The sequence below is a fragment of the Macaca nemestrina genome, chromosome 18 (assembly GCF_043159975.1).
Source record: "Macaca nemestrina isolate mMacNem1 chromosome 18, mMacNem.hap1, whole genome shotgun sequence".
In the NCBI taxonomy this organism is placed as follows: Eukaryota; Metazoa; Chordata; class Mammalia; order Primates; family Cercopithecidae; genus Macaca; species Macaca nemestrina.
Genome location: NC_092142.1, coordinates 17929832 through 18218189, shown reverse-complemented (window position 1 = coordinate 18218189; position 288358 = coordinate 17929832). Strand labels below are relative to the sequence as shown.

At 43.2% G+C, this 288358-nt stretch overlaps 2 protein-coding genes, 1 long non-coding RNA gene, 1 other non-coding gene and 1 pseudogene across 9 annotated transcripts; 4 read left to right on the top strand and 1 right to left on the bottom strand.

The window, feature by feature from the left end:
• Positions 1-50855: 50855 nt before the first annotated feature.
• Positions 50856-164539, top strand: LOC105464273 (SMG1 nonsense mediated mRNA decay associated PI3K related kinase). 4 transcript variants are annotated; one of them, XM_071084182.1, is made up of 64 exons: positions 50883-51352; positions 74855-74912; positions 78293-78456; positions 79033-79188; positions 82636-82772; positions 84388-84446; positions 85740-85953; positions 89536-89661; positions 90036-90108; positions 91020-91117; positions 92864-93037; positions 95781-96005; positions 98323-98424; positions 99149-99418; positions 103143-103273; positions 103424-103585; positions 104595-104713; positions 105183-105270; positions 105360-105461; positions 106082-106222; positions 106771-106970; positions 107356-107552; positions 107721-107885; positions 108978-109132; positions 111611-111753; positions 111901-112102; positions 114970-115079; positions 116055-116202; positions 116572-116731; positions 117459-117579; positions 121059-121307; positions 122134-122418; positions 123540-123684; positions 123793-123931; positions 125515-125745; positions 125855-126032; positions 126606-126767; positions 127970-128187; positions 128396-128550; positions 130346-130568; positions 133750-133996; positions 134404-134633; positions 136248-136496; positions 137650-137788; positions 137873-137982; positions 138107-138325; positions 138877-139067; positions 139793-139965; positions 140111-140390; positions 141154-141426; positions 141890-142124; positions 143162-143388; positions 146003-146153; positions 146257-146446; positions 146618-147087; positions 148209-148346; positions 150465-150617; positions 152694-152873; positions 153640-153867; positions 154828-155039; positions 155199-155305; positions 156965-157144; positions 157225-157331; positions 159765-164539. In XM_071084182.1, exons 2-64 carry the CDS (start codon positions 74899-74901, stop codon positions 159840-159842), a joined length of 10908 nt encoding a protein of 3635 aa, XP_070940283.1. In that variant the 5' UTR covers positions 50883-51352; positions 74855-74898; the 3' UTR covers positions 159843-164539. The 4 variants fall into 4 exon arrangements, with proteins under 4 accessions (XP_070940282.1, XP_011710296.1, XP_070940283.1 ...); XM_071084181.1 differs by lacking the exon at positions 74855-74912 and having other exon boundaries at positions 50856-51352; positions 156968-157144; XM_011711994.3 differs by lacking the exon at positions 74855-74912 and having other exon boundaries at positions 50856-51352.
• Positions 99431-101643, top strand: LOC139359840 (uncharacterized; annotated as a pseudogene).
• On the top strand, positions 105803-105906 carry LOC112423602 (small nucleolar RNA U13). Its single transcript, XR_003014090.2, has one exon. It is a non-coding gene; the product is annotated as a small nucleolar RNA U13 (small nucleolar RNA).
• On the bottom strand, positions 158820-160216 carry LOC139359841 (uncharacterized). Its single transcript, XR_011616331.1, has 2 exons — positions 160083-160216; positions 158820-158952 (listed from the first exon to the last, which is right to left on the bottom strand). It is a non-coding gene; the product is annotated as an uncharacterized lncRNA (long non-coding RNA).
• Positions 164540-167458: 2919 nt separating the features above from the next.
• LOC105464272 (ARL6 interacting reticulophagy regulator 1) lies at positions 167459-186369 on the top strand. Of its 3 annotated transcripts, XM_071084184.1 has the most exons (9): positions 167475-167622; positions 170197-170330; positions 170986-171105; positions 173460-173577; positions 174322-174406; positions 180175-180312; positions 181113-181192; positions 184473-184558; positions 186222-186369. In XM_071084184.1, exons 1-9 carry the CDS (start codon positions 167587-167589, stop codon positions 186313-186315), a joined length of 891 nt encoding a protein of 296 aa, XP_070940285.1. In that variant the 5' UTR covers positions 167475-167586; the 3' UTR covers positions 186316-186369. The 3 variants fall into 3 exon arrangements, with proteins under 3 accessions (XP_011710292.2, XP_070940285.1, XP_011710288.1); XM_011711990.2 differs by lacking the exons at positions 180175-180312; positions 181113-181192; positions 184473-184558; positions 186222-186369 and adding an exon at positions 175909-177608 and having other exon boundaries at positions 167459-167622; XM_011711986.3 differs by lacking the exons at positions 167475-167622; positions 170197-170330; positions 170986-171105; positions 173460-173577; positions 174322-174406 and adding an exon at positions 178917-178949.
• Positions 186370-288358: the final 101989 nt, after the last annotated feature.

The following is a 288358-nucleotide window of genomic DNA, read 5'->3' as shown; positions in this document are numbered from 1 at the left end:
GGAAGGTGTATTAGACAATTGCATTTCTTTGGAGAAAAGTGTTCTTAGATAAGGAAAGAGTCTCTCCTGGTGCTTCAGGAAAGAGGATCAGAAAGACAAGGAGGTGAGGAAAGGTCATAGAGAGACCTTGAGGCTGCTTCTTTAGATCAGTATAAAAGACAAAGCACCATATTTTGGGGTGTTTTCTGAGCCCTAATGACATTCAAACCACATAGACTTTTTGTCCTCATGGTCACAAGATGGCTGCCACATCACCACACATCACATCCATGTTCAAGACAATAAAAAAGATTAAGGACAAAAGCAGCAGAAGTTGGCATTATGGCCATCTATAGATGCAAGAAAGTCTGGAAAAGAGCAGATCTGGTTTTCTAGACTCTAGACTGGGGTTCTGAATAATACTGAGTGACCCAACCGACATTGTCTGCCACAGCTCTTGCTTCAATAAGTAACACAAACGTTCATCAAAGAAGAACGATTGTATTAAACCCTGTCTTTCCGACGCTCTTTTCCGAAGCATAAGGAGGCTCTCTCTGAAACTTCCTTATCTGACTCACAAAGCTTGTCTTGGGAAGCTGTTGTCAGCATTGGAGGGGTGGTGTTGGAAGAGACACCACATAATGGCAGGGTGCCGTGGCTCACACCCATAATCCCAGCCCTTTGAGGGGCCGAGATGGATGGATTGGCTGAGCGCAGGAGTTCAAGACCAACCTGGGCAACAGGGCTAGATCTCATCTCTACTAAGAAGTTTTTAAAAATTAGGGCCAGAGGCTGGGCAAGGTGGCTCACACCTGTAATCCCAGCACTTTGGGAGGACAAGTTGGGCGGATCACAAGGTCAAGAGATGGAGACCATCCTGGCCAACATGGTGAAACCCCGTCTCTACTAAAAATACAAAAATTAGCTGGGCGTGGGGGTGTGTGCCTGTAGTCCTAGTTACTCAGGAGGCTGAGGCAGGAGAATCACTTGAACCCGGGAGGCGGAGGTTGCAGTGAACCGAGATCACGTCACTGTACTCCAGCCTGGTGACAGAGTGAGTTTCCATCTCAAAAAAAAAAAAAAAAAAAAAAAAAAAAGCAACTGGGAGTGGTGGCTTATGCCTGTAATCCCAGCGCTTCGGGAGGCTGAGGTGGGCAGATCACCCAAGGTCATGAGTTTGAGACCATCCTGGCCAACATGGTGAAACTCTGTCTCTACTAAAAATGCAAAAATTAGCCGGGCATGGTGGCACACGCCTGTAGTCCCAGGTACTCAGAAGGCTGACGCAGGAGAATCGCTTGAACCTGGGATGCAGAGGTTGCAGTGAGCCAAGATCATATCATTGCACACCAGCCTGGGCAACAGAGCGAGACTCCGTCTCAAAAAAAAAAAAAAAAAAAGCCATACACAGTGTCTCGCACCTGTAATCCCAGCACTTTGGGAGGCCAAGGCGGGTGGATTACCCGAGGTCAGGAGTTAGAGACCAGCCTGGCCAACACAGTGAAACCCCATCTCTACTAAAAATACAAAAAAAAAAAAAAAATTAGCCAGGTGCGGTGGCTCACACCTGTAATCCCAGCTGCTTAGGAGGCTGAGGCAGGAGAATCGCTTGAATCTGAGAGGTGGAGGTTGCAGTAAGCCAAGATTGTGTCACTCCAGCCTGGGTAACAGAGCAAGACTCCGTATCAAAAACCAAAAACAAAAAACAAAAAAAATAGCCAGGCATGGTGACGCACACCCGTAGTCCCACCTACTTAGGAGGCTGAGGTGGGAGGATCATTTGAGTCCAGGAGGTCAAGGCTACAGTGAGCTGCATTTATGCCACTGCACACCAGCCTGGTTGACAGAGCAAGACCCTGTTTCAAAAAAAGCAGACACCACATATTTGGTGCCAAGAGGGGGAAAAAATTCTCATTTGGTGTCAGGTGTGGTATGAGAAGTAAAACTTCCCTCACCTACTAAAGGACATGTTGGTTGATATCAAGTTTTGGCAATTATGAATAAAGCTGCTTGACAGGGTTTGGATGTCCTGCCCGAATCTCATGTTGAAACGTAATACCCTGCGGGGCATGGTGGCTCTTGCCTGTAATCCCAGCACTTTGGGAGGCCGAGGTGGGCGGATCACCTGAGGTCAGGAGTTCGAGATCAGCCTGATCAACATGGAGAAACCCTGTCTCTACTAAAAACACAAAAAATTAGCCAGGCATGGTGGTGCATGCCTGTAATTCCAGCTACTCGGGAGGCTGAGGCAGGAGAATCACTTGAACTCGGGAGGCAGAGGTTGCAGTGAGCCAAGATCATGCCATTGCACTCCAGCCTGGGCAACAAGAGCAAAACTCTGTCTCAGAGAAAAAAAGAAAGAAAGAAAGAAATGTAATCCCCACTGCTAGAGGTGGGACCTGGTGGGAGGTGATTGGCTCATGGAAGCAGGTCTCTTATAAACATGAATAGAGGCTATTCCATTCTGATGAACAGAAGATGGTTATCTTCTGTTTCTTCCTGTGGGGTCTTAAAGATATTTGGGAGTAGCCGGGCGCCATGGCTCATGCCTGTAATCCCAACACTTTGGGAGGCCAAGGCCGATGAATCACTTGAGGCCAGGAGTTTGAGACCAACCTGGCAAACATGGCGAAACACTGTCTCTACTAAAAATACAAAAATTAGCCAGTATGGTGGCAGGTTCCTGTAATCCCAGCTACTCAGGAGGCTGAGACAGGAGAATCGCTTTAACTCAAGAGGCAGAGGTTGCAGTGAGCCAAGATTGTGCCACTGCATTCCAGCCTAGGCGACAGGGTGAAACTCTGTCTCAAAAACATAAAATAAAACCATAATCAATGTTATAATTTCAATTTTAAAAATCACTTCATCTATATAGCTCTTCCTGCACCCCTAAGTGGCACATGCTGAGTCAGGCTTTGCAGTTTAAATGTGAATTAAAAATTCTCTCTGATGAGGAACAAAGCCCAATTGCCAGACCTTCCAAACGTGGCCACCAGAGGGCGCGCCGAAGTAGCCAAACTCGCTAAGGAACAGGGCGGTCCCCAGGGAACCATCCCGAGCCAAAAGCCGTTTTATTTTCCAAAGGCTGACTGATGGGGGAGCCCCCACGGGTTGTTCACACTCTATCTCCTCCTAAGTAAACAAACTTAATTGCTATTTAATTTCTTCCAAATTGCATCAACAGTCAAAGATAAATTAGTACCCTTGCCCTTTGTAGTAATCTGGACAATTTAATGAAGTCCTTTGCAGGGAAGTAATTGGATTTCAATGCCTCTCTCCCTGGTGCTCGCCCTGTCATTTCTGGCTAGTTATGATTTGCTGTGAATCTCTCAACATCCCAGTGCATCATTTTGCCTTTGTGGTCCGATGATAAATAACCTTCCTCAGATCTAGGTATATAAATACGTCTCTGTAGCCATTGCGATTGACTTCTTCAAGTACAAAAGATAGAAAATAGCTTTTCTTCCATTCAGGTCCTTCCTCCCTTCATCCCTCGCATTGGGTTTTACTGTTGACTGTTGACTTTCTGCCCACTTCATCCCTGGGTCTCATTGTGTTCTGGGGAAGACAGAAATGAGTAACACCTGGCCTACCTTTCATTCTTCAGGTTAGCACAGTTCTAGGGACCGGAAAAGGAGTGAACAAGAATCCCTATCATATTCACAATCACCAAGAGGTAGCATCAATCCAAATGTTCATCAAAGAATGAATGAATGGCTGGGCACGGTAGCTCACGCCTGTAATCTCAGCACTTTGGGAACCAAGGCAGGGAGATCACAAGGTCAGGAGTTTGAGACCAGCCTGGCCAATATGGGGAAACTCTGTCTTTACTAAAAAAAAAAAAAAAAAAAAAAAAAAAAAACATAAATTAGTCAGGCATGGTGGCGTGCATCTGTAATTCTAGCTATTTGGGAGGCTAAGGCAGTAGAATTGTTTGAACCAGGGAGGCGGAGGTTGCAATGAACCGAGATCATGCCACTGCACTCCAGCCTGGGCAACAGAGCAACAAGACTCTGTCCCGTCTCAAAAAAAAAAAAAAATGGGTAAATGAGCCGGGTGCAGTGGCTCATGCCTGTAATCCCAGCACTTTGGGAGGCCAAGGCACGAGGACCATTTGAGGTCAGGAGTTGGAGACCAACCTGGCCAACATGGCGAAACCCCATCTCTACTAAAACTACAAAACTTAGCTGGGTGTGGTGGCTCGCACCTGTAATCCCAGCTACTTGGGAGGTTGAGGCATGAGAATCACTTGAACCTGGGAGGCAGAGGTTTCAGTGAGCCAAGATCACACCATTGCACTCCAGCCTGAGCAACAGAGCAAGACTCTATCTCAAAAAATAAATAAGTAAATGAACAAAATGTGGTCTATTCATGCAACGGAATATTATTCAGCTATAAAAAAGAGGCCAGGCACAATGGCTCATGCCTGTAATCCCAGCATTTTGGAGGCTGAGGCAGGTGGATCACCTGAGGTCGGGAGTTTGACACCAGCCTGACCAACATGGAGAAACTCCATCTCCACTGAAAATACAAAAACTAGCCAGACGTGGTGGTGCACACCTATAATCCCAGCTACTTGGGAGGCTGAGGCAGGAGAATTGCTTGAACCTGGGAGGCAGAGGTTGTGGTGAGGCAAGATCGTGCCATTGCACTCCAGCCTGAGCAACAAGAGCAAAACTCCATCTCAAAAGAAGAAAGAAAGAAAGAAAGAAAGAAAGAAAGAAAGAAAGAAAGAAAGAAAGAAAGAAAGAAAGAAAGAAAGGAAGGAAGGAAGGAAGGAAGGAAGGAAGGAAGGAAGGAAGGAAGGAAGGAAGGAAGGAAGGAAGGAAGGAAGGAAGGAAGGAAGGAAGGAAGGAAGGAAGGAAAGAAAGAAAGAAAGAAAGAAAGAAAGAAAGAAAGAAAGAAAGTGCTGATACATGCTGCAGTGCAGATGAACCACAAAAGCTTTAATGCTAAGTGAAAGAAGGTAGACACAAAAGGTCACAAATTGGGTGATTTCATTTATATGAAATGTCCAGAATAGGCAAATCCACAGAAAGAGAATAGATTGGTGGTTGCCAGTGGAGGTGGAGGGGAGATTGGGGAATGGCTGCTCGATGGGTATGAGGGTCTTCTTTGGGGTGATGAAGACGTTTTGGAACTAGATGGAGGTGATGACTGCTTGACATTGTGAATGTCCTGAATTGTACACTTTATGTGATACGAATTTCACCCCAGTTAAAAAGAAAAGAAAAAATTCCTGCCCTTATGGGTGCAGTAGCATAATCACAGCTCAGTGCAGCCTCCAACTTTTAGACTCAAGCAATCCTCTGGCCTCAGGCTCCTGAGTAGCTGGGATTGCAGGTACATACCACAATACCTGGTTAATTTTTTTGAGATGGGAGCTGGCTCTGTCACCTAGGCTGGAGTGCAGTGACGCAATCTTGACTCAGTGCAGCCTCGTCCCGTCTCAGCCTCCCAAGCAGCTGCGACTACAAGTGCATGTCACCATGTCTGGCCAATTTTTAAATGTTTTATAGAGATGAGGTCTCGCTGTATTGTCCAGGATGGTCTCAAACTCCTGGACTCGAGTGATTCTGCCAAGGTGCTGGGATTACAGGCATAAACCGCCATGTCTAGCCCCTAGAGTTTGTATCCTAAAGTGGGAGTTGGGGGTGGGGATGAGAACGGGAAGATGCACAAATAAACAAATTGTTTAACTCTAGTGTGGAAACTGCCCTGGCAGACACGTACTAAGGGAGACACATACTAAGGGACTAAAGTCCAGGTGGCAATATTGTACTGCAGAAGTTCCCAGAAATTGGCAGAGCACGGTAGCTCACGTCTGTAATCCAAGCACTTTTGGGGGGCTGAGGTGGGCTGATCATTTAAGGTCAGGAGTTCGAGACCAGCCTGTCCAACATGGTGAAACCGTGTCTCTACTAAAAATACAAAAATTAGCCAGGCGTGGTGGCCTGTAATCCCAGATACTCAGGAGGCTGAGGCAGGCAAATTGCTTGAACCTGGGAGGCGGAGGTTGCAGTGAGCCAAGATTGCACCACTACATTCCAGCCTGGGCAACAGGGCGAGACTCTGTCTCGAAAAAAGAAAAAGTTAAAAGAGAAGTTTCCCAGCAGTCCCAGGGGTTGAGTCCCAGCCCTGGCTGTGTGAGCAAGTCATATATTTGTATTAATTTATACACATGAGATACCTTCAATCTGCAGGGATGCAGGATGTCCCTGGGTCTTTCCGTTCTTTCTGATGTGTCCATCTCTATCTATTTTCATTTTTTTAATTAATTAATTTATTTTATATATATATATTTTTTTTTTTTTTTTTTTGAGATGGAGTCTCGCACTCTAGCCCAGGCTGGAGTGCAGTGGCCCAATCTCGGATCACTGCAAGCTCTGCCTCCCCGGTTCACGACATTCTCCTGCCTCAGCCTCCCGAACGGCTGGGACTACAGGTGCCCGCCACCACACCCGGCTCATTATTTTTGTATTTTCAGTAGAGGCGGGGTATCACTGTGTTAACCAGGATGGTGTCCATCTCCTGACCTCCTGATCCGCCCGCCTCGGCCTCCCAAAGTGCTGGGATTACAGGCATGAGCCACCGCGCCTGGCCTCTGTCTATTTTCAAACTCTTAAATCCTGTCCGCGTTTCAACCAGTAGCAATCTGACAACTGTGTTGAGCGATGTGACTTTGGAATTTACAAGAAGCAGAAGGGCCTTTTTAATCTGCAGGATGCAAAGACAGGAAACGGGACGCTCGCAGACCAGAGCCCTTGGTTTTTCCGTAACAGTTCTCATCTGCCTCGTTTTTGTTGTTTGTTTGTTTGTTTTGAGATGGAGTTTAGCTTTTTCCCCAGGCTGGAGTACAATGGCGCAATCTCGGCTCACTGCAACCTCTGCCTCCCAGGTTCAAGTGATTCTCTTGCCTCAGCCTCCTGAGTAGCCGGGATTACAGAGGTGAGCCACCGCGCCCGGCCTGCTTTTTGTTTGTTTTGTTTGCTTTTTGAGACAGTGTCTCTGTCGTTGTCCAGGCTGGAGTCCAGTAGCACAATCTTGGCTCACTGCAGCCTCAGTTTCCCAGATTCAAGCAACCCTTCTGCCTCATCCTCCTGAGTAGCTGAAATGACAGGCGCGTGCCACCACACCCAGCTAACTTTTTTTTTTTTTTTTGAGGCGGAGTTTCTCTCTTATTGCCCAGGCTGGAGTGCAATGGTGCGATCTCACCTGACAGCAACCTCTGCCTCCTGGATTCAAGTGATTCTCCTGCCTCAGCCTCCCTAGTAGCTGGGATTACAGGCACCCATCACCATGCCTGGCTAATTTTTTTTTGTATTTTTAGTAGAGACAGGGTTTCTCCATGTTGGTCAGACTGGTCTCGAACTCCTGACCTCAGGTGATCTGCCCACCTCGGTCTCCCAAAGTGCTGGGATTATAGGCATGAACCACCGTGCCCAGCCTCTGTCACTTTTTTTCTATCTCATCAAAGATCTCCTTCTGTTTTCCTGATCTGGAGATAAAGTAATTCTCCCTGCTCAACTACTGAGAAACTAAATATCCCACATGTGGATTTTCCAAGTCCTCACTGGTAAGCAATGCCCTCGTTACACATCATATGGTATCTGACTATAGCATATTCCACGTGTAATTACATTACATTACACATGTAATCCCAGCACTTTAGGAGGCCAAGGCAGACAGATCACTTGAGGTCAGGAGTTTGAGAACACCAGCCTGGCCAACATGGTGAATGAAACCCATCTCTACTAAAAATACAAAAAAATTAGCTGGGTGTGGTAGTGCACACCTGTAATCTCAGCTACTCTGGAGGCCTAGGCAGGAGAATCACTTGAACTCAGGAGGCAGAGGTTGCAATGATGCAGTGAGCTGAGATTGTGCCACTGCACTCCAGCCTGGGTGACAGTGAGACCCTGTCCCGAGCAACTGGGACTACAAGCATGCACCACCATGCCCAGCTAATTTTTGTATTTTTAATAGAGACGGGGTCTCACCACGTTGGCCAGGCTGGTCTTGAACTCCTGGCCTCAAGTGATCTGCCTGCCTCTGCCTCCCAAAGTGCTGGGATTACAGGTGTGAGCCACCACTTATGATCGCTTCTCGGCCTTTTGGCTAAGATCAAGTGTAGGAATAGTCACTTATGCATTCATCTAGCTCAGTGAATCTGCATTTTTACATAAGATAAAATAAACGTAGGGTAGAGGAAACCATCAGATCTGCATTTATCTCAGATGAACAGAGGGATGACTTTGAGTTCTGTCCTTTGTCCCGTAGCTGTGAAGATGAGCTATCAATTTACGTTGTCAGAGTGAAATTCAATAGAAGTGTTTTACAATAACGATCTTGGAGCCCACAGAAATTTCTTGGTGAGGAAATTGTGAGGGAGATAAGTAGTGTTTTTGTTGTTGTTGTTGTTTTATCTTTGTAGCTATCTTATTTAGAAATAAAATGAGGCAGCCATTAAAAAGGATGAGTTCATGTCCTTTGTAGGGACATGGATGCAGCTGGAAACCATCATTCTCAGCAAACTATCCCAAGAACAGAAAACCAAACACCGCATGTTCTCACTCATAGGTGGGAATTGAACAATGAGATCACTTGGACACAGGAAGGGGAACATCACACACCGGGACCTATTGTGGGGTGGAGGGAGCAGGGAGGGATAGCATTAGGAGATATACCTAATGTAGGCCGGGCGCGGTGGCTCAAGCCTGTAATCCCAGCACTTTGGGAGGCCGAGACGGGCGGATCACGAGGTCAGGAGTTCGAGACCATCCTGGCTAACACGGTGAAACCCCGTCTCTACTAAAAAATACAAAAAACTAGCCGGGCGAGGTGGCGGGCGCCTGTAGTCCCGGCTACTCGGGAGGCTGAGGCAGGAGAATGGCGTAAAAACCCGGGAGGCAGAGCTTGCAGTGAGCTGAGATCCGGCCACTGCACTCCAGCCTGGGCGACACAGCGAGACTCCGTCTCAAAAAAAAAAAAAAAAGGAGATATACCTAATGTAAATGACGAGTTAATGGGTGCAGCGCACCAACATGGCACATGTATACATATGTAACAAACCTGCATGTTGTGCATATGTACCCTAGAACATAAAGTATAATAAATAAAAAAAAAAAAGAAAAGAAAAGAAAAGAAAGAAAATGAGAAGGAGGTGGCCGGGCACGGTGGCTCACACCTGTAATCTCAGCACTTTGGGAGGCCGAGGCAGGTGGATCACGAAGTTAGGAGATCGAGATCATCCTGGCTAACACGGTGAAACCCCGTCTCTACTGAAAACACAATTAGCCGGGCGAGGTGGCGGGCACCTGTGGTCCCAGCTACTCTGGAGGCTGAGGCAGGAGAATGGCGTGAATGCGAGAGGCGGAGCTTGCAGTGAGCTGAGATCCGGCCACTGCACTCCAGCGAGACTCCGCCTGGAGAAAAAAAAAAAAAAAGAAAAGAAATAACGTGAGAAGGAAGTTTGTGTGACACAGTTCCCAGCTTGACTTTTCCCTTTGACTTAGTGGGTTTGGGATCCCGAGATTTCTTTCCTTTCATACAACATCACCTATAAGGTGTCCTTGCCACCAAACAACCTGAATCTAACCAAAGCTCCAGCTAAATTCCAGTTTGCAGTAAAGACAAGGGAGGGAGTAAACAATAGGAAGTAGCAATCTAACAAGGCAGAGGATGGAACATTTTTCAACTAATCCGATTCTCCTAAAAGTCAAGGCCTTTCAGAAAGTATAATTATAGACAGGTGTGGGGGCTCACACCTGTAATCCCAGCACTTTGGGAAGCTGAGGTAGATGGATCATTTGAGATCAGGAGTTCGAGACCAGCCTGGCCAACATGGTGAAATCCTGACTCTGCTAAAAATACAAAAATTAGGTGGGCATGGTGGCAGGCACCTGTAGCCCCAGCTACTCGAGAGGCTGAGGCAGGAGAACTGCTTGAACCCGGGAGGCAGAGGTTGCAGTGAGCTGAGACTCTGGGCGACAGAGAGACTCTGTCTCAATTAAAAAAAAGAATGAATTATGGTTGCCATGGGCAAGGGGGAGGAGAAATGGGGAGTTAGTGAGTTAGGGTTTCATGGATACAGATTTCAGTTCTGTAGGATTGAAAAAAGTTCCTGAGACGGATAATGGTGATAGTTGCACAACAATGTATATGTACCTAATGCCACAGGACTGTACATTTAAAAATGGTTCCAATGATACATTTTGGGGCATATGTTCTCGAGACCTCCTGAGGGCTTTGTCACAGGCCATGGTAACTTATAATTCTTTAAGACATTAAATTAATGGTCAGGCATTGTGACCTGTAATTCCAGCACTTTGGGAAGCCAAGGCGGACGGATTGCCTGAGCTCAGGAGTTCGAGACCAGCCTGGCCAACAGCGAAACCTAGTCTCAGTTGGATATGGTGGAAATTTTATTTAGTTATTTATTTCGTTGTAGTTTTATTGTTTTTGTTTTTGTTGTTCTTTATTTATTTATTTTTTTGAGAGGGAGTCTCGCTCTGTCACTCAGGCTGGAGTACAATGGTGCAATCTTGGCCCACTGCAACCTTTGCCTCCCAGGTTCAAGCGATTCTCCTGCCTCAGCCTCCCAAGTAGCTGGGATCACAGGCACCCACCACCATGCCCAGCTAATTTTTGTATTTTTTAAGTAGAGATGGGGTTTCATTATGTTGGCCAGGCTGGTCTCAAACTCCTGACCTCAGGTGATCCTCCCACCTTGGCCTCCCAAAGTGCTGGGATTACAGGCTTGAGTCACTGGGCCTGGCCCAGAAGGACTGTTCTGAGTGAAAAAGAGACTAAAGTGCCAACAAAACAGGCCAAAGATGAATTTTAGTGGCACCCTGGCTTGAGAAAACAAAGCAATCAGAAAGGTTTTTTTTTTTTTGATACAGTTGGGGAAATTTGAATGGACTGGATATTAAATGACATAGGGAATTATTGCTAACTTCCTTAGGTATGATGATGGTGTGACATTGTGTTAGAGAATGTCATTATTCCCAGGAGAGGCAAGCTGAAGCATTTAAGGATCGATATCCATAATATCTGAAACTTACTTTCAAAAGATTCAAAAAATAAAGTAAGTAAATTAAAGCAAAATAAATAAATAATAGAGAGTGAAAATGGCAAAATGCTCACAACTGTTGAAGGTCAGGTGCAGTGGCTCATGCCTGTAATCCCAACACTTTGGGAGGCCAAGGCAGGCAGGTCACCAGAGCTCAGGAGTTCAAGACCAGACTGGGTGACATGGCAAAACCCCATCTCTACAAAAAAATACAAAAAAAAAAAAAAAGTAGTCAGGTGTGGTGGTGCACACCTGTAGTCCCAGGTACTCAGGAGGCTGAGGCAGGAGGATCACTTGAGCCCAAAAGATTGAGGCTGCGGTGAGTCACGATCACGCCACTACAATCCAGCCTGGGCAACAAAATAAGACCCTGCCTCAAAAAAAAAAAGAAAAGAAAAGAAAAGAAAAAAATGGTGAAGTGGAGCGTATACGGGTTGTATTAGTCTGTTCTCAGACTGCTATAAAGAAATACCTGCAAGCGGGTAATGTATAAAGAAAAGAGGTTTAATTGGCTCATGGTTCTGCAGGCGTGATGCTGGCATTTGTTCAGCTTCTGGGAAGGCTTCGGCCAATTTATAATCATGTTAGAAGGCCAAGGAGAAGCAGATACATCTTATACGGCAGGAGCAAGAACAAGAGAGAGAGAGGGAGCCGGGCACGGTGGCTCAAGCCTGTAATCCCAGCACTTTGGGAGGCTGAGACGGGCGGATCACAAGGTCAGGAGATCGAGACCATCCTGGCTAACACGGTGAAACCCCGTCTCTACTAAAAAATACAAAAAACTAGCCGGGCGAGGTGGCGGGCGCCTGTGGTCCCAGCTACTCCGGAGGCAGGAGAATGGCGTAAACCCGGGAGGCGGAGCTTGCAGTGAGCTGAGATCCGGCCACTGCACTCCAGCCTGGGCGACAGAGCGAGGCTCCATCTCAAAAAAAAAAAAAAAAAAGAGAGAGAGAGAGAGGGAAGGTGCTACACACTTTTAAACAGGCAGATCTTGACAGAACTCACTCACTATCACAAGAACAGCACCAAGGGGATGACACTAAGCCATTCATGAAGGACTCACCCCCATGATCCAATCACCTCCCACCAGGCCCTGCCTCCAACTCTGGGGATTAGAAGTGGACATGAGATTTGAGTGGAGATACAGATCCAAACCATATCACTCGTATTCACAGTATCATTTTTTTCAACCTATCTAGATGTTTGAAAGTTTTCATAAGAGGCCGCGTGCAACGTCTCACACCTGTAATCCCAGCACTTTGGGAGGCCAACGTGGGTGGATCGTTTAAGGTCAGAAGTTCAAGACCAGACTGGCCAACATGGTGAAACCCCACCTCTACTAAAAATACAAAATTAGTCGGTCATGGTGGCACATGCCTGTAGTCCCAGCTACTTGGGAGGCGGAGGCAGGAGAATTGCTTGAACCCGAGAGGCGGAGGTTCCAGCTGATTCGAGATCGTGCAACTGCACTCCAGCCTGATGACAGAGCGAGACTCTGCCTCAAAAAACAGTTTTCATAAGATAGTAGGATAATAGTAGAATAAAATGAGTGTGATCCTCCAACTGTGTTTTTTCTTAGGTAACTCAAAATAAAAACAAAATTAAAGAGCACAGGGACGAGTGGGATGAATAGGTGAAGCACAGAGAATTTTTTTAGGGCAGTGAAACTATTCTGTATGAAAATGCAATTGTGGGGCTGGGGGCAGTGGCTCACGACTGTAATCCCAGCACTTTGGGAGGCCAAGGCAGGCGGGTCATGAGGTCAAGAGATCGAGACCATCCTAGCCAATATGGTGAAACCCCATCTCTAGTAAAAATACAAAAATTGGCTAGGTGTGGTGGCATGTGCCTGTAGACCCAGCTACTCAGGAGGCTGAGGCAGGAGAATCACTTGAACCCGGGAGGCGGAGGTTTTCAGTAGCCGAGATCGCGCCACTGCACTCTAGCCTGGCGACAGAGCAAAATTCTGTCTCAAAAAAGAAAAAGAAAAAAAATGTAATTGTGGACACATTAGATATCATATATTTGTTAAAACCCATAGAATGGCAGCCAGGCACAGTGGTTCACGCCTGTAATCCCAGCACTTTGGGAGGCCGAGCCAGGCAGATCACCTTAGGTCGGGAGTTCAAGACCAGCCTGACCAACATGGGGAAACCCTGTCTCTACTAAAAATACAAAATTAGCCACGTGTGGTGGCGCATACCTGTAATCCCAGCTACTCGGGAGGCTGAGGCTGGAAAATAACTTGAACCCCAGAGGCGGAGGTTGCAGTGAGCCTAGATAGCGCCATCGCACTCCAGCCTGGGCAACAAGAGTGAAACTCCATCTCAAAAAAAACAAAAAGCAAAAAAACGAAAACATAGAACGTACAACACCAAGAGTGAACCCCAATGTAAATGATTACCTATAATTAATAATAATGTATCAATATTGGTTCATCAATTGTAACAAGTGTGTCACACCAATGCAAGATGCTAATAATGGGGGAAACTAAAGGAAGGGAGGTGAAAGGAGTAATATCTGGGAACTTCCTGGACTTTCTGCTCAATTTTCTGTAAACCTGCTGGTTCTGTAAAATTGCTCTTTTTAAAGTCTGCTGTTTAAAAGACAATAGTATAATTCAACTTGAAAAATAAAGGTAAAGGCTGGGTACAGTGATCATGCCTGTAATCCCAGCACTTTGGGAGGCCGAGGCGGGCAGATTCTCTGAGGTCGGGAGTTCCAGACCAGCCTGACCAACATGGAGAATCCCCGTCCGTCTCTACTAAAAATTCAAAATTAGCCAGGCGTTGTGGCGCATGCCTGTGATCCCAGCTATTTGGGAGGCTGAAGCAGGAGAATCGCTTGAATCCAGAAGGCAGAGGTTGTGGTGAGCCGAGATCACGCTATGGCACTTCAGCCCGGGCAACAAGAGCAAAACTCCATCTAGAAACAAATAAATAAATAAATACAAATAAATAAAGGTAAATAAATCAAGAAGAGGCCAGGTGCAATGGCTCATGCCTGTAATCTCAGCACTTTGGAAGCCCGAGGCTGGCAGAACACTTGAGTCCAGGAGTTATCCTTGACAACATAGTGAATGCCGTCGCTACAAAACGAAAAAAAAAACACACACACACACACACAAAATTGGCTGGGCCCAGGGGCTCATTCTTGTAATCCCAGCACTTGGGAGGCTGAGGCGAGAGGATCACTGGAGCTCAGGGATTTGAGACCAGCCTGGGCAATATAGTGAGGCCCCATCTCTAGAAAAAATACAAAATCAGTTGGGCATGGTGGTGCAGCTATTCGGGAGTCTGAGATGGGAGGATCACTTGAACCTAGGAGGTTGAGGCTGCAGTCAACCATGATTACACCACTGTACTCCATCCTGGGTGACAGAGTGAGACCCTTCCTCAAACAAATAAACAAACAAAAAAAAAGCAGTGAAAGGAATGTAAAGATGTCCTCCAAAATTCTCATTTTCTCATTATGATGCTTCAATAATACTTTTATCCAACTATTAAATATCAAATTATTTCTAAATAATTTGGGGGTCTCCCCTGTTTTGCTACTGGCCCTAAACTCTACTGGGTAATCTAACCCTGATACAGTTCATTTCTTTAGCAAACATTTATTTGCTCAACAAATATTTACATGTTGATATTTTCCAAGTGCCAAGCATTGTGTTTGGTTCTAAGAAGACAAAGGTTACCTTAAAAAGAAAAAAAAAAAGCCGGGCGCGGTGGTTCACACCTGTAATCCCAGCACTCTGGGAGGCTGAGGCGGGCGGATCACGAGGTCAGGAGATGGAGACCATCCTGGCTAACACAGTGAAACCCCGTCTCTACTAATAAATACAAAAAATTAGCCAGGCATAGTGGTGGGCGCCTGTAGTCCCAGCTACTTGGGAGGCCGAGGCCGGAGAATGGCGTGAACCCCGGAGGCGGAGCTTGCAGCGAGCCGAGATCGTGCCACTGCACTCCAGCCTGGGCGACAGAGCGAGACTCCGTCTCAAAAAAAGAAAAGTGTACATATATATGTGTGTGTGTGTGTATATATATATATATCTGCCTTCAAGGAATTTACACGAGGGGTTGGGGAAATGACAAGCAAATCTCATTCTTGTAAAAACGAGCCCAGAGTCATCGGTACATGGGGGATTAAGTGGCTTCATCACAGAGACAGAGACTTGCTGGGGCTTGAAGAGAAGCTAGTCTGCCAAGTAGGTGAGGGAAGGAGGAAAGGCATGCCTGGCAGAGTACAACTGGGTGAGCAGGGTGTGCCCTCCAGTTCTGGGAGCTAGATATCACCCTGCTTGGGCAGGCTGGATCTGGAGTTAGAGGTAGAAAAGCAGACAGAGACCAGATCTGGGGGCTTCCGAAAAGCTCCTTCTTTGCCGGGTGCAGTGACTCACGCCTGTAATTCCAGCATTTTGGGAGGCCGACTCAGGCAGATCACTTGAGGTCAGGAGTTGGGAGACCAGCCTGACCGACATGGTGAAACCCCATCTCTACTAAAAATATAAAAATTACCTGGGCATGGTGGCGGGTACCTGTAATCCCAGCTACTCCGGAGGCTGAGGCATGAGAATCTCTTGAACCTGGGAGGGGGAGGTGGCAGTGAGGTGAGATCATGTCACCGCACTCCAGACTGGGTGACAGACTGAGACTCTGTCTCAAAAAAAATAAAGAAAGAAAGCCTCTTCTCGTAAGTTTACTCTATCTGAGTGTGACCGAGAGCCTCTTAGGCAAGGGAGGCTCTTGGTCAGAAATGAGTTGTTTGGTGACATGAAATGTCCCCTGGCAGCTTTGGAGGAGGCTGGACTGAAGGCAACTGGACCAGGTCCAGGGCTATTGCTGCAAGGAAGGCGTGACCCAGGAAAGGAGCAGAGGAAGGCATGGATTTGCCAGAACCTGGAGGTGGAACCGACAGGACTTACTGACTGGTCATAGGTCCAAGAGCATGAGAAGGAGGAGGCAGGCTGATTCCCAGGTTCTAGATGGTTGCTGGGAGGATCCTGGGTCAGGAAACCAGCAAGGAGCTGCAGGAGGGAAGGAGGAGATGACCAGTAGGTCTAGGACCCACTGACTCCCAGGGCATGTGGATGCCCAGGTAGAGGTGGTGAGTCAGCCACTGCATGGGCAGAACTGGAGTTCTAGAGAGAGGATGGGTGAGAATAAAAGCAGGGAGCATGATGCGGATTTGAGTGTCCAGGCAGGAGACAATGGAAGGACTGCACCAGTGAGATCACCTTTGCAAAAATTATGACAGTGAGAGAAATCTGATACGGCTGATTCCATCTTGCTGCTTCTTTTTTTTTTTTTGATGGAGTCTAGCTCTGTCACCAGGCTGGAGTGCAGTCATACAATCTTGGCTCACTGCAATCCGCCTCCCGGGTTCAAGTGATTCTCCTGCCTCAGACTCCCAAGTAGCTGGGACTACAGGCGCCCACCACCACACCCAGCTAATTTTGTATTTTTAGTAGAGGCAGGGTTTCACCGTGTTAGCCAGGAAGGTCTTGATCTCTTGACCTCGTTTTCTACCTGCCTCGGCCTCCAAAGTACTGGGATTACAGGCGTGAGCCACCATACCCGGCCCCATCTTGCTTCTAACCTCACAAGCTGTCCTTATTCATTCCTGGGGATAGGCAAGCAAACTATGGGAGGAATTTATAGTTTAAGTTTATTTGATTTCATTTGATTTTTGAGATGGATCTGTTCCCCAGGCTGGAGTACAGTGATGCGATCTCAGCTCACTGCAACCTCCACCTCCTGGGCTCAAGCAATTCTCCTGCCTCAGCCTCCTGAGTAGCTAGGATTACAGCCACCCAGCACCACGCCCAGCTAATTTTTGTATTTTTAGTAGAGATGGGATTTCACCATGTTGGCCAGGCTGGTCTCGGACTCCTGAACTCAGGTGATCTGCCCACCTCAGCCTCCCAAAGTGGTGGGATTACAGGCATGTGCCACCACACCCACCTATAGTTTAACTTTAAAGCAATCATGGTAAGAGTCCCTTCTCAAACCCAACTCCCTCCTTGCTCAGGGACTGACATCAACTTTATAAAACTAACAAATTAGCCACAAGGTTAGAATGATGGCTCAGGAAACACATAGCCAGAGGCTATAAGATTTATAACCTCCCCAACTGCTCCTATATTGATAGCATCACTATTGTAAAACCTAAGATTGGAGTTTCAGGTATTTTTCAGACCCTGAACTCTGATGGACCAGCCAGCACCATCCAGATCAGTAGCCCATACCAAGAAACTGGTTCAACTGGTCTTGTGATCCCATCCAGGAACTGACTCAGGGAAAGAAGACAGCTTTGACCCCCTATAATTTTATCATCAACCCAACCAATCAGCATTCCACAGTCCCTATTCCCACCATTTGTCAAACTATCCTTGAAAAACCCTAGCCTTCATATTCTGAGGGAGGTAGATTCAAGAATTATTTCCTGTCCTTCTGCTTGACGGGCCCTGTGATTATTAAACTTTTTTTTTTTTTTTTTTTTTGAGATCGAGTCTTGCTCTGTTGCCCAGGCCAGAGTGCAGTGGCATGATCTCATCTCACTGCAATCTCTGCCTCCTGGGTTCAAGCAATTCTCCTGCCTCAGCCTCCTGAGTACCTGGGATTACAGGCACCTACCATCATGCTTAGTTAATTTTAGTATTTTTAGTATAGATGGGGTTTCACCATGTTAGCCAGGCTGATCTCAAACTCCTAACCTCAGGTGATGCACCCACCTTGGCCTCCCAAAGTGCTGGGATTACAGGTGTGAGCCACCACACCCAGCCTAAACTCTTTCTTTGCTTCAAGACCTGCTGTTCTCAGTGCACTGCCTTTTCTGGGCAGTGAGCAGGAAGAACCTGTTGGGTGATTACACTGGTCCCTCCTCTGCAATGTGCATTCACACCATAAACAGTTACTGTCAACTAGGCATGGCAGCTCACACCTGTAATCCTAGTACGTTGGGAGGGTAAGGCAGGAGACTCCTTAACTGAAGACCAGCGTTGGCAACAAAGTGAAATCCCGTCTAATAAAAAAATCATCTGAGTATGGTGGCACGCACCTGTGTCAGAAACATTTGAACCAGAGCAACTTCATCTTGAATAGAGGCTGGGTAAAACGAGGCTGAGAATACTGGGCTGCCTTCCAAGGAGGTTAGGCATTCTTAGTCACAGGATGAGATAGGAGGTCGGCACAAGGTACAGGTCATAAAGACCTTGATGGTAAAACAGTTTGCGGTAAAGAAGCTGGGTAAAACCCACCAAAACCAAAACCAAGATGGCAATAAAAGTGACTTCTGGTTGTCCTCACTGCTCATTATACACGAATTATAATGCATTAGCATGCTAAAAGACACTCCCACCAGTGCCATTACAGTTTACAAATTGCCACAGCAACATCAAGAAGTTGCCCTATATTGTCTAAAAAGGGGAGGAACCCTCAGTTGCAGGAATTCCCCCCCTTTCCTGGAAAACTCGTAAATAATTCACCTCTTGGTTAGCATATAATCAAGAAGTAGCTGTAAGTATATTCAGTCAAGCAGCCCATGTTGCTGCTCTGCTTATAGACAAGCCATTCTTTTATTCCTTTACTTTCTTAATAAACTTGCTTTCACTTTACTCTATGGACTTGCCTTGAATTCTTTCTTGTGCAAGATCCAAGAACCCTCTCTTGGGGTCTGGATTGAGACTTTTTTCCAGCAAGACCTGTGGTCCCAGCTATTTGGGAGGCTGAGGTGGGAGGATCACTTGAGCCTAGGAAGTTGAGGCTTCATTGAGCTATAATTGTGCCACTGCACTCCAGCCTGGGCAACAAAGCGAGACAGATGGAGGCAGTGGAAATAAACAAAGACCAGCCAAATGAGAACAAACAGAAGCTACTTATTCGGAGCTTTCTGTAGCAAGGGAGCCAGTGTTTTGGCAAAGATGCCAAGGCGGGCAGAGAAATAGGAAAGTTTTAGAGTGGAGAAAGGGAAGGCTTCAGGTGCTCCCTGATTGGGGACTGTTGACCTGGGGAAGCTGTAGCTGTACTAACTGAAAGTGGATGTCCTATGTGATTGGCTGGGGGTGCCTGTTTGACTTTTTCTGGTTGGCCCTAAGTTAGAAGTAGAGACAAAAATTAGAGAAGCTGTCAGCTATTAATCAAGTCCTGGCCATTTGGGGCCAATCATCACAAGAGTTATTGTTTGGTTTCTGGGACCGGTCGCTAGAGAAAGTGATCCTACTTCCAACAAGTCAAGTTGTGAGGAATAGCAGGCTGGCCTGCTGGATTGGTTTCCTGGGCTGGTTGCTGCAGGTTGTGGGTCTGAGTTCTATTCAGACACAGTCCTGGCCCTCATGGAGCTTACATTCAAAGAGACAAAACAAGCATTCCGAAAGCAAGCAGAAGTGTTACCAAGACTCCTTCATACAGTGCTAAGGGTCTATGAAAAAAATGAACTACTTGATCTTCAGCTCATTTCCTGACATACAGCTACTGAAACTCTTGGAATGTCCAGAATGATATGAGTGTCTCTCATATGCTAATGAGATAGCTGGTGGCAGAGGGCCTCTCATAGCTCAGGATGGGGGCTGGTCACCAGAAAGACTAAGGCATGATTAGAGGATTGGAACTTTCAGTTCCACCCTGTATAAAATTTTACAGGGACTGCCATGCTCATTTGTTTATACAGTGTTTATGGGGCTGCTTTTATGAAATAATTGAATAATCGACCCCTCCAAACATCATGTTGAAATTTAATTCCCAATGTTGAAGGTGGGATCTAAGGCCGGGCGCGGTGGCTCAAGCCTGTAATCCCAGCACTTTGGGAGGCCGAGGCGGGCGGATCACAAGGTCAGGAGATCGAGACCACAGTGAAACCCCGTCTCTACTAAAAATACAAAAAATTAGCCAGGCGCGGTGGCGGGCGCCTGTAGTCCTAGCTACTCAGGAGGCTGAGGCAGGAGAATGGCGTGAACCCAGGAGGCGGAGCTTGCAGTGAGCCGAGATCGCACCACTGCACTCCAGCCTGGGCAACAGCGTGAGACTCCGTCTCAAAAAAAAAAAAAAAAAAAAAAAAAAGAAGGTGGGATCTAATAAGAGATATTTGGATCATGGGGGTGGATCCTTCATGAACAGATAACGCCCTGGGATGGGGGACTGAGTGAGTTCTCCTTCTTTTAGTTCCCAACAGAGCAAATTGTTAAAGAGAGCCTCATGATCGAGAGTGGTGGCTCACACTTGTAATTCCAGCACTTTAGGAGGCCGAGGTGGGCGGATCACAAGGTCAGTAGTTCGAGGTCAGGTAGCCAACACAGTGAAACCCTGTCTCTACTAAAAATACAAAAATTAGCTGAACGTGGTGGCAGACGCCTGTAATCCCAGTTACTTGGGAGGCTGAGGCAGGAGAATCGCTTGAACCCAAGAAACAGAGGTTGCGGTGAGCCGAGATTACAACACTGCACTCCGACTCCAGCCTGGGTGAAAGAGCTAGACTCCATCTCAAAGAAAAAAAAAAAAAAAAAAGCCTCACTCCAGTCTGGGCAAACATAATGAGATCCCCAACACTCTCTCTCTCTCTCTCTCTCTCTCTCTCTCTCTCTCTCTCTGTATATATATATATATATATATATATATATATATATATATATATATATATTTTTTTTTAATTAGCTGGACATGGTGGCACACCAATAGTCCCAGCTACCTAGGAGTTCAAGGATGCAGTGAGCTACGATCACACCACTGCACTCCATCCTGGTGACAGACCGAGATCCTGTCTCAATAAAAAAGAATAAAAGTAAAAATAAAAATTAAAAAGAGCCTGCACTCTCCATCTCTCTCTTGCTTCCTCGCTCTCCATGTAATCTCTGCACTCAGGAGCTCCCCTTTGCCTTCTACCGTGAGTAGAAGAAGCCTGAGGCTCTCACCAAATGGCCAGTTTTCCAGCCAGCAGAATCATAAGCCAAATACACTCTTTTCTTCACAAATTACCAGTCTCAGGTATTCCTTTGTAGCAATACAAACAGACTAAGACATTCCTCTACAGAAGGTCTGTCAACTCCTGATCTAGGCAAACTGACTATGGCATCTGCTCCCTTAACCAGTACACTAGACTGCCTCCTGGGCCTCAGCTAGCAGTGATGATAAATGCGGTGTGTTTTGACCCTCCAGCAAGATGCATCCTTTGGAGAGAAGGGACATGACCCTTCTTAGGTACAGTTTTTTTGGTTTTTTGTTTTTTTGAGATGGAGTTTCGCTCTTGTTGCCCGGGCTGGAGTGCAATGACACAAACTTGGCTCACCGCAACCTCCACCTCCCGGGTTCAAGTAATTATCTTGCCTTAGCCTCCTGAGTAGCCGGGATTACAGGCATGCGCCACCATGCCCGGCTAATTTTTTTTCTTTTCTTTTTTTTTTTTTTTTGAGATGGAGTCTCGCTCTGTCACCCAGGCTGGAGTGCAGTGGCACAGTCTCAGCTCACTGCGACTTCTATCTCCCAGGTTCAAGTGATTCTCCTGCCTCAGCCTCCCAAGTAGCTAGGACTACCGGCATGTGCCACCATGCCTGGCTAATTTTTGGTATTTTTAGTAGAGACGGGATTTCACCGTGTTAGCCAGGATGGTCTCCATCTCCTGACCTCATGATGCACCCGCCTTGGCCTCCCAAAGTGCTGGGATTACAGGTATGGACCACCTCGCCCGGCCTTAGTTACAGTTTTTATAGTAATATACTTGGATTTTTTAATGAACATTTGTCTCAAGAACTGAACCGTAATGTCATAGCTAAAATGTGATGCATAGAAGACAATATACGAGTAAATCTTTGTAACTTTGGGCGAAGCAAAGCCTTCTTAGATATGACACCAAAACACAAATGACAAAAGAAAAAAATAGGGCTGGGTGCAAGTGGCTCATGCCTGCAGTTCCAGCACTTTGGGAGGCTTGCTTGAGCCCAAGGAGTTTGAGACCAGCCTGGGCAACACGGCAAAACAAATCTCTACAAAAAATACAAAAATTAGCCAAGCATAGTGGCATGCACCTGTAGTCCCAGCTACTAGGAAGTCTGAGTGGGAAGGATCACTTTAGCCCAGGAGGTTGAGACTACAGTGAGCCATGATTGCACCACTGCACTCCAGCCTGGGTAACAGAGCAGGCCCCGGTCCCAAAAAATATAAGAAAAAAAAATAGATAAATTGGACTAAAAAAAGTAGAGATGCCGGGCGTGGTGGTTCATGCATGTAATCCCAGCACTTTGGGAGGCCAAGGCGAGTGGATCACGAGGTCAGGAGACAGAGACCATCCTGGCTAACATGGTGAAACCCCATCTCTACTAAAAAATACAAAAATTAGCCAGGCGTGGTGGCACGCGCCTGTAGTCCTAGCTACTCGGGAGGCTGAGGCAGGAGAATCGTTTTAACCCAGGGGGCAGAGGTTACAGGGAGCCGAGATCGTGCCACTGCACTCAAGCCTGGGTGACAAAGCGAGACTTCTTCTCAAAAAAAAAAAAAGTAGAGATGTCTAGGCTTCACCCTCAGAAATCCAGATTTAAATGAGTTGCAGTAGGATTCAAGCATCTGTATATTTTTAAAACCTTCACACTGATTCCAAGTATAGCACCCACTGCCTCTTTTGGCAAATTACATGTATTTATCCCTGGATTACTGCACACACTTGCTGATGGACAGTAGATTTTGAGCTGCTCTCAGTCTGAAACTCAATTCACTTAATCGGTTCCTGTGCCTGCCACAAAGCTGAGCTGTTGACTATAAATAGCCACAAAAGACTGGAGTCTGTTCTCTTGCTCATGAACCCTTCTAAGTGTTAGACTCTGTCATCCAAAAGACCACCAAGATGGCTAAGTAACAGGAGAGTTGTATTTGGTGACATCAGTTCACAAACCAGGAAGAGATAGTCTCCTGAATGTGTGGAAGCTGCTCTGTCTTTGAAGGGAGAAAGGGCAGGTTGGGTTTTATGCCTTACAGGGCCTGTATTACACAGTAGAATCATACATATTCAGCAGGTTTGGGGAAAAGACTATGCATATTTATGAGGGGAATTAAGTACATGCACAATGAGTAAACACATGTGTAACATACATCCCATGTTCACATTGGGGTGGGATTTTAGCAGTAAAGTGAGGTGGAATTTGGTTCTCTATGTCAAAAGGTGAGCTATAGGACACAAAGACATTTTGTGTGCGGCCTCTGTAAGCTGACTGAAACTGCTTCAGGTCTGCGGTTGCTCATCAGAAGACAATGTCTGTAAGGTCAGCCCTCTGTCCAATCAGAGTTATAGTGATCTGGGTGTAAATCAAAGTTAGGAGGGGTATGATAATTTGCCTTGACAGCTCCTATTGTTAGGGAGTTTAGCAAGAGCGTGGTTTTTCTTGCAGCCATAGAAATTTAGGAATTTAGGAAGGAATTCATGCCAGCCAATACCTAAACCCGTGACCTGTAGGTAACTTTTATTTCCTTATCCTTAAAGTCTATCTTTTTTTTTTTTTCTTAGATGGAATCTCGCTCTGTCACCCAGACTAGAGTGCAGTGACACAATCTCAGCTCACTGAAACCTCCGCCTCCCAAGTTCACGCCATTCTCCTGCTTCAGCCTCCTGAGTAGCTGGGATTACAGGCACGCCCCACCACGCCCGGCTAATCTTGGTATTTTAGTAGAGACGGGTTTTCCCCATGTTGATCAGGCTGATCTCGAACTCCTGACCTCGGGATCCACCCGCCTCAGCCTCCCAAAGTGCTGGGATTACAGGCGTGAGCCACCGCACCGGTAGGGTCCATTTTAATCAAGAGGAGTCTGTTTTGGGCTCTCAGATGACTCAGTCTCAAAAAAAAAAAAAGAAAAGAAAAGAAAATCCATGTAAAACTTGTTTGTTTTCAATTTATGTATTTATTTTTTTTTTTTTTGAGATGGAGTTTCATTCTTGTTGCCCGGGCTGGAGTGCAATGGCGTGACCTCGGCTCACTGCAACCTCCGCCACCCGGAGTTCAAGTGATTCTCCTGCCTCAGCCTCCCAAGTAGTTGAGATTACAGGCACACGCTACCATGCCCAGCTAATTTTTGTATTTTTAGTAGAGATGGGCTTTCTCTATGTTGGTCAGGCTGGTCTTGAACTCCTGACCTCAGGTGATCCGCCGGCCTCGGCCTCCCAGTGTTGAGATTACAGGCGTGAGCCACCGCACCAGGCCAAAACTTTTATTTTTTGAGAGAGAGAAAGACAGAGAATCTTACCCTGTCACCAAGGCTGGAGTGCAGTGGCACAATCACAGCACACCGTAGCCTCTACCTCTTGGACTCAAGTAATCCTCCCACCTCAGCCTCCCAAAGTCTATTATTGCAGGAGTGTGCCACCATGCCCAGCCTCCTATATAACTTTTGACTCCCCCATAACTTAACTACTAATAGACTACTATTGACCAGAGAAGCCTTACTGATAACCTAAAGCCAATTAATGCATGTTTTGTTTTGTTTTGCTTGTTTTTGAGACTGAGTCTCACTCTGTTGCCCAGACTGGAGTGCAGCGGTGTGATCTCAGCTCACTGCAATCTCCGCCTCCTGGGTTGGGAGGTTGAGACAGGAGAATCGCTTGAACCCAGGAGGTGGAGCTTGCAGTGAGTCGAAATTGTGCCACTGTACTCCAGCCTGGGCTACAGAGCAAGCCTCCGTTTCAAAAAAGAAAAAAGTCTTCAACTCATTGTCTTCACAGTGAGGAAGCTGAGAGGAGGTGGAAGAGGAGGTGTTGGTCTCACTGTCTTAGTGATACAGGAGATAGAAAGAAATTATTTAGGCAGATAATGAGGGCAAGAAAGTCTTCAGCAGAACTTTCCCTTCTAACAAAAAACAGCCCAAGAAATCTCTTCCATTCTAACAACAAGCAGGCTGGAAGATCAGGCTGCAAACATAGATAAGGAAACTGGAAGATTGCACGGGGGAATGTCACAGCTGCATAGATAGAAAGGGCTACCTGGGGTCAGGCAGGTCCACCATGGGGGCTCCACTTTCCCTTTTTTGTTAGCCCATGCACAGTATGAAAGAAATAAGCAACATGGAGTAGCTCAGGCAGAGGACCCACCTGCATAATGAACAATGGAGGTGGGGGCTGCCAGAGATTTGAGCCCTGTGCATATGACACACCGGGTCCTAACCAGTTTTTTGTGCCCTATGTAGAACAAATACCGCCTCCCACTAGTTCATCTATAAAAACCCTTGCAATTCACTGAGTTTCAGCAACCCATTTTTCCAGGACCCCTCTCTGTAGCAGGGAGCTATTCTCTTTCTTTCACCTATTAAATTTCTGCTCTAAACCTCACATTTTGTATGTGTCCATGTCCTTGATCTCTATGGCCATGAGACCAAGAACCTCAAGTGTCACCCCAGACATTGAGGCTGCTTCATTGGGGTAGCAGATCCACATAGAAGTGGACACCTGCTCATTTCAAACCCGTGTTGTTCAAGAGTCCACTGTGTGTAACTGTTGGTTCTATTTATTCGGTGAACCCTGTTACTCCCTGTCTTCTGCCTCACTTTATTTTATTTTATTTTGTTATGGAGTCTCACTCTGTTGCCCAGGCTGGAGTGCAGTGGTGCAATCTTGGCTCACAGCAAACTCCACCTCCTGGGTTCAAGTGATTCTCCTGCCTCAGCTTCCCAAGTAGCTGAGATTACAGGTGCTCACGACCACACCTGACTAACTTTTGTATTTTTAGTAGAGACGGGGTTGGTTTCACCACATTGGCCAGGCTGGTGTTGAACTCCTGCCCTCAAGTGATCCGCCTGCCTCAGCCTCCCGAAGTGCTGGGATTACAGGCATGAGCCACCTCACTCTTCTTTCTGCTCTCAGATGTTGCCACGTTCTTTCCCACTTCAGGGACCCTTTTTTTCTTTCTTTCTTTCTTTTTTTTTTGAGATGGAGTCTCACTCTGTAGCCCAGGCTGGGGTGCAGTGGCGCGATCTTGACTGAGTGCAACCTCTGCCTCCAGGGTCCTGGTTCAAGCAATTCTCCTGCCTCAGCCTCCCTAGTAGCTGAGATTACAGGAATGTACCACCATGCCCAGCTAATTTTTGTATTTTTAGTAGAGACAGGCGTTTCACCATGTTGCCCAGGCTGGTCTTGAACTCCTGACCTCATGATCCGCCCACCTCGACCTCTCAAAGTGCTGGGATTACAGGTGTGAGCCACCAAGCCCAGCCAAGGGACCTTTGCTTCTGTAATAGCCGATAATCTTTTCCCCCTCACCAAATCTCCATCTAGTCCCTTCTTCCTCATCCCCTAAGACCCAGCTAATGTAATTTTCCTTGGACTTCCACTATAAATGATATCCTAGATATTTTCTCTCACATATACAATTGGGATTGTACATATGCAACACAGAGACAAGTTTCTTAACACAGCTTTGGGTTGTACATGGACTTACTTGCAGTTATCTCTTTCTCATGCCAGCTCTGAAGCTCCTTGAGGGTAAAGAGTATGTCTATTTTATTCACCATTGCATATAATAGGTACCTTACAACATATTTATTAAATGAGCAAAGCAGCCTGACGCAGTGGCTCATGCCTATAATCCCATCACTTTGAGAGGCCAAGGCAAATGGTATCACTTGATCTCAGGAGTTTGAGACCAGCATGGGCAACCTGGCGAAATCCCATCTCTACAAAAAAGTTGTCTAAAAAATTAGCTAGGGTCGGATGTGGTGGTTCGTTCCTATAATCTCAGCATTTTGGGAGGCCAAGGCAGGTGGATCACCTGAGGTCAGGAGTTCAAGACCAGCCTGGCCAACATGGTGAAACCCCATCTCTACTAAAAATACAAAAATCAGTCAGACGTGGTGGCACGTGCCTATAGTCCCAGCTATCGGGAGGCTGAGGCAGGAGAATCGCTTGAACCTCAGAGGCAGAGGTTGCAGTGAATTGAGATCATGCCACTGCATTCCAGCCCGGGCAACAGAGCCAGACTCTCTCGGGAAAAATAAATAAATAAATAAATAAATAAATAAATAAATAGAAATTTTAAAAAGAAATAAAAATAAAAAATAAATTAGCCAGGTGTGGTGGCATGTGCCTGTAGTCCCAACTACTTGGGAAGCTGAAGTGGGAGGATTGCTTGAGCCCAGAAGGTTGAGACTGCAGTGAGCCTATGTCACACCACTGTACTCCAGCCTGACTGACAGAGCAAGACCCTGTCTCAAAAAAAAAAAAAAAAGAAAAAAAGAAAAAAAAAGAAAAAAAATGAGCAAACCTAGTCATTTTGATGGCCAATGTTTGACATGTATTTTAGAGAGAAAACAAAATTGGTCCCTTGCCTAGTATATGGTGTTGTTTTGCTATATAATTTACGGTCTACGTGTAACAAAACAGAAGAAAGCAATATTTAAAAACTGCCAGCAGGCAAAAATTAGCCTTACCACACACCAATCCTGCCTGGGTTCCCTCCAGGCTTGGAAAAACCATTTAGAAGCAATTGCCGAAACTTTGTTTGCAGCCTAATTAAATAACCAGCTCTCACCAGGAGTTTTAATGGCAAGCCTAAGAGGTCCAGAAAGTTTTTAAGGCTTAATGACCTGCATATGCTTTCAGCCCTACAGGATTCTTTAATATCTGCATAATTTTCTCTATGGGAATGCTTTATCTGAATAGACTGTTTTGCTTTAGAAAACATTTTTGCAAACTTTCTAACAAAATATTCCAAGGCCAGGCGCGGTGGCTCAAGCCTGTAATCCCAGCACTTTGGGAGGCCGAGACGGGCGGATCACGAGGTCAGGAGATCGAGACCATCCTGGCTAACACGGTGAAACCCCGTCTCTACTAAAAATACAAAAAACTAGCCGGGCGAGGTGGCGGGCGCCTGTAGTCCCAGCTACTCAGGAGGCTGAGGCAGGAGAATGGCGTAAACCCGGGAGGTGGAGCTTGCAGTGAGCTGAGATCCGGCCACTGCACTCCAACCTGGGCGACAGAGCGAGACTCCGCCTCAAAAAAAAAAAAAAAAAAATTCCAGACAAGTTATAATCCCAGTGATAACAGAGCTTCCTACTGCAATACATGAGTTAATGAACACAAAGAGGCTTGTGGAATGTCTGACATATAGCAGGTGCTTAATAAATGGTAGTTGCACGGGTGCAGTGCCTCCAGCCTGTAATGTGGTGCAATCTCAGTTCAATGCAATCTCCACCTCCTGGGTTCAAGCGATTCCCCTGCCTCGCCTCCCGAGTAGCTGGGACTACAGGCATGCACCACCACACCCAGCTAATTTTTTGTATTTTTTTAGTAGAGACGGGGTTTCACCATGTTGGCAGGATAGTCTCGATCTCCTGACCTCGTAATCCACCTGCCTTGGCCTCCCAAAGTTCTGAGATTACAAGCGTGCCCAGCCACGAGACAAGGTCTCATTCTGTTGCTGAGGCTGGAGTGCAGTGGTGTAATCATGGCTCACTGCAGCCTCAAACCCCTGGGTTCAAGTGATCCTCCTGCCTCAGCCTCTCCAGTAGCTGGGACTATAGGCACACACCATCCCACCTGACTAGTGTGTTTGTTTTTTGTTTTTTTGTTTTGTTTTGTTTTTTTGGAAATGGCTTTTTGCTATGTTGCCCAGGTTGGTCTTGAATTCCTGGCCCCAAGTGATCCTCCCGCCTTGGTCTCCCAAAGTGATGGGATTACAGGTATGAGCCACTGTACCCAGCCTATACCTATTTTTCTATGTATTTGAAGCACTGTTAAAAAAAAAAAAAAAAGGTATAATTTGGAAATTCAGTGGCACAAGTTACACTGCCATAACTGAGGGATATCATACAGTTAAAAAAAAAACAAAAACAAAAAACAGTCTCTCTGAACCTATCTTGGTTCAGGAGTCTGCCCAATAAAAAAAATCATAATAATAGTCTAGGCACTGTGTGCTCATGACTGTAATTCCAACACTTAACACTTTAGGAGACTGAGGTGGGAGGGTTGCTTGAGGCCTATGTGTTCAAGACCAGCCTGAGCAACATAGTGAGGCCCCATCTCTACAAAAACATTTTTTTAAATTAGCAGGGGAAAACTGGGTGCGGTCGTTCACCCCTGCAATCCCAGTACTTTGGGAAACCAAAGCGGCCAAATCACTTGAGGTCAGGAATTTGAGACTAGGCTTGCCAGCAAGGTAAAATCCCGTCTTTACTAAAAATAAAAATAAATAAATAAATAAATAAATAAAATTAGCCAGGTGTGCTGGTGTGCACCTGTGGTCCCAGCTACTCGAGAGATGGAGGCAGGAAAATTGCTTGAATCTGGGAGGCACAGGTTGCATGAGCCGAGATCACGCCACTGCACTCCAGCCTGCGTGAGAGCAAGACCCTGTCTCAAAAAAAAAAAAAAAAAAGGAAAGAAAAATAAAAAATTAGCAGGACGCAGTTGTATGCAACTGTAGTCCCAGATACTCAGCAGGCTGAGGTGGAAGGAGGATCCCTTGAGCCTAGGAGTTCCAGGCTGCAGTGAGCTATGGTACTCTCAACCCGGGCAACAGAGTGAGAACCTGTCCTCCCTGCCAAAATAATAATAATAATAATAATAATAATTGTTCTCGGGCCGGGCGCGGTGGCTCAAGCCTGGAATCCCAGCACTTTGGGAGGCCGAGACGGGCGGATCACGAGGTCAGGAGATCGAGACCATCCTGGCTAACGCGGTGAAACCCCGTCTCTACTAAAAAATACAAAAAACTAGCCGGGCCAGGTGGCGGGCGCCTGTAGTCCCAGCTACTCGGGAGGCTGAGGCAGAATGACGTAAACCCGGGAGGCGGAGCTTGCAGTGAGCTGAGATCCGGCCACTGCACTCTAGCCTGGGCGACAGAGCGAGACTCCATCTCAAAAAAAAAAAAAAAAAAAAAAAAAAATTGTTCTCCCATTTCAAACACTGCATTACATAATTGTACCTGCCCAAGGAAGTGTTTGTGAAAGTGTGATCACCAGACTGGCAGATTCAGCTACACTTTGTTAAAAATACAAATTCTCGGGTGGGAGAAATCAGCCTTGCCAACAAGGTAAAATCCCATCTCTACTAAAAATTTAAAAAAAAAAAAAAAAAAAAAAAAAAAAAAGGCCGGGCGCGGTGGCTCAAGCCTGTAATCCCAGCACTTTGGGAGGCCGAGACGGGCGGATCATGAGGTCAGGAGATGGAGACCATCCTGGCTAACATGGTGAAACCTCGTCTCTACTAAAAAATACAAAAAACTAGCCGGGCGAGGTGGCGGGCGCCTGTAGTCCCAGCTACTCGGGAGGCTGAGGCAGGAGAATGGCGTAAACCCGGGAGGCGGAGCTTGCAGTGTGCTGAGATCGCGCCACTGCACTCTAGCCTGGGCGACTGAGCGAGACTCTGTCTCAAAAAAAAAAAAAAAAAGGCTGGGCGCGGTGGCTCAAGCCTGTAATCCCAGCACTTTGGGAGGCCGAGGCAGGCGGATCACGAGGTCAGGAGATCGAGACCATCCTGGCTGACACGGTGAAACCCCGTCTCTACTAAAAAATACAAAAAACTAGCCGGGCGAGGTGGCGGGCGCCTGTAGTCCCAGCTACTGGGGAGGCTGAGGCAGGAGAATTGCGTGAACCCGGGAGGCGGAGCCTGCAGTGAGCTGAGATCCGGCCACTGCACTCCAGCCTGGGCGGCAGAGCGAGACTCCATCTCAAAAAAAAAAAAAAAAAAAAAAAAAATTTGCTCATGCCTGTAATCCCAGCCGTTTGGGAGGTGGGAGGATCACTTGAGACCAAGAGTTGGAGACCAGCCCGGGCAACCGAGCAAAACCTGGTTTCTAAAAAATAAAAAAATAAAAATAAAAACTTAGCCGAGCATGGTGGCATGCGCCTGTGGTCTCAGCTACTTTGGGTGACTGAGGCGGGAGGATCACTGGAACCCAGGAGTTCAAGGCTACAGTGAGCTGTAATGACACCATCACATTATAGCCTGAGCCAAATTCTCAAGCCCTACCCAGACCTGATGAGTCAGAAAACTCAGGAGGGTGGAGCCCAGCGATCTGTGTGGGGTTTTTGTTTGTTTTGCTTGGTGAGTTTTTTTTTTTTTTTTTGTAACAAACTCTCCAGGTAACTTTGTGTACACAAAAGTTTGAGAGTGGCTGCTCTAGTCTAAGGCAGTGCATCTCAGACTGCACTTCACACTAGGATTTCTTTGGCAGCTTTGAGAAATTCTAATGCTCAGGCTTCACCCACACTTATTAAATCAGAATCTGGCAATAGGACTCAGGCATCAATAGTTTTTACACATCCCGCAGGTGATTCAAGTGGGCAGGAGAATCTGAGAACCAGTGTGGTCTAGAACACGCAGCGTCACCGTCCCCTGGGTGCCTAGTAGAAATGTAGAATCTTAGGCTGGGCGCAGTGGCTCACGCCTGTAATCCCAGCGCTTTGGGAAGCCTATGCGGGTGGATCACTTGAGCCCAGGAGTTGGAGACTAGCCTGGGCAACATGGTGAAACCCCTGTCTCTAATACAAAAAATTAGCTGGGCATAGTGGTGCGCACCTGTGGCTACAGTGAGCTGTGATCGTGCCACTGCATTCTCGACTGAACCATAAAATGAGACCTTGTCTCAAAAAACACAAAAACAGGCCGGGCGTGGGGGCTCATGCCTGTAATCCTAGCATTTTGGGAGGTCGAGGTTGGCGGATCACTTGAGGTCAGGAGTTTGAGACCAGCCTGGTAAACATGTTGAAACTCCATCTCTACTAAAAATGCATTTTTTTCTTTTTCCTTTTGAGACAAAGTCATCACTCTTGTCCTCCAGGCTAGAGGGTGATGGTGCAATCTTGGCTCACTGCAACCTCTGCCTCCCGGGTTCAAGTAATTCTCTTGCCTCAGCCTCCCAAGTAGCTGGGATTACAGGCGCCTGCCACCACGCCCAACTAATTTTTCTATTTTTAGTAGAGATGGGGTTTCACCATGTTGGCCAGGCTGATCTCGAACTCCTGACCTCAGGTGATCCGCCCGCCTCAGCTTCCTAAAGTGCTGAGATTACAGGCGCGAGCCACCGCGCCCGGCCAAAAATACAAAAATTAGCTAGGCATGGTGTCGCACGCCTATAATTTCAGCTACTCGGAAGGCTGAGGCAGGAGAATCGCTTGAACCTGGGAGGCAGAGGTTGCAGTGAGCCAAGATCATGCCAGTACACTCCTGGCTGGGAGACAGCAAGACTGTCTCCAAAAAAAAACCCTCAAAAAAACAAAAATAAATCTCAGGCCCTGCCCCAGAGCTGCTGAATCTGAGTCTGCACTTTAACAAGATGGGGTGTGGGAGGGGTTACTCTCCTTTTTTTAAATTTATTATTATTATTTTTGAGACAAAGTCTTGCTCTGTCACCCAGGCTGGAGTGCAATGGTGCGATCTCGGCTCACTGCAACCTCTGCCTCCTGGTTCAAGCAATTCTCTGCCTCAGGCTCCCAAGTAGCTGGGATTACAGGTGCCCGCCACCACGACCAGCTAATTTTTTTGTATTTTTAGTAGAGATGGGATTTCACCATCTTGGCCAGGCTGGTCTTGAACTCCTGACCTTATGATCCACCCACCTCAGCCTCCCAAAGTGCTGGGATTACAGGCGTGATCCACCGGGCCCGGTCTTATTATTATTATTATTATTATTTTTAATAGAGACAAAGTATTGCTTTGTTGCCCAGGCTGGTCTCTTAACTCCTCAGCTCAAGTGATCCTCCTGCCTCAGCCTCCTAGAGTGCTCAGATTACAGGTATGAGCCACTCCTCATGGTCCTGTGACTCTCCTAAGCACATTGAAATGTGAAATGCCCTGTCCTGGAATACAAAAAACTCAATCTGAGATGTGTGTCTGAAACTGTCTGACATACAGATCAATGATTTACTGAACCCGGTACAGAGGTTGTTGCTTTCTTTCTTTCTTTCTTTCTTTTTTTTTTTTTTTTTTTTTTGAGATGAAGTCACCCAGGCTGGAGTACAGTGGCGCGATCTTGGCTCACTGCAATCTCCACCTCCCGGGTTCAGGTGATTCTCCTGCCTCCCGAATAGCTGGGACTACAGGGCACCCACCACCACACCTGGCTAATTTTTGTATTTTTTGGTAGAGATGGGGTTTCACCATCTTAGCCAAGCTAGTCTCTTTTTTTTATTTTTTATTTTTTTTTGAGACGGAGTCTCGCTCTGTCACCCAGGCTGGAGTGCAGTGGCCGGATCTCAGCTCACTGGAAGCTCCGCCTCCCGGGTTCACGCCATTCTCCGGCCTCAGCCTCCCAAGTAGCTGGGACTACAGGCGCCCACAACCGCGCCCGGCTACCAAGCTAGTCTCAAACTCCTGACCTCAAGCGATCCACCTACCTTGGCCTCCCAAAGTGCTGGGATTACATGTAGGCGGGAGCCATGAAGCCCGGCCGGCTTTCGTTTTTCTGATTCTCTGGTGACAGAGACTGTTTTCCTGCCCAACCCCCGCACCCCATCTCAGATTATCTGTCTGGGGGAGAGGAGAATGGCCTGAGAAAAGTAAATTCAATGAGCACCTCCAGGGGGCCCTAGAGACAGTGAGTAAGGGAGGAGGAAACACTTTAATTAACATTCTGATAGATTCTGTTCCTCATATTGTTAATTACTGCATTGTTTCATGGTAACTCCCAGGAGGCCTCCCGTAAACCAGCTATTTCTGGCTCTCCCTCCCCACCCTCCAATTTTTTCTCTTTACTCTTTTCTCAGCATCTTATCAGATCCCTGCTGAGCAATTTAGAAAGTGAAACCAAGCCTGAGTCAGAATTGGAATACACATTCACCTGGACTTCGTATTTCCCTGAACAGGTAGAATAAGAACCCCAGATTGCAATGGGCCTTCTGACCAAAGGCAACAGAAATGTCATTGTCCTCTTTTGTTGTTGTTGTTTGTTTGTTGTTTGTGAGATGGAGTCTCCCTCTTTTGCCCAGGCTGGAGTGCAGTGGCATGATCTCGGCTCACTGCAACCTCTGCCTCCCAGGTTCCAGCGATTCTCCTGCCTCAGCTCCCAAGTAGCTGGGACTACAGGTGCCTGCCACCACGCCTGGCTAATTTTTGTATTTTTAGTAGAGACGGGGTTTCACCATATCAGCCAGGCTGGTCTCGAATTCCTGACCTTGTGATCCGCCCACCTCGGCCTCCCAAAGTGCTGGAATTACAGGCATGAGCCACCGTGCCCAGCCTGTCTTGGAATTTTTTAACTGACAAGATCCTTTTGTACTAATCCCATTGATACACTTAAGTCTTTTTTCCTTAGCTTGAAAATGACTCATGGCTGGTTCATTTCTCTAGCATCTCCAAACCCATACTCGCTTTTGATATATGTGCGCGTATGTGCAGTCATGACAAATAAGGACTTTTAGGATGTTTTCGTATCCTGGGCAGTGGGGTATGGAAAGAGGTTAGGGCTGAGAGTAAGGACTCCTGGATCCCTTAGAGCACGTCACTCTGCTATGCTGGGTCTCTGTTTTCTCACTTCAAAAATAAGGAAGTTTGATGCCTGAGGGTGCAAATTCCAATACCTACAGGAGCCTAAGGAATAGCCTATATGGGGCTAAGCGTGGCCTCTACTCAGCCCCTCTTTCTTTGTTAACTTCTGGGAATATGGGTCCAGAATTGTCAGATTTCAAGGGAAGCAAAATAAATAAATAAATGAAATAAAATCTGGATTTCCATTTGCAATTTCTCTATTTATAAATGCCAGGAACTAACACAACTTTATTTTGCAGAATTTGGAAATTACACAAAATACTCCTGAGGCCATCGTTTACCTAGAGTCAGTCAGGTAATGACTTCTAGATTAAATGATATCCCAGGACTTTTTTTTTTTTTTTTTTTTTTTTTTTTTTTTTTTTTTTTAGACTGATTCTCACTCTATCGCCCAGGCTGGAGTGCAGTGGCGCAATCTTGGCTCACTGCAACCTCCACCTCCTGGGCTCACGCCATTCTCCTGCCTCAGCCTCCTGAGTAGCTGGGACTACAGGCGCCCACCACCACGCCTGGCTAATTTTTTGTATTTTTAGTAGAGACAGGGTTTCACCATGTTATCCAGGGTGGTCTCGATCTCCTGACCTCGTGATCCGCCCGCTTCGGCCTCCCAAAGTGCTGGGATTACAGGCGTGAGCCACCGTGCCCAGCCCAGGACTTTTTTAGTATCCAATTCTTCCCCTCTAATGCACTTGGGGGAGTCTTGGCTTCTCTCTCTCTCTCTCTCTCTCTCTCTCTCTGTCTCTTTTGTCTGTCACCCAGGCTGGAGTGCAGTGGGGCAATCACAGCTCACTATAGCTTCAATCTCTGGGGCTCAAGCGGTCCTCCCACCTGAGCCTCCTGAGTAGGTGGGACTACAGGCATATGCCACTATGGCTGTCTATTTTTAATTTTTTTTGTAGGGATGGGGTCTCACTTTGTTGCCTGTTGTTTTTTTGTGTGTGTAGTCATATCTGTGTCTCTCATTTATTCCTTCAATAAATATTTGAGTACCCATTATAAGCTGGAAACTGTTGTTGATAGACAAAAAATGAGAAGGGGTTTGTACCTTCAGGTGAGCAAATGAGACAACTAAGTCACATGCCACAGTAAATAATAAGGCTTACTGAACAACTACATTTGCTGAAAAGTCTAAGGTAAGGTGGGTCCAGGTCTTTAGCAATACACACAATCATTCTGAAGCTTGGCATTTTAATCTGTAAAATGACAATAATAATAATAATACCTCCCCATCAAGCATGTGTAAAGATTAGAGCTCTGCCTGTGAAGTGCTGAGAAGTGTCCTACCTGGCATGGGATAGATGCTTGTTTCAGTCCATGGATGCTGCTGCAACAAAATGGCGGCCAAATGTGGTGACTCACACCTGTAATCCCAACACTTTGGGAGGCGGGCAGATCACCTGAGGTCAGGAGTTCGAGACCAGCCTGGTCAACATAGTGAAACCATATCTCTACTAAAAATATAAAAATTAGCCAGGTGTGGTGGTGCATACCTGTAATCCCAGCTATTCAGGAGGCTGAGGCCAAAGAATCTCTTGAACATGGGAAGCAGAGGTTGCAGTGAGCTGAAATTGCACCATTGCACTCCAGGCTGGGTGACAGAGCAAGACTCCATCTCAAAAAAAAAAAAAAAAAAAAGATAAACTGGAGGAATTTAAACAACAGGAATTTATTTATCATAGTTCTAGAGGCTGAGAGATCCAAAACCAACGCATCAGTAGATTCGGTATCTGGGGAGGGCTCACTTCCTGGTTCACAGATGACACAACACCTTCTTGTTGTGTCCTTACATAGTGGAAGGCACAGGCAGCTTCTTGGTGCCTCTTTTACAGGGACACTAGTCTTGTTCACGAGGGCTCTGCCTTCATGACCTGATCACCTCCTGTATTAGTCCAATTTCACATTGCTGATAAAGACATGCCCGAGACTGGGTAATTTGTAAAGAAAAAGAGGTTTGATGGACTCGCAGTTCTACCTGGCTAGGGAGGTCTCACAATCATGGCGGAAGGTGAAAAGCATGTCTTATATGGCGGCAGACAAGAGAGAATGAGAGCGAAGCAAAATGGGCAACCCCTTATAAAATCGTCAAATCTCGAGACTTATTCACTACCACAAGAGTAGTATGGGGGAAACCGCCCCCATGAGTCAATTATCCCCCACCGGGGATCCCTCCTACAACACATGGGAATTATGGGAGCTACAATTCAGGATGAGATTTGGGTGGGGACACAGCCAAACCATATCACCTCCCAAACACCCAGCTTCTTACAACCATCATCTCGAGTGTTAGGATTTCAACACAGAAACTTGTGGGAAGCTGGGTGTGGTGGCTCTCGCCTGTAGTCCCAGCACTTTGGGAGGCCAAGGCGGGCAGATCACTTGAGGTCAGTAATTCAAGAGCAGCCTGGCCAACATGGTGAAACACCATATCTACTAAAAATACAAAAATTAGCTGGGCGTGGTGGTGTGTGCCTGTAATCCCAGCTACTTGGGAGGCTAAGCAGGAGAATTGCTTGAACCTGGGAGGTGGAGGCTGCAGTGAGCCAAGATTGCGCCGCTGCACTCCAGCCTGAGTGACAGAGCAAGACTCTCTCAAAAAAAATAAAAGAAAGAAAGAAATCTGTGGGGAACACATTCAGATCATAGCAATGCTCAGTCGATGCTATAATATTTAGTGTTACCACCTTCGCTCTGTTGCCCAGGCTGGAGTGCAGTGGCACAATCACAGCTTACTGCAGCCTTGAACTCTTGGGCTCAAATGATCCTTCTGCCTCAGTCTCCCAAGTAGCTGGGACTATAGGTGAGTGCCACCATGCCCAGTTTATTTATTATTTTTATGGTTTTGTAGACATAGGGTCTCACTATGTTGCCCAGGCTGGTATGGAACTCCTGGCTCTTGCCTCAGTCTCCCAAAGTGTGAGGATTATAGGCATGAGCCACCGCACCCAGCCCTGATGTTACTATGTTTACTATTACCTTATAAACTCCTTGGAGTTAAGGGCTGGGTCTTGTTAAAACCATACGTGGCAATTCCTAACTTGTAGGCAGCAGGTTGTGTTCCAAAAGTCTATGCCTCAGAGCTTTTTTCCCAGAGAGACAGCATCAACTCATTATTTCCCAAGGCAAATCTGGAAACACCTATTTAAACTATAAAGTGACTTAAATATTGCACAATTGCAATTAAAAAAAACCTCAGAAAACAGCACTGATATAATGGAAATACAGCAGAAGCAGCAGCTCTTGCAGGTTCTTTTTTACAAGTGATGATAAAAGGCTTCTTGTTTGTGAATGGCCCTTGAGACCCTAAGGCAGGATTAATTAGAAGACCAAGAACAAGAATTCACACTTCAAGATTCTGAAGGAGGCTTCTAGGGATGTTTAAGGGCCTTTAAGAGGGATGAATCTAGGTTTTTTAATTTGTCTAATTGCACTTAAAAATGTATAACTTTCCTTTTCCTTGAGCCAGTTTTCTGTGACATTGTTTCTACACATGTCCTTAAAGTATCATCTTCAGGCCAATGATTCTCAAATTTGCATCTTTAGGCCACATTTTTATATACCCTACTCCTGACTTGACATGTGCACCTGACAATCTCACACACATCTCAGATTTAACATGGTCAAAACAGAACTCTTGACCCCAATTTGCCTCTGTCCAGGCCATTCTTATCTCAGTAAATGGCACCAACATACTTTTTACTGACATCAAAGCTTGGGAAATAGCTTTCTTTTCTTTTCTTTCTTTCTCTCTTTCTTTCTTTCTTGAGACGGAGTCTAGCTCTGTTGCCCTGGCTGGGGTGCAGTAGCACGATCTCGACTCACTGCAACCTCTGCCTCCCAAGTTCAAGTGATTCTCCTGCCTCAGTCTTCCAGGTTCAGGCAATTCTCCCACCTCAGCCTCCCGAGTAGCTGGGATTACAGGCACCTGCCATCATGCCTGGCTAATTTTTGTATTTTTGTAGAGACGGAGTTTCACCATGTTGGTCAGGCTGGTCTCGAGCTCCTCTGTGGGAGGTGGGGGTATTGCTTAAGGCCAGGAGTTCAAGATCAGCCTGGGCAACACAGAAAGACCCCATCTCTGGCCGGGTGGGGTGGCTCACACCTGTAATCCCAGCATTTTGGGAGGCCAAGGCAGATGGATCACGAGATTAGGAGATGGAGACCAGCCTGGCCAACATGGTGAAACCCCATCTCTACTAAAAATACAAAAAATTAGCCAGGCCTGGTGGCAAGTGCCTGTAATCCGAGCTATTCAGGAGGCTGAGGCAGAAGAATCGCTTGAACCCGGTAGGTGGAGGTTGTAGTGAGCCGAAATCATGCCACTGCACTCCAGCCTGGGCTACAGAGTGAGACTCCGTCTCAAAAATAAATAAATAAATAAAATGAAAAGGCTGGACACGGTGGCTCACACCTGTAATCCCAGCACTTTGGGAGGCTGAGGTGAGTGGTTCACCTGAGGTCAGGAGTTCGAGACCAGCCTGGCCCACATGGAGAAACCCTGTCTCTACTAAAATACAAAAGTAGTCAGTGTGGTGGCACATGCCTGTAATCCCAGCTACTTGGAAGGCTGAGGCAGCAGAATTGCTTGAATCTAGGAGGCGGAGGTTGCAGTGAGCCATGATTACGACATTTCACTCCAGCCTGGGTAACAAGAGCGAAACTCCGTAAAAAAAAAAAAAATCCAACTAACCCAATGTATGTGGTGGAACACACCTGTAGTCCCAGCTACTTGGGAGGCTAAGGTGAGAGGATCACTTGTGCCCAGAAGGTTGAGCTGCAGTGAACTGTGATCGCACCACTGCAACTCAATCTGGGTAACAGAGCAAGACCCTGTCGAAAGAAAGAAAGAAAGAAAAGAAAGAGAGAGAGAGAGAGAGAGAGAGAGAAAGAAAGAAAGAAAGAAAGAAAGAAAGAAAGAAAGAAAGAAAGAAAGAAAGAAAGAAAGAGAGAGAGAGAAAGAAAAAAGGAAGGAAGGAAGGAAGGAAGGAAGGAAGGAAGGAAGGAAGGAAGGAAGGAAAAAGGAAGAGACTGGGCACAGTGGCTCATGCCTGCAATTCCAGTACTTTGGAAGGTTGAGGTGGGTGGATCACCTAAGGTCAGGAGTTCAAGACCAGCCTGACCAACATAGTGAAACCTCATCTCTACTAAAAATGCAAAATTAGCCAGGTGTGGCAGCAGACACCTGTAATCCCAGATACTCGGGAGGCTGAGGCAGGATAATTGCTTGAACCCGGGAGGTGGAGGTTGCAATGAGCCGAGATCGTGCCATTGCACTCCAGCCTAGGTGATGGAGCTAGACTCTGTCAAAAAAAAAAAAAAAAAAAAAAAAAAAAAAAAAGAAAAAGAAAAAAGAAAGAGAGAAGAAGAAAGAAGGAAAGAAAGAAAGAGAATTAAAATTCTTAGTAAGTGGCCATTATTACTTTGACAAAATGGTAAAAATGATGGTATCTACTTTTAAATTGGGTAGCACATGGCCAGGCTTTTACTAGACCCCTTCCAACCCTGGTGTTTGCTGGGAGTAAACACTTTCCCAATGCTTGTTGATAATTTGGAGATTAGACTATTATTTTTCTACAATCCTATTATTTTCATATCCCTGTTTCCCTTACCCGAGGTGATGTAATACTCGGCCATCTGCTCCCCTTCATCTAAAAACTACCTCAAGTCCTGCTTTATCTGAGAAGTCTCTTCCAGGGCCCAGCGGGGAGGGTCCCCTGAGAGGTGGTATGCCTGGGGGATGGTGCAAACACCATGCCAAGCAGTGTGACCTTCAAATTATTACAGCACAAAACACTTTATGGAATAAGCCTCCATTTGCCTCCCTGGTATGGGATGAAGAAATCATTTCAGTGAAGACATAGATAGCAGTGTCGCAAAGAAGCTAAATGATCCTATTTCAACAAGACACTCTGAAGTGAAATATTTATCCTTCCCTTATTTGGTAGTCTCTTTAACTCTTTATTTATAAAGAGTTAAACTTGCTGGGAGCAGGGGGCCACACCTGTAGTCCCATCTACTCGGCAGGCTGAGGCAGGAGAATCGCTTGAACCCAGGAGGCAGAGGTCGCAGTGAGCTGAGACTGTATTTTTGGTAGAGATTGGGTTTCACCATGTTGGCCAGGCTGGTCTCCAACTCCTGACCTCAGGTGAGCCACTGATCTCAGCCTCCCAAAGTGCTGGGATTACAGGCGTGAGCCACTTTGCCCCGCCGAGACATAAAGGGTGGAATGATAGACAATGGAGACTCCTCAGAACAGTGAGGGGGTGGGAGGGGGGTGGGTAATGGGAAATTCGTTAATGGATACAATGTATGATAAGAAATTACTTAATGGGTACAATGTATGTTATGCAGGTGATAGAGACCCTAAAATCCCTAATTTGACCAGTAGGCAATCTATGCATGTAACGAAATTGCGTTTGTACACCATAAATTTATACAAATTAAATAAAATACAAATATAAACTTTCTTTGTTTAAAAAAGAAAAAATGAGGAAGAAATAGAAGGCTACAATTCTAGGGGCTCCTACTAAAAGCCAGAGATATAAAGGAAGATGAAATACCTCTGGCCAGAAAAACCTTGTAATTAGCATTCAGAGTAAAGAGTTCGCCTCCAAGGCCAGGCTTGGTGCCTCACGCCTGTAATCCCAGCACTTTGGCACGCTGAGGTAGGTGGATTGCTTGAGCTCAGGAGTTTGAGATCAGCCTGGGCAACATGGCAAAACCCTGTCTCTACCAAAAATGCAAAAATTAGCCAGTCTCATAACGTGGTTTCAAAATAAATAAATAAATTATGTTAATTTTTTTTTTTTTTTTTTTTTTTTTTTTTAAGGCTGGGATCACTCCTGTAATCCCAGCACTTTGGGATGCCTAGGCAGGCAGATCACCTGAGGTTGGGAGTTCGAGACCAGCCTGACCAACATGGAGAAACCCCCGTCTCTACTAAAAATACAAAAATTAGCCAAGCGTGGTGGCGCATGCCTGTAATCCCAGCTCCTCAGGAGGCTGAGGCAGGAGAATCACTTGAAGCTGGGAGGCAGAGGTTGCAGTGAGCTGAGATCACGCCATTGCACTTCAGCCTGGGTAACAAGAGTGTCTCAAAAAAAAAAAAAAAAATTTGGCCAGGTGCAGTGGCTCACGCCTGTAATTCCAGCACTTTGGGAGGCTGAGGCGGGCAGATTACGAGGTCAGGAGACCATCCTGACTAATACAGTGAAACCCCGCCTCTACTAAAAATACAAAAAAATTAGCCAGGCGTGGTGGTGGGCGCCTGTAGTCCCAGCTACTTGGGAGGCTGAGGCAGGAGAATGGTGTGAACCCGGGAGGCGGAGCTTGCAGTGAGCCCAGATCGTGCCACTGCACTCCAGCCTGGGTGACAGAGCAAGACTCCATCTCAAAAAAATAAATAAATAAATAAAATTTTTTTGTTTTTTAAAAAATTTCACCTCCATACAATCCAGTTCTTCAGAAATATTTTACTAGGGACAGAAAAAAGACATACACAGGATATCATTTTAAAAATGTTAAATGACAACTGTATAAACAATAGAGGGCAGTAACTTGCTGCTGGGAGATTTTATTTACATAATTTTGCATTTTATTTACATATATCCCTAATAATGGATTAATCAGGGAACACAAAGGAGTTAGCTCCGTTAAAATCACCATGCCAGACCTTGGGCCGCTCAGGACCAAACATAGGGGAATTTCATTTTCTTGTTTTGTCCAATATATAAGTTACAAATAGCTTAAGATGAGCTTCACCGGCTTCCTATTTTATTGTTGAAAGAACGCACGAGCCACTGGGCAGCACGTCTTGTGCCCTGATTCACAGAATTTTGGCCCCTGCCTCAAGCTGAGACTGCCCAAGTGGAGATTTCAAATGTGTCATGAGGTTTCCCAGCCAAATTCCTCCTGCACCAACTAGAAAACTCGCTATAAAAATAGCCCTTACTGAGGGAGCCTGCCCTGTGACAAAGATTTCCTAGCTGGGAGCAGGAACAAGAAGGCTGCTGTTTTTCTTTTTGAAAAATCTGCTTTAATGTCTTTATGATGTGGATTTGCTTTTAAGATTGCATTTTAAAAATCACCCATGTAACTTGAGTCTCCTGGTTGAGAATAAAGTTCCTCAATTCTTGGTGCTTAATGGGGGTTAATCCTGGGCCAGATATAGGGTCAAAAGAAAACAAAAGAGAGAGAATTATCTTTTATTTACTTAGGGAATATATGTCAGTACAATGTCTCTCTAGGAAGTATGGAAGATTTCTAGGAAAATCCTGGTGATGAAGGACCCTTGGGTTGGTTTGGTTTGTGTTCGAATCCTTACTGGAAGGTCTTTTAGGAGTTAAGACAGGGTCAGATTACTCACAGTTTCTGAGGCTCTGAGTGTATCAAAAATTTAAGAAATAACAAAGAGCATTCAAAATTTGTACTATATTTTGTTTCCTTTTTATGTTTTGAACACTTTTAACACAAGGAGAGACAAACTATGAAGCGATATAATTACCTGTTCACCAGGTAATAATATAATTCATTAGGAAGTATGAGTACAATGCACAGCCTCTACAGGTGTGTGTGCTGGTAATGAGACACAGTCTGTTAACTTCAAACTTCCTGTTCATGTGTCTCTGGGACTCTGGGTATAACTTCACTAGGCGATCACGTCAAAGGTCTAAATCTGACGCCTTTGACGAACGTGGAGTTGGGGCCAAATGTCCCTTCTGTCTCTGCCTGTGACATTCCCTTCCTGGCCCTGCCTGCTACCAGCTGGGTGACCTTGGGCAGGGAGATAGCTTCTCTTGGTATCACAGTCCCAAAGTGTAAAAATGCCACACTGATACCTACCTTAGCATGGTTTGGGGGAATTCCATGAAGTAACAACTCATATTGACCATTTGACTGAGTGCTTTTGCATTAGTAAATGCTCAATAAAGGCTGAGTGCAGTGGCTCATGCCTGTAATCCCAGCACTTTGGGAGGCCAAGGTGGGCAGATGACCTGAGGTCAGGAGTTCGACACCAGCCTGGCCAACATGGCAAAATCCTGTCTTTACTAAAAACACAAAAATTAGCTGGGCATGGTGGCACATGCCTGTAGTCCCAGTTACTAGGGAGGCTGAGGCAGGATAATTGCTTGAACCCGGGAGGCAGATTGCAGTGAGCCAAGACCATACTACTACACTCTAGCTTGGGCAACAGAGCAAGACTCCGTCTCAAAATAAAATAAAATTAAATTAAAAATAAATGCTCAATAAACATCAGGTAGAGTTGGTCACTATTTTTAGAGCTAAAATTTGATGTCTTGGCCCAAGTTTACTCAGTTGGTCTGTCTGAGTCATTGCCACACCCTAAGATATTCATTCTCTGTTCATTCATTCAACACCTATTTATTGAATGCTTACTTTTAGCTTTTTAAATTTTTGTTTTAGGCCGGATGCAGTGGCTCACACCTGTAATCCCAGCACTTTGGGAGGCCAAGGCGGGTGGATCACCTGAGGTCGGGAGTTTGAGAGCAACCTGCCCAGCATGGTGAAACCCTGTCTCTGCTGCAAATACAAAAATTAGCCAGGCGTGGTGGCAGACACCTGTAATACTAGCTACTCAGGAAGTTGAGGCAGGAGAATCGCTTGAACCCGGAAGGCAGAAGTTGTGGTGAGCCGAGATCGCACCACTACACCCCAGACTGGGTGACAGAGCGAGACCCAGAAAAAAAAAAATTGTTTTACAAGTACCACTTCTACATTAGAAAATAGCAAGAAGCAGGGGGGAAAAAATCACCCATGATTGCATTTACCACAGGTCTTAAATAGTAGGTTAATACAATATATCCTTCCTCCCTCCATCTCTCCCTCCCTCCCTCCCTCCCTCCCTTCTTTCTTTCTTTCTCTCTCTCTCTCTTTCTTTCTTTCTCTTTTTTTTTTGACGGAGTCTTGCTCTGTTGCCCAGGCTGGAGTGCAGTGGCACGATCTCAGCTCACTGCAAGCTCCACCTCCTGGGTTCACACCATTCTCCCACCTCAGCCTCCCAAGTAGCTGGGACTACGGGCGCCCACCACCATGCCCGGCTAATTTTGTTTTTGTATTTTTAGTAGAGATGGGGTTTCACCGTGTTAGCCAGGATGGTCTCAATCTCCTGACCTTGTGATCCACCTTCCTCGGCCTCCCAAACTGCTAGGATTACAGGCATGAGCCACTGCACCTGGCCATTATCTTCTTTTTTTTCTATGAACTCCTTCCTTCACTTTTTTTTTTTTTTGGAGAGAGTCTTGCTCTGTCGCCAGGCTGGAGTCCAGTGGCATGACCTCGGCTCACTGCAACCTCCACCTCCAGGGTTCAAGAGATTCTCCTGCCTCAGTCTCCCAAGTAGCTGGGACTGAAGGCGTGTTCCACCATGCCCAGATAATTTTTGTATTTTTAGTAGAGATGGGGTTTCACCATGTTGGTCAGGATGGTCTCAATCTCTTGACCTCATGATCCACCCGCCTTGGCCTCCCAAAGTGCTGGGATTACAGGTGTGAGCCACCGCACCCAGCCCTTCCTTCACTCTTTGCATGTTTCTTTTTTGTTGTTCTTGAGTCAGACTGTCAACCTGTTCCCCAAGCTGGAGTGCAGTGGTCGATCTCGGCTCACTGAAACCTCTGCTTCCCAGGATCAAGCTATCTTCCCACCTCAGCCTTTTGAATAGCTGGGATTACTGGCACACACTGCCATGCCTGGCTAATTTTTGTATTTTTAGTAGAGACAAGGTTTCACTATGTTGGCCAGGCTGCTCTTGAACTCCTCTCCTCAGGGCATCCACCTGCCTCGGCCTCCCAAAAGGACTGGGATTACAGGCATGCACCACCGTACCCAACCCCCTCCCACACACATTTTTTAAAACTAAGTTGAGGTCATAGCACACGTTTATTTTATTTAATTAATTAATTTATTTTTTAGATGGAATTTTGCTCTTGTTGCTCAGGCTGAAGTGCAATGGTGCAATCTCAGCTCACTGCAACCTCTGCCTTCCCAGTTCAAGCGATTCTCCTGCTTCAGCCTCATCTTTTAATCTCGTGCTTTTATTGTTTGTTTGTTTAGCATGTTAACATAATACTTTTCCAATTTCATTAAAAATTCTTGGCCGGGTGCGGTGGCTCATGCCTGTAATCCCAGCACTTTGGAGGCCGAGGCGGGAGAATCGCCTGAGGTTGAGAGTTCGAGACCAGACTGACCAACATTGAGAAATCCCATCTCTACTAAAAATACAAAGTTCGCCAGGCATGGTGGTGCATGCCTGTAATCCCAGCTACTCGAGAGGCTGAGGCAGGAGAATCGCTTGAACCCAGGAGGCAGAGGTTGCAGTGAGCTGAGATGGAGACATTGCCCTCCAGCCTGGGCAACAAGAGCAAAACTCCATCTAAAAAAAAAAAAAAAATTCCTCACAAATGTAATTTGTAATGGCTGCAGAAAATTTCAACTCCGATTGTACTGCGTCCTAATCAGTTTCCTATTGTTGGTATAATTTCCAGGTGTTTTGTTTTTGTTTTGCTATTAATAAGTAAAACTGAGATGAATACTTCTGTAGCAATCTTGATCCTTATTTTAGATAATTTCAATTTCATTCCTCCCGTTTCTTGGATGCTTCCTATGGTCAGGTGCTGTGCTGTGTGCTGAGTATAGAGGAGGTAGGGCTGAGATAGATATGACCTTTGCTCTTGCAAAGCTGATATCCTAAGTGATGGACAGATGCTAAATGTGCAAAGAAACCCAATACTTGCAGATGGTGCCGGGTACTACCAAGGAAAGAAACAGGGTGTGTGACAGAGTACCTGGAAAGGGCACTGGCCAGCTTTTTTGGTCAGGGGGGTCAAAGCAAACCCGTCTGGAGATGAGACAGGTCAGGAAAATCAGGGCAGGGGCCAGGGTGAGGCAAATGTGGTGCCTACAGCCTCATTTTTTTTTTTTTTTTTTGAGACGGATTCTCGCCTTCTTGCCCAGGCTAGAGTGTAATAGCAGGATCTCGGCCCACTGCAACCTCTGCCTCCCAGGTTCAAGCAGTTCTCCTGCCCCTCTTTCTTCGTTTATTTGAGTAGCAGGGATTACAGTACAGCCTCAAATTCAAGGAGGGACTCACTCACAGGCTTGCACAAATGCAAAGTTGGCTTTTGCATGACTCTGGGAGTAGGCGCCTCCTTAAATTTTGCACCCTCAGCAACTCCATCACCTGTCACTTTGCTAGTCCCAACCCTGATGGGAACAAATGCAGGAAAAGGCATTCCAGATAGTGGGAACAGCAAGTGCAAAAATCCAGAGGCCAGAAAGGCTTGGTGTGTTTCAGGAACAGAAACTTGGTTCCCGTGACTGAAATGGAGTAGGGAAATCCTAATGCAACCGGAGAGGCCGAACCACCAAAAGGAAGAAGAAAAAAAATGTTGGAAGTTATGAGAGTTGCTCACGTTTGATTCATTTGATTTATTTTATCGAGATGGAGTCTCGCTCTGTCACCCAGGCTGGAGTGCAGTGGCATGATCTAGGCTCACTGCAACCTCCACCTCCGGGGCTCAGGTGATTCTCTCACCTCAGCCTCCCAAAGTGCTGGGATTACAGGCATGAGCCACCACGCCCCACCTGAAGCAATTTCTTTGTTGTCTTTTTTTTTTTTTTTTTTTTTAACTTCTCCCATAGAAATAATTAACCCTCAAAAACATTCAGTGTTGACAAAGGGTGGTGTGAGGACACAGAAAGTATCAGAGTATCATTGGTAGAAACTTCCTGGAAAGCAACTTAACAGTCTGTATCCAAAGACTTAAAGTCATTAATAGCCTTTTCCCAATAATTCCACTTCTGGGAATCTATCCTAAGGAAATCTGCCACAGCCAGAGTGATTTTTTCTGCCCCCTTAAAAATGGTCTCATCCTGTTGCCCAGGCTGGAATGCAGAGGCACCATTATGACTCACCACAGCCTGAAACTCCTGGGCTCAAGCGATTCTCCCACCTCAGCCTCCCAAGTAATTGGGATCACAGGCATGTGCTCCATATCCATATGCCTAGTTGGATAATATTTTGACCAATAAAGAAAAAGAGGGCCGGGCGTCTCTTTTTACAGGCTCACGCCTGTAATTCCAGCACTTTCGGAGGCCCAGGCAGGCGGATCAGGAGGTCAAGAGATCGAGACCATCCTGGCTAACACGGTGAAACCCCGTCTCCACTAAAAATACAAAAAAAAAAAAAAAAAAAAAAAAAAAAAAAATTAGCCAGGTGTGGTGGTGGGCGCCTGTAGTACCAGCTACTCGGGAGGCTGAGACAGGAGAATGGCTTGAACTCAGGAGGCAGAGCCAAGATCTTGCCACTGCACTCTAGCCTAGGCCACAGACGGAGAAAAAAAAAAAAAGAAAGGTAGTACCAGAGATTGTGTCCAGTGGCTCAAGCAATTTCTTACTTGTCTAATTTAAAAATTTTAAAATTTTTATGCAAAATTAGCCGGGTGTGGAGGCATGTGCCTGTAATCTCAGCTACTTGGGAGGCTGAGGCAGTAGACATGCTTGAACCTGGGAGGCCTAGGTTGCAGTGAGCTGAGACCGGGCCATTGCACTCCAGCCTGGGCAACAAGAGTGAAACCAAAAAAAAAAAAAAAAAAAATTAACATTTTTTTGTAGAAATGGGGGTCTTGCTATGTTGCTCAGGCTGGCCTACGACTCCCAGGCTCAAGGATCTTCCAGTCTCAGCCTCCCATCACTGGGATTACAGGCATGAATCACTTCACCCAAATGATTTTCTTTTCTTTTTTTCTTTCTTTCTTTCTTTCTTTTTTTTTTTTTTTTTTTTTTTGAGACAGAGTCTTACTCTGTCACCCAGGCTGGAGTTCAGTAGCAAGATCTCGGCTCACTGCAACCTCTGGCTCCCGGGTTCAAGCAATTCTCGGGCCTCTGCTTCCCTGAGTAGCTGGGACTACAGGCGTGCTGCCAACATGCCTGGCTAATTTTTGTATTTTTTTGGTAGATGGGGTTTCACCATGTTTGCCAGGCTGGTCTCCTGACCTCAAGTGATCCACCCATCTCAGCCTCCCAAAATGCTGGGATTACAGGGTCAGCCACGCATGGTGGCCCGTCTTTTCTTGTTCTTCTTCTCCCTCCGTGCGGCCTCCCTCCCTCCCTTCCTTCCCTTTGTAGCCCAGGCTGGAGTGCAGTGTCAGGATCATAGGTCACTGCAGCCTCCACCTGCTGGACTCAAGTCATTCTCCTGCCTCACCCTCGGGAGTTCCTGGGACCACAGGCGCGCGCTACCATGATGGCTAATTTTTGTATTTTTTGTAGTCCTCATCATTTAGAACCAGCAGGATCCTCCCTTAGTGAGGGATTGGTGGTCATAAGGAGTCCAAGGTGGAGGGGATATGCGTGTGTGTGGAGGTATCAACTCCTCATAATCTTCAAGTACTTTTGGTAAAAATTTTTAATTGCACAAGTGATATATAAAGACGTTTTCTTTGCAACATAAAATGATAGGTTAAGACTCCTTATGCAGATAAGGTTTAGATACAGGTTTAAGGAGCATCCTGGCCCACCTTTTAAAAAATGTGTATGCATTCACGTTATGCATCAGATGCTTTAGGGAATTTTTTCCCTAGGGCATGGGGCATGTCATGGGGTAGACGGTCAGGTATGTCTCCTCTACCCAGCTCCTTCCTTCCTTCCTTCCTTCCTTCCTTCCTTCCTTCCTTCCTTCCTTCCTCCCAGCTCCTTCCTTCCTCCCAGCTTCTTCCTTCTTTCCTTCCTTCTTTCCTTCCTTCCTCCCTCCCAGCTCCTTCCTTCCTCCCAGCTTCTTCCTTCTTTCCTTCCTTCCTTCCTTCCTTCCTCTCTCTCTCTCTCTGTCTCTCTCTCTCTCTTTCTTTCTCTCTTTCTTTCTTTCTCGGAGTCTCGCTGTGTCGCCCAGGCTAGAGTGCAGTGGCGTGATCTCGGCTCACTGCAAGCTGCGCCTCCCGGGTTCACGCCATTCTCCTGTCTCAGCCTCCTGAGTAGCTGGGACTACAGGCGCCCATCACCACGCCCGGCTAATTTTTTTGTAATTTTAGTAGAGATGGTTGTTAGGGAGGATGGTCTCTATCTCCTGACCTCCTGCTCTGCCCGCCTTGGCCTCCCAAAGTGCTGGGATTACAGGCGTGAGCCACCGTGCCCGGCCGCTCGCTCTTTTCTTTCTTTCTTTTCTCTTTCTTTCTTTCTTTCTTTCTTTCTTTCTTTCTTTCTTTCTTTCTTTCTTTCTTTCTTTCTTTCTTTCTTTCTTTCTTTCTTTTTCTCTCCTTCCTTCCTTCTTTCTTTCTTCCTTCCTTCCCTCCCTTCCTCCTTTCTCTCTCCTTCCTTCCTTCCTTCCTTCCTTCCTTCCTTCCTTCCTCCCTCCCTCCCTCCCTTCCTCCCTTCCTCCCTCCCTTCCTCCCTTCCTTCCTTCCTTCCTCTCTCTCGCTCTCTCTTCTTTTATTTTTTTGAGACAGAATTTCGCTCTTGTTGCCCAGGCTGGACTGCAATGGCCTGATCTCGGCTCACTGCAACCTTGGCCTACTGGGTTCAAGCGATTCCCCTGTTTCAGCCTCCCGAGTAGCTGGGATTACAGGCGCCCACCACCGTGCCCGGCTACTTTTTGTATTTTTAGTAGAGGCCGGTTTTCCCCATGTTGGCCAGGCTGGTGTGGAACTCCTCAACTCCGATGATCCGCCCACCTCGGCCTCCCAAAGTGCTGGGTACAGGCTTAAGCCACCGCGCCGGGCCTCCAGCTTCTTTCACCAGCAGAAGACGGGCAAGCCTTAGGGTGAGAGGGCTTCAAAGCACATTTCACATTGCAGAGGACAGGGCTTGGTGGTCTTGGATATTCCCTTCCCTTCCATCATTTAGTTTTTTTCATTGTGAAGAAATGGTAAAAGGTGCCAGGACTCAATGGGCACATTTCAGGTGGAGGTTGGGAAGGTAGATATCAACCTCCTCTCGATCTTACTATTTTCACTTTCCACCCCGCCCCGTAGACAGTGGGAAGACTGGCGCACGTGAATTCAAGGGCACGCCTGTGTGCGCGCGCACCCCAGGGTACCAGCCCCCCCCCCCCCACTGCAGGTCCTGGATTGGACGCCTGTTTACACCTGACTGCCCGGCCCTCAGGGGTCCGGTGTTTTCCCGGGAGCGTTTGGGAGAAAAGTGTGTGGCCGCGGTAGTGGAGATCCCCTGTCCCAGGATTCGTCATCGCGGTGCCCAGACTTCGGCGCAGTTGACGAGCCAGGGGACGTGGGGGGCGGGGCGGCCTGCTATCGGCCCCGCCTCTCTCGGCCCCGCCCCGCCGCCGACAGGACCCGCCTCTCTCCCCAGGCCCGGCAGGCGCCGACCCCGCCCCTCGCTCCCAGCATGCCGTGCGACAGCGGCGGCGCGGCGGGCGGAGCCGGGAGGCGGGGAAGCAGTGGCCGTGTGAGCGTGAGGAGCTGCCGCCACCGCCTGCTCCTCGTCGTCCTCGTCCTCCGGGGCCCCGGCGTCGTGGGCCGCGCACGGCCCTGGAAGAGACGTCGCCTCCCCTTCATCTGCCTCTCTCTCACCGCGCCGCTCCTGCCTCCTTGTCCTGCGCTGCGGGCTCAGGCGGAACCCGGAACGGCCGTCCTCTTCCCCCGCCCTCCGCCGCCTCCTCCTCCTCCTCCTCCTACTCCTCCTCCTCCTCCTCGGCTTCCTCCTCAGCCCCGGGCCGGAGCGGGGTGTCGGCGGCGGCCGGTTCGGGCGGCGACTCGCTCTTCTTTGGGCGGCGGCGCTTGGCCATGTCGTGTCGGGGAAGGTAATGAGCCGCAGAGCCCCGGGGTCTCGGCTGAGCAGCGGCGGCGGCGGCGGCACCAAGTATCCGCGGAGCTGGAATGACTGGCAACCCAGGTGGGTGACCGGCCCGGGCCCCCGCCCCGACCTCCCGGGCTCCGCCTCGGGCGGGCCGAGGCCTAGGGCCGCGGGGCTGGGAGGCGCGGCCTAGGCCCTCCACCCCCCGGAGCCGGGCGCGGCTTCCTGGGTCTCCTCCGCCCCGGCTAGGGGAGGAAGGCCGCGGGAGGCGAGGCCTAAGTGCCTCCCCCCCGCTTGTTCTGCCCTGGGCTGGCACTGGCCTAGGATCGGGACCAGGAGGTGAGAAAGAGGCGGGGGTGGGGTGGGGGGCATTCCAGTTACCGCCTTCCTCCAACCTCGAGTTGGGAGATCCCGAGAGTCCAGGACCCTCCCTGTTACTCATTCACTTCCTCGGTTCCCCACTCTTTCAGCCGCCACGTGAGAGACCTTCTAACCTGTGTCCCTTACTGTGACCCCCACGTGTTAATATTGAGAAAACCAAAACAAAACTCCAGCAAAGGCATTGCTCTGACTTTAGGGAGGACATTCATTAGTGGAGCGTGAGATGAGATTGTGGTGACTGTTGATGGGATCGACCCACTCTGGTCTTGGGAGATGGAAGTTTTCCTTAAGTGCAAGGCCGGTTACTCTGGTGAATCTAATTCATACCTGAACACTTGAGTGAACTCTTTGGGCACCCACTTAGAAGTCTAGAGAATTTCCTCTTTTATGGAGGATTTGATCTCAGACCGTTTTGGGGCTTAGTTAGATTTGAATATATTAGAAACATTAACTTTTTAAATAGATGCAATTTTCCTGCCTTTTTGATCAATTTGGGGGGGCAGTTGTACCTAATTTAGGACTGATTTATTCTAACCTCTCTTACTAAATAAATGCTTCTATTCAGTCTGTTTGGGATTTAACCCAATGCTTAGAACTCCTTAAATGTATATAAATATATTTTAGGGGTAATTGATTTATGGAACTTTCCTACTTTGGAGCACAATTGTATTGTAATTGTCCAGAAACTGGCCAAATAAATGTAGATCGCACAAGTTGTTGGGAAGCCCTTTTGTTTCCTGATAGTTACATGTAATTCCAGCAGTATTTGGAAATAATTTGGTAAGACGTTAGAATGTAACATTTGAAGACTCATTAGAAAAATCATTAAAATTGTCTTTGGCTAATGGGTGGTACACATCTTAGTCTGTTTAATATGCCTTTCCAAATACTGTGTCTGTTGAGAATTGGTTTATATAACTAGATGACTTTAATAATTAGTGCCTGAGTCTAGAATTGAGGTGTTTAGTCGTAAAAAAAAAATTTTGTTTGATAAACATACCGTTGACTTGTCTTGTACCACTTAAGAGTTTGTGAGTGCTTTAAATAACATTAGTTGATTAAGTATTTTTTTCTGTGATTGACATGCTTAGTTTTGCCTTTTTATTGAAATGTGTGAAATTTGATTTTATTTTCTGGCATCTAACAAATTAGGTGGTAAATGAATGACAATGGATTTTAGATTATTTTTCAGTATTGTGATCAGTATAAGTATATAAGAGAATTTAGTAACCTTTTAGAAGAATAAAGTGCCCTTCTCAAATAGTCTCCTAGAGCTTTTGGAAAAGTGTAAATTGTAGTTTGTAGTTCTAAATAAATAGAGAAGAGTTGCAGCCACGTGCTGGGGCCACCTGACTTCATTGCTGACAGGTATGAAGCCAAATGGCTTATGTAGTTATGGAATATGTACATGAGCTATTAATAAATATTATCCATGCTGTTTCTTTCAAGTGCTTTATTTCTTGGCTCTGGGGAGGGGCAATGGGGGAAGGGAGGAGCTTACAAGAAAGCTTACAAGGTTTCTTTGAAGCTGTGCTTTGTAACAAAGTTTCAGAATGTAACGCCTTGGTAGACGATACTGTGAGATGCATTTGGTTACAGGGAGTAACAATTTGTTAGGATATTGGAAAGATTTGATTTTCTTCTGTTGTAGAAGGAACGGGGAACTGTGGACATACCCCATAGCATAACTTGATTTGTTTCTAAGATTGTCATAGCTGATTTGTTAGTCAATAAAAATACCTCGGATATTTGCCAAGTCATAAATTTTCATTAGTCAAATTTGAGGTTATTCTGTCCCCTATTCAGAAAGGTGACAGACTCCAGGTAACTGACAGAACGGATCTTGATCTTGCTTCTTGCTTAAATGAAGGTTTAGAATTTAACCCAATGCTTAGAACTCCTTAAATATATATAAATATATTTTAGGGGTAATCGATTTATGGAACTTCAGATGCAGGCACGTTTATTGTGGTTCATCTGAATAATTTTGATTAAAAAAAATTTTTTTTTTTTTGCCTCTTATGTACCGTTTCGTCCCTGCTGGATTGGTTCTGTTTTCCTTGATTTAAGCTTTTTTTTTTTTTTCCCCCCTGAGATGGAGTCTTGCTGTGTCTCCCAGGCTGGAGTACAGTGGCGCAGTCTTGACTCACTGCAGCCTCTGCCTCCCGGTTTCAAGGAAAAATTCTCCTCCCTCAGCCTCCTGAGTAGCTGGGATTACAGGTGCCCAGTTAATTTTTGTATTTTTAGTAGAGATGGGGTTTCATCATGTTGGCCAACCTGTTCTTGAACTCCTGACTCAGGTGATCCCCCTGCTTTGGCCTCTCAAAGTGCTGGGATTACAGGTGTTTAAGTCACTGCACTCAGCTGATTTAGGCTTTTGAAAAAGCAACACTTGTTGATTTCTTTTAGTGTTAGTTTGCCAGTTGGTGTGGAAAATGACTGTTGAGTCAATTTTGACCACACATGATACTTCACACATACTGACAGGAAGTGTTCCAGGTGGCTGAATATGTGAATGTCATATGGCAAGAGAGCATACCCATGTTCCATAGAAGCATACCTCCAACAGTAAGCATTTATATGCCACTGCCTTTTAGTCTTCCTTTTCATTCACTGTGCTCTCAGTCAACTCTTCTGTAAATTTTTTTGAGACAGGGTCTTGCTTATCACCCAGGCTGGAATGCAGTGGCACAAATACTTGGCTCACTGCAGTCTCGACCTCCCAGGCTCAAACCTCCTCCCTCAGCACCCACAAGTAGGTGGGGCTACAGGCGCTTGCCACCAGCCTGGCTCATTTTTGTATTTTTTGTAAAGATGGGGTTTTCACCATGTTGCTTAGGCTGGTCTTGAACTCAAACAATCCACCTGCCCTCAGCCTCCCAAAGTGTTGAGATTACAGGTGTGAGCCACCACACCCGACATTTAAGAATGGTTGAGGCGGGCGCGGTGGCTCAAGCCTGTAATCCCAGCACTTTGGGAGGCCGAGACGGGCGGATCACGAGGTCAGGAGATCGAGACCATCCTGGCTAACACGGTGAAACCCCGTCTCTACTAAAAAATACAAAAAACTAGCCGGGCGAGGTGGCGGGCGCCTGTAGTCCCAACTACTCGGGAGGCTGAGGCAGGAGAATGGCAGGAACCCGGGAGGCGGAGCTTGCAGTGAGCTGAGATCCGGCCACTGCACTCCAGCCTGGGTGACAGAGCGAGACTCCGTCTCAAAAAAAAAAAAAAAAAACAAAAAAAAACCCAAAACAAACAAACAAAAAAAAACAAAAGAATGGTTGAGCAGGCCAGGCATGAAGTGAGACTCTTTCAGAAAAAGAGAGAGAAGACCAGGCATGGTGGCTCACACCTGTAATCCCAACACTTTGGGAGGCTGAGTTGGGCGGATCACCTGAGGTCAGGAGTTCAAGACCAGCCTGGCCAACTGACATGGTGAAACCCCGTCTCTACTAAAAAAAAGAAAAAAAATTAGCGGGATGTGGTGGCGCATGCCTGTAATCCCAGTTACTTGGGAGGCTGAGGCAGGAGAATCACTGGAACCCGAGAGGCAGAGGTTGTAGTGAGTGATATCACACCACTGCACTCCAGCCTGGGCAACAGAGCAAGACTCATTCTCAAAAAAAAAAAAGGCCGGGCGCGGTGGCTCAAGCCTGTAATCCCAGCACTTTGGGAGGCCGAGACGGGCGGATCACGAGGTCAGGAGATCGAGACCATCCTGGCTAACACGGTGAAACCCCGTCTCTACTAAAAAATACAAAAAACTAGCCGGGCGAGGTGGCGGGCGCCTGTAGTCCCAGTTACTCGGGAGGCTGAGGCAGGAGAATGGCGTAAACCCGGGAGGCAGAGCTTGCAGTGAGCTGAGATCCGGCCACTGCACTCCAGCCCGGGTGACAGAGCCAGACTCCATCTCAAAAAAAAAAAAGAATGGTTAAATAATTAAACAAATGAGTGGTCTTAGGTCAGTTGTATTATTTGAAATCTGTGGGTTCCTCAAGCATAAAGTTGAGAAGGTTTTGGGGACCACTGGACGCCTCTGGTTTTTTCCATATGAAGAAACAGGAGTGGTGGCTTCTTAGAACAAAGGAATGTCTGACCTATGGAAGTTGCCCTCTTTACTCCTCTTCCCTAAAAAAATGACCTATCATTGCCAATAGCTAAAGTCTGTCATTTTTTCCACCTTAGTTTGGAAGATAATCTTCTAGTATCAGGATAGAGATCAGAATGATGTTTTAAAATTAAATGTGTAATTCATAATTGTACATTTTAATATTCTAACGTGACATTGATTAATTTGACATTGGAGTCAAATAGATTGATTAATTCAACAAAGAAGAGAAAGCATTCAAGTCAACAGAAAACAAGTAGATTCCACTTGGGGTGTTAGGACATTAATTGTGTAACTGGTCTTATATGTTTAGTAGTAGTTCTCTATTGAGTGTCTTACTGTGTTCAAACTTAGGATCTTTCTATACTTCTTTAAGAAAAAGATGAAACTGTATAATAAAAACACCTTCCAATTTTGGTAGATTCTAGATTCTAGACAGATCAAAATATTCAAAAGTACACACATCTTCTCTATTGTGAAAGACCAAAAAATGGAAATGTGTTGTGAAATTAGAAAAGCTGTATACTAGTATGTCTGAGGTTGTGAGAAGCTGGATTTTTGAAACCGTAGTTGTCTATTCAGCCTTTTATCAGTCTGTACTAAGTTTGATGTCCATAGGTACATAATATAGGGAAATACATAGAGGATAAAATTCAGTGAAGTTACATATTTTATAGCTATTATGTGGGTGCAAAAGTAATTGCGGTTTTGGCCAAAACCGCAGTTACTTTCACACCAGTCTAATATTAAATGGAACTAGAGTTAAATAGAATTCAGTGATTGCCAGTTCTATTCAACAGATTTTGAAGTACACTAAGGAAAATTTCAACAAATTACGTGTGGCTCTTTTACGTGGGGGAAAGTAAAACACCCATAATAAACTAAAAAATAAAAAGTAAAACTAAAGTAACGTTTGTTTTTATATTTTTGATTTCTTTTTTCTTTTCTTTCCTCTTTTTTGAGATACGCTCTCGCTCTGTTGCCCAGGCTGGAGTGCAGTGGTGCAGTCACTACTCACTGCAGCCTTGATTTCCTGGACTCAGGGGATCCTCCCACCTCAGTCTCCTGAGTAGCTGGGACCACAGGTGCATACCACCACACCTGGCTAATTTATTTATTTTTCCTCTCTCTCTCTCTTTTTTTTTTTTTTTTTTTTTGAGACAGTTTTACTGTATCGCCCAGGCTGGAGTACAGTGGCACAATCTTAGCTCACTGCAACCTCCACCTCCTGGTTCAATTGATTCTCCTGTCTCAGCCTCCCGAGTAGCTGGGAATACAGGCGCATGCCACTACGCCTGACTAATTTTTGTGTTTTTAGTAGAGATGGGGTTTCACCATGTTGGCCAGGCTGGTCTTGAACTCCTGACCTCAGGTGATCCACCCACTTCGGCCTCCCAAAGTGCTGGGATTACAGGCGTGAGCCACCACGCCTGGTCTCCTCTCTCTTTTTCTGAAGCAGAGTCTTACTCTATTGCCCAGGTTGGAGTGCAGCGGAACTATCTCAGTTCATTGCAACCTCCACCTCCCAGGCTCAAGAAGTCCTCCTACCTCAGCCTCCCAATAGCTGGGACCATAGGTGCATGCCACTACACCCAGCTACTTTATTTATTTATTTATTTTTGTAGAGACGGGGTATTTATTTATTTATTTTTGTAGAGACGGAGTTTTGCCATGCTGCCTGGGCTGGTCTTGAATACCTGGGCTCAGGTGATCCTTCCTCCTTGGCCTCCCAAAGTGCTGGAATTACAGGTGTGACCCACCATCCTTGGCACACTAATTTTTTATTTTTATTTTTTTGTAGAGATGGGGCCTCCCCATTTTGCCCATGCTGGTGTCAAACTCCTACTCCATTATGAAATAAGACATTCCTTATGAAACACTTGGTAATTGTATCTTTAAGTTGAACCTTACCCCCACCCCAACTTTTTTTTTTTTTGAGACGGAGTTTTGCTCTTGTTGCCCAGGCTGGAGTATGCAGTGGTGCAATCTCGGCTCACTGCAACCTCTGCCTCCCAGGTACAAGTGATTTTCCTGTCTCAGCCTCCCAAGAGCTCGGATTATAGGCATGTGCCACCATACCTATGTGTATTTAGTAGAGGCGGGGTTTCACCATGTTAGTTAGGCTGGTTGTGAACTCCTGACCTCAGGTGATCCACTTACCTCGGCCTCCCAAAGTGCTGGGATTACAGGTGTGTGCCACTGTACCTGGCCTTTTTTTTTTTTTTTTTTAAAGACATAGTTTCACTGTGTCTCCCAGGCTGGAGTGTAGCGGCACAATCTTGGCTCAGTACAACCTCCACTTCCTGGGTTCAAGTGATTCACATGCCTCAGCCTTCTGAGTAGCTGGGACTAGAGGCGCATGTCACCAGGCCCAGCTAATTTTTGTATTATTAGTAGAGACAGGGTTTCACCATGTTGACCAGGCTGGTCTCAAATTCCTGACCTCAAGTTCCCACCTTGGCCTCCCAAAGTGCTGGGATTACACGAGTGAGATACTGTGCCCGGACCCCCCAACCCCTTTTGTTTTGATTCCTTTATAAATTAGTATAATAGAAGGTTTTTTGTCTTTTTTTTTGTTTTTTTATAACAGGTAATAAAATACTCTGATTCAGTAAATATTGATGCTTCTAGGGATATATATATATATTTTGAGATGGGGTCTCACTGTGTTGCCCAGGCTGAAATGCACTAGTGCAATCTTGGTTCGCTGCAACCTCAGCCTCTCAGGTTCAAGCGATTCTCCTACCTCAGCCTTCCGAGTAGGTGGGATTACAGGCATGTGCCCCTACCCCTGGCTAATTTTTGTATTTTTAGTAGAGACAGGGTTTCACCATATTGAGCAGGCTGGTCTCGAACTTCTGACCTCAAGTGATCTGCCTGTCTTGGCTTCCCAAAGTGCTGGGATTACAGGCATAAGCTACTGCACCGGGCCATGGCCAGGATTTTTATGACTTGTAAAACCACTGTCTTCAAGGAGACTAAGTTATTATGGGAGATAAGGACTTTGTAAAGGAAAGAGCATGTGGATTTTGTGATATAATTCTCAGTCTTCCTTCCTTCCTCTCTCTCTCTCTCTCTCTCTCTCTCTCTCTCTCTCTCTCTCTCTCTCTTTCTTTTGGAGAAAGAGGCCAAGGCGGGCAGATCACCTGAGGTCAGAAGTTCAAGACCAGCCTGGCCAACTTGGTGAAACCCCCTCTACTAAAAATACAAAAATTAGCTGGATGCAGTGGTAGGCACCTGTAATCCCAGCTATTCGGGAGGCTGAGGCAGGAGAATCGCTTGAACCCAGGAGGTGGAGGTTGCAGTGAGCCAAGATGATGCCATTGCACTCCACTCTGGGTGACAGAGCGAGAGTATCTCAAAAACAAAACAAAACAAAAAGCCTGAAGAGTCAGAGGAGGGAAAGTTATATGGTTAAGTATGGAGCAGTGGGGTGATGGAATTGGTCTGTACAATTTTGACTGTGAATTTGGGGGAGAATCTCCCCTCTCCAAAATAGAAGAAAATTACATTAAGGCCAGGTGCAAGTTGTCGGTGTGTAGAGGAATTGGGTACTTATGAGGAGTAATACAAATAAGAGGTGAAGCTGAAGCACTGGGTTGGGGACCCTATTGTAGGCTTTGAATCATAGTTCATGTGTTGTGTGTGTGTGTGTGTGTGTGTTTGGGAGGCTGAGGTGGGTGGATCTCCTGAGGTCGGGAGTTCGAGACTAGCCTGACCAACATGGAGAAACCCCGTCTCTACTAAAAATACAAAATTAGCTGGGTGTGGTGGCGCATGCCTGTATTCCCAGCTACTCCGGAGGCTTAGGCAGGAGAATTGCTGGAACCTGGGAGGCGGAGGTTGTGGTGAGCTGAGATTGCGCCATTGCACTCCAGCCTGGGTAACAAGAGCAAGACTCTAAAAGAAAAAGAAAAAGAGAGTGTGTGTGTGTGTGTGTGTGTGTGTGTGTGTGTGTGTGTGTGTTTGAGAGTGCGTGCATGCGCATGCAAGAGAGATCGCAGTGGGAGGCAGGTAATAGGAACAATATAGAGAAGGGGCTGCTAAGGACCTGAGTATTATGTTTATATTTAACAATTTAAGATAAGGCTGTGTGCGGTGGCTTACACCTGTAATCCCAGCACTTTGGGGAGGCCAAGGTGGGCGTATCACCTGAGGTCGGGAGAGACCAACCTGACCAACATGGGAAAACCCTGTGTCTACTAAAAATACAAAAATTAGCCGGGCATGGTGGCGTATGCCTGTAATCCCAGCTACTTGGGAGGCTGAGGCAGGAGAATCACTTAAACCCGGGAGGCAGAGGTTGTGGTGAGCCAAGATCGGGCCATTGCACTCCAGCCTGGGCAACGAGTGAAACTCCGTCTTAAAAATAAATAAATAAATAAATAAGTTAAAGATAAAAATATTCAGCTCAGTGTGTGAGAATTTCCATAAGCAAAAGACCTTCATTCCCTTCATTTGTTATGTGGTGTTGATTGAGGATGATCACTAAAGTGATACTTTTTATCTGCTCAATCTTCATGTTAGACACATGTATGGAATGTCATATAAGTGTCTTGTAAAATAGAGTGTGGTCCATGGTGGGAACATTGAATTGTCACAATTCTTGGTAGGGTTTTCTGCCCTTGTTACCTGACACTTGTTCTTTATCCTAATCACCTAAAACAAATCCCTGAGGCTCCTCTCATTGGACCACCCTTAATGGATTCACAGGAGCTGTTTGTTAACTTTTCACGTTGTCATCATTTTGGTTACCTATCTTTGACTATCTTGAAGTTTTTCAGAGCCCATTTTATTTTTGGAACTATAAAATAAAACATACTTCCCCTTGTATAGAGGCCTAATAGTAGAGAGTACAGAAATTTTGTGGTTTCATATGTATAGGAAATGCTCCCTTATTCTGTGTTATTTATTTATTTATTTATTGATTGATTGAGACGGAGTCTCTCTTGCCCAGTCTGGAGTGCAGTGGCGCTATATCGGCTCACTGCAAGGTCTGCCTCCCGGGTTCACACCATTCTCCTGCCTCAGCCTCCCGAGTAGCTGGGACTACAGGCGCCCACCACCACGCCCGGCTATTTTTTTTGTATTTTTAGTAGAGACGGGGTTTCACCGTGTTAGCCAGGATGGTCTCGATCTCCTGACCTCGTGATCCACCCACCTCATCCTCCCAAAGTGCTGGGATTACAGGCGTGAGCCACCACGCTCGGCCTGTTTTTTGTTTCTTTAATGTAGAGTATAACTTACTAAGTTCTTGTGGTGTTCGCTCATGCAAAGATACTTGGTTTTATACTGTTATTCTTTTCTATCTTGTATTAGTTAATTGAGTGTACTTTTCCTTTTTAAATTGAATTCTCTTTTGAATTCTATTGTGATGCTTCTTTGAGATAAAATTTATGTATGTATAGTTTTTTTTTTTTTTTTTTTTTTTTGAGACGAAGTCTCGCTCTTGTGCCCCAGGCTGGAGTGCAGTGGTGCGATCCTGGCTCACTGCAACCTCTGCCTCCCGGGTTCAAGTGATTCTTCTGCCTCAGCCCCCCGAGTAGCTGGGATTACAGATGCCTGCCACCATGCCCGGCTAGTTTTTGTACTTTTAGTAGAGATGAGATTTCACCTTGTTGGCCAGGCTGGTCTCGAACTCCTGACCTCAGGTGATGATCGCCTCGGCCTCCCAAAGTGCTGAGAGTACAGGCGTGAGCCACCGCGCCCGGCCTGTATAGGTCTTAAATTCAGGAAATTTTGGCAAATGTATACACCTGTGTAACCATGACCTCAGTCAAGGTACAGATATGCAGTGACTTTTCCACTATCACACCTATTCCTGCTCACGTTTTTTTTCATATACTTAGCAGTATCTGGAATTTTTATGTGTGCCATGTCCAGTAAAATATAACCTGCATATGTGCGTGGATCTGGTAAAATTGTTACTTTTGCTATCCCCTTCTTTCCTACTGAGTGCATCAGTAAATAGTACACTCTATATTTGTGTCTTTCCTCAAGTAAATACGTGACAGTGAGATCCTGTAAGTTTGTATTTTTATGTTTAGCCTTAACTCCAGAGTTTACAACACTGTTCTTGTAGGATGCATTTTTGGGGAAAGCGTTCCTCTTATGGCAGCCCTGTCAGGGCTTAAACAAACTGATTGAGCAGGCTCAAAAGGACAGTATTGTAATGGACTGGAGTGGCCAGATCTTTTTACAGAAGAAAGAAGACGGTAATTTGGCCATGCGCAGTGGCTCATGCCTGTAATCTCAGCACTTTGGGAAGCCGAGGTGGGCGGATCATGAGGTCAAGAGATCAAGACCATCCTGGCCAACATGGTGAAACCCCGTCTCTACTAAAAAAAATACAAAAATTAGCTGGGCGTGGTGGCACACGCCTCTAGTCCCAGCTATTCAGGAGGCTGAGGCAGGAGAATTGCTTGAACCTGGGAGGCGGAGGTTGCGTGAGCCTAGATCGTGCCATTGCACTCCAGCCTGGGCAACAAGAGCAAAAAAACCTCTGTCAAAAAAAAAAAAAAAAAAAAAAAAGAAATATGGTAATTTAAGATTCATGTGTTTTGTCCATCTTGAAAAATACCTTGTGCACGTATTTGAAGTCTTTTTACACATTGACTTATCTTGGGTCTATTGTATCTGTCTACATTATTTAAGCAATGTAATCACTAAAAATTTAAGCACGGGGTTGAGCTTTCTGGCATTCCATTAGAATGCCTGGGGAAACACACTTCTTGCCAGTTGCGTGCCTGCTGATTGGGGAATGAAACGCAAATATTCCAGTATCAACAGATTTGTTTATTTCGTTTTATTTTTTTTGAGACAGAGTCTCACTGTTGCCCAGGCTGGAGTGCCGTGGTGAGATCTTGGCTCACTGCAAATATTGCCGCCTGAGTTCAAGCGATTCTCCTACCTCAGCCTCCTGAGTAGCTGGGATTACAGGCACCTGCCACTGCGCCTGGATAATTTTTGTAATTTTTAGTAGGGATGGAGTATCACCATCTTGGCCAGGCTGGTCTTGAACTCCTGACCTTAGGTGAGAAGGAAATGCCACTTTGTAAATCCCAAGGTGCTGGGATTACAGCCGTGAGCCACCGCACCTGGCCTAGAGTCAACAGATTTCTAAACATCCTGAATTACTTCTTTTGTATTAATTTTCAGGCCCTTTCAAAAAACGAATGGGATTCCTGTTGATATTCATTCATATTCATATTTTTATTATGTTGGTATTCATATAGTATGTGTAGGACCTTATATTTATTTAAAATCCTGTTATAGACTTTTTGTGTTTATTATTTAAAGCTTTTTTCAGAGGGACTTACTCCTTTTTTTATTTTTGAGATGGAGTTTTGCTCTTGTTGCCCAGGCTGGAGTGCAGTGGCACTATCTAGGCTCACACAACCTCTGCCTCCTGGGTTCAAGTGATTCTCCTGCCTCAGCCTCCGAGTAGCTGGGATTACAGGCGTGTGCCACTCGCCTGACTAATTTTTTGTATTTTTAGTAGAGACAGGGTTTCACCGTGTTAGCCAGGATGGTCTTGATCTCCCAACCTCAAGTGATCCCCCCGCCTTGGCCTCCCAAAGTGCTGGGATTACAGGTGTGAGCCACCGTGCCCTGCCTCAGAGGGATTTCTGGTACCAGAATTATAGATTGTTTTTGTTATGGAACTTTCTAAGTATGCTCTTCCTTTGTTTATTAAGGGGAGACACTAGATTTTTTTTTTTAATTACCCTTTTTGTCATCATAGAGAATAGTAGTCTACAAGAATATTATTAGAGGCTTAGCAGTGGCCTCACTGCACATACACGTATGTATCTTTGGGAACCTACAGGTTTTTAAGAAGTTGTTAAACTTAACATTTATTAGATCTTTGTTTTTGGGTGGCATCTAATATATTAATAGCCTAGAAAAAAGGCTCCGCTAATGAATATGTCTTAGATTACATAGTGACATATAATAGCTTTTCCTCCACATTTGATGACTTTGCTAACATTTTCTTTTTTTTTTTAGTGAAGCTCTTTGAATTTAAAGTTTTCTCTCTTATTTAAATTTATTAGTTAAAAACTTACTTTTACTCTGTTCCCTTTAGCATTTCAACCTGATGTTAAAAGATGTTTATGTGTGATAGGTGTGTTTGAATTTTTAACTTTCATCTTGGAGTATTTAATTCTCTGAAGCAGTGCATGACTCTTGCTCTTCATCCTCTTGAGGGTGTCCCTGGTTTATATTCCTGATGATACAAACCCTGGAATTTCTTGTCTGAAGTGTTAACACTTTACTTCCAGGCCCTAATTTGATTTTAACAGTGGAAGTTCAGATTCAATGCATTAATGACAGATTCTGTGTTGGCTTCTTCAGATTTGCCAGAACCTTACAGAAAAACCTACTTATGTGAGGAAATCATTAGACTTTTTGGGTATTCTCTTTGTATAATGAGACTCTTTTCTCATTAGATAAGTAAAAAGATCCAGAGATGATCACCAGTATCACCCAGAATTCATATATATTTAATTGAAAATAAAACAGATCCTGGGATTCTTTCCTGAAGAAGTTGATTACATTTCTTGCCTGTCCATATGTTCTTTGTCTAAATGTGAAGAAAAATAAAAATATAGCAGGTTTTCCAGCACTGGGACTATGAAACTTGAGATTTAGCATTTTTAGTGAGATTTAAAGGAATCTACCTTAAGTGATAGTTTATATTGTTTTTGAAGGATCTGAGTAAGAATTCTATTAAAAATGATTAATTCTGTCATTATTTGAAATGTTGATGGAATTTTAATGTTCCTTTTTTGAAAATACTAAAATTGTAAATAAATTTACGCTTAATAGCAAATAGGTCGTATGTATGTGGTAATCAATTCATTGACTAAAAATTTCTTTTTTTTTTTTTTTTTTGAGACAGAGTCTTGCTTAGTTGCCCAGGCTGGAGTGCAGTGGCCGGATCTCGGCTCACTGCAAGCTCCACCTCCCAGGTTTACGCCATTCTCCTGCCTCAGCCTCCTGAGTAGCTGGGACTACAGGTGCCCGCCACCACGCCCGGCTAGCTTTTTGTATTTTTTAGTAGAGACAGGGTGTCACCGTGTTAGCCAGGATGGTCTCGATCTCCTGACCTCGTGATCCGCCCGTCTTGGCCTCCCAAAGTGCTGGGATTACAGGCTTGAGCCACCGCGCCCGGCCTTAAAAATTTCATAAAAGATGCCTTTTATTTAAAGTGGCCTATCATGTGTAGTTACTATAATGCTAGTGCTCTCTACGTTTTTATTATAATCTTACTGAAGAAGTAAAAATGTAATCATTGTTCTCCCCACTCTAATTAATATTAATTCAAAAATCATAATGGTACACATTTGTAGGGTACAGTGTAATGTTTATATATGTGCAATGTGGTATGATTAAATCATGCTAATTAACATATTTTCACCTTACTTTGCTTACTCATATTTTGTGGTGAGGCATTTGAAATTTAATTATTTGAAATACCTTATTGTTATTGCTATTGTTATCTCTGTCTTCTCTTTGCAAATAAATACATCATTATTTACTATAGCCACCCTGTTGTGCGAAGATTTCAAAACCTATTTCCCCATCTGTAATTTTTTCCCTTTTCTTTAAAAAAAAAAAAAATCTACCCGCTCTTTTAGCATTGGTGAAGTTAAAAATAGAACCAGTGTGTTTTAGATTCCTCTCTAAGTGTCTTTATTTATTTTTTTTTATTTTATTTATTTATTTTTTTTTGAGACGGCATCTCGCGCTGTGTCACCCAGGCTGGAGTGCAGTGGCGCGATCTCGGCTCACTGCAAGCTCCGCAAGCTCCGCCTCCCGGGTTCACGCCATTCTCCTGCCTCAGCCTCCGAGTAGCTGGGACTACAGGCGCCCGCCACCACGCCCGGCTAGTTTTTTGTATTTTTAGTAGAGACGGGGTTTCACCATGTTAGCCAGGATGGTCTCGATCTCCTGACCTCGTGATCCACCCGCCTCGGCCTCCCAAAGTGCTGGGATTACAGGCTTGAGCCACCGCGCCCGGCCAAGTGTCTTTATTTTTAAGAATGTATGTTTTTTTTTTTTTTTTTTTTTTTTTGAGATGGAGTCTCACTCTGTTTGTTGCCCAGGCTGGAGTGCAGTTGGCACCATCCTGACTCACTGCAGCCTCCACCTCCCGGGTTCAAGTGATTCTTCGGTTTCAGCCTCCCATGTAGCTGGGATTACAGATGTGCGCCACCACGCCTGGCTAATTTTTGTATTTTTAGTAGAGACGAGTTTCACCATGTTGGGGCTGGTCTCAAACTCCTGACCTCAGGTGATATGTCTGCCTCAGCCTCTCAAAGTGTTGGGATTACAGATGTGAGCCACCGCGCCCAGCTAGAGTGTGTGTATTTTTTTTTTTTTTTTTTTTTTTTGAGACGGAGTCTCGCTCTGTCGCCCGGGCTGGAGTGCAGTGGCCGGATCTCAGCTCACTGCAAGCTCCGCCTCCCGGGTTTACGCCATTCTCCTGCCTCAGCCTCCCAAGTAGCTGGGACTACAGGCGCCCGCCACCTCGCCCGGCTAGTTTTTTGTATTTTTTAGTAGAGACGGGGTTTCACCGTGTTAGCCAGGATGGTCTCGATCTCCTGACCTCGTGATCCGCCCGTCTCGGCCTCCCAAAGTGCTGGGATTACAGGCTTGAGCCACCGTGCCCGGCCCAAGTGTGTGTATTTTTTAAAAAAGTTGATCCTTCACAGATATTTATCTTAGGAGAGGCGGGTGTCATGAAAAAAGCTATGGACTAAGAATGGGAAGACGAAGATCTTTTGTATTGGCACTACCAGCCATGTCCCTCTGAGGGGGTAATTTTTGCCTTTTAAGACGTTGGGAGGATTAAAGTTCAGGAAATTATTTTTAAAATTGTTTCAGTGAATACTTAGAAAAATATTAGTGGAGTTAGAATTAATTGCTCTCCGGTGGAGTGGCTCTCTTTCTACATTTTCTTTCTTTTTTTTTTTTTTGAGATGGAATCTCGCTCTGTTGCCCGGGCCAGAGTGCAATGGCGTGATCTCGGCTCACTGCAACCTCTGCCACCCGGGTTCAAGCGATTCTCCTGCCTCAGCCTCCTGAGTAGCTTGGATTACAGGCATGTGCCACCACACCTGGGTAATTTTTTTTTTTTTTATTTTTTTTTTGTATTTTTAGTAGAGATGGGGTCTCACCATGTTGGCCAGGCTGGTCTTGAACTCTTGACTTTGTGTTCCACCCACCTCTGCCTCCAAAGTGCTGGGATTATAGGCGTGAGCCACTGCGCCTGCCCTCTTTCTGCATTTTCTAGTGTACTTCCATTAGGCTGTAAACCTGTTTCAAGTTGGATAATAAGAGCATAGCTCTGCATCATCATTTTTTCTCCTTATCTTATACTCACACCTTAAGAATTTGTTACTAGTTGAAATGATAAGCCAGCAAACATAATCTCATCTTTGTGACTACTTGCATAGGTTGGAGGGCAAGAACAATGTAAATGGAATGTGTAGAAAAAGGGTAGGTTAAAAGGTAGCTTATAGCTTGCTTACCTTTTACTACACAGTTGGAATTTAAGAGCTGATTCTTATAAGAACACGAGTTGAACGAAGAATTGCTTTTTTCCCTCTGGTGTAGTGTGTATGGGTGTGTGTATATATATTTTTCTTTTCTCTTTTCTTTTCTTTTCTTTCAATGGGAGAAGGGAGGATGCCAGAACCATGGAAAGGTTGTATTCTGCCAGTGTGATAGTTTTAAGTACTTGAGGGGTGGAGAAGAACCACATGCATCTTCTAAACAAAGATGGGAAATGTCATATCATTGCAAGAATGTACATACAGTATTAAGCAATTACAAGATTTTGGGCTGGGCATGGTGGTGCTTTGGGAGACCAAGGCAGGAAGATGGGCGGATCACTGGAGCCCAGGAGTTGGAGATCAGCCTGGGTAGCATAGTGAGACCTGGTTTCTACAAAAAATACAAAAATTGGCTGGGCATGGTGACTTATACCTGTAATCCCAGCACTTTGGGAGGCCGAGGCGGGCAGATCACCAAGATCAGGAGTTTGAGACCAGCCTGACCAACCTGGTGAAACCCCGTCTCTACTAAAAATATAAAAATTACCTGGGCATGGTGATGCACACGTAATCCTAGCTATTTGGGAGGCTGAGGCAGGAGAGTTGCTTGAACCCAGGAGGCAGAGGTTGAAGTGAACCGAGATCATGCCACTGCGCTCCAGCCTGGATGACAGAGCAATACTCCGTCTCAAAAAGAAAAAAAAGCTGAACATTGTGGCGTGAGTTTGTAGTCCCACCTACTTGGGAGGCTGAGGTGGGAGCATTGCTTTAGCCCAGGAGGTCGAGGCTACTGTGAGCTGTGATTGTGCCACTCTCTCAAAAAAAAAAAAAAAAAAAAGATTCTAGTACTATTTGAAATCGTACTGTAAATCTATAATAAATGATTGCTGTCTCAAGGAACTTAATATCTAGAAACATTGTTTCTTTTTTCCTTGTAAAAGGGAATTATACAAGTTACTTCTTTTAAATCACTTATGTCAATCTGATTAAAGTGTGTTTCGTATAAAATGTAACAAAAGAAAAAGATAGGGTTTGTGTAGACTGTGGGTTTAAAGTGGCTTGAGTGATGATTTTGAAGTTTCCTAGCTGTCTTATACTTAAGGCTAAATATAAAGACCTCAATAAATTTCTGGCTACTGCTGAGCACGGTGGGAGCATTGTTTCCTGCTCTTACTAGTATGTTTCAGCAACTAGCAAAAGCTGTCTTCATTTAATACATTTTCCTACAGTTAAAATCATAGTGTGATTATTTTGAAAGGCATCTTCCTTTTTCAACTGTTTGATTTGTGAGACCATATCTTCTGGAATTACTTGAGACTCTAATTAAATTGACCTTTAAAATTTTTTATTTCGTTTTCTTTTAGAGTTGGAGGTCTTGCTATGTTTTCTGGACTGGCCTAGAATGATGGTGATTATTTTTTTCTTTAGAGACATAGTCTCACTGTGTTGCCCAGGCTGGTCTCAAACTCCTGGGCTCGAGTGATCCTCCCGTCTCAGCCTCCTGAGTAGCTGGGATTACAGTTGTGAGCTACTGCAGCCAGCTTGGCCTAGGATTATTTTTATTTATTTTTATTTTTTTAGTTTTAATTTTATTTTGTTATTTTTTGGTTTTTTTGAGATGTAGTTTCGTTCTTGTTGCCCAGGCTGGAGTGCAATGGCAGCATTTCGGGTCACCACAACCTCTGCATCCCGGGTTCGAGTGATTCTCCTGCCTCAGCTTCCCGAGTAACTGGGATTACAGGCATGCACCACCACGCCCGGCTAATTTTGTATTTTTAGTGGAGACAGAAAGGTTTCTCCATGTTGGTCAGACTGATCTCAAACTCTCAACCTCAAGTGATCCACCCACCTCGGCCTCCCAAAGTGCTGGGATTACAGGTGTGAGCCACTGCACCCAGCCAGGATTATTTTTAAAGACAAGATTTAACATATGCTATTATTAGAAAATCTTATAAACATGTTATTCCCTGGGAATGTACTTCAACCTGTTGACTAAAGGAACTTTTATCAGAATAACTACAGTTATCATCTGACTGTTTTCAGGAGTTGAAAAAAATGGTTGCATACATTTCTTATATTGGTAAACATCACTTCACCTTTACCTTGATTATAAAGTCCCAATCTGCTTTTGAGACTCTTTAGATTTCTGCAGTATGTAACTCTTTTTTTTTTTTTTTGAGACGGAGTTTTGCTCTGTCATCCAGGCTGGAGTGCAGTGGCGCAATGTAACTCTTAATGATTCTTAATCGGAATGGGTTATTTATTTATTTATTTATTTTTTGAGACCGAGTCTCACTCTGTTGTCCAGGCTGGAGTGCAGTGGCGAGCTCTCAGCTCACTGCAACGTCCGCCTCTGGGTAAGCGATTCTTCTGCCTCAGCTTCCCGAGTAGCTGGGATTCCAGACATGCACCACCATGCCTGGCTAATTTTTTTGTATTTTTAGTAGAGACTGCATTTCACCATCTTGACCAGGCTGATCTTGAACTCCTGACCTAAGGTGATCTGCCTGCCTCGGGCTCCCAAACAGCTGGGATTACAGGTGTGATCCACTGTGCTTGGCCTATGTTTGGCATTTAACTGGTGGGGGAGGGATGCATAGCTTTGTAAATTTTCAGTCTTTTTGTCCTTCATCTATTAAAGAGGTCATAGAGTAAGATATTTCCATTCAATCTTGGCAATTTCCCAGGCCAAATGATATGTTTCTAGGGTACTTCCAGGACTTACTGACAAAACTTACTGACAGAAGGGGAAGATAAGCGATGCAAATGAGAGCTGAAGCAGGGTCTCTCTCTCTCTTTTTTTTTGAGATGGAGTCCCGCTCTGTCACCGTCACAGGTGGGAATGCAGTGACGCGATCTTGGCTCACCATAACCTCCACCTCCTGAGTTCAAGTGATTCTCCTGCCTCAGCCTCCCAAGTAGCTGGGACTACAGGTGCCGCACCACCATGCCCAGCTAATTTTTTGTGTATTTTTAGTAGAGACAGCGTTTCACCATGTTGGTCAGGCTGGTCTCGAACTCCTGACCTTACGATCCACCCACCTCGGCCTCCCAAAGTACTGGGAGTACAGGCGTGAGTCACCACGCCCGGCAAAACAGTCTCTTTTTAAGGTTGTAAGCTGGCTTGGGTTAGAAATAAAGGCAAAGAGCCACTCCATACCTGTAGTCCTAGCTACTGGGGAGGCTCAGACCAGAGAATCTCTTGAGCCCAGGAGTTCAGGGCTGCAGTGAGCTGTAATCACAGACTGCACTACAATGTGGGCAACATAGAGCGAGACCTAATTAAAAATAAATAAATAAATGCAAGGAGAAAGTCAAATGAACATGGTGCATTTAGGTGTACAATTAGTTGGCACAAACAATTTTTTTTTTTTTTTGAGACAGAGTTTCTCTCTTGTTGCCTAGGTTGGAGTGCAGTGACCCAGTCTCGGCTCACTGCAACCGCCGCCTCCTGAGTTCAAGTGCTTCTCCTGCTTCAGCCTCCCAAGTAGCTGGGATTACAGGTGTCTGCCACCATGCCCAGCTAATTTTTATGTTTTTAATAGAGACGGGGTTTTGCCATATTGGCCAGGCTGATCTTGAACTCCTGATCTCAAGTGATGCGTCCGCCTCAGCCTCCCAAAGTGCTGGGATTACATGCATGAGCCACTATGTCGGCCAAGAATGTTTTAAAAACGAGTTTCATTCAGCTCACCTCATTCCTCTGCAGGGCACCGGTGTGCAGGGCAAAACTGCTCAACCCTACTCAGCAGCCCTGTGAAAGCTGCTGAAAGGATGAGCAGATTGAGGCCTGAACTTTATCTTGGATTTAGCAACCTGGAGGTCATAATGGATTTTGCCAAGAGTGATGGGGCAGAAGTTGGACCAGTGGCTTATGCCTGTAATCCCAACACTTTGGGAGGCTGAGGTGAGTGGATCACTTGAGCCCAGGAGTGCGAGACCAGCTTGGCAACATTTTGGGAATGTTGTAGAGAATGGGACAAGAAAAACCCCAAAAAACAAAAGTTAGCTGGGCATGGTGGAGTAAGCCTGTGGTCTCAGCTGCCCGGGAGGCTGAGGTGGGAGGTTTGCTTGAACTTGGATTGCGCCTCTGCACTCTAGCCTGGGCAACAGAGTGAGACCCTGTTTTAAAACAAACAGACAAGCAACTGTTTTTGAGCTACAGTATATTTAATGGTTTTAAATATGAGTGCACAGTAAGAGGGAGTCCAGTCCATAAGATGACCCTTGCTTCTAATACTAGTTGCAAGTTTGGGGGTTCCCAAGATCACTGTGTTTTTTTTGTTTTATTTTGGTTTGTTTTTTTTTTTTTGAGGCAGGGCCTCTCTCTATCACCCAGGCGAGAGTGCAGAGGCTCACTGCAGCCCTGGACTCCTCCCTCCCAGGTTCAAGCAATCCTCCTAACTCAGCCACCTGAGTAGCTGGATCTACGGGTGCATACCACCTTGCCTGGCTAATTTTTCTATATATATATATCAGTGGCGCAATCTCTGCTCACTGCAAGCTCCGCCTCCCGGGTTCACGCCATTCTCCTGCCTCAGCCTCCTGAGTAGCTGGGACTACAGGCGCCTGCCACCATGCCTGGCTAATTTTTTGTAGTTTTAGTAGAGACGGGGTTTCACCATGTTAGCCAGGATGGTCTCGATCTCCTGACCTCGTAATCCTCCCGTCTCGGCCTCCCAAAGTGCTGGAATTACAGGTGTGAGCCACCACGCCTGGCCGTTTTTCTGTATTTTTTAGAGACAGTATCGCCATATTGTCAGTCTGGTCTCAAACTCCTGAGCTCAAGCGATCTGCCTGCCTGGGCCTCCCAAAGTGCTGGGATTACAAGCTTGAGCCACTGTGCCTGGCCAAGACCACTCTTGGGTTGGATGATTTGCCAGGAGGACTCACGAGAACTCATTGAAAGCTCTCATACCCACGGTTAGAGTTTATTGCAGTTTAGGGATTCAGATTAGAATCAGCCAAGGGTAGAGGTGCATAGGGCAGAGTTCAGGAAAGTTCCAAATGTTGGAGCTTCGAATTGTCCTCCCCCTGTAGAGTTGTGAAAAATGATACCTTCCCGGTGGCACTGATGTGTGACAGTACTCGTGGATTATTGCCAACCAGGGAAACTCCCACCATTTTTTATGTCCAGAGTTTTTACTGGGGTTCCATGGTTGCATGCTCATGTGGCTAACCTTGGTCTCCAGCTCCACTGGAGGTCAAGCTGATCCATGGGACTCAAAGCTGCCACCATAAGCCACATTGTTAGACTCTGCTGTGGCCTGAAGCCCCCAGATGAACAAGGACACCTCCCTCCCACCACACCACCTCTCTTTTTTTTCGGGGGGAGATAGTCTTTCTCTGTTGCCCAGGCTGGAGTGCAGTGGCATGATCTCAGCTCACTGAAACCTCAGCCTCCCGAGTAGCTGGGATTATTACAGGTGCCCGTCAACATGCCTGGCTAATTTTTATATTTTTAGTAGAGACAGGTTTCACCATGCTAGCCAGGCTGGTCTCAAAATCCTGACTTCAAGCGATCCTCCCGCCTTGGCCTCCCAAAGTGCTGGGATTACAGGTGTGAGCCACTGCTTCTGGCCAGGATGCTCTTATTAGGTACAACATTTCAGGAGTTCAGAGATTACCTTCCAGAATCCACAGGTAAAAACCAGACCTCTCTTTGGTTAAGATAAAGTTCTTCACAATTTTATAATAGTTAAGTATATTTTATCAGTCTATTGGCTGTTTAGTTGACAGACAATTAAAAATTGGTGACAGTCCAGATGTGGTCACTCACGCCTCTAATCCTAGCTAGCATTTTGGGAGGCTGAGGTGGGAGGATTGCTTCAGTCCAGGAATTTGAGAGCAGCCTGAGCAACATAATGAGACACCTGTCTCTACAAAAACATAAAAATAAAAAATTAGCTAAGTGGAGTGGTGTGCACTTGTGGTCCCAGCTGTTTGAGAGGCTGAACCCATGAGGTCAAGGCTGCAGTGAGCTATGGTCATGCCAATGCACTCCAGCCTGGGTTACAGAGTGAGACCCTGTCTCAAAAAAGGAAACAAATCACCCATAAGTGGATAATTAAGATTTGGTTATTATAGACACTTAATACTTAGGTAGCTAAGCTAGTTTTACCAAGAAATTATATGGATTTAATATTTCAGTATTGGCCGGGCGCGGTGGCTCAAGCCTGTAATCCCAGCACTTTGGGAGGCCGAGACGGGCGGATCACGAGGTCAGGAGATCGAGACCATCCTGGCTGACACGGTGAAACCCCGTCTCTACTAAAAAATACAAAAAACTAGCCGGGCAAGGTGGCGGGCGCCTGTAGTCCCAGCTACTTGGGAGGCTGAGGCAGGAGAATGGCGTGAACCCGGGAGGCGGAGCTTGCAGTGAGCTGAGATCCGGCCACTGCACTCCAGCCTGGGTGGCAGAGCGAGACTCCGTCTAAAAAAAAAAAAAAAAAAAAATATTTCAGTATTGCAAAACTGACGCATACTCATGATTTTGACATGGAATGGTTCTGTTTTGTTTTATTAAATTTGAACTTAAAGTTCTCTGTGAGAAGAGATTTGTATAATAAATTCCCTGAGCCTCTCAAATTAATGTTTTAGCATAGACTCATATTTAGAGCAGTGTTTCTAATGTAATGATACACACAAGGCCCAGGGTTCTTCATAGTTTCACCCTTTCTCTTACTTCTCATTAAAGCATGTTTGAATCCAGGTAAGAGGCATTACAGGGGATAACCCTGAATTTATTTTTGAAGGGTAAATCATTTTCAAGTGGTATTAACCATTAGTATGGAAAGCAGCATATCCTATAACTGCTCTGTGACAGTGAGACTATGTTTGCTACTTTAGAGAATAAGTACATTCCTACTTCATTGGCTTTAGTGCAAATCTCATTTCCTGGTTTATATCCATTACAAATTAGATCTCACCATGAGAGCAAAATCCCTTAATAAACCTAGGTAAAAGCAATTTGAACTAATATGATGCTTACTCCAGTGACACCACTAGGTGTGGTGTTTGCATCAAGTCATTTTGGGGTGCTTTATGGAAATACTTTCTAGTAGGGAATTCCCTGACTTCACACTTTCCAGAGATGACTCTCTCTTTTTCTCTCTAATACTTACAACAACTGGACCACAAGGCTACATTTAGTCAGGAGATACTATCCCCAGCTCTTGGTGGATTGTTGATGTGACGTCTGAGGATTCTGGTCATTTGAAACGAATGGCCTCCTAGATTTATGGCATTTTTCTGTATATTGAGAATAGGTAATTAAAATAAGTGGTAACTATATTTGCATGTGATTTGTATGTTATAGTTAACATTTAAATTCTCTTATGTACTAAAATTTTTTTGGTTGCCACATTAAGCCTCTTTATCCTCTAAGGCACAGAGTAGCTTTCCACCTCAATTTTTGCTTTACTGTATGAACCCTAATGGGACCATAGTTCAACTAAAAGCACCTAACTCATGAATGATATTTGCTCCATGTTTGAACAACAAATGTTTTAACCCGCTGTCTTCACTAATATTGTAACTACTGTCTTACAGATTGACTTGATGCAAAACATCACAAAGGCTCCATATTATACAGTATGCGATTTTTGAGGTATGAGCTTTAGAAACTTACCTCTCATGTGGCATGTACATCAGGCTTTAACTTCAGTTTGATCGTTTTGGGGAAATTTATGCATTTCTTTTTTTCTCTCCATGATATTTTTAGAATATTAAAGGGGCTGTAGAGGTATTTTTGGATCCTTGCTAGGATTCTTAGACTTAATAGATAGATTTTCTTTTTTCACTAAATTGAGACACTAATTCTGGCAGATGATATCCCTTTCAGCTCTTCTAACTAACTAGCCTAACATTTATGTCTGCTTCTTGGAGTTCAAATCTGCAGTTTCTATTTTGTGGCTTTGATTGCCTCATTTTAAGTGCTCATTTCCGGTTAACAGTTTTCTATTTATTGGACTGGGATGATCTTGTTGGTGCTAACAGCCTGACATTGACATTTTTTGAAACCTAAGAAGTCAAGATTGTATAAAAATAGAAATTTTGTATAAATGCTAAACCATTTTGTGCTTTTAGGTTCAGAATGCTTACAACCTGAGTTCTGGTTGGAGATGTTTTGATTAATTTGTATTAAAATAATTTGGCAACTAGGGAGTTTTTAGGTATTTCTGAGACAGTGGCTCTATTCCAGTGAGTTTTTTTTTTTTTTTTTTTAAATATTTCTGAAAACACCCTTTTTTTTTTGGGAAAAAAATAATCTCAGTGTTCATAACTTATGGGATTTAGAAACCTTATTTCTAACCAATGGGGAAGCTGTCCCTGGTTTTTACAATTTAGTTTGAAATCAGATGCTTCATAGTTGGAAACAGATTTGTTGGTAGCAACAGATTACCTGATTTCTTAGTGAAGTATTTAAGTTGCTCTATATTGACTGTAAAAACTTGTTTTGATTATATTCATATACTCATGAACTGTTTGTACATTGTCTTTTAGACTGGAAACTTTGAGTTTATTTTGTATTATAGTCATAATAACTTTTAACATACCCTGCAAACTAAGCATTTCTTTATTTAACATACCCTGCAAACTAAGCATTTCTTTAAAATTCATTATCTTATTTAAGCCTCACAACAACCTTGCATGTTAGATATGTATTATCCTCATTTTATGCAAGAGACAACCAAGGCTTGGAGATCAAGTAATTTGTGCAAAGGTACACATACTTTTCAGTGCTGGAGCTGGGATTTGAGCCCAGATCTTTTTTTAACTTGTATTCTCTGCTGCCTTATGTTACTACTGTGTCACCAGAAAATGATACAGATATTTAACTCTTAATAGTAAAGGTAGTATAGGAGATAAGTAAACATGAAGAAAGCAGGAAGTGAAGGTATGTTTAAATATTGACAGACTTCAGTTATCTTTGTGTTTCCGAATTAGTCATGTGCTTATTTTATTCCTTCATCTAATAAGAGCTTACTGTGGCATACATATAAAGTTCAAACCCTGTCAGAAAAGGTTATAAGCTCTCTTATGTTTCAGTCTCCTTTCAGAAAGTAATGGTATGCTGTGATTTATATAGATGCAAGTTAAATGTGTTATTTTTAGATATATAAGGAATGTCTTTTCATTAGTTTAAAAAAGTTATGGTCCTTTGAGTTATATTTTAGTGCTTGTAGACTTAATATACTCAGAAAATATTCTCATACATTTTTCTTGAAATTCCATAGATTTTATTTTCCCTTATATTTGAAGTACTTAGCTTTATGAACAAGTGAACTCTGAATATTAGAAGATACTCCTTATGGAGCCTTAGTCATTTTAGTATGCTAGGTTATGAATTTCATGAAGTTTCAGATTGAGATTCTTTAGAATTCATGACTTGTACCAGTTAGATTTCCAAGTTTAATTGGACCTATTGTCTGCATTCTGTATTAACAGTGATTGCAGTAAGTGCAGATCAAGGTGTCCAACTGATTGAGCCCATGCAAAGTTTTATGTTTAGTATTTTTGGGAGCAAGGAAAGACTAATAAACTCTAAACAAAATATATACAGTATACAGACACTGCTGTCACTTTTACACCATAGAGGGAGGGGCAAAGCGTAGAGGAATAGGTTAGTTTCTGGCCTTGCCAGTGCCCTGAACTTGTTTCAAAGATTCAGGTTCTAAAAGGTTCAGAAAGCATTTGTAGTAAACATCATTTTCTTTCTTTTCTTTTTCTCAAAGTTGTTCCTCCCAGGAGAAAATCAGTAGGGGAAGAACTTACTTGGATTTTTCATGTGCTACAACAGATTATTTTGTTGTCTTCTTTCTTGATAGTTTATGATTGATGGCTGGAAGAATAACACTCATGAGAAGTCTTGTAGCTCAGCTCTGTTTTACTTATGAGGCAGTTGAAGCATAGAGCAGATACTTAGATGAGGACACGCTTTTACCCTTGACTGTACCCCCACTTGTTTCCTAATAAGCATCAGGTATTACTCTAAACAGTACCTAAATTTTAAATAGATTATGAACTACAACTTTCCAATATAGCTTTATTGGATTTCTGATACCTTTTATTTCCTTACAGTGTCTTCTTTTTTACTTTTTAAAATTTTGATTGCTATTCTTTGCAATTAAGGCATCTTCATTGGGGTCTTCTTTTTTTTTTTTTTATCTTTTGAGACGGAGTCTCGCTCTGCCGCCCAGGCTGGAGTGCAGTGGCCGGATCTCAGCTCACTGCAAGCTCCGCCTCCTGGGTTCACGCCATTCTCCTGCCTCAGCCTCCCGAGTAGTTGGGACTACAGGCGCCCGCCACCGCGCCCGGCTAGTTTTTTGTATTTTTTAGTAGAGACGGGGTTTCACCGTGTTAGCCAGGATGGTCTCGATCTCCTGACCTCGTGATCCGCCCGTCTCGGCCTCCCAAAGTGCTGGGATTACAGGCTTGAGCCACCGCGCCCGGCTATTGGGGTCTTCAGTACTACAGTACCTTAACATAATCAGTACTTAGAAAATAACTTGGTAAGACATTGCCCCTCCCTGACGTGCTGCCAGTGTTTTTTATTTTTATGACAGGAAAGACTGAAATTTTTTGACTGATTAACCCTCTCCGGGGGGAGAATTTAGAAAGAATTATTCTTATGCATGTGAGGAGAACTCTGGACCAGAGTGACCAATTGTCCCATTTTGCCTGGGACAGGAGACTTTCAATGCTAAAACCAGCAAAGTCACCCTAATCCCAGTAGTTATTCATACTTCTGAATGGGTCTTTAGAACAGTAGAAGAGACTGAAAAGTTGGCATTTCATCCTTTGAGAATCTCTTCCCAATGAAAGACTTGTTAGACAGCTGAGTGCTTACATGTAATATATAGTACATATTCTACTAAATATAGTAATAATGGTTAAATGTAAAAGTTGGGAGAAGAGAGGCTTGTATAAAGAAATATTTATTTATGTTGTTTAAAGTTCTAATCTTATGCTTTTCTCTTTTTGTAGAACTGATAGTGCATCAGCCGACCCAGATAATTTAAAATATTCTTCATCCAGAGATAGAGGTAGTTCTTCCTCTTATGGACTGCAACCTTCAAATTCAGCTGTTGTGTCTCGGCAAAGGCACGATGATACCAGAGTCCACGCTGACATACAGAATGACGAAAAGGGTATATATATTTTCTTATTGCTGCAAGCATGTTTTTTGAACCTACCTATCTCACCTTCCTGCCTTCCTACACCCCCAACTTTCTCGCTTTCTTATAATACGTTTAAAATATAAATAACAAATGCAGTGTTATTTCTGAAAACTTCATAGGAAGTTTATCCACTTTATTATTTTTAAAATTTAAAATTTTTTCCATACGTAATTCATAAATGCAGTTTTCTTACAAAAAAGATACAATACTATTTTTGTTTTTGTTTTCAAAGATATTTAGCTAAGGTTGAAATTCCTCCCGGTTACTGTCTCTAAACCTCAAGAAAGTTTTTAAACAAAGTGTAAAATTTGATTTAATATAGTTTTCATTTCTCTGCTTATTTTCCAATGAAGGGATCAAAATAAAATTAACTTCTAAGGTGTATTAAAAGAAAGCAAAATGATTTTCAAGGCAGACAGTACAGGAAAAAGGTAGGAGAAGCAAAGGCTGGTTGAGCTGCAGATTGAACGGTAAGATCCTGAGCTATCAGGAAATTGACTGAAGCCAACAATCATATTTAAATAACGTAAACATTGCTGTTTGTAGGTGGCTACAGTGTCAATGGAGGATCTGGGGAAAATACTTATGGTCGGAAGTCGTTGGGGCAAGAGCTGAGGGTTAACAATGTGACCAGCCCTGAGTTCACCAGTGTTCAGCATGGCAGTCGTGCTTTAGCCACCAAAGACATGAGGAAATCACAGGGTAAGACTGGGAAGACGGGGACCAATCACATACACCTTCCAAAGATTTGTATCTCCTCTTATCCTGGATGTCTCTTACTAACGCCTTGTGCAGGCATGAGTTGATTAGTCTACTGTGCAGGTAAAAATTGTTTACATTCTTTCCCTGTGAACTGTTAATTTCCCACTAGAAAGGTTATAATGCATTTTAAAAGAGAATTCTCTTAAAACAAGATGAGAAGACTGGATAAGATCTTACAGAAAGGATTTACCCAATTATCATGGATTTTTAATGTATAGTGTATAGTAGGCTCTTACCACAGCAAGTCCTTGAACTCTTGGGCCTGTGGAGGATATAGATGTATATATAGAATGGATACTTCTCTGTCTTTTTTTTTTTCTCTTTTAAGTTCAGGGTACATGTGCAGGATGTACAGGTTTGTTACATAGGTAAATGTGTGCCATGGTGGTTTGCTGCACAGATCATCCCATCACCTAGGTATTAAGCCTGGCATCCATTAAGCTATTCTTCCTGATGTTCTCCCTTCCATTGTCCCCCAGAGTGGGTACTTCTCTGGTTTTTTTTTGTTGTTGTTGTTTTCAGTGTATTTTTTTTTTTCGAGACAGAGTCTTGCTCTGTTGCCCAGGCTGGAGTGCAGTGGTGCAATCTGCTCACTGCAACCTCTGCCTCCCAGGTTCAAGTGATTCTCGTGCCTCAGCCTCCCAAGTAGCTGGGATTATAGGTGCCTGCCACCACACCCAGCTAATTTTTGCATTTTTAGTGGAGACAGGGTTTCACTGTGTTGGCCAGGCTGGTCTTGAACTCCTGACCTCAAGTGATCTGCCCACCTCAGTCTCCCAAAGTGCTGGGATTACAGGCTTGAGCCACCAGCCCTGCCTAGAGTGGGCACTTTTCTAAAGTTAAATACACTGATACCATTTCTGCCTTATGACGTAGCCTCACTGTATAGGTGAGTGCCTTGAAAGTTCAGAGGATTAGAGGTAATGATCATTTTTTTCCTTAAAGAGAAATTTACCAGTAAAGCTGAGTATGAAATTCACATTTCTGATTTATGGGCTTTGTTAGATGTAATTACTTTTCAGACATTTAGTTTTTGACCTTTTTTTTTTTTTTTTTAAAAATACTATGTGTGTGCTACGTGTATCTTGGTGAAAACCTTTGTGCCTGTAGCTTTTATTGTTGGTATATAACTTTTAAAAAACTGATTTCTTTCTGTAAGTTTTCACAAGTGGAATGAATTCAAAGGCTATGCTGTTTATTAGAATAAAGTGTTTGAAGCCTTAGACTTATGATATTATAGGAGCTAAACAGCAACTCTAAAGCTAATTCAGTACAATTCCTCTTCTTTAAAGGCTCAGGGTCATATAGTTTGCTAGTGACAGAATTGTAAGTAGAGCCTCATTTCCCTGCTGGTAAGTTGATGACATTTTTGGTATCTGTCATGTTGAAATACTCTGGGCTAGGGATTTGTAAAAATCCCATTCTTCTCTCAGACATTGTAGTTTCTTTCTTTCTTTTTTTTAACTTTTAAGTTCAGGATGCAAGTGCAGGTTTGTTACATAGGTAAACTTGTGTCATGAGGGTTTGTGGTATAGATTATTTTACCACCCAGATATTAAGCCTGGTACCCATTGGTTGTTTCTCTTGATCCTCTCCCTCCTCCCACCCCTCACCCTCCAAAAGGCTCCAGTGTGTGTTGTTCCCCTTGTAGTCATTTATTTATTTATGAGACGGAGTCTCGCCCTGTCACCCGGGCTGGAGTGCAGTGGCACAATCTCAGCTCACTGCAACTTCCACCTCCCGGGTTAAAGTGATTCTCCTGCCTCAGCCTCCCGAGTAGCTAGGATTACAGGAGTGCGTCACCATGCCCGGCTAATTTTTTGTATCTTTAGTAGAGACGAGGTTCCATCATGTTGGCCAGGCTGGTCTCAAACTGCTGACCTCGTGATCTGCCCTCCTTGGCCTCCCAAAGTGCTGGGATTACAGGTGTGAGCCACCATGCCCAGCCTTGTAGTTTCTTTTATTATCAATTTTTTCTTATACCTTAGAAATGAAACTGTCAGACCCTTTGTGATTTGTTGTTTACATATGTATTGGCTAATTATGATAAATAGCACAGTTGAAAACGTATTGCAAAAATTTAGTTCTTTGTTTTGTTTTTTTGAGACAGAGTCTCGCTCTGTCACCCAGGCTGGAATGCACTAGTGTGATTTCACTGCAACCTTTGCTTCCCAGGCTAAAGTGATCCTCCCACCTCAGCCTCCCGAGTATCTGGGATTACAGATATGTGCCACTATGCCCAGCTAATTTTTGTGTTTTTCGTAGGGATGGGGTTTTACCATGTTGCCCAGGCTGGTCTCGAACTCCTGGGCTCAAGTGATCTGCCCACCTTGGCCTCCCAAAGTGCTAGGTAATTACAGGCAAGAGCCACCTTGCTCAGCAAAAATCTAGTTTTTAAAGGCATCTTTAATATACTAATAGTATTCACTATTGTTTGCTTGTTCTTGTGATTAAAAAATAAGGGGGGAAAGTTGTGGTTTGCTACCTTTCTAGTGGAGGCGTACCTTGCATGTGGTAGATAACAATTAGACATTTGTTGAACTAAATATGTGATTATGGCTCCCCAAAACTTCGTCCTAGGGAAATGATGATAATGTGAATAAGAGGCTTTCCTCCAGTGGGATACCTAGATGATAAGAAGAAGCCTATATCCTGGTTTTACTCGATTGAGACTTTATCCATACCCCTTGGAAGTTGTTTAATTTACCTCTACCCTGGCTCTTTACCTGCATGTTGAAAACAGTTTGGAATGGACCCAAAGAAAGTTGTTACTAAGGCTTTTCTTTTTTCTCTGTCAACCAGTCCTCTGGAATGAGGTGTTCAGTTGGCCTAAGGTTATTCATTTCTCATTTCCTTCAGCAAATATTTTTTTGAGGATCTGTTATGTGCCAGGCACTCTGCCGGGGTTTGGAATATAGAGATGAACAAAAGAGTGATAGGAACTATATTCCCTGAGCTTTTATTGACCAGGGGACTGTGACTTTTGATGTAATTTTATTTTTGAGAGAGGGTCTTTCTCTGTCACCCAGGCTGGAGTGCAAATCTCTGCTTACTGCAACCTCCACCTCATGGGCTCATGTGATTCTCCTGCCTCAGCCTTCCGAATAGCTGGGACTACAGGTGCACACCACCTTGCCTGGCTAGTTTGTGTAATTTTTTGTGTGTCTGTGGAGACAGGGTTTCACCATGTTGCTCAGGCTGGTCTCAAACTCCTGGACTCAGGTGATGTACCCGCCTTCCAAAGTGCTGGGATTACAGGCGTGAGCCACCATAATAATTACTATTAAAATAATTTTTAATTTTAAAAATTTAAAAATTATTTTAAAATTTAAAAATTCCTTTGCTTATTTATACTCAATAGACAACAGAATGTTTATATATTCACAGAGAGATCGATGTCTTATTCTGATGAGTCTCGACTGTCGAATCTTCTTCGGAGGATCACCCGGGAAGATGACAGAGACCGAAGACTGGCTACTGTAAAGCAGTTGAAAGAATTTATTCAGCAACCAGAAAATAAGCTGGTAAGTATAGTATGTTTGGAAATATGAGGATTTTTGTGTTTCCATAATAAAGTAGGTAATGCTACCTTGAGTAGTTTAAGAATGGGGAAAGCCTGGCCGTGAGCGCTGTGGCTTGTGCCTGTAATCCCAGCCCTTTGGGAGGCCGAGGCGGGCAGATCACGAGGTCAGGAGATCGAGACCATCCTGGCTAACATGGTGAAACCCCGTCTCTACTAAAAAAAAAAAAACAAAAAATTAGCTGGGCATGGTGGCGGACGCCTGTAGTCCCAGCTACTCGGGAGGCTGAGGCAGGAGAATGACGTGAACCCTGGAGGCGGAGCTTGCATTGAGAGCCGAGATCGCACCACTGCACTCCAGCCTGGGTGACAGAGCAAGACTCCGTCTCATTTAAAAAAAAAAAAAAAAAAGAATGGGGAAAGCCTGTATTATGATGATCTAGAACTTAATGATCTCTAATATGTAATTTATTTTTCTTCGTAAAGACAAGATCTTGCTCTGTTGCCCAGGCTGGAGTGCAGTGGCACAATCGTAACTCACTGCAGTCTCAGACTCCTGGATTCAAGCTATCCTCCCACTGTGGTCTCCTGAGTAGGGACTTTCAGGCATGTGCCACTACACCTGGCTGAGGTGAAAGAATCACTTGAGCTCAGGAATTCAGGGTTGCAGTGAGATAAGATCACACCTCTGCATGTCAACCTGGGCGACAGAGGGAGTTCTTGTCTCTTAAAACAACAATAGAAACGTAACAAAGTATAGGAAGTGTTACAGTTTTTTCTTCATTTTCTTTACTCCAATTAAGAACTTGATATGGGCCAGGTGTCATGGCTCATGCCTGTAATCCCAGCATTTTCGGAGGCCAAGGCAAGCGGATCACCTGAGGTCAGGAGTTCGACACCAGCCTGCCCAACATAGTGAAACCCTGTCTCTACTGAACATACAAAATTAGCTGGGCATGGTGGCACATGTCTATAATTCCAGTTACTTGGGAGGCTGAGGCAAGTGAATCGCTTGAACTCAGGAGACGGAGGTTGCAGTGAGCTGAGATCACGCCATTGCGCTCCAGCCTGGGCAACAAGAGTGAAACTCCATCTGAAAAAAAGAAAAATAACTTGAGCAGGAGAAAATTAATGAAAGTGGTCTAGTGAGGCAGATGACATTTGGCTCAAAGCAGGTTTCTCCTCCTTCCAAATTTTATTATGAGAAGTTTCAAATATATAGCAAGTTGAAAGAATTTGACATTGAATCTGTTAAACCCATTATCTAATTTTTGTTGTTAACATTTTACCCTAAATACTGCCTTGTTGCGTATCTCTCCATGTGTCCCTCCATCCATCAGTCAATTTTTCAAATGCATTTCAGAGTAAATAAAACAAGCTTTTTGAGTTTATTTTTTTGTTGATGATCACAGCTCTGTGTTTCCAGTGGAGGAATTTCTTTCATAGTGTGAAAGGAAACATGACATGCCTGATACATGCTCCTTGGAGACTGGGAATAATAAAGAAACTAAAGTACTGTTGAATTATAATTTGGAGTGGAAGACAAGTAAAAAAGTACACAATGCTGTTCTTAAAAGTATAGGAATTTGAAGTTTTTATAAATGTGTTTTCTTTTAAAGGTACTAGTTAAACAATTGGATAATATCTTGGCTGCTGTACATGATGTGCTTAATGAAAGGTAAGTAACTAATAATGGTTCAGTTTAAATGACTTTAAAATATATTTTTAGAAATTATTTAAAATACACAAGAAAATAAACCCATTGGCTTTGTTTGTGAACACCTATTGACATTTCAGTGGGTCCTCTTGTCATACTTGTCTGCATTAATTATGTGTTAATTACCATTGAATACAAATGAAATCCACTTGAAAAGAAATTATCTATTTATTTATTTATTTATTTTTTGAGTTAGAGTCTCACCTTGTCGCCCAGGCTGGAGTGCAGTGGTGCAATCTTGGCTCTCTGCAACCTCCGCTTCCCAGGTTCAAGCGATTCTCCTGCCTCAGCCTCCCTAGTAGCTGGGACTACAGGCGTGCACCACCATTGCCAGCTAATTTTTGTTTTTTTAGTAGAGACAGGGTTTCACCATGTTGGCCAGGCTGGTCTCAAACTCCTGACCTGAGGTGATCCACCCACTGTAGCCTCCCAAAGTGTTGGGATTACAGGCATGAGCCATCATGCCCAGCAGGAATATGTAATTTTTTAAATTTGCTAGTCTCACTGAATAACTGAGTCTTGACTTATGGAGTAGCATAAATTCTTGATGCAAGCATGAATGAATACAATTAGTTTTTGTAAACTAGAGAATTTGAAACTGCTTAGAGAATAGAGGTAAAAAGGAACTTCCTTCTTCGGGTAAGAGTGGATTCAAACCATATATTCTCTGGCTGTTGGAGTCTCTGGAGGTGTGTGGTCATTTTTTGTTACAGTGATTCCCAAAGAATTGCAGTGGTGGCAAGTACCCAAAGTTTACCTCAGCCCGTCATAAACCTTAGTGCCTTTTGATGGTTTTATAGAGTTACTTTTTAAAGTTATACGTAAATCATTACTGTTATCCTTTTAAGTTTCTGTATTTAACTATTACCGTTTTTTATTTTATAGTCATTACATATTGAATATTATATAGAATGTAGTTATATATAGTGTGTTTTATCCAATTATTTGTTGCTGCCCTTTTCTGAGAGTTATTTAATACAGTTTGAGATGGAATTTAGCATTTCTGGGCCTTCCCTCACTGTTGTAAATAACTGATTTTGTAAAAAGGAAGTAATGTCAGACAGATACTGTGGGGCAATGCAGGCTAGACAGAATATAGTATTTAGAGTGGAGAAAATTTCAACCTTTTGTGTAATTTGAATAGAAATTTAAAAAACCATTTAAGACATTCTTTTGTAAGATGTGTTACTCGTGTCATCATAGAAAACTTAAGCCTTTTGTGTGTGTTTTTTGTTTGTATTAAAATAAACACAGTAGCAAATTGCTTCAGGAGTTGAGACAGGAGGGAGCTTGCTGTCTTGGCCTTCTTTGTGCTTCTCTGAGCTATGAGGCCGAGAAGATCTTCAAGTGGATTTTTAGCAAATTTAGCTCATCTGCAAAAGATGAAGTTAAACTCCTCTACTTATGTGCCACCTACAAAGCACTAGAGACTGTAGGAGAAAAGAAAGCCTTTTCATCTGTAATGCAGGTAAGAATGAAGGGGGAAAAATGCATGATGTACTTGGGAAAAATTTGTCCCTTAACACATGTCCTTGGAGGGGAGCTTGAAGAAGGGAAACATGGAATAGGAATTATCTACTGATAGGAAATATTTTTTAAAAATTCCTCTTTCTCAGTTTGAGTGAAGGATACATGTTGAAGTTAGATTTGAAATAAGTTAGTTTTAAGATTTTTTCCTTGGCCGAGTGCGGTGGCTCACACCTGTAATCCCAGCACTTTGGGAGGCCTAGGCGGGCGGATCATGAGGTCAAGAGGTCGAAACCATCCTGGCCAACATGGTGAAACCCCGTTTCTACTAAAAATACAAAAATTAGCCCGGCATGATAGTGCACGCCTGTAGTCCCAGCTACTTGGGAGACTGAGGCAGGAGAATGGCTTAAACCAGGGAGTCAGAGGTTGCCATGAGCCGAGGTCACACCATTGCACTCCAGTCTGGCTGACAGAGCCAGACTCTGTCTCAGAAAAAAGAAAAAAAAAGGTTTTTTCCTCTTTGGTTTTTAGAAATGTTTTTTTGAGATTGCTTAGGACCAGAATGATTTGCAAATTTGAAAACAAGAACTGCACTAGGAATGCTGGATAGAAGAGTGTTTCACATTTGTTGAGGGAGACAAGAACTAAATATCACAACTTCTTTCTGAGCCTTTTGGTTTGCTAACGTGCCCCAAATTCTTACTCCAAATGGTATAAGATAATTATGTAAATGAATACTAGCTCTACTTAGCTTTATTTCACGTTTGTGTATCTGAATATATTAAAAAATCATCCCCCCCCCCTTTTTTTGATACAGAGTCTTGCTCTATTGTCCAGGCTGGAGGGCAGTGGCATGATCTTGGCTGAGTGCAACCTCTGCCTCCCAGGTTCAAGCGATTCTCCTGCCTCAGCCTCCCGAGTAGCTGGTATTACAGGAGCGCGCCACTAGCCTGGCTAATTTTTGTATTTTTAGTAGAGATGGGGTTTCATTGTGTTGGCCATGCTGGTCTTGAACTCCTGACCTCAAGTGATCCTCCTGCCTTGGCCTCCCAAAGTGCTGGGATTACTGTCATGAGCCACCGTACCTGGCCTAAAAGATCATTGTTGATTTAGTTTTGAGTAAGATTTTAAGTAATTAAATTTTTGTTGAGCTAATGTTTTTAGAAATTATGGTATTGATGTGTTTGGAATATCTGATATTAGGGTTTTTTTTTTTTTTTAAACAGTTTTTGATATGCTTTATTTTGGGTATGTAGTTTAAAAAATATAAGGATTTTTTTTTTTTTTAAAATAAAAAATGTGTTTTTAACTGGGCATATTGGCTCACTCCTGTAACCCCGGCACTGTGGGAGGCTGAGGATGATGAATTGCTTCAGTCCAGGAGTTTGAGACCAGCCTGGGCAACATGGTGAAACCCTGTCTTTACCAAAAAAAAAAAAAAAAAGGAAAAAAAAATAAGTCAGGCATGGTGGCATGCACCTGTAGTCCCAGCTATTTGGAGGCTGAAGCAGGAGGATCAATTGAGCCTGGGAGCTTGAGGCTACAGTGAGGTATGGTCAAGCTACTGCCCTCCATTATAGGCAAAACATTTTTCCCCTTGATTATAGAGGTTTGAGAGAAATTTGAGGGAAGATTCAGAAAATTACCTGTAACTAAACAGAACGCCACCAGATTGGGCTTATTCTGCATGCATACAGTTTTTAGATTATGAACATTTCCCTGACTCTTGTGAAAATTCTTACATTCATAGAAAGGTAGATGCACCAGTAAAATAAATACCCGTAAATACAATAATAATTTCATAATACATACTCCACCTAGATTTACCACTTATTAATATTTTGCAAGTTTTATTTTCTCACACACTTTTGTTGAGCCATCTGAAAACCATACATATGATGACAGTTCACCTCATAATGTTTTAGTATGCATCTCCTAAGAATAAGGTTTTTCTTCTGTATAACAAGAGTATTATACCTAAGAAAATGAATTTTATTACATATGTGTTCTATATTCAAATTTCTGTAATTACCCCTAAGATGTCTTTTAAATGGTTTTTAGCATTGATAGTCTGTGCCTGTATAGATTATAACATTGGCTATTGCAAAATAATGGTTTTCTTTTTCTTTCTTTTTTTTTTTTTTGAGATGTAGTCTTGCTCTGTTGTCCAAGCTGGAGTGCAGTGGCACGATCTCAGCTCACTGCAACCTCTGCCTCCCAGGTTCAAGCAGTTCTCCTGCTTCAGCTTACTGAGTAGCTGGGATTACAGGCATGTGCCACTGTGCTCTGCTAATTTTTATATTTTTAATAAAGACGGGTTTCATCATGCTGGCCAGGCAGGTCTTGAACTCCTGACCTCAAGTGATCCACCTGCCTCGTCCTCCCAAAGTGCTGGGGTTACAGGTGTGAGCCACTGCACCCAGCCTAAAATGATGATTTTCCGATTCTAGCATTTCTTTTATAAGATTGCTATGTAAAGCAGAGCTTTTCCTTCTTTAGGGAAAAATGTTTTTTAACAGCCACAAAATAAATATTCTTTCAATGGAATGCCATATAGTTATTTATTATTTTATTTTTGCCATTTATTTATTTAAAAGATTTATGTATAATGGTAACATGAGCCTGCATGTTATTAATGTGTGGTGCCATACTGATCTTCTTTAATTCTAATATGAAGCAAGTACTAATATACTAAAGCATAAATTATATAAAATTTGCCTTATATTTTGGATTGGAAAGTAATTGTTGTACTCTATAGAAAAGTTTCCCAAATCCATTTTGCTTTTTGTATTTGAAATTTAATCACAAGTAGAGTCTTAAAGAGAGCATTTAGGGATATTGTAAACTGGTGTTGTTGAGGACTAATGTTAACTGATGTCAAAGGACTAATATTAACAAACATTGAAGAAGAGAAAACAGTATTTGTTTTTAGCCTAACATCTTAGTGGAGTGAAATATTTTCAATTTATTTTATTTTATTTTATTTTATTTGAGATGGAGTCTCGCTCTGTTGTCCAGGCTGGAGTGCAGTGGTGCAATCTCAGCTCACGGCAACCTCTGCCTCCTGGGTTCAAGTGATTCTTGTGCCTCAGCCTCCTGAGTAGCTGGGATTACAAATCAACTTTTTTTTTTTTTTGAAACGGAGCCTCACCTTGTCGTCCAGACGAGTGCAGTGGCATGATCTCGGCTCACTGCAAGCTCTGTCTCCCTGGTTCACGCCATTGTCCTACCTCAGCCTCCCGAGTAACTGGGACTACAGGCACCCGCCACCACTCCCGGCTAGTTTTTTTTTTTGTTTTTGTATTTTTAGTAGAGACGAGGTTTCACTGTGTTAGCCAGGATGGTCTCGATCTCCTGACCTCGTGATCTGCCCGCCTTGGCCTCCCAAGTGCTGGGATTACAGGCGTGAGCCACCTTGCCCGGCCAAGTCAATTGTTTTTTTAAACTAAAACTACAGAATCTATTTTTCTTGGTCTCATACTCAGTTTTTTATGTAGTCACTTACTAAATAATGAACCTAATTTGCTTGTTTTCTCCCTATTTTGTTGAATGTTCACGGTTTGTAACTTTTATTTTTAAGCTTGTAATGACCAGCCTGCAGTCTATTCTTGAAAATGTGGATACACCAGAATTGCTTTGCAAATGTGTTAAGTGCATTCTTTTGGTGGCTCGATGTTACCCTCATATTTTCAGCACTAATTTTAGGGTGAGTTCCCCATTCCACTTTTCAGATCATGGGGTGAGGGGGATGGTTGTGTGTGTGAGGAACTGAGGAATCAGATGGAAAACAATGCCTCTGCTCCTTTGGATATAATCAGTGATATTTCAGGTTCCAGGGTTGAATGCCGCATTTTTCTTTCTGACATTCATACCTTAAAATATTTGAAGAAAATGAACTATTTCATTGTTGTCAGAAACGTAGTTTTCTTATTTTCCTGCCCCTCTCCCCTTTCTAAATTTCTAGAATGTCAGGTAGAACATAGATGCTCCTTTTAGAATCTTTTACTGTGAAATGGTCCACAGGTGAATGGCAGTAATACCTTAAAATGATCGGCCCCCTCTCTCTTTGTTTCCATCAAGGATACAGTTGATATATTAGTTGGATGGCATATAGATCATACTCAGAAACCTTCGCTCACGCAGCAGGTCTCTGGTAAGTCTTGCAGCCTATACCAGTTGTTTAAATACTGTTGGGGAGGAGCAGTGGTCCCCCAGTGACCATCTATCAATACCATTTCTTCAATAATGCAAGAAAACTAAGTCAGAGAAATGTTTTATTGTGGATGAACATTACTTGTTAGCTGAATATATCTTTTCAGAGGAAATTACTAGTAGGTGGGTAGAGTAACTACAGACAAGACTTACCCAACTTATTTGTAGTTTGTACTGGTAGGAAAATATATGGTAAGAATATTTGGTAGTGGCAATACCCTGAAGTGGACAATGGAAGATCCAAGTTATTTGTAACTTTTTATTTTTCTGGTTATTTTTTTAAAAAAGGAAATACAGGATTAACTTGGAGAATTGTCATAAATGAGAAATGGTTTTGTTTCCCTGTTTTTGGAGTTAAGTGAATGACTAGCATGGCTCATTTGCACATTTCAGCTTATTTCATGTGTCATAGTTTCTCATAACTTACTTGGTGTGATAAACTTTTGAAAATAGAATATTCAGTTGGTAGTGGTCTGTTTCATTTTCACTGAAGAGATGAGTATACACCTTTGGTGGTTAGATGTGGCCCTGGGATTAGCCAGGCCAATGGCAGATTGTGGCATTTTAGTCTTAAGTCATGTGTGGTGACAATATAGATATGAAATTTACTGAAAAAGTAAGGAAATAACATTTACATGTCATTTCTGCAGAAATTAAAGAGGTATTAAAGAAGTATTGATTAATTGTTATCAGCATGTTTAACAATCTTAATTTTATGATATAGGACATGTTTTAGGGTACGCTGCTTGAAAACCAGGTACCTCTTAAAACAAGGATCTTATATTTTTTTAATTTGGATTTTTTGGTGTTTTTTCCCCCCTACCCTTTCACAATTTCTTACACGATTCCAAGGGTGGTTGCAGAGTTTGGAGCCTTTTTGGGTAGCTGATCTTGCATTTTCTACCACTCTTCTTGGTCAGTTTCTAGAAGACATGGAAGCATATGCTGAGGTGAGTATATAGAAAGGTGTTTCTTAAAATTTTGGTTCAGAAAAAATAAAAATCTTAAATTGTGCTAGATTTATTTTAAAATAGCTCAGACCTCCTGACATTTAAGCAGAAATTACAAGCCCATTGCAATATTTAAAAAAAAAAATTTTTTTTTTTGAAACGGAGTGTCACTCTGTCACCCAAGCTGGAGTGCAATGGCATGATCTTGGCTCACTGCAACCTCCACTTTCTGGGTTCAAGCAATTCTCCTGCCTCAGCCTCCTGAGTAGCTGGGATTACAGGCACCCACCACCACGCCCAGCTAATTTTTGTATTTTTAGTAGGGACGGAGTTTCACCACGTTGGCCAAGCTGGTCTCAAATTCCTGACCTGAGGTGATCCACCCGCGTCAGCCTCCCAAAGTGCTGGGATTATAGGCGTGAGCCACCGTGCCCAGTCAATGTTTTAAACATTTTTTTCAGATGTGTTTAAGTTACCAGGAGAATTACTGGAAAGACTAAAAGAAACATTGCAAGCTTCGTATTTCACAAAGCTTTACGTACTCTTGGTATCTGGTATTTTTCTAAAGACATATTATGTTATTTATTTTTATTTTTTGTTCCTAGTCTTCAGAGTCTTAAAGCAAATTGATGCTGTGTTATAAAAAAATACAAAACACCAAAAGCCCCTAAAGACTCTCCTGTTACATACATACAGGAGATCTTGAATCGTACTTTGGAGGACAAGCCTTGGCTTCAGCCAGCTTTTGTGGCTGTACGAATATAGCATAGGAACTTTAAGAGTGCTGCTGAAACCTGTGTTACTGGTACTTGGCTTTTCTGACCCCACTGTCTTGGCTTAACTCTGTGCCATCTCTTATTTGGATCTCTTTGTGTTTCTTTCCTATTCAGATCAACCAGTCAAGGCTCCCATACAGATTTTAGCCTCATCTTGTTTTTTTCATCTTTGCTGCTTATCGTCAACAGGAATTCAGTGCCTTTAGTTGTACTGATATGTTTACTCTTTCCTAGAAAAGCAAGGAAATGTTTTGCTTTCGCTTTTTTTTTCTTTGCCCCCACACCTAGAACGTCTTTTTTCACAGCCCACGTTTAAAGCTGATCTACCTTTCAGAAGCCACACGTTCTAGTTTGTAGAGATGCTTCCCCTTGTTATCCTTAAGATCTCATTCTCTTCTGTTATTTTGGTGCTTAATTTTAAGTAGATATGTACATTGGTTCTGGTATCCCAGTTTTTGCGAATCTTGTCCTTTTCATATATCGTAATTCCTCAGTTATACATCTGTAGGCTGGGTCTTACAACCTCCCTTTGCTCTTCATGGGCATGCTCTTGGTTTGGAGGACTTGCTGTTGAGCTGAGTATACCCAGCTCAAAGAATACCTAGAACGAGATTTTTAGCCAAAAACTAATTCAGGAATGGCAAAAGCTTCTGTCTTCATTTATACCGTCATATAACTAGAGCATATGTACTAGAATTTATTTTTCCCCAACAGCTTTCTGAGTTGGTATAAGAAGTTTTTTCCTTAATTTGTTGTCTATTGGGTTTAATGTTGGCTTTTTGAAATAATTAGGTAAAACCCATTTTTGTATTTAGAGTCATGAATATTCTCATAGGCCACAGTTCCTCTTTATAAAAGCCTAAAAATCTATTCCAAAATGAATTGATTTAAGTATTTTAGAGTTTTTTTGTTTTTTTTTTTTTTTAAAACAATGCACTACTTACCAAGAATGCTGTGAATTCACATGTAGGACCTTAGCCATGTGGCCTCTGGGGAATCAGTGGATGAAGATGTTCCTCCTCCATCAGTGTCATTACCAAAGCTGGCCGCACTTCTCCGGGTGTTTAGTACTGTGGTGAGGAGCATTGGGGAACGCTTCAGCCCAATTCGGGGTCCTCCAATTACTGAGGCATATGTAACAGATGTAAGTGGTTTTGGGCGTTTCAAGTGTCATTCAAAAATAAAATTGTTTTACATTGTAAATGTTTCTCTTTACCTAGTGAACTGTTATTAATATTTCATTTGTTTAGCATGTATGTATGTATGTATGTATATATGTATATATTGTCTGACTGCTTTCTTAAATAGCCAGAAAAGTAGGGAATCCTGTTATATCTCATCCTCCTTTCATCCAACTCCCCTACCCTCCCATGACAAAAGGCCATTCTGAATTTTTAAATCTTATTCTTTTGTTTCTAAATAGTATTTATTATAATTTTACTTTGAAATTATTGGGTTTCCTTTTAGTTTTTCGACATACTACGAATAGCACACTATAGGAAAAGCCTCAGAAAGTAATCTTCTCTGAGCAGAAGATGGAACTCACATGAAAACTTGTATACCTTTATATTCTTTGATAGCCTGATATCAAAGAACATAAATTAAAAATGAGGTAGCTAGATTGCCACACTTCAGCAGCCTCAAACATTAGCTGCACTGTTTGTAGCACATCCAGTGAGGGTTCAGTGGGAAAGACATGAGAAATGAACCCCAGGCATTGTACTCTGCTTTGAATAAGGAGAGAGAAGCATGTGTGATGCAGTCATAAAAGATTTAATCTAACTGACGAAAATTTTATTGTTAGGATAAAACTTGCTTTTAGGAGCATATACTTTTACTGAACACATTGCTAGATAAAATAGGATATTGATTATATAGATATATAAAATTTTTAGTAAGTTGTGCATTTGAGCAGAAATGTCAGAACTTAAAGATAAATGAAACCAGCTTATTGGTATTTTAAACCAATATGGTTTCAAAATGGTTTAATATCTTTGCTTCATTTTTAATGTCTAAAAGGTGGTTGTTTGAAGACTACAGAGTTGAAACAAAAAGCCATTAACTCAGACATAAAATAAAAGGGACATAATTTATAGGATAGGTGTATATTGATTTATGAGGATCTTTTAGGCCTTTGAGAATGGTAGAATGGTGGTTTTTTTTGTTTGTTTGTTTTTGTTTGTTTGTTTTTTTGGAGCTGGAACCTCACTCTGTCACCCAGGCTGGAGTGTAGTGGTGCAATCATAGCTTATTGTAATCTTGAACTCTTGGGCCCAAGTGAACCTCCCACCTCACTCAGCCCTACAAGTGAGTGTCACCATACCCAGCTTTTTTTCTTTTTAAAGTTGGTTGGCGCCATCATGACTCAGTGCAACCTCTGTCTCCTGGACTCAGGTGATCCTCCCTCCATAGCCTGCTAATTTTTCATTTTTGTTGAGATGGGGTCTCAGTGTTTCTCAGGCTGGTCTTAAACTTTTGGCCTCAAGCACTCTTCCCAACTCAACCTCCCAAAGTGTTGGGATTATAGACATGAGCCACTGTGCACGGCCAAGAATGCTTCCCTTTCCGCTCCCATATTTTTTTTTGGAGACGTGGTCTCTGTTGCCCAGGCTGGAGTGCAGTGGCACGATCTTGGCTCACTGCAGCCTTGACCTCCCAGGCTTAAATGATCCTCCCACCTCAGCCTCTCAAGTAGTTGGGACTACTGGTGTGTGCCACCACGCCCAACTAGTTAAAAAAAAATTTGGTAGAGATGAGGTGTTGTTATGTTTTTTTTTTTTTTTTTGAGACGGAGTCTTGCTCTGTTGCCCAGGCTGGAGTGCAGTGGCCAGATCTCAGCTCACTGCAAGCTCCGCCTCCCGGGTTCACGCCATTCTCCTGCCTCAGCCTCCCGAGTAGCTGGGACTACAGGCGCCCGCCACCTCGCCCGGCTAGATTTTTGTACTTTTTAGTAGAGACGGGGTTTCACCGTGTTAGCCAGGATGGTCTCGATCTCCTGACCTCGTGATCCGCCCGTCTCGGCCTCCCAAAGTGCTGGGATTACAGGCTTGAGCCACCGTGCCCGGCTGAGGTGTTGTTATGTTGACTTGGCTGGTCTCAAACTCCTGGACTCAAGTGAACCTTTCAGCTAATCCTCTCAAAGTACTGGGATGATAGACGTGAGTCACTGTGCCCAACCTCCAAGGATGCTTTTAATGAAAACTTTGGGTAGACTAAAATCCTTTATGTATTGGTTGTTAATTATTATAGAAATTTTTTTTTTTAAAGCATTTATTTGCTCTGTTTTCTCCCCTATTTTATTAGAAATTTAGTACACAGTTATTGGCCATTATAGTTTAGTGGGGGATTTTGTTTGTGTATGTATTGGAAATAATATGATTTTTGAAGATACTGTGTGGTAAGCTTGAGAGTGCTTATCTTTCAAAAGAGACCATCAGTAGATACTTTAATAAGCTTAAAGTGACTTGTATGTTTAGTTTTAAAAGATTGATTCCCAAAAGCCCAAGAGCTAGCTTGTAGTATGTGTGGGCAGGCTGTTCCCATGCTGTCAATACCGTTACTGTCGTGGTGTATTTCATGATAAAGATTCTGAGCTTCAGCCATTTAGTGACATTGGGAGAAACGAAGTTGGGTATATAGGAAATAGAGGATGGCAGATTCCATTTCCTGTCATAATAGCACTTGAGGATTTTTTAGTCAAGATCAGGTTTACATACTGTACTAGAGATATCATTATTATTCAACTACTGAGAACTAGAATATTAAGAGACTGCTGGCCAGGCAAGCAGTTAATTTTCAGTTGAAATTGCATTAAATAAAAAGTATTTTCTTGCTTTGTGGAAGTATGTGAATTTTTTAAAAAAGCTGCTTGTTTTCCCCATTTACAGGTTCTGTACAGAGTAATGAGATGTGTGACGGCTGCAAACCAGGTGTTTTTTTCTGAGGCTGTGTTGACAGCTGCTAATGAGTGTGTTGGTGTTTTGCTCGGCAGCTTGGATCCTAGCATGACTATACATTGTGACATGGTCATTACATATGGATTAGACCAACTGGAGAATTGCCAGACTTGTGGTACCGATTATATCATCTCAGTCTTGAATTTACTCACACTGGTATGTGAATTTTTCCTTTTTCCTTTTTAATGTGTTGGTTTATTCAGGCCCTTAAATCGATATGTAAGAAATTAAGGGCTTTGGCTGGGCATGGTGGCTCATGCTTGTAATCCCAGCACTTTGGGAGGCCAGAGCAAAAGGATTGCTTGCATCCAGGAGTTCTGCTTAGCTTGGGCAACGTAGTGAGACCCCATCAGTACAAAAAATCAAAAATTATCTTGGTGTAATGGCATGTACCTATAGTCGTAGCTACTCGGTAGTCTGAGGGAGGAGGATCGATTAAGCCCAGGAGCTTGAGGTTGAAGTGAGCTCTGATCGTGCCACTGCACTCAGCCAAGGTGACAAAAAAGGCCCTGTCTCCATAAAAGAAAAAAAATAAGGGCTTTGCTTTATTATGTTATGTTTTAGAGTACATTCATCAGTCTTATAATCTGTGCTTTTATTTTAGTGTCTGTTTACTTTTATTTTTAATTTAAATTTTTTTTGAGACAAGGTCTCACTCTGTTACACGGGATAAAGTGCAGTGGCGTGATTTTGGCTCACTGCAGCCTTGACTACTTGGGTTCAGGTGATCTTCCCACTTCAGCCCCCTAGGTAGCTAGGACTACAGGCATGCACCACCACACCTGGCTAATTTTCTGTATTATTTTGTAGAGATGGGAGTTTTGCCATGTTGCCTAGGCTGGTCTTAAATTCTTGAATTCTTGGGCTCAAGCAATCCACCTGCCTTGGCCTCCCAAAGTACTGGGATTATAGGCATGAGCCACTCTGCCAGGCCTTTATTTTTGGTGGTTGATAGCTAGTCTCAGTGCAGCTTTACTCTTTTTTTTTTTTTTTTTTTTTTTTTTTGTGAAACATTGCTTTACGCCCCAGATTCTTTCTTTTTTTCTTTTTCTTTTCTCTTTTTTTTTTTTTTGTGACAGGATCTTGCTGTATTCCTGGTTGGAGTGCAGCAGTGCGATCAGCACTTACTGCAACCTCAAACTCCTGGGCTCAAGCGATCCTCCCACCTCAGCCTCCTGACTGTCTGGGACTACGGATGCATGCCACCACGCCTGGCTAACCTTTGTATTTTTTTGGAGAGAAGGGGTCTCACTACATTGTCTAGGCTGGCCTCAAATTCTTGGCCTCAAGTAATCCTCCTGTCTTGCCCTCCTAAAGTGCTGGGATTACAGATGTGAGGCATCATGACTGGCCTCCTTTAATTTCTTCTTTTTTTTTTTTTTTTTTTTTTTTTTTTTTTTTTTTTTTGAGACGGAGTCTCGCTCTTTCGCCCAGGCTGGAGTGCAGTGGCACGATTGTATTTTTAGTAGAGACAGGGTTTCACCATGTTAGCCAGGATGGTCTCGATCTCCTGACCTCGTGATCCGTCTGCTTTGGCCTCCGAAAGTGCTAGGATTACAGGCATAAGCCACCGTGCCTGGCCGGCCTCCTTTAATTTCTTAACCATGAATATCCTCCACCCACTTTTATTATGGACATTCTGAAGCACATAAAAATAGGGAGTATAGTATAATAAATTTGTACATATTTAACATTCAGCTTCTGTAATTAGAAACAAATGGCCCATCTGGTTTCATCTAGGCCTCTTTGCTGTCCTTTCATCTCCAACTGGATTATTTTAAAGCAAATTCTAGATGACATTCTGCTGAGTATTTCTGCCAGTGTTACTCCTCTCTTTGCTAGTGTGAAAAAATGCCCATGATAACTGTAAAATATGTGTATCCTATTTAGGTGTCTAAACACTTTAATGTCACAGTATTAAGACCTTGAAATACAGCTTAGATATGTTTTTCTAAATTAGAAGACTTTAGTTTTTAGATATACAGAAAATTGAGCAGAAAACAATGAGTTCCCATATACCTTCTTCATCCCAACAGTTTCCCCATCATTAACATATTGTGTTAGTGTGGTACATTTATTACAAAGGAGCGAATATTGATATATTATTATTAACTAACTTTATAGTTTACTTTGTGTTATGTATTCTATGGACTTTAACATGTATAATGACATGTATCCCCTATTACCAGTGTCATACAGGATAATTTCACTTCCCTAAAAATCTTCTGTGTTCTACCCACTCCTCCCTTGTTCCCGGTCCCCACTTCTCCCTCCCTCCATCTTAAGCCCATGGCAACTGCTGATCTTTTTACTGTCTCCATCGTTTTGCCTTTTCCAGAATGCCATGTAGTTGGAGTCATATAGTATGTAGCCTTTTCAATTGGCTTTTTTCACTTAGCAGTGTGCATTTAAGGTTTCTCCATGTCTTTTTGTAATTTGAGAAGCTCATTTTAAAAAAATTTTATTCTTTTAGATTGTTGAACAAATAAATACAAAACTGCCATCATCATTTGTAGAAAAACTGTTTATACCATCATCTAAACTACTATTCTTGCGTTATCATAAAGAAAAAGAGGTGAGTAATACATTGATAATGAACTTTGACAACTTGGGTCACTGAAGAGTTGGACCTAATGTTGCTTACCAGGCTACATAAGTGAAATTGAGTGAAATGTGAAATGTTTGATTTAGAATATAGTGATTGTATTTGTTCTTTTAAATTTATATTTCTTGATAATCATACTGAATACTTTGATGAATGATGTGCCAGATACTCTTTTCAGACTATGCATCTTTTGCTGTTATTAAATTTATTAAATTTTCATAAGAGTAAAACAAGCTGACACATTTATAAAGTTATAAATTAAGAAGTACTGTATATTTTGTAAACAAAAATGACTGGCTTTTCAACCACCCCCTGAGTGAAATCCACCGTAGACTTTCTTGGTAGATTTAAGAAACCAGTCTTAAACTGCTGTTTGCATATGTCTTTTGATGTTGATTATTTAAAAAAAAAAAAAAAAAAAAAAAAAAAAGGCCATTTTGGAAATTTCATATTGACAGTTTTCATTTGTAGTACTCTTTATTTGTGATAAAACTTTATAGATTTTAAATAGCATACTGATCTGTGTCAGTTTTCTGATTGGTTTTTAAGAAATTAAACTTAAGTATTACAGTGAATTGATCAATTTTAAATTTATTTGTATCATCAGCACTGATACAGATAGTGATTTATTTTCCATACAATTTTAGAGGACTTATTTTCCATTTATTGCTTCCTTGAATTTTTTGTTTTTCAGGTTGTTGCTGTAGCCCATGCTGTTTATCAAGCAGTGCTCAGCTTGAAGAATATTCCTGTTTTGGAGACTGCCTATAAGTTAATATTGGGAGAAATGACTTGTGCCCTAAACAACCTCCTACATAGTCTGCAACTTCCTGAGGCCTGTTCTGAAATAAAACATGAGGCTTTTAAGAATCATGTGTTCAATGTAGACAATGCAAAATTTGTAGTTATATTTGACCTCAGTGCCCTGACTACAATCGGAAATGCCAAAAACTCACTAATAGGGGTGAGTCTTTAATTGTAACGACTTTGTTTATCCACAGTTAAACCTTTTCTCATTACATATTTATGTATTTCACTATCATGTCAACATGTCTGCAGAATCACTGTGTGTAACAAACAGCCATATTTAAGACATACCTGGATAAATAAAATTGGCAGGAACGTTTTCTTGCCATTATATTTAACTTTTATTCTTCCTTTTCCTTGATAAATCTTAAGTTTTTTTGTTTTCTAGAAAATGTCTTATGAATTTCTCCTGTTTGCTCTAGCATGCTTATAGAAAATGTCAGTGTTTCTTACAGCTCAAATTTGTATAGTGGTTTTAAAATGCAGTCTCTTTCTTCTTCCCCGGCACTTTTTTCTTTCTGTCGACTGAAGTTAGTTCTTATACATGGTCTTATATTTTGGCTGTCTCTTTTCCCTAGGAACATTCATACAGGTTGAATATTCCTTATCTGAAATACTTGGGACTGGAAGTGTTTTAGATTTCGGATTTTGGAATACTTTTTTTTTCTTTTTTTGAGACAGGAGTTTCACTGTTGTTGCCCAGGCTGGAGTGCAATGGCACCATCTCAGCTCACTGCAACCTTCGCCTCCCGGGTACAAGCAGTTCTCCTGTTTCAGCCTCCCAAGTAGCTCGGATTACAGGCATACTCCACCACGCCTGGATAATTTTTTTGTATTTAGTAGAGATGGGGTTTCACCATGTTAGGCTGGTTGTGAACTCCTGACCTCAGGTGACCCACCCGCCTCGGCCTCCCAGAGTGCTGGGATTACAGGCGGGCGCCACCATGCCCTGCCGGATTTTGGATTTTTTTTTTTTTTTTTTTTTTTTTTTGAGATGGAGTCTTGCTCTGTAGCCCGGGCTGGAGTGCAGTGGCCGGATCTCAGCTCACTGCAAGCTCCGCCTCCCGGGTTTACGCCATTCTCCTGCCTCAGCCTCCTGAGTAGCTGGGACTACAGGCGTCCGCCACCTCGCCCGGCTAGTTTTTTGTATTTTTAGTAGAGACGGGGTTTCATGGTGTTAGCCAGGATGGTCTCGATCTCCTGACCTCGTGATCCGCCCGTCTCGGCCTCCCAAAGTGCTGGGATTACAGGCTTGAGCCACCGCGCCCGGCCTGGAATATTTTCATAACACTTACCGGTGAGCATCCCTAATCTGAAAATCCTAAATCTGAAATGCTCCAAAATTTGAAACTTTTTGAGCGCCAGTATGATGCCCCAAGTGGAAAATCCTCACCTGACCTCATGTGATGAGTCCAAACTGTTGTATGCACAAAATTATTTAAAATGTTGCATAAAATGACCAGGCTATGAATTTTATGTTTAGTCTTAGATCCTATCCCCCAGATATCTCATTTTATATATATGCAAATATTCCCAAATCCAAAAATATACAAAGTCTGAAACACTTCTGGTCCCGAGCATTTTGAATGAGGGATACTCAACCTGTAGTCTTTCTTTTAGGGGGGAAAAAGCCTTTTTTTTTTTTTTTTTTGAGAGAGTCGTGCTGTTGTCGCCTGGGCTGGAGTGCAGTGGTGCAATCTCGGCTCACTGCAACCTCTGCCTCCCGGTTTCCAGCAATTCTCCTCCCTTGGCCTCCCTAGTAGCTGAGATTAAAGATGCCTGCCACCACGATGGGCTAATTTTTGTATTTTTAGTAGAGACAGGGTTGGCCAACCTGTCTTGAACTCCTAACCTCAGGTGATCTACCCGCCTCAGCCTACCTGCTGGGATTATAGGCATGAACCACCATGCCCAGCCTTTTTTTTTTTTTTTTTTAAGTAATTTGACATGGCCCTGCTCTTGATTTGTATTTATTGTTTATGGTTTGTGTATTTCTTCTTCCTATTGGACAATACAGATTCGAAAAACATTATTTTTAATAGAAAGTAATAGATGTAGGCTGGGCACGGTGGCTCACACCTATAAACCCAGGACTCTGGAAGGCCAAGTCGGGCTGACCACTTGTGGTCAGGAGTTTGAGACCAGCCTGGCCAACATGGTGAAACCTTGCCTCTACTAAAAATAGAAAAATTAGCCAGGGGTGGTGGTGAGCACCTGTAATCCTAGCTACTTTGGAGGCTGAGGCAGGAGAATTGCTTGTACTTAGGAGGTGGAGGTTGCAGTGAGCTGAAATCACACCACTGCACTCCAGCCTGGGCGATAGAGCCAGGCTCTGTCTCAGAAAAAAAAAAAAAAAAAAAAAAAAAAAAAGAAAGAAAGAAAGTAATGGACTTAATTAGGGGATAAAGTTTTTAGGAGGAAAAAGGTAAAATTTGATATTTGCACTTGCATGTGCTCCATGTTGTTTGATTGGATTGCCTTGTATAATTCCGTAGCTGCTTCCCTTATTACCAGTTACAGCTTATGTTTGAAGTCACAATAAACTTTTCTTCAAACACGAAAGCTTGATTTTTGAGGAATTCACATTATTTACAGATTCAAAGATGTTTATATCCTGTACTCTAGAAATAAGGAGAAAGTGGGTGGGGATGGGGCAGTCAGGTGGAATAGAGTGTCTTGGCAGTATAAAGGAAAAAGGTGGATGGAAAAGGTGTAGAGTGGCAGGGTGTGCCTTTGTTTCCTCATTGAACAGGGCACCTTGCCATTTGCAATATATGGAAAAATGAGGAAATACAGTCTACTCCCCCAAAAAGCACATACAAAGGGCTTTGTTTAGACCAGAGATCAACAAACTATGATCCATGGGCCAAATACTGCCCAGCACCTGTTTTTTGTTTGTTGTTTTAAATGTATAATTCACTGATTTTTAGTGTATTCACAGAAGTGTGCAACCATCACAACACCGGCACCTGTTTTTGTAAAGAAAGTTCTCTTTGGGCTGGGCACGGTGGCTCACGCCTGTAATCCCAGCACTTTGGGAGGCCGAGGTGGGCAGATCACCTGAGCTCAGGAGTTCAAGACCAGCCTGGCCAACATGGTGAAACCCTATCTCTACTAAAAAATTGCAAAAGTTAGCAGGGCGTGGTGGTGGGCGCCTGTAATCCCAGCTACTTGGGAAGCTGAGGCAGGGAGAATTGCTTGAACCCCGGAGGTGGAGGTTGTAGTGAGCCGAGATTGTACCATTGCACTCCAGCCTGGGCAACAGAGCGTGAGACTCTGACTCAAAAAAGAAAGTTTTCTTGGAACATAGCTACTGTCATTCCTGTGTTTTATATGTGGCTGGTTTTTTGTTTTGAGAGAGAGAGTCTCACTTTGTTATCTAGGCTGGAGTGCAGTGTTATGATCTCGGGTCATTACAACCTCTGCTTCCCAGGTTCAAGTGATTCTCCTGCCTCAGCCTCCCGAGTAGCTGGGGTTACAAGTGTACACCACCATGCCCAGCTAATTTTTGTAATTTTAGTAGAGATGGGGTCCTGCTGTGTTGCTCAGGCTGGTTTCGAACTCCTGGGCTCAAGTGATCTGCCCACCTTGGCCTCCCAAAGTGCTAGGATTAGAGATGTGAGCCACAGCACCTGACCTGTGACTGTTTTCTTACTGTCGTGATAGATGAGGAGTTGCTGCATTGCACAGAGATGCTATATTACATGCAAAGGCTTTACTGACTTCACAAAAAAGTGTTTGTCCCAGGGTTAGTGTGCTAGATCCCTTCCAATCTGTAATTTTAATTTAAAAATGTCTACCCCTGTTTTGAAGGATAAACTCTGTATGCTTGTGCTTATTTTGGAGAAGCCATAAACTTACTTTGTTTTGTACACGAGCAGATGTGGGCGCTATCTCCAACTGTCTTTGCACTTCTGAGTAAGAATCTGATGATTGTGCACAGTGACCTGGCTGTTCACTTCCCTGCCATTCAGTATGCTGTGCTCTACACATTGTATTCTCATTGTACCAGGTACTGTATTTACAAATTTTTCTTAAGAAAAGAACCCCACAAAACATTTTTTTTAATGTGTAGATTTTAAAGATGTATGTTGATTTGACTTTGGACTTGCTTGCTTTCTTTGATTAAAGATGAAAAGATAATCTATGCTTTGTCTTTCAGGCATGATCACTTTATCTCTAGTAGCCTCAGTTCTTCCTCTCCTTCTTTGTTTGATGGAGCCGTGATTAGCACTGTAACTACGGCTACAAAGAAACATTTCTCAATTATATTAAATCTTCTGGGAATATTACTTAAGAAAGATAACCTTAACCAGGACACGAGGTAACAGATATTATATAGTATTAACTACTCCTAACTTTATTAATTTGCCTTTATAATTTGAAAATAAGAAATGTGGATTACAAAAAATAAAAAAATGTGGATTACAGAGGTGAGGTAGAGCATTTTCTTTGTTGTCAAACACCTTATAATTTGGTTTGATTAATCTAGGCTTTCTTGTTCTTTCTGAAAAGAAATACATGAACAATCTCAATCCCCCATCCACCAGTGTTTCATAGAAGAATGTATATAGATTTTTAATATTCTTTGCTTTCTTTTTTGAGACAGAGTTTTGCTCACTGCACCCTCTGCCTCCCAGGTTCAAGTGATTCACCTGCCTCAGCCTCCCAAGTAGCCGTGATTACAGGTGCCCGCCACCACACCCAGCTAATTTTTGTATTTTTAGCAGAGACGGGGTTTCACCATGTTGTTGGCCAGGCTGGTCTTGAACTCCTGACCTCAGGTGAGCCACCGCGCCCGGCCTCTTTGCTCTTATCATGCTGCGTTGGGAGGTTTTCTTAAAAGGCACACAACAATTTTGAAAGTAATTTGTATAGTTTCATTTTTTATTGTTTGAGATGTTTGAAAAACCAAGAGAAGGCCAGGCGCGGTGGCTCAAGCCTGTAATCCCAGCACTTTGGGAGGCCGAGACGGGCGGATCACGAGGTCAGGAGATCGAGACCATCCTGGCTAACACGGTGAAACCCCGTCTCTACTAAAAATACAAAAAAAACTAGCCGGGCGAGGTGGCGGGCGCCTGTAGTCCCAGCTACTCAGGAGGCTGAGGCAGGAGAACGGCGCAAACCCGGGAGGTGGAGCTTGCAGTGAGCTGAGATCCGGCCACTGCACTCCAGCCCGGGCTACAGAGCAAGACTCCGTCTCAAAAAAAAAAAAAAAAAAAAAAAAAAAGAAAAACCAAGAGAAAACCAGTGTAAGAAGACTAGACTTTTAAAGTTTGTTTTTTTTTTTTTTTTTTTTAAATGTACAATTAACTGTATATTTTGTGTTTCAGGAAACTGTTAATGACTTGGGCTTTGGAAGTAGCTGTTTTAATGAAGAAGTCCGAAACATATGCACCTTTATTCTCTCTTCCGTCTTTCCATAAATTTTGCAAAGGCCTTTTAGCCAACAGTAAGACTCTGTTTTTTTTTCTGTTTTGTTTATCAATCCTTAAAAGGGTCTTTGGTAATGGGAGATGGTCATCAATCGAGCTCTTTTCCTGACCTGAAGATGTATAATCCTCATTTTAATGACAGATATACAGTCTTGATGTTTTTTCATTCTTAGTATTAGAAAAATGTTTTTGAAGTGATTGTCACATATTTAAGCTTATGTGAATGTTTATAGTTTGCATATACTTTTACATTTTCTCTCAGAAAAGGTTTGTATGATGACCAGTCAGTTACATTTCGTGGGTTTTGTTGAATGTATCATTTTTCCAAATGTGACAGTCAGTGAGGGTTCTGGACAAGAATGGTGCCTAGTCTATAGTAGGTACTCACTCTTTGTTGAATGAATGAATGGATTCAGATAATTATGACAAACTGGGATATAATTTCTTTTGGCCAGCTGAAAGTAACTGTCTTTTAATGTTTAATAGCTCTCGTTGAAGATGTGAATATCTGTCTGCAGGCATGCAGCAGTCTACATGCTCTGTCCTCTTCCTTGCCAGATGATCTTTTACAGAGGTATGGAATTAAGATCATGTCTTTTGACACTAACCCTAATAACCTGGAAATGTTAACACACCTGCTTTGTCTGTTTCGTTCTTTCATAGATGTGTTGATGTTTGCCGTGTTCAACTAGTGCACAGTGGAACTCGTATTCGACAAGCATTTGGAAAACTGTTGAAATCAATTCCTTTAGATGTTGTCCTAAGGTATAACAGTTGTTTTGGAGCAAAGACGTTCTGTTATATTTACAGCCTCTAGTGGTTGTCTACCTTTAGGAGAAGACAAATCACCTGTTAGAACATTGATGACACATCTTTTATGGCCCTGCTTGTCAGTGATTGAAGTGATGTCAAATAATCCAATTTTGCAGGTCTGCAAGAAAATTAAAAATTTTTAATGAGCTTTATAGGCTCACAATAATGAGTATAGAATAGCTCATATAGTGCCAGAATGTGTTTCTTAGTAGCTCAGATATTTGAAAAAGTAAACAGTAATCTTTTACTGTTTTTGATCAAGTTGATTTGGGAGCTTTAAGAGCCTAAAATTGATCCTTTTGTAATACATAAGCAGAATGATTGGGTTTTTATGTTCATATGTTTGATATGCCTCCCTCAAATCCTCTTATGATGTCGGCACATTACCTATCTGAGGTGAATAAAAAAAGGATCTAAAGTTGTAATCGCATTTCTGTATCCATTTTAAAGTCTCCATTTTACTATATTTTTTACCTCCAGTGAGTTAATAAGTAAATAATCCGCTTACAGTATGTGCTAACCTTTTAAGCTAAAACATTTTGCATAACAACAACTTTATTTTCTGTCTACAGCAATAACAATCACACAGAAATTCAAGAAATTTCTTTAGCATTAAGAAGTCACATGAGTAAAGCACCAAGTAACACATTCCACCCCCAAGATTTCTCTGATGTTATTAGTTTTATTTTGTATGGGAACTCTCATAGAACAGGGTAAGGCATTTCTTTGACTGTTTTACCTGGGAAACATAATTTTAAGATTCCCTTGACTTTACCTGCAGTTTTGAAGAGAAAATATGTTTGGGGGTGGCAGAGTATCAAATAACATTCTTCTCATATGGGTTATTTTAGTTTTCATCAATAGGAAAATTGCTTTGAAGATAGCATCTGTAGATACAAAAATGGGCTTTGAAATTGAGTAATGAAATGTGGTTAACAGTTAACTGATGTGATGTCATTAACACTTTGGGGAATGGGGTGGGGGTGGAGATACTCTAGAAATGCTTAGTTGCATTGAATGAGTTTCATTCCTGACTGGCGTGAGCCATTTACCCTAATCATCCTTACACACTGTACCTCATCCTGTTAATTATAAAAGACCCCAAAATGAGAGGGGGGATATAATGCTTCTCAATTTCATAGGTTTTGCCTATTTTGGAGTAGGGAAAATTACAGTTTTATTCCCATTTCCCTTGCATTTTTTTTTTCATTATTAAAATGAAGTTGTCATTGTCTTTTAAATATGAAACTACTTTTCCCAGGAAGGACAATTGGTTAGAAAGACTGTTCTATAGCTGCCAGAGACTGGATAAGCGTGACCAGTCAACAATTCCACGCAATCTCCTGAAGACAGATGCTGTCCTTTGGCAGTGGGCCATATGGGAAGCTGCACAATTCACTGTTCTTTCTAAGCTGAGAACCCCACTGGGCAGAGCTCAAGACACCTTCCAGACAATTGAAGGTAACTCACTCAAGCTTTGTGATGTGAATACTTTCAAAGCTTTATTAAGAAATAATGGATTTTTAAATCTATGTTAAAGATTTGAGAATATATGATTTTTTTGAAAAAAAAAAAGGTCAGTAATTTTCAGGTATGTTTGTTAGAGTAAGCTTTCATTGAATAATTGCATTGGAAATATGTTTTTTTCCCAAAACTTATGGGAGTCGTGTGGGAAAAATATTTTTTTTCCCTAAAGTGAAAGATCTTTCATGTTGGGATTTTTTTATTTTTAAATGACGGATAGACAGAGGATACTTGATAAATGTGAATTTGTCATAAAAAATTCACACTTCTTCTAGAAACTTTTAAGATTTTTAAAAATTCAGAATGTTGTCTTTGCTTTCAGGTATCATTCGGAGTCTCGCAGCTCACACATTAAACCCTGATCAAGATGTTAGTCAGTGGACAACTGCAGACAATGATGAAGGCCATGGTAACAACCAACTTAGGCTTGTTCTTCTTCTGCAGTATCTGGAAAATCTGGAGAAATTAATGTATAATGCATATGAGGGATGTGCTAATGCATTAACATCACCTCCCAAGGTTGGTTTCTGTGAGACAGTGTTGTTTTATAGCAGTTTAATGGTCACAGCTGGCAGTATGTGCAGAGCTGAAATTACAATAGACTTATGTATTTGGTTTATATTTAGGTGAGACATCCTTACCTATAAATTGAACCAGTCCTGAGCTTTTCTTTCTCTTATCATAAAGGTCATTAGAACTTTTTTCTATACCAATCGCCAAACTTGTCAGGACTGGCTAACGCGGATTCGACTCTCCATCATGAGGGTAGGATTGTTGGCAGGCCAGCCTGCAGTGACAGTGAGACATGGCTTTGACTTGCTTACAGAGATGAAAACAACCAACCTATCTCAGGTAAAGTGATGTGTTTGGAATTCATTTTACATCTGTTAATAAGAAAACATGGTTTAATTCCTTTGGTGTGATTTAATCTATGGATAAAGTAAGTTAAAGCTTGGATTCATTTTCAAAGGTTTTGATCCTGTATTTTGTAAAAGCAACAACTGCCAGAGTTACCTTTTTATTCATGTTGAAACAATGTTAGAATGTTAAAATAATGTTCATGTTTTTGTTCATGTTAAAACAATGTTCATGTTAGAACACGTTAAAACTATATTTCTTATGTGCAAAGTTTAGAACTTTAAAAGTAATTCTAAAAATATGTTTATGGGAGAAATCTTTTGTTTTTTTTGGAGGCACAGTTTCACTCTATCGCCCAGGCTGGAGTGCAGTTGTGCGATCTCGGCTCACTGCAACCTCCGCCTCTCGGGTTCAAGCGATTCTCTTGCCTCAGTCCCTGGGATTACAGGCACCCGCCACCATACCCGGCTAAGTTTTGTATTTTTAGTAGAGACAGGGTTTCACCATATCGGCCAGGCTGATCTCGAACTCCTCCTGACTGCAAGTGGTCCGCACACCTTGGCCTTCCAAAGTGCTGGAATTAGAGGCATGAGCCATTGCACCTGGCCAGGAGAAATTGTTTTTATAACGTATGACAAATGCTTGGGTAATTCCTGGCTTGAAAGAGGGCTTATAATAAATAACTGGAATCCAAAAATAACAAAATGTTTAGCAATTCAGGTAATATCAAGCAGTATTCAAACACATGAAGTTAGTCATTCTTTAATTCCTGTTATTTATATTTAATTTTTGCTTTCTTTTTACTCCATGTGTTATTCCTACAGAGGTCACAGGTTAAATGTTTGGGTAATTTTGGGATGGGGGTACAAACATCCATGTGCTGCTAAGGTTCTGTTAGTCACCCTTTGTGGCTATTTTATATGTAACATTTTAAAGAATTTTGAGCTAAATAATGTGAAAATTGTGCAAATAATTGTTAAATACCTTTGGTTTTAAGCAGGCACAGACTGTGATCAGTTGTAAATTTTATAGGGATTTATGTTTTGATGGTATTGGATGACTTAATTTTTCTGAATGGGTTTTCAGGGGAATGAATTGGAAGTAACCATTATGATGGTGGTAGAAGCACTATGTGAACTTCATTGTCCTGAAGCTATACAGGGAATTGCTGTCTGGTCATCATCTATTGTTGGAAAAAATCTTCTGTGGATTAACTCAGTGGCTCAACAGGCTGAAGGGAGGTAGGTTGGAAGGAAGGAAATGGGTGATAGAATTACTTTATGTTTAAATTCTTTGTATTACTCACTGACATTGTAGCCAAATCTTAAAACAGCTTTGTTTGCTTTCAGCAATTGAAACTTGCTATAAATCACTTCACCAAGAGGTATCTTCAGTTGTTCTTTAGTTAGCAATACTTGAGTGCCTTTCTTACTTAAGAATTAGTGGGAAATCACACTGTGAAACAAGACCTGTCAGTTGTTTCATAAATGCTTTTGAACTTGATCCCTAGTTGAGCTCCTTTCCCCTCAGAGTCTGATACAAATTACCCTTTATTGTCAGAGTATTTGCCCATTAGTCCTCTGAACTCTACATTCGGACTCATTGCTTCCTCCAGGTTGAGGAGCTTGTTCTGTATCCATTTATGTTAGTTTAATGAAATCTTGCAAATTTGGGAAAATAAAAGAACTGCGCATACTTCCATATCTTTGTGGTAACTTCTGGTATGTGCTTTTGTAGTTCCATATTTCCATATCCATATGCTTTTGTAATTCTTTTTTCTTTCGTGTCGTTTTCTCCACTCTTCACCAAAACAGCAGCATACGTAGGCACATGGTTTTATGATCTCCTTTTCACACTCAGTATTTAAAAAAAATATTTGCCATGTTAGGCTGGGGGCGGTGGCTCACATCTGTAATCCCAGCGCTTTGGGAGGCCGAGGTGGGCGAATCACCTGAGGTCAGGAGTTTGAGACCAGCCTAACGTGGTGAAACCCCGTCTCTACTAAAAGTACAAAAAAAATTAGCGGGGTGTGGTGGCACATGCCTGTAATCCCAGGTACTTGGGAGACTGAGGCAGGAGAATCGGTTGAACCCGGGAGGCGGAGGTTGCAGTGAGCCCGGGTTGTCCCACTGCTCTCCAGCCTGGGCAACAAGAGTGAAACTCCGTCCCAAAAAACAAAACAAAACAAACAAACAAAAAAATTGCCATCTTAAATATTCTACAATGTTATTTTTAATGAAGATTTGTATTTATGAGTATACCATAATTTAATATTTCTTACTGTTGGACATTAAGGTTGTTTCCGATATTTTTTTACTAACTTAATGCACCATAGCACTTAAAATCTTTGCTTATATTTCTGATTACTTTCTTGGAATCCGCACAAACTGATTTACTAGAAGAAAGACTGCCAAACCATAAGTCTTATGATATATTCTATTGCTAAGTTACTCTACAGAAAAGATGGCTGCAGTTTATACCCTTAATAATAGAGTACCCCCTTCCCGTCACCTTTGTGGATACTGACAGTCACTGAGAAGGAAGAATGCTGCCACCACCATCAGTGAAAATAGTTATTGTAGTTTACATTTCTATATTTATTAATGACTAATAGTAGAAGTTGCCCCATATAGTGACCTTTTGTGATTCTTTTAAAACATGGATCATGTCTTCATGGCCTCTCAATTTTTCTTGTGTTAATCTGTGAAATTTTATTAAATACTAAGATTGTTGATGCTATCCAATTTCTTGATTTATAATTTGTTTTTAATGTTTAATGTTGTCTTTCAGCATTATGCATCTAGATATGTTACTTGTGCATCTTTTCTTGCATTTTATCCTTCTGCAAAGCCTTTCCACACACTGACATCAGTTACTTATCAATATTTTCCACTAGTTCTTTTATACTGTCTTACATTTAAAAAAAAAAAATTTAACGAATTTTAAATTTACTTTCATAGTTGTAAGGAAGACATCAAACCTCCCCCCACCATAGTCAACTCACTGTTTTAGCTCGATTTATTCTTGCACCATTTTTGAGGCATAGGGCGGAAACGAGATATGTGTGTTTAAAATAAGACTCCTTTGGGGCTGGGTGTGATGGCTCATGCCTAAACTCCCAGTACTTGGGGAGACTGAGGTGAACGGATCGCTTGAGCCCAGGAGTTTGAGACCACCCTGGCCAACATAGCAAAACCTTATTTTAGCTGGGTGTGGTGGTGGGCACCTATATTCCCAGCTACTTGGGAGGCTGAGGTTGGAGGATTGCATGAGCCTGGGAGGGCAAGGCTACAGCGAGCCATGATCATGCCACTGCCCTCCAGCCTGGGTGACAGTAAGATTCTGTCTCAAAAAATAAGTAAGTAAGTAAAGGCCAGGCGTGGTGACTTACGCCTGTAATCCCTGCATTTTGGGAGGCCGAGGTGGGTGGATCACCTGAGGTCGGGAGTTCAAGACCAACCTGGCCAACATGGTGAAACCCCGTCTCTACTAAAAATACAAAAAAATTAGCTGGGCGTGATGGTGCCTGTAATCCCAGCTACTCAGGAGGCTGAGGCAGGAGAATCACTTGTACCCGGGAGGCAGAGGTTGCAGTGAGCTGAGATAGTGCCATTGCACTCCAGCCTGGGCAAGAAGAGCAAAACTCTGTCTCAAAAAACAACAACAACAACAACAAAAAAGTAAGTAAATAAATAAGACTGCTTCAATTTGCTTTTCAGGTTTGAAAAGGCCTCTGTGGAGTACCAGGAACACCTGTGTGCTATGACAGGTGTTGATTGCTGCATTTCCAGCTTTGACAAATCGGTGCTCACCTTAGCCAATGCTGGGCGTAACAGTGCCAGCCCGAAACATTCTCTGAATGGTGAGTGTTCAGTATTTTTAAATAAAGCAAAAGTTATAGGAATATATTTTGTACTGATGATCTTACTTTATGTTTTTGGGTTTCTGTGCTCTTTGAAATATTTCTAATTGATCTGAATCTCTCTCTTATTTTGTAACATACTTTCAGGTGAATCCAGAAAAACTGTGCTGTCCAAACCGACTGACTCTTCCCCTGAGGTTATAAATTATTTAGGAAATAAAGCATGTGAGTGCTACATCTCAATTGCCGATTGGGCTGCTGTGCAGGAATGGCAGAACGCTATCCATGACTTGAAAAAGAGTACCAGTAGCACTTCCCTCAACCTGAAAGCTGACTTCAACTATATAAAGTAAGGCTTTCTTTTTCCAATTATAAAACGAGTTTCCAAAAACTATGATTTTTTCATATGGCAAAAAAATATTAAAATTGATCATATGTAGTAATACAAAATGGTTATATTTCTAACTTACTGCCATTATGAAAGTGACAACAGGGAACTGACATCAGAGGAGAGGAAGGTATTTGTATAATGGGAAAACAGACTGCTGAGATAGTCATTTGGTATTAATTCTCAGAACCTGTCATTCTAAAACCTTAATACAATTTGAAGATTATGCCAGAGTGAATATAAAGAAAAATTTATACTGCTTTAGAAAGAATCACATTTGATAGCTTTGTTTCTAAATGAGGTCTGAATATATCAAAAACATTTATTCTAATAAGGACAGAGTTTGTGAACATATGTAAATTAAACTTTCCTCTCATTCCTCTGTGCTTTTATGAATTCTGTAATTCAAAACTGAGCACTCACTCTGTTGCAGACACTTGGCTGGGAAGATAAATGTCATTAGACTTTGTCTGATACCCTTGCCTTCTACTGCTAAATGGGTTAATGTGTAATTGCTTCATTGAGCATGTACTGTGACCCAGGCAGCACATAAAACAGACACAAATTCCAACTTTTTAAAGCAAAGATTAGATAAAGAATATTGATAGAAGGATTAATTGGACCTCACTCACCTTTTCTATGCCATAAGGAAAGCAGTTAGGTAAAGCTGACCTTGGGAGGGAAGACACAAGGTCAAGTCATGCCCATCAGGATGCCCTTTGGGCCCAGACCTAATGTGAGAACATGGGCTTGGAGTGTTCTGGAAATAGCTGGGAGGCCTATGTGGTTAGGAGCGCCTTGAACAGTGGGATACAAGGGCAGAGAAATAGTTGGGAACTGAGAAAAGAACTTTGGCTGTTATTCTAGTAAGACTGACAATTTCAGGTGGGATTTGAACAGAGATGTGTTGTGATCTGACTTGGTGGTTCATTCTGCTATGGTGAAAAGACTGGAGGTGAGAGGCAAATGTGGAAGCATGGAGACCATTAATTTGTGAGGGCAGTGGTAGAGGGAAAAGAAACAATGCTATTAACTGGAGTAGGAGCACACAGAGAACAAGCCATGTTTTAAGATTTCTAAAGAAATGTGCAGATGAGATTTTTGGGTAAGCTATTAAGAATTGGATTTGGAACTAAGGAGAAAGTCTAAGCTCGAGAGATTTGCAGATCATTAGCACACAGAAAAGGCCCTTTTTCCTTTTCAGTCTCTATACTCTAGAGCCTTTGTAAGCCACCAAACCAGAGAGAAGCCTCTGGAGAATAGTGAGTGAAGATGAAGGAAGGCCTGGATCAGAATCCTAGTTTAGCATTTTTGTGAAAGGATAGCAGAGGAAGCCATTCAAAAAAACACAGGTACGTTGAGGAGGGAAGTGTCCTAGATATAGGACATCTAGATGGGAGTAGTCAGGCTTGTCAGATGCTCTAGTGATTATGAGGAAAAGGAGTTTTGTAGAGAGACAGAAGAAGCTAGATTGAATAGTATTGAGTGGTAGAGACATTTGAAAATGAAAAGCTTGAGGTAAGTTATTTGGTCAGTGAGTTTTTCTTTAAGTCGAGGATAGGAAGCTGTTGCTGGAGGGAAATATTAGATGTTTATTTTAAATATTGGAGAGATTATGTTCTTTTGGTCAAGGGGAAGGAGCCACTGGAAAGCAGAGGTTGAAGAAACGGGAGAAAGAACTGATAGATTAACTGGACCTCACCTTTTCTGTGCCTCAAGGAAAGCAATCAAAGTTAGAGTAGACAGAATTTGGGCAGTATATGGTGGATTGGGGGTAGGGGTAGAGGAAATTAAAGCCTGTGTTTTTTGTTTGTTTGTTTTTCTGAGGACTCAGTCATTAGCTGAAAGCATAGGGCATTGTAGAGCATAGTGGGGACTTGGGGAACCTGCCACTGCAGAGGACTTTAGGACCTTTTAATGGCAGAAATGATGAATGTGTTGGCATCAGTTCATCATGCCCAGTACTCAAGGCTCCCCGAGAAGCCGGTGGTTGTACTGATCTAGGTAGAATCGGGCACAGGATAAGTCAGCTGATGTGCCTTTCCAGCACTGGCCTCAGGCTGAGTTATAAGGGAAGTGACACAGTGAGAGGGACAGGCAAAGATGGAAAAGAGAGAGAGTGAGAAACAGTGTCTTCCTCCTGGCTGGAGAGCCCCTGTCATGAAAATGGGGACAGGGTGAGGGATCTGAAAGGAACAACACAGAGCTGGGAGGATGAGGCCTGTCTTCCTGGCATTGTTGCTGCAGGACTACAGGAAAGAATTTCAGAGGTGTCATTATTTTTCATATAAGCAGATGAAAGAGAAGAATTCTTTGAAAAAAAGAGAAGTAGGTGAGAAAGGGAGAGACAGAGTGATGCCAGCAGTGAAAGAAGCCAGGACTGAGATACAAGACTGTGATGCTGGGAGAGCTGCAAGGGCTCATGCTGTAGGTGAGGAGTGAGGCTGCACAGGGAGCTCACCGGCAGCTTGGAGAGAACTGGGTGTCAAAGTTGTCCTGCAGAGGTCTACTGTCAGTGTGTTAGGCTCTGAGGAGAACAGGGTGCAACACATGAAAATAGGAAGGAGACACAGGGGTGAGTCAACTCCACTGAAAGCTTGTAGCTGTGACTTTCTGGTTTGCCACTCCAGTTTGAGTACTAATTAAATGGTAGTCACATCTTCAACATAAAAACCAAAATAGTGACATCCTCGTGGAAGGAATTTTGTCAGAAAAATGCTCTGTACTTTGCTGTCTTCCTAGAATTTGTTCTGTTTTTGTTTTTGTTTTTGTTTTTTTTTAAATGGTTCCACGGCTGCGAAGACAACCTAACGATTTTTTAATTACAGATCATTAAGCAGCTTTGAGTCTGGAAAATTTGTTGAATGTACCGAGCAATTAGAATTGTTACCAGGAGAAAATATCAATCTACTTGCTGGAGGATCAAAAGAAAAAATAGGTATTTGAGAAAATAGTTTTAAAATTATTTTAATGGACAAGTTGCTCAGAATGTTTGGCTTAGTGTTATTTTACTGGAAAATCTGGAAGTTATTTTACATTTTTTGGGGGGGCAGAATCCCAAGTGAAGCAACAAATTTAGGGCTGCCCTATTTATGTTTGATTTGGGAAATGAAAAGCAGTTAAAATTAAGTCAAATAAAAAAAATGGCCACCTTAATACTTTGAGATTTATCTAGCTGTTTTGTTTGACAAAGGACAAAGTAGTGTTTCAGCTAAATATTTTTCTTGGCTTTCATCTTGATGTGGCTCATTAATTAGGTTCTTTATCACAAATGGAGCACTTTATAAAATGTTATTAAAAAGTTTAATGAATATTCTGGATTGAGCAAGATTTGCTAATGCAGGTCTAGATTTGTCCCCTTAAATAGTAGATTGACTTACTGATTTTCTTTTTTTTTGAGACAGAGTCTCACTCTGTCACCCAGGCTGGAGTGCAGTGGCGCGATCTCGGCTCACTGCAACCTCTGCCCTCCAAGTTCAAATGTTTCTCCTGCCTCAGCCTCCTAAGTAGCTGGGATTACAGGTGCCTGCCTCTGTGCCCAGATAATTTTTTGTATTTTTAGTAGAGACGGGGTTTCACCATCTTGGCCAGGCTGGTCTTGAACTCCTGACCTTGTGATCTACCCACCTTGGCCTCCCAAAGTGCTGGGATTACAGGCGTGAGCCACCAAGCCCGGCCTCGACTTACTGATTTTTGAGCCTTTGAAGGCAACTGCTTTTTAGGTGTCTGAGGTACAGTAATTTTATATGAAGTAGTGATTTTTATATAGTTCTCAGTAATGCTTATAGTGTTTAACTGCCTTAAATATTAAAGGAGCTATTCATTGGTGATTATTTTTTAATAATGCCAAATATAAATCAAAATTTATAATAAAAGCACATTAACTTAATGACATTTTATTTAACTTCTGTAGACATGAAAAAACTGCTTCCTAACATGTTAAGTCCAGATCCAAGGGAACTTCAGAAATCCATTGAGGTTCAATTGTTAAGAAGTTCTGTTTGTTTGGCAACTGCTTTAAACCCGATAGAACAAGATCAGAAGTGGCAGTCTATAACTGAGTAAGTTTACTCTTATGGAGGTAAATGTACATTGTGTATATCATGTGATAAACATACATTGGGTGAAGAAGGCTGGAAGGAGAGTTACTAAATTACTAAATACTAGTGCTAATAGCTTCATTTTAGTTGTAGAAGTCATATGATACATGAATGCTGCTTGCCAACATAAACTGAGGTTGAAATGAAATAAAATGTAAAAGTCCCCAAAAGCAAATGACTTGCTAATACCATCTTATTATAGAGCAGGCTGCTCCTCTTACTTCCCCCTAACTTTGGATATCAGTTTGATAGCATGTTATCAATTGCTTTATTTTTTGAGTGGTTATGAATTGTAATTTTCATTAATCAACAGTAAATATTTTGTTTCAGAAATGTGGTAAAGTATTTGAAACAAACATCCCGCATCTCTATTGGACCTCTGAGACTTTCTACTTTAACAGTTTCACAGTCTTTGCCAGTTCTAAGTACCTTGCAGCTGTATTGCTCATCTGCTTTGGAGAACACAGTTTCTAACAGACTTTCAACAGAGGTCTGTATATTTTTACAAGCACATTCTTATGACTATTAATGGCCATTACTGTAGAACAAAGACCTTATTTTTTGAGTTTTTTGATACAGGATTTGTGGTTGGACAAGCTAGTAAATCCAGAGTCTAACATGCTGTTTTCAGGCAGTCTTTCATTTGGGAAGTACATGGGGCAGATGGAAGAACCTGAGATAATCTCAAGGATGGCAAATTGCTCAATTTTTTTTTTTCTATTTTTGGGGTGGGAGGTGGTGTATGTAAAGACGGTTCCTTTAGGCGGATTACGTAAATTTTAGATTTGCTGCAAACAAAGATCTCTCCTCATCCCAAATGGGGTAAAGTTCAACCAGAGATGGGGGCTTCCGAACAAATGATGATCTTTGAGAACCTCATTATAAAGCATTAGTTGTAATGTTTTTCTGCAATTTAGCAGTCTGCTTTATAGTAAATGTGCTGTGATTTTTTTTTTTTGTAATGTGCTTTATTGATAAATTAGACTTCATATTCTGAAGAAGGTTTCCCTTCAAAACAAAAGGCTTTCTCTTACTGTTGCTTGCCTCTTATAAGTAGAAGATAAATGATGTAAGGGTATAGTATAATAGATAAAACTACTGTAATCAGTCTGAAGTAGCCAAACTATATTGCAGTCTTGGACTTAAGACTTGCTATGTATCTGCAGACATATGAAGAGCCTGTTTTATGTTAAGTAATTTTGGTTTTTCTCTGGCAGGACTGTCTTATTCCACTCTTCAGTGAAGCTTTACGTTCATGTAAACAGCATGATGTAAGGCCATGGATGCAGGCGTTAAGGTATACTATGTACCAGAATCGGTTGTTGGAGAAAATTAAAGGTAAGTGGTTTTTTTTTTTTTTAAGAGAAAATTAAAGGGGTGTGTGTGGGGTTTTTTTTTTTTTTTAATTTTGCTTTATGGAGGTATATGTTACACATTCTAAGTGTATGGTTTGATGAGTTCTAACATGTCTTCACTTGTGTGACCACCAATACGATCAAGATACAGAACACCGTCTTACCCCAGAAGGTTCCCTTGTGGTCATCTCTTCATTTGCCCTGTCAGCAGTTACTGATTTGCTTTCTGTCACTATAAATTAGACTTGTCTTTACTAAAGTTTCATGTATGTGAAATCATAACATGTTCTCTTGTGTTTGGCTTCTCTTTGGCATGATATTTTTAAGGTTCACCCATATTGCATGTATCAGGAATACAATCTTTTTTATTATTGAGTAGTATTCTTTTATATATATATACCACAGTTTATTTCTCCCTTCATCCTTTGATAGATTTTGGGGTTTTTTCACGTTGGGCTATTAAGTATAAACCTGCTCTCAACATTCATGTGCAAGTCTTTTGAGTGGACGTATATTTATGTTTCTCTTGAGTGAATACGCCTTGTTGCGTCACGTGGCTTAACTTGAAAAAATTTTAATCACTGTGGTGCATATGTAGTGATTATTATCTCGTGTTATTTACATTTTCTTGATGATTAATGATGTTGAGTGTATTTTCATTTGCATAGTGGCTACTGTGTATTTTAGTTTTCAAATGTTTGTTCAAATTCTTCACCCACTTTTAATGAAGACATAAGACTTATTTTTGTATTCTGAACATAAGTTCTTTGTCACATAAAATGTACTGTGAATGTTGGGTTTTAAATACTCCAAATGAATGGCTAGAGAATTGCTATTTGTGTAAATATTTATATGTCAAAGGGATGCTAACAATTTACTTTATTGCTCTAAAATAGAGAAGTTGCCAGAATGCTGTAGAGTTTTAGTGGAAAACGTGATAGTTGGTGTTACTGAGTAAATTTGAGTGTTAAATGTCAACATAAGCTAACGGCCAAGATAGGGACTTCTACTGCAGGGTGGTTCCTTGCAGCTGTGACTCAACTGGTCCTTCACTGCCAAACATACCTGGGGTTGGATTGTTGGCCTGATGTTTGCAAATTGAGGAACCTTAGGGCAAATCACTGAATTTCGGAACTGCTTTCCTTTTCAATTATATGGGGATTACCCCACTTTTGAGATACTTGTAAGGATTATATAAGATGAAGAAGTGAGACAAGGTATATAAAAGTCCTAGAACAGAGTGTGTCGTATAGTATGGCTTCACAAGTACCCTCATCTCTTTTCCAGTCCTTTTTTTTTTTTTTTTGAGACAGTCTGACTCTGTTGCCCAGGCTGGAGTGCAGTGGCACCATCTTGGCTCACTGCAACCTCCACCTCCCAGGTTCAAGTGATTCTCAAGCCTCAGCCTCCTGAGTAGCTGGGATTACAGGCATGAGCCACCGTGCTCAGCCAGTCCTTTTTTTATATCACATAAGTTTTTAAATTGAGAAGAAAAGTCAGTAACCATCAGTTATATTCAGAGAAAGAACTCCATTCCTCTTCATTTTTATTTGTTTATTCAGCAAGTATTGATCAAATGTGCTTTGTACCAGGTACTGTGCTCTACATTGGGATATAATGGTGATCAAGGAGATTGTAGATTCTGGCAGGGAAAACGGACATCAAACACGGCGACCCGACATAGCGAGACCCTGTCTCTAATAGAAGAGTTTTAAAAAGCACCTGGCTGTGGGCCAGGTGCGGTGGCTCACGCCTGTAATCCCAGCATTTTGAGAGGCCAAGGCGGGTGGATAATGAGGTCAGGAGATCAAGACCATCCTGGGTAACACAGTGAAACCCCGTCTCTACTAAAAATACCAAAAAATTTGCCAGGCATGGGGGTGGGCACCTGTAGTCCCAGCTACTCAGGAGGCTGAGGCAGGAGAATGGCGTGAACCTGGGAGGCGGATCTTGCAGTGAGCCAAGATCGCGCCACTGCACTCCAGCCTGGGCGACAGAGCGAGACTCCATCTTAAAAAAAAAATTCACCCGGGTATGGTGGCGTGTGCCTGTAGTCCCAGCTGCTTAGGAGGCTGAGGTGGGGCGGATTGCATGAGCCTGGGAAATGAGGGCTGCAGCAAGCTATGATCATGCCACTACACTCCAGCCTGGGTGACAGAGTGACACCCTGTCTCAAAAAAACAAACCCACAACAAGGAATAGCAAATAACGAGCGCACCTGATTTAATCCTAGGAATCAGAAAAAGACTTGTGGGGAAGTTACATTTAAGCCGAGAGTTAAGGAAGATAAAGATGAGGAAGAAGGCAGGCTGACTTGGTTAGAAAAAGCATGTGTGCAGGCCAGAGAAAATAATGATTCTTAGATGACTCAGTTCACCTAAGAGAGAGGAGGAAGAGAAGGAGCACTGGATGAGTTTGGGATTGGAAATGAATGCAGGAAGGCATCAGTAACAAGCCAAATTCCAGAGTTTGGAATTGTCAGAATGGCAGTGAGAAGTCATCAGAGGCTTATAAGCAGGGAAGTTAAATGTTCAGATTTACCCTTTGTGTAATGTCACTTCAGTTGCAAGTTGGAAAATGGACTAGAAGAGTATAAGAATGGGGGCAAAGGGACCTAAGTTAGGGTGAAGTCTGCTAAAGAGGGTAACTAGGGTGGCAGTAGGGGAAGGAAAAAGCAAATGGGCTATGAGGGTTGAAAGTAAAGTCTGTGATGGTGGCCAAGTACTTCCACAGGCAGCCGGCTGATCCTGTGCCCTTCCTTGAGAAGGGGAAAATGGAAAAAGGGAGTAAAAGGTTTGGAGGGTGGTGGAAAATGAACTCCATTTGGCATGACTGACATTAGTGGAAGCCCACTTGAAATAAATAGAGTGTAGGTGACCAGTTGGCAGGTGGGATTCAGATGTCAGGTCTGGGTGAAGATTGAACGGTTGTCAGCGTTTCTGTGGTAATTGAAGACACAGGAAAAGATGATGATGTCCAGGGAGAGTGTGCAGTGGGAAGAGTGGAGAGCCTAGAACTGAGTCCAGGGAGCACCAGTGTTTTAACAGATGAGTGATGGAAGAGAGAGACTGAGGATTCTTCAGCAAGGTAGGAAAAAAACCAAGAGAATGGTTGTAGGGCAGAGGGTACTTACAGAAGAAGTGCATGGGGATGGTTTAGCCTTCCCTGCTTCCTTGCTTTCCCTACCTGTTGGCCCAGGCTTTTTGCCAAAGATTCAGAAACGAAAAAGAAATTTCTTGAAATGAATGACTTGACTTGACTTCATTGTACACATTTAATTTAGCAAAACCTGTTCATTGTATCTCAAGCACTATGCTAGCTGCTAGGGATTTGAGGATGAATTATCTTTGTTTCGGGAGGTGGTATGGAAGAGGGATAGTTGGGGAATAATTTTTTGGCCATGTTTCCATGCAGTCTGGTTTAGACAAATCGGGGTCTAATAAAACGTTTTCTTCTCCTCAGAACAAACAGTCCCAATTAGAAGCCATCTTATGGAGTTAGGTCTAACAGCAGCAAAATTTGCTAGAAAACGAGGGAATGTGTCCCTTGCAACAAGACTGCTGGCACAGTGCAGTGAAGTTCAGCTGGGAAAGACCACCACTGCACAAGATTTAGTCCAACATTTTAAAAAACTATCAACCCAAGGTCAAGTGGATGAAAAATGGGGGCCTGAACTTGATATTGAGAAAACAAAATTGCTATATACAGCAGGTTAGTAAAATTAATTATGGTTAATACATGAGTATAATAAAAATCATGTATATGAATGTTACTGTGTATGTATGTTATAAGATAGTAATAGGAAAGTTGATCATTTCCATCTGTTGAAGAATATTTGCATCCTGAATAATAAGTTGCTTGTTACTGACTTACCTTTATAATTCTATGGTTTTAAAAGAATTTTGTTGCAATGTATTACAGTAAGAAATACTTCCAGAGATCACTGATCACTGATTTTACATGTTTTTTTAACTTTACTATTTTGGGCCAGGTGCTCATGCCTACAATCCGAGCACTTTGGGAGGCCAAGATGGGAGGATTGTTTGAGCCTAGGAGTTTGACACCAGCCTGGGCAACAGAGTGAAACCTCAGCTATACTGAAATTCAAAGAAATTAGTGGGGTGTGGTGGAATATGCCTGTAGTTCTAACTCCTTGAGGGGCTGAGGTAGGAAAATTGCTTGAGCCTGGGAAGTTGAGGCTACAGTGAGCCCTGATTGTGCTACTGCACTTCAGCCTCGGTGACAGAGCAAAACCATGTCTCAAAAGAAAAAAAAGTTTAGTATTTTGGCTGGGCATAGTGGCTCATGTCTGTAGTCTCAGCACTTTGGGAGGCTCAGGCAATAGGATTGCTTGAGTCCGGGAGTTTAAAACCATCCTGGGCAACATGGTGAGGTCCTGTCTCTATTTTTTTAAGTTGATTATTTTACACTGAAATAATGTCAGTCATTTGCATTTTTGTTTGTTTTCTAACCCAAGTGCCTCCCTCCATCATTTGCTTTTAAAGTTTCTAAGTTCTGACTTTGTGGTTTTCTGTAGGCCAGTCAACGCATGCAATGGAAATGTTGAGTTCTTGTGCCATATCTTTCTGCAAGTCTGCGAAAGCTGAATATGCAGTTGCTAAGTCAATTCTGACACTGGCTAAATGGATCCAGGCAGAATGGAAAGAGATTTCAGGACAGCTGAAACAGGTTTACAGAGCTCAGCACCAACAGAACTTCACAGGTCTTTCTACTTTGTCTAAAAACATACTCACTTTAATAGAACTGCCATCTGTTAATACGATGGAAGAAGAGTATCCTCGGATCGAGAGTGAATCTACAGGTAGCGTTTCTTTGTTAGCTTTAGAATATTAATTTTAGAAGCTATTTTTTTTTCTGTTTTAAAGTTTATAATGTTATGCTGGCTATACTTTTCCATAAAAAATATATCTGTGGAAATTGAGTTTACTTTATTGTTGGGAAATAACTAAAACATATTTAGAATTGAATGCCATTTTGGAAGTCACTGAACTCTGCCCCCAGGCTATTTGCTTTTATGGACTTAGATATTTTTGCTGACAATAAAATCCTGCCCCTCGTATCAAAAAATTTCACCTCACAATAGAAGGAGCAACAAAGATTTAAAATAGTTACCTGTGTTCGTATTGATTGGTGGAACACAGAAACTATAGAAAGATTCCAGTTTCCCATTCTCATGCTAGTGCTAGTAACAGAAAGATACCTTACAGATAGGGTAGTTGATTCTTTCCATGTTTGAGTGCCTGTTGTGGAAGGCACCATTCCCCTGTCTTTAAAATTTGAGAGAAAATTTGGGAGATGATTTTCGTTGCTGAAACGTGAGAGTATACCTTAATTTTGTTGTTCTGAAGTCTGAGAGTTTAGTTACTTACATTGGTGTTAATAGTTTTGATAGGGTCTTGATATTCTTAAAGGATTTGTCTTGTCATCATTATAAATCTTCATCTTGGTAAATGCACTATAGCAGGCAGTGTCTTCACCTCTAACAAGGGAATAAAGATGTTTACCTCATGAGTCTGTATGAATGAAATGGTATACTCATCACCTATTTATTATTTTTGCCAGAATGATTAAAGTGAATCTGATCATGAGGAAATAGCCAGTCAGATTCATAATGCAAGACGTTCTACAGCACAGTTGACACCTGACTGTTTACAGTGTTCAGTGTCATGAAAGACATTGATGTCTTCCACAGGAGATAATATAATCTTACTTGGGAAGCTAATGAATTCATTTCAACATACCAACCTTTTAGACAACAGAATTCATATTTGTGCCTTATCAAGTTATGTACAGTAATATTATGGAACTTTTGATTGTTTGCAGATAAAAACCTAAAATGCTAATGGGAGTGTCATTAGGAATTTATGAATGTAATGTTGTTGAGTTCTTTTATTATAATTATTTTTTTGTCCATTATGGCAGTGCATATTGGAGTTGGAGAACCTGACTTCATTTTGGGACAGTTGTATCACCTATCTTCAGTACAGGCACCTGAAGTAGCCAAATCTTGGGCAGCGTTAGCCAGCTGGGCTTATAGGTGGGGCAGAAAGGTGGTTGACAATGCCAGGTATGTTTAAATGTGTAGTTTATGCATTGCATAAATAGATATTTAAATGTCTGCTGATATGGTAAAGTTTTGGTAGCTAAAATACTGATGACTTGTTCATTTTTATAGTCAGGGAGAAGGTGTTCGTCTGTTGCCTAGAGAGAAATCTGAAGTTCAGAATCTGCTTCCAGACACTATAACTGAGGAAGAGAAAGAGAGAATATATGGTATTCTTGGACAGGCTGTATGTCGGCCAGCGGGGATTCAGGCAAGGAAAACATGGTGCTTGGGGCAAGACTGCTACTCCAAATCATTGATTTTGAGAAAACTGATCATATATATTTGATAAAATATTGAATGGGGCTTACCAATTGTTGTTGTAAACAAAAACTTCTACGTTTTAAGATGAAAATGAGTTATATTTTTCTAAGAAGAATATACTTCTTTTGAGAAAATAAGGCATTTCCTTAGAGTCCTGTTAAAAGTAGGTGAAGTTGGCCTGGCATGGTGGCTCACACCTGTAATCCCAGCACTTTGGGAGGCCGAGGTGGTTGGATCACTTGAGGTCAGGAGTTTGAGACCAGCCGGCCATGGCAAAACCTCATCTCTACTGAAAATACAAAAATTAGCAGGGTGTGGTGGTGCATGCCTGTAATCCCAGCTACTCGGGAGGCTGAGGCAGGAGAACCATTTGAAGGTTGCAGTGAGATCACACCACTGCACTCCAGCCTGGGTGACAGAGTGAGACTGTCTCAAAAGAAAAAATTAATAAGTGAAGTTCATTTTAGGTAAATTAAATTTCTTTTTAACTTACTCATCAGAAATTGTAGTTCTTAACCCTTGGTTATGAGCTTTTAAAATATGCCAGTGCATGAAACTTACCCCCATTTATTCTGAATGAGACATGTGTGTGCATGTGTGTGTGTGTGCGTTTAAACTTACTAAGTGATGCTAACGTGCAGCCAGTGTTGAAAATGGACTAGATGATCTTAGAATTCACACTCTATCCCTTCAGAGTTCCGTCAATTTTAGAATGCCAATCTATGTTATTTAGTTGCAGTCCTCAAAGGCATGGATTTTATTTGCCAAACTAAGCTATATCGATCAGTTCTTGCTGTAAACAGCAGCGTATCTAAGTCTCTGCCTAAGCTGGTGTCTGGTACGTGCACAGTACTCTGAAGAGAATGAGGTTTAGTATATGTATTCTGTGTACATTCAGCTTCAAACTTTTGAGCAGATTGTGCTTAATTTTTTGCAGGCATAGGTGGGCGCGGTGGCTCACACCTGTAATTCCAGCACTTTGAGAGGCCGAGGCAGGCAGATCACCTGAGGTCAGGAGTTTGAGACCAGCCTGGCCAACATGGTGAAACCCTGTCTCTACTAAAAACACGAAAAAGCAGCAGGGTGTGGTAGTGGGCGCCTGTAATCCCAGCTACTCAGGAGGCTGAGGCATGAGAATCGCTTGAACCTGGGAGGCTGGGAGGCAGAGAGGTTGCAGTGAGCTGTGATCATGCCATTGCACTCCAGCCTGGATGACAGAGTGAGACTTTGTCACAAGGAAAAAAAAATTTCTGCAGGCAGAATACTGTATTGTAACTTGGAAGCATTTAAAGTACAACAAAACCCCAGAAAAGTCTAATCTTTGCTAAATGCTTGTATTCTTCTTCATTGGCTTCATATTAGTAAATGTATCATAAAGAGAAGCATACTGACACTGACTTAGTTTATATAACACTAAATTTGGGATAATTTTATATATGAGAAGAATGTTTTTATGATAGTCAAATTGCATACCTTTTTCCCTTTTCAGTTTGTATTTAAAATAGCATTTTGTGCACAATTTCTTTTCAGGATGAAGATATAACCCTTCAGATAACAGAGAGTGAAGATAATGAAGAAGATGACATGGTTGATGTTATCTGGCGTCAGTTGATATCAAGCTGCCCATGGCTTTCAGAACTTGATGAAAGTGCAACTGAAGGAGTTATTAAAGTGTGGAGGAAAGTTGTAGATAGAATATTCAGCCTGTACAAACTCTCTTGCAGTGCATACTTTACTTTCCTTAAACTCAACGCTGGTCAAGTATGTAGCACAGTGTTCTAAGAAAATTAATTTGGAAACTTTTTCTTACTAAACAAAAATAGTGTTCTGAGTTATTTTCTTATTTATTCCCCTCATCTTTCACTCTTAGATTCTTTTAGATGAGGACGACCCCAGGCTGCATTTAAGTCACAGAGCGGAACAGAGCACTGATGATGTGATCGTCATGGCCACATTGCGCCTTCTGCGGTTGCTCGTGAAGCACGCTGGTGAGCTTCGGCAGTATCTGGAGCACGGCTTGGAGACAACACCCACTGCACCGTGGAGAGGTGACACCTGCATAAAATGTTTCTGGAAAAATTGTTTCTCATTAGGATATATAAGATTTTAAAAAGTGGTTTCCTTATGTTTATTATTTGAATGTGTAAAAGAACAGCCAGATTAAGTTCCTAGGACACCCTGCACTACTTGTTACATCACTAGGACTTTACCTCCCACCTTTCCAAGAAATGGGAAGCTGAAAGGCAGGAGCTTTTTATATACAAAATGAATTTTGGAGAGGATGGTGAATAATTTTCAAAAGGTTTTATATACCCTCTGTAAAAATTGTCTGTGTCTGCCTTGTTTGTAGGCATTCACAGAAGATAATTTCTCCACAACATTTTTGAGTTTCCCTGGACTTTGATTACAGCCCTTTATCTAAACCAACCTTAACCAGACTTGCAAATCAAGAACTGGTTTATTGTGTGTGGTTCTTTATTATCACAGGGAGAAATCTGAACTCTTAAAATTTGTACTAATGCTGACACACATCAGGTTTTCTCTGTTTGATCTGCGATGCTGATAGTTTCTTCATAGTTTTAAATAACTTTAAAGCATCTTTCTCTCTTCTCCTCCTGAAGGAATTATTCCGCAACTTTTCTCACGCTTAAACCACCCTGAAGTGTATGTGCGCCAAAGTATTTGTAACCTTCTCTGCCGTGTGGCTCAAGATTCCCCACATCTCATATTGTATCCTGCAATAGTGGGTACCATATCGCTTAGTAGTGAATCCCAGGCTTCAGGTATGGAATATTCAAATATTGCTACTTTTAAGTATAAGTTATTGTGCCAGTAATTTTAGTTAGGTCAAAGTTTTTAAGCCTTATGTTCCAGAGTCGTTAGAGTTTGTAGGTTTTTTTTTTTTTTTTCTTTTTTCTTTTTTGAGATGGAGTCTCACTCTGTTGCCCAGGCTGGAGTGTAGTGGTGCCATCTCAGCTCACTGCAATCTCTGCCTCCCAGGTTTAAGCAGCTCTCTGCCTCAGTAATTCCCGAGTAATTGGGATTACGTGCACGTGCCACCACGCCCAGCTAATTTTTGTACTTTTAGTAGAGTAGGGGTTTCACCATCTTGGCCAGGCTGGTCTTGAACTCCTGACCTGGTGATCCACTTACCTCGGCCTCCCAAAGTGGTGGGATTACAGACATGAGCCACTGCGCCTGGCTGTAGGTTTTTTAATAGTAATAATTAGCATTTATTGAAGGAGGAACTACTATGTATCTGGCACCAGGACATGTGCTTTACACATTACCTGTAGCCTTGACAGTAATCCACCAAGACGTGGAGAAATAGAGTAACTCTGCCAGGCTTACTGAGCTGTTACTGGTAGGTAAGAATTGTACCGAACTTTTGGCCAGGTGCGGTGGCTCACAGCTGTAATACCAGCACTTTGGGAGGCTGAGGAGGGTGGATCACTTGAGACCAGGAGTTTGAGACCAGACCAGCCTGGACAACATGGTGAAACCCTGTTTCTATGAAAAAATACAAAAAATTAGCTGGGTGTGGTAGCACACACCTGTAGTCCCAGCTATTCGGGAGGCTGAGACACAAGAATCACTTGAACCCAGGAGACAGGTTGCAGTGAGCCGAGATTGTGCCAGTGTACTCCAACCTCAGCAACAGAGCTAGGCCCTGTTTCCAAAGGAAAAAAAAAAAGAGAAAGGATTATACCAAGTTTTGAACTCTGGCTTGAAGAATACATTATTTGTTAAACACTTACTATCTTTCTCCTTTGTATCTTCCATTAGCTTGTAGTGTTAATAAGTATGAAAGCTCAACCTATAGAAAGGCAGAATATCCACAATCTTTAATCAATTCAATGCATGGAAGGCACATCAGTTCAGTGAGTGCTCTTGAGTCAAATAGATTATGAGTGTTTTCCCTAACTCAGCATATGCACATGGGAGAAATGTTCAAAGTATTCCTTGTTCTCCTATTTCATTACAGGAAATAAATTTTCCACTGCAATTCCAACTTTACTTGGCAATATTCAAGGAGAAGAATTGCTGGTTTCTGAATGTGAGGGAGGAAGTCCTCCTGCATCTCAGGATAGCAATAAGGATGAACCTAAAAGTGGATTAAATGAAGACCAAGCCATGATGCAGGATTGTTATAGCAAAATTGTAGATAAGCTGTCCTCTGCAAATCCAACCATGGTGTTACAGGTACAAAGAAACTCACATGTTGTAGAATAATTTTTTATAGAATAATCAAAGTTGCTTTTGCCAATCTGTATTGACAATCACTAGTCAGGGTTCTCTAATTGTATAATGAGCACAAATTGCACACACTTAACTTATGAAGTCCAGTGTTTGAAGAGCTGTGCTGTGGGTAGGCTTGTAGATGAACTGTTTGGGTGTGCCGTGTATGCAGGTTCAGATGCTCGTGGCTGAACTGCGCAGGGTCACTGTGCTCTGGGATGAGCTCTGGCTGGGAGTTCTGCTGCAACAACACATGTATGTCCTGAGACGAATTCAGCAGCTTGAAGATGAGGTCAAGAGAGTCCAGAACAACAACACCTTACGCAAGTATGTTTCCATACACTTGTCCTGAGATGGTGAAGCCGCCTCTTTTTTTAATGTGTCAAAGTATAACATAAAATTTACTATTTTAATCATTTTTAAGTGTACAATTCAGTGGCATTAAATACATTCACAATATTGTACAACCATCACCACGGTCTGTTTCCAGAATTTATTCATTATCTTAAACAAGAAGCTCTGTAGTCATTAAAGATTATCTCTTCATTTCCCCCTCACCTCAGTTCCTGGCCACCTCTATTCTACCTGCCATCTCTATGAATTTGCCTATTTTAGCTACTTCATAGAAGTAGAAACATACAGTATCCATCCTTTCGTGTTTGGCTTTTTATACTTAGAATAATGGCCTGAAGGTTTATTATGTTGTAACATGTGATAGAATTTCATTTTTTTTTAATGGCTGGATAATATTGTATGGATACACCACATTTTGTCCATCCTTGTGTTTATGGACAGCTGGGTTGCTTCTCCATTTTAGCTCTGTGAGCAATGCTGCTATGAACATTGGTGTACAAGTATCTGAGTCCCCGCTTTCTATTATTTTATGTGAATTTCGTGTATTTTGTGGATGATCCAGTGGATTTGCTGAATTGTATGGCAATTCTACTTCTAACTTACTGAGGAGCCAACACACTTTTCCACAGTGGCTGCACCATTTTACAGTCCTCCTAGCCATGCATGAGGGCTTCTTTTCTTTTCTTTTTTTGACAATACTTTTTTCTTTTTTCTGACAATAGCTGTAGTGATGGATGGAAGTGGTATCTCATTGTGGTTTTGATTTGCATTTTCCTAATGACTAGTGATGTTTAGCATCCTTTCATGTGTTTATTGGCCATTTGCATATCTTTGGAGAAATGTCATTACAAATCCTTTGCCCATTTTTTAATTGGGTCTTTTTTTTTTTTTTTTTATTGTTGAATTGTAGGATTTCTCTATGTATTCTGGCTACTAACTAGCCCTTATCAGATCCATGGTTTGCAAATATTTGTGGCCATTCTGTGGGTTGTCTTTTCATTCTCTCCATAGTGTATAGCATTTTTTGATTTACAAAAGTTTTAATTTTGGTGTAGCTCAATTTAATTTGTCTGTTCTTTTGGTGCCATATCCAAGGAATCATTGCCAAATCTGGTGTCATGAAACCTTTCCCTTATGTTTTCTAAGAGTTTTGTAATTTTAGGTTTTACGTTTAGGTCTTTGATCCATTTTGAATTACTGCTTCATTCTTTTGCATGTTGATATTGCATTTTCCCTGCATCATTTAATTCGTTGAAAAGAGGAGCTGCCTTCTTTTGTGAGCTGCATTTTTTAAAAAAACGAAAAACAGTTATTGGTCGGGCACGGTGACTCATGCCTGTAATTCTGGCACTTTGGGAGGCCGAGGCAGGCGGATCACAAGGTCAGGAGATCTAGACCATCCTGGCCAACATGGTGAAACCCTGTCTCTACTAAAATACGAAAAATAAGCTGGGCGTGGTGGCACACGTGTGTGTAGTCCCAGCTACTCAGGAGGCTGAGGCAGAGGAATTGCTTGAACCCAGGAGGTGGAGGTTGTAGTGAGCCAAGATTGCACCACTCCATTCCAGCCTGGCGACAGAGCAAAACCCTGTCTCAAAAAAAAAAGATTCCTTGTTAGTAATTTACTTTGTGAATATGTTATTGCTCTATTTAGACTTATTCCTTGGTACTGTTTACTTAACAGTTGATATATTTACATTGTTCCATGTTTGTGTAAAACTTTAATGTACACATTTAAGTTTTTGAATAAAAATGTCTTCTTGGTCAGAGAAGAGAAAATTGCAATCATGAGGGAGAAGCATACAGCTTTGATGAAGCCCATCGTATTTGCTTTGGAGCATGTGAGGAGTATCACAGCGGCTCCTGCAGAAACACCTCATGAAAAATGGTTTCAGGATAACTATGGTGATGCCATTGAAAATGCCCTGGAAAAACTGAAGACACCGTCGAACCCTGCAAAGCCTGGGAGCAGCTGGATTCCATTTAAAGAGGTAGAGAATAATCCCAAGCATGCTACTGAAATGGCACATCACAGTTCCCATAAGATACGAAATTTAAATAAGTGGACTCCTTACTTGGAATGTAAGAGATTTTATAAGCCTGTAGAAGGCAGCCTGTGGCCAAATAAGTGTTTCTGTTTAAGAATTTGGAAATCAGTGGGCAAAGGGGGATGGATGGCAAAGGTGCCCAATCTTTCATGTGTGGAAGGCTCACACCAGTGAACAACATTATGTATGGAAGGCTCACACCAGTGAACAACAGATGAAGAAATTAGCCAAGGAAGGGCCTGTGACCCTGAGCTAAATATTGGTTGCCTGCTTTATTTGCCTCATAAAAGATAAGAAATTTAACCCTGTGCCTATGTAGTTTTTCATGAGAAGAGCATTCAGTATTTCTAATAGACAAAATAGTCACCTATAACAACATAAATTTTTATAAGTAGTTGTTCTGGAATCAGTTCCACATATGCTGCATGGAACATATTTGAGAATCCTTATCTTTTATGTTTTGATTTTCTTAATTCTGTATTCTCTTAGGTCTTTATCTTTTCTAGCAAATAACACCATTAGTTGGGGGAGCTTATTACTTTGTAGCTGCAGCTTTTCCTTCTCCCTCCCTCTTTTCTCTGTCTTACCTTTATTGCTCCTAACTGATTTCCTTACTGAACTTGAGCAATGAGAAAGCTATTAAAAGATACATGTAGAAACAAAAAGTACAGCCAACTTTAGCAAATGCAAGGTGCTAAATTCAGAGCAAATAACTAGAAGTACAGGAAAGAAAACTAACATGAAGGATGAAGTTTATTATGTGTTCTTGCCAAAACTCGAGTTTCCTTGTGTGTGTGTAGGTGGGTGGGGGGGTGTTGTTTGTTTTTTTGAGATGGAGTCTCACTCTGTTGCCCAGGCTGGAGTGCAGTGGCACAATCTTGGCTCCCTGCAACCTCTGCCTCCCGAGTTTAAGTGATTCTCCTGCCTTAGCCTCCCGTGTAGCTGGGATTACAGGCATGCAGTACCACGTTTGGCTAATTTTTATACTTTTGGTAGAGATGGAGTTTCACCATGTTGGCCAGGCTAGTCTCGAGTGGTCCACCCTCTTTGGCCTCCCAAATTGCTGGGATTACAGGTGTGAGCCACCACTCCTGGCCTGTGTTTCCTTGTGTTCTAAGACCAGTTTCTTGTTTCTTTTTTTCTCTTTCAGTAAATCAAGTTAGAAAATCAGAAGAGGATATAGGAGGAAACCCTGTAAAACCCTGTGTGTGCGTGCACGTGTGTGTGTGTGTGTGTGTGTATGTGTCTATAATCACAGAAAAATTTTAAATGATTTTGTACATTTTAAAGAATAATTTTAAAAATTAAGAATACCTGTCTCTCTTTTAGATATAGTACAGCTCAAAAAAAAGGAATTATCTAAAGAAATTAAACTTTATAGAAGTCCTACTTCTCTCCCTAATTATATCTCCCCACCCACAACCAGTTTTCTGAGTTTTAATTAATCCCTATCTACTTTTTAAAAAATAGTTTTTGTTTATAGATGCATTTCTAAATGACATTGTTTAGTTTCTGCCCGTTTTTGAACTTCTACGAATGAGATCATATTGTATGTACATGTCTACCTTTTTTACTACCATATTGGATTGCTATTAAGTTTTAAAATAATTCAATGATTTTTTTTTTTTTTTTTTTTTTTTTTTTGAGACGGAGTCTGGCTCTGTCACCCAGGCTGGAGTGCAGTGGCGCGATCTCGGCTCACTGCAAGCTCCGCCTCCCGGGTTTACGCCATTCTCCTGCCTCAGCCTCCCGAGTAGCTGGGACTACAGGCGCCCGCCACCTCGCTCGGCTAGTTTTTTGTATTTTTTAGTAGAGACGGGGTTTCACCGTGTTAGCCAGGATGGTCTCGATCTCCTGACCTCGTGATCCGCCCGTCTCGGCCTCCCAAAGTGCTGGGATTACAGGCTTGAGCCACCGCGCCCGGCCTCAATGATTTTTTTGTGTGTGTTTGTGTAGCTAAACAATGTTCTGTTATGTGAAAATACCACTGTTTATTCTTTTGTCATTGAGCACTTGGGGTGTTTCCAATTGGTTTTTTTCTTTTTATGAACAGAGCTTGCTAAAGATTGCTTTACATTTTTTCACATGGAAGCGGAGTCCAGAATTTTTTAATTTGGGTGCATATTATTGAGTTCGCTGCATGTAACAACACACCTGTACATACAGTTCGTTCCCTGTGATTATTAGAAAGTATTATGGGGCTTTTCTGCAAACCTCAAATGGTCAGACCTAAATGGTTACTTCTCTTTTAAAAATGTTCTTACTTGTCTTTGTCTTTTCTTCAGTTTTGTTAAGTTTCTTAGAAATCCACCAGATTTCCTCTCCTCCAGTTTGATAAGAGTAGATTGAGCCTCATTTTTTCTTGTAATTTAATATTAATAACTTTGCAGATGACTTTTTAAAGGTTTGTCTAACTGACAGCTGACTGCTAGCTGTACCTATTGCAAGGACTGGATTGTTTTGGTGTTGTGCATACATAGCTCAACATTGGGGAATTATTAATAGTTTGCTAAAAGCCCCAAATTGGGTGATGACCACAGCAGCGTTTTCCCTCTATTTCCTGTGATTTCACTGCTTGTTTGGACAGAGGAAAAGAAAGAGTCTTAACAAAGTAAGAATCCTGTAGTACACATCAGCCACCGGTGTTAACCCATCCAGGATTGCCCAGATCCCAGCACTGAGTTAAATATAGAAATTACAACAACAGATAGTTGTATGGATTTTAAAATTTACTTTTGTTGTTGTTTTTGAGATAGGTTCTGCCTCTGTTACTCAGGCTCGAGCGCAGTGGTGTAATCTTGGGTCTCTGCAACCTCTGCCTCCTGGGCTCAATGATCCTCTTCTCCTACCCTAGCTTCCCAAGTATCTGGGACTACAGGCACGAGCCACTGTGCCTGACTAATTTTTGTATTCTTTGTAGAGATGGGGTTTTGCCATGTTGCCCAGGCTGATCTTGAACCCCTGAATTCAAGTGATCTGCCTATCTCAGCCTCCCAGAGTTCTGGGATTACAGGCATGAGCTGCCACCCCTGGCCTAAAATTTACTTTTATGCCAGATTGAATGTGGAAGAAAATAAGTGTTCTAATCTAATGTAAATTTCTTTCTCCCATCTTATGAGTATAGATAATGCTAAGTTTGCAACAGAGAGCACAGAAACGTGCAAGTTACATCTTGCGCCTTGAAGAAATCAGTCCATGGTTGGCTGCCATGACTAACACTGAAATTGCTCTTCCTGGGGAAGTCTCAGCCAGAGACACTGTCACAATCCATAGTGTGGGCGGAACCATCACAATCTTACCGACTAAAACTAAGCCAAAGAAACTTCTCTTTCTTGGATCAGATGGGAAGAGCTATCCTTATCTTTTCAAAGGTAGGATTTAAGACTTACTCCATTTTTCAGAAGAGTATTAGTTTTACTAATGCTTTATGTGGGTGTATATGGTAGGAGATTATTTCAGGCGAATTTCTGTATGTTATTATTAGCCTGCAGTGCCCTATGTCTTATGTGCTTTTGAAGGGTAGTGGTTGGATGCTGTGCAGAAAGATTTTCCACCCCCACTTTGTGTATGAACTTGTACAAGCAGGACAAGTGAGGTACAGCTAATAATGCTAATATCTACTGCCAGTATCTTGTCCCAAAATAGAATTATTTAATGCTCTCAGCATGCCTCATGGACTGTCAGTTTTTGACTGCCATTGCTAATTGAAAAAGAGGAGTGGTATGTTCCCAACCCTGTTTAATCACCTATTCTAGCTATTTTAATTTTGTTTTCATAGGACTGGAGGATTTACATCTGGATGAGAGAATAATGCAGTTCCTATCTATTGTGAATACCATGTTTGCTACAATTAATCGCCAAGAAACACCCCGGTTCCATGCTCGACACTATTCTGTAACACCACTAGGAACAAGATCAGGACTAATCCAGTGGGTAGATGGAGCCACACCCTTATTTGGTCTTTACAAACGATGGCAACAACGGGAAGCTGCCTTACAAGCACAAAAGGTTGATTAAATCATCAACACAGTGTATTAGTCTATTCTCTGTTATTGTGTGAAATGCTTCTAGGCTTACTAGACCATTTTTGCATGTTTATAAGCGGTTAAAGAAGGAAAAGATTTGAGGTCCCTAGGAAAGTATTTTTGAGGTTTTTTTTTTTTTTTTTTTTTTTTTTTGAGACACAGTCTTGCTCTGTCGCCCAGGCTGGAGTGCAGTGGTGTGGTTTTGGGTCACTGCAACCTGTGCCTCCCAGGTTCAAGCAATTCTCCTGCCACAGGCTCCCAAGTAGCTGGAACTATGGGGGGTGCACAACCACAACTGGGTAATTTTTGTATTTTTAGTAGAGATGGAATTTTGCCATGTTGTCCAGGTTGGTCTTGAACTCCTGGCCTCAAGTGATTCACCTGCCTCTGCCTCCCAAAATGCTGGGATTACAGGCATGAGCCACCACCTCTGGCCTTGAGGTACCTTTTATAAAAATAAAATTGTTTGCTTTTTTGTTTTGTTTTGTTTTTTAAAGGAACAGGGTCTTACTTTGTTGTCCAGGCTAGAGTGCAGTGGTATGATCATAGCTCATTGCCGCCTTTGAACTCCTGGGCTCAGGTATTCCTTCCACCTCAGCCTCCTTAAGTGCAGGGATTATAGGGATGAGCCACCACACCCAGCCAAAAATAGTTATATAAGAGGCAAAAATGATGGCATTGGGTTTATCTTAACTTGAGACAGATTTGGAGAAGGGGAATGTGTGGTTGTTCATCACTCAGTAACTTGATAATTTACAGCTTAATGTTTTTATTGGATTTACCATTCTTTTAAATTAAATTTGTAAACAATTGCTTTAAAACCCAGTTCTTTTATATTTGTAAATAAGCAATTTTAAATTTGAAATTAATCACCATGGCATCCTATTTTGTATCTGTGAATTTTATGCTTTGATTTAGACTAGGAGTTTAATTTAGAATATATTTTAGCCATGTATCTGAGTGCTTAATATATGCCAGGAACAGTACTAAGCTCTTAGGATACTGAGATAAATTTTATACAGTCTTTATCTTCAGGATCCCACATCTAGCTAAAGAAAATGCTTCTGATTAGGGTAGGTAGGGGAAAAGAGCAAGAGTTTGAAAGGAGCCAAGTTTTAAACCTAGGCACAGGAGACTGCAGAATTGTTATTGAAGGATAATTTCGAAATAGTAATTAGAGAAGGGCTATCTAAATTCTCATGTAATGTGTTTTTGAATTTCTGTTAATTTTATATTACTGATTAAGTCGTGTGAAGAATGAAGTATGTGCATAAATTATGAACTAAATTGTAAAACTGAATTCTGTATTATAAAGAAGAAAGTAACTTGAGTGTTTAGTTTTGAATTGAACCTTAAGAAAATTAAACAGTAGACTGATTTTTCAATAAAGTGAATGGGCCTAATTAAAAGGTGTATAAGAAAGATCCATAGTCCAGAAGAATTAGCTATTTTGTATTAATACATGAAATTTAGCTGAGTAATGAGAGAATGCTACTGAAAAATCATTTTTAAAAATTATACTTTACATATAAAAGGCACTCTTTTTCCTTATATAAAATTGATCTTTTCTTTTTTAAAAAAATTGTTTTTTCTTAAGGCCCAAGATTCCTACCAAACTCCTCAGAATCCTGGAATTGTACCCCGTCCTAGTGAACTTTATTACAGTAAAATTGGCCCTGCTTTGAAAACAGTTGGGCTTAGCCTGGATGTATCCCGTCGGGATTGGCCTCTTCATGTAATGAAGGCTGTATTGGAAGAGTTAATGGAGGCCACACCCCCGAATCTTCTTGCCAAAGAGCTCTGGTCATCTTGCACAACGCCTGATGAATGGTGGAGAGTTACACAGGTATGTGCTTTGTTTTAGACTATACTCAGTAGTATTTCTTTTGTTTGCTACCTTCTTACCTATCTTGTTTGTCCTCCTTCCCTTCCTTCCTCTGTCCCTCCAGACTTGGTAGTTTCAGACCTATATTTGAGTTTAATATTACAGTTACAAAGGCATGAACATGACTCTGTCCGAGGGCAGGATGGGGAAAGAGTTACGGATGAAATGAAAAGGAGATCCTAAGTGAATTAACACAGGAACAGAAAACTGAATACCGCATGTTCTCACTTATAAGTGGGAGTTAAACATTGAACACACGTGGACACAAAGAAGGGAACAACATACACTGGGGCCTACTTGAGGGTGGAGGGCAGTAGGGAGATGAGGTAGGAAAAAATACCTGTTGGGTCACTACCTGGGTGACAGAATAATGTGTACACCAAACCCCAGTGACATGCAGTTTACCCATGTAAAGACCTACACATGTCCCTCTAAACCTAAAATAAAAAGTTGGAAGGAAAAAAAATTTTTTAAATCAATATTTAAATTTAAAAAAAGAGGCTGGGCATGGTGGCTCACATCTGTAATCCCAGCACTTTTGGAGGCCGAGATGGGTGGATCACCTGAGGTCAAGAGTTCGAGACCAGCCTGCCCAACATGGCGAAAGCCTGTTTCAACTAAAAATACAAAAAAAAAAAAAAAAAAAAAATTAGCCAGGCATGGTGGCAGGTGCCTGTAATCCCAGCTACTCGGGAGGCTGAGGCAGGAGAATCACTTGAACCCAGGAGGTGGAGGTTGCAGTGAGCCGAGATTGCACCACTGCACTCCAGCCTGGGCAAGAAGAGCGAAACTCTGTCTTTAAAAAAAAAAAAAAGAAAAGAATAAAAAATTTAGAAAGAGACAAACTAGGAAGGCCAAAGAAAAGTTTTTCTGTTTGTTTGTGTTTTTTTTTTAATCCAGCATCCTGATAGCTGATTAGTACCAATCAGGTCTACAGTGTTGTATGCCTGCATGACCACATGCAGCAACCTTGAGGAATGCTTTTTATTTGCTGATTTATTTTAAACTAAGGGGTAGGTTTATGGCGCTTTGTAAATTTTATAGTATCACGTCCATGTTGGAGGGGAATTTCTTAATGATGTTTCGCTTGCTGCCCCCATTTCCTTTCCTTTAGTCTTATGCAAGATCTACTGCAGTCATGTCTATGGTTGGATACATAATTGGCCTTGGAGACAGACATCTGGATAACGTTCTCATAGATATGACGACTGGAGAAGTTGTTCACATAGATTACAATGTTTGCTTTGAAAAAGGTAAAATAAAAGTAAACTTTACATTTATGAGGGCCAAATGTTTTTTGGTGAAAGGGCAAAAATATAATGATTTGTCTTTTCAAGGTAAAAGCCTTAGAGTTCCTGAGAAAGTACCTTTTCGAATGACACAAAACATTGAAACAGCACTGGGTGTAACTGGAGTAGAAGGTGTATTTAGGCTTTCATGTGAGCAGGTATGCTGTTTTCTCTTCTCCCTTTTAGTGTACTTGTTAAATAAGCAAAACCTATGGAATAAAAAACACACTTTAGTGATGAAACTTGTGGCAGACCTTATTTTAAAAACTCTCCTGAAAACAGGTTTTACACATTATGCGGCGTGGCAGAGAAACCCTGCTGACGCTGCTGGAGGCCTTTGTGTACGACCCTCTGGTAGACTGGACGGCAGGAGGCGAGGCGGGCTTTGCTGGTGCTGTCTATGGTGGAGGCGGCCAGCAGGCCGAGAGCAAGCAGAGCAAGAGAGAGATGGAGCGAGAGATCACCCGCAGCCTGTTTTCTTCCAGAGTAGCTGAGATTAAGGTGAAGCCCAGTGACAGAATAAGTCCTTGTCTTCTTTTTATTAATAGAGTAACATGCTCATCAAAATGTTGAGGCAAATTGTTTCTCTAATTTTTTGGCAAGACTAATGTATAATATTGAAATGGCAGTTAAATGTGGCAATTTGATGTTATCTTTTTATTAGGTAATTCTTCCACACAAACATGCACAGTTACATTCCACACTCCTAAGAGGTGGGTTCGTGATTTGAAAAAATTATATTTCTTAATTATTGAAATGATGTTTACCAGTGATGACTGTAAATGTTCTTTAATTGGATAGCTTCCCTTCCCCATCTGGTAGTCAGGGACGCCAATCTTGTTCTGGGTGACGTTGGCAACTTTTAATACATGGTATTATGAGATTGAGCCTGTCAGTTTACGCCTGTGTAAACTTGAACACGTTAGTTGTCTTTGTACGGTGGAGGCAATGCATCACCCCTTTGGGGTTTTGTAGAGTTTTGTTTTTCTGATGCTGTCATGTCTCACAATAGGCCCTGTAAGAATCTTCCTAATTGCAATATCTTTTTACAGGTGAACTGGTTTAAGAATAGAGATGAGATGCTGATTGTGCTTCCCAAGTTGGACAGTAGCTTAGATGAATACCTAAGCTTGCAGGAGCAACTGACAGATGTGGAAAAACTGCAGGGCAAACTACTGGAGGAAATAGAGTTTCTAGAAGGAGCTGAAGGGGTGGATCATCCTTCTCACACTCTGCAACACAGGTTTAAAACAGTGTTGAATTCTTCTAAATATGTGCCATTAATTAGAATTTTCATATTTATATAAACATTATCAATAGGGATTAGAATTACTGTAACAACTCACGTAAATGATAAAAGCTGTCTCAGTGACTGCAACTTCAAAGTGTTAGTAAACAAAAATTCACTGAAATTTTCCTCTTTGATTTTATTTAACTTAATTGTTTGAATGACTAATTATGGGAGATAGGTGGGTGTAGTGGTTAGAACACAAAACTTTGAATCAGAAAATCTGGGTTTTGGTTTTCTTATTACCATTATTGTATCTGCGTCCTTACTCATTTGTACAATGGCAGCTACTTCATCTACCTCACTGAGTTAAGTATTAAATAGGGTGGTTAACTGAAAGAATCTTATACACAGCAAGTGCTCAGTAAAGGGTAGTTGAATATGAAAGTGTTAAGCATTGCGTGAGGCTCTCAGATTACAAAGATCTGTCAAGCATCAGTTTCTAACCTTCAGGGAACCCAAAACTTGGCAGATGTGGTAGTTTTAATTAAAATGTCGTGAGCATAGTTGAGAGAATCACAGGGTCAGGAAAAACAGAGAAGTAAGGGACATTCGAAGGGCCCTCAAGATGGACAAGGAGCATACCGGACAGTCCATGTGTGAGCACATTCCAGGGTAGGAAAGTATGTGGAAGAAAACATCAGTAAATCTTTTGACTTTGTTTGTGTCCCCCTGATTAGGTATTCTGAACACACCCAACTACAGACTCAGCAAAGAGCTGTTCAGGAAGCAATCCAGGTGAAGCTGAATGAATTTGAACAGTGGATAACACATTATCAGGCTGCATTCAATAATTTAGAAGCAACGCAGCTTGCAAGCTTACTTCAAGAGATAAGCACACAAATGGACCTTGGTATGGGTTGACTTATTATAGATTCACATGTGAAACTCTGAGTTTTATAGTCATGTTTTTGTGTGGGGTCCTGGTTTGTGCTTGCTTTTAGTGACAGCTGACTTGACACTGTTTTACTGTGATTAATATTGTCTTTTACCAAAAGGTCCTCCAAGTTACGTGCCAGCAACAGCCTTTCTGCAGAATGCTGGCCAGGCCCACTTGATTAGCCAGTGCGAGCAGCTGGAGGGGGAGGTTGGTGCTCTCCTGCAGCAGAGGCGCTCTGTGCTCCGTGGCTGTCTGGAACAACTGCATCACTATGCAACCGTGGCTCTGCAGTATCCAAAGGCCATATTTCAGAAACATCGAATTGAACAGTGGAAGACCTGGATGGAAGAGCTCATCTGTAACACCACAGTAGAGCGTTGTCAAGAGCTCTACAGGAAGTAAGTTGATAGTGCTTAATTTTCTTTCTTTCTTTTTTTTCTTGAGACGGAGTCTCGTTCTGTCACCCAGGCTGGAGTGTAGTGGCATGATCTTGGCTCACTGCAACCTCTGTCTCCCAGGTTCAAGCGATTCTTCTGCCTCAGCCTCCCAAGTAGCTGGAGCTACACCACCACTACGCCCGGCTAATTTTTGTCTTTTTAGTACAGATGGGGTTTCACTAAATTGTCCAGGCTGGTCTTGAACTCCTGACCACGTGATCTGCCTGCTTGGGCCTCCCAAAGTTCTGGGATTACAGGTGTGAGCCACTGTGCCTGGCCAGTTTTACTTCTTGTTGGGTGTGGAAGCAAAGTTGTATTCTACAGCCTCGACCTCCCTGGGCTCAGGTGATCCTCCCACTTCAGCCTCCCAAGTAGCTGGGACCATGGGCGTGTGTCACCATGCCTGAAAAATTTTTATATTTTTTTGTAGAGATGGAGTTTCGCCATGTTGCCCAGGCTGGTCTCGAACTCCTGAGCTCTAGCGATCCTCCTGCCTTGGCCTCCCAAAATGCTAGGATTACAGGGGTATGAGCCATAGTGCCTGGACTCAAATGTTGATTCTGTCACGGTCATCAACAAGTCCTCTTAGGAAATTGCTTAAGCATCTGTAAAATGTCAATAATGATTTCTACTTTTCAAGGTTGGTTTGAGGATTAAATACAATATTCTTTTGTATGTTGGGGGTGGTTGTGTTAAAACAAGCACCTCTTTCTTATTTTTATAGATATGAAATGCAGTATGCTCCCCAGCCACCCCCAACAGTGTGTCAGTTCATCACTGCCACTGAAATGACCCTGCAGCGGTATGCAGCAGACATCAACAGCAGACTTATTAGACAAGTGGAACGCTTAAAACAGGAAGCTGTCACTGTGCCAGTTTGTGAAGATCAGTTGAAAGAAATTGAACGTTGCATTAAAGTTTTCCTTCATGAGAATGGAGAAGAAGGATCTTTGAGTCTAGCAAGTGTTATTATTTCTGCCCTTTGTACCCTTACAAGGTGAGTTAGCCAACTTCATATTGGACCATTTCCTGTGTCTTATTTTTAACCCCAAACCTAAAATGTTCTTTTGCTTTCCTTAGTCTTGCCCAGTGTTACAGCTGCTTGCTTGCTTTTCAGATTTTAGTTATCTTGGTTGTTTGTTTTTTTTTTTGAGACAGGGTCTCACTCTTGACGCCGAGGCTGGAGTGCAGTGACACGATCTCGGCTCACTGCAACCTCAGCCTCCTGAATACCTGGGACTACAGGTGTGTGCCACCACTCCTGGCTAATTTTTCTATTTTTTTGGTAGAGATGGGATTTTGCCATGTTGGTCAGGCTGCTCTCAAACTCCTGACCTGAAGTAATCTACCCACCTCGGCCTCCGAAAATGCTGGAATTACAGGCATGGCCTTGACCCGGCCAATTACCTTGTTTTGTGTATACATTTAAGTTTCACTATACAGATATTTATCTCTTGTAGGCGTAACCTGATGATGGAAGGTGCAGCGTCAAGTGCTGGAGAACAGCTGGTTGATCTGACTTCTCGGGATGGAGCCTGGTTCTTGGAGGAACTCTGCAGTATGAGCGGAAACGTCACCTGCTTGGTTCAGTTACTGAAGCAGTGCCACCTGGTGCCACAGGACTTAGACATCCCGAACCCCATGGAAGCGTCTGAGACAGTTCACTTAGCCAATGGAGTGTATACCTCACTTCAGGTGAGCACTTTTATTTTAAATATTAGCTTGTTTTAGATACTGAATATTGTCTTTCTCATCTCTTTAATCCAGGAAAACAATTTGACTTCCACTTTTGTTGCTCAGCCAGTCATTTAAAGGAAAGATAATTGTGAGGTTTATAGCTGTAACTTGGTTACAGTTGCTCTTCGTTTTTTTGAATTTTTATAGTGACTTTATTTGTAGTAGTCAGAAACTGGAATCAAATCAAAAGTTCATCAATAAGCAAATGGATGAATAAAATATGGTACATCTACATAATGGAATACTTCTTAGCAATTAAAGTGAATGACCCCTTGATACATACAACCACATGTATGACTCTCAGAATAATTATGCTGAGTAAAGAAAGCTAGACATTTCTACCCCTATAAATGGAGAGTGTATAATAGGATAAAAAGCAGATCAGTGTTTACCTGGAAGTAGAGGAGGTGATATAGAGAAGTATGAGTGAGAGAGATTAAAAAGAGTCAGGAGGAAACTTGTAGGGTAATCAGTATGCTAATTTTCTTGATTGTGGTGACAGTTTCATGAGTGTATGCAAGTACCAAAGTATACCAAATTATATGTTTAAAACGTGCAGTTTATTATGGGCAAATTATACCTTGATAGGACTTTTTTTTGAAGGGAAATAGAAGCCACTTATAACCAAACCAAAAAGAGAATAACAATACTAATATCACTATTGGAAATATGATTCCTAAAAATTAGTAACATTATATAACAGACTTTAGGATAGTTCTTTTTGTTCTTAAGGTACATCATCCTAGGAATGTTTAATTATATAACTTTTTAAAGTCATTTGAAATAGTTCCTGAAAAATTTCACACGACTACAAAACAATTTAAAAAGGAAATTTTTAAAAGTAGAAATAAAAAGTAAACAAAAGATGTACTTACATGAATGAGTTGATGGCATAGTTACATACGTTTGCTCTTAATATATGGCTCTAAGTCTCCAAATATGTAACTTAGCTAAACTCAGAAAACATTAAAATTTTTTTTCTCATTTATTTATAGGAATTGAATTCAAATTTTCGGCAAATCATATTTCCAGAAGCACTTCGATGTTTAATGAAAGGGGAATACACGTTAGAAAGTATGCTGCATGAACTGGACGGTCTTATTGAGCAGACCACCGATGGCGTTCCCCTGCAGACTCTAGTGGAATCTCTTCAGGCCTACTTAAGAAATGCAGCTATGGGACTGGAAGAAGAAACACATGCTCATTACATCGATGTTGCCAGGCAAGTGAATGCTGGCTGTGCCGTTTCCTCGTAAAAGAGATGGGACAGCCAGAGAAAGGGATTCTGAGCTCTTTACCGTAAGTTTACTTTTAGTTTTTAGAGCAGGTATAATTACTTATAAATGCTCATACACATATCTTTTTAAAACTTTTTTATTTTGAAATGATTATACATCACAAGAAGTTGCTTTAAAAAAAAGTGCAGGCAGGTATTGTGCATGCTTCATCCTTCCTTCAATGTTAGTATCTATAGCAATACTATGAAACCGACAATGATATAGTCCACACTGCTTACTCAGATTTCACTAGTTATATATGCACTCACTTAGTGTGTGTGTGCGTGTGTGCAAGTGTATAGTTCAGTCACATAGATACATATATCCTTTTAGTGCTTGTGGTTACATACATGTACATACACACAGGCAAACATGATATTTTTTAAGCCATCTTGTAGAACCCTGTGGAGGCACCTGAGACAGTTTATTTAGCTAACAGAGTATACACCTCATTTCAGGTGAATACTTTTAAATTAGTTTAAATATTATAAGTTTGTTTTAGCTAATTGAATATAGTATTTTTCGTCTTAGTCCAGAAAAGCAATCTGACTTTGAAATCTGTAGAGTTTGGGCAGTTCCTTCAGGCATGCATTGTATGCAGAGCTAAGCCCTAAGCTCCTTTGTCCCTAGTGATTCAGGGCCTCTTTGGCATTCCAATGTCTAATTCACAAAAAAAGTATAATTGAGAGAGCAGAAATGAATTGTAGCACCGTTTCCTCCCATGGGAAATTTCAAAGATACAAGGAAGTAGAGAGAATAGATTTCTAATGAACCCCATGTCACCACCTTTGGTAATTATCTGCACTGGGTTAGTCTGGTTTAAATTTACTATCCTAGTTATTTTGAAGCAAATATTTTTTTAATTCTTAAATATTAATAATGCAAGAAGTATATATATGTGTGTGTATGTGTGTGTGTGTGTGTGTGTATATATATATATGATCTTATTTTTCTTGACTGTGGTGTCATTATTTCACGAAAAAAGTAGCAATAATTCCTTAATGTTAATTATCCTGCATTCAGAAATTTCCTATTTCTCATGTTTCTTTGGAGTGGTTATATTCATAGAATAAGAAATATATACATATATATTCATAAATATATATTCATATATATATATATTTTTTGAGATGGAGTCTTGCTGTGTTGCTAGGCTGGAGTGCAATGGTGCGATCTCAGCTCACTGCAGCCTCCACCTCCTGGGTTCAAGAGATTCTCCTGTCTCAGCCTCCCGAGTAGCTGGGACTGTAGGTGTACTCCACCTTGCCCAGCTAGAAAAAGTGTAATCATTAATAGCATAAACAAATATTAGCTAAGTAGCGATTTAGATTATTTGTAGAACAGCTTTATCATATAATTTTTAGCAGTATTTAAAAAGTTAAATGCTAGATCTGTACATCTTGTTTTGCACTGAATTTCAGACTTCATTTTCTCTCTCTTAATATCCTATTTGGATTCGCCTTATCCTCATACAGAGGAATGTTTACCTAAATGTGTACTTTGGGTAACAAGCTTTGTGCCTGGATCTATGGCAGCCTGTCTGTGCCTTGTTTCAGAGAAGCTTTTTTTGGGTAATCTCAAGGAAAATCTCATACCATCTTACAGCAATTTTTCCATTAGACATTTATCTGGTAGCTTAACATTTTTAATTCTCTTAAAAATTCTTAATAGTTCCAGCCATCTGGAATGATTTCTGTGTGTGTGTGTGTGTGTGTGTGTGTGTGTGTGTGGTAAGATATAGTGCCCGGATACTTAAGCACTATATAAGTCTTAATGGTAATGTGAGGGGTGAATTTCTGAAGACCTTACATTCAAAATGTGCATAAAAACCAAGTATACCCAAAACAGCAAGTAGAGTTTGTTGTATCGTATCTTACAGTAGTATTGTGAACATACTTGACAATTTACTAGGTCCACCAGCTTTAGAATGGTGTGATTTCTGACATTTTCAATATGGGATTTTACATTATTTCATATTTTGTGTGTAAAAGTGAGACTAATCACTCAAGTTTGCATAAAATTTAATCACATAACAGTCATTAATAATGAATTGGAATCATTAAAATCCTATTGTGGTTGACATGAAATACCATTTTATCATCATAACACTCCTGTTTTTTTGAGATGGAGTTTCGCTCTTGTTGCCCAGACTGGAGTGTAATGGCGCGATCTTGGCTCACAGCAACCTCCACCTCCTAGGTTGAAGTGATTCTCCTGCCTCAGCCTCCCAAGTAGCTGGGATTACAGGTGCCCACCACCACACCCGGCTGATTTTTTTGTAGTTTTAGTAGAGACGGGGTTTCTCCATGTTGGCCGGGGTTTCTCCATGTTGGCCAGGCTGGTCTCGAACTCCTGATCTCAGGTGTTCCGGCCACCTAGGCCTCCCAAAGTGCTGGGATTACAGGCGTGAGCCACTGCACCTGGCTTAATAACACTTCTTCTTAATGCCAGAAGGCTTTCTAGAGTTCGCATGCAGCTGTGAGATGTACTGACTTTTTATGTTCCTACCAAAGGCATTAGTTTTCAGCGAAGGTTTTAACTCCCTTTGTTTTCCTGTAGACTACTACATGCTCAGTATGGTGAATTAATCCAACCAAGAAATGGTTCAGTTGAAGAAACACCCAAAATGTCTGCTGGCCAGATGCTTTTGGTAGCATTTGATGGCATGTTTGCTCAAGTTGAAACTGCTTTCGGCTTATTAGTTGAAAAGGTAAATGTGGACTTGGATTTAAAAATAATGCAAGTGCCATAAAGTAGTTGTTCAGTTGTGTGAAGAGTGGGGAAATGAACTTTGTTTTCTTTCATTTACATAGTTGAACAAGATGGAAATTCCTATAGCTTGGCGAAAGATTGACATCATAAGGGAAGCCAGGAGTACTCAAGTTAATTTTTTTGATGATGATAATCACCGGCAGGTGCTAGAAGAGATTTTCTTTCTAAAAAGACTACAGACGATTAAGGAGTTCTTCAGGCTCTGTGGTACCTTTTCTAAAACATTGTCAGGTAATATTCTACCTGTAAACATGCTAGCTTTAGCTATGTAGCACTATGGAAGGGGGCAGGGTAGAGTAGGCTTAATTTAATTATACATTCATGACACCTTAAATACTATAAATAAACAGCATACTACTTTTTTTCATGAAATACTTTATAAGAAATTTTTCCTTTTTGTAGGATCAAGTTCACTTGAAGATCAGAATACTGTGAATGGGCCTGTACAGATTGTCAATGTGAAAACCCTTTTTAGAAATTCTTGTTTCAGTGAAGACCAAATGGCCAAACCTATCAAGGCATTCACGGCTGACTTTGTGAGGCAGCTCTTGATAGGACTACCTAACCAAGCCCTCGGACTCACACTGTGCAGTTTTATCAGTGCTCTGGGTGTAGACATCATTGCTCAAGTAGAGGCAAAGGACTTTGGTGCCGAAAGCAAAGTTTCTGTTGATGATCTCTGTAAGAAAGCGGTGGAACATAACATCCAGATTGGGAAATTCTCTCAGTTGGTTATGAACAGGGCAACCGTGTTAGCAAGTTCTTATGACACTGCCTGGAAGAAGCATGACTTGGTGCGAAGGCTGGAAACCAGTATTTCTTCCTGTAAGACAAGCCTGCAGCGAGTTCAGCTGCATATTGCCATGTTTCAGGTAAGTTTTTTCATTATAATGTGTTTTTCCTCAAGGTAGGAAACTTGAAAAACGGGAGAAATTAATATAAAACAATACACAGAAAATTTTTTAAAACTTCCTGAACTTACGCCAACCCAGTGCAAACACACCATTGCATTTTGGCAGTTTCTTCCCAGTGATACTTGTTTCTCTTCTGTATAGTTGAGATCGTTTATCCTCTATGGTTTTGTGTCCTTAGAATTTCTTTCCATCAGGGCTGTGTGATAAGCATGATCTGTATTAAATACTGCTTTTTTTTTTTTTTGAGGCAGAGTTTTGCTCTTGTTGCCCAGACTGGAGTACAATGGCGTGATTTTGGCTCATCGCAGCCTCCACCTCCTGGGTTCAAGCGATTCTCTTGCCTCAGCCTCCCGACTAGCTGGGATTACAGGCATGCACCACCATGCCTGGCTAATTTTGTATTTTTAGTAGAGGTGGGGTTTCTCCATGTTGGTCAGGCTGGTCTCAAACTCCCGACCTCAGGGGATCTGCCCGCCTTGGGCTCCCAAAGTGTTGGGATTACAGGTGCGAGCCACTGTGCCTGGCATAAATATAGTTTTTAATGTTGAATTCATTCATATGTAGGTGTGCTTCCCGTCTTTATTTCTAAAGTAGTTTATTTTCCTTGATGCCCTACTCATGTGATAAACAGCTTTGGGAATAAATCTGTCTTTATTTTGGAAATGGTTTTTAGAAGCCTAGTTTTGGCCTTAATTACTTAGGGGATGTATGATGTATGACAGCACAGGCTTTGAGGTGAGATGGATTTGTATTCAAATCAGACTTAGGTATATAAACTTGTACTTAACTTCCTTAAGCTCTGATTTCCTTAACTGTAGTTAACATCTTCAGAATTACTATTTAAATGTTGCATGTGAGTGGTCCAAGAAATTTATTAGCTATGTTCCACCTCAAGAAGACTTTCACCTGGATGTGATTGTTTTCAGTGTGTCTTTTCTGTTACTTCTCCCTACTTACCTCCCATTGGCTGCAGCTGGGATTTTTTCTCTTCCACCAGTCCTAGGTTGCACCTCCCTTTCCTTATTTATCGAAATGCTTTTTTCCTGCTGATTTTATTACATTTCTTTTTCTTTGAACAGTGGCAACATGAAGATCTACTTATCAATAGACCACAAGCCATGTCAGTCACACCTCCCCCACGGTCTGCTATCCTAACCAGCATGAAAAAGAAACTGCATACCCTGAGCCAAATTGAAACTTCTATTGCAACAGTTCAGGTGTGTTTTGCCAGATCTTCCTTCCAGGGCATCTTCCTTTTAGAAATAACCAATGCTACAATTGTTAGTGCTCTGTTGTTGTATGTGTCCTTGGTTTGTAAGCCAGAAGAGCATAATTTTTTTCACTTTTGCTTTTAATTTATATACACACACACACACACACACACATATATATATATATATTTTTTTTTTCTTTTGGAGACAAAGTCTCACTTTGTCGCCCAGGTTGGAGTGCAGTGGCACTATCTCACCTCACTGCAACCTCTGCCTCCCGGGTTCAAGCGATTCTCCTGCTTCAGCCTCTCAAGTAGCTGGGACTACAGGCGTGCACCACCATGTCCCCCTAATTTTAGGTAGATACAACGTTTCACCATGTTGGCCACGCTGGTCTCGAACTCCTGACCTCAGGTGATCTGCCCATCTTGGCCTCCCAAAGTACTGGAATTGCAGGCATGAGCTAACGCGCCCGGCCTCTATTTTTTATTTCTTACCCTCCAAGGTAACTGAGTCTTATAGTAACAGGTATATTTTGAACCAGGAGTAGAAACATACTAAATATCTCAGGTTTTTAATGAACTTGATAATTACTGTGCCTTGATACATTAAGGAAACTGGTGATTAGAAAAACTTTGAATACTGAATTTGTTTTGTGAAATGTATATAAGTAGTTCTATTTTGTTTAATAATAGTGGTAGCTAAGAAGCATGGGCATTTCTTATGTTGTATAGATAATGGAATTTTGGGATGCCTAAGGCAGCAGAATATTTTTCTGAACTATTATATTGCCTGGATATTGAAAGCTGTATACATAATCCTTCTACTTATTTTTTTACATAAGAGAAACTTGCCTTAATGAAAGTTATATATATCTTTATATTGTCTGTCCTTTATACTTCATGTACTCAGTAGTAACTGACATTTTTCTGTTTTTGTAAATTAATAGCAGTATAAAATCAAGTATAATTCTGTGATGTTTTAAAGTTTTGTAATGAAGCTTTTTTGGAGCTCAGTCATTTGAAGATTGAAATGAGCTTTCTCTACAGTGTATTGGTCAGAGAAAAGATGTGTTTTCAACTTACAAGAATGAACTCTTCCTCTTAATGATTTTAGAGACATGGACATGCAGGAAAGTAGAGGGAGTTGGGGAGAGAAAATGTGAATGTGTCCACCTGAAATGTTGAATAAATAATCAGATAACTTTGTTACATGAAACTTTCCTTGTCATGATAATCTGGATGGATTTTTACCATTATTTTTATAAACTTGGCCAGGCATGGTGGTTCACGCCTATGAACCCAGCACTTTGGGAGGCCGAGGCGGGTGGATTGCTTGAGGCCAGGAGTTTGAGACCAGCCTGGGCAACATAGTAAAACCTTGTCTCTACAAAAAATACAAAAAATTAGTTGGGGCATAGTGGCACCCACCTCTTGTCCCAGCTGCTCAGGAGGCTGAGGTGGGAGGATGGCTTGAGCCCAGGAGGCAGAGGTTGCCGTGAGCCAAGATTGTGGCCGGGTGTGGTGGCTCACATCTGTAATCCCAGCACTTGGGAGGCTGAGGTGGGTGGATCACGAGGTCAGGAGTTCAAGACCAGCCTGGCCAAGATGGCGAAATTCCGTCTCTACTAAAACTACAAAAATTAGCCAGGCGCGGTGACAAGGTGCCTGTAGTCCCAGCTACTCGGGAGGCTGAGGCAGGAGAATCGCTTGAACCCAGGTGGCAAAGGTTGCAGTGAGCAGAGATTGCGCCACTGCACTCCAGCCTGGGTGACAAGAGTGAGACTCCGTCTCAAAAGAAAAAAAAAAAAAAGAGTTTGGTGTAGCAGATTTTTTATTTTTTAAAGATCATTTTATTTTAAAATGAAAGTGAAACTTCCTTCTGTACATTTTAAGATAATAAACTGAAAGCCAGTTGTTGCCTCTCTCTCCATACATGTTTGGCCTTAAATGTTCAAAGGGAAATCAAGGTTAATTCCAAAAGGTGATTGTTAAAGCTTTGTTTTCTAAATTACATATGTCCACCCTGGTTCTTTTGAATCTTTATTGTGTTATATAAAATACTCCACAGATAGGAAGTAGAGAATGTCATATACATTCACCAAGATTCTGCTGGCTTTTATAGGAGAAGCTAGCAGCACTTGAAGCAAGTATTGAACAGCGACTCAAGTGGGCAGGTGGTGCCAACCCTGCATTGGCCCCTGTACTACAAGATTTTGAAGCAACGATAGCTGAAAGAAGAAATCTTGTCCTTAAAGAGAGCCAAAGAGCAAGTCAGGTATTGTGACTTACATGCACTATCTTTGTATTCACTTACAGGATTAGATGAGTAGCCGGAAATTATATGTGGGGTTATCAGGGGAGCTTGAGAGCCCACATTTTGGTTCACAGCACCAGGAGGAGGGACTGATGGGCCTTTCAGGGCATGCCTTAAGTTGAACCTACAGCAGGTTATTTCCCTGGGCCTTTACTGCCTCCCATTTAAATGTTAATTAAATAAATTCAGCCTCTGTTGAAAAATAAAGAGGTTTTAAATTCATATTTGTTTAAGATTCTCTGGTTCTCTTTTATACAACTGAAGCAATTCAAAGATTTGGAAAGGTACTTTGAATATTATTTTTTCCACATGACAATAAAAACGTCTTAAGACCTTGTGCCCTGTCGGCCAGGCACCGTGGCTTACACCTGTAATCCCAGCACTTTGGGAGATTGAGGTGGGCGGATCACAAGGTCAGGAGTTCAAGACCAGCCTGACCAGTATGGGGAAACCCCATCTCTACTGAAAATGCAAAAAAATTAGCTGGGCGTCGTGGCGGGTGCCTGTAGTCCCAGCTACTCAGGAGGCTGAGGCAGGAGAATTGCTTGAACCTGGGAGCCAGAGGTTGCAGTGATCCAAGATCGTGCCACTGAATTCCAGCCTGGGTGACAGAGCAAGACTCTGTCTCCAAAAAAAAAAAAAAAAAAAAAAAAAGAAGTCTTGTTCCCTGTCAAGAGGCTGTGGATTGGGTAGGGGGAGGACAACCAAAAAAACTGTTACGGACATTTTTGACTAAGTACAAAATTGGAGTAATACATGATACTCATATTTCATACCTGTCACCAATGCTTAATAATGCTCAACTTAAGTCCTATCTTATTTCACCCATACTCCCTAATCCTCCTTTCCATCCGTATTTAATAGAAATCCCAAATAGTACATAATTTTGTCTATAAATTTTTCAGTATATACCTATTAAGAACTATTTAAGAATGTATCATAGCTGGGCATGGTATGTCCCTTTAGCTCTAGCTACTCAGAAGTCTGAGGCAGGCGGATGGCTTGAAGCTAGGAGTTCGAAACCAGCCTGGGCAACATAGTAAGATACTGTCTCTACCAAAAAAAAATTTTTTTTTTTTTTTTTTTTTTTTTTTTTTTTTTTTTTGAGACGCAGTTTTGCTCTTGTTGCCCAGGCTGCAGTGCAGTGGTGTGATCTTGGCTCACTGCAACCTCTGCCTCCAGAGTTCAAGCAATTCTCTTGCCTCAGCCTCCCAAGTAGCTGGGATTACAGGCACCTGCCACCATGCCCAGCTAATTTTTTTGTATTTTTAGTGGAGACGGGGTTTCACCATGTTGGCCAGGTTGGTCTCGAACTCCTGACCTCAGGTGATCCGCTGGCCTCGGCCTCCCAAAGTGCTGGGATTATGGGTGTGAGCCACCACACCTGGCCAATAAAATTTTTTTTTTTTTTTTGGCTAGGCATGGTGGCACACCTCTAGTCCCAGCTGGAAGACTAGCTACCTGGGAGACTAAGGCGGGAGGATTGCTTGAGCCCAGGAGTCTAAGGCTACAGTGAGCCATAGTTAAGCCACTGTACTTCAGCCTGGGCAACAGGGGAGACCCTGTCTCAAAGAAAACAAAAAACAAACAAAAAAAACTAACCACCACAATATTAATCATACCTTTAAGATGAGCTTAATATTGCCAGATAAGTTAGGCAAGAATAGAAGCAGAAGGGGAACATTCTGACGGAAGTGTCTTCTGAATTGTGGATGTAACACAAATTGCAGCTAAATATGATAACAGCTTTATTGTGAAGTAAATATTCTATGTAAAAACAGTAAGTAATGTAGAAGATACATTTACCTAATTGTTCGTCCGTGCTTTTGGCCATCTCAGACCTAACAGTATAAATATAAATGTACGTTTATTTACAGCCTTTATAAGGTTTTGGTCTATTTCCCAAACATTTTCAGCACTAATTCTGGTCCTGAATTCTCAAAATGAGAAAGTAGTATTTTTTCGTGTTATTAATTGCCACCTCCCTTTCCCACCTTCCCCCCATCTCCTCTTGTGGTTCCATTTCTGTCTTCACAGGTCACTTTTCTCTGCAGCAATATCATTCATTTTGAAAGTTTACGAACAAGAACTGCAGAAGCCTTAAACCTGGATGCGGCGTTATTTGAACTAATCAAGCGATGTCAGCAGATGTGTTCATTTGCATCACAGTTTAACAGTTCAGTGTCTGAGTTAGAGCTTCGTTTATTACAGAGAGTGGTGAGTCTTGGTGGAAGGAAACTTGATTAAATTAAGGCTAGCGTTATACTATCAAAATCAATTTAATATATACATTCAGATTACATTTGTTGAGAATATACTGTATGTAAGAGGTTGTTATGGGGGCGGGGGGGGGACAGTGATGATTAAATTATTTTCTTAGCCGCCCCCCTTCCCAGAAACATATTATATATTTAAAAATATGAAAAATGAGAAAGTGTAAAGTCTCCTCAGAGCTACAACCAAAATACTATGAAAGTTTAGAATGGAGGAGAAAGACGGTATATAGCAAATGATTCTGATGCACTGAAAACATAGAGCGGGAGAAAGAGGGCTTATGGAAGATGAATGCTTGAAAGGTTAGTGAAGGCCAGAAATAGTAAGTTGGCAAATTTGACATTTATATTTGGTCAGAAAGCTTAAAGTTGTATGTTAGGAAGTTCACATTTCATCTCGAAGAGTTATTTAGAATTTAGGAACCTGGATTGCCAGTCATCTTTGTGGTTCCAAATGTATTTCTCAGGTCTTAAACTTTAAGCATTTATAACCTGTGTGATTATGCAGGGAAAGTAAAAATCTTCATCTATCTTTTTTGAGATTATTGAGATTATTGTTAAGTAACTTGTAGGTAATTAATTCATGACTTAGCAATGGAGGTTCTCTTTGTGTCAGCTTGAGTTACTAATATCTTTTGATGATGATAATGAAGAAAGGACTCATTATTTCAGCTGATACTCGAAGTCAAACAAATGCTTGTTCTATTTAGGACACTGGTCTTGAACATCCTATTGGCAGCTCTGAATGGCTTTTGTCAGCACACAAACAATTGACCCAGGATATGTCTACTCAGAGGGCAATTCAGACAGAGAAAGAGCAGCAGATAGAAACGGTCTGTGAAACAATTCAGAATCTGGTTGATAATATAAAGACTGTGCTCACTGGTCATAACCGACAGCTTGGAGATGTCAAACATCTCTTGAAAGCTATGGCTAAGGTAAGACTAATACCATGAACACACATTTCCTGTCCCTCTTTTATAAAATTTACTAGTTTTATTTATAGGAAAGGCAGTGACATTTTGTAAATAACAATTTATCTCATCGCATCTTCCAATTTATTTGTAACTGAGTTAACTTGTGTTTTCATCAACTATTTTTTTAAAACTAGTAGTAGTAGTTGGAATTTCATACAGAGAGAAACTAAGGCTTAAATAGATTCCTTTATTGTGATATAACTTGTAATAAAACCAAGATATGAACGTAGTTTGAGAATTCAGATATCCAGCCTTTTTCTTAGCTATACCAACAAACCCATACAGTTCGCCTCCAAAATGAATGAAATGTTGTCTCTTCCCTCCAGTGTTGTACATAGTCTAGTTAGTAAGAAAACTAAGCCTCCAGAAAAGGCTATTACTTCATTATTACAAACAGTAAATAATTTAATTTTAGAATTTACTTTTACTTTGAATTTTTATTTGATGGTGGAAACGAAGTTCCTATAAAAATGGAGTTGAACTATAATAAGCAGTTTAAGGCTGGGCGCGGTGGCTCAAGCCTGTAATCCCAGCACTTTAGGAGGCTGAGACAGGCGGATCACAAGGTCAGGAGATCGAGACCATCCTGGCTAACACTGTGAATCCCCGTCTCTACTAAAAAATACAAAAAACTAGCCGGGCGAAGTGGCGGGTGCCTGTAGTCCCAGCTACTTGGGAGGCTGAGGCAGGAGAATGGCGTGAACCTGAGAGGAGGAGCTTGCAGTGAGCCGAGATCCGGCCACTGCACTCCAGCCTGGGTGACAGAGCAAGACTCCGTCTCAAAAAAAAAAAAAAAAAAAAAAAAAGGCAGTTTAAACACACTCATATTTGAAACACTTGCTACTTCTTAATCACTAGATGACTGTCTTGAGAGTCATTACTGATACTAAAACTATTTTTCTTAATCATTATCAATTCTAGGATGAAGAAGCTGCTCTGGCGGATGGTGAAGATGTTCCCTATGAGAACAGTGTTAGGCAGTTTTTGGGTGAATATAAATCATGGCAAGACAACATTCAAACAGTTCTGTTTACATTAGTCCAGGCTATGGGTCAGGTTCGAAGTCAAGAACATGTTGAAATGCTCCAGGAAATCACTCCCACCTTGAAAGAACTGAAAACACAAAGTCAGAGGTAAGAATGCCTTCTGGTCAAAATTTATAAAACATAAGTACAAAACTAATGGTATAGTAAGTTTATCTCTTGATTTAATTTTTCAGTTTTGCTCATATTTTTATAAGTAGTTATCAGGTAAAACATTTCATAAATAAGCCATTTTATTTTGTATTTCAGTATCTATAATAATTTAGTGAGTTTTGCATCACCCTTAGTCACCGATGCAACAAATGAATGTTCGAGTCCAACGTCATCTGCTACTTATCAGCCATCCTTTGCTGCAGGTAGGAGAAGAGTCCTGAGTCTTGATCTCTTAATAATGTTACACATAGATGCTAAGATGTTTAATTATACATAGCTGTCTAATATTAAACACTTAAGGCCTGTCATTCTATAATCTTAAACTGAACAGATTGTAGCTTATCCTTAAAAATACTCATGTGAGCCAGGCATGATGGCTCACACCTATAATCCCCCCAGCTACTTGAAGGCCAAGGTGGGAGGATTGCCTAAGGCCAGGAGTTCAAGACCCTGTCTCTTTAAAAATAAATAAACAAACAGCTATTAAAAAAAAAAAAGGCTGGGCGAGGTGGCTCACACCTCTTATCCCAGCACTTTGGGAGGCTGAGGCAGGTGGATCACCTAAGATCAGGTGTTCAAGACCAACCTGACCAACATGATGAAACCTTGTCTCTGCTAAAAATACAAAAAAAATTAGCTGGGTGTGGTGCCAGATGCTTGCAGTCCCAGCTACTCAGGAGGCTGAGACAGGAGAATTGTTTGAACCTGGGAAGCAGAGGTTGCAGTGAGCCTAGATCACGTCACTATACTCCAGCCTGGGTGACAGAACAAGACTCTGTCTCAAAAAAATGAAACAACTTGTGAGACACTAAAAATGCTTTGCATTTGAGTAGTTTTCTTTAAAAAAAATTTTTTTTTTTTTTTTTTTTAAAAAAGACGGAGTCTCAAAACTCACTGTGGCCCAGGCTGGAGTGCAGTGGCACAATTGTGGCTCTCTGAAACCTCCACCCCCCAGTTTTAAGCGATTCTCCTGCCTCAGCTTCCTGAATAGCTTGGATTACAGGTGCCTGCTACTTGGCTAAAAATTTTTTTATGATTTTAAAATATGTATCTGTTAGAGAAACTTAGGAAAATACTTAATACAACTGAAAAATTTGTAGTTTCATTCCAAATAGAGGCAAAAACCACTCTGCATTTGTTGATTTACTTCACTGTGCATATGCACACCTACACGAACACATTGGGATGATTATGCAAGTGCAATTGTTGTTGCCTTTTTCCAGTTAATAATTTTTCAGTCATTAAATAATCTTTTAAAAAATGACTTAATGGCCAATTTATTTTTATTTTATTTATTTTTATTTTATTGTTTTTTGTTTGTTTTTTGTTTTTGTTTTGAGATGCGTCTCACTCTGTCGCCCAGGTTGGAGTGCAGTGGCGCAATCTCAGCTCGCTGCAACTTCCGCCTTCTGGGTTCAGGAGATTCTCCTGCCTCAGCCTTCCAAGTAGTTAGAATTACAGGAACCTGCCACCATGCCCCGCTAATTTTTGTATTTTTATAGAGACAGGATTTTGCCATGTTGGGTAGGCTGGTCTCAAACTTCTGAACTCAACTGATCCGCCCACCTCGGCCTCCCAAAGTGCTGGGATTACAGGCGTGAGCCACCATGCCCAGCTGATATTTATGGTTTTTGATGCCCCAAACCTAGTAAACGTAATTGTACAAATTCATACCTGAATGTCTGACTGGTTTTAGGCTATATTTTTAGGAAGACAATTGCTGTGTCAAAGGATAAGGATTTATAGTTGATTATTTAATTTGGGATATTAAAATACACTACCACCTATCCCGTGCTTGCTCCACCCTGCCCCCTCCGTGTTTTGTTTACATGTAAATTGAGCCACCAACTTTTTCTCTGTAGCAGTCCGGAGTAACACTGGCCAGAAGACTCAGCCTGATGTCATGTCACAGAATGCTAGGAAGCTGATCCAGAAAAATCTTGCCACATCAGCTGATACTCCACCAAGCACCGTTCCAGGAACTGGCAAGAGTGTTGCTTGTAGTCCTAAAAAGGCAGTCAGAGACCCTAAAACTGGGAAAGGTAATTAGTTAGAATAAAGATGCCTTAAATTTTTATATAAAATGACGGTTTGACTTACGTATGTTTTTGTTGCTTCATAGCGGTGCAAGAGAGAAACTCCTATGCAGTGAGTGTGTGGAAGAGAGTGAAAGCCAAGTTAGAGGGCCGAGATGTTGATCCGAATAGGAGGATGTCAGTTGCTGAACAGGTGACTGTGTTTTAAACTTGGGCTACACATTTTAATGCTGCTGGAAAAGTAGAGGTGTATAAAGATGCCTCTCATCGATTTCCTTAGTGGTTCATCAAGGAACTTAAATGTGTTTTCAGGATTCAGAAGATTTTGAGTAACACAGCTCTGGCGTTGTCCAGTAGTCACCATTTTGCTCTGACCCTTCCTTGTGAGCACTTTCCTTTCCCCTAGCCCTGTTTTAACCCAAATATAAGTCTGATCCTCCTCCACCGGACTACAATTAGTTTCCATTTAAAGAAAACTGTTGAAGGTTTCAAATGCAATGCCAAGGATGCTTTGGGTTGCAGGTGTAGTATGAGTGGAGCATCCCTAATTAGAAAATCAGATGCTCCCAATCTGAAACATTTTGAGTGTTGACATGATGCCATAAGTGGAAAATTCCATGCCTGACCTTGTGATGGATCCCAGTAGTGCAAATCTAATCAGAACCTGTTTCATGCACAAAATTACTGAAAATGTGTAAAATTACCTTCAGGCTATGTGAATAATAAGGCATAAGTGGATTCCGTGTATAGACTTGCATCCCACCCCCAAGTTCCTTATTGTATGCATGCATATATTCCAAAATCTCAAAGAATCCAAAATCTAAAACTACAGGTCCCAAGCATTTTGGATAAGGGATACTCAACCTGTATTTGTAAAGCATCTTTGGGTATCGGGACATTTGTCTGAAGTCATTACTCTGAAATGTTTTCATCAGTGTTACTAATATTGAATATATAAATTTGAGAATAAAGCTACAGAAAAGTTGTAGGAAGGCCCATAAACGTTTTACCTAGACTCACCAGTTAACAATTTCCCATGTTTCATTGTTCTGTGTGTGTGTGCACACACAGTTTTTCTGAACAATTTGAGGGTTCTTTGCAGACATCTTAACACTTCATGCCTAAACTTCACTATGTGTCTCTTGAACAAAATACTATAATACTGTAACTACTATGTAATTGTCAACTCAGGAAACTTAACATTGATGTAATACTATTATCTAACATTCAATCCACATTCAGATTTCTCCAATTATCTCAAAATATTCTTTATTGCTTATTCCTCCTCTCTGAACCCCCTCTTTCCCCCACCTTCAGGATCTAGTCAAGGATCATCATGCATTTTGCATATAGATAGATGGTCCTCCCCTTATGATGGAGTGACATCCCAATAAATCCATCATAAGTCTAAAATGCATTTAATACCCTGATAAACCCATGGTGAAGTAAAAAAAAAAAAAGGTCATTTGGACCCACTGTGAGTCAGGGACTGTCTATCCTTGTCCTACTTCTTGATCTGCTTTAATATCTAGAACAGTTCCTGAGCCTTTCCTTCTTCCCTTCCCTTGATATTTTTGGTTTGTCTAGATTAGCTGGTTTACAGAATGTGCCTCTGTTTATATTTGTCTGATATTTTCCTCATAATTCATTCAAGATTTTTTGGGAAGGAATACAACATTGGTGATGTTTCTTTCTCAGTATTTTACATCAAGAGACATATGTCAATTTGTGCCATCTTTGGTGGTGATAAGTTAGATCATATGGTCAAGAGAGGTATCCTCTTGTTGTCTTCATTATACATGTACATTTTTTTCCTGTGGGATAAAAATTAAGAGACTGAGTATCTTGTTTGATGGTTTGGCATCTGTAATTCAATTTTAACATCAGCAAGGAATTTTTTTTCTTTTTTCTTTTAAACACTGTTACGTTCTTGTGTAGGACCTAGACTTAAACTCTTCTTGGGCAAGGAATTTTTTTTTTTTTTTTTTTTTTGAGACGGAGTCTCGCTCTGTCGCCCAGGCTAGAGTGCAGTGGCGCAATCTCGGCTCACTGCAAGCTCCACCTCCCGGGTTCACGCCATTCTCCTGCCTCAGCCTGCCGAGCAGCTGCGACTATAGGCGCCCGCCACCACGCCCGGCTAATTTTTTGTATTTTTAATAGAGATGGGGTTTCACCGTGTTTGCCAGGGTGGTCTCGATCTCCTGACCTTGTGATCCGCCCTCCTCGGCCTCTCAAAGTGCTGGGATTACAGGCGTGAGCCACTGCGCCCAGCCCTTTTTTTTTTTTTTTTTAAGAAACCGTTTTGTCAAGTTTGTCAAAAATCATGAAAGATGTTCTGAGTTAGGGATATTTTTACTTCATAAACATTCTGGTAGGTTAATGGATTGTGTGCTTTTCATATCTTTGTAACTGTCTTAGCTCTCTTTTTAAAGTATACTTGGCTATTGTGCTTTTTATTCTGGTAGTTATTAAATTTTATATGAAAATTCAGGGGCTTACAGGAGCAGGGTAAGTATAGGGAATCCTTTGCACGTAACTTTTGGTATAATTTGTCTGCTGATTATAATTCAGCAGACAATTGAAAAGCTTTAAATGACTTTACATACTATCCTGCCTATTTTTACAGGTTGACTATGTCATTAAGGAAGCAACTAATCTAGATAACTTGGCTCAGCTGTATGAAGGTTGGACAGCCTGGGTGTGAATGGCAAGTCAGTAGATGAGTCTGGTTAAGCGAGGTCAGACATCCACCAGAATCAACTCAGCCTCAGGCATCCAAAGCCACACCACAGTCGGTGGTGATGCAACTGGGGGCTTACTCTGAGGAAACCTAGGAAATCTCGGTGCACTAGGAAGTGAATCCTGCAGGACAGCTGCACTCAGGGATACGCCCAACACCATGGCCTGCAACCCCAGGGTCAAGGGTGAAGGAAAGCAAGCTCACCGCCTGAACACGGAGATTGTCTTTCTGCCACAGAACAGCAGCAAACGTGTCAGGAGGTTAGCTGCAGAAAGAAATCGGGATGCCGCGGAGCACAGAGTGATTTGGAACTCCATTCCACCTGACCCTGTGTGTACAATCCAGGAAAAAAACAAACCCCGCTCAGAAACAGAGAAAACTGGGGTCGCGAAGAAATCACAGCCAAGGAAGATTTGATGCATTCAGATTCTTGTGTAACACTTGTTGCTTGGCAACAGTACTGGTTGGATTGACCAGTAAGTACAAAAAGGCTAAAGGCTATGCGATATGAATTTCAGAAATGGACTGAAAATGGAGAGCTATGTAACAGATACACTACAGTGGAAGAACTTCTGAAATGAAGGGAAAAAAACCACCCCATCGTTTCCTACTCCTCCCCACCACTTACCCATTCCCCCTTTACCTAATCTAGTAGATTAGCCATCTTTCAAATTCATTTTTATTTCAATCCTTATATTTCATATACTTTCGTCACGATGCTGTTAACAACTTCTGATAACATGGAAAATTCAAGGATTGTTTAAAGGTCTGATGATCACACACAAAATGTAATTCTGGTTGTTTAAGTCATTTCTGTGATTCTATCATGTACAGTTTCCAGAATTGTCACTGTGCATTCAAAAGTAATGAATCTAACAGACATTTGATTTAATGTATGCTCCCTTTTGCTTATAGTGTGCATTTTTTTTGGAGGTCATTCAGATTTTCCCTCTTCTGTGATAGCTGTAGTTTCTTTCATAGAAAGTAGCTAATCCAGTGTAATCTTTTACCTTTTTAAAAACCAGGATAGAGTATCTATTAGAGTTTTACATTGTCAATGATAGATTAACAATAAAGTGATGTTCTGGTGGAGGTAGACTGAAATTTTTTTAAATTCATTTTTTTCATTTGATGCTTTTAATTTACACTTGGTAAATTAAAAGTTCTTTAGTTTACTTGGCATTTTAGGACATGTACATGAAACAGTGAAAATGAGATCCACCAACATCTTTTATTAAGTTCAGTTATTAGTCTGTGAAGTGCTTTACTTTTTGCACAATTTTAATAGCTTGCCATTCAGTAATACATTATAGTGAATTCATGATCAAGGTTTCCTTAAATTTAGCGTTGCATTTCAGTACTGACTGTGTAAGCTAAATTGCTGATCCAAAATAAAAACCCAGACTAGAATAGGGTTCTTAAAATCAAGTATCAACACAAAAGAGAACACAATTAAAATCTTAATTGTTGGCTGGGCACAGTGGCTCATGCCTGTAATCCCAGCACTTTGGGAGGCCGAGGTGGGAGGATCACGAGGTTAGGAGATTGAAACCATCCTGGCTAACACGGTGAAACCCTGTCTCTACTAAAAATACAAAAAAATTAGCCAGGCGTGGTGGTGGGCGCCTGTAGTCCCAGCTACTTGGGAGGCTGAGGCAGGAGAATGGCGTGAACCCAGGAGGCGGAGCTTGCAGTGAGCCAAGATTGTGCCACTGCACTCCAGTCTGGGCGACAGAATGAGACTCTGTGACAAAAATAAATAAATAAAAATAATCTTGTCTGAGTACATTTTCCCTGCATTTTAGAGATTAGGACAGTGGTCACTTTTTAGTTGCCAGTCTTCACAGACAAACTTGAGAGGTATTAAGGAAAAAATTCCACATAGCTCTGGGCCTTTTCTGTATTCTGATTGCCACATTAATCTATAATCTTTAAGTACCCATGAAAGAACGTGTTTTAGTATCAGTGCTTTCTTGATACTTTAGCAAGTATTGTAGGCAGGGTGGATTTTTTGAAATACCCATGTGTCCAATAGCAAGTTAAGGAACCTAGCGCATCAAATTTTGTTTTCTTCATTCATTTGGAACCTTATTTTCACAAAACAACCTAGCTGGAATAATAATGCCATATTGTATTTTGCATGCTGCTTTATTTTCTAGAGGCTCTGGGAGCAAATTACATTCATCACATTACCTCTGCTCTCTCACGATTAAAGTCTTTCAGCAACATTCTTTATTGTCATCATAAGGAAAAACTTTTATCGCAGTGATAAAATCAGTTCACATTAGTTTAGCACTATAGATAGCATTCAGAAATTGCTCTCTCTTTGGTAAAGAAGATAAACAGGTGAATTTTATTGCCTGTGTTTTCAGGCTTCAGAGGTACCTGGCACCTTACTCAAGCAAAAACAAAAAACAGTTTTACTTCAAAAGCATGTGCCTCTGGTAAATTATCTATCACTTTTGTTTTAAAGTGGTCCCTCCAAGAATAATGTGGCATACACAGTGGGTTTGGTTGTAAGGCAGATGTAATAGATGACTTCAAAAGCCTGCTCCTTACTGCACTCTGGACCAAGACCCTGGTCTGTATCGTTTGGCTTCCTCTGTTAAGTCATTCTACAAGGTGACTTGCCATTTGAACTTTCTAAGAGACCTCAGCAGTTAGACTGAGAAAAGTTAGAGTGCTGTCGTTATGAAGTCATACATTTTTGATAACACAAAATACCTGTGGAAAACCAGGGATCCTCTCCTATTTTTCTCTCTCTCTCCTGCCTCCCCCTTTCCCTCCATTCCTCTGTCCCCTCCCCCTCTTCCCCACTGTCTTTAAGAATCAGGGGGTACAGAATAACCTACAAACAACCTCTTCAGAGTACCCTTGGAAATTGAAGTTCAATCTTAAGTTTTTTGTTGTCTTTAATTTACTAGAATTGCCTAATTTTTAGTTGATTTCTCTACAGAGCTGTGGAGGCTTAGCTTGTGTAGTTATTTCTCTTTTACTGTTGCTTTGGTGTGTCTTGAAGTTGATTGATTATTTTTGGTCATTGAGTTCTTAGTGTAGTTTGCTAGATGATGATTAAGATTCTTTTGTGTTTGACACTTGTGGTGAGTTGCTTTTGAAATCTGTTGAGACTTCCATGTGAGAACTGATAATCAGGCTCTTGATCTGCTTCCCTACATTACTTTTTTAGAGCCCAAACCCCAGGTTTAGGGTGAGGGTTTGTAATACAGAGAAAAACTTCCATCACTTCTGCCCTTAACTTGCCTGTAAGCTTAGTAAGTAGTTTTCTTAATATTGTCCAATGTTTGGTGTTATCTGCATTGTTTTTTGTTTCTTTAATTGTGGTTGTTCTGACGTGTGAAATTTAAGGAAAGAGCCATTTTAAAAAATGCCGAGCAGGGCAATGCAAGTACAGCCAAATATTAGACTTGATGTGCAATCTTAGGTCCTTTTTAATCTGGGGTATTATAGGCAGTACTTTAAATTGAAAAGTCTTCCTGGCCTATTTTCCTCCACATTTTTGTAATTAACTCTGGGGGCTTACTTGTTTTGGCAGTACTAAAATCAAAGGAGCTGGTTCTTCTTTTCTCCCAATTATTTTCATATGAAAGCACCTACAATTAGCCTGTTAGTCCTATTCAGATACATCAAATATCAGTGAATGCTTTACTATTAGCACATTTAAGCATCTTTGTTTTACATAAAAGTAGAGTATGAAAACCAGTGTTCAATTTTATATTTTGTTGAGCTTGTAAAATGCCAGCAATTTAAAACTAGGACTTTCCTCCCCATAAGCCAAGGAGGTAGAATTACTGATGCAAGGGTTAAAGAAGGTAGATTTTGTTTTCAATATTTGGGTAGTCTTAGATTCCTCCCACAGGGAAGAACTAGCAAGTGTCCCAAATTTTTCCAAACGTTGGGGAGGGGAAAATTCACTGTATAATGAAACCCTAAGGGTTTGTTGCACTTCCTGCTTTTTAGACCTGGTTAACAGTATCACCATCCTTATTTACAGAAGGGCAAAACTAACTCAATGAGAAAAGCTTTATAAGTTCAAGGGTTGTAAAACATGACCTACTTAGGGTACTCTGCTTTCTATGGGAACTTGGCTAGACTTAGAAAAAGATGTTCGCTGCGCTAATGTAAAGTGTCATACAATTTAGTAGATTTTTGAAGATGGTAAACTTAGAATTCTGTGTTCTGAATTGCCGACTTTTAGAATGTTTTTCTTTGAAAACAGGCTAATATCTTTTTCTTTTCTTGACAAAGTTTCAGCTCTTTATTGTGTCATTTTTCTGGTTTAAATTTCCCTTATCTTTCCACCTGTAATGTCAGTGGCAACAACATCATACTTCACTTACTTGTTAATTTACTTTTTACCCTTATTCTAAGAGCAAGTTGAGTTGAACTGAATCTTCCTTGTCCTAGTAACAATGTATAAATAGTGGCTTCTCTGTACAAAAGGTTGTAATGCCTCCTGATGGATATAATTTTGTGATTGTATTTTAAAGTTGAATAAATCACACCAGCTTCCTGAAAATGTTCATAATGCATCTTTTGGAAAACAAAAATACATGCCTAATTTGTGCATATTTGCATTAACATGGCAAAGATTGTATGAAATACCTGTTTTTCAGAAAATAAAGGTTCAGTCTCAAAAGATACATCATTTAAGTTCTGAATTTATTGGTCAAAATAGATTTTGGAAAACTTGGAACCTTTTGGAACCTGGGTAGCTTGAAAAAACAAAACGACAGGGTCTCCCTATGTTGCCCAGGCTGATCTTGAACTCCTGGGCTCAAGTTACTCTCCCACTTCAGCCTCCCAAAGTGCTGGGATTACAAGCCTCAACCACTGAGCCGAGCCAAACCTAGCCTTTTTTTTTCTGAATAGCACTAATACCTCAAAAAAGACCCCTAAATTCTCAAAAAAGTAGTTATTTTACTCTCAAACTTCTGTTGTATTTTTGAAAAGCAGTAGAAATTTTACTTCAATGATATCAATGTAAATTCTTTGTATTAGGGCCCAATTTATAAAGCTTAATTTTGGCAGTATTTAAAAACAAAATTCCCATAGATCATTATTGACAGATAGGCGCATTCCTTGGAGTGTGACACCTGAAAAAAATTAGAAAATGTCCAGCTTGGCTTTATATCTTGGAGATTGCATTTGTTGCTGCTAGATCATGTTAGGATTTGTGTTAACTGCTTAGTCATCTGGCGCATTTCAAAAGATCACATCCTGTCTCTGTAGGACAAAAAGCTCTAAAGAAAACTACGTTAAGGGTGGGTGTTTTTTAATAATTCGACCAATCGGAAATTTAGTGAGAGACCGTATAGCAGGGCTGTGCATTTAGAAATAGGTATGGGAATACATTGTTAAGTAACAAAAAATACTAAGTGGAGAAACTGCTGCTTGAGTTGCTTCTGTTTTTTTTCACCTACCTTCATTTCACAAGCTGGTGTTAACAAGTCTTAAGTTGTGCATGGAAAACTTGGGTGAAAACGAGAAGCATTCTGCAGCAAAAGCTGATTTCCCAAAAGTAGAAATGTCACTTTAAACCCTAATAACCCCATAGCCTCTCCTTTGGAAGTGGCTATTACTGTGGGTCTAGCAAGATCACACACCCAGTGCTCAACATGTTCACTGTGTGGCTGCTGATTGCCTCGATCTTTTTGTCTTTTTTTTTTTTTAAAGGTTTTTTGCTCTGTCGCCCAAGCTTGAGTGTAGTAGGTGCAATCATAGCTCACTGCAGCTCAATCTCCTGGGCTCAAGGGATCTCCCACGCCTCCCCTTTTGTCTTTTGTTTTTTAAGTACATGGAGAAGAACCTGCTCGTCAGACTCCATACCTTTAAAAACTCTCCAAATAGCGTCTCTGTCATCTGGCTGTATCTTGCCTATACAACTTCTTTACCCCAACATTCCAAAGTGGCACTTTATTGAACAGTCGGCCTTCCTTGCAAAGACTTTTTCAAGTGCTTCTCCCTGATCCAGATACTTCACTCCCCCTTCACCTTGAAAGACCTACAGCAAATTGACACCCTTCCATGAAATTCACAATGCGCCTGCCCTCGCCCCGCTCTCCGGGGCAGTATGCGGTCTGCAGCTAAACACTCTCACATTTACGACTTCCTTGAATATTTAAGAACCTGGTGGTTACTTAAGGAACATCAAAAAATAAATTTAAATTCAATGGCCGAATACAGATGACCGTAAGAGATTGGAGTTAAAACCTGTATAAAAGGATAAAAGGTTGGAAGTTAAAACTCTAGTTAATTCACCTAAAACAAACATTTGATTAGGACATTCGGCATGATTCTGTTTGTATCAAAAGATGAAAAATCGGCCGGTCGCGGTGGCTGTTGCACTACAGCCTGGGCAACAGAGTGAGGCTCTGTCTCAGAACAAACAAAAAAAAAAATCAAAGCACTTTGTTACTGCATTTGAAATCCTGGATAGAAAAGATGTAGAAGTGCCTCAACACAGTTCCTAAACTGCCTAGGAATTCCGTTGCTTGTGAGAGGGTTTACATCTTTCCTTACCATGACCTCTAATGGAAGAAAGGTCGTGTCAAGAACTATCCTTTTGACCGGGCGCAGTAGCTCACGCCTGTAATCCCAGCACTTTGGGGGGCCGAGGTGGGCGGATCTCTTGAGGTCAGGAGGTCCAGAGTAGCCTGGCCCAAATCGTGACACCCTGTCTCTATTAAAATGCAAAAATTAGCCGGGCGTGGTGGCGGGCGCCTGTAATTCCAGCTACTCGGGAAGCTGACACGCGAGGATCACTTGAACCCGGGAGATGGAGGTTGCAGTGAGCAGAGATCGCGCTACTGCACTTCAGCCTGGGCAACGGAGCGAGACTCTTTCGTCTCAAAAAACAAAGAAACAAAAAAAGAATCCTTTTGGAGAGGGGGCTTGCAGTTTAAGTAAGTTAAACATCCACGTATAATAAAGCCCCTTAGAAGGCGGTGCATTTTCACACGCTCTCAAACCAGGCCTGGGTTTTTCCTCCCAAGCTCAGGCCTTATTCCTACTGGGTAGGAGAGAAACACTGCAGCAAAATCCACACAAAGAACTCTTTTCACTTGTCCTCAAAACCTCACGGGTCGCAAATCGGGGCTAAACGGCTCAGGCGCCTGCTTAGGGCACCGGGCCGGAGGTGGAACGGATCCCAGCCGCCTCGGGGCCAGGAAGAGATAAAGTGTCGCAGGCCGGCGTCTCCGCCCTCCACCTCAGGCGGCGCAGCATCGCTCTCCGAGTAGCCCATTTTCCAGTTAGACTCCTCGGCTGCGAGAGCCGGACAAAGAGCGGCCCAAAGACACCGCAGCAGCCAGAGCGGGGGAACCACTGAGGGACCGCGCCCCCTGCAGCGGCCGTTGAACCGCTTCCTACAGCCCTGGGCGGGGCGTCGCGCAATCCCTGGGCGCTGATTGGGCACTCCGTGTCCCCTCCCCCTCGGCCCTGCGCGGCCTCTGTCTCCTTTGACCCCGATTTCAAGCCATGCGCTGAGCTTCGGTTGGTCTGGTTTCCTTGAGGCGTGAGCTCGGTCTGTCCAATGAGGAGCGAGGGTCGCGGGGGCTGTCGGGAAGGGCGGCCGACCGATATAAGCAGCCTGCGGGGCGTTCCCTCGCGCTGTGGTCGCCGTGCGGGTCTCGGTTGGAGGTCTCACTGGAAGGTACCCTGCGGTCACAGAGACGGCATCCCGGAGACGATGGCGGAGGGAGATAATCGCAGCACCAACTTGCTGGTGAGCCCTGGCCTCCTGTCCCCCGGGAGCCGAGCGAGGCCTCCAGACGTCCGTGGGTTCAAACACCGCGGCCTCGCCCCTGTCACCCGCCGCGGGCCCGGCCCTTCTCTCCCGGGGCAGGCGACGATGCCTGGCCCTCGGGCTTCTTGGGTAACTCCTGGGTGTCGACCCCTTAGCTTTCCTGGGGACGGTGCGCGACGGGGCGAGGAGGGCGCGTGATTCCTCACCGCGAGTAGAAGGAGGAAGTGGGAGGCAGAGGGGCTGCGACACTAGCCTGGGGTGCGGGTGGGGGCAGAAGGCCTCCTGGTGCCTGTCCAGCGCTTTCGGGGCCCAGGCCCCAGCCGTATTCGGCTTTCCCCGTCTTTCATCTTAACCTGGATGTGCCTGCCTTCTTTTCCCCCTAAAACTTGGGCAACAGTGGAGGGTCAAAGGGCTACTGCCGAGAATTTCTGTTAGAGCTGGTACAACTTACAACTACAGGGAGGCTGCGAGCTCACCGTGGGGAACCCGGAGTGGGGTTCAGCTGAACAGACAATGGGATGTCTTGGCGTTTGTCTGGAATTTGGAAATCTGGCGGGGGTGGGGTCACAGGACTACTGGAAACAGCTTTAGAGTAATAAGCAGGGATCCGAAGGAACTGCAGTGAGATGGACAAATTTTTATTTGTTGTGAATTTATAGGCGGACAAATTTTTATTTGTTGTGAATTTAAGTGCACCATGTAGGCAAAAAAAAAAAACCAAGAGAAATATCTTGTTACCCTTCCCTGGTGACTGCAGGTCACATACCAGCAATGAAAAACGGAACCAAAGAATTTACCTAGGGGCTTTTGAACTTCCAAGAGCCCAGATGCTGGCCAATGACGTGACTTCAGGGCAGTTTTGATTGTGCGTGATTTTATATTTGCTTTTAGAAATGCATGCTTTGTTCCTTTAAACACACACTCCTTCTAGCATAGTTAGTTCCCAGCATGGATCCTTTTAAGAGGATTAATTGCAGCACAAAGAAGTTGCTCAAGCCGTGTTGAAATGACAAATCCTGAGCTAGAGCTCCTGCTTCCCAACTCACTTTCCAGCAGAGCAATGTAATCTAAGGAAAGCAAAGCCTTTGGTCGTGGATTTCTTGGATGCAAATCGGTTAACCTATGTGTGTTTCCCCCTTGGTAAAATGGGGACAGTAATAACACCTTTTTTAAGAGTTGTTGGGAAGATTAATTGAAGTATAAATATAAATGCTCAGCAGAGTGCCCACACATAGTAGTCTCTTCTTTCACTAGTATTAAGCATGGAATATAAAGTCAGAAATATTGAGATCACATGAGTACTCAGCGTGGCACAGATAGCAAGCGTCTTTGTTAAGATTAAGTGCCTTGTTCTGTCATTTGCATGATTTCTAGTGAATGACTTTTACAAAGAGACAAAGTCTCAGCCCAGGCTGGGCTCAAGCGACCCCTACACCCCCACCAAGTGCTGAGATTACAGGTGTGAGCCACTGCACCCAGCCTGATAACATAGAGACACTTGGGTTTCTTATTCTAATTTTTTCTTCCTTTACCAAAACCAGCTTTAAGCGCTTTTGCTACATTAGCTCATCCTGGAGGTCCACTTTCGGCTGTTCAGAGTCACAGAGAAATTTGAAGTATAATCAAAATGACATCCTAAGTGGTAAGAAACACTGTATTGAGGAGATATATTGACCCTAAAATGCCACTTTAATTTGGCGAAAGTAGTTTTCCTTAATTGTGCAGTGAATGTCAACATCTGAGTGATTCCATTACACAAAGAGCTATTTTAGAAATTGAATGCTGTTCAGAGAAAGTCTTTCCTAATGGATTTAGAAGGGTTTAAATCAATAAGATGACAAAAACAACGGATCAATTCTAACCATCTGAAATAAAGTTATTTCATTTTATTAATACTCTGGACACTGCCACATGATTCCCTGTATGACTTTGAGAAAGTAAACCATTTTGAGCTCACTTTAATTGCAAAATGAGTCTAATTATCCCTACCTTGTGGCTGTCTATAAGGATTAAGTTACATCATATATATAAAGAGTAGCCCAGTGCTTGGACTAGAAAAGTGACCATTAAAAGGACATTTAGGCCGGGCCGGGTGACTCATACCTGTAATCCCAGCACTTTGGAAGCCCAAGGTGAGTGGATCATTTGAGGTCGAGAGTTCGAGACCAGCCTGGCCAACATGGTGAAATCCCATCTCTACAAAAAATTAGCCAGGTATGGTGGTGTGCGCCTGTAGTCCCAACTACTCAGGAGGCTGAGGTAGGAGAATCACTTGAATCCGGGAGGCGGAGGCTGCAGTGAGCCGAGATCTCCCCACTGCACTCCAGCCTGGGTGACAGAGTGAGACTCTGTCTCAAAAAACAAACAAAAAGAAAAACCCCATTGGGTTTTCATCTTTGAAATTGCAATTTTTCAGAAACCAACTTGTTTAAAGTTGGCAATTTGGTTAAGAGGTTATTTTTTGTATCTGGAGCTTTAAAATAATTGAAGTCTATGAACCAGAAAAATGTTGAGAGTGGTAAAATGATCACTTTAAATGTCGGTGGTATTTAGGCTGCAGAGACTGCGAGTCTGGAAGAACAGCTGCAAGGATGGGGAGAAGTGATGCTGATGGCTGATAAAGTCCTCCGATGGGAAAGAGCCTGGTTTCCACCTGCCATCATGGGTGTGGTTTCTTTGGTGTTTCTGTAAGTGAGCTATTAGATTACTATGGGTTGTGCTTCTTATTAATAAAGGCTTTTTAATATATAGCTTCCATTTGTGGGGGTGTCTTAAGTCTCTTCTGTAATATATAACCCATAAAGAACCCATAAAGAATGTGTTTCTCATAAGCACTTCTAGTTTCCAGAATTTGTAGTACTTAGGTAAACTTTGTAACCTAAAGCACTTGAGTGAATCAGTGACTCGCAAACTTTTTGTCCTCCAGACTCTTAAACTCTTTTATTATTATTATCATCAGACTTCCAGTTCTGGGATACATGTGTAGAATGTGCAGGTTTGTTACATAGGTATATATAGACGAGCCATGGTGGTTTGCTGCAACCATCAACCCGTCATCAACATTAGGTATTTCTCCTAATGCTATCCCTCCCCTACCCCCACTCCCCTAATCTCTTAAAAAATACTGAGAACTCCAAAGAGCTTTTGTCCATTGATATTTACTTAACCACTGCAGCTATGATATCAGCATGTCACAAAGCCTCTGGAAAGCCACTTGTGAGAAAAATAGAGGAAAAATAGCAAATATCTCTGAGAAGCAGTGGGTTCAGTGAATAGTTAGACATGTTTAGTTAGGAATGATAATGACTATGTTTTTCTAACCTTTATTAATTTTTTTAACAGGATTATCTACTATCTAGATCCATCTGTTCTGTCCGGCGTTTCCTGTTTTGTTATGTTTTTGTGCTTGGCTGACTACCTTGTTCCCATTCTAGCGCCTAGAATTTTTGGCTCCAATAAATGGTAGGTAGCATAATGATTTGGCAGTCTCATTTCTGTGTAGTTACTGAACTTGGTGGCTGTGATTAGTATGCTGTAAATAAGCAGAGATAATTGTCTAACCATCAGACACCTAAGCATTAGATATATTGCTTTTATGTAAAGAATGTCATAACTGATTTGAATATAAACTATGAATTTTCTATTTATGGTAGCTGTACATACACATATTTGCATTTCCATTGATATTTAACATAGTATAATAACTTCACAAATTATTTTTGAATGAATGCAGAAAAGGAAACTGGCAGATTTTCATTCACATTCATTTAGCAATTATTTATTAAATGTCTACTGTGGCAGGCACTGTTAAGTACTCTGAAATATTTTGACTTTTAAGATTGATCTTGTGTTAAGGCTGAGATACTGAGACACTGAGGCAGTGGAATGGCAGTTAACAAAGTGAATACCAGGTGTTTCCGAAGAGGTTCAAGCTGTATACACATGGGTTGCTGATTTTATTTATAGCATTTTTTTTTTTTTTTTTTTTGAGATGGAGTCTCGCTCTGTCGCCAGGCTGGAGTGCAGTGGCACAGTCTCGGCTCACTGCAAGCTCCACCTCTCGGGTTCACACCATACTCCTGCCTCAGCCTCCGGAGTAGCCGGGACTACAGGCGCCCGTCACCTCACCCGGCTAATTTTTTTTTTTTTTTTGTATTTTTAGTAGACACGGGGTTTCACCGTGTTAGCCAGGATGGTCTCGATCTCCTGACCTCGTGATCCGCCTGCCTTGGCCTCCCAAAGTGCTGGGATTACAGGCATGAGCCACCATGCCTGGCCTATTTATACCATTCTTTAAATGGTTGCTTATGAACTCCTCAGATATAGTTAAGTGGATAAGGATCATATTAAAGGTATTTTAACTTCCTCTAGCATGTTGAATTTTGATTCAAATAATCAGCCAAAATAGATGTTGGAATAGATATTTTCTTCTCAGCTACTATTCTATCCTTGTCTGTTTATTTTATTTGGTTAGTATTCTACTTGTGCCTTTGGTTGTTTGTATCTCAGAGGATAGCAAACTGCAAAATAATTCTGTAAACATAAGAATTTGAAATGTGTATCTTATGGATCTTTAAGAACAAATTCAAAGGTTGCTTAAATTATGATATAATTGACAATATTTAAAGGTGTTTCCCCCAACAGCAGAATGGATTAGTGTTAGGAACTATCCTTCGAATTGTTTTTCACTTGCAGTAATGAATCAATGTTGTTGGCTCTTTTGGGCAAGTTTCTGAATGTGCAATGTAACAGAGTTAGCAAAGGAAATAAATCACTGACCTTGGCCTTATTAGCCAGATGACATTCCAGTCTGCTAATTTATAACTCCTAGAGGAAAGTTTGCAGAAATAACCACTGATCGTTTCATGGTGTGACTCAGTTATTGATAGAGCAGATTTTGTTTATTTTTTGATCTTACAAGGAAGAAAGAACACTCTTGCATAGCCACAGTCTAGCCTTGACCATGGGCAAGAAATCACGCCTCATTGTTAAAAAGAAGTTCCAGGGCTCAGCAGAAATTTTCTGCTTTATCTATCACTGCAGTTTTACAGAGATGAGGGCTAGAGAAGAAAAGGCAACACATCCCTCAGCTCAGCACAGGGCAATAATAGCAGCCATTATAGCTGTGTAGCAAAGACAGTGCGAAGGCAATTCAAAAAAATAAAAATAAAATCAGAACCAAGAAAAACTATATACATAAAAGGTTTTCTTGGAGGGTCTCTTGTTGGATTTTTACTGCTGTGTTGTTTGTTGATTATATTTTCCCTCCCCTAGGACTAAATTTATGAAGAAGAATTTAGATTTGAGCTGTTTATTGCTGCCTTGTCATCAAATGTATGAAGCCCAGTTGGGGGTGTTACGTGTTAAATGCTAGTAGTTAGTATCTTACTAAAGAGTGTTCAAATACAGCTGTTTGGTGGGATTCTGATAGGTATAGTGCAGAATTTATTAGGATCTAAAGAATATTTAGGAATAGCAAAATCAAATTTATACTGATTTCTCTATGGCCCATAGAAGTCATGAGTCTTTTACTACCATTAAATAAATGTGGCTTCAGAGCCATAGATGATCATTTCTTTATTACACACACACACTCTTGCTCTCATACGCTCTTACACAGTTTACGTAAAAACTTACTCCTGTGCTATAAAAGGTGTCTTAATGATGGAAGGACTATTTCACCTACGTAAGATAATGGTGAGACATTGTTTTTATTTGGATTTTCTTTAGAAGATAGCTCTTAAATTGAATAGGGTGGTGTGTTTTGGTCAACTGTAGCAATTTGTTTATAGCAAAAGGCAAATTTCTTTTTCTAGGACCACTGAACAACAGCAAAGATTCCATGAAATTTGCAGCAATCTAGTAAAAACTCGACGCAGAGCTGTGGGTTGGTGGAAACGCCTCTTCACGCTAAAGGAAGAAAAACCTAAGATGGTACTTTTTTTGCTTTGACTTAAGTACAGTAAAATGTTAAGATTTGAGTCAATTTGCCTTTTGTTTTAATAGTTATTTGAAGTTTATTCATTGGTTAATTCCTAAGTACATTTATAACTGTTTACTTGTATTAATTAGACTGAATCATTTTAAAGTTAAAAATCATATTTTTGCATTTAATTTTTTATTCTAGTAAAACAAAATTCTTCTGTTTCATTTTTCTTACTGAAATAATAGTAAAAGACATATGCTTAGAAAGCATCTGTATAGGCCTGGCACCGTGGCTCATGCATATAATCCCAGCTACACGGTAGGCTGAGGATCACTTGAGCCCAGGAGGTTGAGGCTGCAGTGAGCTTGTGTTTGGGGAGTGAGCTGTTTGCACCACTGCACTCCAGCCTTTGTGACAGAATGAGACTCTGTCTCAAAAAAAAAAAGGAAAGCATCTGTTCATCTGTTCTCTCATCTGTCAGCTTCACGTTGTGAGGCTGCTCTATGACGTTATTAACTGAAAAGATCGTATAATTTATATCATAAAATATTTACATATAGAATTGCAGTAATTCTAGGAAGCAACATACCCAAAATTAAATCTAAGAATTTTTAAAGAAAAGTGATAATAAAAGCTAAATGATTTCCTGAACTTTGAAACACAGTCTTCTTTAATTGACAAATAAAAATTACATATATTTATGGTGTCATAATGAAGTTTTGATATTAAATTCTTGTTGTTTTCATTGCTAGTACTTCATGACCATGATCGTTTCTCTTGCTGCGGTTGCTTGGGTGGGACAACAAGTCCACAACCTGCTTCTCACCTACCTGATAGGTAAGTCTTTGAGGAAAAACTACAGGCACATCCTGGCCAGTGAAATTGAACTGTAACTTCGTCAATAAACAACTTCCTAAGTTTTAGACACCGAAAAGGAACTGTGGGAATATAGAAAGATGATTATGGTCTCATAGAAAGTGAAAACAATGCAACAACTAAGGTAGAAAGTAATGCACAAACTAAAGTAGAAAGTAATAAGCAATGATTATTTTCTTTTTTTTTTTTTTTTTTTTTGGTTGAGACAGAGTCTCGCTTTGTCGCCCAGACTGGAGTGCAGTGGCCGGATCTCAGCTCACTGCAAGCTCCGCCTCCTGGGTTCACGCCATTCTCCTGCCTCAGCCTCCCGAGTAGCTGGGACTACAGACACCCGCCACCTCGCCCGGCTAGGTTTTTGTATTTTTTAGTAGAGACGGGGTTTCACCGTGTTAGCCAGGATGGTCTCGATCTCCTGACCTAGTGATCCGCCCGTCTCGGCCTCCCAAAGTGCTGGGATTACAGGCTTGAGCCACCGCGCCCGGCCGCAATGATTATTTTCTGAGGTGGAAGAGGGGATGAGAGCAGAAGTTTCTGGGGATACAGCCCAGTGGAAGTAATTGGTTTCATGTTATTTCCTCCCATTATAGAGTTTAATAATCTGGGAACCTACCTTCTTTAAAATGTAATAATTGGCTGGGCACGGTGGCTCAGCCTGTAATCCCAGCATTTTGGGAGGCTGAGGTGGGTGGATCACTTGAGGCCAGGAGTTTGAGACCAGACTGGCCAATATGGGGAAACCCTGTCTCTACTAAAAATACAAAAATTAGTCAGATGTGGTGGTGCACACCTGTAGTCCCAGCTACTTGGGAGGCGGAGGCATGAGAATCACCTGAACCCAGGAGGCGGAGGTTGCAGTGAGCTGAGATCACACCACTGCACCACACACACACACACACACACACACACACCCAGATCACCTGAGGTCAGGAGTTGGAGACCGCCTGGCCAACATTGCAAAATCACGTGTGTACTAAAAATACAAAAATTAGCCGGGTGTGGTGGCAGGCGCCTATAATCCCAGCTACTCTACTTGGCGGGGTGAGGCAGGAGAATCTCTTGAACCTGGGAGGTGGAGGTTGCAGTGAGCGGAGATTGTGCCACTGCACTCCAGCCTGGGCAACAAGAGTGAGAGTTGTCGCTGTGCACGGTGGCTCATGCCTATAATCCTAGAACTTTGGGAGGCTGAGGCGGGCGGATCACCTGAGATCGGGAGTTTGAGACCAGCCTGACCAACATGGAGAAACCCCATCTCTACTAAAAATACAAAATTAGTCGGGCGTGGTGGCGCATGCCTGTAATCCTAGCTACTTGGGTAGCTGAGGCAGGAGAATCGCTTGAACCTGGGAGGTGGAGGTTGCAGTGAGCTGAGATCAGCCATTTGTCTCAAAAAATAATAATAATAATAACCTTTAGCAAGTTAATTGCTGCCTCCTTAATGTTGCTTTTTTTAAATTTATTTTAAGTGACTTCCTTGCTATTGCTTCCTGGACTAAACCAGCATGGAATCATTTCGAAGTACATTGGAATGGCCAAGAGGGAGATAAACAAACTTCTCAAACAAAAAGAAAAGAAAAATGAATGATTCATCTGCTTTAATCAGAGTGATTAGTGGCGCACCCATTGCTCCGGGAACGGTTTCTGCTGTACTATCTGGATACTAAAATGTTACGGAAGTAGCTCTTTGCTCTCCCTCACTCTGCACTTAGTTGATAGAAATTCAGACTCCCCAAGTAAGGCTTTGTGCAGTGTCTTCATGTTGCATATAGTTGAGTGCATTCTTAGCAGTTGGCTTCCTGGACAACTCATTAGTGTGTATAATTTGTTTTTGATTTTTCTTACCCAGTGTTAATTGAATTCTTGCTTTTAGACAACTTCCTTTTGTAGTGGTGAACCTTGCCCTTTAGTACAGTTCAAGTGAATCTGGATAATTGTTCATCTTTGCTTTAGCTTAGATACCATGTAGTGGTCTATGTCTACAGGAAGCTGGTTCTGTCTGCTTCCACAGTCTGCTTAGAAAACTGTCTGACTTCATGAATATAGAGACCAAGTTTACCACTTCTGATGAAGAGACCAATTAAGATTCATTCCTCATTCTGTTTCTTTCCGGTGGGAGAAGAGTCCCCATGAAATAAAATGAAACTGATTCCATGTGCTAGTATGTGTAGGCTTCTCCCTTCTGCAAAGCTTAGCAATTTGTAGGAAGCTTTGATCTTTTTGTCCAAAAAAAGGAATGTCTGACAGGCTTAAGCTTTTGTCCCCTTGCACTTAGACTCGAAGTTAGTAAATCCTTAAGGGCTTTTGAATAGCAGACTTCCACAAGATTACATTTAGGATTTCTAGCATACTTTTAATTTCAGATTTTCAGCTGACTTTAGCTATAGTATACAGTAGGTTAAGACTCATGTCTATGATTTTTACTCTAAGACCAGCAAAAGGACAGCAGTCTAATATGTTTAGTTAAGATTCATTTCAGTAGAAGATAATCTTATCTAATTTTTGAGACCAGAATAAGCCTTTTAAGGTAAACCTTAAAATTCTCATTTTATGGTAATACTGGCCATTTTAGTCCCCTAGGTTTGACATGGGAGATAGTGACTACACTGGTGTCTGACTTTTTTCCCTAGAGATTTCTCCCTGAAAAATACAAGGGCTGTTGGTGAGAGCAGACTTGAGGTGATGATAGTTGGCCTGTGGTCTACAAAGATTTCGTAACTCCTTGGAAAGCTTCTTCTTATCATTCTTAACTTGTTGGTAGCTAGAAATTTAGAGTAGTTGAAATCTGTAGGAATGAACTTCTGAGGGCCAAAAAATGTGACTGACTTGGGAACAATTCTTAAACTGATTGGCTGTAATATAGTTTTGTGAATTTATTGCACTGATGTTGTACCTTGTGGTATATCTGTCCCTATTAAATAAGTGTTTTTTCCTCTTTAATATTGCTGTAAACAGTGGTGCCCATTGTAGCATTTTTTTTTTTTTTTTTTAATATTTCATAAGAAAACTACCTTAATTTTACCTTACTTTCATTGTAAATAAGCCTGTCTTCCTATCTGGATTTTTTTTGTGTATACATGTTCTACTGATTAACTACTTTTGCAGTTTTAATCCTGTATTATTCTACTTTGTGTAAAATGGGAAAAAATAAAAAAAGCTGGAATCTTCATGTCTCACTTTCTTTAACTTAGCCAATGTAATATTTACATGATTGGATTTATGAATCTGATTAATGAAGTAGTACCCTGTGTGGTCCTTACGTGTCTATAAGGTACTGTTTAAGAAATTCCACCACTTTGGGAGACCTGGGCAGGAGGTTCACTGGAGTCCATGAGTTTGAGGTTGCATTGAGCTGAGTGTACCCCTGCACTCTAGCCTGGGCAACAGAGCAGGACCCTGTCTATGAAAAATTTTAAAGAAGAACAAAAATAAAAGGTTTAAGTTTATTTATTTACCAAATATTCCAGGCAGCATGCTAGAGGGAAGAGGAAATGCAATGAACGAGCAGGGGCCAACTATGACATATGAGAGAGGACGAAGCTGGAAGCACCGGCAGGGACAGAACTGGCTAAATGGTTCCTGTGTGGGCACCTCCTACCCCAGGGCCTTGCTAGTGTCTGGTACAAGAGTGCTCAGTAAACAATTGTTGGGTGACTTTTGTCTGAGCTTTACTTATTTTTTAATTAAAAAAATATTTCAGCCAGGTGTGGTGGCTCACGCCTGTAATCCCAGCACCTTGGTAGGCTGAGGTGGGCAGATCACTTGATGTCAGGAGTTCGAGACCAGCCTGGCCAACATGGTGAAACCCCCTGTCTACTAAAAATACAAAAATTAGCCGGGTGTGATGGCGTGTGCCTGTAATCCCAGCTACTCATGAGGCTGAAGCAGGAGAATCGCTTGAACCCGGGAGGCAGAGGCTGCAGTGCGCCAAGATCGCGCCACTGGACTCCAGCCTGGGTGACAGAGCGAGACTCTGTATCAAAAGTAAAATAAAATAAAAATTAAGGCCCAAGCGGTGGCTCCCGCCTGTAATCCCAGCACCTTCGGAGGCCGAGGTGGGCGGACTGCAAGGTCAGGAGATCAAGAACATCTTCGCCAAAATGGGGAAACCCCATCTCTATTAAAAATACAAAAATTAGCCGGGCGTGGTGGCGCGCGCCTGTAGTCCCAGCTACTCAGGAGGCTGAGGCAGGAGAAATCACTTGAACCCGGGAGTCGGAGGTTGCAGTGAGCCGAGATCACGCCACTGCACTCCAGCTTGGGCTACAGGAGCGAAATTCCGTCTCAAAAAAAAAAAAAAAAAAAAGTAGACGAACCTCCGAGGAAGGTCGATTCCATCGACTCTCAACTGCCATCCCCTGAGGAGGCTCCGCCTTTCCCTTCCCCTTCTCCTCCTCCCAGGCGGTCCCTGTTTTTGCCGGTCCTTTGAAAGTCTCGCGATAGTTCTCCCAGTTCCCATAACTCCGTGCGCTCTCCCCTCCCGTTCCCTTTCCGCCATCTTTCCGCGCCGGTGAGTAGCACTCTCTGAGAGCTCCAATTTCATCCGTCTGCCATCGGCGCAATCCTGCAATCTAAGGTTCGGTCTCAGTGTCCTGCGAGGAGGCTGGACCCCTCCTTGGCCGAGGATCCTGGCCTTGCCGGTTCCTGGACAAGCATAGAGGAGAGCCATGCCCGGGCGCCCCAGACTGTGCACTCCGGGGATCCCGGTGCATGGGGTGCAGGCCGCAGCGCTGGCGGGAGCCGGAACCTTCGACTGCCTAGCTAGGCAGTAACTCGGTTCGGGCCACAGCGTCTGAATCTCCCTGTAGTGCTGAGGCTGCGCCTTGGCCCCGGGCGGCGGGCAGCATCGGGGCTGGTGGGCGGTGCAGCTTCTCGTAGCTGGGGCCGCGCTGGGAGCTTGGGAAGCTGAGGCCACCCGGCAGGTAAAAGCTGCATCGTGCCGGGGTTGGCAGTTTGCTGGGTGCCAATTTGGATCTTCTGGGCCGCGGAGTTTTTCTTTAGACACTTTTGAACTTAAGGGGAGAGATTTAAGTTTTACTCTTTACTATTGGCACTTTGGTCTCCATACTTAAGGGCTTTCAGAACTTCAGTGTATTGTGCCGTCCGTGCCCATTAGAAGAGCCTGGACATACTGTCCAGTCTGACAGTATGTAAAATGTTTCTGTTTGCCACTGTGGCACTTGCTGTTGGACGCAATTTTAAATGGTACAAAGATGGATGTTTAGTTTAATTGATGTGTTCATGGTAGGTGAGAGTGAACTGTTCTAAAGTGCAATGTTAATAGTACAGAATCTGCTGATTTTCAGCAATTTGGAAAATGTTGCCGATGATACTCTGCTTCTGTTCTGAATCACTGATCGACTATAGCCTATGTTTTCGTTTCGGTAGCTAGCAGTTTCTGCTAGTTCTGTCGTTTTCTTGTGTCAAGTGGATTTTGTCCCACATTTCATTACCTCCAGACGTTGGAGTGTGGCATGATTCAAAGAAGAGTGGTTAGTGAATGAGTGAATTTAAAAATGTGCAGACTGACGTCCCGATAACCTGTTTACAACAACCGTAGTAAATAGCAATTTTCCTGGGTGGTGGGAAATGGAGAAGCAGCCTTCTCAGACTTAAGAGAACTTCGCCAAGGTGGGGCCAGAAAGAAAAGGATACTTCCGAAGTGTGTTGGTTGGTGAGTGTCTGTTGCTGTTGGCAATGCCAGTAAAAGCTCCTGTTTTGTCTTCCCTGAACAGCCACAATGGTGCGCATGAATGTCCTGGCTGATGCTCTCAAGAGCATCAACAATGCCGAAAAGAGAGGCAAACGCCAGGTGCTTATTAGGCCGTGCTCCAAAGTCATCGTCCGGTTTCTCACTGTGATGATGAAGCATGGTAAGTCTGCTGCCGCTGTGTTTTTGTTTTGATGTGAGACTCTTTAAGAAATGAGTCCTTAGAAATTAATTAGGGGGGACCGAAGTATGTCTGTCATACCTGAGAACGAATGCAATTGACTTGTGGGCTGTGGAGGAGGGGATAGTCTGAAACTTCTAAAGAGTCACTTAGAGTAGGACTGCTGGAAGAAGGAGCTCTGCTAGGTATTTGGGAGCTAAATGAAACCAAGTCATTGAAAGGACTCCTGAGCTCATTTCGAGACCAGCCTGGCCAACATGGCAAAACCCCGTCTCTACTAAAAAAAAAAAAATCCCAGCTCTTTGGGAGACTGAGGCAGGGAGAATTGCTTGAACCCGGGAGGTGGAGGCTGCAATGAGCCGAGATCGGTCACTGCACTCCAGCCTGGGCGACAGCACAAGACTCCATCCCAAAAAAAAAAAAAACAAACCCGAAAGGACTCTTGAGATCTTCTCAGAGCCCCTTGAGAGAAAAGATTGGATTATTGCACTTCTTTGGCACAAGGTAGCCTTTGGGAGTGGGAAGCAGTGAAGGAAGGGTCAAGGGGAAAATAATTTCTTTCAGAATTGCAAGGTGGATTGTTTTGGGTATTGTCTCCTAAATCTTACGTGTTAGGTTGTAAAAATTAGTTCTGATACAGATCAACTGTCTTCCCCCCAACTTCTTGGAGAAGCAGTCACTGAGGTGATGATGGGAGACTGAAGAATTGGGTAGACTGGAGCACAGAGGTTTAGCTCTCAAGTTGATGTCTTTTATTTAATCCAGTCAGTTATCTTTTGTAGGTTACATTGGCGAATTTGAAATCATTGATGATCACAGAGCTGGGAAAATTGTTGTGAACCTTACAGGCAGGCTAAACAAGGTAAGAATGAGTGATATACACATTTCAAAGCTTTAAGAATTTTGTAATGTGGCATTAGATGTTGTAATTGCCTTTGGAAATACTGAGTAGTGGTGCCATACTTGCTTTATCCAGTTACTTTAAAAAGATTTAAATATTGACACATATAACTTCATTTGTTCTCCTGGGTTGATTGTGCTAGAATTATGTCAGTTGACCTAGTGTTTGTATGGGGTATAAGCTGTCTCAGGGGAGATGGGGGGTGAAACCAGCGGCGGTACGGGTGTTTAAATATTGGATGTTAACACTACCCGCCTCACTGGCTTGAACTTGGGTGGCTCAAGGCCACTGAGCCTTTTGTCCAAGAAGCTGTGTCCTTCCTCTCAGTGATGTGTTGGGTTTTTTGGATGGAATCTTTGAGTAAATGGGGCTTTCTAAATAGCAATATTAATACTTTTTCTGTTTTTGCTGGCATAGGTCTTTGGGGTCTATGTTGCTTTTCAGTTTGACTTGTCAACACCTTAACCAAGTAAAACTGATTTTGTGGTTTAAGTGATTGTGTGTGTTTTGGGGGCAGGTGTTAAGCTAGTTGAGGTGTCCACTGTGCTTCCTATTAGGTTTGTAGCTTTCAGATTTGCAAAGAGGCAGATCCTCTAGTCCAAGCTTGTCCAGCCTGCCTAATTTTGTTGTTTTGTTTTAGACTTTTAGCAGCCTGAAACCATGGTATTTAGTTTCTGTCTCTAGTGATAAATGGAAAAGAGGGATGAAGAGTGGCCTTACTGGCCCAACTAGAAACAGAAACTAAGAGCCCATGTCTGTATTCCCTCCCTTGGACACCCCTGTGTCTACTGCAACAGATGAGGGGAAAGAGACCCAGAAAGTGAGTTGCTGAAGTATTTATTAAAGATTTGAAGAACTGGCTGGGTGTGGTGGCTCACGCCCGTAATCCCAGCACTTTGGGAGGCTGAGGCAGGTGGATCGCGAGGTCAGGAGTTTGAGACCAGTCTGGCCAACATGGTGAAACCTCGTCTCTACTAAAAATACAAGAACTAGCCAGGTGCAGTGGCGGGCACCTGTAATCCCAGCTACTTGGGAGGCTGAGGCAGGAGAATTGCTCGAACCTGGCAGGCAGAGGTTATAGTGTGCTGGATATCGCACCACTGCACTCCAGCTGGGGTGTCAGGGCAAGACTCCATAAGATTTAAAGAACTTGCAAGAGTAATTTTCGGTATGTCATGTTGTGTTTTAGTTGTATGTAGCCGTTAGAACCCCACCTCAAAGTAGGATTTATTTATTTTTATTTATATTTCCTTTGAGATATTCTTGCTCTGGCCTAGGTTGAAGTGCAGTGGCACCATCTTGGCTCACTGCAGCTTCCTTAGCTCAAGCCATCCTCCCACCTCAGCCTCCTGAGTAGCTGGGAATACTGGTGCATGCCACTGTGACTGCTAATTTTTTTAAAACTTTTTTGTAGAGGTGGGATCTCGCTATGTTGCTTAGATTTGTCTTAAACTTCTGGGCTCACGTGATCCTCCCACCTCAGCCTCCCAGAGTGCCAGGATTGCAGGCGTGAGTCACTGGGCCCAGCCGAGAAATAAGTTTGAACAGAGCATTCTGTAAATGGAACTTATTTATGGCACCCTTGTTCTGTGGTGTGCTACTTTGAAAAATTCTAGCCTATAACAGTTGACATGCAGGCCCTGCTGCTCTGTGCCCTTTTTTTGAGACGGAGTCTCACTCTCACCCAGGCTGGAGTGCAGTGGCACCATCTTGGCCACTGCAACCTCCGTCTCCCAGGTTCAAGCGATTCTCCTACCTCAGCCTCCCTAGTAGCTGGGATTACAGGTGCGTGGCACCATGCCAGGCTAATTTTTGTATCTTTAGTAAAGACGGGGATTTGCCATGTTGGCCAGGCTGGTCTGGAACTCCTGACCTCAGGTGATCCACAGCGCCTGGCCTGCTCTGTGACTTTCTGCAAAGTAAACAATTTTTGGTTTCTTGGAATTTCATTTCTCCCCATTTATAAGAGAATGTCCCCCTCCATCACTTTCATGCAAGACATTGACCTACCCTTAGCGTGGAAATTGAGCTTGGAAGTAAGATAGTGTGTAAAGACTAGACTGATTAACATTCTGGGCTTGATCACATCCTCTTAGGATTCTTCTTAGTTGGGAGAGGGTATGCTGTTTTAATTCTACCACAGTGAGAAGGATTTTTGCTGCTGGAATCAACATAAAAACTTGGATGCAGAGTGCGGCAGACTTTGGGGAAGATCTTTCACTACAGTTTGCTTGGACTAAACTAGTTTCCCCATATTTCTGTCCCTGCATTTCTTTCATCTGCTGTGAGATTGGCATTGTTAGTCAAGTCACAGCATAGCTGATGGGGTAATAGTAGGAGAACTTAAGCAGGCTTCCTGAGCGTAATGCAGTTAGGCCTTTCTGACAAGCCCATTTTCAGTTTCTGTGGGTCAGTCTCTGCTTTTGGAAGTGTTTTTCAAGTGTGCCTGTGATTTTAGAGCAGATTTTGTGAGCAGAGGGTCTTCAGTTAGTGGACATCAGTTGGTGGACTTTCTTCAGTAGTGTTTTAGGGCTGGCATGTAGTTGAGGGATGACAGCCCTTGGTGAGCTCGTACTTGGGAGGATCATTGTTGCCGTGTCCTGGTAGCCACGAGATGAGATAATTGCAAGCCCTTTGCTCTTTCTGCCTTCCATCATTCTGTCACATTCATTTGGAAAAATTTGCCTGGGGATGTAGGACATTGTTTCTTGGAAATATGTAATGGTACTTCATTGGTGGGAGCAGTGTTCTTAGTTCGCTGCTGGTGCAGCGTGTTCCTTAGATATTCTAATAATTTGTAGTTTTTAGCTTATGAGCTTCAGGATTTGAGACCCTACGATTTTATTTCAGTCTTACTATATAAGAAAGGGTTGGCTATAGTCTCCCTTGTCAAGACTTGATCTCTTGGCTATGTAAAATCTGATCATTCTGGACAGTTCTCTAGCCAACAGGGAGCACGCCAGTGGCTGGACACTGCCATGTATTGCCTTGTGCCATTTCTTTTCATGTCTTTGCTTTTTCTTCTAGGCACGTGGTGGGCCTCGTAGGCGGGCATAGTCTTACTTAAGTGTATTTTTTGAAAAGTATGTCAAGAATTGTGCACAGAATAGGTACCCATCTGAATGCTGGTTTGGTTGGTTTGGAGGACTGTTCGTTTATCAATGTCAGCTTGAGTTACTCAGTTTTTCTCTTCATTGGTAAAGTGAAGACTTTTTTTGTTTTTGTTGTTGTTATTTTATAGTGTGGAGTGATCAGCCCCAGATTTGATGTACAACTCAAAGATCTAGAAAAATGGCAGAATAACCTGCTTCCATCGCGCCAGTTTGGGTAAGTTGGCCTTTCCTTAATTAAAAGAAGTTAATGCTTAAGAATTGCTGTGGTGGAGTTTGACTTGAGGTTTTTTTTTTTTGTTTTTTTCCTTTTTAAAGCAAAGCAGTGGTAATTTGTCTACTCTCAACCATTTTGACCTAATAATTACCTCAAGTGTTACCCGTATTTCTTTTTTTTCTCTTTAAATAGAGACAGGGTTGGTCAGGCGCAGTGGCTCACACCTGTGATCCTAGCACTTTGGGAGGCCAAGGCGGGCGGATCACCTGAGGTTGGGAGTTCGAGACCAGCCTGACCAACATGGAGAAACCCCGTCTCTACCTAAAATACAAAATTAGCCAGGCCTGGTGGCTCACGCCTGTGATCCCAGCTACTCGGGAGCCTGAGGCAGGAGAATTGCTTGAACCCAGGAGGCGGACGTTGCAGTGAGCTGAGATCATGCCACTGCACTCCAGCCTGGGCAATAAGAGCGAAATTCTGTCTCAAGAAAAAAGAGAGAGGGACAGGGTTTCACTTCGGTGCCCAGGCTGGAGTGCAGTGGCTATTCACAAGTGTGGTCATAACACACTACAGCCTTGGCTTCCTGGCCCCAAGCAGTCCTCCCCACTCTGCCCCTTATGGATTTGGGAATACAGGCGCTCGCCACCGTGCCTGGCTGTTTGCCACATTTCACGTGTTAGGCTTCAGGTTCTGAGAGGCGCATGAGAGCTTAGACTGGCGGAAGAGGAGGGTTGTGTTTCATGTCTGCCCTTTTGGCAGATAGTTCATATTGTGTGTTCCCTGTGATCCCAGACTCGGCCAGAATCAGTTCTAAGCCTTGGCCTTTGGGAAAACTTCGTTTGGGAATCTTTGTCCTTAAGAGCCTGTCTGAGTTCAAATCCTTGTTTTTCTGCTTTAAAGCCATGAGATCTGGGCAAGTCATAGCCTTGATTTCTTCATCTGTAAAAGTGGTAATAGTCCTCTGTTTATCACCTGATTTAATTTTGGTAAAACGCTTTATGAGCTGACACAGTAAATGTGTATCTTTGTGGTTAAGAATTTATATCCTCCACATTACGCGTCTGGTGCCTTGGTTGAATGTATTCTCACTTCATGGTTGCTGTATTACACGTACAGCATTCTCTTACGAAAATCATTTCTCTTTGTAATTACGATAACTGATTTTAATGCCGCACATTTGCATACTGTATGCTTGTTACAGTGATCCCCACAGTAGCTAATGAAGCAGCCACTCACTGTACACATGAACATGTCTCCATGTAATAGTTATACGGTGCATCGCAGAAACAATTCAAACTCAAGTTTATGTGAATACTTTCAAGTCTCCTTACCTGAGAGCAGAAAGTGACATTTGAAGTTAAGGGAGTTCCTAGATGCCTTTGTTTTCAGTCAAGTTTGTTTCGTGGTGTAGGCAGAAGTCAGGGCTGTGTGAGGCAGATATCAGGGCTGTGTGATTGTGTGGCTCCGCTCTCTGGATTTGGCTCTGTTGGTTGCAGGAGTCATGCTCATATGCTACATGAGGCACCAGCAGTGGCACTGTCAGTTCCTGTGTGCTCCACAGGAAAGCACCCTTAACCACTAATGAGTGTTGATGCTTTTCTGCACTAGAAGGCACTATGTTGAACTATTAAACTTACCAGCATTTTCTTTTTCCACTCCATAGTTTCATTGTACTGACAACCTCAGCTGGCATCATGGACCATGAAGAAGCAAGACGAAAACACACAGGAGGGAAAATCCTGGGATTCTTTTTCTAGGGATGTAATACATACATTTACAAATAAAATGCCTCATGGACTCTGGTGCTTCCACTTGGTCGTTTTGAGCCTTCACAGCAGTGTAGCCGGAGCGTCTGCGGCAGCATGCCGTTGCTTCGTTTATTGGTGAATGCGATTCCCCGAAGTGACTAATACAGCCAAGGGAAAAAGTTCTTATGAAACCAGTATGCATAAGAAAACAGTCACCCCTGCTGTCTACCAAAACCAGGTATTTGACACTAAATATTTTAGTTACATTTCATTTTTTTTTTTTTTGAGACAGAGTCTCACTCTGTTGCTCAGGAGGAGTGCAGTGGTGCAATCTTGGCTCACTGCAGTCTTCACCTCCCGGGTTCAAGTAATTGTCCTGTCTCAGCCGCCTGAGAAGCCTGGAATTACAGATGTGTGTCGTCACACCTGGCTAAGTTTTATATTTTAATAGAGACGGGGTTGCGCCGTGTTGCCCAGGCTGGTCTTGAACTCTTGGCCTCACGCGATCAGCCCACCTCGGCCTCCCAAGGTGCTGGGATTACAGCCATGAGCCACCACACCTGGCCTATATTTCAGTATTTTCTGTTAGTTTTTAATGAGTTTATTTTGCCTGGCTAGGATTATTCTGTAGATAGGATTTTAGATCTTGCTTTTGTCACTGACCACTGTAAGAAATACTTGATAGGATTTTTTTTTTTTTTTTTTTAAGACGCTCTGTCACACAGGCTGGAGTGCAGTGCATGATCTTGACTCACTGCAACCTCCGCTTCCCAGGTTCAAGTAGTTCTTGTGCCTCAGCCTCCTGAGTAGCTGAGATTATAGGTGTGCGCCACCATGTCTGGTTAATTTTTGTGTTTTTAGTAGAGACGGGTTTCACCATGTTGGCCAGGCTGGTCTCGAACTCCTGATCTCAAGTGATCTGCCCGCCTCGGCCTCCCAAAGTGCTGGGATTACAGGTGTGAGCCACCACGCCCGGCCTTAGGAATTGTTCCAAGAGGATCCGGTGCCACTTGGAGGTGCCCATTGAAGTGTGGTGGGCACTGGTGATCACTGACGGGGTAGTTGGTGCTGACCCGGTACTGGGGCGTGTCCCCCAGTCTCTGCTCTGCTCTTGGCTACCCAGGTGGTGTGCCAAGCGGGGAGAGAAGCTACCTTAGGAAGGGGCGCGGATGAACTTCCTGAAAGGAGGGCCTACCTTTGTAATATGTGGGAAATAGCTACAAATGTTACAGAAGGGCCCTAGAGATGGGGCAGATAAGGCCCCTATTTGTGAGAAGTGAGTTGAGAGGCGTGTTTGGGGCCTCTGATGTTTGGGAGGCTGTGAGTAATTCACATGAGTTTTGAAGTCCAGCACCAGAACTCAGGTTTTCTCTTCCACTCAGTAGCCTCAACATCCTTATCTGTAATGGGAATGATGAAAAACCCATCCCCGAGTTGAGGGAAAAATGAAATTGTGTAAAGCGTACTTGGCACGTGATAGTCACAGGCCTGGGGACAGTGAGTCCAGAAGGATTTTCTTATGCCAGGGTTGTAATCTCTAGGATCACAGGGCTGTGACTTGTTTAACCATTGTGTCTCTGGTCCCTAGCCTGCAGCCTCCCAGGAGGCGGAGGTTGCAGTGAGCTGAGATGGTGCCATTGCACTCCAGCCTGGGTAACGAGCAAAACTCCATCTCAAGAAAAAAGAGAGGGTTTCACTTGGGTGCCCAGGCTGGAGTGCAGTGGCTATTCGCCCCAAGCAGTCCTCCCCACTCAGCCTCTTGTGGATTTGGGAATACAGGCGCCCGCCACTGTGCCTGGCTATTTGCCACATTTTACGTGTTAGGCTTCAGGTTCTGAGAGGCGCATGAGAGCTTAGAAGAGGAGGGTCGTGTCTACTTTCATGTCTGCCCTTTTGGCAGATAGTTCATATTGTGTGTTCCCTGTGATTCCAGACTCAGGGCCAGAATCAGTTCTAAGCCTGGGCCTTTGGGAAAACTTAGTTTGGCGTGTAGGGATGCCTCAGTCACTTACATGTTGATTGAGTGAATAGTCGATTTCTTTCTGGACACTTAGGATATGAAAATGGCTCCATTTGTTGTCACCATTTTGTGGGGATCCTATGTCCTTTGAAGTGGTCAGGAGTGGGAGAAATACGATAGGGGTGGTGTGGTTGATGGATTTAACACATGGCAAGGAAGCAGATGGCCTTACCCCCTGTTCCTCAGATCCTGTAAGTGACTTTGTGACCCAGGGCTGCTTGGTGTGGGACTAGACCCTAGGGTTTGAAGGTCTGAAGACAATTTAGGTTCCTGCCGGCAGGATGTCTTGGCTCAGAGCCAAGTATTTCTGTGGGGTGATCCCAGCTTCCTCCCAGCATGCTGCTGCTGCCAGGCACAGGCCCCGGAGTGGGAAGAGGGTGATAGCATCTGGATCACCCATTCCTGCCTAGATGGTTTTGGGTCATAGTAAAAGGGATCTCAGCACCTATGCAGTTCTCAGCCTCAGAGCCGCAGGTATCAGGAATATAATGCACTATCTGAAAATGCATGCAAAACTTAACACCTAGGCATTTTTACGGAGACACTCCATAAAGCCTTTGACCAGAGGTTGAAAGAAATTTGTCATTCAAAAGACCAAGGAACCACTGCCAAGTACCTCTACATTCAGCAACACATCTATACTGGTGCATGCCAAGTGTCCTCGCTTAGAGGCTATTGTCTCACCTCAGGGTCAGAAGTGACAGGTGAAAGAGCACACAGGTCTCTGGGCAAGGCAGAGTTTGAATCTAGGTCTAGACCAACACCTGAGAAGACAACTTCACCCCAGGCTAGGAAGTTCACTTTCAGCTCCTGGCCAGGGAGAAAGCAAGCTCTGGGAGACCTCAACTCTGAATCTCACTTGGCTTTTCAGTCGAATCCGTTGTTGCCTAAGACATACTTGCCAATCCCGAATCCTCAGAGGGCTCCATACATGCTGCACTTCAGCCTTCACTCCCGGTTCATCCCACCTGGAATGCCTTTTTCTCTCCAAAGATATTCCCAAAAGCCAAGTGAAATGTCACTTCCAACCTCAGGTGATCTCCCCGCCTCGGCCTCTCAAAGTGCTGGGATTACAGGCGTGAGCCACTGCACTCGCAGAAATGAGACATTCTTTGGGACCTGAGCACTGTTCGTTATGAAATGGATGTTTAGGGCTGCAGACTGTGCTGAGCCAGTACTGAACATAAGATCCTGAGTGGACAGGAACACCTTCGTGGTCAGGAGTAAATTTGTTTTTAAGAGCTGGGAGTGGTGGCTAACACCTGTAATCCCAGCACTGTGGGAGGCTGAGGTGGGAGCATCACTTGAGCCCAGAGTTTGAGATCAGCCTGGGTAACTGTCTCTACAAAAAAAAAAAAATTAGCTGGGTGTGGTGGCATGAGTCCCAGCTACTCAGGAGGCTGAGGTGGTAGGACTGCTTGAGCCTAGGGGGTCAAGGCTGTAGTGAGTCATGTTTGTGCCACTGCACTCTAGCCTGGGTGACAGACAGATAATGTGTCTCAAAAAAAGAAAAAAAAAATCTTGACCAGGTGCGGTGGCTCATGCCTGTAATCTCAGCAGTTTGGGAGGCCAAGGCAGGTGGATCACCTGAGGTCAGGAGTTTGAAACCACCTGGCCAACATACAGGGTGAAACCCTGTCTCTATTAAAAATACAAAAATTTGCTGGACCTGGTGGCGCACACCTGTAATCCCAGCTACTCGGGAGGCTGAGGCAGGAGAACTGCTTGAAGCCAGGAGGCGGAGGTTGCAGTGAGCCGAGATGGTGCCACTGTACACACTCCAGCCTGGGCAATAAGAGCAAAACTCTGTCTCAAAAAAAACCAGAAAAATCCTTTTAAAAAAATAACATATTTGTGAGATGGAGAGCCAATCTTCCTAGGAACTGAGGGGGTTACTAGCTGCAAGGGAGATGGGGAAAACAAGTCCTGACCTCCACCTAGGGGATCTATAGACTCACAATGTAGGAATTTTCCCAGAGACAGGAGTACTTTAAGGGTACTGTGCGGCCCAAAATGGTGGAGCAGGGAATTACAAGGCTCCCAACACAACTAATGAGGTGGCAAAAACTGTCAGAATCAAGGTCTGAAGTACTCTGGGGTCTAGACCCTTTTTGTTATATTTCATTTGTTTTGAGATGGGGTCTCACTCTATCCCTCAGACTGGAGTGCCATGGTGCAATCTCAGCTCACTGCAGCCTTGACCTCCCACGTCAGCCTCAGAGTAGGTGGGATCGTGGGCGCAAGCCACCACGCCAGGCTAATTTTTGGATTTCTTGTAGAGACAGGGTTTTACTATGTTGCCCAGGCTGGTCTTGAACTCCTGAGCTAGAGCAATTCACCAGCCTCAGCCTCCCTCCCAAAGTGCTGGGATTACAGACTTGAGCCACAGCACCCAGCCTTCTCGTTTTTTATTTTTATTCATTTATTTTTTTGAGACAGAGTCTCGCTCTGTAGCCCAGGCTGGAGTGCAGTGGCCGGATCTCAGCTCACTGCAAGCTCCGCCTCCTGGCTTCACGCCATTCTCCTGCCTCAGCCTCCCGAGTAGCTGGGACTACAGGCGCCTGCCACCGCGCCTGGCTAGTTTTTTTTGTATGTTTTAGTAGAGACGGGGTTTCACCGTGTTAGCCAGGATGGTCTCGATCTCCTGACCTCGTGATCCCCCCGTCTCGGCCTCCCAAAGTGCTGGGATTACAGGCTTGAGCCACCGCGCCCGGCCCTTCTCGTTTTTTAAAAGGGAAACAAACTTAACTCCCAAGGGAAGATTTGGAGAAAGAAAGCTCTGAGGCTGGGCGCGGTGGCTCATGCCTGTAATCCCAGCACTTTAGGAGGCCAAGGCGGGTGAATCACCTGAGGTCAGGAGTTCAAGACCAGCCTGGCCAACATGGTGAAACCCCGACTCTACTAAAAATACAAAAATTAGCCGGGCATGATGGCACATGTGCCTGTAATCCCAGCTACTCAGGAGGCTGAGGCAGGAGAATCCCTTGAACCCGGGAGGCAGAGGTTGCAGTGAGCCAAGATAGCGCCACTTCACTCCAACCTGGGCGAAAGCGAAAGTCCATCTCAAAAAAGAAAGCTCTGCTTTGCAGTAAGAGAGTGTGATTGATGGCATTTTTGCTTGTCCACATAACATCCCCCCAACTCCAGATCAGCAGGGACCATGAGGATATCAGCCTGCACTTTTGGAGCTGGTTGCTAGCATGGGGGAGTACACAGAATTTACTGTCAAAGAATTGTGGTTGTAGGCTGGGTGCAGTGGCTCACACCTGTAATCCCAGCACTTTGAGAGGCCAAGGCGGGCAAATCACGAGGTCAGGAGTTTGAGACCAGCCTGGCCAACATGGTGAAACCCCATCTCTACTAAAAATACAAAAAATTAGCTGGGCATGGTGGTGGGTGCCTGTAATCACAGCTACTCGGGAGACTGAAGCAGGAGAATCGCTTGAACCCGGGAGGCGGAGGTTGCAGTGAGCCAGGATTGCACCACTGAACTCCAGCCCGGGTGACAGAGTGACTCCGTCTCAAAAAAAAAAAAAAAAAAAAAGGATTGTGGTTGTAGGTCTTCACCTGTCTGTCTGATGACTTCCCCAAGGACTAGCAGAAAGGCTTCTGAGCTTTTTACCCAGGACATTTTCAGGGCTGGGGTGGCTTCCCGGGTGGCTTTAGACAAAAGCATTGAAAGACATAGGTACTGGCCTAAATACCCTGGGGCAGGGGACAACACTTGGGACAAGCAATAGACAGACCAGGCAGCCTGGGAAGGAAAAGTTTGGAAAAAGATGTGTGTCTGTAGAGGCTTTTAAAAGCTTCCACATAAACGAGGAAATCAAGAAAGCTGTGTGCAGGCCCGTAGTCAGTTGCATGCTCAGAAAAGGCCTAAGAAACTTTGTGAGGCCAAGGGAGTTGGATCACCTGAGGTCAGGAGTTTGAGATCAACCTGACCAACATGGTGAAATCCTGTCCTTACTAAAAATACAAAAAAGTTAGCTGGGCGTGGTGGCACACACCTGTAATCCCAGCTACTTGGGAGGCTGAGACAGAAGAATCACTTTACCTGGGAGGCAGAGGTTACAGTGAGCTGAGATTGTGCCACTGCACTCCAGCCTGGGCGACAGAGTGAGACACTCTGTCTCAAAACAAAACAAAATAAAACAAAAACAAACAAAAGGCCTAAGAAGACCCTAGGCTTTCATCTCTTGCTGGCCTTCGGTCTCTGTGCAAGCAGGAAGTGAAGGCTAAGGCAGAGTATAAATGGCCTGGTTAAAGGTTGAGAGAGTGCCCCAAACAGATCCAATTTGCAAAGATAAGGATAGTGTTTTCTGCCTGCCTTCTTGCCTGCCTTCTCCCCTCCCCTCCCCTCCCCTCCCCTCCCCTCCCCTTCCCTTCCCTTCTTTTCCCATGTGTTGGCTTCAGCCATTTTAGGTAGCTCTCAAAAGACCAACTGACTGACAAGCAAAAAGAACAGAAACTTTACTGGCAAAGAATACAGACTTTACAAAAATAGTTTGGAAAATTTACCAAACAAGCAAACCACAGCAACCCACGATAGACAGCAACAGCAGACCCTGGGGAAGGAGGAGAATCTGATTTTCAGTGTTGCCATAAATTGAAAATGTCAACAAAACCCCTCACGGCATGCAAAGAAATAATAAAGTTCCACTCATTTGTGGCAAAAAGACTGTCCTTGTGGTAGCCCAGGTATTGGTCTTATTAGCAATGACCTTTTTTTTTTTTTTTTTTTTTTTTTGAGATGGAGTCCCGCTCTGTCGTCCAGGCTGGAGTGCAGTGGCATGATCTTGGCTCACTGCAAGCTCCGCCTCTGGGGTTGAAGCGATTCTCCTGCCTCAGCCTCCTGAGTAGCTGGGATTACAGGCGTGTGCCACCACACCCAGCTAATTTTTGTATTTTTAGTAGAGACGGGGTATCATCATGTTGGTCAGGCTGGTCTCAAACTTCTGACGTCGTGATCCACCCGCCTTAGCCTCCCAAAGTACTGGGATTAGAGGCGTGAGCCACTGTGCCCAGCCCAGCAATGACTTTTTAAACACTTTAGTTATTTAATTTTTTTTTAGAGAGATAGGGTCTCCCTCTGTCACTCAGGCTGGAGTGCAGTGATACAGCCATAGCTCCATAGCTCACTGCAGCCTCTACCTCCTGGGCTCAAGTGAGTCTCCTGCTTCAGCCTCCTGAGTAGCTGGAACTACAAGTATGCACCACAATGCCAGACTAGACAATTACTTTTTTTTTTTTTTTTTTTTGAGATGGAGTCTATCACCCAGGCTGGTGTGCAGTGCTGTAATCTCGGTTCACTGCAACCTCTGTCTCCCAGGTTCAGGTGATTCTCGTGCCTCAGCCTCCCAAGTAACTGGGATTACAGACGCCCACCACCATGCCCAGCTAATTTTTGTATTTCTAGTGGAGACAGGGTTTCACCATATTGGCCAGGTTGGTCTTGAACTCCTGACCTCAAGTGATCTGCCTGCCTCAGCCTCCCAAAGTGCTTGGATTGCAGGCTTGAGCCACCATGCCCAGCCAACAATGAGTTTAAATCGACTGTCTTAAATAAAGAGCTGAAGGAAACCATGGACAAAGTCCTAAAGAGAGGGTACTTTGCAGAAGTCGTAGAACCTTGAGAGCCAGCGGGGCAGTGGGACAGTGAAATGTTGAGTTATTACTATTATTAATTCAAATCACATGAATAGCAAACCATCAGAGAACAAGAAGTCATTGTTGTATCACAAGGGCTCTATCAGCAGAGGTGTAGTCCTGAACTCGGCACAGTGTCTGGCACACACTAGGTCTTCAAGAAAGTTCTAGAGTAAACAAATGCATCCACGATGCTTTTATGTTGGGTAAGGTCTTTCTAGCTGTCAAAATTTTATTTCTTTTTTTTTTTTTTCCTCCTTGTAATGGGGTTTGTGGGAGTGGGAAAAATGGTATAGAGCAAACCAAAATCATCTTCAGTTAGCAGATATATTTCTCCTATCTCCTTTCTTCACTAAGAACAGTCTTTGCTGGGCATGGTGGCTCACACCTGTAATCCCAGCACTTTGGGAAGCCAAGGCGAGTGGATGACCTGAGGTCAGGAGTTTGAGACCAGCCTGGCCAACATGGTGAAACCGTGTCTCTACTAAAAATACAAAAATTAGGTGGGGTGCTGTGGCTTGCGCCTGTAATCCCAGCCTTTTCGGAGGCCGAGGCTGGTGGATCACCTGAGGTCAGGAGTTCAAGACTAGCCTGGTCAACATAGTGAAACCCTGTCTCTACTAAAAATGCGGAAAAAAAAAAAAAAAAAAAAAGCCGGGCCGGGCACGGTGGCTCAAGCCTGTAATCCCAGCACTTTGGGAGGCCGAGACGGGCGGATCACGAGGTCGGGGGATCGAGACCATCCTGGCTAACATGGTGAAACCCCGTCTCTACTAAAAAATACAAAAAAAAACTAGCCGGGTGAGGTGGCGGGCGCCTGTAGTCCCAGCTACTGGGGAGGCTGAGGCAGGAGAATGGCGGGAACCCGGGGGGCGGAGCTTGCAGTGAGCTGAGATCCGGCCACTGCACTCCAGCCTGGGCGGCAGAGCGAGACTCCGTCTCAAAAAAAAAAAAAAAAAAAAAAAAAAAAAAGCCGGGCATGGTGGTGCATACCTGTAATCCCAGCTACTTGGGAGGCTGAGGCAGGAGAATTGCTTGAACCTGGGAGGCAGAGGTTGCAGTGAGCTGAGATCATGCCATTGCACTCTGGCCTGGGGGACAGAGCGAGACCCTGTCTCAAGAAAAAATAAATAAATAAATAAATAAAATTAAAAACCCCAAAAGACAAAAATTAGCCAGGTGTGGTGGTACATGCGTGTAATCTCAGCTACTCAAGAGGCTGAGGCAGGGGAATCGCTTCAGCCCAGGGATAAAGAGGCGGCAGCGAGCCAAGATGGCACCACTGCACTCCAGCCTGGGGGACAGAACGAGACTTTGTCTTTTTTTTTTTTTTTTTTTTTTTAAAGACCAAAAAAAAAAAAAAAAAAAGACCGGGCGTGGTGGCTCACGCCTGTAATCCCAGCACTTTGGGAGCCCGAGGTGGGAGGATCACGAGGTCAGGAGATGGAGACCACGGTGAAACCCCTATCTACTAAAAATACCAAAAATTAGCGGGGCGTGGTGGCAGGCGCCTGTAGTCCCAGCTACTTGGGAGGCTGAGCCGGGAGAATGGCGTGAACCCAGGAGGTGGAGCTGGAGCTTGCAGTGAGCCGAGATCACGCCACTGCAGTCCAGCCTGGTCAACATAGCGAGACTCTGTCTCCAAAAAAAAAAAAAATAATAATAACAGTAGTGTCTTTGGGTAAGCATAGGCACACAGTTAAAAAAAAAAAGGAAAAAAAAAAAAAGAGTCATGTCTTTGGGACTGAGTGGCATATGTTCTGAATTAGTGTGCCCAGATGTGGTGAAAGACACTGAGAAGCCACTGCCTGATGAGTTCTCTTTTGTTGTTAAAGTTGTGGGCTGCTGTGGGATGGGGTTGCCTGTCTGCATCCTCTTCCAAAAGCACACAATATGGCAAGTGGAAACAGGAGAGAGCTCCCAGGAGTGCCTCGTGCCAGGCGAAGAGGTTGTATGGTGGGTGGTGGGTAGGTGCCTAGGGAGAGGAGGTCCACATCTGCTATCCTTCTAGCACGATGGCTTCCAAAGCAGAGCGAAATGGTGATGTTCCCACTTCCCAAGGCATCCAAAGGAGGGGACTTGAAGAATGCAGCCTAGCAACCGTGTGAGTAAGAATGTGAGGGAGGAAGGGGCTTGAGGATGATCCTGAGGGTCAACTGGACTGTGGGGAAATAGCGTAGCCTTCTTTCCTTTGAGCTTCAATTATCTCGCCTGTGATGATGATGATGATGATAATGATAAAGATGATGCCATACTTCTGTGGCACATACTGTGTTCCAGATATTGTTCCTATAACTCATCTAATTTTCATAGCAGTTTTACAGGATGGGTACTATTTTTTTTTTTTTTTTTTTTTTGAGGTGGAGTCTCACTCTGTTGCCAGGCTGGAGTGCAGTGGCGCAATCTGGGTTCACTGCAACCTCTACCTCCCAGGTTCAAACAATTCTCCTGCCTCAGCCTCCCGAGTAGCTGGGACTACAGGCCCATACCAGCTAATTTTTGTATTTTCAGTAGAGACAGGGTTTCACCATGTTAGCCAGGATGGTCTCGATCTCTTGACCTCGTGATCCACCCACCTCAGCCTCCGAAAGTGCTGGGATTACAAGCGTGAGCCACCGCACCCAGTCAAGATGGTTACTATTTGTATACCTATTTTATAGAAGAGGAAACTGAGGCATAGAGAAGTCAAGTCACTTGATCATACAGCTAGTGTGTGGAGGAGGCAGATTCAAACCCTAGCTTCTGTCTTAGTCACTACATTGGCTTCACGGGCTTATCATAAGGATTAAACGCGTGAACATGCTAAGTGTTTAGTTCAGTGTCTGGCACAGAATCAATGTTCAGAAAATCTTAACAGCTTGCCATCAGTATCAGAACCCAAACAAACAGGTGGAACTCTCTCCAACTCTAACTTTAATCACATGTACTTGTATAACCAGCCACTGTTTTTTTAATTAAAAAAATTTTTTTGAGACAGGTTCTTGCTTTGTCACCCAGGCAGGAAGGCAGTGGTGAGAACACAGCTCACTGTAGCCTCCACCTCCTGGGCTCGAGCGATCCTCCCGCTTCAGCCTCTTGTGTAGCTGGAACCACAGCGTGTGCCACCATGCCCAGCTAATTTTATTTATTTATTTTTATTTTTGGTAGAGATGAGGTCTCACTATCTTGCCCAAGCTGTTCTCAAATTCCTGGACTCAAGTAATCCTCCTGCCTCAGCCTCCCAAAAGGCTGAGATTACAGGCATGAGTCACTGCACCTGGCTAATCAGTCACTTATTTTATTTTATTTATTTTTATTTTTATTTTTATTTTGAGATGGAGTCTTGCTCTGTCACCCAGCTTGGAATGCAGTGGCATGATCTCAGCTCACTGCAACTTTTGCCTCCTGGGTTCAAGCGATCCTCCTGCCTCAGTCTCCCAAGTAGCTGGGACTACAGGTGCGCACCATCATGCCCAGCTAATTTTTGTATTTTTAGTAGAGATAGGGTTTCACCATGTTGGCTAGGATGGTCTCGATCTCTTGACCTCATGATCCGCCCGCCTCAGCCTCCCAAAGTGCTGGGATTACAGGTGTGAGCCACCGCGCCTGGCCTTAATCAATCACTTTTAAAGGAGAGTGGGGAACATCATGTTTTGCAACTATTTGTTGAACTTTTGGATATTTACTTGGAACAAATAAAAACACTTTTGTACCATGTGAAAGGTAAAATTTGCTCAAGCTGTCCCTCATCCTGCCCTGGCCTGCTTCCACATGCAGCTGGGTGAACTGACCCCATTCTCTTTTTTTTTTTTTGTTACTTTATTTTATTTTTTTGAGATGGAGTTGCACTCTTGTCGCCCAGGCTGGAGTCCAATGGCGCCATCTTGGCTCCCTACAACCTCTGCCTCCTGGATTCAAGCGATTCTCCTGCGTCAGCCTCCTGAGTAGCTGGGATTACGGGTGCCTGCCACTACGTCCAGCTAATTTTTATATTTTTGGTAGAGACAGGGTTTCACCATGTTGGCCAGGCTGGTTTTGAACTCCTGACCTCAGGTGATCCACTCGCCTCAGCCTCCCAAAGTGCTGGGATTACAGGCATGAGCCACCTTGCCCAGTCCATTCTCTGCTTCTTGATGGCTTCCCCCTCCTGGGGCATTGATCACTTATTCATGACACTGCCGGGTCATGAGCCACTCCTCCGCTCGCCCTTGGAGGATCCGAGTGATTCACAAAAGGACACAAGGGATATGATTAGTCTTCTGTGAGTGATTCTGAGGGGCCGTGGTATAGAGAGAGAGAGAGAGAGAGGAAGGAGGATGGGAAAATGCGGGCAGTTCCCCATCCTATTCTGACTGTTCGCTGGTTAGAGAAAAATCCCCATGTCAGAGAATGTTTTCCTTTGTTTCTTTCCTGAGAAATAGAATGTGGGTCTGGCACTGGGGAGGATTCTAGTAATTCATATTTTCTGCTTATTTGGCTCCTGGCTAAACAGGAATTTACATTACTTAATGTCTGGGTTTTTCCGGGGGAATCAAAGTAAGTTTTCTATTCAATTATTAAGCAAATTTCACAGCCAAATAATCCTCTTATTTTTACAAGTGGGATTTTCCCTGGCAGAGCGTTTTCTGGCTTCTCTGGGGTAGTTGATCTGTCTCCTGTCTTCTGTTTCCTCTGTCCTTGTCTGGCTATGAAGGAAGCTAAAGACCCTCGTTCATGAATTAGGGGCTTCTCAGTGGCAGTTGGGAGACTTTGGCTTTGCAAGCTACAGATTAATCTTTTTTTTTTTTTACCCGAGACAGAGTCTTGCTCTGTCGCCCAGGCTGGAGTACAGTAGTGCGATCTCCATTCACTACAACCTCCACCTCCCAGGTTCAAGCGATTCTCCTGCCTCAGCCTCCCAAAAAGTTGGGACTACAGGCACGCACCACCATACCCGGCTAATTTAAAAAATACTTTTAGTAAACGTGGGGTTTCACCATGTTGGCCAGGCTGGTCTCGAATTCCTGACCTCAGGTGATCTGCCTGCCTTGGTCTCCCAAAGTGCTGGGATTACAGAGGTGAGCCACCGCGTCTGGCCTAGAGATAAATCTTAATGTCTGCCAGCCATGGGGTAAGAGTCCACTCCCTCTTTCTGCTCTTCAGTCTGTTGACGTTGGGCACAGGCACAGCTGCAGCTCTAGTAGGGGTTGGGCCTGGGGTCAGTGGAGACAAAATGTGAAGGTAACAGGACAGTGCATGGGGCCCAGTGTGCTCTGCCTCGGCTGCTCAGGGAAAAAACAAAACAAAACAACAACAACAACAACAAAAACAACAAAAACACAAATAACAACCTTTTTTTTGGTCAGAACTACAGTGAAAGATCTCTATGTCTTGGCCAGCATTTGTTATCTTTTGCTTCTTTGAAAATAGCCATCCTGGGCCAGATGTGGTGGCTCACGCCTGTAATCCCAGCACTTTGGGAGGCCGAGGCGGGTGAATCACCTGAGGTTAGGAGTTTGAGAGCAGCCTGGCCAACACGGTGAAACCTCTTCTCTACTAAAAATACAAAAATTAGCTGGGCGTGGTGGCACACACCCATAATCCCACCTACTCAGGAGGCTGAGGAACAAGAATAGCTTGAACCCAGGAGATGGAGGTTGCAGTGAGCTGAGATTGTGCCATTGCACTACAGTCTGGGTGACAAAGTGAGACTCTGTCTCAGAAAAAAAAAAAAAGAGTCATCCAAACATTCTGTTGTTTGCTTTCCATAACGGTTGTACTACTTTACATTCCCACAAACAGTGTACGAGGGCTCTGCATTAGTCCATTCTTGCACTGCTATAAAGAAATTCCTGAAATGGGGTAATTCATAAAAAAAAGAAGTTCAATTGGCTCGTGATTCTGCAGCCTGTACAGGAATAATGGTGTTCTCAGCTTGACCTCAGAACACTTATAATCATGGTGGAAGGTGAAGGGGGGAGCCAGAACTTCACATGGCTGGGAGCAGGAGGAAGAGAGAGAGAGGTAGGGGAGGTGCTTTCTTCCTTTTAAACAACCAGGTCTTGTGAGAACTCAGTCACTTTACAGTACAAAGCGGGAGATGGTGCTAAACCATTCATGAGAACTTGCCCCCATGATCCAAACACCTCCCACCAGGCCCTACCTCCAACATTGGGGATTGCAATTGAACATGAGATTTAGGTAGGGACATATATCCAAACCATATCAGGCCCCCCTTTCTCCACATCCTCACCAACACTTGTTATTATTCATCCTTCTGACAACAGCCATTTTAACAGGTGTGAGATGATAATCTCACTGTGGTTTTGATTTGCATTTTACTGATGATTAATGATGCTGAGTATCTTTTCATATATCTATTGGCTATTTGTATGTCTTCTTTGGAGAAATGTCTATTCAGGCCTTTTGCCCATTTTTAAATTGGGTTATTTGTTTTCTTGCTATTGAGTTGTTTGAGTTACTTATGTATTTTGGATATTAATCCCATATTAGATATACAATTTGCAAATATTTTATCCCATTCTGTAGGCTGAGTTTTGCTCTGTTGATTGTTTCTTTGTGGTCTGTTTTTGCTTTTGTTGCAACTATCTGAAAAAGAAATCAAGAAAACAATTCTTTGTGGTTTGTTTTTGCTTTTGTTGCAACTATCCAAAAAAGAAATCAAGAAAACAATCCTATTTACAGTCACTGAAAAAAAAAAAAACACTCAGGAATAAATTTAACCAAGGAGGTGAAAGATCTGTACACTGAAAGCAATGAAACACTGATGAAAGAAATTTAAGAACACACAAACACATGGGAAAGTGTTCCATGTTCATGTACTGAGTTAATAGCGTTAGCTGGGCATAGTGGCTCACACCTGTAATCCCAGCACTTTGGGAGGCCGAGGCAGGCAGATCACAAGGTTAGGAGATCGAGACCATCCTGGCTAACATGGTGAAACCCCATCTCTACTAAAAATGCAAAAAAATTAGCTGGGGGTGGTGGTGGGCACCTGTAGTCCCAGCTACTCTGGAGGCTGAGGCAGGAGAATGGCATGAACTTGTGAGATGGAGCTTGCAGTGAGCCAAGATCATGCCACTGCACTCCAGCCTGGGCAGCAGAGCGAGACTCCATCTCAAAACAAAACAAAACAAAACAAAACAAAACAAAAAAGGAGTTCATAGTGTTAAATGTTTATACTTCCCAAAGTGATCTATGGACTTAATGCATTCTCTATAAAAAGTCCAACAGCATTTTTCACAGAAATTGAAAAAATAATCCTAAAATTGGATGGAACCACAAAAGACCCTGAATAGCCGAAGGCATCTTGAGCAAAAAGAACAAAGTTGGAGGAATTACACTAGCTAACTTCAAAATATACTACAAAGCTGTAGTAGTCAAAACAGTATGGTAATGGCATTAAAAACAGGTAGACCAATGAGACAGAATAGGGAGTCCAGAAATAAATCCATACATCTATAGTCTATTGATTTTTGACAAAGATGCCAAGAACATACAAAAGGGAAAGGACAGTCTTCAATAAATGATGTTGGGAAAACTGGATATCTACATTTAGAAGAATGAAGTTAGACCTCACACCATACACAAAAACTAGTTTAATATGTGTTAAAGACTTAAACATATGACCAGAAACTGTAAAACTACTAGATTAAAACAGGGAAAAGCTATAAGACATTGATCTAGGCAATGGTTTCTTTGGATATGACCACAAAAGCACAGCAACAAAAGTGAAAATAGACAAATGGGATTACAACAAACTAAATAGCTTTTGCACAGCACAGGAAACAATCAATAGAGTGAAGAGACAATATCTTTTCTTTTTTTTTTTTTTTTTTTTTTGAGACAGAGTCTCGCTCTGTCGCCAGGCTGGAGTGCAGTAGCACGATCTTGGCTCACAGCAACCTCCGCCTCCCGGGTTCAGGCAATTCTCCTGTCTCAGCCTCCAGAGTAGCTGGGACTACAGGTGTGTGCCACCATGCCCAGCTAACTTTTGTATTTTTAGTAGAGACAGGGTTTCACCATGTTGACCAGGATGGTCTCGATCTCTTGATCTCATGATCCACCCCTGTCAGCCTCCCAAAGTGCTGGGATTACAGGCATGAGCCACTGCACCCGGCCATGAAGAGACAATTTCATTGTTTTCTTCAGACCTGTTAGAATGGCTATTATCAAAAAGACAAAAGATAACAAGTGTTGGCAAGGATATGAAGAAAAGGGAACCCTTGTATGCTATTGGTAGGAATGTAAATTAGTATAATGATTATGAAAAACAGTACGGAGATTCCTCAAAAAACTAAAAATAGAACTCTATGATCCAGCCATCCTATTATTATGTATTTAAAGGAAATGAAGGGCCAGTCATGGTGGCTGACACCTATAATCTCAGCACTTTGGGAGGCCAAGCTGTGCAGATGACCTGTGGTCTAGAGTTCGAGACCAGCCTGGCCAACATGGCAAAACCCCAGCTCTACTAAAAATACAAAACGTAGCTGGGTGTGGTGATGTGCGCCTGTAATCCCAGCTACTCAGGAGGCTGAGGCAGGAGAATCACTTGAACCTGGAAGATGAAAGTTGCAGTGAGCCGAGATTGTGTCACTGCATTTCAGCCTGGACAACAGAGCGAGACTCTGTCTCAAAAAAAAAAAAAAAAAGTATAAATAACTAAATAAATGAAATGGAGTCAGTGTGTTGAAGAAGTATCTGCACTCCCATGTTCACTGCAATATTATTCACAATAGACAAGGTATAGAATCAACCTAAGTGTCCATCAGTGGATGAGTAAAGAAAATGTGATACACATACACAAATGTGGCATATATACTCTTCAGCCTTAACCCATTGCCATAAAATTAAGGAAACAAAGAAGGAAATCCTGTTATTAGTGACAACATGGATGAACCTGGAAGGCAGTATGTTAAGTGAAATAAATCAGGCACAGAAAGACAAATACCACATGATCTCACTTATATGTGGAATCTAAAAAAGTGGAACTCATTGAAATAGAATGGTGGTTGCCAGAAGCATGGTGAGGGTGTGTGTAAGAGGGCTAGGGAGACATTGGTCAAAACATACAAAATTTCAATTAGCCAGGAGGAAAAAGTTCAAGAGATCTATTGTGACTAGTTAATAAAAGTGTTCTAACCACAAAAATGATTCATATACAAGGTGACATATATGTTAATTAGCTTTGTTTAGCCATTCCACACTATATACATATATCAAAAAATCATGTACACCATAAATATAATTAATTGTTTTTTTGAGACAGAGTTTCACTCTTGTTGTCCAGGCTGGAGTGCAATGGCACGATCTCAGCTCACTACAACCTCCGCCTGCCGGGTTCAAGCGATTCTCCTGCCTCAGCCTCCCTAGTAGCTGGGATTACAGGCATGCACCACCATGCCTGGCTAATTTTGTATTTTTAGTAGAGACGGGGTTTATCCATGTTGGTCAGGCTGGTCTCGAACTCCTGACCTCAGGTGGTCCACCCGCCTCGGCCTCCCAAAGTGCTGGGATTATAGGCGTGAGCCACCACACCTGGCTCATAATTTTATTTGTAACAAAAAGTAAAGTGAGTCTTTTGTAGACAGAGTATAGTTGGATCTTGTTTTCTCAACTTATTCACCTACTCTATGTCTTCTAACTGGGGAATTTGATTCATTTATACTTAAAGTAATTATTGATAGATAGTTTACTTAGTAGGAGTATAACTTTGAGCCTGTTATTTACCTTTTCTAAATGAGCTTTCATTTCTGTGAAATGGACACAAATAAAGAGGCCACCTCCTGGGACTGGGGTCAGGATTAGTTGAGACAGCCTGTGTAAAGTTAGAGTGGTGCTTGACAGTTAGTGTTAGTGATTATATTTTGATCCTGTGGGATAGGGCAACCTGGATACTCAGGTAGGAAACACTTGCAACCAGAGAACCTTGACTCAAAATCTTGGTCCTACTTGGTTTGAAGGATCCCATTGCATCTGCATTGCTGCCCCTTCTGAGAGGTTATTTACACTGATCAACCCCATTTTGCAACTTAAAACTCCAGGATTCAGCTAACTGGACAGGAGCGGACGCTGAACCTAAGGTGAAAAATCCAACAAATAGGGCTATTGGGGACCAACTGAAAAATTCAGTTGCTTTCTTTTGAAGAATCTGAATATGAGACACACAGAAAGGATTAGAAGTCAGTATTGGGGGCAGAAACAGAAAGACACACAGAAGGAAAGTTACAAGAGGAAGCTTTGAGTCAGCAGAAGCTATGGGTGAATAGGAGCCATGATCTGACAAGAATTATGAGTCAGCAGAAACTTGAGTTGTGGCAAGAGCCACAAGTCAGCAGAAACTATGAGATAGAGAGTAGCATGGAGATAGCAGAGGAATAGGCCAAGACCCAGAGATGCTGAGTCACCATCGTGGTGGAGCCTAGAGGGCGGAGCTAGGATGGTTCCTTGAATTACAGAGCTGCTGTCAGTGATGAGTGTAACCTGAAGATGTTCCAGCCTCTGGCAGCCCTGATTGGGTGGTGAGACTTTGGCCTTCCTGCTTTCATAATGTAACCTGAGAATATTTCATAATGTAACTCTGAGACTCAGTTTTCTTGCCTGTGAAATGGGGACAGCTAAATATACAAGTTGAATGGGTTAAGAAAACAAGATCCAATTATACTGTCTACAAGAGACTCATTTTACTTTTTTATTACAAATAAAAATTAAATATATTTATGGTGTATATGATATTTTGATATATGTATACAGCATGAAATGGCTAAATCAAGCTAATTAACATATATGTTACCTTGTATACTTATTTTGGGCTGCTTAGCATCCCTTTTTTGGGGATACCAGCCTTTATTTGACATCTGCCTGTAACAGGATTCCACCTCTAAGGTGGCCACATAATCCAGGCCGGGCCCGTCAGAGCCTTATTGTAGAAATTGTGTTTAGGTCAGGAGATGGAAACCCTGAGAGTTCCTGGGTTCTTCTGCCTGGGATATTCTCAGCTGTCCAGGCTCCTGTGTTTTCTTTGTTTTTTAGAGACGGAGTCTAGCTCTGTCACCCAGGCTGGAGTGCAGGGGCACAATCTTGGCTTACTGCAACCTCCACCTCCTGGGTTCAAGAGATTCTCTTGCCTCAGCCTCCTGAGTAGCTGGGATTCCAGGCATGTGCCACTATGCCCAGCTCATTTTTGTATTTTTAATAGAGATGGGGTTTTGCCATTTTGGCTAGGCTGGTCTTGAACTCCTGACCTCAGGTGATCTGACCACCTCAGCCTCCCAAAGTGCTAGGATTACAAGCATGAGCCACCATGCCTGCCGGCTCCTGTGTTTTCTAAGGCCAGTTTATTCAATTCTTTTTTCTTTCTGAGAGTTTCCAAATAGAGTCGTCCCTTGGTATCCATGGAGGATTGGTTTCAGGACTTTCCATGGATACCAAACCCCACAGACACTCAAGTCCTGATATAAAATGATGTAGTCTTTTCATTTAACTATGCACATCCTGCTGTATACTTTATTTATGTTTATTATTATTTTTGAGACAGAGTCTCACTCTCTCACCCAGACTGGAGTGCAGTAGCGCAATCTTAGCTCACTGCAACTTCAGCCTTGGCTAGGTTCAAGCGATTCTCATGCCTCAGCCTCTTGAGTAGCTGGAACTACAGGCGTGTGCCACCACGCCTGGCTACTTTTTGTATTTTTAGTAGAGACGGGGTTTCACCATGTTGGTCAGGCTGGTCTTGAACTCCTGACCTCAAGTGATCCGCCCACATCGACCTCCCAAAGTGCTGGGATTACAGGCGTGAGCCACCATGCCTGGCCCTCCTGTATACATTAGATTATCTCTAGATTACTTATAAAAATTAACACAATGTCAATGCCGTGTAAATAGTTCCTATACTGTATTGTTTAGGGAATAATGATAAGAAAGGGCATCTGTATGTGTTTAATACAGATAGATGGTTTTCGTTGTCGATTAAAAATATATATATATTGGCCAGGCCCCGGGGCTCACGCCTGTTATCCCGGCACTTTGGGAGGCCGTAGGTGGGCGGATCACGAGGTCAGGAGATCGAGACCATCCTGGCTAACACGGTGAAACCCCGTCTCCACTAAAAATACAAAAAATTAGCCGGGCGTGGCGGTGTGCACCTGTAGTCCCAGTTGCTGGGGAGGCTGAGACAACAGAATGGCGTGAACCCGGGAGGCGGAGCTTGCAGTGAGCCCAGATCACGCCACTGCACTCCAGCCTGGGTGACAGAGAAGACTCTATCTCCAAAAAAAAATATATATATATATATATATTTATATACATATATGTATATATTATATATATTTTATATACATATATTTATATATATTTTATATATATATTTTTTTGTAGAGATGGGGCCATGCTATATAGCTCAGGCTGGTCTTGAACTTCTGGCCTCAAGCGATCCTCCTGCCTCAGCCTGCTAAAGTGCTGAGATTACAGGCATGAGCCACTGTGCCCAGCCTCCCTGAATTTTTTTTTTTTTTTTTTTTAAATCTTCGGTTGGTTGAATTCATAGATGTGGAACCCACAGAGGCAGAAGGCCAACTGTAGCCTTCCTACAGATATTTTTATCTTGTTAATAGTAACCCTAACTAGACTCACACCTCACAGGTCTGTTGTGAAGTGACATAAGCCAGCACATAAGTGGAAAGGCTTGGTGAATGATTTAAAGGAATCTTCTGGCCTGGTGCTGTGGCTCATGCCTGTCATCCCAGCACTTTGGGAGGCCGAGGGGGGTGGATCACCTGAGGTCAGGAGTTTGAGACCAGCCTGGTCAACATGGTGAAACCCCATCTCTACTAAAAATACAAAAATTAGCCGGGCGTAGTGGCGGGCGCCTGTAGTCCCAGCTCCTCGGGAGGCTGAGGCAGAAGAATCGCTTGAACCCAGGAGGCGGAGGTTGCAGTGAGCCGAGATCGCGCCACTGCATTCCAGCCTGGGGGACAAGAGTGAAACTCCGTCTCCAAAAATAATAAAAGGAATCTTCTGGTCTGTGTTTCATTTGAACAAAGTGAGGTCTAGAGAGGGGAGAAGTGAGAGGTTCCAGGTCGCACAGGCGGTCAGGGGTGAAAGGGGAGTGGGGACGCGACTTCCAGGCGGGTGGTCTCTCGCGCCTCCTGGTCGCTCCCTCCGCCTTCCCTCCCCTGCTCTCCCTGATGTGCCTGCATTCCCTACCTAACAGCTCTGGGCTCGGCGTACCTGAGTTAGCCCAGTGTTTTCATCCTTTGAAAGAAGATTCTAAGCCGAAACCAGTCCCCAGTTCCCCGTGGGCTTTGCCGACTCCTTGCCACTCACTCTGAGTGCTGCCCTTTCTCTTTCTGAATAAGGTGAGATGTGTGGCGCTGCCCTGAATCGAAGTCAAATAAGGGCTCCTCTCTGCAGTACCATAGGCCTCCCTGTAGGTGGCAGGGTAGGACTGCAAATGTCCTGGAAAATTGGTCCCTGAGCACAAGCCCAGACTGGAGCTGGGGGTGCAGTATTTACTTGCCACGGGGAAGAGGAGGACGCCGGAGGGAGGAGGAGGAAGGAAAGTAGGAATGTTGCCAGTCTTGAGGCAAAAGAGAGTTGATTTGAGGGCTGGAGGACAGGAATAGTTGGTGTACCTCATCTGTCCCTCTCTCCATCCACCTACCCACCTACCTACCCAACTACCCTCCATCCATCCACCTACCCATCCACCTACCCTCCATTCACCCACCCACTCACCCATCCACCCATCCCTCCACGCACCCATCCATCTACCCATCCATCCATCCACGCATTCATCCAACCACCCATCTATCCATCCACCCACCCATCTGTCCATGCGTTCATTCATCCATCCATCCACCAATCCACCCATCCATCCAATAAATATTTTTGAGCACCTGTGCTAATATGCACATACGTACACACATATCTATGCACACACATACATACACGCTGATATATATCACACACATGCATACACACACACAGAGAATAACCGGTACTGCCTTTTGTTGAGTGTCAAGGTTGCTTTTATCTCTCCAGCCAGTACTACAGATTTCTGGACCTGTCTGTAGTACCCATTACTAGCTTCCCATTCCCAATATTATTCTTCACTCCTTTACTTCTGAATGTAAAGCAGATGTCATCTGGGGCCCTTTATGCCCCTTCTGATTTCAATAAGATTTCCCCCAATGTCCTGTCTTCTACTTCTCCTCTACCCCATTCCTGAGGCTGTCTCAAGTCTTCCCTGGGATTTCTGCCAACTCCTGACTTTTCTGCCTCTAGAGCTCTGGCTCCTAGTAAGATATTTCTGACCTGCAGCATATCATATTCTTTCTTTTTAAAATTTATTATTGTTGGCTGGGCGCGGTGGCTCACACCTGTAATCCCAGCACTTTGGGAGGTTGAGGCAGGTGGATCACCTGAGGTCAGGAGTTTGAGATCAGCCTGGCCAACATGGTGAAACCTCATCTCTACTGAAAATACAAAAATTAGCCAAGCGTGGTGGTGGGCACCTGTAATCCTAGCTACTTGGGAGGCTGAGGCAGGGAAATCACTTGAACCCGAGAGGCAGAGGTTGCAGTGAGCCGAGATCGAGCCACCACACTCCAGCTTGGGCGACAGAGTGAAACTCCGTCTCAAAAAAAAAAAAAAAAAAGATAGGAAGTAAGTGAGACAGGTAAGATCAATACAAAGCGTGCTAAACTACTCAGTGTTGGAGTGGGGAGATTAATATTTCAGAAAAGGTGGCCTGGGAAGGGCTCATTGAGAAGCTGACTGTTGAATAAAGATTGGCAGGAATTATGCAACCAGTCGTGTAGATCTCTGGGAGAGGAGAATTGCAGGCAGAGGGGACAGTCAGTGCAAAGGCCCTCAGGCCAGAGCATGCATAGGCTGTTCAAGAAACAGAGTGAGTGCCAGTGTGCCTGAAGCCCAGTACAGAAGGGAGAAGACTGTTGGGGGATGAAGGCAGAGAGGTAATGATGGGTGGGGTAGAGTTCACAGGGCCTTTGGAGGTTGTGAGAAGGATTTTTGGCTTTTTTTCTGGGTCAGAGGGGAGCCAGTGCAGGAGTTTGAGCAGAGGAATGGCGTCTTAGGGTTCTCCAGAGAAAGGGAACCAACAGGATATACACATGTCTATATTAATTAATTAATTAATTTTGACACTGAGTTTTGCTCTTTCGCCCAGGCTGTAGTGCAGTGGCAGGATCTCGGCCTACTGCAACCTCCGCCTGCCGGGTTCAAGCGATTCTCGTGCTTCAGCCTCCCAAGTAGCTGGGATTACAGGTGCCCGCCACTACACCTGGCTAGTTTTTGTATTTGAGAGGGGGTTTCACCATGTTGGCCAGGCTGGTCTCGAACTCCCGACCTCAGGTGTTCCGCCCACCTCAGCCTTCCAAAGCGCTGGGATTACAGGCATAAACCACTGCGCCCGGCCTACATTAATTTCTTTAAAGAGATTTATTATAATGAATTGGCTTGCAAATCGGGGCCGAGAAGTCCCAAGATTGGCAGCTGGCAAACAGGAGACCCAGGAGAACTGATGATTTAGCTCCAGTGTGAGGCCCAAAGACCCTGTGAGTTCCCAGGAGAGCCAATGACGTAAGTTCTGGTCCTAATGCGAGCAGACTTGAGACCCAAGAAAGGCCAATGTTTCAGTTCAAGTCTCAAGGCTGGAAACACAGTGTCCCAGCCCAAGCAGGCAGGCAGCACAAACTCCCTTTTACTCTGCCTTTTTATTGTATTTGGGCCTTCAGCTGATTGGATGGGGCCCACCCACATTAGGGAGGGCGACTTGCTCTATTCAGTCTACAGTTCAAATGTGAATCTCGCTCAGGAACACCCTCACAGACACACACTCACAATCATGTTTGAACAAAAATATCTGGGGGCCAGGCATGGTGGCTCACCCTTGTAATCCCAGCACGTTGGGAAGCCGAAATGGGTGGATCACTTGAGCCCAGGAGTTTGAGACCAGCCTAGGCAACATGGCAAAACCTTGCATCTATAAAAAAAAAATACAATAACTAGCTGGTATGGTGACACATGTGGTACCAGCTACTCAGGAGGCTAAGGTGGAAGGATTGTCTGAGCCCAGGGAGGTTGAGGCTGCAGTGAGCCATGACTGACTGTGCCACTGTACTCCAGCCTGAGCGACAGAGCAAGACCTTGTCTCAAACAAACAAACAAACAAACAAACATACAAAATTCTGGGCCAGTCAAATTGACACATCAAATTGACCATCCCAAGTGACTTCACTGGATGTAGCTTTCTTCAGGCTCTCTCTGGCTGTGGTGTTGAGAATAGGATGAAGGTAGGGGTAGGGTTGGGGAGTCAGAGGCAGGAAGGTGAATTTGGTGGCTACCATATAGTCATCCAGGTAAGTGTGGCGGTGGCTTGGACTAAAGTGGTGGCAAGAGGTGTGACAAGGTTATTAGATTCTGAATGTATTTTGAAAGGAGTGCAGATGGGGTGAGAGAGAGAAGAAGAGAAATCATGGGTGACCTGTGGTTTTTGGCTTCAGCATCTTAAAGAATGGGGTTGCCATCGATTGAGAAGGGAGTATCAGGAGTATGGCAGACACATTGAGCGTGAGAAATCTAAGCTTTGGGAGCTGTTGTTAGCACCTGCCTGGGTGACTTCATTATTGCATCAATAGTGGCTCTTGGTTGCAAGCAACAGAAAACTTGGCTGCAGGCCAGGCATGGTGGCTCACACCTGTAATCTCAGCACTTTGGGAGGCCAAGGCAGGTGGATCACCTTAGGTCAGGAGTTTGAGACCAGCCTGGCCAACGTGGTGAAACCCCGTCTCTACTAAAACTACAAAAATTAGCCAGGTGTGCCTGTAATCCTAGCTACTCGGGAGGCTAAGGCAGGAGAATTGCTCGAACCTGGGAGGCAGAGGTTGCGTAAGCCGAGATCACACCATTGTACTCCAGCCTAGGTGACAGAGCAAAACTCCATCACAAACAAACAAACAAACACACACACACAAAAAAAAACAAAAAACAAAAAACAAAATCAAAAAACAAAAAACAAACAAAAAACTTGGTTGCTCTTGAGCAAAAAGGGAAATTATTGGAAAACTTCAGGGATCCACAAACCCGCCAGGAAGCTGGGGGATCCAGGCTGGGGAAATGGGTGGGGGCCAAGGAGGCTCTGAAGATCTGAGCTGCAGCAGTCACAGAAAAGGCCCCTGGCAGGAGCAGTCTGGTCCTAAGGCCCCCATGGCCACTGCGTGGATAGGACCTTCTGCGGCCCCCTGCTGGGATCACCCCTCATGATGCAGAGTCTGAGGAGAGCAGCTCATTGGTCCAACCAAGCCACATGACCTGCAGGCTGGGGTGCAGGGAGGGACACCTGGCCACTTAGGGTTTGCATTTTATTTTATTTTTTTATTTTTAAGACGGAGTCTCTGTTGCCCAGGCTGGAGTGCAGTGGTGTGATTTCAGCTCACTCCATCTCCCGGATTCAAGTGATTCTCCTGCCTCAGCCTCCTGAGTAGCTGGGATTACAGGCACGTGCCACCATGCTTGGCTAATTTTTTAATTTTTAGTAGAGACTGGGTTTCACCATGATGGCCAGGCTGGTCTTGAACTCCTGACCTCAAGTGATCCACCCGTCTTGGCCTCCCAAAGTGTTGAGATTATAGGCATGAGCCACCTCGCCCGGCCCACTTAGGGTTTCCTACTGGAAGGGGAGGCCACCATCCCCTTATTGCGGTGTTCATAATAGGGAACTCCCAGAGGAGCCACCAGGGTAAAAGAGGAAGAGATGAGATGCTGGACTGGCATAAAAAAGGAAAAGCAGACCAAAACTCCAGCATGACAGCAGCAAAGCCCATCACACTGTCATCACAATTATCATCAGCAGCAATAGCAGCTGGAGTGATTTCTTTTCTTTTTTTGAGACAGGGTCTTGCTCTATCACCCAGGCTGGAGTGCAGTGGTGTGATCATAGCTCACTGCAGCCTCGACCTCCCAGGCTCAAGTGTCTTCCTGCCTCAGCCTCTTGAGTAGCTGGGACTGCAGGCACAAGCCACTATGCCAGGCTAAGTTAAAAATAAAAATGTGTAGACATGAGGTCTCACCTAGGCTGGTCTTGAACTCCTGGCCTCAAGCAATCCTCCTACCTCGGCCTCCCAAAATGCTGGGATTACAGGCAGGAGCCACATTGCCAGGCTGATCTTTTAAATTCTTTCAGAGTCAAAGCCAAAGTTTTCTCAATGTTCTAAAAGGCCCCAGGCCCTCTGCCCTCCCTCCCCTGCTGCCCTACCCTGTGGCCTCTCTGACTTCACCTCCTGTTGCTCCCGCCTCCCTCATTCTTCCCCAGCCGTACTGGTCCCCTGGCTGCGGCTCCAAAATGCTGGCCATTCCTACCCCAGGACACTTGCCTTTGCTCTGTTCCGTGCCCTTCCCAGACACCCCCACGACTTCCTCCCTTACTGCCTTCAGGCTTCTCTCTCTCTCTCTCTTTTTTTTTTTTGGAGATGGAGTCTCACTCTGTTGCCCAGGCTGGAGTGCAGTGGTGTGATCCTGCCTCACTGCAACCTCCACCTCTTGGGTTCAAGTGATCCTCCTGCCTCAGCCTCCTGAGTAGCGGGAGTTACAGGCACGTGCCACCATGCCCGGCTAATTTTTGTATTTTTAGTAAAGACGGGGTTTTGCCATGTTGGCCAGGCTAGTTTCAAACTCCTGGCCTCAAGTGATCTGCCTGCCTCAGTCTCCCAAAGTGCTGCGATTACAGGCATGCACCACTGCACCTGGCTGAGGCTTTTCTCAAATGTGACCTTCTCAGCAAAAGACGTCCCTGATGACGCCATTTTCTTTTTTTTGAGACAGAGTCTTGCTCTGTTGCCCAGGCTGGAGTGCAGTGGTTGGATCTCGGCTCACTGCAAACTCCACCTCCCAGGTTCACGCCATTCTCCTGCCTCAGCCTCCCGAGTAGCTGGGACTACAGGCGCCCGCCACCTCGCCTGGCTAGTTTTTTTTTGTATTTTTTAGTAGAGACAGGGTTTCACCGTGTTAGCCAGGATGGTCTCGATCTCCTGACCTAGTGATCCACCCGTCTCGGCCTCCCAAAGTGCTGGGATTACAGGCTTGAGCCACCGCGCCTGGCGATGATACCATTTACATTTGCAATGCTCCCTTCTCCCATCCCCTCCCAGGAATGTCTGTTCATGTCTTTACTTTTTTTGCCCTGCAGAACTTCTCCTCATCTTCTCACTACATATCTCTGTTTCTTGTGTATCTCCCTCCTGCATGTGGACGGGGGTTTCCGGAACAGTGCCTGGTATGGAGCAGGCGTTCAGTATTGGCTCTTGAACGAAGGATCGGGGTTCACTCTCTGGAGCTATGTTGGGAGTCCTGTTCTGAGGAGCTCTGGCTTCGTGGGTCCCCAGGACCCAGGGTGACACAGTCCACTCCTTGGGCAGTGACTGGGACCAATACCTGGGGAGTTCGGGGCCCTTCACCCCCACTCAATCCCATCCTTGAGGCAATCAACTGTGACTCACCACTAACAGGGTGTGCAGAGCGGCTGCTTCAATCAGGAATGAAAATAACCTTGTCCCTGTAAACGAACAGCTCTCAATTTATTCGTTGGGAAGAAAGAAGTGTATGTGGAAAGAAGGAGGCACTTTCCTGGGGGGTGGAGTGTCAAAGTGTTAGACTTGAGTTACTCAGAGTCATTGATTCACGATGCTCCATGTCAAGGGTGTCACATGCAATCGCGAGCTGTCCATACAATTTCCCACGAATTGTCACTGGGCGCCATAACAGGATAATGACTTTTGGAGCACAAGAGACTTGGATGTGGTGAGCCAAGGGTATCATTTTGATTTTTGTTTTGAGATGTGCTGAAACTCAGATGACCCTCCTTACTGAAAGGCTCCATCCCTTTAAATTTTTTTTTTTTTTAAACAGATGATGTTTTTCAGCACTGTGTTGCAGAGGCTGGTCTCAAACTCCTGGGCTTAAACGATCCTTCCACTTCAGTCTCCCAAGTAGTGGAGAATACAGGTGTGAGCCACTGCACCCGACTGAAAAGCTCATTCTTTTTTTTGCTGAGACAGGGTCTCACTCTGTCACCCAGACTTGGAGTGCAGTGGCGTGATCACGGCTCACTCTAGCCTTGACCTCTCAGGCTCAAGCTATCCTTCTATCTTATCCTCCCAGGTAGGTGAGACTATAGGCATGTGCCATCGTGCCTGGCTATTTTTTTTTAATTTTGTAGAGACGGGGGTCTCACTATGTTGCCCAGGCCAGTCTCTCACTACTGAGCTCAAGCAGTCCTCCCACCTTGGCCTCCCAACATGCTGGATTACAGGCATGTGGAAGGTTCATTCTTTAGCCAGAGTTTTGTTCTGGACCAGAGACAATCTAGAGGGATGCAGACCTGGGCTTGGACCCCCAGAGTTCTGGCTGGACCCCTGGGGGCCAGAAGTGCCTAGTTGAAGGGGTATCTTTTTGGACTCCTTACTTACTCCTCACTTTGAACCTGTCACCAATTGCATCAGTTTTGCCTCCAAAGCATCTCTCAGCTCTGTCCATTTCTTTCCACTCCCACTGCCACCCCCTGCTTTCACCTGGTGACCGCAGAAGCTCCTTAGCTTCTATTCTCTCTCTTATTCCCTTCCCTTTGCCTCCACCCAGTAGGATACATGTAATGGTGACAGTTCCCTGCATAACACACTTCAGTGGTCCCCTTGCCTTGAGGATCAAGACCAAAATCCTTACCATGACTCAAGAGATCCCACAACCCTCTGGCCCCTGGCCCCTGCCTACTTCTCAGCCTCACTGTTCACCATTTCCTCCAGCCAAAAGGAATGACCAGTGACCTAAGGATGCCATAGGGCTGCTGCCCTCATTTTTCACTCTAGGATTTTGACCTTATTATTTCCTGTGCATGAGATGCTTGCTTGCTCCCTCCCTCCCTCCCTCCCTCCCTCCCTCCCTTCCTTCCTTCCTTCCTCTCTCTTTCTTTCTCCTCTCCCTCCCTCCCTCTCTCCCCCGCTACCTGCTCCTCATGATCATGGTTCACTGCAGCCTCAACCTCCTGGGCTCAAGTTTTCCTCCCACCCTAGCCTCTTGAGGAGCTGGCACTACAGGCACATGTCACAGTGCCCAGGTAATTTTTTGTATTTTTTGCAGAGGTGGAGGTTTTGCCATGTTGCACAGGCTGGTCTCAAACTCCTGGGCTCAAGTGATCTGCCCATCTTGGCCTCCCAAAGTGCTGGGATTACAGGCGTGAGCCACCGCGCCCGGCCTAGGAGCTGCTTCTTAGGTCTTTCACGGGTCTTTCTCATCACCAGCTGAAAATGCTGCCTTCTGGTAGCATTGTCTTTATCCTCCTCTGGACTGTATCTTTCTTGAAGTCTTCCATTCCAGTTCATTTCTCCTGAGCCTAGTACAATAATACATAGAAAGCACTGGGATATTTTTAAATATACTAATGTTTAGAATCAATTTTAATTCCTTCTATTAAAAATATACATATTTTCCTTTTTTTAAAAAAATACGAAACTGGTCTAGGTTTAGTGGTGTGTGCCTCTAGCCCCAGCTACTTGAGAGGCTGAGGTGAAAGGATGGCTGGAGCCCAGGAGTTCGAGGCTGCAGTGAGCCATGACTGCAGTACCGCACTCCAACCTGGGCAACAGAGTGAAATCCTATCTCAAAAAAAAAAAAAAAAAAAAAAAAAAAAAAAAGGAAAACTCAAGTCCTTTTAGTGATCACGCCAAGTTCCTGCCCCTTGTTGCTTTTATTTTTTATTTTATTTTATTTTTTTGAGACAGAGTCTTGTTCTGTCTCCCAGGCTAGAGTGCAGTGGCATGATACCAACTTACTGCAACCTCCGCCTCCCGGGTTCAAGCGATTTTCCTGCCTCAGCCTCCTGAGTAGCTGGGATTACAAGCACGTGCCACCATGCCTGGCTAATTTTTAGTATTTTTAGTAGACAGAGGGTTTCACCATGTTGGCCAGGCTGGTCTCGAACTCCTGACCTCAAGTGATCCTTCTGCCTTGGCCTCCCAAAGTGCCGGGATTACAGGCGTGAGCCATCACACTCGACCAGTCCTTGCTGTTTTTATGAACATGGTAGTATCCTTAAGGACCTTCAAATACTGCTGCATCCATTTGTATGCATCTTTAGTTTTGTTCTGAAAACATCAAGATATAGCAACTTGAATTTTTTTCACTCAACACCGTGTTTCTGAGACCAATCGTCGCTGATACATAGAGAGCTAGTTAATTCCTCCTGTCTTCTGCATAGCATCTCACTATGTTATGAATTGCCTTTTGTTTTCTCTAGCTATTCCTGTGTTGATGGGCACTTGTGTTGTGTCTACTGCCTTGCTATTGTAAATAGCACTTCAGTGCGTGCACTGCGTAGGCCTCTGTGTACTATCGTGAAGTATTTCCCGAGGCCACTAGTTCTCAGCTGGACTGCAGACAGAATCACCTGCAAGGTTTTTTTTTTACATTCACACCAATGCTCCGCCTTCCCCCAGATTTTTTTTTTTTTTTTTGAGACGGAGTCTCGCTGTGTCGCCCAGGCTGGAGTGCAGTGGCACGATCTCGGCTCACTGCAAGCTCCGCCTCCCAGGTTCACGCCATTCTCCTGCCTCAGCCTCCCGGGTAGCTGGGACTACAGGCGCCCGCCACCACGCCCGGCTAGTTTTTTGTATTTTTAGTAGAGACGGGGTTTCACCGTGTTAGCCAGGATGGTCTCGATCTCCTGACCTCGTGATCCACCCGCCTCGGCCTCCCAGAGTGCTTGGATTACAGGCGTGAGCCACCGCGCCCGGCCCAGATTCTTAATTGAATGGTTCAGGGTAAGCATGGGCAGTTTTAGAAGCTCCAGGGTGCTTCTAAATGTGCATTCAGGGTTGAGACCCGCTGCTCTGGGGTGTACATTGGGGATGTTGGGGTTGCAATGACTGGGCCAAAAGAGGAACCCAAACCAGTGTTTTACCAGGCTCTGCCCAACTGCCTTTCAAGGTGACTGAACTGATTTACATCCTGCTGGCAGTGTGTGAGCGAATAATGACTGTTTTGTGTGAACAAGTGACTATGAGTCACTGCAGGTTGGTGAACCAGAGCCTTCTCCACTGCACAAACTGCCTCCAAGTGGCCCATCACCATGGGCTACAGCCCACACACTTCTGAGCTTGGAATGCTTTGTGTCCTTAGGTGGCAGCATGGTGCCACTGAAAAGGTGCCAGGCTGCTAATGGGACAATTCAGCGTCCAGTTCAGACCCAGGTTCTACCTTGCCGTGTGTCCTCCCAGGTCACATCGCCATACTGAGCCTCAGCATCCCCGCCCTTGGAGGGAGGAGAGCTGGAAACTCGCCTGTGGTCATTTTCATGTTTCTCTTCTGTCTGAACCACACGTTATTTGCAGCCTGTGGTCTGAGCATGGACTTTAGAGCCCAGTCCTAAATATTTTCTGCACTGTGGGCCCCGTTGGTGTCTGAGGAAGCCTATTACCATTCTCAGAGCAATGTTTCTTTTTCTTCTTTTTTCTTTATCTTTTCTTTTCTTTTCTTTCATTTTTTGAGATGGGGTCTCACTCTGTCACCCAGGCTGGAGTGCAGTGGCATGATCTTGGCTCACTGCAACCTCCATATCCTGGGTTCAAGTGATTCTCCTGCCTCAGTCTCCTGAGTAGCTGGGATTACAGGCACCTGCCACCATGCCCAGCTAATTTTTGTATTTTTAGTAGAGATGGGGTTTCACCATGTTGGCCAGGTCTCAGACTCCTGACCTCAGGTGGTCCACCCGCCTTGGCCTCCCAAAGTGCTGGAATTACAAGCGTGAGCCACCTTACCTGGCCATTTTTTTTTTTTTGAGACAGAGTGTCCCTCTGTCACCCAGGCTAGAGTGCAGTGACTTCATATCGGCTCACTGAAACCTCTGCCTCCCAGGTTCAGATGCTTCTCCTGCCTCAGTCTCCCAAGTAGCTGGGACTGTAGGCATGCACCACCACACCCAGCTAATTTTTATATTTTCAGTAGAGATGGGGTTTCACCATGTTGGCCAGGCTGGTCTTGAACTCCTGGCCTCAAGTGATCTGCCTGCCTCGGCCTCCCAGAGCACTGGGATTACAGGTGTGAGCCACTGCTCCCAGCCTCTGAGCAATGTTTCTAAATATGAAATCCAAAGGCTTGTGAAGGCAACTGATTATATGGAAATACAGCTGTTATAAATATTACAAAATTATTACAAAAATATTACAGAGCCAAACTGTGATACAGCAATACCCATGCTTCTTTATTAACACACCAAATAAGGGGGATCTGGTGGTGGGTTGGCAACATTATTGTGATTGTAATTTAAAGCAGTGATGAGTGTAAATGATATTCCAACATCTTTGCAACAAATGTAACAGGACCTGAAAATACCTGTGATTCCTGTTGGTGACAAAGTTATAGGTTCTGTTGACACAACTGCCGTTTGCTGCCTACACTCATAATGGAAAGAATTGCTACATTCCAGTTTGATGTTAGTAAAATTAAGAGGTCTACTTTTTCTTCCCTTTCATTGACCCCAGGTTACTGGCCCTTGCTAGAGTTATATAGACTTGAATTTCTTTCTTTTTTGTGACTTTTTTTTTTTTTTTTTTTTTTGAGATGGAGTCTCACTCTGTGGCCCAGGCTGGAGTGCAGTGGCACGATCTCGGCTTACTTCAAGCTCTGCCTCACGGGTTCACGCCATTCTCCTGCCTCAGCCTCCCAAGTAGCTGGGACCCACAGGCGCCTGCCACCATGCCGGGCTAATTGTTTGTATTTTTTTTTAGTAGAAATGGGGTTTCACTGTGTTAGCCAGGATGGTCTCAATCTCCTGACCTTGTGATCCACCCGTCTCGGCCTCCCAAAGTGCTGGGATTACAGGCGTGAGCCACCGCGCCCGGCCTTTTTTTTTTGTTTTTCAAAGTCTTGCTCTGTTGTGCAGGCTGGCGTGCAGTGGAGTGATCTCGGCTCACTGCAACCTCCACCTCCTGGGTTCAAGCAATTCTCCTGCCTCAGCCTCCTGAGTAGCTGGGATTACAGCATGTGCTACTACGCTCAGCTAATTTGTGCATTTTTAGTAGAGATGGGGTTTTACCATGTTAGTCAGGCTGGTCTCGAACTCCTGACCTCAGGTGATATGCCTACCTTGGCCTCCCAAAGTGCTAGGATTACAGGTGTGAGCCATTGTGCCCTGCTTTTTTTGTGGGTTTTTAAAATTTATTTTGTAGAGACGAAGTCTCACTGTGTTGTCCAGGCTGGTCTTGAACTCCTGAGCTCAAGTGATCCTTCTGCCTCAGACTCCCAAAGTGCTGGGATTACAGGCATAAGCCACCATCCTGGACTAGACATGGGTTTCAGTCTTTGCTCTATAGCTTCCTATGTGGGTGCATTTGGGTAAATTCCTTTTCTTTCCTGAGTCTCAGTTTCCTCAACTGTAAAATGGATGTAAGACAGTGAGCTCCTAGGGTGCTGGCAAGAGTAAATGTGACAAATCAAATTCAACACACATTTATGGAGAACTTTTGATGTGCTCAGGGCCGTTTTCAGTGCCAGGATGCTGGACCGAATGAGAAGGGCAAAATCCTTGCCCCTCTGGAGTTTACAGTTCAGGGGCAGAGACAATGAATAATGAGGCAGATAAGTAAATAACAGTTTCAGATGATACTAAGGGCAATGGAGAAAATAGTACAGGTGATATGAAAGGCAACAAATGCTTGGTGCAGGTGACATTAAATAGGGCAATTAGGTAATAATACAGACACAAATGAACGATATTGATGCACAAGACGAGAGAATGTATTTGAAATATCAGCTCAGCGCCTGGCACGTGGTGTATGTTCTATTTGTGCTGGCCACGGTGATGATGATGACGATGCCATCTCTCCTGCTATGACGTGAGCATAGATCCCAGCTCGCTGTGGCTGATGCTGGCTCTACCCACTGTATTTGGGGCTGGATGAAGGTGGGGCCATCGAAGCGTGCTATACAAGAACTCAGCAGCCCTGTCGGAGCCAGATTGGAAGGAAACAGGTCTGATTAAAGGAAGATAAAGTCTTCTCTCTGCTGTGTCTTGTAGGGAGAGCTGGGCAATCAATAGGTCTCGCGGATCAGTGGAGGGTGTTTGGAATCTGGCAGCATGGGGCTTTTTAATTAAACCTATAACTGCGAGAAAAGGTAACTGCTTTATTTCTGCAGCGTGTGTTTCTGTCTCTGCCTGCCAGAAACTGAAAAAATCAATGCACTTCCAGAGGTTCTGAGGATCTTGACAAGGGGGCCTCTGGTTTTGGGACGGCCAGAGCCTGCAGGGATAAACTCTCGGGTGGCCAGGGTGTCAGGTGCCAATTCTGGAGGGTCAGGCGTTGCCTTTTACATTTAAATACCCATAGCAGGTGTGATTAGCAACTGCAATTCAGGGGAAGGCGAGGCCCCTTCCCAGCCAGCAGCAGGTTGCCTTCCAGGATTTTATACTAAGCTGTCCCCCTACCACCACAAGATGTCAACATTCGTTTTTTAAATAAAAGATTTTCTTTTCCTGTGGGCCAGGCATGGCGGCTTGCTCCTATAATCCCAGCACTTTGGGAGGCTGAGGCAGGCAGATCACTTGAGGTCAGGCGTTCCAGACTAGCCTGGTCAACATGGAGAAACCCCTGTCTCTACTAAAAATACACAATTAGCTTGGCATGGTGGCGCGTGCCTGTAATCCCCGCTACTCAGAAGGCTGAGGCATGATCATCATTTGAATCTGGGAGGCGGAGGTTGCAGTGAGTTGAGATCGCACCATTGCACTCTAGCCTGGGCAACAGAATAAGACTCCATCTCAAAAAAAGAAAAAAAAAAGAAAAAGATTTCCGATTATTGTGAAGTAGAGTTATGCTATTTAGGGCATGGTCCATGCAACAGCATCACAGCATCATCTGCTGGGAATGTGTCAGACATACAGAACTCCAGCCCCGTCCCAGACCTACTCAGTTAGAATCTGCATTTTAACCAGATCATCAGGAATTCATATGCACATTAACATGTGAGAAGCACTGAAATTGAACATACATATGAGACTTAGAAGCCAAAGAAGCCAAATGCCAATGTGCAGACCTTATTTAAATCCTGAGAGAGTTAAAAAGTTATCTATGAGATAATTTGAAATTTGAACATTTGCAGATATTAAGGAATGATTCATTTCCTAGGTGGTAGGGATGTTTTATTTTAAAAAAAACCAGCCCTTTTGGCCAGGCGCGGTGGCTCACGCCTGTAATCCCAGCACTTTGGGAGGCTGAGGTGGGTGGATCACCTGAGGTCAGGAGATCGAGACCAGCCTGGCCAACATGGTGAAATCCCATCTCTACTAAAAATATAAAATTAGCCAGGCATGGTGGTAGGTGCTTGTAATCCCAGCTACTCAAGAGGCTGAGGCAGGAGAATTGCTTGAACCTGGGAGGCAGAGGTTGCAGTGAGCCGAGATCTCGCCACTGCACTCCAGTCTGGGCAACAAGAGTGAAACTCCGTCTCAAAGAAAAAAAACCAAAAAACTCCTTTTCTTTTAGAGTCACACGTGAAAATACTTAGAGATAAAATGATTTCATGCTGGCGTTTGTTTCAGAATATTGGTGGAGCTGGACAAAGTCTGCATGTGTGGACACAGCACGAATAACTGTGAGTTGATGGTTTGAGCAACTGTGTCACGACTCAGACACAGTATACTCATATGTTTATTTAGTATATGTTTTAAATTCTCCACAATAAAAACCTAAGATGATAATATAGAATGTTCACATAGAAAATGCATAAAACAGGCCAGGCATGGTGGCTTACACCTGTAATCCCAGCACTTTGGGAGGACGAGGTGGGCAGATCACCTAAGGTCAGGAGTTTGAGACTAGCCTGGCCAACATGGCGAAACCCCGTCTCTATTAAAAATACAAAAGTTAGCTGGGCGTGGTGGCGGGCACCTGTAATCCCAGCTACTCGGAAGGCTGAGGCAGGAAGAATTGCTTGAACCTGGAAGGCAGAGGTTATAGGGAGCTGAGATCATGCCACTGCACTCCATCCTGGGCGACAGAGTAAGATTCTGTCTCAAATAAAAAGAAAAAAAAAAAGAAAAGAAAAGAAAAAAAAATGCATGAAGCAGGAAGGTGTTGTGAATGAGCATTAGTTCAAGTGGACATCCATAAATCTGTTACCAGGTCATTACCGGCTCCTGCCCTCTGTCAGAACCTCTGCCCCAAAGTAATTGCTTCCCTTCCATTCTCTGGGGTGCTCTCACCTTGACTGCCTATGGAATCACCTGGGAAAACTTTACAAAATAATGCAGTTGAGCCTCCCCCAATCCAGTGAAAACAGACTGCCTGGGAGTGCGCACAAGTGATTCTAATGTGCAGTCTCAGCTGCCCTAGCTTTTCATGTGAATGCCATCTTTGCGCTTGAATTTCTCAATGAGCTTACTGCTCTTTACATCCAACAGGTAAGCTCACTTTCTCATCAAGAGTCAGAGTTGCTGGACTGTTTTAGAAGCCTAGGTTACATTGCAACCCATTTTTTTTCTTTCCTTTTTTAAAAAAATTTTGTTTGAGATGATGTCTTGCCATGTTGCCTAGGCTGGACTCAAACTTCTGGGCTCAAACTCCCTCTTCAGCCTCCTGAAGAGCTGTGACTATAGCCACCATGCCTGGCTTGCAACCCATTTTGGAAACTAATGGGTTTTTGTGTATTTGTGGTAAATGTGTATTTACCACATACTGAGTGCTTTCTATTTCTCTGGAACTGTGCTAAGTACTTTATTTGATTTAATCCCCCCAACGACTGTGGGGTCAGCATCCCTATCCCTATTTTACTGATGAAGAAACAGGCTCAGAGAGACTACGTGGCTTGCTTCAGGTCACTCAGTTTAAAAAGTGCTGAGTGTGGATTGGGTTCAGAGCTCTCCGACTTAATGCTCTTAAGCATCATTTCATGCCGTTCATTCAGGGTCTTGATCGAAGAGTTGAGGGCCATTTGGCCACCCACAATGAACTGGAAGTAAACACGGAGAGGTCGTCACGGTGTCACTCGAGGCACACTTAAGTGGTGTGCCTTGGAGCTGAGTTTCTGTCTTTGTCAAATGGGGACAGCACTGTTTCGTCTTCTCTGGCTGACAACCTCTTGCTCATCTCTCAAAGGTGCGTCAGTTGTCACAGAATGGGGAAGCCTGAAAGCTCCTCTGAATTTCAAGTGACCTCCTGGCTAAAGCAGAATTAGTCATGTCCTCCTCTAGCCTCACAGACCACTTGTCCAGGTCTCTGAGAGCAGTCAACAGGAGCCCTACACTTGTCATGTGAGACACTGGTGCATCTATGAACCGGTACTATTTTGTAGCTATTTCGCTGTCTGCAGAGTCCAGCCTAGGGGCTGGAGCATGGCAGGGGCCCCTGCATGTCTGCAATTTGAGTGAAAGGATGAGGGTACTGCTCAAACACCAAAGCTTTGGTCAGAGCCTAGGATGTAATGACACAAGACCCTTTGGGCAGAGATATATCACTCACAGCCACAGGATAGTGGTTAGGTACCTGGACTCTGAATGAAGACTGCCTAGATTCAAGTCCAGCTCTGCCACTTGTAAGTCGAATGACCTTGGACAAATTATCTCACGTCCCTGCGCCTCCCTTTCCTCATCTGAAAAAATGGCTGTGTCACAGCCTTGTTATAAGGATTGAATGGGTGGGTGCAGTGGCTTATACCTGTGATTCCAGCACTTTGGGAGGCTAAGGTAGGAGGATCACTTGAGGCCAGGAGTTTGAGATCAGCCTGGGCAACATAGTGAGATCCCGTCTCTACAAAAAAATGAAAAAATTGCCAGTCGTGGTGGCTCATGCCTGTAATCCCAGCACTTTGAGAGGCCGAGGAGGGTGGATCACTAGGTCAGGAGTTCGAGATCAGCCTGGCCAACATAGTGAAACCCCGTCTCTACCAAAAATACAAAAATTAGCCAGGTGTGGTGGCACGTGCCTGTAGTCCCAGCTACTCAGGAGGCTGAGGGAGGAGAATCGCTTGAACCCAGGAGGCAGTGAGCCAAGACCAAGCCATTGCACTCTAGCCTGGGTGACAGAGTGAGAGGCTCCATCTCAAAAACAACAACAACAACAACAAAAAAACAAAAAAAAAGACACTTAAGTGGGCATGGTGGAATGCACCTGTAGTCCCAGCTCCTTAGGAGGCCGAGGTGGGAGGATAACTTAGCCCAGGAGTTTGAGGCTGCAGTGAGCCACTGTATGCCAACCTGGGTGACATAGTGAAACCCTGTCTTAAAAGAAGAAGAAGAAAAAACAATGAGTTTGTATTTTAAAAGCACTTCAATGATGCCTGGCACTCTGGTGCCAGGGGCCAAAGGAAAAGTTAGTAATACCAACCACTTCTTGGAGACTTTGATATTTGGTTATCTTGGGTATTTCTGCATTGATTTTGCATTAATTTTTTCATTCATTTTTTGTTTTTAAACATACTGCATCCAAGTGTTATTTATCTTGATGACTGGGTTTGTGGTGCCCCCTTAAATTTTGCTCCCAAGGAGAACGTCTCACTTGCCTCTCCCTCATCCCGGTCCTGGCACCTAGGAAGCAACACATTAGTTTTCACTGGTCTGGAGGGAGCTCAGCATCATTATATGTATTTGAAGAAAAAGATGGATGTGTATATATTACCAATACTTATTCAGAATCCACAAAGCTCTGAGCACTGGGGATGGGGCTGTGTGATGGTTAACATTGAGTGTCAACTTGATCGGATCAAAGGATGCAAAGTATTGTTCCTGGGTGTGTCTGTGAGGTATTACCAAAGGAGATTAACATTTGAGTCAATGGACTGGGAGAGACAGACCCACCCTTAATCTGGGTGGACACCGTCTAATCAGCTGCCAGTATGGCCAGAATAAAAGCAGGCAGACGAACATGGAAGGACTTGACTTGCTGAGTCTTCCGGCCTCCATCTTTCTCCCATGCTGGATGCTTCCTGCACAACATCAGACTCAAAGTCTTCAGTTTTTGGACTCTTGGACTTACACCAGTGGTTTGCCAGGGGCTCTAGGACCTTTGGCCACAGACTGAAGGCTGCACTGTCTGCTTCCCCACTTTTGAGGTTTTGGGACTTGGACTGATCCACTATTGGCTTCCTTGCTCCCCAACTTGCAGACAGCCTATCGTGGGACTTGACCTTGTGATTGTGTGAGTCAGTTCTCCTTAATATACTCCCTTTCATATACACATACATCCTATTAGTTCTGTCCCTCTAGAGAACCCTGACTAATACAGGCTGGGAATGAGACATTCTCAACCATGGTCCTTGACCTCAAGGAGTTGACAGATCACTGATTATTGTTACCACTTATTGAGCATTTACTGTGTGCAAGACATGGCACTAGTGATCTTTTTATTAATCCTTATGGTGACCTTTCAAGAAAGAATCATTACATTCATTTTACAGACGAAGAAATTGGACTCAGAGCAATTAAACAACTTGCCAGAAGTCATGAAGTTATGAGCTGGGGTCAGGATGCGAACCCAGTCTCTCTGTCTGTCTGTCTGTCTGTCTGTCTCTCTCTCTCTCTAATCTATCTATCTATCTGTCTGTATATCTATCTATCTATCTATCTATCTATCTATCTATCTATCTATCTATCTATCTATCTATCTACCTACCTACGTAACTACCTACCTCAGGGTCTTTCTCTGTCACCCAGGCTGGGATTAAGTAGTGTGATTATAGCTCACTGCAGCCTCAACATCCTAGGCTCAAGCGATTCTCCTGCCTCAGCCTCCTGAGGAGCTGGGACTACAGGTGCACACAACCATGCCTGGCTAATTTTTTGATTTTTATTGTAGAGATGAGGGTCTCACTATATTGCCTAGCTGGCCTCAAACTCCTGTGGTAAAGTGATCCTCCCACCTCTGTGTCCCAAAATGTTGGGATTGCAGTTGTGGATCACCATGCCTAGCCCTGTGAACCCAATCTTTTAGACTTTCTACCATAGTATTTGGGTAAGTCAAGAGCTCTGTCCCCATCTTCTGCAAGAACATTTTGAATGCTGAAGTTATCAGATAGATTTTTCTGGGAGTTCCATTGCTGAGTTCCTCTGATTATTCATGTCTCAGGAAGCTGGAGTCTAGACGTGGTGGGGCCTGTGGGAGGTGGCCCTCCCTTTTTCAGAGTGGATCTGTGCAGCCATCTGCCATCACCCATTCCTGTGGGGGAAAAACACAGATTTTTCTGTGTTAAAAAATCTCTGAGACAAGGCTTTGGCAGGATCTGAACAGACTGGAGAAGCGACTCCAGGATTTTCTGGAAAAAGATGAGATGGGGGAAGGAGAGGACAAAGGAAAGGAGGAGAGAGTGGGAGGGAAAGAAGGAGGTAAGGGAGAAGAAAAATGAGCAGGAAGAGCCAGCAGACAGCCTCCCAGGTGGATGTCTTTGAAGGTAACTGAAATGCATAGTGGGGTTTTCCCAAAGGGTTTCTGTTAGCCATTCCCCACTCCCAGTAGGGAAACTGGCTTCCCTGATCAGGGAAGGGCAGTTCAGGGCAGTGGAGCAGGGGGTGGTGATAATGCCCACCTTGCAGACTAGTTGCAAAGTTACAGTGAGATTGAATATCTGAAGCATAGGGTTGGCACACAATAGGTATTCAATAAATGTTAGTTCAGTTCTCTCCTTTTTTATTTTTTATTTTTATTTATTTATTTTTTGAGATGGGGATTCTCACTCTTGTTGCCCAGGCTGGGGTGCAATGGCCTGATCTCGGCTCACTGCAACCTTCGCCTCCCAGGTTCAGGGGATTCTCCTGCTTCAGCCTCCCAAGTAGCTGGGATTACGGGCGCCTGCCACCATGCCCAGCTAATTTTTGTATTTTTAGTAGAGACTAGCATGTTGGCCAGGCTAGTCTCGAACTCCTGACCTCAGGTGATCCTCCCACTTCATCCTTCCAAAGTTCTGGGATAACAGGCATGAGCCACCGCGCCCAGCTAGTTATCACCTTTTTTAAAGACAGGGTCTTACTGTCTTGCCCAGGCTGGAGTACGGTGGCACAATCATAGTTCACCGCAGCCTCTGCCTCCTGGGCTCAAGTGAACCTCCTGCCTCAGCTTCCTGAGTAGCTAGGACTACAGGCACATACCACCACACCCCACTAATTAACAAATTAGCAGAGCATGGTGGCAGGTGCCTGAAATCCCAGGTACTCCAGAGGCTGAGGCAGGAGGATCGCTTGAACCCAGGAGGTGGAGGTTGCAATGAGCCGAGATCACGCCACTGCACTCCAGCCTGGGTGAATGAGCAAGACTCCATCTTGGAATAAAACGGAAGCAAAAGGTTCCTTCATTCTCCTTCCCTTATCCATTCACTCAACACATGCACAGTGAGCACCTATGTGTGCTAAGCACTGTCCAAGGTACTGGAGATAGAACACCAAACAAAACAGACAAAAGCCCCTGCCCTCGTGGAGCTGAGATTCTATTGGGGGAGGAAAAAGTAAAAAAGAAATAGATAATATAGGAACGTAGAGAGCCATGAAAGCTGAGGAGAAACAAAGAAAGCAGAGAAGGAGAATCAGGGGATGTTAGGGATATTAGTTTCCTAGTTTTCTTCTGCTATGACAAATTACAGCTTGAATCTAGGGGCTTTAAACAACCCATATGTGTTATCTTATAGTTCTGGAGGTCAGAACTCTAAAATGGATCAGCAGGGCTGTATTTCTTCAGGAGGCTCTAGGGGAGAAACCATTTCCTTGCCTTTTCTGGTTTCTAGAGGCTTCCTGCATTCCTTGGTTCATGGCCCTGCGTCATTCTGATCTACATCACACCTCAGTCTCTGACCCTCATGCCTCCCTTTTGTAAGAGCCTTTGTGATTAGATTGAGTCATATAGATAATCTAGAATAATCTCCTCATCTCAAAATCCTTACTTTAATCACATCTGCAACCTCCTTTTTACCATGTAAAGTAACATTCACAGGTTCTGGGTATTAGCATGTGGACATTTTTGGGGAAGGGGTAGTTGTGAATTATTCTGTCTACCACAGGGACAGAGATTTTAGACAAGGTGGCCAGGAAATAACTTATTTATTTATTTATTTTTAGAGACAGGGTCTCACTCTGTCACCCAGGCTGGAGTGCAGTGGTGCAATCATAGCTCACTGCATCCTTGAACTGTGGGCTCGAGTGAACTTCCCACCTCAACCTCCTGAGTAGCTGGGACTACAGGTATGTGCCATCACCCCCGGCTATTTTCTTTTTTTGTAGAGACAGGGTCTTGCTATGTTGCTCAGGCTGGTCTCAATCTCCTAAGCCCAAGTGATCCTCCTGCCTCAGCCTCCCAAAGTGTTGGGATTATAGGCACAAGCCACCACACTTGCCCAGAATAACTTATTGATGTGGTTTTTGAGTAGGGACCTGAAGGAAGTGATGGAGGAGACCATGTAGACACCTGGGGAGAGAGCTTTCTAGGCAGAGGAAACGTTAGTGCAAAGGCTCTGAGGAAAGAGTGCAATGAGTGTGTGTGTTTGAGGACCAGCAGGGAGGTCAGAAAGGTCACAGTAGGGAGATCCAGGGACAGAAAGATAGGAACTGAGGTCAAAGAGGTCCTGTGGGTAGGGGTATGGGAGAGGTCATGAAAGGCCTTATAGTTAATTTTGAGGAAAATGTCTTCCTCTGAATGAGATGGACAACCATGAGGGTTTCTCTAAGCACCTGTTCAATAACTGACTCTGAAAAAAAATCTGGGCCAGTCGCAGTGGCTCACGCCTGTAATCCCAGCACTTTTTGAGGCTGAGGCAGGTGGATCACTTGAGGCCAGGAGTTTGAGACCACCCTGGGCAACACAGGGAGACCCTGTCTCTGCAAAAAATAAAAACAAAAAATTAGCCTGATGTGGTGGCACACACCTGTAGTCCCAGCTATTGGGAGGCTGAGGTGGGAGGATTGCTTGTGCCCAGCAGTTTGAGGCTGCAGTGAGCTATGATGGTGCCACGCCAGCCTGGGTGACAGAACAAGACCTTGTGTTTCTAAAACAAACAAACAAACAAACAAACAAAATAACTAAAAGAGATAAGTGAAAGGAGAAGTGCAAAATGAGGTGTAAACATGTAAAAAGGTATAAGGAAATATGGAAGGGACATAGTTGACAAGAGACCAGAAAATGCATAGAATGGTCTTCAATGTGTGAAGGGAGAGGGCTAATATAATTATGTTTCAAAGAATTCAAACAAATCACTAAGACAAGTCCCTAAATCTGGGTAGAAAAACAAGCAAAGGGGTGTGAACAGTCAACTCACTAAAGAGAAAATGCAATTAGCTAAGCACATGGGAAAAGCCAGCTTAACTAGTAATCAAAGAAATGCAAATTAAAACAACCAACAGTTATATTTTCACCTCATAAAGATTCTGAAAATGAGAATCCTGGCTTTGGCCTTGGCGGAACGAAATAGGTGCAGGAACCCTGGCAGTGGGAATTGGAAATCTGATTCTTTTGGGAAACAGTTTGACACTGGGTAGCAAAACCTGAAACACGGGCATCCCCATTGGTCCAATAAATCAGTTTTTGGCAATCTAGCCCAAGGAAATAATTTTAAATCTGGAGAGAACCTTATGCATTGCTGCCAGACAGGAGGAACAACTAAACTGTGAACAATAGGTTAAATGAGCAATAGGTTAAATGGGCCACAATACTCATTCTTTTGATATTTTTGTCAATAATATGAATTAGGTGCCAGTTATGTGCCAGGCACTGTTCTAGGTGCCAGGAATACAGCAGTGAACAGAACATCTTGAACTCCTTGCCCTTCGAGGAGTTCCAATTCTTGTGAGGGAGCAGGAGAGCAAATAAGCACAGATATGAAGATGCTACATGATGGGGGACAAAGCAGGGCAATGTCATGGAGAGTGGAGGGGACTGCAGGGTGGACAACCACCTGAGTTTGCTGGGGACATTCAGTTTTAAGGCTGGGGCAGCCCTGGACAAACTGGGATGAGCTGGTCACACGAAGAGGGGCATCTTTGTGATGGGAGTGGTCGGGATGTGGCCCTCTGAGGAGGTAGGATTTGGGTAGGGACTCAATGCAATGAGGGAGTGAACGATGGGAATGCTGGCCGAGTAGGTTTCCAGGCAGACAGAACAATACCTGCAAAGGCCCGGAGGCAGGAGTGTTCCTGGGGCAATGTGAGGGACTTATAGAAGGCTGGAGTGTCTGGGGCACAGCATGAAGGAAGATGGTGGTAAGATGTAGATTTCAGAGAGGGAAACTCTTGATCCTTGCAGGGAAAGGAAGAAGGTTGGATTTTGTTTTAAATCCAGTGAAAGCCTGTGGAGGTTAAGCAGGGAAGCAGCGTGCTAAAATTTATGGTTTTAGAAAGACCACTCTGGCTGCTGTGTGGAGATGGTGATGCAGGACAGGTAAGCTCCAGAGTTGGGGCTTAGCCTGGGAGGGTTCTTGGCTTCACCCAGGAAATAATTCCAGGGTGAGTGGTGATGTTAAACACTTTTATTTTTTTGGGACAGAGTTTTTGCTCTTGTCGTCTGGGCTGGAGTGCAATGGCGCAATCTTGGCCCACTCCAACCTCTGCCTCCTGGGCTCAAGCGATTCTCCCGCTTCAGCCTCCAGAGTAGCTGGGATTACAGGCACCCACCACCATGCCCGGCTAATTTTTTTTATTTTTATTTTTAGTAGAGACAGGGTTTCACCATGTTGATCACGTTGGTCTTGAACTCCTGACCTCAGGTGATCCACCTGCCTCGGCCTCCCAAAGTGCTGGGATTACAGGTGTGCACCACCACAACCAGCCTAGACACTTTTATTGAAGTGGCAGTGCACAGCAGCAGCAGAGGGACTCCTCCTTGGGGAGCAGGGCTACCCCATAGGCAGTATGCCCAGAGTAGCAGCTCAGAGGCAGTTCTGCAGTCACATTTATACCCACTTTTAATGATATGCAAATAAAGAGGCGATTTATGCAGACATTTTTAGGAAAAAGGTGGTAACTTCCGGGTCGTCGGGTCATTGCCATGGAAAGGGGCAGTAACTTCTGGGTGTTGCCATGGTGATGGTAAACTGACACGCCACACTGGTGGGACTGTTGGAAAGCTGCTTCCACGCTGGCCCTCTGTATTTTTTATTTATTTATTTATTTTTGAGAGGAGTCTTGCTCTGTCATCCTCAGTGCAAGCTCCGCCTCCCAGGTTCACGCCAGTCTCCTGCCTCAGCCTCCCAAGTAGCTGGGACCACAGGCGCCCGCCTCCGTGCCTGGCTAATTTTTTGTATTTTTAGTGGAGACGGGGTTTCACCGTCTTAGGATGGTTTCGATCTCTTGACCTCGTGATCCGCCTGCCTCGGACTCCCAAAGTGCTGGGATTACAGGCATGAGCCACTGCGCCTGGCCCACCCTGGCCCTGTTTTATAGCTAGTCTTCAATTTGGTCTGGTGTCTGAGCCCCACCTCTGGAGTTGAGTCCCACCTCCTACCTCAAAGACATGCAGGAGGTAGATTGGTGGATGCAGGCTAGGGGGCAGCATAGAATCACGTGGACCCCTTAGGAGGCTGTTGTAATCTAAGGCAGTGGTTCTCGATTTTAACCATGCATGAGAATTTCACGCAGGCATTGTTAAACCCAGCCTCCTGCCCCTGAAGTCTGCGTCTGGAGTCTGCGTCTGGAGTCTGCGTCTGGAGTCTGCATCTCTGACTAGCTCCCAGGTGATGCCAGTGCTGCTGGTCCTGGACCACACTTTGAGTAGCCAAAAGCTAGGAGAGAGATAATGGGGACTTGCAGTAACGTGGTATCCCTGCCAAGGTTAAGAACAGCTCTTGTCTGGGATGCATTTTAAAGTGAAACTATCAATCTCATTTCAGTTCCCTTTTAATCTGCTTACACCAAGGAGAATAGCTCAGTTCGATACTAGTATGTCTCTAAGACTTTTCTTTATTTTAGCTAACAGAAAGCAGGCCTCAAAGCGTAGAGCGGGCTAGGTGCAGTGGCTCATGCCTGTAATCCCAGCACTTTGGGAGGCCGAGACAGGTGGATCACTTGAAGTCAGCAGTTCAAGACCAGCCTGGCCAATATGGAGAAACCCCGCGTCTACTAAAAAGACAAAAATTAGTTGATTGTGGTGGCACATGCCTGTAATCCCAGCTACTAGGGAGGCTGAGGCAGGAGAATTGCTTGAACCCGGGAGGCAGAGGTTTCAGTGAGCCGAGATCACACCACTGCATTCCAGCCTGCGTGACAGAGCAAGACTCCATCTCAAAAAAAAAAAAAAAAAAAAAAAGAATCCAATAGTATGATAGTGGGCATGAGCTACAAAGCTATTCACCCTGCTAGCAGCTTCATCTATGTGGGGCAGGCTGGGTGCATCCCCAGACTCCTAGTCAAGTGCTCTCTTTTATTGTTTATGGCCTTGTGTTGCTCCCCCAGTCCTGGGGGAGAGGCTGACTTTTCTGCAGGACTATAAGGAAGGAGCATCATAGACATATGTCCGGTTGTCAGTTACCTGTGTTTCCTTCTTGTGCTCTGGCCAGATGATGCACTTTCCTGATTGCCATGGAGACTACTAGGATCTAGGAATGAACATTGTGCCTGGCTTTGGGGGTTGAAAACTCGCCTTCATGGCTCTTGAGCTGCTTGCTTGAGCCCACTCCCACTCTATGGAGTGTACTTTTGTTTCAATAAATCTGTGCTTTCTTTTTTTTGTTGTTGTTTTGCTTTTTGTTTTTGTTTTTGTTTTTTTGTTTTTTGAGATGGAGTCTCACTCTGTCACCCAGGCTGGAGTGCAGTGGCGTGATCTTGGCTCACTGCAAGCTCCGCCTCCAGGGTTCATCATGCCATTCTCCTGCCTCAGCCTCCCAAGTAGCTGGGACTACAGGTGGCCACCACCATGCCTGGCTAATTTTTTTTTTTTTTTTTTTTGTATTTTTAGTAGTGATGGGGTTTCACTGTGTTAGCCAGGATGGTCTTGATCTCCTGACCTCGTGATCTGCCTGCCTCGGCTTTCCAAAGTGCTGGGATTACAGGCGTGAGCCACTGTACCCGGCAAATCTGTGCTTTCATTGCTTCACTCTTTCATTGCTTTGTATGTTTTGTCTGAGTCTTTGTTCAAACTGCCAAGAACCTGGACACCCTCTGCTGGTAACATATTTTGGCATGCCAGCCAGGAGACAGTAATGGGAAAGATTCCATCTATGCCACCTGATCCCCTGCTTGGCTGCATCCTCAACCTCTGGTATCAATTTGACCCTGATAATCTGAGGAGGAAATGCTTGATATTCTTTTGCAATAGTTTGTCCCCAGTATTGCTTGGAATCTGGAGTTTGCTGTTGAATGGGAAAGTGGGATGGTGTTGTATGTATCCAGGCTTTTGTGCTGCTGTTCTAAGCAGGGTCAGGCCTGGTTAGCATGTGATGCTCTCTTTTGGTGCTGTTTGACCCCGGTGTTCTTTGGAACTTAAAAATCAAACTGGCATGGAAACCGTTTTACCCCAAAATTTTGGTTCACAGCCTTCATTGAATTACCTGTTGGGGCAAAGAAAGTGTAACCACGTAAAACCCGCGAGCTTGTATTGCTATCTCATGGCTAGAGTTCCAAGGTAAAAGTGATTGGATCTTCGTTTGTGTGCGTGTATACATGTCTAGATATGTTTATTTATATGTAGACTTACTGTTATATGTTGTGTCTACCAAATTGGCTTATAAGTAAAAGTGCTCATACGTTAATAAGTCTAAGCAATTTTCAAGTTCACGTGACTTAATTAAATCTTTACAAAACTATCTGGCTTTAAAATTTTTAGTACAATACAAATAGAAATGTCTTCAGAATTGTCAACATACATTTTTGTCTGAGTTTTATGCTTGTCTTTGTTAGATATTTTGAGGTGTCAGTGTTTGGCATAGAAGGTTATAAGGCTATCAGGCTGGGCGCGGGTGGCTCACATTTGTAATCCCAGCACTTTGGGAGGCCGAGGTGGGCGGATCACCTGAGGTCAGGAGTTGGAGACCAGCCTGGCTAACATGGTGAAACCCCACCTCTACTAAAAATACAAAAATTAGCCGGGTGTGGTGGCACGTGCCTGTAATCCCAGCTATTCAGGAGCCTGAGGCAGGAGGATCACTTGAATCAGGGAGGTGGAGGTTGCAGCAAGCCAAGATTGCACCACTGCACTCCAGTGACTCACTCTGTGTCTAAAAAAAAAACAGTTATAAAGCCAAAACAACAAAAACAAAAAGCTCTCCCTTTTGCCTTTGGTTCACTCTTGGATCCAGATGGAAATCTCCAGCTGTTCTGGTGTTCTGGACCAAGAAGTTTGAGAAAGTAAGAAGCCATGGACCAGAAAGGTCTGAGGTAGTGGTTCAGAGTTCTGGCTTGTGGCCTCAGTTCCAATCCTGGTTCTATCCTTGCTTGGTGTGAGGCCTTAGGAAATCTCCTTGTGTCAGTCTGTGTCCTCTGAGAAGCAGACCTTGCTTTGAGACTTAATATGCAAGGATTTTTTTTTGAGATGGAGTCTCGCTCTGTCGCCCAGGCTGGAGTGCAGTGGTATGATCTCAGCTCACTGCAAGCTCCGCCTCCTGGGTTCACGACATTCTCCTGCCTCAGCCTCCTGAGTAGCTGGGACTACAGATGCCCGCCACCATGCCTGGCTAATTTTTTTGTATTTTTAGTAGAGATGGGGTTTCATTGTGTTAGCCAGAATGGTCTTGATCTCCTGACCTCGTGATTCACCCGCCTCAGCCTCACAAAGTGCTGGGATTACAGGTGTGAGCCACTGCACCCGGCCTAACATGCAAGGATTTTGTTAGGGGAAACCCTTGCGTGAAAGGAGTTAGACAGTGATGAAGCCTGACTCCAAGGGAAGAGAAGAGAGAAAGTTGGTGGAAGTGTCCATGCTGTGCAGTCTAAAGAAAATTGGGGTTTCCAAAGTCAGTTGTCAGAGAGCCTCTGTGTTTTCTAGGAATGAGCTGCCTTAGTTTCTCTGCTGCTGCACATTATTGATGGGTGAGATGGATTTTAAATCTAGCTGGGCCCTTGCTCTTTTATGTTCCCCATAGCTGGAGGTGGGTGGCAGGTGCATTCTCGTGGCAATGCATCACTTAATCTCTCACAGAATTGTTACTACAATCAAATGAGACAAGGCGTGTAAAGCACTTGGTATAAGATCTGGCGTACATACTCAACATATTTTAACTATTATGATTATCCAATTATTCTTTTGAAGCCAAGGAGAAAGTTTTCTTCTCCTTTTGTTATCAACCATTCCCTGTATCAGAGGCTGCTAATTCAGTCAGATTCCCTGTAAATGAGTCATGTGGGCCAAGTGTAGGACATTAGAGAGTGGTGGGGACTATGGTAAACTAGAGAGCGCATGCACCATCTAAAATGGTTTGGAAAATAAACACTGGATCCAACCAAAGCAAACACATCTGTGGGTTGAATTTGGTCTATGACTCTCCAGTTTAAAACCTCTTCCTTTATAAGCACAGTGTTGTTTAGAGTAATTTCTGATATTCAGGATTTAAGGGAGCCAAAAAGCCAATTTAATTAGAAAGAAAACACTGAGGTGAGAAGATTGTTTGAGGCCAAGAGTTTGAGACCAGCCTGGGTAACACAGCAAGACCCCATCTCTTTGGGAGGCCGAGGTGGGCGGATCACCTGAGGTCAGGAGTCTGAGACCAGCCTGACCAACTTGGAGAAACCCTGTCTCTACTAAAAATACAAAAATCAGCCAGGCATGGTGGCACGTGCCTGTAATTTCAGCTACTTGGGAGGCTGAGGCAGGAGAATTGCTTGAACCCGGGAGGTGGAGTTTGCAGTGAGTCGAGATTGCACCATTGCAGTCCAGCCTGGGCAATAAGAGTAAAACTCTGTCTCAAAAACAAACAAACAAACAAACAAACAAAAAAAATTAGCCAGGTGTGGTGGTTCATGCTTGTAGTCCCAGCTATTCGAGAGGCTGAGGCAGGAGTATCTCTTGAGCCCAGGAGTTCGAGACAGCAATAAGCTATGATTGTGCCACTGCACTCCAGCCTGGGTGACAAAGCAAGACCCTGCCCCCACCCCCCAAAAAAAGAAAATAAAAAATAAAATAAGGCTGGGTGCAATGGCTCACACCTGTAATCCCAGCACTTTGGGAGGCCGAGGTGGGCAGATCACTTGAGGTCAGGAGTTTAAGACAAGCCTGTCTAATGTGATGAAACCCCATCTCTATTAAAAATACGAACATTAGCTGGGCATGGTGGCGCATGCCTGTAGTCTCAGCTATTTAGCATGCTGAGGCAGGAGAATCACTTGAACCCAGGAGGTTGAGGTTGCAGTGAGTTGAACCTGTACCACTGTACTCCAGCTTGGGTGTGAGCTCAAAAAAAAAAAAAAAAAAAAAAAAAAAATCAGATTTTGGAGTCCATCTCAAAAAATAAAAAAAATAAAAAAACCCCAAAAAACCAAAACCACCCCAAAAACCCCAGTTAGGTTGATTTTCACCCCCCAAACCCATTAATAAATTTGTTGTGTATTTGACCAAATGGAGAGACCTGGCTTGTTGATTTTTGGTTTTGTGCACAGCTTCATTGTTGTCTTTTGTGAGAGGTTTTGAATGTGGACATCGGGATTGGATGGCATGGGTTGGGATCTTGGCTCTCCCACTTGCCAGCCATGAGATCTTGAGCAAATTATGAAATCTCGTGGTAACTCAGTTCTTCCATCTGTAAAATGGGGATAATAATGATTCTCCCTTCATGAAATTTCAATGAGGATTTAATATACAGAAGGAATTTAGGATAGTGTCTGGAACATAGTAAGGCTGAGTAAGTGTTGATGTTATTCTGGGGTTGAGAGAAGGAGCAAGAACAACCTTGGGTGGCTGGAGGCTCTCATGGCTTTTCTTCATCATTTTATTCCACTTAAGCCTAAAACAATATGATCGGTATAACACCCAGACAGGAATGAGTTTCTCTTATCCCGGTGATATAATCATATATAATAATGCCACTTACATAAGCTTCCTTAGCTCCTTGTTAAGGCCACCCACACTCTGCTCCACTTTACACTGTTCAGGAATGTTTCTCTCCACAGGGAAAAAGACACCCAGCTCTATGCTAATTACCACTTTAAAGCAGGGACCAAGAGGTGGGGGTGGGAGTGGGGGGTGGAGTAGGGAACCAGCAAAAGTGTCTTTGGCAGTGCTCTTGATTTGGGAGATTAAAGTCTTTAGTTTGGAAGCAGTGAGTCAGGCCTGGGGACCTCAGAGAAACCAGAGAAATCATGGAGCCAGAGGCAACCCATGGTGTCCCCCAGAGTAGGCAGGCCCAACCTACGCCTTAGGTGAAAAGCGTCTGTGAGCCAGCCCTCTGTAGACAAATGCTAATCTGCCATTTCTTTTATTGCTTATAAAAAGATAGTCTGAGACATGTTCTACATGTGATACAAGCTCATTGTGGAAAACGTAGAAAATAGATGGGAACAAAATGAAAGTGTAAAAGTCAGAACTCATGAGCGATGAATAGTCAAGCTAAAAGAAAAAAATATAAGCCGGGCGCGGTGGCTCACGCCTGTAATCCCAGCACTTTGGGAGGCCGAGGCGGGCGAATCACGAGGTCAGGAGATCGAGACCACGGTGAAACCCCGTCTCTACTAAAAATACAAAAAATTAGCCGGGCGCGGTGGCGGGCGCCTGTAGTCCCAGCTACTCGGGAGGCTGAGGCAGGAGAATGGCGTGAACCCGGGAGGCGGAGCTTGCAGTGAGCCGGAGATCGCGCCACTGCACTCCAGCCTGGGGGACAGAACGATATGAAGTCAGAACTCATTCAGCTGAAAGTGTCAGAAATCAATTGCAAACTGGTTTAGAGGATTCAAGAGAATATACTGGTCCACAGAACAAGGATGTCACAGAGGTTGATCAGGCATGGCTGTATCCAGGGCTCAAACACTATTAGCGGAATGCCATCTTGCTTGCTCTCTGTCTCTATTTCATCAATAGATCTTCTCCAGATGGTGGAAAAGGTAGACACTATCAATTCCAGATTCATCTCCATCAACTGAACAACCCTACTAGAAAGGAAGAGTCTCTTCCCAGTGTTCAGAAAGGAAAATCTCAGGGAGGGACTTGATTGGCTGAAGGTGTACCACATGTGCATCCTTGAACCAATCCCTGTGGTTGGGGATGAGGTGCTCTGATTGGCCAGATTAGTGAGCCAATGGCCCCGGGAGATGAAATCAAGGAATGGTCCATTTAAAATAGGTCCCCCACAGGAAGTGGTGATTCTGTTCCAAAAGAAAGAGGAGAAGGAAATAAATTGATGAAAACAACGGAAGTTGCTATATAAGAAGCAAATAACAACTGTAATCCCAGCACTTTGGGAGGCTAAGGTGGGTGGATCACCTGAGGTCGGGAGTTCAAGACCAGCCTGACCAACATGAAGAAACCCTGTCTCTACTAAAACAACAACAACAGCAACAACAACAACTATATATATGTGTGTTTATATATATACAGTTGTATATATGTGTATATATACACATGTGTGTGTGTGTATATATATAATTAGCTGGGTGTGGTGGCATGTCCCAGCTACTCGGGAGGCTGAGGCAGGAGGAGAATCACTTGAACCTGGGAGGCAGACGTTGCTGTGAGCCAAGATGGGGCCATTGCCCTCCAGCCCGGGCAACAAGAACAAAACTTCATCTAAAAAAAAAAAAAAAAAAAGGCCGGGCACGGTGGCTTACGTCTGTAATCCCAACACTTTGGGAGGCCGAGGTGAGTGGATCACGAGGTCAGGAGATCCAGACCATCCTGACTAACACGGTGAACCCCGTCTCTACCAAAAATACAAAAAATTAGCCAGGCGTGGTACCAGGTGCCTGTAATCCCAGCTACTTGGGAGGCTGAGGCAGGAGAATGGCGTGAACTTGGGAGGCGGAGCTTGCAGTGAGCCGAGATCGCGCCACTGCACTCCAGCCTGGGGGACAGAGTGACACTCCGTCTCAAAAAAAGGAAAAAAAAAAAAAAAAAAAAGGCAAATAACAAGTTTCCAATACTTGTACCATCTAGAAATAATGACTGTTGACTTCTTAATGTAAATCCTCCCAGAATTCCCCTCTGCTTATTTAGCTATAATTATATAGGCATATACTAGATACATAGAACATTGAGATATCCTATGCAAACTTTTGTAAGCTGATTTTGATTGCCTTGTTTAAAAATATCATTTAGATATTTTGAAGTGTAAGTGGCATATCTTCTGGGTAGAAGAAATAAAGAATATAGACGAACAACAATAAAAATAACTTTTTTTAAATAAATTTTTTTTTTTTTGGAGACAGAGTCACTCTTTCACCCAGGCTGGGGTACAGCAGCATGATCTTGGCTCATTGCAACCTCCACCTCCTGGGTTCCAGCGATTTTCATGCCTCAGTCTCCAGAGTAGCTGGGATTACAAGTGCATGCAACCACGCCCAGTTAATTTCTGTATTTTTAGTAGAGACGGGGTTTCTCCATGTTGTCCAGGCTGGGCTTGAACTCCTGGTCTCAAGCAATCTGCCTGCCTCGGCCTCCCAAAGTACTGGGATTACAGATGTGAGCCACCACAACCGCCTTAAAATAACTTTTATAATTGGCTGGGGTTAATAGTAAGACTTTTAAGAAGTTAGATTAAGGGCAGGGTTGAGATAGAGGAAGAATAATTCATCAGATCTCCTCTTATGATACCCTGTAGTCCCTCTTTGCAGTGCTTTGCACATTTGTAATTTTACATTAATTACTTGAAGTGGCTTATTTAAAATAATTTTATTCTCTAGTGTTGCTTTCCTTAAAAGAAAGAAGAAAAAAAAAACTGAGAAAAGAACAGTGACCTAAAATAATTTTATTCTGAACTATTTCAGGCACATAAAAAACTATAAAGACCAGTACAGTGAATAACCATTTACCCATCACTCAGTTAAAAAAAAAATATAACAAAGACAATCAAGTCCTTCTGTGGACCCCTCTTAATCTCATGCTCCTTTCTTTCTCCCTCCCTTCCCAGTGGGACCTTTATCCTGCAGTTGTGTCTTATATTTCATGCCTATTTTGTATTCTTATTGAATATATGTTATCCATTATCAACATGTAACATTATGTTGCATATTTTAACACTTTAAAGAGACTACCACTGTATGTATTGTTCTCATGATTTGCTTTTTGGTTAATTGTTATGATTTTGCAATTTATTTTTATTTTTATTTATTTATTTATTTTTTGAGACAGTTTTACTCTTATTGCCCAGGCTGGAGTGCAATGGCGCGATCTTGGCTCACTGCAACCTTTGCCTCCCGGGTTCAAGTGATTTTCCTGCCTCAGCCTCCTGAGTAGTTGGGATTATAGGCATGTTCCACCACACCTAGCTAATTTTGTATTTTTGATAGAGATGGGGTTTCTCCATATTGATTAGGCTGGTCTCGAACTCCCGACCTCAGGTGATCTGCCCTGGTCTGGCCTCCCAAAGTGCTGGGATTACAGGTGTGAGCCACCGGGCCTGGCCGATTTTGCAAATTATTAGTGTTGTATTTCATTTATTTTCTACTACTGTTAGTGTTAATCTGTTAATATTAGCATTCCACTGTAGAACTCAATCATAATTAATCTATCTATTCTCCAGCAGATGGACATTTAGGTTCTTTTCTTTTCTTTTCTTTTCCTTTCCTTTCTTTCTCTCTCTCTTTCTCTTCTCTCTTTCTCTCCTTCTCTCTTTCTTTCTTTCTCTTGAGGTGGAGTCTCGCTCTTTTGCCTGACTGGAGTGCAATGGTGCCATCTTGGCTCACTGCAAACTCCACCTCCTGGGTTCAAATGATTCTTGTGCCTCAGCCTCCCGAATAGCTGTGACTACAGTGGCCACCACCACACTTGACCAAGTTTTGTATATTTAGTAGAGACGGGGTTTTGCCATGCTGGCCAGGGTGGTCTTGAATTCCTGACCTCTGGTAATCCACCCGCCTTGGCCTCCCAAAGTGCTGAGATTACAGGCATGAGCCACTGAGGCTGGTCGTCTTTCTTTTCTTCTCTTTTCTTTCCTTTCCTTTCCTTCCCTTCCTTTTCTTTTTTCTTTTCTTTTTCTTTTCTTTTCTTTTCTCCCCTTCCCTTCCCTTCCCTCCCCTTTCCTCCTCTCCCTTCCATCTCACCCTCCTGTCCTTCCTTCCTTCCTTCCTTCCTTCCTTCCTTCCTTCCTTCCTTCCTTCCTTCCTTCCTTCCTTCCTTCCTTTCCTCCCTCCCTCCCTCCCTCCCTCTGTCCCTTTCTTTCTCTTTCTCTCTCTTTTTCTTTTTTTTCTTCTTTCTTCTTTTTTTGGAGACAGCGTCTTACTTTGTCACCCAAGCTGGAGTGCAGTGGTTTGATCATGGCTCACTGCAGCCTCGATCCCCCAGGCTCAAGTGATCTTCCCACCCCGGCCTTCCTGAGTAGCTGGGATTATAAAAGGCTTGCACCACTATGCCTGGCTAATATTTGTGTTTTTTGTAGAGATGGGGTTTCACCATATTGTTCAGGCTGGGCTCCAACTCCTGAGCTCAAGCAATCCATCCACCCTGGCCTCCCAAACTGCTGGGATTACAGGCCTGAGCCACCGCACCTGACCTGTTTCTATTTTTTTTTTACAAACAGTGCTGTAGTAAATACTCCTGTACAGGCCGGGCGCAGTAGCTCACGCCTGTAATCCCAGCACTTTGGGAGGCCGAGGTGGGTAGATCACCTGAGGTTAGTAGTTTGAGACCAGCCTGACCAACATGGAGAAACCCCATCTCTACTAAAAATACAAAATTAGCTGGGTGTGGTGGCACATGTCTGTAATCCCAGCTACTTGGGAGACTGAGGCAGGAGAATCACTTGAACCTGGGAGGCGGAGGTTGCGGTAAGCTAAGATCACACCACTGCACTCCAGCCTGGGCAACAAGAGCAAAACTCCGTCTCAAATATGTATATATGTTCCTGTACGTTTCTCCTTGTGCAAGCTGATAGAGCTTCTTCTGGTCTAGCGTATGTACCTAGGAGTGGAATTGCTGGGCTGTAGGGGTTATCCATCTTCGACTTTACTCAATTTCACCAAATTGCTCTGCAGAACAGTTGTACCAATTTACAGTCTTGCCTGCAGTACGTGAGAATTTCAGTTTCTCCAACATTTGGTTTTGTCAGACTTTTTATCTTTGCCAGTTTGATGTGTGTGAAATGCAGTCCGCTGGCACCCGGTGTTCAGTCCTGCAGAGCTGGATGCATATGTCTTGTTCACCATGGTTCCCCCAGCACTTTGCACAGCACCTGAAATATAGTAGGTACTCCATATTTTTTGACTGACTAATTGAGCAGCAGTTTTCTGGCTCCTCTCATGTAAAAATCCATTACGGTTTGTTGGAGAAGCCGCTTGTTCTCCAGGGAGTCCTGTTTTCATCTCACTCTTCCCAATTCAAAACCAGGAAACCAGGCCAGGCGCAGTGGCTCACTCCTGTAATCTCAGCACTTTGGGAGGCCAAGGCAGGTGGATCATGAGGTCAGGAGTTCAAGACCAGCCTGACCAACATGGTGAAGCCCCATCTCTACTAAAACTACAAAAAAATTAGCCAGGTGTGGTGGCACGCGCCTGTAATTCTAGCTACTCACGAGGCAGAGACAGGAGACTCACTTGAACCTGGGAGGCAGAGGTTGCTGTGAGCCGAGATCGTGCCACTGCACTGCAGCCTGGGTGACAGAGCAAGACTCCATCTCAAACAAATAAACAAACAAACAAACCAGGAAACCACTCAGGAACTAAGCAGAGAAAACAGCTTTTGATTGCCCTGTTTGCCTTTTTGTTAGAACTACAGTTCTGAAAACTTTCTGATGCCTCAGAACCACGTGGAGGGCTTGTTAAAATGCAGGTCACTGGGATCCATTCCCCCAGAATTTCTTTTCTTTTTTTTTTTTTTTTTGAGACGGCATGTTACTCTGTCGCCCAGGCTGGAGAGCAGTGGTGCGATCTCGGCTCTGCCTCCCAGTTCCACGCCATTCTCCTGCCTCAGCCTCCCTAGTAGCTGGGACTATAGGCATGTGCCACCATGCCTAGCTGATTTTTGTATTTTCTGTAGAGATGAGTCTTTCTATGTTGCCCAGGCTGGTCTTGAACTCCCGGGCTCAAGCAATAATCCACCTGCCTTGGCCTCTCAAAGTGTTGGGATTACAGGTGTGAGCCACCATATCCAAAATAAGATTTGCATGTCTAATAAGTTCCTGGGTGATGCTGATGCTGGTGCTGCTGGTCTGAGAACGACACTTTGAGAACCACTGGATCTGAGGAACATTCAATTCAGACATTTTAGATATGATCAATGTGGAGTGCCCTTAAAGAGACTGAATGCAAAACTTGAAAAGCCACTCCCAAAGTGGAGAGTGGAAGGAAGAATATAACATCTAACTCCACTTAGCTGGAGTAGGAAAAGGAGAAGTCTGGAATATTTAAGACAGTTGGCGGCATTTATGGAGACTGATATAATTCAGTAAGAATATATTGGGCACCAGCTGGGTTACTTCCTTCCTTCTTTTCTTTTCTTTCTTTTTCCCTTCCCTTCCCTTCCTTCCTTTCCATCCTTCTCCCCTCCCCTCCCCTTCCCTCCCCTTCCCCTCCCCCCTTCCCTTCCATTCCTTTGTTTTTGAACAGAGTCTCTCTCTCTCTGTCACTCAGGCTGGAATGCAGTAGTGCAATCTCAGCTCATTGCAACCTCTTCCTACCGGGTTCAGGTGATTCTCGCGCCTCAGCCTTCCGAGTAGCTGAGACTACTGGTGTGTGCCACCACACCTAGTTAATTTAAATTTTAATTTTTTGTATTTTTAGTATAGACGGGGTTTTGTCATGTTGGCCAGGCTGGTCTCAAACTCTTGGCATCAAGCAATTCACCTGCCTTGGCCTCCCAAAGTGCTGGGACTACAGGTGTGAGCCATTGTGTCTGGCCCTGACTGAGTTTTTTCCATCTACTCACAAGTCTTCTACATGCTTTCAAGCCAGGATCTTTTTTTTCCATTCATACTTACTCCTGAGAGCACCCCAATCTCCTCTTCTTCCTTTACCTCCTCCCCTCCCCCCTACCTCCCCTCCCCCTCCCCCTCCCCACCTCCCCCTCCCCCTCCCCATCTTACCCACTTCTCCTTCTCCTCCTTCTCCTCCTCCTCCTCCTCCTCCTTCTTCTTCTTCCTCTTCCTCCTCTTCTTCTTCTTCCTCTTCTGCTCCTCCTCCTCCTTCTTCTTCTTCTATGAATTAAATTCAAATGTGGTCTTGGCCATGTGTTGAAACTATAATAAAGATAACTGGCATTTATCGAGGGCTTGGTTACCAAATGCTTTTGTCAGTATTATCTCACTTTATCCTCCCTCAGACTCCAGGAGATAGGTACCATTGTTATATCCATTGTGTGGATGAAGTTTAGAGATTACACAACAGGTAAATAGCAAAGCTGGGGCTGCAACCCAGGTCACCCCAATTCCAGTGTCTTGTTCTTTACTATACACCATTCATATGTGATTCTTAGCTTCCTTATTCATTAATTCACCAAATGTTTTCTGAGCACCTCCTAGGTGCTAGGCCCTTTGCGGCTGATATGCGCAAATGAGATTGACAAAATCCCTGGTAGCATGACAATATGTGTTGGCCCTGTGTCCCCACCCGAATCTTATCTTAAATTGGAATCCCCATAATCCCTATGTATGGAGGGAGGGACCAAGTGGAGGTCATTGAATCATGGGGGCAGTTTCCCCCATGCTGTTCTCGTGATACTGATTGAGTGCTCGTGAAATATGATGATTTTATAGGGCAGTTTCCCTGCTCCTGCTCACTCTCTCTGGCCTGCCACCATGTAAGATGTGCCTATTTCCCCTTCCCCCATGACTGTAAGTTTCCTGAGGCATCCCCAGCCATGCAGAACTGTGAGTCAATTAAACCTCTTTCCTTTATAAATTACCCAGTCTTGAGGCTTTCTTTCCTTTTTTTTTTTTTGTGAGACAGAGTCTTGCTCTGTTGCCCATATTGGAGTGCAGTGGCATGGTCTCAGCTCAGTGCAACCTCTGCCTTCCAGGTTCAAGCAATTCTCCTGCCTCAGCCTCCCAAATAGCTGGTATTACAGGCATGTGCCACCAGGCCTGGCTAATTTTTCTGTATTTTTAGTAAAGAGGGGTTTTTGCTATGTTGGCCAGTCTGGTGCTGGATTACTCCTGTAATCCCAGCACTTTGGGAGGCTTGAGGCAAGTGGATCACTTGAATATTTCTTTATAGCAGTGTGAGTCATCTCCTATTACTGTTTTTTTTTTGTTTTTTTGTTTTTTTTTCCCCCAAAAAGATGGGGTCTTGCTATCACCCAGGTTGGAGTGCAGTGGCTTGATCATAGCTCACTGCAGTCTTGACCTCCCAGGCTCAAGCATTCTCCACCTCAACCTCCCAAGTATCTGGGACAACAAGTGTGTGCAATCATACCCGGCTAATTATTTATTTATTTTTTTGTACAGATGAGGTCTTGCTGTGTTGCCCAGGCTGGTGTGGAACTCCTGGTCTCAAGCAATTCTCTCACCTCAGCCTCCCAAAGTGCTGAGATTACAGGCATGAGCCATTGCGCCTGGCCACAATCTCCTATTACTCTCATCTATAGGAGGAAGTGATACTATCCCTCTTTGAGAGTAGCTGTGAGGGTTAGGGAAATGTGTGCTTGATACCCAGTAGATGCTCAATAAGTATCATACTAGGTATATAGTAGGTGCTCAGTAAGTGTTGTGCTTGGTATACAGTAGGTGCTCAATAAGTGTTGACTCCTGATTTCCTTCACTCTAGGAGCTGGTAACTCTCTATTTGCATAGGTGGGAGAGAATGAAACCAATTCCAAGAGACTATGATATTCTCCTAGTAAAAGGCATTGCACCATCTTTAACATTTGTGCCTTTAACATTTGTGCAGCCACCCTCTATTAGCTCATCTGAGCAAATGCTCATTTGCCTGGTCTCTGGGGATAAGACTTAGGCCCTTGTTTTCATTTGCTTCCTCACCCTCTCCCCATCTCCCTATTCTAGTCAGTATCACAGAATATACAACATCTTGACAAACCAAAGGTGCTGGGCAATGCTTTAGGAAACAGCGTGCAATTTAGAGAGAAGAACAATGAAGAAATATCGGCTCTAGGCAGCTTGTGTGATGGAGAATAGAAGAAGATAAGAGAAATGTGCAGCTTAGGAGGGTGAGTTCGCATAGGTAATGAGAGAAAATCAGGAGCCAATGTCTACTTAGAGGTATTTTCCTTCAAGCATCTTGAGCTTTTGAAGAACCTGGATAGGAGAAATCTACATTTTAGGAATGTATGCTGCTATTTATGTAATTTCCATCTTTGAAGGTTTCAACTCCATCTTTGCTGTCTGTGTGCTAGTTATTTCTTTTTCAGGCTCAGTTTTAATAATTTCCTTTTTTTCTTCTTTTCTCCCAGGAAGAGGGTTTAACTCTGCAACATAATCAATGCACAGAAACCCAAATTGGAAATCTCTTTCACTACAGACAAGATAGTTCAGAAGTGAAAAGTCATAGCAAAATTGGGCATTTCTTTCCATAGACTTAACAGAAGCAACACCTGGATTCCAGTAGCTGAACTGGTGTAACTAGCATTCGAATGTCTCCATCCAGGTGCCACTTTGTGGTGGATGAAGAGCTCAGGTTTTGTTCCTCATCAGCCTTGTGACCTTGGGCAAAGTCCCTGACCTATCAGAGCCTCAATTTTCCTATCTGTGGAAAGATGACCATGAAAAAATATGCACTGTGGGGTGGTTTTGGTGGGGAGAATTAAATTAGATATAATTTAGAAATTCTTAGCATCATATTTGTATCATATATATGTTTATATATGTTAATATATAACACATAATGGTATATACGAAACTCATCTATATGAACATCACATAGCATATCATATTATATATACACACTATATGGTGTATATGACATATACTATATAATATATGATATGGTTTGGCTTTGTCCCCACCCAAATCTTATCTTGGATTGTAACTCCCACAATTCCCACATGTTGTGGGAGGAACCTAGTGGGAGGTAATTGAATCCTGGGGTTGGTCTTTCCTGTGCTGTTCTCGTGATAGTGAATACGTCTTACGAGATCTGACGGTTATATAATGGAGAATTTCCCTGTACAAGCTCTCTTCTCCTGTCCGCTGCCATGTGAGACATGCCTTTCATCTTCTGCCATGCTTGTGAGGCCTCCCCAGCCATGGTTCCACGTGACTGGGGAGTAATAAACCTCTTTCTTTTGTAAATTGCCCAATCTCAGGTATGTCTTTATCAGCAGCATGAAAACAGACTAATGCAATATATTTTATATATATATGATATCGTATCTATCTAATATAGTATAGTATACTAAGTATTAAATATTTTATAATAAATATAATGCATACTATAGCATATAAACATTATATAGTACAATGATATATGCTCTAACGTATGTACTATGTAGCATAATGGCACATATACATATTATACCTGTTTGTATTTTATAGTGTACATAACATATACTATATATCACATAGTATTCTATAGTATATGAGATATACATATCATATAACAAACATATAACAAACATATAACATATCATATAACAAACATATAACATATCATATAACAAACACTACACTCAATGCACTCTGCTCATGCACACTGGTGACAGTTCAGCTTTCAAACACACTACACTCAATATATATATACTATATACACTATATATATATATGATATATATATATACTAATATACTATATATACTATATACACTATAGTGTATAATATATATACTATATACACTATATATAATATAGTATACTATGTAATATATGCTATATATACAAGCAACTTTCCTCTAGACTATATCTTATATTATATGCTATATAATGTACCAATATAATATAGTAGAGATGAAAGTTTCTTGTGAATTGAAAAGCCATGATTAATAGATGTTATTATTCATATAGAGATATAGATGACTGATAAGGTTTACGGTATGACCCTGACTCTCTTTTTTCCTTTTCTTTTTTTTTTTTTGAGATGGAGTCTCGCTCTGTCGCCCAGGCTAGAGTGCAGTGGCGCTATCTCGGCTCACTTCAAGCTCTGCCTCCCGGCTTCACGCCACTCTCCTGCCTCAGCCTCCTGAGTAGCTGGGACTACAGGCGCCCACCACCACGCCCGGCTAAGTTTTTATATTTTTAGTAGAGATGGGGTTTCACCATGTTAGCCAGGATGGTCTCGATCTCCTGACCTCGTGATCTGCCCACCTCGGCCTCCCAAAGTGCTGGGATTACAGGTGTGAGCCACCGCACCCGGCCTTATGGTATGACCCTGACTCTCTTTTTTTCTATCATCTGCTTGATTCACTACCTGACTCCTAATTTTTCTTCTTTTTTTTTGAGATGGAGTCTCATTCTGTTGCCCAGGCTGGAGTGCAGTGGCACATTTTCAGCTCACTGCAAGCTCTGCCTCCCGGGTTCACGCCATTCTCCTGCCTCAGCCTCCCGAGTAGCTGGGACTACAGGCACCCGCCACCATGCCCAGCTAATTTTTTGTATTTTTAGTAGAGACGGGGTTTCACTGTGTTAGCCAGGATGGTCTTGATCTTCTGACATTGTGATCCAGCTGCCTCAGCCTCCCAAAGTGCTGGGATTTGAGATGGAGTCTCACTTTGTCACCCAGGCAGTGGTGTGATCTCGGCTCATTGCAACCTCTACCTCCCATGTTCAAGCAATTCTCCTGCCTCAGCCTCCCAAGTAGCTGGGATTACAGGCGTGTGCCACCATGCTCGGCTAATTTTTGTAATTTTAGTAGAGACGGGTTTTCGCCATGTTGGCCAGGCTGGTCTTGAACTCCTCAACTCAACTGATTCACCTGACTCAGTCTCCCAAAATACTGGGATTACAGGCGTGAGCCACCATGACTGGCCCTGACTCTTAATATTTTATTTTACTATTTTTTCCTCAACTACTAAACCTCTTTCCTCAACTACTTCTTGTTGCCTTCGACATTCAGTTAGTGGGCCATCATCCTCTCAGGACGCCCCCCAAGGGCTGGGAGTCACCATTGGCACATTGAAACTCTTTTCCTCCTTCCTGCTGTACACTCACCCTGCATCTAACGGTTTCGCTGCCTCTACTGATACTGGCTTTAAAGCATGGCCTGGATACATCCACTCTTCTCCCAGCCCCATCACCCCAAGCCAGCTGCCCCCACCGGCCTACACAACTCCAATAGTCTCTTAACTGCTCTCCCTGCTTCCTCCTTCACCTCTTTATAATCTACTCTTCACATAGTAGCCTGGGTGATCCTTATTTTTTTATTTTTATTTTTTTGAGACAAGATCTCACTGTCATCCAGGCTGGAGTGCAGTGGCAGAATCACGGCTCACTGTAGCCTCAACTTTTCTGGGCTCAGATGATTCTCCCACCTCAGCTTCCTGAGTAGCTGGGACCACAGCTAATTTTTGTGTATATATATATTTTTTACTTTATTATTATTATTATGATTATTGTGGAGACAGGGTTTTGCCATGTTGGTCAGGCTGATCTTGAACTCCTGAGCTCAAACAATTCTCCTGCCTTGGCCTCCCAAAGTGCTGGGATCACAGGTATGTGCCACTGTGCCTGACCAATCTTTAAAGGGAGTAAATCGGATCGTGTTACTTGGCTGAAAACTCTTCATTGGTTTTTCCAACACATTTAGCATAAAATCCAAACTCCTTACTGTAAATTTCTCCTGAAATTTACCTTTGCCTGGTATCACTTCCCTGCTCTGCTTTGCTCACTCTGCTCATGCACACTGGTGACAGTTCGGCTTTCAAACACACCACACTCAGTCCCACCTTGTGGCCTTTGCACTTGCTGTTTCCTTGCCCTGGAATGTCTTTCCTCCAAGATATGTGCATGGCCCTCTTGTTCACTCCATTCAGGACTCTCTGCAAATGTTGCTTTATCTGGGGAGACATTCCAGATCATCCTATCAAAAATAACACCTCCCATCACCTCTGTCTTCTTAATGTATCTTGCCATACATAGACACTTAGCATTGACCGTAGATTCTCTGTATGTGTATGTGTGTGTGTGTGTGTGTGTGTGTGTGTGTGTATACACATATATATATATTTAGCATTTTTACATTCTCTGAAAGGCCCCAGAGCACTTAGTGTATGGCACAAAATAGGTAAATAATGGTAATAATTGTTACTATTCATTTTGTTATTATAGACAGTGCTGTGTGAGTTTTAAATCCTTTCATGAGAAAAGGTTTTTTTAAGGCTGGGCAAGGTGGCTCACACCTGTAATCCCAGCACTTTGGGAGGCTGAGGCAGGTGGATCACCTGAGGTCAGGGATTTGAGACCAGCCTGGCCAATATGGTGAAAACCCATCTCTACTAAAAACACAAAAATTAGCTGGGGGTGGTAGCGTGAGCCTGTAATCTCAGCTACTTGGGAGGCTGAGGTGGGAGGATTGTTTGAACCAGGGAGTCAAAGGTTGCAGTGAGCCGAGATCACACCATTGCACTCCAGCCTGGGTAACAGAACAAGACTTTGCACCCCCCACCCCTGCCAGAAAAAAAGCAATAATAATTTTTTTTTTTTTTTTGAGACAAAGTCTCTCTCTGTCACCCAGGCTAGAGTGCAATGGCGTGATCTTGGTTCACTGCAACCTCCGCCTCCCGGATTTAAACAATTCCTCTGTCTCAGCCTCCTGAGTAGCTGGGATTATAGGCATGTGCCACCACACCTGGCTGATTTTTGCATTTTTAGTAGAGATGGGGTTTCACCATGTTGGTCAGGCTGGTCTCAAACTCCTGACCTCATGATCCACCCCACCTTGGCCTGCCAAAGTGCTGGGATTATAGGCATGAGCCACCCAGCCCCGACCCTGCTTTTTTTTTTTTTTTTTGTAGAACTGTGGTCTTACTATATTGCCTAGGCTGGACTCAAACTCCTGGCTTCAAGCAATCCTCCTGCCTCGGCCTCTCAAAGTCCTGGGATTATAGGTGTGAGCTACGATGCATGACCAATAAAAGGTTTTGATACTCAGAAATTCGATACCTACCATTTATGGAGCAAAACTATGTGCCCAGCAGGTGCTAAGTGTTTTTTTTTTTTTTTCCAACTCTGTCTCATTTAACTCTCACGATCACAGAATGCCTTGAAGTTTGTATTATTTCAGGAGAGGAAGTGAACTCAGAATCAGCTTTATTAATATTGGTAATAATAGTAGTGTTATTAAATGAATGAATGAAAGCACAACATGAGACCGATTCTAAAGTGATTAGAAGACTTTAAGCGCTCAGCTCTGGGATTGAACGGTGGAGGGGCAGGCAGTTTGGAAGGGGAGGCATCCCTTGTGTACTCCCAGAAGTGTCCTGATCCAGGGTCAACCTCGGAGGCACCAAGATTTGTTTTATTAGAGAAGGCAGCCATTCCTCACCCCACACTACCCACAGATCCAAGGCCTGAGGAATCTGAGAAATGGCTCCCCTAGTCCATAGGCTCAATCTGTTTCCACTGGGAGACAAGCAGCCTGGACATATGGGTTCTGCACCTTTCACTGCGTAGGTGATAAACCTTGAGCCAAATCAGAATTATTGGTCTTGTGTTCTGTCGTACGGGACCTCAGCACTGTGAAGCGCGCTCACACCCACATGCCCTTTTATTTATGGCTTTTATTGAGTTTTCTATGAAGTCATAAATTGACCAACCCTCCGGCTGGTTCCAGCCCTCATCAGGAAGCTATCATCGAAGTGAATCACCTTCTCACTGGCCACATGTTCCCTGAAGGTTCATTGCAAAGGCTGAGACTTTTTCTGGGACTTGCTTATAGAATCTGTCGGCCCTAGCTTAGAACTGTCTAGTCAAGGTTTTGTTTTTGTTTTTGTTTTTGTTGTTAAGAAAGAAACGTGAAATACAAAGTGGAAAGGTAATGTGTTTGTTTGGTCAGGGCCTCTCATCTCTGTACAGTATTCTGGAAATGCCTCAATTTCTGGAGCTGTGGATTGGACGAAGTTGACCTACTCTTATTCTGGCCTAGAAAAAGTCTGAGTAATTCTTGCATCAGGGAGGCCAGGCATGTTGGCTCACGCCTGTAATCCAGCACTTTGGGAGGCTGAGGCAGGCGGATCACCTGAGGTCAGGAGCTCAAGACCAGCCTGGCCAACATAGTGAAACCCCATCTCTGCTAAAAATACAAAATATTAACTACGTGTGGTGGCAGATGCCTGTAATGCCGGCTGCTTGGGAGGCTGAGGCAAGAGAATCGCTTGAACCTGGGAGGTAGAGGTTGCAGTGAGCCAAGATCATGCCACTGCACTCCAGCCTGGGTGAAAGAGCAAGACTTAATCTCAAAAAAAGAAAAAAATTCTTGCACTAGGGATGTGGGGACAAGGCAGAGAACAACATATTCCTAAGGAAATATGGGAACCAGCAACTTAAATAGAAACAAGGGTTGGACCTTGGACATGGGAGGGACTTGGATGGAAATGATTTCCCTAAAAGCATGGGGTGCTGGAGAGTCCCTAAGAACTCCTCAGACACCTGTCAAGCCCTGCGCTGGGTACACAACCTGCATTATGTCACCCACTCTTCAACAGGCCCCTGGTTCATCTCCATTTTGCAGATGGAGAAATTGAGGTTCACAGAGGTTATGCCATGATATAAATTGCTCAGATCACATGGCTACTAAGTGGTAGAGCCAAATTCTGAACGCAGATTCTTCTTTAATTTATTAAAACGCACCCCTTTGGATGTACATGTCAATGATTTTTAGTAAATTTATTTAGTTTCATTTCATTTAATTAATTTATTTATTTGAGACGGAGTTTTGCTCTGTCGCCCAGGCTGGACAAAAGTGGTGCAATCTTGGCTCCCTGCAACCTCCGCCTCCTGGGTTCAGGTGATTCTCATGCTTCAGCCTCCCAAGTAGCTGGGACTATAGGCACATGCCACCTTGTCTGGCTAATGTTTGTATTTTTAGTAGAGATGGGGTTTTACCATGTTGGCTAGGCTGGTCTCAGACTCCTGACCTCAGGTAAGCCACCCCCCTTGGCCCCCCAAAGTGCTGGGGTAATAGGCGTGAGTCACTTATTTTATTTTATTTTATTTTTTTGAGATGGAGTTTCACTCTTGTTGCCCAGGCTGGAGTGCAATGGCATGATCTTAGCACACTGCAACCTCCGCCTCCCAGGTTCAAGTGATTCTCCTGCCTCAACCTCCCAAGTAGCTGGGATTACAGGCACGCACCACCACGCCTGGCTAATTTTTGTGTTTTTAGTAGGGACGGGGTTTCTCCACGTTGGTCAGGCTGGTCTTGAACTCCCAACCTCAGGTGATCCACCAGCCTCGGCTTCCCAAAGTGCTGGGATTACAGGCGTGAGCCACCGCGCCTGGCCCAGTTATTTTATTTTGTAAAGAGACAGGGTCTTGCTCTGTTGGCCAGGCTGGAGGACAGTGGCATAATCATAGTGCACTGTAGTCTTGAACTCCTGGGCTTAGGCGATCCTCCTACCTCAGCCTCCTGAGTGGGTAAGACTACAGACATGGGCTACCATGCCCAGCTAAGATTTTTAGTAAATTTTAAAATTTGTGTAATTATCATGACAGTACAGTCTTAGAACTTTTCCATGGTGTCCAAAATGACCCCTGGTGCTGATTTGCAGTCAATCCTCATTCCCTTCTGTAGCTTCGGGTGACAACTGTGCCTGGCCCTGTGTGTCTCTATAAATTTACCTATTCTGGACATTTCATATAAATAGAATCACACAATATGTAGTCTTTTCATTTGGCTTCTTTTACTTATGGTGAGATAACCATGTTGCTGTGTATATTAACAGTTCATTCCTGCCTGGGTGTGGTGGTTCACGCCTGTAATCCCAGCACTTTGGGAGGCTGAGGTGGGTGGATCACTTGAGGTCAGGAGTTCAAGACCAACCTGGACATCATGGGAAAACCCTGTCTCTCCTAAAAATTCAAAAAGTAGCCAGGCATGGGGAACACACCTGTAATCCCAGCTACTCAGGGGGCTGAGGCAGGAGAATCACTTGAGGCCAGGAGGCAGAGGTTACAGTGAGCCAAGATTATGCCACTGAACTCCAGCCTGGGTGGCAGAGTAAGACTCCGTCTCAATAAAAACAACAACAACAACAACAACAACAACAACAACAACAACAGCAACAACATAGTTCATTCCTTTATATTCCTGAATACTATTCCAATGTATGGGTATACCCCATTTTATTTATTCATTTTACCAGTTGATGAGCATTTGGATTATTTCTATTTCTTGGCTGCTATAAATAATTCTGCTATGTACATTCATGCGGAGGTTTCTGTATGGTCAGATGTTTTCATTTCATTTGGGTAGTTTCCTAGGAGTGGAATTGCTGGGTTTTATGGTAAGCTAATGTTAAACTTTGTAAGAAACTGCCAAACTTTTCAAAGGGGCTTTGTCATTTTACATTGAACTCAGGTCCTTGTGACTCTGACGTCCAAGTTCTTAAGCACTGCATTATGTGTATTTCTCATGTTACTCCATGCCATGACTAATCAATTCATTTTAACAATTATTGCTTGATGTTTATGCTGGTCCTGGTACTAAATGGTAGGAATAGGGAGATGAAAGTGATATGGCTTGTTCTGCCTTTTATGGTAGATTGGGTTGTTGTTATTATTATTATTATTATTATTATTATTATTATTATTATTTTTGAGACAGTCTCACTCTGTTGCCCAGGCTGGAGTGCAGTGGTGCAATCATGGCTCACGGCAGCCTCAACATTCTGGGCTCAAGTGATCCTCCTATCTCAGCCTCCTGAGTAGCTGGGATCACGGCATGTGCCACCATGCCTGGCTAACTTACATTTTTTTTTTTCTTTGTAGAGACAGGGTCTCATTGTGTTGCAGAGACTGGTCTCAAACTGCTGGGCTCAAGCAATCTTCCTGCCTTGGGCTACCAAAGTGCTGGGGTTACAGGCTTGAGCCACATTGCCTGGTTAGATTGGTTAGTGATCACAATTTTTCTACCATATGACCTTTCAGTGTACCGGATAGACGAGTACGTTTTCCCACCCATATTAGGCTGTTCTTGCATTGCTATAAAAAAATATCCAGAGACTGGATAATTTATTAAAAAAAGAAGTTTAATTGGCTCACAGTTCTACAGGCTGTACAAGCATGGAGCTGGCATCTGCTTGATTTCTGGGGAAGCCGCAGGGAGCTTTTACTCATGGCAGAAGGTGAAGGGGGAGCAGGCACATCACATGGTGAAAGCAGGAACAAGAGAGAGAGTGTGGGTAAGAGGCCACACACTTTTAAATGACCAGATTTCGTGAAAACTCACTCACTATCAGGAAGACAGCACCAAATCATGAGGGATCTGCCCCCCTGACCCAAACTAACTCCACCAGGCCCCACCTTCAGCACCAGGGATTGCAATTCAATATGAGATTTGGGTGGGGACAAATATCCAAACTCTATCACCACTCCATGGTGTTGGGTTTGTCCATGTGACTTGTGGCCAAGGAACATGAATCAAATATGATGCAAACAGATGCCTCACATGTGCTTTTTGGGCTGTGGTTCGTGTTCTTGTGTTCTCCTGATCCACTAGGAGAAGAACACACTCCACATAGCGGTTGCTCCTTCAGTCTGAGAGTCACAGCAAAGATACGTGAGGCAGACCTGAATTTAACACACAGCTGAAAGCTACGTGCAGGTTTCCCATGGCATGAAGTAGATCTGCCCATCTGATCCCTGCCTAGATCAGTAAAATTGCAGTCATCCTACTGATCTGTAAGGGTTTACAGAAGTGTTTGTCATTGTAAACAACTGAAATATTAGTTGTTTGTTATGCAGCAATAGGTGACTAATGCATCTTTAAAGAGCTTGCATAAAGAGATAAACAGAAATATAAAGCAATCTATAATATAGAGTGCAGTGAATGTCTGGAGAGAGATACAAATTGAGTACTGTGGGAAACCTCTCTGGTGGTAGGGGTAAAGTTCAGCTTCATGAACAAGGTGGTCTTAAAGGATAAGGAGGATTTTGACAGGTGGAAATGAGTGCAGTGGGAGGTCATCTAAGCAGAGAAAACAGTGTAAGCAAAGGACTGAAGGTTTTATACCTCTAGGTTTTATGCCTATTTATGGCTCAAGTCCTGTGATCTAAGTTTCTCAGAAGACAGAGATGCATCCACTTTCAGGGTGAGGACCTTTAACTTGTCACTTATGGTCATCCCTGCAGAATGAGCCATATGCAATCTTTACGTTAGATCTAAAATCCACAGGAGATTAGTGGCAGACATTGATGGCTGTTGCTACTGTCTGGATCTGGTCATGGACGTGTTCCACCACCCACAGACTCACCGCCACCACCATATCAAATTTAAAAATGAATCTCTTAAATGCTTAACTGACTTATCTTGCCAACTCCCACGCACCAATTTTATGCCTACTTCTCTGGAGTGACAACCAGATAATGATTATAGGGAAATTTGCTTTTACTTTTCTTTTGCATCTGCTACTTTCTTTTTGTTAGAATTTTTGTGGTATACATTTTTGTTTTCAATGTTTCTATGTTGTCTTGTTTTATTTATTGTTTATTATATTGCATAGTCTTGTCTACAGTATTTCACGGGATTTTTTTAAAAGAAGCACTCCAAACTGAAAGGCATTGTCTTTTGTTAGGGAAATTTAGCCCATTTATGTTTATTGTGCTTATTGATAAGTTTGAATTTACTCCTGATATTTCAAATTCCAATTTACCATGTTTTAAAAATTGATGCATAATAATTGTACATATTTATGAGGTACATGTGATATTTTGATATGTACATACAATGTGTACTTATCAAATCAGGGCAATTAAGATATTCATCACCTCAAACATTTATCATTTCTTTGCATTGGGAGCATTTCAAATATTCTCTTCTGGCTATTTGGGTATATACAATAAATTGTTGTTAACTATAGTCACCCTACTGTGCTGTTGAACTCTAGAACTTTTCCTTCTATCTAACTGTATTTTTGTACCCATTAACCAACCTCTCTTCACCCCTCACCCACCTCCCCCACTCTCTGGAAACCATACTTCTACTCTACTTTTATGAGATCAACTTTTTAAGGTCCTACATATGAGTGAGAACATGCAATATTTATCTTTCTATGTCTGGCTTATTTCACTTAACGTCCTCCAGTTTCATTGGTGTTAACTGCAAATGACAAAATTTCATTCCTTTTTATGGCTAACTGATATTCCATTGTGTATATATATTATATTATATTTTCTTTTCTTTTTTTTTGTTTTGAGACAGAGTTTTGCTCTTGTTGCCCAGGCTGGAGTGCAATGGCGTGATCTTGGCTTACTGCAACCTCCACCTCCCAGGTTAAAGTGATTCTCTTGCCCCAGCCTCCTGAGTAGCTGGGATTACAGGCATGCGCCACCATCCCTGGCTAATTTTGTATTTTTAGTACAGATGGGGTTTCTCCATGTTGGTCAGGCTGATCTCGAACTCCTGACCTCAGGTGATCCTCCCATCTCGGCCTCCCAAAGTGCTGGGATTACAGGCATGAGCCACCATGCCCAGCATATACTACATTTTCTTTCTTCATCCATTGATGAACACTTAGTTTGATTCCATATGCTGGCTATTATGATTAGTGTTACAGTAAATATGGGTGTGCAGGTATCTCTTCTACATACTGATTTCCTTTTTTTGGATATATACCCAGCAGTGGGATTGCTGGATTATATGGTAGATTTATTTTTCGTTTTCTGAGAAATCTCTGTACTGTTTTCCATAATGGTTGTACTAACTGACATTCCCACCAGCAATGCACTAGTGTTCCCCTTTCTCCATATTCTCACCAGCATGTTATTTTTTGTCTCATTGATAATAGCCATTTTAACTGGGGTGAAATATCTCATAATGGTTTTGCTTTGCATTTCCCTTGTGATTAGTGACACTGAATTTTTTTCATATCCCTGTTGTCCATTTGTATGTTTTCTTTTGAGAAATGTTCATTTACCCTGTTTATAAATTTGTTCTTTTTCTTTCCTGTTTTTTTCCCCCCTGGTTACATTGGTTATGTTTTTCTTGCTGCATTCTTTTTCTTCAGTGGTTTGGAAGTAATGCAAGCTAGTTCTGTCTCTTTGGCAATTATCTTTGACATTTTAAACACATTATGAAACATATTATTCTTTCAAAGTATAGAGTTAATTAGGATTTTCATCCGGAGCAAGAGAAGCAGCAGCATGTTTTCACTTCTCTACCTTGGCCATCTGCTGCTATTTCCTAGGTTGAAATGATCTGGAACTTTAGTTTCAGAATGTTATTTGTGTATTTATTTATTTTTATTGTAGATTCAGGGGGTACATGTGCAGGTTTGTTATGTGGGCATATTACGTGATGCTGGGGTTTCAGCTTCCATTGAACCCATCACCCAAACAATGAACATAGTACACAACAGGTAGTTTTTCAACCCTTTCCCACCTTCCCTACTCCCCTCTCAGAATATTATTGAAAAAAATGTTAAATTTTGTCTGTTTTTCCAAAGTATACTCTTTCTGGCCAGGCGTGGTGACTCATGTCTGTAATCCCAGCACTTGGGGAGGCTGAGGTTGGCAGATCAGCTGAGGTCAGGAGTTTGAGACCAGCCTGGCCAATATGGCAAAATCCCATCTCTACTAAAAATACAAAAAATAGCTGGGTGTGGTGGTGCACGCCTGTACTCCCAGCTATTCAGGAGGCCGAGGCAGGAAAATCGCTTGAACCTGGGAGGCGGAGGCTGCAGTGAGCTGAGATCACGCTACTGCACTCCAGCCTGGATGACAGAGCGAGACTCCATCTCAAAATCAAAACCAAAACCAAAACCAAAACCAAACCAACAACAACAACAAAGTACGCTCTTTCAGAAAGACTCTGAGTTGAAAACACCTGTGTGGCTTTCTAGCATCCAGTGTTACCAATGAGAAATATGATACCGATCTGATATTTCATCCCTTAGTGAGGTTTTTTTTTTTCTCTTGGGAACTTTTTAGAATACTCTGTTCTCACTTTGAAATTGCACCCTGTTGCAACTAGGTGTGGTTCTTTTCCATGTCAGATTGGTCTTATTTATAGAATACATTATCTGCTCTTAGCTCTTTGAAGCTATCAGTTATACTTACATTAAAATCTTTTGTTTGTTTGTCCTATTGTAGTGATTAGGAATGTGAATTGTAGAATCACAATACCAGGCTTGAATCCCAGCCGTGATTCTTTCTGGATATTTGAGGGAAATTTCTGTAGTTATAGCAGGAACAATGGGGTGATTCCAGATTCCAGTATTCCAGGCAGAGGCCGCACCTAGCAGAACTAGCCCCGGTGGAGGTGGCCCCTCTGATAAATTCAGAGCTGATTTATCAGCAGTGTCTTCAGTGGCACAATGTTAGATGGAGGCTCATGGGTTCCAGCCGAGGAGCATTAGCAGCTTTAAAAAATTCATTATTTTTATTTTTTAAAAATTTGTTATTATTATTTTTACAGAAACGGGGTTGCCCCATGTTGCCCAGGCTGGTCTTGAACTCCTGGGCTCAAGAGATCCTGCCTTGGACCCCCAAAGTGCTGGGATTATAGGCATGAGCCACAGCACCCAGCCCGTTAGCAGTTTTTGATCTCTGGTTATCACCTGTTCTTTTTGCTCCTCAGACCCACCCACTTTTCCAATTGCTCTTCCATCCATCTCCAAACCTTATAATTCACTCCTTTGTTTGAAATATCTAGAGTGGTTTCTGCTTTGCTGATACTACTGGTTTCTGAAACATGAGCATAGGACATAATCGATCTTGGGATGAGTGGGAGGAACAGAATGATGCCAAATTGTCTTCTTCTGTGTATGAGAAAGACACTGGCCAACCTTAATTCTGCAAGCCCAGGAGGGCTCTTAAATTATATATTTATTATTATTATTATTTTTGAGACAGAGTTTCACTCTTGTTGACCAGGCCGGAGTGCAATGGCTCAATTTTGGTTCACTGCAAACTCTACCTCCCAGGTTCAAGTGACTCTCCTGTCTCAACCTCCTGAGTAGCTGGGATTACAGGCATGTGCCACCACGCCTGGCTAATTTTGTATTTTTAGTGGAGACGGGGTTTCACCATGTTGGCCAGGCTGGTTTCGAACCCTTGACCTCAGGTGATCCACCCGCCTTGGCCTCCCAAAGTGCTGGGATTATAGGTGTGAGCCACTGTGCCTGGCCTATTATTGTTATTGTTATTATTTGTACCATAATGCATTGAATATAGCTTGTCAATGCTTGGATGTCAGGTAATCGACACCAAGACGTCCCTTGGGACTTTTGCTTTCAAATTTGCCCTGAGGATAGGCTGAAATAAGCTAGTGACATATTGAGTTAATTGAGCATCAACCCAGGAATGAATTCTGCTTCTTGCTCTCCTACCCTGGCCTTCCCCATGAAGTTAGTGGCCCCAGGAGGAAGGCAAGAAAAGGGTGAAGCTACATTACACTTGCAGTCAGTGTTCAAGTCACCACAAAATGGTGACCTACCTACACAGTGCCTTAAGTCCTCCTGTCTTGCCCCAGATGACAGAATCCACATGGACCCTTTTACTGCAGCCCATCAGGCTCCACAGTTTTATGGACAGTGTCAGGAGGAGTGATTAGCACCAGAGGAAAAAGGTTCCCAGGCACAGTTGCTAAAACTGTGCTCCTGAGGTCTGCAGGAGCCCCCAAGGTCTCTGTTGATTACTTTAAGCAAAGCTCTTCAGTTTCTCTGTGGGGAACTTCTCCCTAAGTGACCACAATCAGGTTAGCAGGTGGCTGAGTAAACAAGGCTGAACAATGGGTTTTCCGTCAAGTTGGTTCATATCAGCAAGAAGCCCCTAAATCTTTTTTTTTTTTTTTTTTTCTGTCCTTCCTGGAGATGAAGAAACAGTTCAGTCACCCTGCTGAGGAGAAAAAAGGCCATTACTGTGAAAAGAAGGCACCTGTCCTAGATTTGAAGGAGGCACGTTATCTTGGATGGTTTCTAGCCCTCAGTGGGATGGTCTGATGGCTGCTTCTCACCCCTGGGTACCTAGGAAGGTGATGACTGTGGAGGTGGATTCTTCGTGGAGCTCCACACTCAGGATCTAGTATCTGAAGCTTCCTGAATTATAGCAGCTTATCTACTTTGTCCAGCTCCTCATTAGAGAAATCCTGCTTTCTTACCAGCATGGGTCACTGTGTTGCTAAGAACATTTCTTTTCCTTTTATTTTTCCCCTTTAGAGATAATGGTCTTGCCCTGTTGCCCAGGCCAGAGCACAGTGGCACAATCCTACCTCACTGCACCCTCTAACTCCTGGGTTCAAGCATTCCTCCTACCTCAAACTTGCACGTAGCTGGAACTCCAGGCATGAGCCACCATGCCTGGCTAATTTGTATTTTAATTTTTTTGTAGAGATGGGGTCTCGTCATATTGCCTAGATCAGTCTTGAACTCCTGGCCTCAAGCGATCCTCCCACCTCATCCTCCCAACCCCATTTCTTTTCAGTCAAACAACCAGCCTGGTCTTTATTATACTGGTTCAGAGTTAGCTGTAAAGTAATTCTCTTTTCCTGGGCCAGGCAATCAGTCTTCAAGTCCCAGTGGGATCTCATTAGAGTCATGTGACTTTGGGCCAGTTCTTCACCTCTGAGAACCTCAGTTTCTCCACCTGTAAAATGGATGTGGCACTAGAGCCTGTACCACTTACCTCATAGGGCTGTGGCAAGTCTCAAAGGGGAGTGTTGGGTAAACTGTAACTGTCAGCTATCTGAATGTGTGCCTGTTCTCCTCCATGTTAGAAACCGTAGCATGGCACTAGAAGAGGTTATATTTTATATATATTATTTTTTATATTATTGTATATTAATGTTACACAAAATACACTATAAATGTAAATTATATTATTATATATTAATGTAATACAAATATTACATTTTATCTACAAATCGTTCGGCTGAGGCTTGGATGTCAATTGGGCTGTTTAATGTCCTGACGAAGATCTCTTATACATCCATCTGAGAAAGGGCTTCTATCCTGGAAGCCACCGCGTCTCTTTTTACTGCATACAAATCACCAAGGACCTTGCTAAAGTGAAGATTCTGATTCACTGGGTCTGAGGCAGGACTGGAGATTGATTCTGCATTTTCCTCAAACTCCCAGGTCATACCCATGCTGCAGATGTAGTATCATATTAGTAGCAAGAATATAGGAAACATGGTGTCTTTTCTGGCGGCTCTCTTGATGTTTTGCTACACTTGTATTTACTTGTCTCAGCTAGACTCCACCTCCTGCAGTCTCACGTGACCCATGCGACTCAACGGAAGCAATACAACAATCACTAGCAATAAGTACCTGCAGCTGTAGAGAAAAAAAAAAATCCAAACAATAACATTTGCACAAGGACCCAAACTTGGCAGTGCACCTATAAGAGTTTGTAGCATACCATTGGTTATAAACATTGCACAACACAAACGTAAACTATTACATTGGTGAGGGGATAGGTGGCCATTTCCCTTGCTTTTTTATGAGCAAAACCTTGAGAGCTGCATTATTTTTGCCTTCCCAGATAGCCCTGACCCTCAGTAAATGTTTGATGAGCTAAAAGTGCCTTTAGTGAGTAGGAAATTAAGCAAGGCCCTTGATTGGACATCTATAGCTCCAAACTTCAGAAAAACCAATGATAACTTTTATAGAACCTCTCCTCCTCATGCTGTTTTATTTCTTTCCGTACATAGCTGAACTCATCACCTGAGACTCAACTTCCACACATTTTGTCCTGTAAGTTCTGATTTATAAGGGCAGGGCAGGCAAAGAAACCCTTAGACTTTGCTTGTTGGTATCTCCTGTAACCCTGAAATAACCACGTTTATCACGTTTATTCCCAAAGCTCATATTGAGTTCAAATCCCCTGTTACTCGTTTAGAGAGACAAGTGGCATTCATCATTTTTACCTTTCTGTGTCTTCCTCTCCCCCAGAACAATGGCATTACATGACGATTAACTCCCTTTGATATAAACAAGTCCAATGGCAGAGTATTGGCTGACTCAGAAAACCCAGGCATTGAAAAATGCAAAATACTTTATTGTGTTCTTACATTATGAAGCATTGGGGAGTGTGAGAATTTTTCTTTGATTTTTGTCTCCTTCCGTCCCTTCCTCCCTCCCTTTCTTCCCTTCCCCTCCCTTCCCTTCCTGTCTTTTCCTTTCCCCTTCCCTCATCTTCCCTTCCCTTCTCTTCCGTCTCTTCCATCTTTTCACCTATATCTGCCATTTTACCTAACACCCATGTGCTGGAGAAGAAAGAAAACAAGGACTTAAAGGGGAAAACATTCGAAGAAAGAAAAATGAAAGGTAGACAGAGCTTATGCATTTTGAAGGTGTGAAAATTAGGATTTCAGGCTTTTTTTTTTCCTCCCTACTAAACAAGCAATCAGGCAAATAAAGAAACCCTGCAGGGATTGACACAAGATGAAAAAAGTTTTAGAAGATTTTCCTCAGGAAAAAAACTCTTGCAGATTTACAAGCAGCATATCTGTTGTGAGGATTTTGAAGGAGATGAAAATATATTGCTAGCTATCTAGACATTTGTCAAAACAACTGAATTCTATGAAGTGGAAAGGATGAACGCAACAACCAATCCTAGGGAAAGAAATTCAAGATGGGCTCTACTGTGTTAGAATTTTTCTACAGAGACAGGGAAGTTTTAGCTGTGTGAGATAAAGCCTTGAGCCAAATGAGAAGCCAACAGACCTTGCAAAGGGGTGTTCAGTTTCACCTTGAAGGGCACTTGGCTTTGTCAACTGTGAATGTGTGGTCAAACCCCCTTATTCTCCTACCTGTCCCACTCCATCCCTAAATCAGGCACCTGTCTGATTTAGAAAGATAGTGCCTCTGTTTTGGAAATGGGAAGAGGTTCAGGATACCTTAATTTACAGTTCCCTATGTCTCTTCACAGAGGGGAGAGGTAATTCCCCAAAAGGAAAAAAGGGGTGCTGTTACCAGAAGAATGATTCAATGATGGGCAACTAAAACCAATAAATGTCTTCTCCACTTGGAGAATAAGACTTAATTTTAATATTGAATTCTGTTGATGTCACAGTTGCCTGGACCCAACTTCCCATGCCCTGTTTGTTACTAGTGCATTTGTTTTCTTGATGCATGACATACCAGTAGGAATGGGCACTCCTAATGCTCAGATCTTGGTTTTTTTTTTTTTTTTTTTTTTTTTTTTTTTTTTTTTTTTGAGATGGAGTTTCATTCTGTTGCCAGGTTGGAGTGCAGTGGCATGAGCTCAGCTCACTGCAACCTCTGTCTTCTGGGTTCAAGTGATTCTCTTGCCTCAGCCTCCCAAGTAGCTGGGACTACAGGTGCCCGCCACCATGCCCAGCTAATTTTTATATTTTTAGTAGAGACAGGGTTTCACCATGTTGGCCAGGATGGTCTCGATCTCTTGACCTCATGATCTGCCTGCCTCAGCCTCCCAAAGTGCTGGGATTACAGGTGTGACAAATCTTGGTTCTTAAATACCATTGTTCATTAAAAGTTAGCCATTGGAGAAATGGCTGATTCCAGGGCTGGGGCAGGAAAAGTACAAAGTATACCTTTTTTTTTTTTTTTTTTAATCAGAATGTATGGAGGGCAAAGAAAAAATGACAGGGCATGTCACAATATTATAGGAACCAGCTTGAAGGGAGTCCAACTTCAAAATCAGGGTCAAAATATTCAGATTGGGTTTTCCAAATCTGGGATAATCTAAGCATGGAAATTAATATTTAATAATGACAGAAATGGAAAATAACACATGGAATCCCTGAATTTATACTGATATTAAATAAAAAGACAAGGGAGAGAGAAGGGAATGAACTTATTTACTAAAGAATGTCAACTAATAAATGTACAAGGAATTAGACTTAGAAACTCAAATTCTTGTTGCGTGCAGTGGCTTATGCCTGTAATCCCAGCACTTTGGGAGGCTGAGACAGGAGGATCATTGGAGGCCAGGAGTTCGAGACCAGCCTGAGCTTGTCTCTACAAAAAATTAAAACAAAGAATTAGCTGGGCATGATGGTGTGTACCTATAGGCCCATGTCCTTGGGGGCTGAGGCAAAAGAATCTCTTAAGCCCAGGAGTTTGAGGCCACAATGAGCTATGATTGTGCCACTGCACCCCAGCCTGGGCAACAGAGTAAGATGGAATATGGAATATTGTTGGAAACAGAATGGTACCGGTCTTGAAATATTTTCCCACAGATAACTTATTATTTCATAGTAAGGCACCTTCAGAGTGGAGAAATGTGTGGGCACCACCTTCGCTGAGTAATCAAGCTGATCATCATATGCTTCCTCATACAATGCCTGTGCAATATTCTTGCCAAAAATGTAACCACAAGGAAGCAATCCAATAAACTCAACTGGTGATACATGCAACAAAAAAAGAAGATAATGGGTTAGAGAGTGATGGATGGAGACCACACTGAACAAGGTAGGGAACTCTCTGAGGAGGTGACTTCTGAGCAGAGACCAGAATGATGGGAAGGAGCCAAGTATGAGAAGATCTTGGTGGAAAGTGTTCTGGGAAGAGGGGATAGCAAGTGCAAAGGCCCTGGGGCAGAAGTAAATGAGGAGTAGAAAGACCAGTGTGGTTAGAGCGTTGTGGAAGAAAAGGAGAGTGATACGATGTGACATTAGAGAGCGAGGTGAGGACAGATGTTGTAGGGCTTTGAGGCCATATGAGGAATTTAGTTTTGTTTTTGGTGTATATAGTAGAGATTCATTTTTAAATGGATACATAATATTTATACAAATTTATGGGACACATATTTTGTTACATGTCTCACATGTGTAATGACCAAATCAGGGTATTTAGGATATCCATTATCTTGAGCATGTATCATTCCTATGTTTTGGGAACATCTCAAATCCTCTCTTCCAGCCATTTTGAAGTATAGAATACATTGTTGTTAACCATAGTCACCCTGCCATGCTATTGAACTTCAGTACTGATTTTTTCCATCTAACTGTATGTCTGTGCCCATTAACCAGCCTCTCTTCATTACCCCACCCGCACACTCTTCCCAGCCTTGGGTATCTATCATTCTACTCTCTACCTCCATGAGATCAACTTTTCAGTTCCCACATATGAGTAAGAACATGTGATATTTGTCTTTCCATGCCTGGCTTATTTCACTTAACGTAATGACCTCCACTTTCACAGTAGGAGTTAAATTTTAACATACCATACTCCGAGTATGTATCTGTGCTGAATAACTATATTTACCCATTTGTATCTACAGCTATATCTATAAACTAGCTCATTAACACTACTCATTTCAGCTGTTGGAAGACTTTAAAATATTTTTGGAACAACTTGTACGTATGAATTTACTCTTTCAATGGTAAATTTTATGAAATTTAACTCTATAGTAAGTATTTCCAATGAAAATTTAGCATCTGTATGGGGATGTGTTGCAAATGTAAAATGCATACTAGATTTTAAGAAAAGAATGTAAATATCTCAAAACTAATTTTAAATTATTGATACTATATTGAAATAATGTTTTGAATACATTGACTTAAAATATTATAAATTAATGCTGTATCTTTTTGCTTTTTAAAATTACAGCTCCATTGAGATATTCACATACCGTGGAAAATGTACAATTTGATCATTTTTAGTGTATTCAAAGAGTTGTGTGATTATCACTGCAATCAATTTTAGAACATTTTTATCATCTCCCCAGAAAGCCCCATACCCTGCTCAGTTCTCATTATTCTCCAACCCTTCTAGCCTTAAGCAAACACTAATCTTTGTCTTCACGGATTTGCCTGTTCTGTACACTTCACAGAAATGGAATCATATACTGTAATATTTGATCTTCGGCATTTGTCTTCTCTCACTTAGCATAATGCTCTCAAGGTTCATCCCTGTTGTAGCATATATAGGTACTTCATTCTTTTTGACTGCTGAATAATATTCTATTATACACTACATTTTGTTGATGGCTATTTGGTTTGTTTTCTCTTTTTGGCACCGAGGAATAATCCTGATGTAAACATGCATGTACAAGTTTCAGTGTGGACACGTGTTTTGATTTCTCTTGGGTATACATCTAGGAGCAGGATTGCTGGGTCCTATAGTTTTTGCTATTTTATTTATTTATTTATTTATTTATTTATTTATTTATTTATTTTGAGACAAGTCTCACTCTGTCACCCAGGCTGGAGTGCAATGGTACAATCTCAGCTCACTGCAACCTCTGCCTCCCAGGTTTAAGTGATTCTCCTGCCTCAGCCTCCCGAGTAGCTGGGATTACAGGTGCGCACCACCATGCCCAGCTAATTTTTGTATTTTGAGTAGAGACAGGGTTTCGCCATGTTGGCCAGGCTGGTCTGGAACTCCTGACCTCAAGTGATCCACCCACCTTGGCCTCCCAAAGTGTTGGAATTACAGGCATGAACCACTGGCCAGCTTTTGGCTTTTTAAATGTGGCAACTAGAAAATTTGAAAGTCTATATGTGGCTGGCATGATAATTCTATTGCAAAGTGCTGATCTAACCAAATCAAATTTCCTGAGAAGTCCCTGTCCTGCCAAGGAATAAGGAAAATAGCTAAACTTGCCAGTTAGAGATGTCACAGTCTCTTAAAGTTTTGAGTGGTTCCATTTTTCCTTCCCATAAAACAATCTTTTTTTTCAGGTAAATATTCAGCTGGTTTAAACATTCAACTCTCTTGTGGGGCTATTCCTTCCTTTTCTGGCTGGCTTCTAAAGATTGTGCCTGGGTTCAAGGGAGAGCTTGGGAGGAAGTCTGTGGTTCACACTTTCTCCTTGGCATCTTTATTTTTTTTTTATTTTATTGATTGATTGATTGAGAGGGTCTCACTCTGTTGTCCAGGCTGGAGTGCAGTGGCACAATGTTGGCTCACTGCAACATCCGCCTCCTGGGTTCAAACAATTCTCGTGCCTCAGGCTCCTGAGTAGCTGGGACTACAGATGTGCACCACCATGCCCGACTAATTTTAGTATTTTTAGTACAGATAGGGTTTCGCTATGTTGGCCAGGCTGGTCTCGAACCCCTGACCTCAAGTGATCTGCCTGCCTTGACCTCCCAGAGTACTGGGATTACAGGCATGAAGCACCGTGCCCAGCCCCCGCCTTGGCATTTTTAAAAGTAAATCCCGGCCACTGTAGCACTTTTGTCTTGTTTCTGGGCATCTAGCTGGCTTGCCCATGGAGCAGTGGTAGAGGGAGCCTCCAGAAGGTGGTGTCTCTGGCCTCTGCTTAACTCAGCAGGCCCCGCTGCCATTTCTCCTCAGCTTTGGATGCCTCTGTGTTGGTGCAGGGCCCCCCGGTGATCTCCCCAGCGGAGTCTCTGCCTGAATGCCTCCCTCAGACCTTTCCCAAGTCACATGGCTCCAGCACTATGCCAAGCATGGAGAATTTTCCCAGGCAATCAGAATTTTCTAGGAATATGCACATGGGATGTGAGGAGGAAAGTCTTGCAGTGGTCATTCCCCAACATTATCCAGTTATTTCTACCTCCCCCTGGCCTTCTACCCCAAAGAAAGAAGAGCCAGGAAATTTCACTGGATCTGGCAAGATGATTGATGACCTTGATTTTAAAAATAAGTTATGCGCTGGTGGTTATCCAGATCTACACATCTGTGCATACATAATAAGTGTATGCTTCAAATGGGTGCATTTTATTCTACATAAATTGTATCCTAGCAAAGTTGATTTAAAGAAAGAGCGGGTTCAATTTATATACATTGTCCTGGGAAGATATTTATGATACAGTGTTAAAATATATTTTTGCATGAAAGAAGCCAGTTGCAGAGCAGTGAGTAGTAAGATAAAACTTTTGTAGTTAAAACAGGAAAAAAAGAGTAAAAGCCCTTATATATATATATTCTGTATTTATCATATAAACACAAAGAAATAGTAGAAAACAACACAAACTACTTATCTAGAAGAGGACTGGCTGGAGAATAGCGGTGGGCGGGGGAAGGGTTAAGTTTGTCTCTGTATCTTCCTGTATTGTTTAACTGGTCCTTTTTTGTTTTGAGACAGTCTTGCTCTGTTACCCAGGCTGCTGTGCACCACCACCACCATGCCACCACGCCACCACATCCAGCTAATTTTTGTATTTTTAGTAGAGACAGGGTTTTGTCATGTTGTCCAGGCTGACCTTGAGCTCCTGATCTCAAGTGATCTGCCTACCTTGGCCTCCCAAAGTGCTGGGATTACAGGTGCGAGCCACTGCACCCAGCCTTAATGTGTATATAATATTTTGCACATTAAAAACACAATAATCTATAAAATATCATTTTATATATTTAAAACAATATATATAAATTTTCTGATTAAAAACACAATAAATATAAAATAATAAAAGTCAATTAACTTTTATTATTTGTATTTTTAGTAGAGACATTGCACCTTGTACTTTTAAAAAACAGCACCTGCTCAGCTTTATTTTTTATGTTTTTTTCAATACAAAACTCCAGACATTATTTTTCTAGTTTTTCCACGAATGCTCCTTTTCTGTTCTGGACCCTATGCAGGAGATTCCGTTGCATTTAGTCTCATGCCTCCTTAGCCTCCTCTGGTCTGTAACAGCTTTTCAGTCTTCCCTTGTTTTTCGTGAACTTGACCATTCTGAGGATGACTGGTCAGGTATTTTGTTGAATGTCACCCAGTTTGGGTTGTGTAAAGTTTTTCCTCATGATTTAGACTGGAATAATGGATTTTTAGGAGGAATTGCACAGAGGTACATGCTATCAACATGGTCTGTCACTGATGCTGACCTTGACTGTGGAGTTAAAGCAGTGTCGGCGAGGTCTCTTCACTGTCCAATCCCTCCCTCCCTCCCTCCCTCCCCCCCTCCCTCCCTCCCCCCTCCCTCCCTCCCTCCCCCCTCCCTCCCTCCCTCCCTCCCTCCCTCCCTCCTTCCTTCCTTCCTTCCTTCCTTCCTTCCTTCCTTCCTTCCTTCCTTCTCTCTCTCTCTCCTTCTCTCTTTCTTTTTCTTTTCTTTTCTTTGACATGGTCTCACTCTGTCACCCAGGCTGGAGTGCAGTGGTGTGATTCTAGCAACATTATCCAGTTATTTTTACTTTCCCTGGCCTCCCATACCAAGGAAAAAAGAGCCAGAAGGCCTTGACTGGAAGCCTTTCTGGGCTGCAGCCTTGACCTCCTGGGCTCAAGCAATCCTCTGTCCTCAGCCTCCCGAGTAGTTAGGACTATAGGTGTGCACTAGTATGCCCAGCTAATTCTTTTATTTTTACTTTTTGTAGAGACAAGGTCTTGCTATGTTGCCCAAGCTGGTCTTAAACTCCTGGCTTCAAGCTGTCCTCTGCCTCAGCCTCCCAAAGTGCTGGGATTACAGGCATGAGCCACCACACCTGGTCCTATTTCCCTTTTCTAGACTCAAGCTATATGCCATATTTATTGGAAAGCCAGTTACTAAGACCCACTTATACACAAAAGGAGTGGAATTGGTAAGGGTAGGGTCCCTACAGATATTATTTGAAGTTCTTCTGTTAGGAAGACTTACCTCTTTTACCCCAGTACATTTATTTATTCAATCAATCATTTATTTTATAGTTTGGGTTTTAACCTTATACTGTGTTATTTATTTTGTTGCTCAAATTGTTCCAGCTTTAATCATAGTGAGTTTTTCAGATTGGGCCTCGCATTCCTGTGATAAACTGTCCCCTCCTTTTTGTTTGTTTGTTTGTTTGTTTGAGACAGAGTCTTGCTCTGTCACCCAGGCTGGAGTGCAGTGGTGCGATCTCGGCTCACTGTAAACTCCACCTCCCAGGTTCAAGCGATTCTCCTGCCACAGTCTCCCGAGTAGCTGGGATTACAGGTGTCTGCCACCACACCCAACTAATTTTTGTATTTTTAGTACAGACAGCGTTTCACCATCTCTACTAAAGAGACTAGGCTGGTCTTGAACTCCTGACCTCAAGTGATCCACCCGCCTCGGCCTCCTAAAGTGCTGGGATGACAGGTGTGAGCCACTGCGCCTGGCCCATCCCCTCCTGTTTTTAAAGCACGTCTTTACTTTTTGTCACTACAAGATGCTGCAGGCTCATTTTGTATTTTCTCTGTCCCAGACCACAAACAGCCATTTCTCCAAGGAGCCATGGTTCCTGGAGAATAATAATGAGAAATGAAGGCTGGGATGTGGTGACAAACTTTAATTTTATTCCTGCGTAAGCTTTCCCACGCTCCCCATTGGGTTATAAACCTCATTCTGTGTGGTGGTTTTGCTCTCTCACCATGTTGCCTATTGTACGTAAAATATCTAGCATTTATTGAATGAATGAAGTTCACTGGAACAAGTTTTAGCTTTTTTCTTGATTCTTTTAACATTGCCACTAATTTTACTTTTGCATAATGCTGTCATTTAGCTAGATCAAGAAAATGGGTCATGCCGTATGATGATGATTACTATTGTTTGACATGGGGTCTCACCCTGTCATCCAGGCTGGAGTGTAGTGGCACAATCTTGGCTCACTGCAACCTCCACCTCCCGAGTTCAAGCGATTCTCCCACCACAGCCTCCAGAGTAGTTGAGACTACAGGCGTGCGCCACCATGCCCGACTACTTTTTGAGTTTTTGTAGAGACAGGGTTTTGCCATGTTGCTAAGGCTGGTCTTGAACTCTCGGACTCAAGCAATCCTACTACCTCAGCCTCCCAAAGTACTGGGATTACAGGTATGAGCCATCGCGCCCAGCAGAGTCATGCCTTATTTTATCTCCCTGTCATTATGAGTTGACTGATATCTCAGAAAATGAGGACATGAATGCATTTGTAATGCATTCATGGAGTATGTCCTACCCTGCATGCATTTCAATAGCAGTCACCCATAATCAATGAATATTTGTAGTTCTGGGTTATTTGATTTTATTCCTGACCAGAGATTTAAAAAGGAAAGTGTGTAATAGGAAAAAAACAAAACAAAACAAAACAAAACAAAAACAAATTGACTGTTTTCTTCTACTACCCTTACTCAACTCAATGCACTTCTGTGACCATATGGGTGGGGTTTTCCTCACATGTCAGTACTCTCATGGGTACCAACTGGGTATCCTCTAATTCAGTTCAATTCTGACATTATATACCTGGAGTCAGATCCCACAAGATAAGGACTCAGTCCCACAAGACTGCTCCCACCTCAGATGCCACTAGCAAGTCTGGGCCTCTGGAACTGACCAACTGGCTATAAATTGGGGGTTTCCACCACGCTTTCCCTAATGATTTGCTAGAGTGGCTCACAGAACTCAGGAAATCACCATACTTAATGTTTATCCATTTATTATAAAGGATATTACAAAGGATACAGATGAACAACCAGATGAAAAAAGATGAGGCAAAGGGCAAGGCATGGGGAGAGGTACTGTGGAGATTCCATGTCTTCTGATATAGTGTGGCTGTGTCCCCACCCAAATCTCATCATGAATTATAGCTCCCATAACCCCCACGTGTCGTGGGAGGGAACTGGTGGGACGTAATTGAATCATGGGGGCAGGTTTTTCTCATGCTGTTTTTGTGATAGGGAATAAATCTCATGAGATCTGATGGTTTTATAAGAGAGAGTTCCCCTGCACATGCTGTCTTGCCTGCCGCCATGTAAAATGTGCCTTTGCTCTTCCTTTGCTTTCCACCATAATTGTGAAGCCTCCCCAGTCATGTGGAATTGTGAGTCAATTAAACCTCTTACCTTTATAAATTACCCAGTTTTGGATATGTCTTTATTAGCAGTGTAAGAATGAACTAATACACCCTCTGTGGGTGAGAAACTCCCCCATGTGTTCAGAAAACTAGAAGCTCCTCAAATCCCTGGATTTTTATGGAGGCTTTATCACACAGGCATGATTGATTATTAAGTCAATTTCCAGCCTCTCTCCCCTTCCCAGAGGATGGGAGTGGGGCTGAAAGTTCCAAGCTTCTATGCCTGGCTTGGTCTTTCTGGTAACCAGCCCCCACCCAGAAGCCCCATTGAGAGTTCCCATATTAGAACAAGAGATGCTCCCATCACTCAGGAAATTCCAAGGGATTAGGAGCTCTGTGGCAGGAACCAGGGTTAAAGACCAAATATTAGAACAAAAGATGCTCCTAACATCTCTATTGCCCAGGAAATTGCAAGGGATTTTGGTGCTATCTGCCAGGAACTGGAGATAAAGACATATATATTTCTTATTATAAATCATAATACCACATAAAGATACATTGTTGCTCCATTCTTTTCTAATTTTTTTCTTTCCACCTATTTCCATATGTCAAAATTGGACCAGTGCCCCAAGGCCTAACTAACTCCAAAGCCAAGTCTTTCCACTTGCCTTTCTATCTCTCTGTCTAAAATGAGATCTCCCTTATCTCTGAATCCCATGAGTTTGTATTTACACTGTGATATTTACCTTTTTAAAATTGTACTTATTTATATATGTCATAATCCTTCTCTAACACTGTAAATTAATTTCAGGCAGGGTTCATATCAGATTCAACTTCTTCCCTACAAATAGCAACAAGAAATCAATTGCTCAAAGAGAATTTGAAATTTAAAAAATTATATTATGGCTCTGTAGTAGCTAATTTCAGGAGAGAAGAAAAAGAACAACTAAGTCAGTTGATCAGAAGGAGGGGAAACTACACAAATTATATTCTAGCTGTAAAATTACAAGTAATTGTTATGTAGAAGATAGATAAGTAACCTAGTACTACAATGAAGTTACCCCTTTCATTCTCACCCCTTAAATTTGGTCCAAAGAAACTTAACCAACCAACCAACTAACTAAAAAAAAAAAAAACAGTTGATGACATTTGATATCGAAGCAGGTATGGTTAAAAGGTTAAATATATATAGTTGAAGGGGGAAGAATCTGACCTAGAATGATAAAATATGCACATACAAGAAAATATATTACCATGCTATTTGTAAAAATGAAAACCAGAACATATTGGAAGCGATCTGAATGTCCATCAATAGCAAATGACTGAATAAAATTTGATATAGCTATACTATGTGATATTATGTGGCTATTAAAAACAAATTAGATCTCTGGCTATTTTTCCAAAGACATATCTGTGGTGTGCTGTAAAGTGAGAAAAGGAAGGAGCAGAGATAGGAGTTGAACTTGATTCCAGTTTTGTCAAAATGTCAACTTACAGGTTAGGGTAAGGACCTATAAGGGAGGGAAGAAAAAAAGTGAGGGTAGGAGACCAGCCAGGCTAGACAGGGGCAAGGTTCCGTGTTCTACCACAATGCGTCCAGGTAGCCTCTCATTCTGAAAAAGACACACTCCCCTTGCCAACGACCATGACCTCCTAGTCTCATTGATTCCCATAGGAAAGAAACATTTGTGCCCAGAGTTTTAGGGGATATGAAGTTCCAGTTGGGGATTTCCCTGAGGAGAGAGCATGTCATCACGCATCTTGATGTCATGGCATCTTGAACTTTAGTTAAAAGAGAACCAATTCATGTTGATTTTTTTGTTGTTGTCGTGGCATTTAAAAACTCTGAGCTTTATCTTTTAGAGGGGCAAGATGAAAAGGGCTGAAGATCAGCCTTCCCCTTTTTACTTAATGGGAAACCGTTTGTAGATCATTTAAAATGTCAGTTATAGTCATTGAAATGAATGATAAATTTATTAAAGATATTCAAACTCACCAGTGTCAGAGAAATGTAAATTAAAGTAACAGTGAAATATCCCTCTCAGGCTGGGAAAAAAAATGGAAAAGACCAATCTCACCTATATTGTTGATGGGAATGATAATTATTTCAGCTGTGTTTTGGCCACATTTATTAAAATAAAATATATAGATTTTTGGAAATTATATAGCACTGGATATGTAGCAAATAATATAGGTAATAACATACATGTAAATTATGTAAAATAATGATAAAATGAATCCACTTCCAACCTAAGAATGGGGTCATCACCAATACTGTTGAAGCCACCTGCAAGCTTCTCTCTAGTCCATTTTCTCTGCCTTCTCTGCCCTCTACCCTGTTCTCTTGCTTTGCTCTTTTAAAAATAGTTAAAGAGAAATACGTATACTCTTTGACCCTGTAATCCCCATCCTGGGACTCTATCTCGTAGACATAAAGGCCATGCTACATAAGGACGTTTGTAGAAAGGATGTTTATGGCAGCACTGTTTGTAGTAGCCAAAGAGGGAGAAACGAGTGAATGCCCATTAATGACTGAATAAATTACAGGACATCCACACCATGGAATTTTCTGTAGCTATTAAAAAACGATGAATTAGAGCAATACCAGATGCCTTGGAGGGATTTCCATGGCATATTGCAGAATGAGGAAATGGGAGCTGCGGAAGCGTGCATAAAATGACAAATGCCTATGCATTGTATAGAGTGTGTGAATACATATATTTGTGTGATTTGTGAGTATAGAGACCAATTTGGAAGGATGTATTCTAAATTGTCAACGAGGATTAACAGAGAGAGGAAGGGTGGTCTGATGTGGAGAATGCATTGAGCCAAAAGAGAAGAAGGAAAAAATCCAAATTACCTGGGATTTATCAGATAAATGGAGGTCAAAATTCCATCTTATTGTTGTTCCAGGGCTTGTAATATGGTTAGGCTTTGTGTCCCCACCTAAATCAAATTTCATCTTGAATTGTAATCCCCGTAATCCCCACAGATCGAGGGAGAGACCAGGTGGAGGTAATTGAATCATGAGGATGGTTTCCTCCATGCTGTTCTCATGATAGTAAGTGAGTTCTCGCGAGATCTGATGGCTTTATAAGGGGGTTTTTCGCTCCTTCGCTCAGGACTTCTCCTTCCTGCCACCTTGTGAAAAAGGTGCATTGCTTCCTTTTTGCTTTCCGTCGTGATTGTAAGTTTCCTGAGGCCCCCCCCACCCCCGGGTCATGCTGAACTGTGAGTCAATTAAACCTCTTTCCTTTATAAATTGCCCAGTCTGGGGCCATTCTTTACAGCAGTATGAAAATGGACTAATACAGCTTGTGTGATTATTTCACTGGATGATGCAAAAGCTTTTTTGAAAGTGTTCAAGGCTCTGCCCAAATGTGTGACGGTGGAATTTATGATATGCAAATGATACTTATAATAGTGATGTGATTTTATTTATTTATTTATTAATTATTTATTTTTTTGAGACAGGGTCTCACTCTGTCTCCCAGGCTGGAGTGCAGTGGTGCAATCACAGCTCACTGTAGTTTCAACCTCCCAGGCTCAACTGATCCTCCCTCCTCAGCCTCTTGAGCAACTAGGACTACAGGCATGCACCACCACACCTGACAATTTTTTTTTTTTTTTTTTTTTTTTGTATTTTTTGTAGTGACTAGGTCTATGTTGACCAGGCCGGTCTTGAATTCCTGGGCTCAGGTGATCCTCTTGTCTCAGCCTCCCAAAGTGCTGAGATTACAGATGTCAGCCACTGCACCTGGCCAGTGATATGACTTTGAGAAAATAATTTTTACTCTTCTAGGTCTATTAAGGTTTTAGCCATTAGACAGATAATAATAACCAACCTAATTAATAGCTGATATCCTTTCAGATGAGCTATTGAAATCACTCTGCCTGGATTAAATGTAGTCCTCAACTATGGCAAAATTCAAAGTATGATCTGCTTAACCTGACTGCTAAATCCTCCCCCGACCCCCACCACAGTTTCCCCCTCTGCTAACACCTTACATCACTGTGGTACTTGTGTCTAAACTCAGAGATGGGCACTGGCACATTGCTCGTAACTAACCTCCAGACTTTATATGACTTTCACTTTTACATTCATGTTCTGTTTGTGTTTTAGGATCCAATCCAGGGTGCCACACTGCATTTTGTTGGCATGAATCCTCAGTCATCTCTGGTCTGTGACAGTTTTTCATTATTTTTTATGGCTTTTTTTTTTTTTTTGAGATGGTGTCTTGTTCTGTCACCCAGGCTGGTGTGCAGTGGTGTGATCTTGGCTCACTGCAACCTCCGCCTCCCGGGTTCAAGCAATTCTCCTGCCTCCTGAGTAGCTGGGATTACAGGCATGCATCACCATGCCTGGCTAATTTTTGTGTTTTTTTAAAATAGAGACATGGTTTTGCCATGTTGGCCAGGCTAGTCTCGAACTCCTGACCTCAGGTGATCTGCCCGCTTTGGCCTCCCAAAGTGCTGGGATTACAGGCATGAGCCACCGCGCCCAGCCTACGTTTTATGGCTTTGACGGTCGAGGTGCACTGGCCAGGTATCCTGTAGAAAGTTCCCCGATCTGGGTTTGCTGGAGGTGCACTGGCCAGGTATCCTGTAGAAAGTTCCCCGATCTGGGTTTGCTGGATGCCTTCTCTAGATTATGCTGGAGCAGTTGTTTTTGTGTGTGTTATTTCAACCAATCTCCTCTTGGAATAATTTTGCCTACATAAATGTGACCCGTCCGGCATGGTGGATCACACCTGTATCCCAGCACTTTGGGAGGCTGAGGTGGGTGAATTGCCTGAGCTCAGGAGTTCGAGACCAGCCTGGGCAACATGGCAAAACCCCGTCTCTAAGAAAATACAAAAAATTAGCTGGGCGCAGTGGCACACACCTGTGGTCCCAGCTACTTGGGGGACTGAGACAGAGGATGGCTTGACTCTGGGAGGTTGAGGCTGTAGTGAACTGAGATCATGCCACTGCACATCAGCCTGAGTGACAGAGCAAGACCCTGTCTCTAAAAAACAATAAGATAAAATAAAATAAAATAAAAATAAATGTGACCCTAGAGGTGTGTGTGAGTGTGTGTGTGTGTATGTGTATGTATAAGAGGCAGGGTCTCTCTCTGTCTCTGGAGTGCAGTGATGCAATCATAGCTCACTGCAACTTTGATCTCGTGGTCTCAAGCAATCTCCTGCCTCAGCCTCCCGAGAAGCTAGGACTACAGGTGTGCGCCACCACTGCCAGATAATTCTTTTTTTTTTTTTTTTTTTTTTTTTCTAGACATGTGGTTTCACTGTGTTGCACAGGCTCAAACTCCTGGCTTCAAGTGATCATCCTGCCTCAGCCTTCCAAAGTGCTGGGATTACAGGCATGATATACGAAGCCCAGCCCCTAGAGGTATTAAACGGGGGTATTAACTTGTCTTTTTATTCTTCATTTAAATGATTGCAAATGCTATCCAATCTACTCCCCAGAGGCCCCTCAGGGAGTTAAGTTTCCATTTTACAGATGAGGCAGCAGGACCCTTCTGCATGGCAGAGAGGAGATTCCAACCCAGATGCCAGTGCCAGAGTCTGCCCATAGCTCTGCTACTGATGAGCTGCTAACAAATTGGTTTGTCCAAGGGCATGTTCAACTGTACCCTCCATTCCCCTTTGGAGGAACTTCACTATCACCTAATTAGGTAACGTGGTAACTGGGCAACCATTACTTATAATAGACGTGGAGTTGTAAATTATTCTATTTAATTAAGAACTGCACATTTCCTATTAAATGAAAGCTTATCATAGGTTAGTAAATTTATTGGGAACACTTAACTTTAGCTAATTAAGCTGTTTGAACTCAAGGCGAGGGCATTCATTAATAACCAAGCCCAAGCAGTTAAGGGCAATTAGTGAAACAGCTGGTCTTTATCTCACTGATAAAGGATGGTTAATAGAGATCTTTGCAGCTGTTATAAACCTCCCCAAAGCTATATCTTCTTCAAAAGTTTACATTGGTAAAGAAAATAGAAGAGGAAACTAAATTTAAAAGAATGGAGTGTTGGAAGCAATTTGGATCTCTAGGCTCACGATGATGCCAGAAGAATGAAATCCACTGGCAGTACCTTCTTTCCTAGCGGTCTGCATTTACCTGGGAGAGTCTGACCTCAAAGTCAGTGGTAGATGTGTTTTAGCTCCCCCTGGAATCTTGGCTGCCCCAGGAGCATTGGGCAGGGATGGGTCCTCTATATATGCAGAGATTATATATCCTGAAAGAAAAATGCAGGAATGGTAACCTCTCATTCAGAAATGCAGCCAGGTAGCCTTAGACAAGGTGCTTGTTTTGGACCTGCAAATGTCTTTACGTAGAAAGTCTCACAGAGTCCTCATATGTCTCATTCAGTAGTTTGTCAGATTGATTTTTTTTTTTTTTTTTTTTTTTTTTTTTTTTTTTTGAGATAGGGTCTAGCTCCATCGCCCAGGCTGGAGTGCAGTGGTGCAATCTCAGCTCATCGCAACCTCGGCATTCCAGGCTCAAGCGATCCTCCCACCTCAGCCTCCTGAGTAGCTGGTACTACAGGCGTGTGCCACCATATCCTGCTAAGTTTTTTGTATTTTTAATAAAGATGAAGCTTCGTCATGTTGCGCAGGTCTTGAACTCCTGAGCTCAAGCGATCAGCTTCCCAAAGTGCTGGGATTATAGGCATGAGTTGTCCTACCCAGCCAGTTTGAACTTTTATTTAGAAATGTTAAAATGTGCATAGTTATTAGGATTATCTTGTGTTTCAGCAATCAAGTGTCATAATGTATCCTGTGATTGGAGGGAAATGAATAATGCTCACTCTACCTGCAAAAAGTTGTTTCTTGGTCAGATGGTGGGGATTCTGGTTGGGGATGGTACTTTCGTCACGCTGCCTTCAAACGTGTATTCATTGCCTGTTGTGTGCTGGGCACTGTGCTGGTATGCGACATCACATGAGAGCATCAAGGAGCCTGTTTAGCTTGCAATCCAATGAGAGAAGAATAGACAGTAAACAGGTGTTGTTTTTGTTTATTAAAACAAGGTAATCTTTGGCTGGGCACACGCGGTGGCTCATGCTTGTAATCCCAGCACTTTGGGAGGTGGAGGTGAGGATGGCTCAAGGCCAGGAGTTTGAGACCAGCCTGGGAAACAGAGAGAGACCCCATCTCTACCAAACAGAAAAAATTAGCCAGGCATGGTGGTGGCATATCCCTGAAGTCCCAGCTACTTGGGAGGCTGAGGTGGGAAGATAGCTTGATCCCAGGAGATTGAGGCTGCAGTGAACTACGATTATGCCACTGCACTCCAGCCTGGGTGACAGAGTGAGATCCTGTCTCTAAAATACAAAAACAATAAAATGGAGTAATCATGGACTATGATCAATGCTTTGAAGGCAGAGTGGTTATCCAAATTCAGCCTTTCTTGGTTGTTGCCTTGCCTTATAATAGTGTCTGCTTCATATTTCTTTTTTAGTTGCCTCATATTGCTTTAAACTTAAATGTATTTATTTGAAATGAAGACCTTATATTCCTACAATAAGTGGGAAGCCAGTATCACTTATCAGAAATGGAAAGTAATCAGAAGAATAAATACATAACTATTAAAATGAAAGCTGTCGCATGTTCTCACTTATACGTGGGAGCTAAATGATGAGAACACATGGACACATAGAAGGGAACAACACACCCTTTCAGAGGGTGGAGGGTGGGAGGAGGGAGAGGATCAGGAGAAATAACTAACAAGTACTAGGTACTGGGTAATGAAATAGCCTGTACAACAAACCCCCATCACACAAGTTTACCTATGTAACAAACATGCCCTTGTACCCCTGAATTTAAAGTAAAAGTTAAAAAAAATTGATTACCTCACACACGTATTTTTGGAGAGTTGAAGACATTTAAAATCTGCTCTTTTAGCAATTAATGTTAAAGCTTTTTTTTTTTTTTTTTTTTTTTTTTTTGAGATGGAGTCTTGCACTGTCGCCCGGGCTGGAGAGCAATGGCGCGATCTTGGCTCACTGCAACCTGCAACCTCTGCCTTCCGGGTTCACGCGATTCTCCTGCCTCAGTCTCTGGAGTTGCTGGTATTACAGCCACACACCACCACACAGGTAATTTTTTGTATTTTTAATAGAGACAGGGTTTCACTATGTTGGCCAGGCTGGTCTTGAACTCCTGACCTCATGATCGGCCTGCCTCGACCTCCTAAAGTGCTGGGATTGCAAGTGTGTGCCACCACGCTTGGCTATTTTTTATTTTTTTATTTTTAGTAGCGATGGGGTTTCACCATTTTGGCCAGGTTGGTCTCGAACACCTGACCTCATATGATCTGCCTGCCTTGGCCTCCCAAAGTGCTGGGATTACAGGTGTGAACCATCGCGCCCAGCCTAATATTAGTTTTCTTTGATTTCAGTAAATGAAAAAAATAAAAATAAAATAAAACCTGTCTTCTGCTACCTAAAAATAGCCCAGGAAGTACCAGCAGTGTGCATGTCATATTTTGGAAATATTGACCTGAGTTGAGGGGTAACTAGGGATGCCACCTGCCATGCGTGCATGCATGTATATGTATATAACCATCTGAAAGTAGATTACATGGTACTTCTCTCTTAAATAATAGTGTGCATTGTCAAAGAACAGGAACTTTTACTATGTAATCATAATACCATTTCACACCTAAGAAAATGAACAATACAGCCTAATATTATTTAATATATAGTCCATATTCATGCTTTCCTCATTGGCCCAAAAATATTTTTATAGCTTTCTTCTTGAACCCAGATATAATCAAGGCTTAACACACTGCATTTGGTCACTAGGTGTTTTTAGTCTTAATCTATAACAAAGTTTGGTAATCATTTTCTAGAAAGGGCCAGGTAGCAAATATTTTTGGCTTTGCAGGCCATATCATCTCTGTTGCAGTCACTTAACTCTGCTCTTTTCAAAAGCAGCCATGGACAGTAAGTAAACAAGTGAACATGGCTGTATTCCAATAAAACATTATTTACAAAAACAGGTAGTGGGCCAGATTTGGTCCACAGGAGAACACTGAACTCACGTCCCCTTTTAAATGAAATTGGCTTAAAATCCTTCTTTTTAAAGTTGAAACATGTAGCATTGACTTTTGAAAACTCTCAGCCAGATGTCTTGTAGAATGTTCCACATTGGCATTCATGTGAAGTTTCCTCTTGGTGTTATAGAACTTGTTCTGGCCGGGCGCGGTGGCTCAAGCCTGTAATCCCAGCACTTTGGGAGGCCGAGACGGGCGGATCACGAGGTCAGGAGATCGAGACCATCCTGGCTGACACGGTGAAACCCCGTCTCTACTTTAAAAAATACAAAAAACTAGCCGGGCAAGGTGGCGGCGCCTGTAGTCCCAGCTACTCGGGAGGCTGAGGCAGGAGAATGGCGTGAACCCGGGAGGCGGAGCTTGCAGTGAGCTGAGATCCGGCCACTGCACTCCAGCCTGGGCGGCAGAGCGAGACTCCGTCTCAAAAAAAAAAAAAAAAAGAACTTGTTCCTCTGTCCCCTATATTTCTTCTGTCCTGAAAATTAGTTTCAGAGGCTTAATTTGATTGAGGTGAAACATTTCTGGCAAGAATCCTTCAAGTTGATGCCTTATCTTTCACATTGCATCATGCCAGGAAACACATATTTCTTTGCTCACCACTTGGTGATGTCAAGTTTGAGCCCTTGGTTAGGGACATAATACTGGACCTCTCCATTGCAAAGGTATATTTCCCCTCTGGAATTAGTGCATAATATGCAGGTTTCTCCCTCTGTCTGGAACACGCCTCTCTGTGGTCTTCCTTTGCCTGGCTCTTTCTCATCATTTGAGCCTCCACTCAAGCATCATCTGTCCTGAGAGCAGGACATTATGCACCTGCTGTTAGGTGGCCTGCAAGGCACTGCATGCTGAGGTCTTTGCTACCTCCCTGGAGTCATCTTGGACATTTTCCTCTTTCCTGTTGCAGTTCAGCCATGCTAGCCATCTTTCAGTGCATAGAGTGCACCGTGCTCCCTCTGCCCTATCCTTGCCTGGAGCACATCACTCTCTGCCTCATCCAGCTAACCCTTTCTCACACTTCTGGTATTGACTAGGGGTCCTATCCTGAAGGGTGTCTTCCTAGACTGCCCTCCCCATCCCAGTTTGGTCAAAATACTGCTGTCAAATGTTCTCAAAGCACCACATAAGGCTCTCTCTGTGAGGGCTCATCACACCTGAAATTTTTCATTTTTAATGTGGTTATTGTATTAGTTTTCCCTACCCTCCCTAGAAGCTGAGCTTCATAAGGGCAGGAAGCCTGCCTAATTTTGTTCATCTCTATAAATATCCAAAACACCTAGCACAGTGCCCAGCACATAGTAGGTGCTCAATAAATATCTGTTGAATAAATGTATGAATCTTGACTTGTTGAATGGCTCCAGTGGGACCCTGTGCTAGTAGTATTCTGAAGAGTCAGCCCTATTTAGCACTGGGAATGATCTAGACCAGGAATTGGCAAGCTTTTTCTGGAAATGGCCAGATAGTAAATATTTTTAGCTTTGTGGGCCACACATTCTCTCACGGAACTATTCGAGTTGGCTGTGGTAGTGAAAGCAGCCAGGGAAAATACCTAAGTGAATGGAAAGAGCTGTGTTCCAATAAAAATTTACTTCCAACAGGCCAGGTGCAGTGGCTCATGCCTGTAATCCCAGCACTTTGGGAGGCTGAGGAGGGCCGATCACTTGAGATCAGGAGTTTGAGACCAGCCTGGCCAACATGGTGAAACTCTGTCTCTACTAATGATACAAAAAATAGCCAGGTGTGGTAGCGTGCACCTGTAATCCCAGCTACTCAGGAAGCTGAAGCAGGAGAATCGCTTGAACCCAGGAGATGGAGGTTGCAGTGAGCTGAGATCATGCCACTGCATCCCAGCCTGGGTGACAGAGTGAGACTTCATCTCAAACAAACAAACAAAAAAAATTTTTACAATAGGAGGCAGGCCAGATTGGGGCTGTGGAATGTAGTTGGCCAGTCCCTGATCTAGGGGCATTATTCCTGGTTTCATCTCAACTTTGCTTCATATTTGTTGAATTCCTGCTCTCTAACAGGCATGATTCTGGGAATATTGCAGTGAGTGAGACTGGCAATATCTTTGGCCACATGAAACTTATACCCTATTTGACTAGAGACAGACAATAAAGAAGTAAATGAATAATATCGTTTCAGAAATGATGATGTGTTCTATGAAAAAGAATTCAACTGGGTGCCAGGATGTGGAATGACTGAGTTGAAACCTAGAGGCTGCTCTTTTAAATAGAATGGTCAGGTTAAATTAGGGGCAATTTGAGCATTAGGAAAAAGGATGTAACTGAATGTCACACACTGGAGAAATAAAAACCCATGAGTCCGTAGTGTGTCTAAAGAGAAAGGGAGAAGTGAAGGAGGAAAGCTCTTAGTTAGCGAGCTAACTAATCTTTGTAAAAGGATCGGCAGAATGAAAAATCGTGGCCATGAGTGGTGACTCATGGCTGTAATCCCAGCGCTTTGGGAGACTGAAGTGGATGGATCACTTGATCCTAGAAGTTCAAGACCAGCCAAGGAAACATAGTGAGACCCTCATCTCTACTACTACTAAAAATATTATCCAGGCATAGTAGCACATACCTGTAGTCCCAGCTATTTGGGAGGCCAAGGAGGGTGGATTGCTTGAGCCTGGGGAGGCTGAGGCTGCAGTGAGCTGTGATCATGCTACTGCACTCTGGCTTGGGCAACAGAGAGAGACCCTGTCTCTAAAAAGTAGTAATAAAATAAAAATCATGTTTCAAGCCCCATTATAATAATTGATTAATGACCAGCCTGGGCAACATGGTGAAACCCCTGTCTTTACTAAAAATAAAAAAAATTAGCCGGGCATAGTGGTGCACACCTGTGGTTCCAGCTACTCAGGAGGCTGAGGCGGAAGGATCGCTCAAGCCCAGGTGGTGGAGGTTGTGGTGAGCCAAGATCGTGCCGCTGCACTCCAGCCTGGGTGACAGACTAAGACTAATACTACTAATAATTGATTTATGTAAGAATCATCTTCCCCAAGTACAATTGAACAAAGAGAAGAATGAAGCCACCAGGAAGAAAGCGAGGGGAAGGGTGTTGCAGGCAGAGGGAGTGGACAGTGCGCACTCACCATGGTTTGCTTCAGAGATAGCAAGAAGATCTCGGTGGCTGGAGAGAGGAGGAGGGTGGTCAGAGATGATAGACCCAGGTCATGTTGGCCTTTGTAGGTCCTGATGAGGAGCTAGGATTTTATCCTAAGTGTGGTGGGAAACCATGACAGTCTTTGGAACGGAGGGGAAGGTAAGATGGTTTCTATTTTAACGTGATTCTGCCTGCTACTGTGTCAGGAGTAGGCTGGCAATGGGGTGATTGCCAGTGGAAGGAGGGAGACCAGCAAGGGGACTTCCAAAGTCATCTGATGCAAGAAATGATGTGGTGTCAGCAGAAGGGGTGAGAAGTGGTTGCAGCTGGCATATACTTTTGAAGGCGGAACTCCCAGGGTTTGAACTGTATGTGGATGGGAGAGAAAGAGAGGGGTGGAGGATGACTCCAAGGTCTTGAGACTGAATAAAATGTGGGTGGGAGCCATGTTGGGGGAAGACCCTCAGAGGCTTCGGTTTATGAGAGAAGCCTCAACAACTGTGCTACGCTGGATACATGCCCTGTGTGAGATGCCTGTTAGACATCTCAGTGACATGGAGTCGGCAGGTGTAGGAGGTACGAGCCTGGAGATAGTTGAGAGTTATTGGTCTACAGCTGATTAAATTACAAGAGGGAATAAGACCCCTTAGATAGAGAAGACCTAGGATTGGGAGAGGCATTAGGAGACATAGAAGGGGCAGCTAGTTAGGTGGGAAAACCAGGAGGATGGGAACCCTAGCGCCAGTTCAGAAAGAATTTCGAGAACTTAGTTCCCTTATTTCCCCTTATTGTATTTTTTCACCCCTTTAAAACTGATTTTGGCCTGTAGCAGTGGTGAACAATAGCTCTGACAGTAGTAACAGTAAAGGCAGCCAGCATTTAGACCTGTTCTGTGCCACACAGATGCTGAACACCTTTACCTGCTCGGTCTCATTGAATCCTCACTCCAGCTCCTTCATGAGGGCTTTATTATTATCCCTGGTCTGAACCGAGCAGAGGGAGGCCCAGCGAGGTTGAGTGACTTGCCCAAAGTCACACAGCTCATAAGTGACAGAACCAGAAAGAGAACTCTACATGCCTCACATCTTTCCCCAAAATAGGTTAGCTATAAACAAATGTTCTGAGAAGTTCCTGGGAAAAGGGTCATGGTTGATGCGGGGACATTCACTCTAGTATTTAACAAGTATGTGCTAAGGACCTGCTGTGCATCAGTCCAGAAACAGAATAGAGGCAGACAATGCAAAATTCCTGCTCTTCTAGGGGAGCCTCAGTATCCTCGTCTGTACAATGGGGATAATAAATATATCTACCTCATCAGCTTTTTGAGAGGATTCAATGTGTTAATGCGACAAATCTCTTAGAACAGGGCCTAACATGTAGTTGACATGTAAGACGTGGTCATTATTGAGAGACTCTATGGCTTCATGGTTAAGGATTGGGCCTCTTAGTGCCAGGATGTCTGGGTTCAAATCCCAGCTTTGCTACTCCCTAGCTGTGTGGCAGTGGGCAAGTTCCTTACCCTCTCTGTGGCTTAATTTCCCCATCCGTAAAATGGGATAATGATAGTTTGTAGCTCATATCATTATGATGAAGGTTTACTAAGCTAATATTTTCAAAGGGTTTGTAGTGGCTGGTACATAATTCTCGTGTTTTAGCTGTTATCACGGGGCTGGGATACAGTGGGGACACAGGCAACAAGCATGCCTGTCAGTAAAGAAACACAAGTTATCACCTGCGAGAAGAAAGTACGGCAAATAAAAACCCTCCTGGATTTCCACGTGCATTTCAGTGACAGGCGGCTTGGATTAAAGAGCCAAGAAGTCACAATGGGAAGAGCTGTCCTGTTCCCAGAGGCAAACGACAGCCCACGGAAAAAAAATAGCACAAAGCTTCGGGCCGGGGAGACGGTGGCCCGAGGAAAGAGAGGAGGGGCAGAGGATGCTGTGAATCATGGTAATATTTTCCCTAGGAAAGTCCCAGGGGTTCTTGTTGGGGCCTTAATCGCCTATTCTGGGCTTTGGATGCCGTTAGCTCCTTGCTCTTTGAGAGCTGTGCTCCCTCTGGCCTCTGTCTGTCTCCGTTAGAGCCTAATCATATTTGAAAGTAGTTTTTATCTGTGATTATTCATCTGTATATGAGGAGCTTATGCGTCTAAGCCGCCACTTCCATCAAATCTAAGCGCATGGCCCCGTTAATACCCACAGGCCTAACGTTGGCAGGGAAAGTGGTCCCCACCCCCAGTCCAAGCAGGGAGATTTTAGAGAATTACAGGGGACCAGCTTTGGGAGTGGGAAGGGGGAGGTAGACAGTGCTGGCATCAAGACAGGGAGCAAAACAAATATGGGAGACCTAATAGCAGAAACTCCAGCCAGGCCCATAAATCGATAGGTGGGCTTACCCTCAAGGCATGGCTTCTCAAACTTTAATAAGATGGTGTCTATGAAGATTACATATTAGCTTAGAGAACAATATTTCATTTTCACTGGCTCTTTTTAATCTGCGGGAGATGATGTGCTGGGCTAGGTTTAATGCTCACACACATATTTCAGGTTAATTCTCTGTTAAATTGTGGTGAGGTTAGAGTGGAGTTTTTTCCCCTCTTCCTAGAATGGAGGGTTCTGATATCAGGAGGCAGGGAGCCAGCGGGGTATCAGGCCAAGGACAAAGTTGGGAGCCTCCCCAGCTACGACAAAGACAAAATCCTTTGATTATCCTCACATCTTCCGCAGGTATTTGTATCTTTCTATCTCTTTTTTCCCACAGCATTGTGATGTAATTCACATACCATGCAATTTCCTCATTTAAAGTATACAATCTATCCAGGCATGGCGGCTCATGCCTGTAATCCCAGCACTTTGGGAGGTTGAGGTGGGAGGATCGCTTGAGCCCAGGAGTTCAAGACCAGCCTGGGCAACAAAGTGAGACCTTGGCTCTACAAAAAATAAAATTAGCTGGGTGTGGTGGCACATGCCTGTTGTCCCAGCTACTTGAGAGGTTGAGGTGGGAGGATCTCTTGAGCCTGGGATGTTGAGGCTACACTGAGCCGAATCGCACTACTGCACTGCAGCGTATATGGCAGATCGAGACCCTATCTCAAAAACAACAACAACAACAACAACAACAAAAAACAAAAAACAAAAAACAAATGGAGGCTTGCATACTGTATGTTTACACATTTCAGCATAAACCAATATATGTCATCTCCTCTTACCTTGGCAAACCTCCATAATGATAAGATTAAAACATACAATAGAGCTAAGGTTTTATGTTATTAGAAGTTGACATGATATCAAACACTACTCAATTAAACCCCTGTTATTTTTGGATATGCTATTGGTGGACTGGCTGGCAATGTATGGATGAGTAAAAAAAAAGACACATATAATTCATAAATTAGATATTTCATAAAATTTCTTTCTCTGGCTTTAATTTTGTCAAAGTCACTAATAATGTTGTTTTTGAGACTGAGTACTCACTCTGTCGCCCAGGCTGGCACGATCTCAGCTCA

What these genes read in the sequence shown, in the direction of transcription:
- LOC105464273 (XM_011711994.3), top strand. Translation starts at nt 51,264, where the DNA reads ATGAGCCGCAGAGCCCCGGGGTCTCGGCTGAGCAGCGGCGGCGGCGGC. An exon ending in CACCTTCCAGACAATTGAAG is followed by an intron (nt 106,971 to 107,355) that starts GTAACTCACTCA and finishes CTTTGCTTTCAG; the next exon opens with GTATCATTCGGAGTCTCGCA. An exon ending in GATCGAGAGTGAATCTACAG is followed by an intron (nt 122,419 to 123,539) that starts GTAGCGTTTCTT and finishes CCATTATGGCAG; the next exon opens with TGCATATTGGAGTTGGAGAA.
- LOC105464272 (XM_071084184.1), top strand. Translation starts at nt 167,587, where the DNA reads ATGGCGGAGGGAGATAATCGCAGCACCAACTTGCTG. An exon ending in ATCGCAGCACCAACTTGCTG is followed by an intron (nt 167,623 to 170,196) that starts GTGAGCCCTGGC and finishes GGTGGTATTTAG; the next exon opens with GCTGCAGAGACTGCGAGTCT. An exon ending in AGGAAGAAAAACCTAAGATG is followed by an intron (nt 173,578 to 174,321) that starts GTACTTTTTTTG and finishes TTTCATTGCTAG; the next exon opens with TACTTCATGACCATGATCGT.